Source organism: Polypterus senegalus, chromosome 17, assembly GCF_016835505.1.
Source record: "Polypterus senegalus isolate Bchr_013 chromosome 17, ASM1683550v1, whole genome shotgun sequence".
NCBI lineage: Eukaryota > Metazoa > Chordata > Cladistia > Polypteriformes > Polypteridae > Polypterus > Polypterus senegalus.
In genome coordinates this window covers 82161206-82449563 of record NC_053170.1, presented here as the reverse complement: position 1 = coordinate 82449563, position 288358 = coordinate 82161206, and the positions used below count along the sequence as shown (strand labels likewise).

Here is a 288358-nt window from a genome sequence, read left to right as displayed (position 1 = left end):
GAAATATAAAGTTTGTCCTACCGTTTTCTTGGTGCAGTGTGGGATGAGGTAATTAGGAATACTTCCTGCGATGAAGATTCGTACAAACCACACGACTAGGCAAGCACAAGATAGTCCAGATAGAAATAGTAATCCGAAATAAACTACGGGTAATCCAAATGGGTGAGAATAGAATATCAACAGACAGACAGATGACCGCGATTCACATGGTGTCTTGCCGGTCCCGGTTTTTAAAGAGCACAGCGTAATACTGCCGGGGCTGCTGGGAAATGTAGTACCTTATTACATAGCGCAGCTACCATTTAAATACGGAATCTGAAGCTCTGGTAAGGTATTTGTCTGCACAGAGCACGTAACAAAGAACAGCAGACCCGTGCAAAATGACTAATCTTAGGGAAGATTTTACATTTAGTAGAGCAGTGTGGTGCTGAGGTGTCACCCAGGTGGCTCGTCGTGTGGTGGGTGCGGAGTAGAAGAAGGACAGCTTTTAGCATTTGAGAGGTGCTTATCAGATCCACAGCTGAAAAAAGAATCAACAGTGGGGAGGAAGGGAGCCCTTGGGCTTGAGTTGTTGCTCCCCATCCACCTCTTTTGAGGACCCACAGAAAAATGAATATTTAGTATAAAAGCTAAGGAGCCAGCTAAACTTGAATTGACAATACATTCTTAAAAATACTGGCCCTTCAGTGGCATTTTAATGGTTCTTTACTGGGTTTTAAGGTACCTTGAAGTATTGGTTGACCAAGAACCACTTCATTCTGAGAATGGTTCATTGCATAAGAAGTTGGTTCTGTGTGCTTTGAAAAACTTCCTAATACAGTACATCCGGAAAGTATTCACAGCGTATCACTTTTTCCACATTTTGTTATGTTACAGCCTTGTTCCAAAATGGATTAAATTCATTTTTTCCCTCAGAATTCTACACACAACATCCCATAATGACAACATGAAAAAAGTTTACTTGAGATTTTTGCTAATTTATTAAAAATAAAAAAAATGAGAAATCACACGTACATAAGTATTCACAGCCTTTGCCATGAAGCTCCAAATTGAGCTCAGGTGCATCCTGTTTCCCCTGATCATCCTTGAGATGTTTCTGCAGCTTCATTGGAGTCCACCTGTGGTAAATTCAGTTGATTGGACCTGATTTGGAAAGGCACACACCTGTCTATATAAGGTCCCACAGTTGACAGTTTGTGTCTGCACAAACCAAGCATGAAGTCAAAGGAATTGTCTGTAGACCTCCAATACAGGATTGTCTCAAGGCACAAATCTGGGGAAGGTTACAGAAAAATTCTGCTGCTTTGAAAGTCCCAACGAGCACAGTGGCCTCCATCATCCATAAGTGGAAGAAGTTCAAAACCACCAGGACTCTTCCTAGAGCTGGCCCGCCATCTAAACTGAGCGATCGGGGGAGAAGGGCCTTAGTTAGGGAGGTGACCAAGAACCCGATGGTCACTCTGTCTGAGCTGCAGAGGTCCTCTGTGGAGAGAGGAGAACCTTCCAGAGGGACAACCATCTCTGCAGCAATCCACCAATCAGGCCTGTATGGTAGAGTGGTCAGACGGAAGCCACTCCTTAGTAAAAGGCACATGGCAGCCCACCTGTAGTTTGCCAAAAGGCACCTGAAGGACTCTCAGACCATGAGAAACAAAATTTTCTGTTCTGATGAGATAAAGATTGAACTCTTTGGTGTGAATGCCAGGCATCATGTTTGGAGGAAAACCAGGCACCGCTCATCACCAGGCCAATACCATCCCTACAGTGAAGCATGGTGGTGGCAGCATCATGCTGTGGGGATGTTTTTCAGCGGCAGGAACTGGGAGACTAGTCAGGATAAAGGGAAAGATGACTACAGCAATGTACAGAGACATCCTCAAGACTTGAGGCTGTAATTGCTGCCAAAGGTGCATCAACAAAGTACTGAGCAAAGGCTGTGAATACTTATGTACATGTGATTTCTCAGTTTTTTAATTTTTAATAAATTTGCAAAAACCTCAAGTAAACTTTTTATACGTTGTCATTATGGGGTGGTGTGTGTAGAATTCTGAGGAAAAAAATGAATTGAATCCATTTTGGAATAAGGCTGTAACATAACAAAATGTGGAAAAAGTGATGTGCTGTGAATACTTTCCGGATGCACTGTATGTAGAAGAAACCTGAAATCTTGAACATATAGTAGGCTACCTAGCAGGATAACAACAGATGAAGAAAGCCTGGACTTATCCTCTGTTACTGTACTTATAGAGCAAGAGTGCTTTTAAAATCATAACCCCTTGGTATGTCACATATCTGTTACCATCTATTCATTATTATTCATGGTATGGAGCCACAAATCTAAATAAATAAAGATTCTTTCCGAAGCCTTCATGTGGATAGGAGCAAAATATGGTTCCTCTATGGCATCACTCTGAAGAACCACTCTAGCACCTTCATTTTTAAGAGTGTACACAAGAGCAGCAAGTAGTGCGAGAGTGTGCTGTTGTTATATTTGGCAGTATGGCATAGTGGTTTAGGTTTTGGACTTCAAACCCTGAAATTGTGGGTTCAATTCCTGCCACTGGCACTGTGTGACCTGGAGTAAGTCAATTCATCTGTGTGTGCTCCAACTGGAAAAATGAAAGAAATGAAACCAATTGTATCTAGTAAGTTACCTTGGATAAAGTCATCAGTCAAATAAATGAATTTATGGATGGATATTCACAAAACACCTTAGAAGGAGCATCTGAGATTATGAAGGATATAAATGAGGACAGAGGGACAGAGGCGGCAATGGCAAAGCTTACAATTATACTTGATGGCCATCAGACTACAGTATGACATATCAAATACTACGTGCAAAAAGAGGGTCTTACTCTCTATCTATTTTGAAGGGAGGGAGAACATTTCAGAACTTGTTTCTAGCACCAAAGTATTTTCACAACAAAAGGTATTCTCAGCTATTAAGGTAAAAAAAACAAATATGAAAACCAAAAATAAGAACAATAATGAAAACATATCAGCAGGTTTGTTCATCAGTTTGCAAACTATTTACTTTGTTGAAGCTACCAATAAACTTTACAAATTGTTCAGTAGACACACTGCCAGCTCAATCAATACCTGTATAGGAGGTACATATTGCTTCATTGGCAAAGGATCTTTTTAAACCATAAACAATTTGACAACAATAGCATTCAGGAATGTGTAATTGTAGAGAATCTCTCCATCAGTGCCTTAAACAACCATGTAAGTTTCAAAAAACATTTCTCACTACTGTGCATAATGACAGGTGTGAGTGCCACAGGAGATGGACAGGTGTCCTAGATGGTGATACCTTGCCCGGACTGAACACCACAATAAAGGATCCTTACCCGGCAGCGAGGCCAGTATGTTGGGAGGACCAGGAGGGACACTGGCATCTGGGTATTCTGTCTCCTGATATGGTAGAGGGCAGTGTCCCTGGGATTCAGGTCCCCTTCAGATACCCACAGATCATCATGGGAATAGGAGTTCCAGAATACAGCCCTGTTAGGTTCTGTATGTGCTACCAGGCCACACTGCAAGGGCACATGGACCCTACTTTGTGGCACTTCTATCAGACCCAGAAGTGCTCCCAGCTAACCATGTCCTAGCCCCAGAAGTTCAAAGATACAAGAAGCCACATTATCTTGACGAGGCAGTCAGAGTTGGGAGGCGGTGGATACAGCTTGAAGGAAAGAGTGTGAAGGAAAAAGATTGCATTCTGGGCTGTTTATATTTTGGTTGTCTAAATCTGTCTGTGAAGATAACATTTATTAATAAAAATGGACTATGTTTGAACCTGTGACTGGTTTGGGTTTGATTGTAGAAGGGGTATGGGACTTAGTGGCACCCCCTGTTGGTTTCACAGGAAACAAAATGCAAATACCCGAGAAGCAAGAATGGAACGCTTATGTCTGTAAGGAATTCCAAATACGATTTGTGTTACCCGCACCTTTTCTACTTTAGACTTTTGCATTACACACTGTGAGTGTAAGAGCCATTTGTTATTTAGTAAGGTTATGTTAAATTGATTTATGTTAAAATAATTTCTTAGTTCTGTTAAAATGTTAAAAATTCTGTCCCTGATAATTTGGCCATGCGCTCTGGAGATCTACAAATGGCAGCTTGCAGTTGCCCAAAGCTCTTGTTATACCAGGCACATTCCAAAACAGCATCAGTTTGTACAAACTCATCATGTTCATATAGTCCTCTCTCACTCGTACTAGATGCTACACCATGCTGCCACTGGCAATTTTGACACATTTCCATCATCTTTCTCAGCTGAGTCTGCCTGCTCTTAGCTCTACTGTCTTATCATGGGTGACTGCTTGTGACTCAGCCCTAGCAGAGCTTCAGGACCCGGTGCTGAACTCAACAACAACAGCTCTTGCTGTCAAGGACTGCAGAATGCAGCAACCCACTTCATCTGAGCTGCCCAGGTCTCAAGTTCTTCCCAACAACCCACGGGTAAGTACTGTGCTAACTGCAAACCTGACTTTCACTTACCATGCATTCAGTCTAGCACTATCTTGGCTCTGGCTGCACCGCCAGTATCCTACTTGTCTGTTGATCCCATATATGAAGAATGCTGAGATCCTCTCCATACAGCTGATATTCCTTCTTGGATTTTGCGCTGGCAATTCACCATTGTTGATCTTTGAGGTGAGTGGTTGAGGAAAGAAACAAAGTCAAGAAGAGGAAAATGATTAATAATGGCAGCCTGATCAAAACATCCCCTTATTCAAGTCTTGGCCCTTCCCCCCTTACCTTTTGAGGCAGGCCAATCCTGGTTCTCTGATTGTATGCTGATCCTTGTGCCCAGCTCCATCTTACATACCACCAGACCTTGGCCCCAAAGAGCATAACATCCACGAGTACCTGGCTGCAGGAGGGGCCTGACAACACATGTTCTCTCCCAGGGCTCACACCACTCACAAGCCCCTTAGAAATCGACAAGTCCCATCGTCATTAGGGATCAACAAGACCTAAGCCGTCATTACGAGTGAACATTGAAGCCCCAAGATGTGTGACTTTAGCTGAGAATTGTGACGCTCTTTTGTTCATTGTGTCATTGTGAGGTTTTTGAAAGCGTTTATAATGCATTCCTTTTGAACAACCACTTGATAGTTTTTATCGATTTTTGTAAACCCAACTGGTACTGCCATTTTGACTTCTTTTTATGTCTTTGATGCTTTAAAGGCAATCTTAGTTTTGTATCCATCATGCCAATATTGTGAAAGATTAAATAATAATGTTTACTTGTCACCTGCGCAAGATGTAGCCGTGTATTTACTGTCAGTTATGATCTTGACTATATTATATTTCCTAAAAATACTATAATTTAATAAAATATGTAAATGTGTTGTGTGCCATTATTGTAGGGCATTAGCCCACATATATTTGAAATACTTATTTTCTTGTCCATTATCTTCAACCTTACCCATATTTAAATATTTGTCTCGAGATTGTTAACATTAATTAAAATTAATTTGAACAAATTGTGCGTGTTACCTGGTTATTAACAAAATGGATTTCTTTCCTCTCAAGATAAAATGTGCTAAATATTAATTCATATTTGAATTACAAAATAAATCTTTAGTTTACCAAAATACATCTATTACAGAGGAATTTTAGATGTTCTTACTTTGCATTACAGTATATTGATATAATATGACATAGTAATTAATTTTTTGATCAATAAAAACATAGAACGCATTTAGCTTTAATCACCTTTTGAAGCTCTCTCCATAATAACATAAAATAATTATAATGATAACGACATGTATTAGGGGTGAGCAGATTCAGTCCTGGAGGGCCGCAGCCGCTGAAGGTTTTTGTTCCAACCCAATGGCCTAATAAGAAGCACTTGTTGCTCAAGTAACACTTCTGCTCCACTTTAGTTGTCTCGCTCGTTCAGATTTTGAACCCTTATTGCTTATTTTAGTCTTAAACAGCTGTAGTCTTGATTTTAATTGCTCCTTATTAGCAATAAAATGCAGATGACAAAAGAAACCAGCATTTCTCCATTTAGCATGTTTCCATTTACACTTGTGTGTATTTATCATGCACTATTGGGTTTAATTAAATACTTGGAAGGAAAAGTGAAGAGAAAAAAGTGAAGCACTGAGAATAACTCGTCTGTTTTAGACTTCAAATTATTTGGAGGATATCCTTAGAAAGGAAAAAAAATCTAGGATATGAGAATGACTTGACATGGCAGAGTTAAAGCACTAGCAAGCCATGAAATTAAATAATTGAAAAGGATTGGTTTTTAATCAAGCAATTGGGTTGGAACAAAAACCTGCAGCCACTGCGGCCCTCCAGGACTGAATCTGCCCACCCGTGAGTTATACATTTGCCTAATTTAAATTACTCTCTGGGCTCTGCCACCTACTTGCTTCACTCGCCAACCCCCAGGTGGGCACTACGCACTAGCCACTTGGCGGATCTGCCGCTCGTGTATGGGGAAGTGGATGTACAATTTAAACAGATTGTCATTTTCATGGTAATTGTTATATATGCATAATAGAACTATTTTATGTTATAGTGAGTAATTAACCATAGTAAAAAATATTAAAATGTAATAAATTGATAGAAAATTATGCTTCATGTTGCGTTAGAGTTATTAGTTGCGTTATACTTTTTTGTTCATTTTTGGCTTTGAAATTAACATGCAAATACTTTTTAAACTTACACTTTTACTGTAAAACTTCAGTAAAAACATTTCTTTACATTAACTTTTGTCAATATCACATTGAATCTTGATTCCGTGTTTGGACGTACATCATGACAACGCATTGTATGACTGCCCGTGAGTGAATATCGTTTCTTTCTCTCTAATAAATAAAATGACTTTTTTGAATGTTTGTCTCTGTGATTTGTTAATTGTCATAGCAAAAGCTATTCTAACGTGAAACTATGAACTATTTAATACAAATGGCATATCCAGATCTCCTTTGGTGTCTATTGCTACCCACGGAAGATGTACTACATTACCTTTCTTGTCGCCTGTTAAAATTTTACATGTCAGAATTGTTCAAACAATTTTTAATACATCCAATCTTGTTTGATTGCATAGACCATTACTCAGATATAAATTATATATATTATTATATATTATATATTATAATTATATATATATAACATTGCGATACATCCTTCTTTCAACGGTAAATCGGCCGGACGGTGTTAACGGTTATAGATATTCTACAGGATATTGTAAGTTCACGTTTTTATCTTCCACACCATCACCACCAACTGTTTCAGCATAGTCTATTGATACGCATTTAACCAATCTGCCATGTAACCGATGTACAATTTTCACGTTAATTCATTTGACTTCATCATTTCTCGGTGCTAGGATTGCCCATGTATGCATTTCTTCTGTTGATAACCCTTTGGGATGATATACTTTAATAAGATTCGGACATAATAAGTCTTCTTTAATTAGCAACTTTTTATGCCCCTGGTAGGGTCACCCAAGGCAAACTGGTCCTAGACGAGGGACGTGACAAAGAGCGGTTCAGAAAACCTCCTATGATGTACAAAAACCTTGGATGGCGTTTTTCCTCGCCCGGACACAGTCACCGGGCCCGCCCTCTGGAGCCAGTTCTGGAGGTGGGGCTCAATGGCGAGCACCTGGTGGCCGGGCCTGCACCCATGGGGCTCGGCCGGGCACAGCCTGAAGAGGCAACGTGGGTCCCCCTTCCCATGGGCTCACCACCTATAGGAGGGGCCAAGGAGATTGGGTGCAGTGTGAATCGGGTGGTGGCCGTAGGCGGGGACCTTGGCGGTCCGATCCTCGGCTACAAAAGCTGTCTCTTGGGACGTGGAATGTCACCTCTCTGAAGGGGAAGGAGCCTGAGGTAGTGCGCGAGGTCGAGAGATTCCTACTAGATATAGTTGGGCTCACCTCGATGCACAGCGTGGACTCTGGAACCAACCTCGTTGAGAGGGTCTGGACTCTCTACCACTCTGGAGTTGCCCCCAGTGAGAGGCACCAAATTGGTGTGGGCATACTTGTTGCCCCCCGACTTGGAGCCTGGTCATTGGGGTTTACCCTCGTAAATGAGAAGGTAGCCTCCTTCTGCCTTCGGGTGGGGGAATGGGTCCTAACTGTTGTTTGCGCGTATGCGCCGAACAGCAGTCTGGAGTACCCACCCTTTTTGGAGTCCCTGGAGGGGGTGCTAAAGGGCACACCTGCTGGGGACTCCCTCGTTCTGCTGGGAGACTTCATTGCTTACGTGGGCAATGACAGTGAGACCCGGAAGGGCGTGATTGGGAGGATTGTCCATAACGAAAACGTTGTTCAGGCATAGGGGTGTCCATATATGCACCTGGCACCAGGACACCTTAGGCTTCAATTTGACGATCGACTTTGTGGTCATGTCGTCGGACTTGCGGCCACATGTCCTGGACACTTGGACGAAGAGGAGGGTGGAGCTGTCAACTGATCACCACCTGGTGGTGAGTTGGCTTCGATGGTGGAGCAGGATGCCGGTCAGGCCTGGTAGGCCCAAATGTATTGTGAGGGTCTGCTGGGAATGTCCGGCAGAGTACCCTGTCAGAAGTAGTTTCAACTCTCACCTCCGGCAGAACTTCGACCACATCCCGAGGGAGGTGGGGGACATTTAGTCTGAATGGGCCATGTTCCATGCCTCTATTGTTGAGGTTGCTGACCAGAGTTGTGTCGTAAGGTGGTCAGTGCCTGTCATGGTGGCAATCCCCGAACCCATTGGTGGACACCGGCAGTGAGGGATGCCATCAAGTTGAAGAAGGAGTCCTATAGGACCTTTTTGTCCTGTGGGTCTCTGGAGGCAGCTGATAGGTACCGGCAGGCCAAGCGGAATGCGGCTTCGGTGGTTGCTGAGGCAAAAACTCGGGCATGGGAGAAGTTTGGAGAGACCATGGAGAACGACTTCCGGACGGCTTTGAGGACATTCTGGTCCACAATCTGGCGTCTCAGGAGGGGGAAGCAGTGCAGTGTCAACACTGTGTATGGTGGGGATGGTGCGCTGCTGATCTCGACTCGGGACGTGGTAGGTCGGTGGGGAGAGTACTTTTAAGACCTCCTCAGTCCCACTAACATGCCTTCAAATGAGGAAGCACAGCCTGGGGACTTGGAGGTGGGCTGTCCCATATCTGGGACTGAGGTCACCGAGCTGGTCAAAAAACTCCTTGGTGGCAGGGCTCCGGGGGTGGATAAGATATGCCCGGAGTTCCTCAAGGCTCTGGATGTTGTAGGACTGTCTTGGTTGACACGCCTTTGCAACATTGTATGGACATCAGGGACAGTGCCTCTGGATTGGCAGACTGGGGTGGTGGCCCCCCTCGTTAAGAAAGGGGACCAGAGGGCGTGTTCCAACTACAGAAGGATCACACTCTCTCGGTCTCCGCCAGGGCTGCTTTTTGTCACTGATTTTGTTCATAACTTTTATGGACAGAATTTCTAGCTGCAGCCAGGGTGTTGAGGGGGTCCAGTTTGGTGGGCTCAGGATTGGGTCACTGCTTTTTGCAGATGATGTTGTCCTGTTTGCTTCATCAGGCCGTGATCTTCAGTTCTCTCTGGATCAGTTTGCAGCCGAGAGAGAAGCGGCTGGAATGGGAATCAGCACCTCCAAATCTGGAAAAGGGTGAAGTACCCTCTCAGGGTTGGGGGCAAGATCCTGCCCCAAGTGGAGGAGTTAGATGATAGTGTTAAGCTTTTAGTCAAATTTTAACCACTGCTTACAAAAGAAGAGTTTAACAGACTTTCTCTTATTGGGAAGGAAAGTGTCCTACATCACCATCGCCTCACTGGCTAAAATATCAGAATCACTGGAGTCATCCAAAGTTTGAGATTCACTCATATAGTCGGAAGGAACTGGGTGGCTCTCTTCATTGAATTCTTCAGGATACTCCAAGCTCTGTCTAGTCAAGTGCTCATGTCACCTGAAATTAGAAAAAGCAGAGCAGCTTTCAGTAAACAAAATTTAAATTTTCAGGGCATCAACACACACAGAACCTGAAGAAACCTGACTGATGTACTTAGCATAGCCAAACATTGGCGACACCGCAGGCTGACTACACATTAACTGATAAGATATTAAGACTCCGAAGAAGGTGAAAATAAGAGATGAAAAATTCAACTCTCTTTGAAGACATCCCTAGGCTGGACCACGCGCCTATATTAAATATAACATGATTTATTTAACACTAAAGAGCAGGAAACAATATCAGCTAATTATTTATTTATAGCTGGGGACACAGAAAAAAATGAAAAATTTTAATACTCTTGTTTGCATTTTTTAATAAAGGTTTTATTGTAAAAAAAAAGCAGTTACAAAAATGTATGGAAAGCTATGTTTAATGACTCTCTCAAAGATTACAAGATACACTAAGATATGAAATTACACGAGAGCAAATTTTCTTTCTTCAGAAATTGATGTTGGTGGACAATTTAAAAATATATATATATATACAGTGGTACCTCGGTATACGTCTGCTTTGGAATAAGTCCAACTTGGTATACGTCCTGTTTGGACACAAAAAATGTTGCTTGGTATACAACCTTTGTTTGGAATACGACTCGCGTGCTAACCTTGTTTACCTCTCTCGAGACAAAGCCACGACTGCCCACGAGCGTTAGTGCGCCAGTTGCTAGCATTCAGTGAACAACCCGCTCTATAACTCTCTGTGAACTTTCACGTGTGTGATATAGCGGGTCCACAACTCCTGTCAAAGTCCAGCTTTAAAAGAAATAATCACCGCGCTCGCAGCTTAGTGAGGGGGCGTAGTGGTTATGTGGCTGAAGGTTGTCAGGGCGATTAGCGATGTGGGCGTTTCTCAGCAAAGTGCACTTCTGAGGGACCGTCCACGTTCATGATTGTTCCTGGGGCTGCTTATCTTGATAAACAGAAGCGCGAGTCAGTTAGAAGGGGAGTAAAAAGAAAAAAAAGACGGGAGGTTGAGTGAGTGAGTGAGAGAGAGAGAGAGAGAGTGAGAGAGAGAGAACGAGAGCGCACATGGATGAAGTGGCTGAAACAGGCAGACCAAAGGTCAGCTGCAAGTAGGGCGACTCCCCAGTTGAGAAGCAGGCAGCGGGCTTCTTGTTTTTTTAAAGAATGCTTCCTGCTTTTAACTTCGTTGTTTTTAAGAAGACTTTTTTCTATTGTTTTTAACCTCCATGTTTCACTTCTGATTTTATGGATTATTTATTGGAACTTTGGAGACTGCACTTTAATTTAAACACCTTGTTTTGTTGTTTTAATAAAAGCACTTTGCACTTTTTCACCATCCCCTTGCTTTGTTGTTACCGATGAGCTTAGCAGCGAGGCACATTACCGACGATGTAGGATTCAAGGGCTCCCCGGCAGCAGATGGGAGCATACAGCAAACCTGCATTGTCACAATGTGATTTTGTGTTTTTTTTTCATGTAAATTTGAATTGATTGTTGAAAAGTATGAATGTGGCATGTGTATCTGGGACATGGCTGTTGCATACTGTCTGCCGAGAATGACGGTATCTACGATTGTGAAAAACACAGATGTTATTAAAAAGTAAAATGAGGTAAAATTTTTATTTATTTCATCTAATTGCTTTTGTATTTATGTATTTTAGTATTAAGCAGTGTTTAAATTATTTTATACAACCCCATCAATGTATAATATGCCAATAGCAATAGGATTTTTTTTTTCCATGGGAACGGATTAATCATTTTCCCATTACTTCTTATGGGAAAAATTTGTTTGGCATACGTCAAAGGGTCTGGAACGGATTAAGGACGTATACCGAGGATCCACTTGTATATATATATTCTGATGGAGAAATAGTATTACTGCGGTGGGCTGGCGCCCTGCCCAGGGTTTGTTTCCTGCCTTGCACTTTGTGTTGGCTGGGATCGGCTCCAGCAGACCCCCGTGACCCTGTAGTTAGGATATAGCGGGTTGGATAATGGATGGATGGATGGATGGAAATAGTATCATTTGTATAAAGAAATGTGATATCTGATGACACTTTCAAACCAAACCTTTAAACTTTAGTTACTCATCATGTCAAAAAAACATTTTTTAACAATGCAGGTTAAAGTCGAACCCAGCATATAAGGAAAATTACAAAAGAAATGTGACTAAAGTCAAGTGTGGCAGTGAACAAGTTAAATACATGATTATGGGGGGAGGACGACGACTCTGTGGTGCCCCCCTCCTCACTAATTGGTACCCTAAGCATAAGGTTATCGTGCCTAATGGTTACTACAGTGCTGAACAAACACCTTCCACATATTGCAGATATATTGCATCCTTCACAAGAAAACTGAAGGTGTGGGGAAAACGAGTGATAGAGGGCAATATAAACTTACTTGAAAGCTTTAAATCATTCTTTGAGGTCAATGAACAGCATAACGCAGTGAGTGTGTATGTGGAAGATCATATCTCAGCCATACAAAAAAGTTTCTCTCTACTTGGCTAATGGTAAGAAAGACACTCAGTCGCAGTGCATTATAGGACTATTGTTGTTGGTAAAAAGGGACGCTTGTAGCGTTTATCGACACTTTTGCTGAATAATTCGTCAGGTGAAAGTTCTCAGTGCTAGTGTGTCAGACAGAGGATGTGCAGCATTGTTCATGGTGACAATATTATTATATGTTGACATTTCATCTTGGAATTATTTTGCAATAATCCAGTCTGTGAAGGAGACTACGGCCAAGGATGGAGGTGTATGTGTGTGTTTGTATGTGTGTGCGCTTATGTGTTTGCAGGTGGTGTAGTGGGGACTTTAAAAAATGTTCATATTCGCAAAAGGGGGGCCTGACAGAAAAAGTTCTGGAACCACTGATTGAATAAACCATAGCCATTAGTTGACTATAATTTGGGCATAAGCCCCGTACATCCCTTTAAATTTCACTTTCGTTTCCTGCGTAGCGCTCCATAAGGGAGCTCCTCCTTCTTGGAACACACGAGTCCCTTCTGTTTTTTAAGCACGACAACTCATTCCATCCTTGAGAAGAGCGTCGGGTAGCTGAGTCGAGAGGCACCGCGATCACGGATTGTCACCGGAGATTTTCACGACGCGAGGTGAGGTCGAAGCGCTTTCGGTCGACTTTTCATCTGAATTAATTCGGAAAGCAGATACTGTATTTGAGCACAGCCCAGTACCACACTAGTTCGAATAGAACGGGGTGGGCTTTTTTTTTAACGGTGGCTGGAGTGCAAATTCTGCCAGCGACCCCCAAGTTTTCCTTGCAAATTGAAGGGCCCATTTGCAGGGCTGGGTGCAGGTTAACGTCATACTCGGGACGAGGTGTCACCCACCGCGGAAGCGTATTAGAGTCACGGTGCAAAAAAATAGGGACAGCTTAAAGAAAAAAAAGTTAAAATCGAGATTAAAGTCGAACATTTCCATGGATGGATGGATGGAAAGAATGAATAGTTAAACGTGTAATGATTATTTTTCAAAGTTCCTTGAAAGTTCCGAACATTCAGTCTCCTAAGTTTATAGCTCGTTTTATTTTCACGGAGACATTTATTGTGTGGAGAAAGAAAAAGTAATTATAGGAACTGGGGGTTTAGTACGTTCGTGCGCGAGGCAGGAACAGTCTCTGGATGGGGCGCCAGCTCATCGCAGGGTGAATACGAGCAAACACAGACACTCGGGTCAGTTTAGCACCACCAAATCCCACACCCTGCACGCCTTTGGAAGGAAACTGAAACATGCCGAGTAAGAGCACCAGGAAAACATGCAAACTCCAGGCAGGGTACACCCGAGACGTGACTCCCGTACTGAGAGTCAGCAGTGCAACCTCCACGCCACCGTGCTCCCACACGTTCAATCGATGCCTTAATGCACATCATCATGAAAACAATCGAAAGCATTTATCTTAGTATTCTAAATTTTCAAACAACTGTAATATCATGAAGGTAATGTAAGGTGATCGCTGCCTGCGGCTCCTCTCAATCAGTTTAAGAAGCACTTAGCGATAAACAATGGGTCGGGGAACACTTAATACGAAACATTTAACGTGCTACTTTAGTTACGAAGAGGTTGGAGAAACTCCAGTAAATTAAACATCGATTTTAAGATGAAGTTTATGACGTTCTACTTTAATGACAAAATAAACGACGGGATTGAAGTGGAAATGTTGACAGTAAAGACAGTAATGTGTGCTAAAACATTGACTTTTTTCCCTTTTACTTTCCGCTGTTTTAGTAAATAGGAGATTAGACAGAAAACAGAAAAAAATAAATGTATTTGGAAAGTAATGAAAGACAAGCGGGCGGCACAGTGGCACAGTGGGTAGCGCTGCTGCCTCGCAGTTAGGAGACCCGTGTTCGCTTCCCAGGTCCTTCCTGCGTGGATTTCCTCCCAATGACATGCAGGTTAGGTGCACTGGCCAGGGTTTGTTTCCTGCCTTGTTGACTGGGATTGGCTCCAGTGACCCTGTACTTTGGATATAGCGGGTTGGATGATGGATGAAAGACAAGCTGAATCCAGACTTTGGGTGAGACAGAAGCTTGTGTAAGGTAGAACAATCTTAATATGCCATTTATTTTCTTATCTATTTTGTTTTTCTTTTCTTGAAACTTTTTTTTTATTTGCACTTTGAGGTACGTTCTTTTTATGAAAAAGTGTTCTAGAAATTGTAAAACTACTCTGTGTAAAAAAAAAAAAAAAAGTATTTTCACAGAAAAAAGTCAACATTTACAGCACTTTCATGTTATTCCAAATAAGGAATATCTTCTTATACACTTTTTGTTGTTTAACAGATTTTTTTTCCAACATTATACAGTAAAATACAAAGATATCCCCCTTTTCTTAAGGAAATCATTTAAAGTAAAATAAAATCCTCGAGAGGTTGAATGCTGTGTATGGTGATGATGTACCTGAATACCGTAAGGTGAAGTTTTGGGCCAAGCAATTTGAGTGGGGTCGGGTTTACATCTGTAAGTTTAGTTTTGTTTGCCAATTTAAGTTTTATTACCAAAAAAAAAATGTTCAAAAAATAACCACAAAAATATGGTAAAAAGTATACAGCAGCAATGGGTGCCAACCAAGAAACCTTAAAATAACAAATCATTTGCTGTATTTACAAAATACATAAATCACAGTCATTTCTATTATATCATTAAGTGGTGAAAGACTTAAATCACAGATACGCATATTCTCCAGGCAATTGTCTGTTAAAAACATGCTTTTCACATATTAAAAGGTTTTAAATACTTCAGATCAGTACTGAAACCTTAAAAGAATGCAGAAATCTCATAAAAATATCATGTAAGTAATCTCATCATCACCCACTTGAACACATTTGGCAGTCCATAGAGTATAAAAGCTTCTTTTTCTTCCCATTATATTTCACGTTTTTAATGAACATGTATCAATTTCAATAACCCGTACCTTAGTTTTTTAAATGAAGAATGCTTAGAATTTGGCTTTGATCAAGTAATACAGATTAACATTTAACATATTAAATGTGGTTTATTTGTTTACTTTAACATGAAAGATAAATACTTCAAACAAGAAAGAACAAGGTGGTGCAGTTTATAGTGCAAGTTAAAAAAATAAAAGTGCCAGAGAGGTTCATCAGAGTGATGCCAGAGAGGAACCATTTTTGGTTCCCAAACGATCCATCCACATGAAGGTTCTAGAAGGACTCTTTATTTATTTAGACTGAAGGCTCCATAAATAGCCCTGAACAGATGATAACAGGTTTATGAAACACCAGTGGGGTTCTAAATTTAAAAGGACTTTTGCTGCCTTGCGCAGACTAAATTCAGATTTTCTTGATCTCTAAGTATCCTGTTAGGTAGCCCACATTACCCAGTGAAGATTTTAGTTTTGTCCCCATATTAGGAACATTTTCAATGCCTGAAGAACCAACTTCATATGTAAAGAATCCTTCCCAGAAAGAAACGGTTCTTTGTCAAGCAATGGTTAAGGAACCACACGAGCCAGTAAAGTGCCATGGAGGAGCCCATTTTTAAAGGGTGTACTGCTGCCTTCACATGTGGAGACTCGGTTTGTCTGTTCCCAGAGTCTGCATATCTGTGGGTTTCCTCCAGGTGCTCTACCTTGTACGCAATGCATGCTGGGATAGGCGCTGCATTTTCTGCTCAGAATAAGGAAATTTGGAATAGGATGGACCCGGGTTTGCTTCCCGGGTCCTCCCTGCGTGGAGTTTGCATGTTCTCCCCGTGTCTGTGTGGGTTTCCTCCAGGAGCTCCGGTTTCCTCCCACAGTCCAAAGACATGCAGGTTAGGTGGACTGGCGATTCTAAATTGGCCCTAGTGTGTGCTTGGGGTGTGGGTGTGTTTGTGTGTGTCCTGCGGTGGGTTGGCACCCTGCCCAGGATTTGTTCCTGCCTTGTGCCCTGTGTTGGCTGGGATTGGCTCCAGCAGACCCCCGTGACCCTGTGTTCGGATTCAGCGGGTTGGAAAATGGATGGATGGATGGAAAAGGATGGATAGAAAGAATAAGGAGCATTCTACTGTAGAATACATGTTACATATTTAAAACCTCTTTTGATCGAAATGAATAATGCAGAATTAAAAATGGGCTCCATAAATATAAATGTATTTTTAATATTTTTTCATTGTTGTATTATAAATTTAGTCATTACCCAGTCAGTCATTACCCAACCCGCTATATCCTAATACACGGTCATGGGGGTCTGCTGGAGCCAATCCCAGCCAGCATAGGGTGCAAGGCAGGATTATAAATTTATATTAATAGATTTTTTTTTTTTAAAGATCTGCATTCGTTTATGATTTCAATACTGATTTGAAATATGTAACATTTTTTCATATGTGAAAAACATATTTTGTGAATGTAAAGAGTATCTGTGAATTAGCAATCTTTTACCACTTAATGATGTAACAGAAAAAATATGACTTTAGGGTTTTTTATGCTTTTTTATATATAGTAATTGATTGTTATTTTAAGGTTTTTGGTTGGCACCCATTGCTGCTCGACTTTTTACTGTATTTTTACATTTTTTTTCAGCGTGGTCTTCATAAACATCACGCCCTTAACACGTAGAGTGCTAGTCCTAATGTTGTAATAAAAAAGGGCATAGAAAAATTTGACATTAGAATTAGTTTTAGTCGCCCTAAACCCCCCCAAAAACAAGTATAAAATGACAAGATTTGATACATTATAATCTATCAAAAAAGTCAGAAGTTGGAACAAATTCTTAGCAGGAGGTGGGCCTACAGTTTTTATTGTTATTCTTCATGTTAATTTTACAACACATTTCTTTTTTTGTGAAGGGATAGGGGAGAGATGTTTTAGTGCTTGCGAACTGAATACTGTTTTTAAAAGAATGGAGTTTTGAAGGAGATGGTGCCACCTGCTAGATACAAATATGCACAAGAATAATAATAATAATTCTTTACATTCATATGGCGCTTTTCTCACTTCTCAAAGCTTTTTTTACAGTGAGTGTGGGGTCACTTCAACCACCACTATTGTGCAGTATCCACCTGGATGATGCAACGGCAGCCATTTTATGCACGAGTATGCTCACCACTCATGAGCTGTTAGGTGGTGAAGTGGTTAGGGAGAGATAGCCATTTAGAGACAGGGGTTGATTAGGGGGGCCAGAATGACCAGACTGTGATGGGCAATTTAGCCTGGACATCAGAATACACCCTCTTCTTACAAAGGATGCCCAGAGATCTTTTATGACCACAGAGAGTCAAGACTTTGGTTTTACATCTCATCCGAAGCACACCACCATTTTCACGGCACAGCACTGGGGTATTGGGATCCACATTCAGACCACAGGTCACCCCCTGCTGGTCTCAGCAACAGCTCTTCCAGTAGCAGCCCAGGCTTTTCCTGGTTGGTGTCCATTCCAATTATTGGTTGGGCCCAAACATGCATAGCTTCAGTTGGATGACCGCTTCTGAAGTGCATCGCCCACAAACGTAAAATTTATGAATCATTTAAAAAGTATGAAATAAATGTCAGTTCTCATCTGGTTACGGAAGTCTGAGACAACACAGAAATCAGAAACCTGGTTAATCAAAGAAGTCTCTATCACTGCTTTCAAACTTCACTAAACCAATGTGACACTTCACATCTCTATGGCCACAGGCCAATGGCTTAATAATTATTCAGGTAAGGTATATGAGTGGGCTTTTTGGATCAGTCTTGGGAAATATTTCTATAATATAAAATACATTGATTTTATGCAGGGTGGCACAGTAGTTAGTGCAACTGCCTCACAAACACAGTGTCATGGATTCACACCCTACGTCTTGCTGCCATGTTTGTGGACTTTGCATATTCCATCAAGTCTACTTGGATCTTGCTAGATTCTCTGGTTTTCTTCCATATGTCAAAGACATGAATGTCCAGGTTAATTGGCCATTCTAAACTAGAACTATAAGTGTGAACGAGTTCTCCGATGTACCTCCGGCTGCTGCAGACCTGATTTGAATTTACCAGGCTGCAATGTTATATTTCTGTTAAATTGCACCATTCATGGTAGATGGGCACAGGTTATAAGTGAGAGTTCATCATTATGGCTTGGCATATGTCTTAAGATTAATTTTTGTGGTGCCACCAAATATTTGTATAAAATAATAATTTCAATTTACCAGTCGATCTACGCTCCTACCCTCACCTATGGTCATGAGCTATGGGTAGTGACCGAAAGAACGAGATCGCGAATACAAGCGGCTGAAATGTGTTTCCTCCGCAGGGTGTCTGGGCTTTCCCTTAAAGATAGGGTGAGAAGCTCAGTCATCCGGGAGGGGCTCAGAGTAGAGCCGCTGCTCCTCCGCATCGAGAGGAGTCAGATGAGGTGGCTCGGGCATCTGATCAGGATGCCTCCTGGACGCCTCCTTGGTGAGGTGTTCCGGGCACGTCCAACCGGGAGGAGGCCCCGGGGAAGACCCAGGACACGCTGGAGGGACTATGTCTCCCGGCTGGCCTGGGAACGCCTTGAGATTCTCCCGGAAGAGCTGGAAGAAGTGGCCGGGGAGAGGGAAGTCTGGGCCTCTCTGCTTAAGCTGCTGCCCCCGCGACCCGACCTCGGATAAGCGGAAGAGAATGGATGGATGGATGGATAAAATTATAAACTTGAATTGCTGGTAAAGATTAAATTTCCTGGTTAAATTCTTCTTTTCTAACAACATATTTAAGTATGGCTTCTAATTTTTTTTCTCTCTAGATTTTGCGTAACCCATGAGAAGGACATCATCATCAGTTCTGAGTGACCACAAGACTGTGTGATAGGCACACATATCTTCAGACCAAGTCTCTACTTACTGGTGTATGATATCTGACCATGGAATACGTCTCAGTTGCCAGCATCTCTTTGCTTGCAGCTGGAGCCGCAGCAGTATATACTGCAGTAACTCGCCTACTTCTAGGAAACCATGAGACGTTAAGCAAGAAGATGTTAGAGAGACTTTACCAGGATAAGGTTAATTTTAGTAACTGGGAGCTTGACGCTTACAAATCAAAGGCAGAAGATGTGGTCAGCACTCTCCTGAAAGTGGTCCAGAAGTATGTGCAAGAAGGAGACCCCAAGATTAGTCAGGAGCCCATTGGTACTGGCAGTGCTTTTGAAGGTGTGAAGGTCAAGCCAGAGGTAGAGTTTGACTTCTTGGTCCCCATTCAGATCAAATTTCACAGGATTATCTTCTCAGATGAGGATCACAATGTTCCAGTGTGCTTTGGACTCATTCAGATTGAACAGCCAGCAATGATTATCCTTCAAAGTGCAAAAATATGGAGAACTGGTACTATAGATTTCAAAGAGAAATTCTGTGTTCAATTTGGAAGATATGGCTATCTGTTGTCTACTGACCAGATTCAGCGGTGGTTTCAGTCCATGTGTGCTAAAACTCAAACAGAGCTTGAAAGGCACTTCCATGGAATTAACTTCAACTTTCGGAAAAGTGGCCCTGCAAGGACACTTGTCTTTAAATGGAATAACAAAGAAGTGAATATTGACCTAGTGCCTGCTGTTAAATATGAAGATACCTACCTTGTGGCAAAAATGACCTCCCATCTTGGGGAGAAGGCATGGAGGCTTTCGTTTTCCACCCAGGAGAAGGCTTTCCTTCAACATCTGTCACCCAACTGCTGTTACTTTAAGTGTCTGAAGATCCTAAAATACCTGAGAGAGAATGATAAGAAAATACGTCCGACCTCCCACCTGAGCTCCAGCTGTCCTTCTTACTACCTGAAGACGGCATTTGTCCACCAGGTACGGCAGAATGACAAAAGCTTCTGGAAGAATGAGGACCTGGAGGACCGAGTGAAGAATCTCCTCTGGTATCTGGCTGAGTGTATGGGGCGAGGGCACCTCCAGCATATATATAAGGATAACACAAATTTACTGAAAGAGGTGAGTCCAACAACATTGGAACAGATCAGGTTTAGGCTGCTTTACATCCATAATAACTTTGAATCAGTCCTGCAGTATCACTTGGAATATTAAAACCTTACAGAACAAAAGAACCTCCACGTCTGTGGCAGGACTACAGTAGACATTACATTTGCTAAGATCATAATAGTGAACAGGATTACAACAACCAGATCTCCACAAATGGATACAGAGAACCCAGCCACAACGCTAGTCTGGTCAAAACTGGTCCTTCAAGCTGACTTGTTTAAACAGTGTGTGACCATAAAAAATGTTTAGTATATTATTGCCATTGTGGGCTCAAACAGTCCCCCATTGTATGGAGTTCTGTAAAGAGCAGTGAAGATTATTCAATAATGAAGAATATTCAATATGTCACTATAGTCTGTATTTTTTGAGCTTTGCACTTGTATAATTAACCTGCTTATAACATATTATTCTTTTACATACTATATACATATAGTATATATTTGTTTTATGTCATTTGTATTATGTGCTCCTGGCTTTCATTCTGATTCCTGTGCTTATATACATTTGTGAGGAAGTCTTTCTTTGGCTCTGTCAGGTAAAAAGCTGAGAAAGTTATTTGTTTTGCAGAGAATTCCAGAAAAGCGGTGGCAAAAATAATAGTTAGAAAATGATTGGTTAATTGTACTAAGAAAAATATATCCAAAAGTTACAAAACGTGCTACCACACCCTGATATTATAATTTCCCACAACCAATGGGCCCTGAGCATGCTGCTCAACCCTTAGAGTTTTGAATTGCTGCCCACAATAACTATGTACCCTCTGTACACTCCTAAAGCACCAAGAGAAGACAACAGCCAGAGCACTGAGAGCACCTCAGCAAACGTCTGCATTCAGACCTGTTGATGATATTAGTATATATATATATATTAGTAAACTAGATTACTGCAACACACTCCTCTCAGGACTACCCAAAAAAAGTCATCAATCGATTGCAACTTGTGCAGAATGCAGCTGCTAGAGCCTTAACAACAACAACAACATTTATTTATATAGCATATTTTCATACAAAAAATGTAGCTCAAAGTGCTTTACATAATGAAGAATAGAAAAATAAAAGACACAGTAAGAAAATAAAATAAGTCAACATTAATTAACATAGAAAATGAGTAAGGTCCAATGGCCAGGGTGGACAGAAAAAACAAAAAAAAAAACTCCAGACGGCTGCAGAAAAAAATAAAATTTGCAGGGATTCCAGACCAAGAGACCACCTAGTCCCCTCTGGAAAAGAAAATCTGAGCACATCTCTCCAGTTTTTATGTCACTACATTGGTTACCCGTGCCATTTAGAATTGACTTTAAAATACTACTTATGGTTTACAAAGCCTTAAATAATCTCGCTCCATCCTATATCTCGGAATGCCTTTCACCTTACACTCCCAATGATAACCTTAGATCTTCAAATGAGTCTAATTCCAAGAACTAAACTTAAAAGAAGTGGTGAGGTGGCCTTCTGCTGTTATGCACCTAAAATCTGGAATAGTTTACCGATAGAAATTTGCCAGGGTAATACGGTGGAGCACTTTAAAAAACTGCTAAAACCCCATTACTTTAACATGGCTTTCTCATAGCTTCATCATAGTTTAACCCTGATATTCTGTATACGCACATTTAATTAGCATTTTTTTTCATGGCTCCAAGATCCATACTAACCCCTACTTTCTCTGCTGTTCTCTTTCTGGTTTTCTGTGGTGGCGATCTGCACCACCACCACCTGATCAAAGCACCATGCAGTCCTTACATTGATGGATTGAAGGCCAGAGGTCCACATGACCATCATTATCTAATTCTTCCACGTGAAGCCTGGAAACCATGAGGACTGATTAAGATCATTTATGTGAGGTAGAATGGTAGAGGGGGCTGGATGATCTCGTGGTCTCAGAAACTCTGCAGAATTAATTTTTTTCTCCAGGCCTTCGAGTTTGTTTTGCTTTTTTCTGTCATCCCTGGCCATCAGACCTTACTTTATTCTTTGTTAATTAGTATTGCCTAATTTATTTATTTTTGATTCATCCTGTAAAGCACTTTGAGCTACATCATTTGTATGAAAGTGTGCTAAACAAATAAATGTTGTTGATGTTTATCACAAGTCTCTTGAAGAGCCTGAATGTGAACTTGTATGCTGAAAGCTTCTTTAATACAAGTAAAGCATCACATAATTCTTTGTGTTTGTGTTCTTTGTGTTGTTGTTGGGGCTTTTGTATCAGTGTAGTGGCTCTGAGGCTGCCACTGTAAGCGGAATGACCTTTCCACAGTACGGTTTCAGAAACCTGGTCCATTTATGAAGATAGTGCTTCTTGGTGGACACTGGCACCACCAACCAACTTGTAAAGATTTGTGTCACTCCAATTAGATCTTATATGTAGCAAATAAAATGCTAATACATTATTAGACTTAAATTTAAGAAGAAAAAATATTTCAGTTAAATGACATGTTCACAATAATACATTTATATAGTTTTGAACACTCTTATTTAAATTATTCTTGTTTTCAAAATAATATTTGATATAATTACAATATGGACTCGTTTCAGAGTTGTGTCTAAGTCAAGTTTAGCACCACTCGGCCACTTGAACATGATGAATCAATTTAAATTGCTTCTTGTTACTGTGGTGAAATGGGTAGACATCTTCAGGTGACTGGGTTTGTCTCTCAGCCACTTCACTGTCTCTGAGCAACTTGCAAATTCTCCCAAGGATCTCGTCTTCTCCTACATAACCTGTTAATGACAGTTTTAAGTTTCAATTTGAATGTGGGTGTCCTCTGATAAAACTAAAAATGTGCCCAGGGTGGGCTCTTGCCTTGTCCCTAATGTTACCCTTTGACCCAAAGCTAGATTGAATGGGTTGGATGACGGATGTATGGCACCCTGCTGACTTTTGCGTGGAGTTTGGTGACTTTAAATTGGCCACAAGCTTGAGGGTAGAGCCTGTCAGCACCTAATGGGGCCATTTTATCTTTGCCTTTGAGACCTCCTAGTCATGTTACACAAACTTGGAAAATGGATGGATGTTTCTGGTTAAGTGAATGTGAGCACAGACTGCTATTTAGACAAGACCATAATAAAGTGTCATAGTAATCCACCAACCAAGCAGTCTTCTTCCATCCATCCATTTTCTAACCCGCTGAATCCGAATACAGGGTCACGGGGGTCTGCTGGAGCCAATCCCAGCCAACACAGGGCACAAGGCAGGAACCAATCCTGGGCAGGGTGCCAACCCACTGCAGGACACACACAAACACACCCACGGGCCAATTTAGAATCACCAATCCACCTAACCCGCATGTCTTTGGATTGTGGGAGGAAACCGGAGCGCCCGGAGGAAACCCACGCAGACACGGGAGAACATGCAAACTCCACGCAGGGAGGACCCGGGAAGCGAACCCGGGTCTCCTAACTGCGAGGCAGCAGCGCTACCACTGCGCCACCGTGCCGCCCATGCAGTCTTCTTCATGTATCTTATTACATTGTAAAGTACTTTGGAGGTTAGCGTACAGTGTTATCGAGAGTGGATGGAGGACCCACCACTGCAATATTAAGTAACATGAAGAGATTCTCCCATGCGCATTATGGGATGACGATTACGAGGGGTGCTCAATCGGGTCAGTGTCTAAACATGTTGTCAGTGGATTCTCTCATACTTGGAAGGATTACTTTGGTGTCAAAACATCATCATGAGGATAAAAGTAACCTGTGTGATGCACACTACCATATTGAAAAGGCACAGGTGACCATAATGATCTGATAAACCTATTAGTGGGGGAACAATCCAGTGCTTGGAGGATTCATCTTCACACTTGCAGGAAGAGCCCATTAAAACTAACATCACAAAGAAGGCTGGACCACCACTTGCCGGATATCCCTTTAACGTTTCTGTTGTCTTTTTCCAAAATCATAAAAGTCAGAAGGGCATTGATACCTTGTTTTCATCATTTGCACTCACACTGAAAATGAAGATCAAGATCAACACTTACCCTTCTGCTATGCAAACATTTCTGACCTCCCTTGGTGTCTACATTATGGGTTTACATGCCTGATTCTGATGTTCTACCTACCGAAGACCTCCCACCTCATCAGGTTAGTCAAAAAATAATGAGCCTCACATTGAGTCATATTTTTTTTAAATTTTAAAATTTTCTGCTGTAATGCTGGTCAATCTACTTTATCACTAATCCATGTGTCAAGTCATCCAGTTGTATATTTACAGTGGGCAAAACCCATTATGATGGGACTCTGAACCATAAAATGAGGGAAAGAGGCTCAATCCTGTGTGAAGCCCTTTCCTCTGCATGCACTGCTTATATTTTTCTTAAAATATTTATTTAACGATATTTTAGCAAAAAATGCTGCATTTTGCCTGCTGTAAGCATACAACTGGATGAGCTGACATGTGGATTATACGACTCAAGTAATGGGAGGTTCTTTCAAAGACAGTTTTATGTTGTTTGCTGTTATCCAGTTAGTTTGTAAGCTCCATTGTTGTGAGAACATTGTTTCACAGCCATCACTACAAAACACTTGAGATAAGTAACCTATAAAAAATAATTTTGGGTGGAGTATTCCATTGAATGTAATGCACTTGTGTATGGCTAGCAAAGTGCCGCATGCAAAATGTTATTTTTTTCTATAATAAAAATGTAACTAATAGGCAAATATATATTTGTGAAGATAATTTGGGACCCATATACAGGACCTTCCTGAAAAATATGAGATGACAGATCACTTCAGTCTAAATAGTCTTGTGTGGGACTGTAACAGTGAAACTGAGAGGTCCTTGAGTCATCAGTTCTCTCAAGATTAATTTCAAAAATGGGAAAGCCAAATCTGTCTTGCCTAACACAATACTTCTTATTTACTTTAAAAATGTCAGTCGGTCATTTTCTAACCTAAATCCTGAAAAGGGTTGCAAGGGGTGCTGGAGCCTATCCCAACTAGAATAGGGCACAAGGCAGGAACAAACCCTGGGCAGGCTGCCAGTACTCTGAAGATTTTAAAAATGTGAAAATTCATAAAATTTGCAATAATATTAGTAATTGAATGAAATAAGAAATATTGCGTGATTGAGCCTCAGATTTTGTGTAAAGGTGTGAGGCCTCCAAAATCACCCACAAAAGGTGGCAAGGACCTTCAATACCCTGTCCAGAAGCGGCTGACCTCAAAGCAGCAGGCTGCGGCTTACACAGGCCTAAAAATAGTAAGCTTGTATTAAAAATTAAAAAATGCAATACGGACTCAGAATTTACAAAAATTCCTTAGAAGGTAGTGAAACCTTACAAACTTTGGCTCCTAAATATATAGCAATGATGAATGTTGTATGTTGTATTGGGGTAAAGGTTTTGTACTTTTTACAATTTGTTAAATAGGACTTGTAATATTTGATTTGTGTGAATATTAGGATTATTATACTGTAGGACTATTAGTGCTATGACAAGTTGATATCTAAGTAATCAACTTAGATCTCAGTGTTAACATTTACAGGGCACCATGCAATGCATACAGTCATATAAAAATGTTTGGGAACCCCTCTTAGCCTGCATAATAATTTACTCTACTTATAAAAAAAAGATAACAGTGGTTATATCTTTCATTTCCTAGGAACATCTGAGTACTGGGGTGTTTTCTGAACAAAGATTTTTAGTGAAGCAGTATTTAGTTGTATGAAATTAAACCAAATATGAAAAATGTATGTTTTTTATCACTTTTGTTCATTTTTCATTCTTTTATTTATGTGTATCAGTCTTTATTGTTGGTTGTCTCTATGTATATAAACTGGCTTTGTTATGTTCCACATGTTTTCGGGTGGTCCCCAAAGAGGCAGGGCCACCTGCCGATCCCCACCAGGAACTGTCCTCCATCCTATTAATTCGTCTTCCACACTTCCTGACAGCTCTTTGTGACTGTGCTCTGGAGTCGGTGAGTTCATTGTGTTTTTTGCTGTGCTTGTGCCTCTGGTAAATTTTTAGAATTTTGACCTTGATGCTCTGTGTTTAACTACATCTCTGGATTACTGGGACTTTGTTTGCATTGGATTATCTTAGTGTTTTTGAGTAATTCCTTTGCTTCTTGTGTGCCATGGAGCTTCATTGTTATTGAAGAACATTTTGTGTGAATAAATCTCTTATTTAGTAAAGATTCACTGCTTGTCCTTATTACTAGCCAGAGTTTGATGGCGATATCCGCCTATGGACTGATGATAATGAATTGAACTTTCTTTAGAAAAACTGGGTGACTAACTGTTGCCCTCTCTTTTCTCATTTGAGCTCTTCTTGCCTTTCTTTTCTGATGGCAAGAATTTCAATTTAAACAAAAGGAAACTGTAGCTAACATTGACAAGTAAGTGTGTGGATTGCTGCTCAATGATTCAAGTTCGTGAGGACCGGGCCAAACCATTCTAATTAAAAAAAGACGGGGGGAATACTGTACAATGTAGAGAAACCGATCAAATTAGGCTATTAATTTATTTATTTATTCATTCTTTATTTGAGGGTCCCTGTTGGTCAGAGGCCCTTGGAATCATCCAAAGTTTCCCTTCCTTTATGGCAGGGGTCTCCAACCTTTTTTCCCCTGAGAGCTACTTTTACAAAATGAAAATGGCAGAGAGCTACTCATGTTTTCAAATGTTTATTCTCACAGCTTATTTCAACCCAAAAAAACTGAATAAGCTTGTTTTGCCTGAACATTTACACAATGTTGGTGTCCACAACTCACATTTTACATTAAAACATCACAAAAAATATTGAGTTCACCTGCAAGTGCATTTTGTATGTCTTTATGCATTTCCTAGTGTATCTCACACTGTTGAATTAAAACATGAATGCTGTCAAAACAGAACAATGCAATTCCAAATCCACAGATATTCCTTATTCATTTGTCATTTTGTCACATGTCACCGTGTCACTTTATTCACAGGTCCAGTTGCGTGTGTGATGTGTTTTTAGTTAGTCAGATGACGTCACCAAGAGAGGCAGGTCTACGGTGTAGTGGAGCCACTGAGGTTCCCTCATTTCAATGTTTGTCTGTCAGTCTTGTTCTGAACTTTGATTTCACGTCAGACTCACAGAGGTATGGAGACCCAAACAGAGCAGACATTTTCAGAGCTGCTTGATGAAGATTCTTATAGTTATCTGGCTCTGCTAAGCTCCAGAAATGCCGAGAATGCTGCTGAGACTTTAACTGCACATTATTTTGAAGGTTTACTATTATATAATATATAAAATCCAATGTCTGTCTGTCTGACCGCTTTTCACGATAGAACTACTTAATGGATTTAGAGCAGGTTTTTTTCTATAATTTGCTTGAACATTCCAGTTGATTTTGCGATTCTCTCATTTCGATAGGTACGTTAGTTCACTTGTGGTACCGAGAAAAAGGCAGCGGGCCGAGTGGAGGGGCCTTCCTCACTCACTCACCAACTTCAGGGTGTGTTCCTTTACTCTGCTTAGCTAGTGAACAAGTGAACAATTGAATTCAACTTTGTTTGATATTTAAAATAAAGTGTTACTTTGGTCTTGATGAGTCTGAGTCTGGATATTCTCTTAAGTGTATGCCACATTGAAAAGATCGATTGCAATTCAGATTGTGGATCGTGATACGATTTTTTGGAAAGATCGCCCACCTCTAATTTGACTAATCAAGTTTTCAGATTTATGTAGGATTCATTAACCCTTTGGTGAGCTACTTGGAAAGGGGTGGTGAGCTACTGGTAGCTCGTGAGCGACATGTTGGAGGCCTCTGCTTCGTGGTGCCCCTGTGAGTACTGGTGCTTATGGTCACTTTGGCCCACATTAGCAACCCTTATTTATAATAACAACTAGCTCTGTTATTCATCTTCTACCAGGAAATTTCCTAAGACAATGGGCCTTAGTTATGGTCCTGAGGGTTAAATGGATGAAGCAGAACTACTATGTAAGTAGTAGTAGTAGGGTGCTGTGCCATATAAGCCATAATGGATGCAATCAGAAGTCAAGCAAAATGACCCCTTTAATTGGCTGACTGAACAGATTACAATATGCACGCTTTTGTGGCAGCTTAGGCCCCTTCTTCAGGCAACTTGTTACTTACTTTGAGATCTAAGCTGACTCGAAAGCCTGCATAATGAAATCTATTCAGTTAGCCGATAAAAGAGTTCATTTTGCTTGACTTTTCAACTGTTATGTAAGTAATTGAATGCTTTTCTTTATACAATATTTGTCATTTTTAGTGTTTTTTTCTTCTCATTGGCTAATATTGTTACTTCGGCCTGCACACTGGTACTGGGAGTGCTGTGCAGAGTGGAGGCAGGACCTCTGTGTTTTTCCCAGTTGATTCTGGGGGTTCATCAGTGGTGTGTTCTGCTCCTACTCTGTTCAATGCTTGTATGGACTGGGTGTTGGGCAGGGTCGTGGGGTCCAGCGGCTGTGGGTCATCTGTTGGCAGAGAAAAATTCACTGATCTTGTCTTTGCTGACAATGCTGTGATCTTCGGGGAGTCAATGAAGACTCTGATCGGGGCTCTTGAGAGACTGAGTGAGGAGTCGGAGTGTCTGAGCTTGCAAGTGTCCAGGATAAAAACCAAAATCCAGGCCTTTAATGACTTCTTAGGCACAGCTCTTGATTTTCCTAGTGACTTGACTTTTTAGTCACTGCAAAACACAATTTTAGAGGAAATTGTATGCTTTTGATTTCAAACAGGTAATTAGTAGGAATAATGGGAATTTTGGGTATAAATGCAATTTCACCCTGTAGCAGATCCTGTGAAAACGGTAGCTTCAGTCAGATTTGAATGTAACTCCTTGATCCAGCGTTGTATTTGCGACCCGAGTTTTCATAACAGTTTTAATCTCGCCCCCTAACATTTTTTTGAAATGTAGATGCATATTTTATTATACCTACTTAACTTTTATCAACATTTATCTAACTCTATATTTATTGTTCTAGTATCAGAATGTAGTTTAGGTTTAGTATTTTGGTTTCAACACGTTTTTTTCATATTTTTCATATTTTTGATTCTTGTTTTCTTTTTTTCACATCTTCGCGCCCCCCTTTTAGTCACTTTGCGTCCCCCTAGGGGGGCACGTCCCACAGGTTGAGAACCACTGCCTTGATCTGTAGTCTCGTACCATTATGTTTAGATCAAAAACACAATGCAATGAATTGATTAACAATACACCTTGTCTTGCCAACTGCATATGCTGTATTCTGTTTGCACAAACTAGAGTACAGCCATCACTTTGCAGTGAACCGCTTAAAAAATGAAACTGAAAGTGTTGAAGATTGAAATAGTTGAAAAAATTTAAATTCACTGTTTAATGCTGTTTCTCTTCTATTTGTTACAATAAAGATACATCACACTTTTAAATTCTGTGTCACTGTATTACAGATGTACAAATATTTAAATAGTAAAATTTAAGCATAACAGAAATATTTCCCCTTATTCCCAAAAATGAATGCTCCTTCTAAAAAACAGTCATCTCCACCACCCACCACTGAGAAATGTGAAATGTGTGAAAATGTTAAACATGGGAATGTTAAATTGAGGGTTCTGCTCTATTAAGAAAGGTTGCATGTGTATGTATAAATGAAAGTACATGATAAAATTTTTACACAACAGTAATGTAAGATTAAGAAAATAATGTAAACACAACCTGATAGTTTGGGTGTACAGGAATATAAAAACATCAGTAACAACATGAATATACAGAAAGCTCGACAAGTATTTTAATAGTAATACATTGTTAGATGTTGCTGTTGTAGCAAAGTGTAATCTGTCTTTTGTAATTTGTTGTTATTTTTGTTTATGAACTTCCCCAAAATCAATTTTTCCTGTGTATACAGTAGTTGGTAGCATACCATTTGTATGTTGCAGTATGGGCGCTAATTATTGTTACACCCCCCCTGACTTCATGCACCAGGCTTCTCGGTTAAGTTGCCAGATGCACGGTGGATGCTATAGGGCAGGGGTCACCAACCTTTTTGAAACTGAGAGCTACTTCAAGGTCACTGAGTAATATGAAGGGCTACTTGTTTGATACAAACTTCCTGAACTAAATAAAGTTGCTCGGTTCACCTTTAATGATATTATTAATGTACTGGAAATTTTCCTTAGCTTTTCTGCCATGTTTTTTTTTAATTTTTAGGAGGTAAAGATTGAGTCTAACTCCCCATCGTAGCTGCGCCCGTTTGCTTGTCTCAGCAAAGACTGAGATGGAGGTTTGTCTTGCGCATGATATTGAACTTTGACCGCAGACTACCCCCCAATCTACATCAATGCAACTGTTATTGATTCAAAAAGAACAGCAACACAATTAAATACAATTTTTAGACAGAGCTCCATGGTGTCTAGTGCTATTTTTAGAACATGCCCTGTGGGCAATGCACATGGTCCCTGTGGGCGACCAGGTGCCCGTGGGCACCATGTTGGCTATCTCTGCTATAGGGGCATTGGCAGGAAGTTGTCATATGATGCTCTGTTCTTTGTTTTTTGTTTCTGGAAAGGGAAAGAAAATAAACTTCTGTTTTGCCTCTACGTGCCTTAGTCGACTTCTTTCCAACACAATGCGGACGGAGTGAGACAGTTATACAGTGGGATGCAAAAGTTTGGGCAACCTTGTTAATAGTCATTAGTTTCCTGTATAAATCATTGGTTGCTACGATAAAAAATGTCAGTTAAATATATCATATAGGAGACACACACAGTGATATTTGAGAAGTGAAATGAAGTTTATTGGATTTACAGAAAGTGTGCAATAATTGTTCAAACAAAATCAGGCAGGTGCATAAATTTGGGCACCACAAAAAAGAAATGAAAATTAATATTTAGTAGATCCGCCTTTTGCAGAAATTACAGCCTCTAAATGCTTCCTGTAGGTTCCAATGAGAGTCTGGATTGTGGTTGAAGGTATTTTGGACCATTCCTCTTTACAAAACATCTCTAGTTCATTCAGGTTTGATGGCTTCCGAGCATGGACAGCTCTCTTTAACTCACACCACAGATTTTCAATTATATTCAGGTCTGGGGACTGAGATGGCCATTCCAGAACGTTGTACTTGTTCCTCTGCATGAATGCCTTAGTGGATTTTGAGCAGTGTTTCGGGTTGTTGTCTTGTTGAAAGATCCAGCCCCGGCACAGCTTCAGCTTTGTCACTGATTCCTGGACATTGGTCTCCAGAATCTGCTGATACTGAGTGGAATCCATGCGTCCCTCAACTCTGACAAGATTCCCAGTCCCTGCACTGGCCACACAGCCCCACAGCATGATGGAACCACCACCATATTTTACTGTAGGTAGCAGGTGTTTTTCTTGGAATGCTGTGTTCTTTTTCCTCCATGCATAACGCCCTTGTTATGCCCAAATAACTCAATTTTAGTTTCATCAGTCCACAGCACCTTATTCCAAAATGAAGCTGGCTTGTCCAAATGTGCTTGAGCAGACCTCAAGCGGCTCTGTTTGTGCTGTGGGCGGAGAAAAGGCTTCCTCTGCATCACTCTCGCATACAGCATCTCCTTGTGTAAAGTGCTAATGGTTGAACGATGCACAGTGACTCTATCTGCTGCCTGATGATGTTGTAGGTCTTTGGTGCTGCTCTGTGGGTTGACTCTGACTGTTCTCACCATTCGTCGCTTCTGTCTATCCAAATCTTCCTTGGTCTGCCACTTCGAGCCTTAACTTGAACTGAGCCTGTGGTCTTCCATTTCCTCAATATGTTCCTAACTGTGGAAACAGACAGCTTAAATCTCTGGGACAGCTTTCTGTATCCTTCCCCTAAACCACGATGGTGAACAATCTTTGTCTTCAGGTCATTTGAGAGTTGTTTTGTGACCCCCATGTTGCTCTTCAGAGAAAATTAAAGGAGGAGGGAAACTTACAATTGACCCCCTTAAATACTCGGATTCACCTGTGTATGTAGGTCAGAGGTCACTGAGCTTACCAAGCCAATTTGAGTTCCAATAATTACTTCTAAAGGTTTTGGAATCAATAAAATGACAACGGTGCCCAAATTTATGCACCTGCCTGATTTTGTTTGAACAATTATTGCACACTTTCTGTAAATCCAATAAACTTCATTTCACTTCTCAAATATCACTGTGTGTGTCTCCTATATGATATATTTAACTGACATTTTTTATCGTAACAACCAACGATTTATACTGGAAAATAATGACTATTAACAAGGTTGCCCAAACTTTTGCATCCCACTGTACTATCAGACTCGGCCCTTGAGCAGTGGCAATCCCTGTTCTTGAGGAAAGTATTGTAAGGAAAGGTGCACTCATTTTAGGGAGCTTTCTGTGTTTGTTCTTTATCAATGTAATAAAGGACGCTTCCATAGTTCTGCTCCACCACAAATCGATCATGGTTCCATAAAACTCTATATGTTTTAGATCCATTATGATTTTAGTCTAATATTTGGAATAAAAGTGAATGCAACTTCAAAGAATAATTGGATGGGGATGACTTATTTAACCCTATTAGTTGATCAATTTTTGAAAGCTTCTCTGCTCACAGTTTTATTCGGAGACTTGTCTTTTGACAACCAAACTAATTTTAATTTGATTTTACTTTTGATAGCCTAGGGTGTGTTCCATCACCCCAAACCCCAGCAACTACACACACACACAGTCCTGGGTTCAAATCCATCACTTTTATTTTCAATAACATGTATCTTTTACAGATTTTTTTCCTTCAGCGTCATAATAGCTCTCACAAAACACAGTACATCACAATAATACCAACAGTCACTCTCTTTGCTCCTTCCATTTTCCTCCATTTCTCCCATAGCAGTGTTGCCCAGTTCCTCTCCTTACTCTGACTCTCTGAGCCATGGGTGCTCTTTTAACTCCAGACCAGGGAATACTTTTGGTGCTTAATGAAATGCCTCCAGGAAGCACTTGCGGGTCCAGCAGGACTACAACAGTCCTTTTATCGATACTATCTGACAACTCCCACTGGCAGCACCCACAGAACCCAAAAGGGCAGGCCCATGGGGACCACAACTCCCATGCTGCCCTGTTGGCATACATAATGGGGCTTGTCAGATAGGATGCTACCACCCAGTGTACAGGGGTACTCTCTGCCCATAGCAGGCAGATGCCCACTGTGCTGTTCTTCCTTGCTACGAAGTCCATCCTGGGTGTCTTTCAGTGGTTGTTATGACACCAGCTCCAGTGCAGCTACTATAACATCCATCCACATCCAGGTCCTAGCATGGAAAGAAGAAACTGTTATTCCCTCCCTGATCTTCCCTTATCAAGGCCTCTTGGGCAGGTAAGGGAGTGGGGTCCACACCAATTGGGATGCCGGGTCATCCCTTGCACCTGTTGTATACAGACCTTCACTAGCATAAACAGGAAATGAATAGTTATCTGCGTCACAAACCTAACGTTACTGGAATTTGGTGCTGCTTGCTTAGCTTTCATGCACTCTTCATATTGGACTACAGTGAAACCTTGGGTCATGACTGTAATTCGTTTCAAAACTCTGGTTGTAACCCGATTTGGTGGTGACCCGAAGTAATTTTCCCCCATAGGATTGTATGTAAATACAATTAATCCATTCTGGACCGTACGAGCTGTATGTAAATATATTTTTTAAAAAAAAAATAGTTGTGATCTTCTCAGAAGTTCTCGGAAGACATTTTAAAGACCTGCGAGACAAAAAAGACTGGCCACGGTGCGTCTCGCGGGGACCGTAAACATGAGACTTGGTGCCAAGAGACTGTCCCAGGGCATTCTCCTGGGGACGTGAAACATAAGATTCTTGCAAGACACGCCCTTCTTATTAAATAAGAGAACGGACAGCCTGCAAAACATTCAGTCATGTAAAGTCACGTGGCATACACAGATCCTGTGCTCTCAGCAAAGAAGAAAGAGCAGCGTGGAAAAAAAGAGACCCAAGGCGCGATACACATGCAGAGAAAGGTAAAGAATATGAAAGCAGTAAAATTCGAAAGTATTGTAGCGTCCCAGCCAAGCTGAAGCCTTTTTTGTTTAAAGCGACTGTTAGGTCCTATCGAGGGAGGGCAGAGTGCAGCATGGAAGACTGATAGCTGGGAGCTGATTGATGCGGTAAGGGGGAGGCGAGACCCGTGGGAGGAGGGGTTGGAGAGGGGGCTAGAAAGTTGTGTTTGGGGTTACGCAGTCGGCGATTGTTGAAGTAGAACTTTTGTAACACTTTATTACGTCAGCCGCTAAAGTATCAAAAAAAAGATAGTACAGATTGCATTGACACAAACAAAAGGAAATTAGTATAAGTCAGAGAATTTCAAAAACGGGGTTTAACTCACATGCATTTATTGGTTACTTTGCAAAAAAAATTATTAACTGCTGATTATGTGGATTGCTTTGTCTGTGGTGAAATTCCAAACAGAGAAACCTATCCTAAATTATGGTACAAAGTCATTAAACACAAGTCTCACAGACCTCATTTAAATGATTCAGCATGCTGGGACTCAAAAGATTCCAAATAGTCTTTTTAACGAAGTTCAGAAATAAAAGTGAAACTAATGAAATAGAAACAATTCAAAGAAAAAAAAAATCTTACAATTGTGTATCCGGAAGACCAAACACGGGGTTGGCGAGGGAAGTGAGCAGGTGCTGAAGCTCTCTAATAAATACATAAAAATAAACTTGAGCACATTGGGTTGAAGTATTGAATTGCCTGATAGCAGCGAGCAGAAAAGATTCCCAGAGGCATTTCTTAGCACTTTTTGGTGGAATGAGCCTGTGGCTAAAAGTGCTCCTAGAGATGGAGGGGATTTTTCATGAAGGTATGCAGTTTTGCCACCATTCTCTCTTCCACAACAACTTCCAGTGTGTCCAGGTTTTGTCCTATGACGGAGCAGGTTTTCCTGATAAGTTTATTCAGGCATTGTGCTTATTTTGAACTCAAGTTGCTTCCTCAGGACTGCCAGACTGGTTACTGTGGACTGGTAGAACATTTCCAGCAGCTTGCTGCACACGTGAAAATACCTGAGTCTTCTTAGCAAGCACAATTTGCACTGACCCTTCTTGTACATTGTCACTGTGCTCTCAAACCAGTCCAGTTTGCTGTTTATGTGAACCCCCAGATACTTGTAGCTCTGCACCACTTCAACATCCCACCCATGAATGGTGACCATTCCCGGAGGCTCCTTGGCATATTGGAAGTCCACCACCAGCTCTTTTGTCTTGCTGACAATGAGTTGCAGATTGTTCTCCCTGTACCACAAAATGAAGTTCTCCATGACTTTCCTATACTCCAGCTTATCACCATTATTAATGCAGCCTATGATGGAGGAGTCATCTGAAAATTTTTGCAGACAGCAAGCACTGGAAGTCTGTTATGTGGAGGGAGAACAGGAATGGAGACAGGACAGTTCCCTGAGGTGCTTCAGTATTACACACCACGGTTTCTAGCACACAGACCCTTTGTTTGATGGTCAGGAAGTCCATGAGACATTTGCCTGTCATAAACTTAAATGTGGAAACAAAATTACCATATTTTTTTAAAGATAGACCCTAAGGGGAGCATGTACAACAAAAATAACATGGGACACCTGGAGATTCCACAAGTGAGAAGGGCAAAAGAGGAGTAGTAGTATACAGAGAAACATCTGCCTGTCCGATATGACCTGAACCAGGCAAGAGCCGTATCTTCAATGCCAACACCTTGCACAAAATGGGTAATCAGGATGTCATGTTCCACTGTATCAAAAGCCGCAGTAAGGTCTAAGAGCACAAGGAATCTTCAGAATCAGCCATTAATAAGAGGTCATTAAAGACCTTTAAGGGAGCAGAGTCAATGCTATGGTGAGCTTTAAAGGCAGACTGGAATATTTCACTAATGCCATTTCTCTCAAAAGAGGTCTGGAGTTGCAGAAGAACAGTTTTCTCTAGGATCTTAGAGAGAAATGGCAGTGTAGCTATTGGCCTAAAGTTTGAAAGCACTGTAGGACCCAGTTTTGGAGTTGTAATCAAAGCTACACAACATCATGCATATAATCAACCAGAACAGAACCCATAGCAAGACAAGTATAGTCAAAATACTATTGGGGATCATCCATTGTCTTCTTTTGGTCTTTTTCTTCTCAAAACAATGCTGAACACCTGTTTAAGAAACCAAAAGGGGACATTATCAGAAGGACAGTTTGTAGGTTTTAATTGACCAGCTATTTCTGCTAGGGTGGAGAGAGACAGTTTAGGCCACAGTTGTATAAAAATTCTCGTTTTTCATTTTTATGCTTTATACCCTCCTTTTTCTTTCCTGACAAACTATTTATTTTGTTCGAGTGAATTTCTATTTTTGCTTCTCTCTTTCATTCTTTATATCTTTTAAAACTTCTACGTAAGCACATGCTTTTTAACTTTTCTTCCTTTAAGAATGGTTTTAATATGCCCTTTGCAGTTCTGCTGTCATTCTCCAGCTGTTTTACAATATATATATTTATTTTACAATTCAGTTTTCATATCTGAGTGGTCCAATATAAGTTGTTAGGCAGCTGGAGCTTAACATGGAAGTATTGGGTACCAGGCAGGAAATTATATAAATAAAGTAAATTCAAAAAATCAAAACAAAGAAACATAATATGATTCATATAAGATGGCTTCTTCAACAACAGAGAGCTATTATAATTATATCGGAATGATTTGAGATTAACAGATAGCAAGGTTGACAGCATCAGGATCAAAACTGCTGCCACTCCTCCCCGTTACCAACACTTTTTTCCAAAATTCGCCTTAATTCTACACTTTCTCACGCTTGTTTTATTTCTTTTATTGTACGTATAGTTCATGGATACAGCTGACTTGAATTGCATGGGTTTGGCTTAATATTTACAGATTTTATGGACTCTACTTTGACTGGGAACAGCTGAGTCTGTGGATCATGGGACGAGACCTACGAACATTTCCTTGTACCTGGCGATCTAGGACCTCGGGATGATCTGTCTCCGTGATTATGGAGACTTGGCAAAAACCGACCCTTCTCTCAGTTTACCTCTCTGTCAAGATGCTCACGTAACCTGTATGTGTGTGTGCTGGACCATCAATTATGTTGTCTGTTATGCTTTTCTCTGAATTTACTGTCTTAATCTTCTTTATTTATTTATTTGGTTTGTACAATGCTATATACTGTATACCCTGCCGTTCTTTCTTATATTCTGTAAGTGCCTTGAGCATGGGAAAGGCACTATATAAATAAAATGTATTATTATTATTATTAAGACATGAACAAACCAGGAAGAGGTGCTATTCCACTGAAGGCCACACAAACTCAGGCCCAGTTAGGGTTACTAATCATCATTTCTTTGGGGTGTCAGATGCAGACATGGTAACAAAAAAGAAAAATCAACTGACAAAGAAAGAACTTTCTGATTCCACACAGAGATCGACTGGTTGGTGATTTAAATCTGGAGCACTGAGATGGCAGCACTTACGTCTGTGTCGCCAACTCGCAAACTGCTTGTTTAGCGTGTAGTGCTTCATAAATGTCACATTTCAAACTCCTATTTTCCTTAATCAAACTCTGTGAATTGGAGGTAACATAGTGTCCTTCCTACCAGGTGAGGCATCTCCACACTTGGAGACAAGAAGATTAAGAGGTGACATGTTTCAAGTGTTTAAAATTAGAAAGGGAATTCGTACAGTGGATCAAGACTCTTATTTTAAAATGAGTTCATCAAAGACACAGTTGAAAACTTAAGGAAAAATTTTGCAGAAACAGAAAGTTTTTCTTTACACAGAAAACCATAGACACTTGGAATACCCTACCAAGTAATTTGGTAGACAGCAGGACTTCATGGACCTTCAAAACTAGACAATGTTTTTTTAGAAGAATTAAATGGATAGGACTAGCAAGCTTTGTTGGGCTAAATGGCCTGTTCTCATCTAGCTTGTTGTGTGTTCTAATGTTCTCAAATGTCTCACTGATGACATCCTACCAAGGAACTGTCAGCTCAATAATAAAGACTATGGACACTTGGGGCGCTGTTGCCCCTGTGAAACCCAACAGACAGTCGTCCAGGACACACATGTAAAAGCACTAAGAAGAATTTTAATATTTTCTTCAATAAATACAGTGCACAAAGCACCACACTCGCCACAATTCTTCAATACCATCCATCCATCCATCCATTTTCCAACCTGCTAAATCCGAACACAGGGTCACAGGGGTGTGCTGGAGCCAATCCCAGCCAACACAGGGCACAAGGCAGGAACCAATCCCAGGCAGGGTGCCAACCCACCGCAGTTCTCCAATACCAATAATTAATAATAATTCAACCAATAACAATCCTCCACTCCCAGCAGTTCGTCACCCAACCTCCCAACTCCGGCTCTCCTGCTGGGTCTTAACCAGTCCTTTAAATAGTCCTCGACCCAGAAGTACTCCTTCTCTTCTTCCGGGTCAAACACCACATCATTAGTTCTCAAGTAGCCCGGAAGTACTGCAGGCTTCTGTCCTCGTGACTCCGAAGTACTTCCGGGTTGTAGTAACAGTAGGAGTCCCCAGATTCTTTGTGAGTTCCCCCTGGCGGCACCCAACAGGGCTGAGGAAACGGAGTCCATGTCCCAGGGTGCCCTGAGGGAATCCTGGGAACCGTTGCCGTCCAGGGGAGCTGCCACCTAGTGTCCCGGGGGGAGGCAGTGTCCTGAAAAGGCTGCCTTCCTCCATTCTTCTTGTTCAGGGACATCCCGACTGGATTTCAAAGCACTCATTCATACCCTGGCTTAATTGAATTAAGGGTTATGGGAAATCAGAGCCTATCTTGACAACACTGGGCATAATTAAGGAATCAACATAAAATGGAAAAACAGACCACCTCAGGTCCCACTAACACGTTCACTCACTGGGTCAATTTATAATCATCAATTAATGTAGCAGAAATTCATTTAGGATGTGGGATGACAGCTAAAATACACACAAACACAAGGAGAACATGCAAAATCCATTCAGGCCAGGCCAGGCAAGGCATCAGCACTACCCGACACACCAGCAGGCTGTCCAATAAATGCCATAGCAATTCAAATCTTTTCTTTATAATTGTTTTTATTACCTTTATTGAATTATTGCTTATACACGCAAATTGTAGGTACAGCTATCAGTTTTAACTGTTTTTCTTTCTCTATCCATTTTCTATTTCTAGATTGTTAGGACAATTTACACATCTTAAATATTTAGGGAAAAAAAACGTAATATCACAAAAAATGAAAAACCACAAGCATTGAGATAGCAGCACTAACCACTGAGCCACTATATTGGATTCCTGCTTAGTTTCCACATTTATAAAACCTTATTTTTTGCCCAGACTTTTCCAGTTTTCTTTGCCACTTTTTCTTTCTTTTTTTTAAATTTTTATTAATTTTATTACAATCCATACAAAGCAATCAAGATTTTACAAAAAGAAAAATTGAGTTAAGAACAGATCGATCCCCACCCCTGAGAGAGAGAGCAAGCCAAATAACGTTAAATTTAAGGCTTGTAAACATACCTAATTTAAAAAAAAAAAAATTCTCTGTGCTTTATGAACTTATTTTAAAATATTACTGATTAGATCCTGCCATGTTTTGAAAAAGGTCTGCACAGATCCTCTAACTGAGTATTTGATTTTTTCCAATTTCAAATAGTATAAAACATCGGTTTCCCACTGACTTAAAAGAGGAGAGTTCGGGTTCTTCCAGTTTATCAGAATAAGTCTGCGTGCCAACAGTGTAGTGAATGCAATCACAATTTGTTTGTCTTTCTCCACCTTAAGACCCTCTGGAAGAACCCCAAACACAGCTGTTAATGGGTTAGGAGGGATTCTGAGTCCAAGGCTATCTGAGAGGTAATTAAAAATTTTTGTCTAGAATAATGTTAATTTGGTGCAGGCCCAGAACATGTGACCTGTTGAGGCTGGGACTTGGTTGCAACGTTCGCAGGTTGGATCTTGTCCTGGAAACATTTTGGAGAGTTTTAGTCGAGACAGATGTGCTTGATATATAATTTGAAGTTGTATAATTGTATGCTTTGCGCATATGGAGCTTGAGTGAATTCTCTGCATTGCTACTTTCCACTCCTTTTCTGATATATTAATTGAGAGATCTTTTTCCCAGTGTACTCTTGGATCTTTGAAAGGGAGGGAATTGTAAAAGGATTTTATATATTGTAGAGATGGAGTCTAACTCCTTGAAATTGAGCAATAATTTTTCCAGCAGGGTTTTCTTTTTTACATTTTTTTCTCAATTTTATCCACTCCTTCTTCTTACATTTGTTGCTGCAGTAGTATACACACAAACATGAAAATGAGAAAAATCACAGCCTCACACAGCATTTGACATTCATTTAAGTTGCTCTGACTCATAAAATTGTTTTCCTGAAATGTTGGTGGGCTGTGATGTCCACTGTAAACTGTACCATATGATCTTTCTTCTGCCCCGACCTGACCTGTCAGGCCACTATGCTCAGTTGAGGATTGTGGCAAAAACCCAGGCGAAATGTGTGTGGAATGTGCGTGTGATTGTTGAAGTACATCTTCAAACTTATCATGGATATAAATCAGCCTCCGACTGATCTGGTCCAAGGTTGCACTGTTGAATTCTTTCAAAAGGTTTATCTCCTTATAGTAGAAGAACTCAGAAGGAACATCCTGTAGCCACGAATCACGCCTGCCTACCAGCTCTTTATTCCCCAAAAAGATGTGTGGAAGGTGCTGTTGCTTTATACATTTATCCAGGTACAGAATGAGACCCTTCACTTGTGTTTTCAAGTTATAGTTCTGCCAGACATTCTTATCAATTTGTAATACATAATGGAAAAATGCTGTTTTCAGGAAGTATGAAGGACAGCTGGAGGTCAACTGGGAGGATGGACATGTTTTCTTATCATTCTCCCTCAGATATTTTAGGATCTTCAGGCATTTGAAGTAACAGGAGTTGTGTGGCAGGCTGTCAAAGAAAGCCTTCTCATGGGTGGAGAAGGAAAGTCTCCATGCAGCCTCCCCAAGGTGTGAGGTCATCTTTGCTACAAGGTAGACACCCTTGTAGGGAACAGCAGGCACAATGTCAATCTTTACCTCTTTCTCACGGTCCTGAAAGACAAGGGTCCTCGCAGGGCCACTCTCTCGAAATGTAAATCTGTCATCACGATAGTATTTCCTGAGTGCAGGCAGAGTACGGGCACACATGGACTGGAACCACTGCTGGATCATCTTTGCAGACAGTACATGGCCATACCCATTATTCAGAACACAGAACTTATTTTTAAAATCCTGATCTTTGACCCATGTAGATTTAGACTGGTTTAAGAGCAATCTATTTGATCCTTCAATCTGAATTATTCCAAAACAAACTGGAATATCAGGATCTTCATCTGAGAAGATAATCTGGTCTGACGTTATCTCTATTGGAACCATGAAGTCAAACTCCAAGTCTGGTTTTACCTTTACACCTTCAAAAGCACTGCCGGTACCAATGGGCTTCAGACTGATCTTGGGGTCTCCTGTTCTTAAATGTTCCTGGACCTCTTTCAGGAGAGTGTTGACCACATGTTCTGCTTTTGATTTGTAAGAGCTGAACTCTGTGGCATCGAAGTCCACTTTTTTCTTGTAGAGTTCCTCTAGCATTTCCAGAGTGGACATCATTTTGCTTTGTGGAGTGTGAGTTATCTCTGCAGGTAAAGGAACAAAAAATAAGATACCATAAATGTTTTGGAGATGCCGAAAATTGGTTCTGACTACTCTTTCACCTAAATAATCTTTTACTGTTCTCTGTTTTAGTTCACTGTTTGTCTAGCCTTCCAACGTTTGCGATTTGCTGTAAATTATTCTGGACTGTCAGGGTATGCAGTTTTGTCTGCAAGCTATAGTAGTGGAAAATAAATTAACTGGAAATATAAAGTAAAAATAATCACAGAATGAAGATGCACCATGAACTCTGAAAATATACATAATGTATCTGGGAAGGTTCATGATGTACTATGAAGAGACAGTTTAGAACCACTGACATACATTAGCAGTGCTGAGCATTCAGCTATGAATTAAACAGTATGAATGGAGTCCCACCTCTGTGAAAGACACCAGGCTGTGGTCAGAGGTGCTCCTTGGTGCCATATTGGTGGCTACACTTCACTATGTGGTATTTATAACATGTTCTATACATGTATTTGGTCTCTTTAGGGTTTTTACTGCTATAAGAATTGTGTTTGTGAAGTTTCATTTGTTTTGCTTCATTTTGACAAATTTTAAGTTTATCCAATTGTGTTTTTCATTATTTAAGTGACACATTTCAGCTTCAGCAAGCAAAATTCTTGTTTTGTCCTTTGCTCTTGGTTGTGAGGTGTTTTCAGTCTCACTGCCGATCCTGTTTTCAAACTGTTCACCAAAAGATGTTGGCTCAGTACAGAAGTGAGAGCAGTCTGACTCAATGAAAAGTTTATGAATAGGTAGAAAGGTTTAAAGCGGGTCAGAACAATTATAACCGATGAAAGTCAGTCATCGACATCGCACACACAAGCCCACATCGACATGGCAAATGACTTCACATTACATTATCTGCTGTTGCTGCATACAGTATTTGGATATCTGCTATGGATCTGCCAGAGTACTTCATGACTTGGGGTACTGCAAATTTTGTGCAAGATGAACACCCATACAACTTACTGATCTGCATTAGCCAACATCCTTTGGTGAATTTCAGCAGGTTTCACTTCCTCTGCCCAAAGAAATCTCACTACAACATGTTGTTCATTAATGGTACAATCCTGTAGTGAAGCGTCCATGTTCATTTGACCTTTGTTTCAACTAGACTAACAGCACAGTGCTGTGCTGTGCATATTCACTTCAAATAACCAATAAGCCATCGCAAACTTGTTATATTGTGTCAGCTTCTATCCGTTGAGAATGCCGTGTAACTTTCAAATTACTTTTCCTTTTAAATTGGCCCTCATAATAAACCTCAAAATCGATGAATATAATGTACAGACTCTATTGTAGTTTCCTTTTAAGAAGGTCAAGGCTGTGTGCTTACACTGAAGAACTTTTCTGTTTTTCTGTCAGTTTATATTGGCTACTTATAAGGATTAAAAAAACCAAAACGCAGTAAAAATGCAGGTCTGTACAGAAATTTCTAAATTTCATGTCCTACAGTCGACTTGCAGCATAAAAAGGGCTGATATTTAAGCTACTGCCTCACTTTTTCTGCCTGGTGAGTGCAAAACTGTCTTCCCAAGCAGCATAGCTAGTGGGTTGCCTTTTTAATCTCAGACAATTGCTGTGTGTAAAAGAAAACAAATTTAATTTGGGCCACTTACAAAAATGACAAAAAGGTTTGCCTACACATTAAAATGTGGTTAGCTTTAAGATGCATGCCTTGTCATAAACTGATAGCTGCATCCAAATCAGAATATGTTCAGTTCGGTCACCAATTTTTGCATTTAAAATCAACATATTGGCGAGTACCGCTTTCCCAGTTTTTGTGAGAAAGCTGATCCTATTACAGCTCTATAAATTACACAGTGTACATTTACCATTTTGTTTATATGGCTTTGTCTTTTCTCACTATTTGTTTTATATTGTTTCTCCTAGGGTTATTATTTTTTTTTTCATTTTCATTATTAATTCTTCCAGACACAAATTTAGCAATAAAAATCATAATTAATTATCCCTAGTGTGTGCTTGGTGTGTGTAATTTGTTTCCTACCTTGCGCCCTGTGTTGACTGGGATTGGCCCCAGCAGACCTAGGATCTAGCGGGTTGAATAATGGATGGATGAACTTTGTAAAAATGATTAGTATGGGCTGGTTAACTTTACATTAAATGGTTAAACATTATTTAACATGTTTGCCTTGGGTGGTTTTGTTGGTGTACCTCAAATGTAAGTTTTACAAAGTGTGAAGGATGGCTGGCCGTTTATCCCGGCCAATACCCCCAAGCCGCCAGGTGGAGCCCTCCTTGTAGCATAGAGGTCCCCAGAAGACCAGCAGGGCATCATGGACAATGTGGTTTTTATGCACAGCCCTGCTGGATGCCATGGGGGACACAAGAGGAAGCTACAGGGAGGACCGAGGACTTCTTTGTGCCCTATGACCCGGAAGCTCGTCATAGGAAGAGCGACAGGCTTCCGGGGTGAAGAAAACAAATTTTACCTGATCCGGAAGTTATTGAGGATCACATGGACTGGGGATTGAGAACACTCAATCTGGGAGCTCCCAGACGGCAAGCTGAGCTGGGTGGAAGGGTGGCAATGCGTCTGGGAGCTGGAGGATTGGTTTATTGTGTTTATTATTGAGTATTGTGAGTTTAATGAGTATTGTGGTGGGGAGTGTGCTTTGTGCACTGTGGCATAAAAATAAAGTCAACATTTGGACTTTTACCTGGTGTCTGGAGTCGTGGACAGGGGTTCAAGGGAGCGAGAGCGCCCCCTATCTACCACAAAGGGTTCAATTGCAGATTTGTCAAGTTTAACTCCTGAAATGGTAAGTTCAGTGGTCTGGCTTTGCATTTGTGCGTTTTAACTCTAAGCAGTATCATGCAGTATGTGCAATTTTCTTTGCATTATTCTAGTCCCCTTGTGTTCTGTTCTTGCAAGGACACAAATAATTTTAAGTGAGAGGACCTGTCTGAAAATCAATTACAGTTTCTGTATCCAAAAAAAATGTACATTCAACAATCGACTCCAACTCTGCCACACAAACTTACAGTACTATTCTAAATCATTGAGTCCCGCTACACAGGAATTTTACATATAATCTACAGAAAAAAAAAAAAACAGTTCAGACAAAAAACAAAATAATCAAGGTTTAATGTTAATGGTGGCAAGCGTAGCACAATGTATCAACATGACGGCAAAGTAAGTGGCAGCTTCTGTCACCAGCCCTATCTCTGTCATGCAAAACTGGCTCAGTCTCACCAGATTTATAATTGAGGAGCTTCAGATTGTCACTGTTCATAAAGGTTCTGTTCTAGCTGCTCACGTAACACACTGCCTGAGGTGGCCACTTCTCCTTCTTATTATAATCTTACGTATATAGAAATAATGATGATTGTCTTGTAGTAGGAGTGGCATGTAGCACTATGTACCACAGCTAGACCCTTCTCCTTTTTGAGTGCCATCTTATGAGAGTTTGATCAATGTAACGTATGAGTACTTTGCTACAGTGCTAACCTGTGTTTTGTGTCAAGTAAAATGCAGTTCTGTGTGATGTAGTCAGTTGCATATACGCTTTCAGGAATATTTGCTGTGAACTAAAAATACTGTAGTTATGTGAATTATAATCATGCATTGCCCATGCCTGCGGCTAAATCTGTTCTTGTCCCACCCTGTTTACTGAAAAATGCTCTTTGCAAAGTGTAAGAATATGATAAAGCTAAGTCCATGTTCTCCCCCCAACCTCGTTCTTTTTACAACATTAAAGGAGTGTTGTGGTGTGCAAAGTCTGAAAATTTGTGTCTATATTTTCATTATATTTTGCTCAAGACAAAACAAGATGAACTTAAATAAAAGACACTTGCATGGGCAGCTTAACATCAAAGCGTTCTGTTTTCATGAATCGTACCAGTATCAATCACAGTAATATCTGTTTGAACTGAGAAGGAATTCAGGAGATACCTCAAGCTGTATTGATGATTTTATCATCTGTGAAGAGATGGGCACCGGGACTAAATTGGTTTATAGCTTAGGAAAGTAAGACATGCTGAGGCTTCAAGCTGTATACGATTATTTTACAACCTGCGAACAGAAGGAGATGTTGTGGGACTAAAAATGGCCAAACCAGCTTACAGCTTAGGACAGGAGATTATTAAAGCATCAAAAACTTTATTGCTGGGGAAAACAGACATACTCAAACAAGATTAAAGAGTCTTTGAGAATTCATCCATCACTTTGACAGCCAGCCAATCAGGTGTATCTAACAATCACGTGTTGCGAAACCCCCACGTAGAATTTTATAATAAATATGGCTTGTCTGAAGAGCAATATCAGAAGGGAACAGAGCGACGTCAGGGGAGGACATCAGCCAAGTGTGACTGCTTTCATTTGATTGTCAGCTAAAGCGTCTCATGTACAGCTTCGATTATTAGATCAATACCGCCCTGGGACATTTATCTTTGACAACTTTAACTTTTCATAAGCTTTTTCTAAAGACTATATCTATCCAGACTTTGCTATCCATGTTTTCTTTTATGCTTTTCTCTACTGGTATTATTGTTCTTTAATAAATACCATGTTGCTTTTAACTTTCTATACTTTGCCTTCATATCTAGAGCGATTGAGGTAATAAGGTAATTTTTTGAGCACCTGGGTCAGTAGGAAGTGCCATATGATCTGATCTGCAATGTCTATCAAGCTGAGGATGTAGAGCTCTGTCCAATAGTGAACAGTGCATTAAAGTAACACATTCACTGGTTGATAAATGGTCTATAGCCAGGGATGTTGAGCCTTTGTATGTCTGAATATATTCTTGGAGACTAAAAGCAATATTTAGATCTAAGATAAATCTAAGGCATCACATGTTGTTCATGCCTATGATAAATAAGTCTCTTGAAATACTAAGGAATGATGGACTATGCATGTATTATTCATACGGCACTTGTGTGGGTTAAAGTGCGAGGGAATGATGTGCACATGTATACGTCTTTCACACATCTATCTATGTATGTGTATCTTAATCTTAAGGTGCGACAGTAGACCAAGCCGGTAACGAATCTGATGAGTAAACTTATCTCTGAAGAAAATAAGCAAAGGATAAGCAGAGGGAAATATCATGAAAACACAGGAGTGTAAATTAAATGCTAAGATACGGGGTTGGGGCACCCACAGGCAAACACCATCAAGTCAAGTCAAGTTGGGGAGCATGCACTGGTACAGCAAGTTGTCGCACCCACTACACAACGAAACAACTCGGGATCCTGGTTTGCAGCCCCCCAGGCAGACACGCAGTCCAGTCCCACCGTCCGGAAATGACCCTCTATCTGCCGCAGCCTGGTGTTATGTGGGTGACCCCTTGGTCTTGTCCAGCCACTTGGGTCCCCAACAATGAGGATCTTACGAGCTGGATCACCCTTGGGGAAACGCGCCACATGGCCGTAGTGCCGTAATTAACACTCCCTCACAATGCAGGTAATGTGCCTCATTTGGAACTCCATGAGCAACCGCTCATTCGACACAAAGTCAAACTAACGGTACCCAAGGATTACCTGAAGAGACACAATACCAAAGGAGTCCAGTCTTCGTCTCAGATAGTGTCCATGTCTCACAACCATATAGTAAGCATATAGGAAGCACCAGGACTCTAAAGACTTGGACCTTCATCCTTTTGCAAAGATATCGGGAGCGCCACACACCCCTTTCCAAAGACCTCATGACCCCCCCATGCTCTCCTAATCCATCTACTGACTTCATAGGAAGAGTCACTAGAGACATGAATCTCACTGCTGAGGTAAGTAAACCAACACCCAGTCCATACAAGCATTGAACAGAGTAGGAGCAGAACACACCGCTGATGAACCCCAGAATCAACTGAGAAAACACAGAGGTCCTGCATCCACTCTGCACAGCACTCGCAATACCAGTGTACACCAGATATTAAACATCATATATTAAAGAATAAAATAACAGACACAAATTAATGTATATAGTGTGCAATGTCTTCACAGAGGCAAGTTTCTTTAGACTGGAGAAAATTGTCGGTGATGCTGGTTATGAGGTCAGTGAGGTGGAGGCGGGGGGCGGGAGGGGTTTGGATCTAGGAGCTCCTGAAATGATGTCACATGTCCTTGTGATGTTGGTTTCCAGACCTGCAGAGTGAAGGAGAAGAGAGGCATTATACAAGGTAATGCCATCCCTTGGCTTGGGGTCGAAATACAAAGAAGTTGAAGTCGTCTCACAGGCATGCTTGTGTGATGGGAGTTATAATAGGAATGAGTGCTGCTTAGTTACTACTGTACAGTGGCCCTGTATCTTGTGGTCTTGACAACCATTGCATTATATTTTACAGATAATTTGTTAATTTAAATAATATATGCAGTTCTTACATATTTGTAAATTTAATGCTGAATGTTCTTTAGAAGTTGTGTTTTAAGGTTGCAGCTAAATTTACCCTAAGAGTGGACATTTCTGTATTATGATTGGCTGGGTGAAGAATTAGGAAAACAGAGGGGACTGAAAATGAAATAGACAGGTGTTTTATTATATTATAAAATCAAATGGACCCTGCTCGTTGCCTTGCAGCTCCAAATGTTTTATTGTGAGAAAGGCTTTTACGAATATCTTTCTTTAAAACGTAAATTTCCTTTTATCAAATGCATAGATTTTTTTCCTATAGACCACAGTTACATGTTACACCTCTGTTGCCACTCCTGTTTGTCTATATATTTACACTTACTTCTTTACCAATATACAGTTTGCAGTTGCAATGAACTTGCTCTCAAGACTATAGTCCACTACTATCCGATTTGTATATAGGAAAGCAGACCTAATAAGTTTTAATTAGATAACTAGTGCCATAAAGAAATGAAAACAGAGGTGTGGCATTTCATACAGTAGAACATGGTTTTGTGGTATAGCGAGTCCGCAGCTTCCGAAAAACAAGGTCAAGGTTTTTTTAAATCCGTATAGCCGTGTCGTTCTCCGTGGGCGCGATTGCACGACCGCGGGGAGTTAATGAGGTGATTGGAGCGAGTCGCACCTGCACGTGTGGGTGCGGTCGTTCTTGTTTGCCTCATTGGCTTCCTGCGGTGTGGAATTAAGACGCTGTGCCCACGGAGGTAGAGATATATAGATATATAGACGGATGGATAGGAGTGGAGGGGTTAGGAGAAAAAGAGAAGAGAAATCGGAGAGGGAGAGGGAGAGGGAGAGGGAGAGGGAGAGGGAGAGGGAGAAAAGCGGATGCAGTAAGAGGTTGGAAAACAGCAGTCAGGTAGTGACGATCCGGCCACCTGGAAGGTGGAAACGCCATGAGCTGGGGTCCCGCGAAGGAGCGTTATTCTGTTGCGCTCTAGGGGCTAGTTCGACCCACTGAATGTACCAGTGAGTGGGGTGAGCAGGAAAGGTGCCCTCCCGAAGGATCCCAGGAGCGACTGCGGGTGCGCGAAGGATCGAGGGAGGAGAGTCGACCTCGGCGGTCTGGCAGTGACTTCCTGATGGAGCCCAAGACGGAGGTTAACTGTAGGAGCTCGGGGTTGTTGGTCTCCGCTGGCCGCGAGTAATGCAGAGCCTGGGAGAAAGAGACAGAGGTGGGCTGGAGAGTAAAAGGAGAGAGAGACTGCGTTTTAATTGCATTTTAAAGGATTTAGTTATTGTTTTTAACCCCACTGGACACTTGATTTTATGGATTTATTTATTGAACTTTGACACTGCACTTTTGCACTATTTGATTGTTTTAAATAAAAGCACTTTAAGGAATATTCCCTGGCCTTGAGAGATTTGTCCCTATTTGTCAGCTCATCTCGGTGACATTATTGACGGTTTTGGGTTAAGGGCTCCCAACCGGACGAAGGGAGCATGGAAGAGAACCCGCATCGTCCCAGGTTTGCCCTATAGTTCTAAAAACGGAACATATTGAATGTGTTTCCAATCTTTGTCAACTCCAGGTGGCACTTCTCCTATTAGTTACACAAACGTCTTGGAAGTTACTCGGAGTATTCTCTGCCTTGTAAATTTTCTCTTGGGGGTGATTATCTGTTCTGCTCTCTCTGGTCAGTTCTTTCTGTACACTTTCTCTATCCCTTTTTTGTCCTCTTTGAGACTCCTAAATCCAACCTGTCTATCCTATGGAAGAAGGGCTAATGTATCTGAAGTCATTTTAAAAACGAATACTTGAGTGGATAGTGAGGAGCTTTTGCGGTTATCAAAAATAGCCACAGTGATACATTTTCTATTTTGGTAAATGGTGCTTATTTTTCCCAAAACCTTTTATTAAGGAATTTAGAAACTATAACAAACCTATTTAAAAATGCATACCGACTGTGCTTGAAATGACCTTTTTAAGTTCTGCTGGAAAAAAAAAAGGATACGTGCTGCTATCGCTATTAAAGTTTCACAAACAAGCACCTTTGTCAAGGCTGTATTAAAACTTGAAGAGGTTAAATAACATGGGCTAGGTAGGGGTGCCCTCGCCTATTTCTCATGATACACCAGATGAAGGTTGAGAACCACAAGTGCAATTTTTTTTTCTCGATTACTTGTGGATCACGAGTGACTGTCCTTGAGCCCGCCTGTCAAACAATAAAAAGACGTTTCGCCAAGTGAGCTGCTGTGACATCCCTTCCTACCCCAGCCTACCGAAGGGATCCAACTGCGCTACAGAGACTGGGCTGAAGTTGGCTACACATTCGCCAGCTGCTTAATGGGATTTTCCTTTCCACCTGAAAATATATTGTACCTGCTTAACCAGTACTGTGCTTGTTTCACCAAGTCTCTCCAATTTCTTTCAAATCAGCAAAACGTGTATGAAAGTATCCTTGGCGCCAGAGTGTAGTGTGGAAACCTCGCTTATGGTGAAGTGTTGGAGATCAGAAACCCGCCGGTGCTAACCTCACAAGACGCCTCGACTCCATTGGACGTGTCTGCTACAGCCGGCAACAGCCAAAAACTCAAAGAAGCCGTGATCTCGGAACCTTGTATCGCCACACACCTCTGCTGACTTACCTGTGCTGCTCTTGTGAAAATGTTCGGTGTCTGTTGAGCCCGTAACATTCAGCGTTTACAGGATGTGCAGGATTGTGATGCTCACCATACGCATTTAAAAGCAGCAGGTAAAGGAGCGCCCAGTAGGATGGCAAGGAGGAAACGAAAATAAAGCTCAGCCTAAAGCAGTCCAAACGTACTTCAGACACCACCCAGTGTAGACAATACAGGGTGGTCCAGATCTAATTATGCAGATCCGGATCGTCTGGATGACTTTGATTTATGCGCGGACGATTCCTTTTCTGCACGTTGATGGTTCTTCATGTCGTCAGTTCGCACACTTCTCGATGGTCCGGGATTTTTCTGGTGATTTTCTATGCAATAAACTTAAATTATAATGTAATGAAAATTGCATAATTGGATCTGGACTACCCTCTATAGACCTGACTTCAGATCCCTTTTTCGCTGTTTTTTCCTTCAGACTTTGGAGGATACGTTTTTATTGTGGCTTAACAAATTACAAGCACAAAGACTGGATATAAAAGGATCAGCGTTCCAGTTGCTTTTAAATCTAGAAGTTAAATCGGGTTCTGCAACTGGGTTGAATGGCATGAAATTACTTGGACCTTTGCCTTCTCTTTAGTTTATTCTTCACTCTGCACTAATCAGTACGGAAGCGTATTCGGGCCACTTGGGGGGGAAATACGGACACAGTGAAGAAAAAAATCTAAATGTCGAGATTAAAGTCGATATGTTGACTTTATTTTCGACATTTCCACTTTATTCTAGTAGTGCATTTTGTCAGTAGAATGTCGCAAACTTACGTTCCGTACAAACTAAACATCTTAAAATGAATGTTTAATTTACTAGATTTTCTCAACCCCCGTCATAAGTTAATGTAGCACATTAAATGCTTTATATTAAGTGTTTCCCATCTCTACGCGCTTCTTGATGCATTGAGTGCCTAGTCTTGTGTTATTCAGTTTGGTTTATTGCTCTTCACTTCAAATGATTAAGTTTGTAGTCTTGTCCTGTAACCGTGTACCCGATTATGTTGACTGCTGTTGTAAGTCACTGATAAGTAAATATAAATGTAAATGACAGCCCTTATATTTCCAGGGCTCTGTCCTGGGGCACCTCCTTTTTATTATTTACCTCCTTCCCCTTGGCAACATCTTTCGTAAAGATAACATTAGCTTCCCCTCTTATGCTGACGACCCCCCGCTCTATCTCACTAGCAAGCCTACCGCTTCCTTTCCACCCTCCTCCCTTACTGATTGCATAGCAGAAATCAAATCCTGGTTTTCTTCAAACTTTCTTAAATGAAATAGTAACAAAACTGAGGTTCTCCTCATTGGTACAAAATCAACATTATCCAAAAGAGTTAATTTTTCAATAATTATTGATAATTCCTTTGTCTCCCCTTCCCCACAGGTTAAGCGTCTGGGTGTCATCCTTGACATTACTTTATCTTTTCAGTCCCACATCAATAACCTCTCCCGGTCTGCGTAACATTAATTATATTCGCTCCTCCCTCACTCCCCACACTACTGCTATCCTTGTTCACAGCCTTGTCACTTCTCGTCTGGATTATTGCAATTCCCTTTTCTTCTTGCAAATCTCTTTATAAGCTTCAACTGGTCCAGAATTCAGCTGTCCGCATCATTACTAGAACCCCCTCTATTCACCATATCACTCCCATCGTGCAGCAGCTTCATTGGCTTCCAGTTCAGTTCCGAATTCAATTCAAATTCTCCTACTAACTTTTAAGGCTATACACAACCTTGCCCCTCCATATCTGTCTGACCTCCTCCATGTTGCCATTCCCTCCCGCACCCTTAGATCCTCTTCTTCCATCCACTTGACCGTCCCCTTCATCCATCTTACCACTATGGGGAGCAGAGCAACTGAATGCTTTGGAACTCACTACCACCTGAGAGAGAAATCTTGAATCATTTTCACTTTTCAAATCTAAACTTAAAACTCATTTGTTTAAGACTGCTTTTTCTCTTGAATTACAATTGCTCTGTCTGATTTTAACTTCTGTATTTTACTTTTGTTTATAATCTGCGTTTTGTCTATTGTTTGGTGTCCTTGAGTGTTTAGAAAGTTGCCTACAAATAAATCAAATGTATTATTATTATACTGTAGTGGACAGTGTCCAACATACCTAAGTGAGTAAGTGGCCTTTCCTACTGGCCTTGATTCCAGAAGAAGAAAGAGTGATTTAAATTCAGCCTCCTGGATTGGAGTTGTGGACATTGTCCTGTCCGTGCTCCTTTGAATATTGTTGGAAAGCATTTTACTCTGGAATATACAATTATAATTACTGTTGTCAGGGATGCCAGGGGCCATGACCCGGCCGGGACGCCAGGAGGGACCGGAAGAGGGTCAGAGCCCTGCCTGGATCACGGGGGGTTTGCCTTCCGGGTTGCTTTGGGGGCCACGGGTCAAGGGCATGGAAGCCCTTCCCTGTAGGAGCCCGTGGTCACCGCCAGGAGGCCCCAATGCCTTGGGACTTGTTTCCCCAGCACTCCCGCCACACCAGGAAGTGCTGGGGGGAAGACTTTGGAGGATGCCCGGAGAGCAGCCGGGAGGACAGCCGACACTTCCGCCACGCTGGGGCGTGGTCAGAGAAGGAATGCCGGGAACACCAGGTGCTCATCCGGGTCGTCTATAAAGGGGCCGTCTCCATTCATTCGGGGCTAGAGTCGGGTGGAAGAAGGACGAGGCAAGAGGAGTTGTGGAGGCGGCCCGAGAAGAAGGCATTGTGGCCAGGACTGAGTGACTGTTTTGGGGTTTGTGCACGTGACTGGGTCTTTGTGACCATTATTTGGGGGTCTGAGTGACCGATTAATTGTAAATAATTTGTATAATAAACGTGTGGTGGTTTGATAACAACATGTCCGCCTGTCTGTGCCCGGGTGGCGTTCACATCTGGCGTAGTCGGCAGGATGCTCCGCCTGTTTCAAGGCGGAGACCTGATCAAAAAAATATTGTTGTGGACGGCCCGGTGCAGCAGGGGACCCACCCACGCACGCTGGTGCTGCGTGCACACAGCCCCGCTGGGTAAAGGAACCCCACGGACCGCCAGGGGTCCGCAGGAAGGCCATGTTTCCCTGATGCGGCAGGTGGCGTGCCTACAACAAGTGCAGCGGTCTCCTACAAGCAGGCCGTTGCTGAAGGCGCCGGGACCGCATGGCGCCAAGAAAGGCCACGCCGAGGAAGTGTCCTCGGTTTGACGAGTCCGAAGGTGAGTTCCCTGCCTAGCGCAGCCGCCCATGGGGACCGGGCGTGTTTTCTTTTGCAGGCAGGGACCTCCCGGATCCACGCCGGTGGCAGGCGATGCTGGTCTGCGGGCTCCGCAGCGGGCGGCAGCCGCGAGGGCTGTGGAGGAGGAGACGCTGCAGCTCGAAGGCGCTGGCAACAGCAGGGCTGCCGGCAGGCACGTCGCCACCGCAGAAGGGGAGGCAAGATGGCTGCGGACCAGAAGTCCCTCCCCCTGATAGGCACGCGATTGGACGGTGTGTCTTGCGGGCCCGCCGATGACTGCAGAGAGGCGGGACCAAGGAATGTCCATCACGGGCAGGGGGGAGACCCGATTGGGCCGGAGGAGAAGGCCCACAGGAAGTGGCCGGCGCTGGAGGCTGACAGAAATGTAGGCTCCGGGCCGCTTCACTTCCCGTCTTTGCCGGCTGCTTTGGCGGAGCTGGGGGTGTCCCTTCAGCCCACCGGGCAGCGTGTGTTGCAGGTGCTTTGTAACCTCCGGGCTGAGGTGCTGGAACTGGAGAGGAAGGCGTTCGGCGCTGAGACTGTTTCGATCACCAACGGGACGGCGCGACGCTGGAATCTCCAGCCGGAGAGTTACAGCGGAGACGGTGAGTACAGCCGACTCCGTACAGCATACGGGAGGGTCTGCTGAAAAAGGCTGTGATGACAACGATCAGTTCCGAGTAAGCAGCCCTCCGACAGGAGTGCGGCGCCGCGGGCTGTATGCGCGGCGAGGGGGGAGTCCGAGAGGACGCTGAATGGACACGGGCTGCTAAGTGCCCGGTCCTAGCGCCCGCCCGAAGTCGGCTGCGGTCTTGCGCCGCACTATAGGGACGCAGACGGGACAGAGGCGCCTTTTATTCCATAAGGAATCTCAAACCGTCATGGCGTCCCAGAGTGAACGGAGGAATAAAGGGCTGGGTGCCGATTCCTCCGATATGAAGGGGACGCAGACGGACAGGGGCTCGCGTTGGTTAATACGGAGTCGCACACCGCCAAGGCGCCCAAGAGTGAAGGGAGGATCAAGCGCTGGGTGCCGCTCTCCAATATGGTGAGACGCTGCTGGGTGCACGCAGATGGCTGGCTGCCCTCTGGGGAGCAGAGGGAATCCCTGAGGCAGGCAGAGAGAGAGCAGGCGGTGCCGACGACTCCACCATCGAGAGGACACGGAAGCCGCGGAGAGGGTGCCGATCAGGCAAGTGCCGGGTGATTGAGGGGGAACGCTGCCCGTGCATGGCACGAGCTGGGTGCTTTGGCAGCGTTCTGCCCCTGTGTTCTCTTTGTAGGGACGGACCCGGCGGGCTGAAGGAACCCTTCGGGCGGAACAGCCCTCTGATGTCGGGCCGTCAGCGGAATGTTCTCTGCCGCGCAGCTGCGCCACAGCTGGAGGAGCCTACGGGGAACGAGTGGCTCGGACCAAAGGGGCGCGGAGGTCTCGGAGGGGGTGCCGATCGAGGAGGCCCCGGGGTGTCGGTAAAAGGGGGGAGCACAACCTGTGCGAGGCACAGGGATGCACCAAGGGCTGGTGCTCGGATTGTGTCTCCGCCCCTGTCCCTGCTAGGAGTGCGGGGCCGGACCCCGCTATCCTCGAGTGGGGCCCGCTTGGGCTCTGCTGCCCTCGCGGACGGGTCGCTCTTGCCCACGAGTGGTCTTCGCTGGCTGTGGGGCACTGTCAGGGATGCCAGGGGCCATGACCCGGCCGGGACGCCAGGAGGGACCGGAAGAGGGTCAGAGCCCTGCCTGGATCACGGGGTTTGCCTTCCGGGTTGCTTTGGGGGCCACGGGTCAAGGGCATGGAAGCCCTTCCCTGTAGAAGCCCGTGGTCACCGCCAGGAGGCGCCCCAATGCCTTGGGGACTTGTTTCCCCAGCACTCCCGCCACACCAGGAAGTGCTGGGGGGAAGACTTTGGAGGATGCCCGGAGAGCAGCCGGGAGGACAGCCGACACTTCCGCCACGCTGGGGCGTGGTCAGAGAAGGAATGCCGGGAACACCAGGTGCTCATCCGGGTCGTCTATAAAAGGGGCCGTCTCCATTCATTCGGGGCTAGAGTCGGGTGGAAGGACGACGAGGCAAGAGGAGTTGTGGAGGCGGCCCGAGAAGAAGGCATTGTGGCCAGGACTGAGTGACTGTTTTGGGGTTTGTGCACGTGACTGGGTCTTTGTGACCATTATTTGGGGGTCTGAGTGACCGATTAATTGTAAATAATTTGTATAATAAACGTGTGGTGGTTTGATAACAACATGTCCGCCTGTCTGTGCCCGGGTGGCGTTCACACTGTATATAGAGTAGAATGCAGGCTCTTAGAAGATGGACATCTTAAACGGGCCAATCCTGTCATATATGGTAACACAATTTGCAGATAAAAGTCATTCCACCTTGTACTTCTGACCGACACCAATTAAAATAGCAACTGTTTGTGATACATTCGCAGTTCATAGGGAGGAGAATAAATCCCTAACTCACTTGCCATAAGTGGTGTTGCAACAGCAGCACATCTTCAGGGTGAAATGTAATTGCCTAGGAGCACGTTCATTGTTCTGTCTCAGAAATTACAGTCCACAAGTAAAATTTTAAAAGTAAATCCAAAATTTAGTTTTTCTTTTCTTGGTTTTATAGCAGAATTGGATTAAATGAAACATCATTAACAGTCTGTCACAGATGAGGACTGCAGATCGCGGTAGATTTGACACTGATAGCAGATGCAAGTGATTTTGATTATAAAGCAGACTAAAATAAAAGCAAAACACTCGAACACCAACCTTCTTCTGTATTTATATGTTAAGCTAAAACAAATGATTGACAGCTGGAGAATTTGAACTGTGAAGGTCTCCTGGCCAGCTGTAGCAAAATGCTTCTCCTGTATGCTTCATCCATCCATTATCCATCCTGCTATATCCTAACTACATGGTCACTGGGGTCTGCTGGAGCCAATCCCAGCCAACACAGGGCAAAAGGCAGAAAACAAACCCCGGGCAGGGCGCCAGCCCACCGCAGGGCACACACTAGGGATAATTTAGGATCGCCAATGCACATAACCTGCATGTCTTTGGACTGTGGTAGGAAACCCACGCAGCCACGGGGAGAACATGCAAACTCCACGCAGGGTCTCCTGTATACTTTTATGTTTAAAATGTATTTTATAAGTACTCTTGTACAATTGGGAGTTTCAAGATTTCCAGGTGACTGAAGGGTTAATTAAGGCGGCATTTCTCAACCTTTAAGTATTTGCGACCCGAGTTTTTATAACAGTTTTAATCGCGCCCCCTAACATTTTTTTTGAAATGTAGATACATATTTTATTATACCTACTTAACTTTTATCGACATGTATCTAACTCTATAGTTATTGTTCTAGTATGAGAATGTAGTTTAAGTTAATTTGTTTTGGTTTCAACAGATGTTTTATTTCATATTTTTCATTCTTGTTTTCTTTTTTCACATCTTTGTGCCCCCCTTTTTGTTACTTCATGCCCCCCTAGGGGCGCCCGCCCCATAGGTTGATAACTACAGAATTAAGGGGTCCTGACCACTCCAAGACCACTATTTCATGCCTTGCTTAGCTCCTCCTTATATTCTTTCTAACAAACACCACATCATACTTACTGTGACTTCATCCTTGGGGATTTCCATCTTATTCAGTTTTTGTCCATGTTTGTCTCCTTTGGTTTCGTACGCACATCAAAACTTTTATAAACTACATGACATAGGATTCTGTAAGGAGCTTTATTGAATTCAGCCTCCTAAGAACTGCAACTTATTCTGTTGAGATCTGGCATAAGCCAGGAATCAGGCCTGCACTGTAAAAAATGTCAGTAAATTTAACGGTACAAATACTGTAAATGGTGAAGGTAAAAGAGCTTTTCTGAAAAAAAGGAAAGTTACCTTATGTTCTACTGAAAATTACCTTTATATCTTAAACAATACATTTCATTATTTTTTCTGTTCTGTAAAATCAATATTTTTCTACCTTCAAAATATGCTAAATACCGTTTATTGATGCATTACAGTTATACTGAAAAAAATCTGTTAATTTTACAGTGTAAAACTGTTAAATAACGAAGGTAAACAACCGTAAAATGTAAAACGGTAAATCACTGTTAAAGTAAAACCGGCTACGATATTTGCATAAGGACACGCCCCTTTTTACAATATTGTTCCTGGTGAACCGCATACCTTTGAATAGTAGGGAAAAAAACTTCACCTAAGTTAGCAAACTTATTTTTCCCCACGTGCTGAAGGTTTTTTGAGGTTATGGAAGCTGATTTATGGTGGGTTGTATTTGATAAGTAGGACACCATACACCACAAAAGAGAAAACTTTACTTCCCTACCAGGCAAGCGGCATAACTTCCTTAAACATTGAGTTATTTTCAATGTATATAATTAAATAGCACATGTTTGTTATTGGTTGTTGTTAACTAACTGAATAGGAAGTTCGGATCATTTTACTGACTTGGATCTTTAAGTCTCGGTCAGCAAAATGAACGAATCATTTTTCGAGTCATTTCGTTCAATTCTCTTTCCAGCTCAGACTGAGTTGGTTAAGCTTATGGGGCTGTCACGTGATGAACGAACGATTCGAAAAACCCGAAGACTCGAAACAGGTGAATCAATTCCAATACAGAAACTATAGGAAGTTGCGCAAATGCGCATGCGCGACTGAACGAATCACTCCCACGAGACGACTCGTTCTTCCCGAGTCACATTAAAGACTCGTTCAAAATGAACGAATCGTTCAAGAACGACCCATCACTATAACTGACGCAAACTATGTACTGGGGTTTGACCTGACAGTGCATATTGTTCCTTGGTTGTCATATTTTTTACACAACATGAATTTTTGGTAATGGTTAAACATTCCCTTCTGTTGGAGTTTGTAGAAAAGACCAAATAGCTTTTACTAAAAAATTATACTGTAAACCTAAAAATATTGTCACCTTATTTATTACAGCAAAATTTTGGCAACCCAGATGCCAGTATTTTACCATAAATTTAACATTATTTTTTTAAAGTGTACCATAGACCAAAAAACATTGTTACCTTCTTTTTTTACAGTAAAATCCTGGTGACCCCAGCTGCCAGTTTTTTACCATAAATTTAATTTTTTTTTTTTTTTTACAGTGTGGGTAGGCTGTTAGCCTCATTCATTCACACCTCCATACAGGGGCAGGTTTACATTCACCACCTCGCGTATCTCAAACATGTTTAGTATGTGGGAGGAAACCCCACATGAACTCAGGAAGAGGAGGAACACAAAGCCCAGGGTGCTGGTTCTGTAATACAGCAACACAGATTATTTTGCCAGCCTGCTGCATGCTGTTGTTAGTTTTATTGATTGAATTATTGCCACTACAGTACATACAATATTGCAAGTAAGCTATTGATTTTAACAGTTACTCTTCTTGTATCCATCCATTTTCAATTACTGGATTGTTGGGACAATTCACAGATGCCAGTTTATCTAATGCATGTATCTTTTGGGATGTGGAAAATAAAATACTCCCCAAAAGCACCTGAACCAATGAACTTTGAGGCAGCAGTCCAAACTTGAGGCACCACACTGTCTTCTTTAAAGTGTAATGATTTACAAAACGTAATTATTAATATTTATTTATTTTTAGAATCTTCCATTTGCTTTCCACAGCTCCACTTCTCATTTTTTTCCAGGTCTATATTCTGACATGTATCGCAGTAGCATTAACAAATAAATAAAGGAAATGAAAACAACACAAGCGATCACACACAAAATTTTACACCGCCGTAGCTTGTGTTGTTGACTGTCAAAATCGTATTCCTCAAATGATGGATCACTGTGATGACGACTGACATACTCCATTTCGCACACTACTTCTGCTCTTCTAACCAACTCATCTGTTGGGTCTCTGATGCGAACTGAGGAGGACTTAGAATATTGCTGTAAACACTCTGGAGAACAGCACAATTGTTGAAGCACCTTGTCAAGGTTATCATGAATGTAAATCAGCCTCAGACTGATCTGGTGCAAGGTTTCTTTATTAACTTCTTTCAAAAGGTTTGTCTTCTTAAAGTGGAAAAACGTTAAAGGAATATCCTGCAGCCACAAATCACGTCTGCCTACCAGCTCTTTATTCCCCAAAAAGATGTGTGGAAGGTACTGTTGCTTCATACATTTAGCCAGGTACAGAAGGAGACCCTTTACTTGTGTTTCCAAGTTATAGTTCTGCCAGACATATTTATCAATTTGTAATACATAATGGAAAAATGCTGTTTTCAGGTAGTACGAAGGACATCTGGAGGTCAACTGGGAGGATGGACATATTTTCTTATCATTCTCCCTCAGATATTTTAGGATCTTCAGGCACTTGAAGTAACAGAAGTTCAACTGGAAGGATGGACATATTTCCTTATCATTCTCCCTCAGGTATTTTAGGATATTCAGGCACTTGAAGTAACAGGAGTTGCGTCGCAGGCTGTCAAAGAAAGCCTTCTCATGGGTGGAGAAGGAAAGTCTCCATGCAGCCTCCCCAAGGTCAAGATGTGAGGTCATCTTTGCTACAAGGTAGACACCCTTGTATGGAACAGCAGGCACAATGTCAATATTCATCTTTTTACCATAATAATCAAAGACAAGAGTCCTTGCAGGACCATTCTTTTGAAATGTAAAATTGATTCCAGGGAAGTGTTCTTTGAGCTCGGGCAGAGTACGGGCACACATGGACTGGAACCACTGCTGGATCTTCCCCGCAGACAATACATGGCCATGTCTATTTAACTGAACACAGAACTTGAGTATGAAATCTAAATCAGTTGCCCATTTGGATTTTGCTTCCTGTGACACTGGCCTTTTAATCTGAATTAATCCAAAGCAAACTGGAATATCAGGATTCTTATCTGAAAAGATAATCTCATCCAAGATTATCTGAATTGGAACCATGAAGTCAAACTCCAAATCCGGTTTGACCTTCACACCTTCAAAACTGCTGCCAGTGCCAATGGGCTCCAGACTTATTTTCGGGTCTGTAGATCTTAAATTGTTCTGGACTTCTGCCAGGACAGTGATGACCACCTGTTCTGCAAAAGATCGGTAGGGGTTAAGCTCATTGGCACTGAAGTCCACTTTGTTCTGATAGAGTTTCTCCAGCATTTGCAGAGTGGACATCATTTTGTTTTGTGGTACTTGAGTTACAGCTGTAGAAAAAAGAACAAAAAAATAAATAAGATGACACAGATCTCTTTGAGATGCAAAACACTCTAACTATGTCTGTACCAGCCAAGCCCTCAGTGAGAAGTCCATTGTTTAGCATGCCTTCCAACAGTTGTGATTTGTTGCAAATCCCTCTGGAATGTCAGAACATTTACTTTTTTTTAGTCTCAGTCTATCCTGGCAGCAGGTTAGGAAACAGCCCTGGACAGTGCAGTAGTCCATCACTGGGTCCACTTATGCGCTGACACCCACACTCATACAGGAACACTTTGGAATCACCAGTCTGCCTGACCAGCACTTGCTTGATGATGTGGGAAAAAATCAGAACACCCAAACGGACAAAAACAGAATTTGTAGAATCTACGTAGACCATGTCTGAGTGTGGGATTCAAACCCAAGACACTAAATGAATCAGGGGGCAGAAAAACCTACTGCACCACCTGTAGGGAGATTAGTGTATTGGAAATATAAAGTAATAATAAATACAGAAAGTGATCCTGCCTTATGTTTCTGCTGATAAATGAAAGTCTCCAATATGACTAACTTACTGTCTTGAATCAACAGTACAGATTCCAGAACTGAAACTGGAGTTACTTCTGATACAGTAAAGACTGTTTAAACATGCAACTTTAAAATTTCATTTAGACGTGATGTCATGTCTTATAATTTCTAAACCAATTTCTTCAGCAAGAAACATCTTAAACGTTACTTTAAAATTAGCCAGTCATAAAAACAAGTAACTTCATTATCAATATTTAGTAAGAGCAAATCCCCATGACAACGGACCTCCTCTGCCCAGCTTGTTTCTAGTCAATGTGCTGTTGCTGGATAAATTAGATGGCCTTTGATGAGATTTAGATTAAGGATCAATATGCCTTGTTCTTGGTTTTAGAGCTATTAAATATTAAAAGCAGAAGTCCACATGACCGTCACCATCAAATTCTTCCATGAGAACCCTGAATACAATGAGGACTGATTGCGGTCATTTATGTTGGGTAGAATGCCCAGACGGGGCTGGGTGGTCTCGTGGCCTGGAACCCCTGCAGATTTTATTTTTTTCTCCAGCCTTCTGGAGTTTTGTTTTTTCTGTCCTCCCTGGCCATTGGACCTTATTTTTATTCTATGTTAATTAGTGTTCCCTAATTTTAATTCTTATTTGTTTTGTCTTTTTTCTCTTTCTTCATCATGTAAAGCACTTTGAGCTACGTTGTTTGTATGAAAATGTGCTATAGAAATAAAAGTTGTTTGTGTTGTTGTTGACATCTTCTTTAAGTGGCTTAGACAGGTACTATTATTTAACAGGCCGCTGCTTTTGCTTTTAATGTGCAGACTAGTTTTTCATTTGCCTTGTTTTCTATGAACCAAGAACGCTGTGTTTTTTGAGGGAACTGAGTAAACAAGCTTTTGTTTTGGGACATGGTGGTTCTGCTGGGCCTTCTAGGTGATTAAACACTAGACAAAAATTCTGAAAAGCTTTCTAGGTCCATAAACTTAAAAAACGCAAAGCAAACTTGCACACTAGCGTATAAACTTATAAAACATATAGACATTTTTAAATTGCATTTAAATGTACTGTATATAGTAAGGCTTATAAATTCAGTTATACAAGAGTTTAAGAGTTTATTATCAAAACAGCCATCAGCATTCATCTCCAGTGGCACAGCCCTGTGCTGGCAGGTCAGACAATATGCAGCTGCGCACTGCTGCCTAACAACACAGCTACCCGTGCTCACAGGCTGTCACATTGGCATTCTAGATAGCATTTAAGTTCATATGTCAATGCTTCCTCACGAATCAACATCTTAATTAATCAAGGTAAACCAAAACGTATTAAATCAGCTGGCTTTGAGCAATATAAGAATTTAACTAATAACGGGTTTAGCACTGTGCTTTGCGGCTCAAGGCCACTTGCCTGTTTCCAGCACCAGCAGCTTAGCCCTTATCAGTTAAGTTGTGTGCTGCGCTTACCTGCACAGCTGCCTACGATTTTAGTCTTAAGGGATGCTGCTGGGTCCTCCTGGTCAAACTTACTGATGAGGATTGATTGATTAAAAGGCCACCCATTTTTGTGAGGAATGTAAACATGAACCTTGGACATCAGCGCCTGATACAAATTCTTTGACGGTGCGCCACAGTGGCTGGTTCCTTACTTGACAGGGTGAAGATCGGAGTATTACATTCATAGGACTGAATCACAATCTGATTATTTGGATGGTTACCTACCAGGCAACACTTGTGGTTGGTTGGCCAGTAGGTAAACATCTGACACATCTTCTCAGTTGTGAGAAGCAGGTCACAGATATGTGATACAGTACCTGTCAAATAATACAGAAAATACACGTTTCACCCTATTTGGAGCTCATCAGTTGCAGGAACCTCTAGCCAACCAGCCACTGTGGAACAATGTTAGAGACTTTGCTTCAGTCACTGATATCTGAGGTTTGATCCCCGCAAGAGGAAGCAAAGGTACAGTGGATTATGTTCTAATGCCAAGCAGGAAGTGATGTAGCGATTAAGGACAGACTCCATTGTGCACCAGTAGACATCTGTGAGAAGGAATGGAGACATGCAAGCTCTTTTCAAAATAGAGCTACATGTGAGGCTTTTTAACAAAAGATAAAATGTGTTGTGTCCACTTAAATGCACTGGTGATGGACACTCCAAGAAATTAAAAGTTGCTCACTCTTTCAACTGAATCCCCTTTAATATTCTATAGATGTCAGTATGGTCTGCCTTCTGCTTCACGACAACTATGACCAGCATCTTGTAAGTGAAATTGTTGTCACAGGTAAACATTTTCAATATAAGCTGTCTCATCATTGCTAGAGGTCAGGTCTATGATGGCAGTATCATCAGGAAATTTAATGATGGAAGAGGAGCGCTGCCTAGCCTGACAATCAGAGGTGCTTGTGTGGAGAATCAGTGTGGAGGATGTGATGCTACTGTGGCAGACATCCAGGGACCTTGCCCCAACGGGACGCCTGGATCAGGGAAGGGCCGGGAAAGGGACAATATCTCCCCTGGGCACAAGAGGGCAGCCCCCCTGATTTCCATTGAGGAAGCTCAACCCTGTGGGCGTCCGTGGCCCAACCAAGGGGCTTGCCTGGATGGTTCCTGAGCCCTGGAGGACAGCACTTCCACCAGCAGGAAGTGCTGCTGCTCCAGGAACTGTGTATGCCAAGAGTGCTTCCGGATGCAAGGGCAACACTTCTGTCACACAAGGAAGTGCTGCCGAAAGACCATCACCAAGCACCTGGAGCACATCCGGGGTGTGATAAAAGGGGCCACCTCACTCCCTTCAAGGAACCGGAGTCGGGAGGATGAAGATGGAGCTTGCGAGAGAGGAGTTGAGATGGCCAAAGAGAGAAAGGAAATTGTAAATAAACTTGTGTGTTTTGGACATTGGTGTCGTGTCTGTCTGTTACACTACCAGTCCACATCTTCTGAGGCTAATTGGGCAGGAAGTCCAAAATCCAACTGAAGAGGGTGGCAACAAGTCCTAAATTTGAGGAGTTTGGTTGTCAACTTTGCTGGCGCAACGGTGTTAAATGCAGAGCTGTAGTCTATAAACAGGACTCTAGCCTTCTCTTGTACAACTTCATCACAATTGGAACGAGTGCCTCTGGTCTAGATTAACTTGTTGATTCAGTGGGCCTCTCTTAAAGTGGCAATGCAAGTTCAGCACACGACAGTGTAGAAAATCACAGTGCTTATCACAGAGTTATAGAACATGCAATCGATGTCAGTACCCACATTAAAGGAGTGCAGTCTCCTAAGAAAAGGATATATGGGTACTTGAAAAAGGCAGTCCAGAACCAGTTTACACACATTTATCATTGCAGAACATTTAGTGGTAATTTTTGTGAATGAATGATTATGAATGGATTCCTACAAGATACCAGCCTTTGATAGGAGATGCCTCAGGGTAATCCACACTGGTTGCTACCGATCTCAATGAAATCAGCATGGTCTGCCACATATTAAACCTGTTCTTACCTGATGTATTACCTCCGGACCACCCAAATACTTTGCTAAAGGTGCAAAAACCTACCTGCTACGATCATTACCAGGACAGGCCATGTGCCGTGAACTTATGGCCAATGTATATGCTATGGATGTGGACATGGATTTTTACACACCGAAACTCGTCTATTCAGGTAGTGAACTTCTAGCACTGAGAACAAGTGCCCGTGTCGGTGTGGTTCCCTATTTACCTGATGAGGTAAGAAGGCGGTATCATGGCAGCAGAGCCAGCGCTAAGCTAAAGGCTAAGCGGCTAGCGAGGAAGTGGCGATACAAGCCTTCGGTGCCTTCTGTGATCCTGGGAAATATGAACTCACTACCAAATAAGATCGACGAACTGGTTGTGCTGGTGAAAAATGTCAGGACCTACAGAGAATGCAATTTGTTGTGTTTTTGTGAAACATGGCTAACAACTACCATCCCAGATTCCAACAGGAGGACTCGCTCTCTATGTGAATACAAGGTGGTGCAACCCTGGACATGTAAACATCAAAATCTCCAGTTGCTGCAGGGACATCAAACGGCTGGCTGTAAGTCTACATCCCTACTACTTGCCCAGAGAGTTTGGACACGTCATTGTTTTTATTGTTTACATCCCTTCTCGGGCGGACGTGGAGATAGCGGGTGACATCATCCATTCCGCTGTTGCTAAACTACAAACACACCACCCCGAGGTGCTTGTACTAATCTCAGGAGACTTTAACCATTTAATGCTGGATAAAACATTACCTGCCTTCTCCCAGTATGTGGATTGTAACACCTGGGGAAATAGGACTATTGACCTACTGTATGCAAATGTTAAAGACGCATACAGTGCCACTCCGCTGCCTGCGCTTGGGAGAGCAGATCATAACCTGGTTCTGCTTCAGCCTCACTACAAACCAAGAGTGAGGGAGCTACCTACAATCACACGCTCATTCAGGAAGTGGTCCCCTGAGGCAGAGCAGGCTCTTAGAGACTGCTTTGGAACTACAGACTGGGATATCCCGCAGAGAACATTGAGGAGGTTGTTGACTGCACTACTGACTACATCAACTTCTGTATGGACATTGTAGTTCCAGCAAGAACAGTACGCTGCTATGCTAACAACAAGCCATGGATTACAAGTGACATCATTTGAACCAGAAAAAAGGGCTTTTAAAAGGTAGTGATCAGCATGAGCTCAACCGCGTGCAGAAGGAACTCCGAGTCCAGCTCAGGGCGGCAAAGGAGCAGTACAGGAGAAAGCTGGAGCAGAAGTTGCAGAATAACAGCATGAAGGAAGTGTGGGATGGGATGAAGAGCATCAGTGGCTGCAGCTCGAAGTGGGGTGCCACCATCGAGAGAGACGTGGAGAGAGCAAACCTTGTAGCGGCCAAGTGCCGCTAAGATTCACACCGTCAATGTGACGGTGATTTATTTATTTTAGTGGTGGATTACCAGGGACAACCCCAGCCTTGGAACAGCACACACACTACAGAGACCAAATAAAGCATGCTGGGAACATTAAACGATAAAGAATATAATGACATTAAATGAACTAAATGGAAACAATAATACCACCCCTGACCCCTTCGGCGATATTACATTTAACAAATAAAAATAATAAACACACAGCAAAAGTCTGTGTAAACCAAACCAGATGAAATGAGAGGTGGTGAAGTTAAGTCCAGTGATCTGTATGTTGAAAGGGTGAAAGAAAACTCAGTCCTACCGGTAGATACTGAAAGGATGAAGTCAGATGGATGGTTCAGGAGCGCTCCACTCTTCTGGAAAACCAATACATTCCAACACAGTCCTCAGTGCACAGGTAGATAGACGATCCAGACCCCAAAAAACGAATACAGTCCAGGACACAATGATTAATTAAGGTTCAAAAAATAGCAGGAAGCATGACAGTTAAATGTAACACACAACGCACCAAAACAAAACAAACTTTTTTTCTTTCTTTGACACCTGCCCTCCTTTTAAACCCCTCTGGCCACCTTTGACCCCAACAGCCCATGCAAGGACTGCTGGGAGATGCAGTTCTAACTACTAGTAGCATTGCTACAACCTGATGAACAACTTCTTTAACAGGTTTGACCACCCTAACCCACTCTCACCTCGGAGTACTGCACCCTCCACCCATCCTTCTACTGATACCAGCATAAGAGAGAGTTTCCCCCCCACCCACAATTACAGCAGCCCAGGTGAGCAGAGAGCTGAGGAGACTTCGTGCCAACAAAGCAGTGGGTCCAGATGGTGTATTGCTACGACTGCTGAAGGCCTGTGCGTTGGAGCTGGGGAGTCCTCTACAGCGCATCTTCAACCTGAGCCTGGAACAGGGGAGAGTCCCGAGGCTTTGGAAAACATCTTGTATCACCCCAATCCCAAAGGTATCACATCCTGGTGAGCTGAATGACTTAAGGAATGTCACCCTAACGTCACATTTGATGAAGACCATGGAGCAGCTGCTGCTTCACCACCTGAGGCCACAGGTCCGCCATGCCCTCGACCCTTTGCAGTTCGCATACCAGGAGAAGGTGGGAGCGGAGGATGCCATCATCTACAGTATATGCTACACCGATCCCTCTCCCACTTGGACAGAGGCAGTGGTGCTGTAAGAATTATGTTTCTGGACTTCTCTAGTGCCTTCAACATCATCCAACCTCTGCTACTTAGGGACAAGCTGACTGAGATGGGAGTAGATTCACACCTGGTGACATGGATCATCTTACAGACAGTCCTCAGTATGTGCATCTCAGGAACTGCAGGTCTGACATTGTGGCCAGCAGCACAGGAGTGCCGCAAGGCACTGTACTTTCTCCGGTCCTGTTCAGTCTTTATACATTGGACTTCCAATACAACTCAGAGTCCTGCCATGTGCAAAAGTTCGTTGACGACACTGCTATCGTGGGCTGCATCAGGAGTGGGCAGGAGGAGTATAGGAAGCTAATCAAAGACTTTGTTAAATGGTGTGACTCAAACCACCTACAACTGAACAACAGCAAAACCAAGGAGCTGGTGGTGGATTTTAGGAGACCCAGGCCCCTCATGGACCCCGTGATTATCAGAGGCGACTGTGTGCAGATGGTACAGACCAATAAATATCTGTGAGTGCAGCTGGATGATAAATTGGACTGGACTGCCAATACTGATGCTCTGTGCAAGAGAGGACAGAGCAGACTATACTTCCTTAGAAGACTGGCGTCCTTCAACATCTGCAATAAGATGCTGCAGATGTTCTATCAGATGATTGTGGTGAGTGCCCTCTTCTACGAGGTGGTGTGCTGGGGAGGCAGCATAAACAAGAAGGATGCCTTACGCCTGGACAAACTGGTGAGGAAGGCAGGCTCTATTGTAGGCACGGAGCTGGACAGTTTGACATCCATGGCAGAGCGACGGGTGCTGAGCAGGCTCCTGTCAATCATGGAGAATCCACTGCATCCACTGAACAGCATCATCTCCAGACAGAGGAGCAGCTTCAGCGACAGACTGCTGTCACCATCCTGCTCCACTGACAGACTGAGGAGATTGTTCCTCCCCCACACTATGCGACACAATTCCACCCGGGGGGTAAACGTTAACATTATACGAAGTTACTGTCTGTTATGCCTGCATTTGTATCACTCTTTAATTAATTTAATATTGCTTTTAATCAGTATGCTGCTGCTGGAGTATGTGAGTTTCCCCTTGGGGATTAATAAAGTATCTATCTGTCTATCTGATATTCAAAGGGATCCAGTTTGTCAAAGTGTGAATTATTTATCTGACTAATGACAACATCTTCAAGTTATCCCTCTTACCTCTTACCTCTTCTGGTTATTAGTTATTTTCACACTCTTAAAAATAACAATTCATTAATGGTATTTTACTGGGGTGCATGGTTCCTCATAGAATCATTGCTTAACAAACAACTATTTCATTTTAGGACCGGTTCTTCACATATAAAGCTGCTTCTTTGGTCTTAGTAGGATATTAACAGATACAAAAAAAACTGAATTTGCCCTATGGTATTGTATGCAGAGAATCCCTTCAAATCATGAAAGCACTGGGATTTTATAATTCAGTTATGATGTACTGTATTCATGGCTATTTATGGAATCTGTTACAGATCTAAATACTTCAAAGTTCTTTCTGGAACCTTCATGTGGATGGGTCAATTGAGAACCAGAAGACCCGCTTTGACACATTTATTAGTAAGGGTGTAGGTGTTGCTAATTTTGCATCATCAGCGTAACTATTTAGATGATACACACAACGTCTTCTTCTTCTTTCGGCTGCTTCCATTAGGGGTTGCCACAGCAGATCACCTGTTTCCATATCTCACTGTCCTTTACATCTTGTTCTGTTACACCCATCACCTGCATGTCTTCTCTTACCACATCCATAAACCTTCTCTTAGGCCTTTCTCTTTTCCTCTTGCCTGGCACCTCTATCTTTAACATCCTTCTCCCAATATACCCAGCATCTCTCCTCTGCACACGTCCAAACCAACACAATCTCGTCTCTCTGACTTTGTCTCCCAACCGTCCAACTTGAGCTGACCCTCTAATGTCCACATTTCTAATCCTGTCCATCCTCATTACACCCAATGCAAATCTTAGCATCTTTAACCCTGTCACCTCCAGCTTTGTCTCCTGCTTTCTGGTCAGTGTCACTGTCTCAAATCCATATAACATACTGTACCTGGTCTCACTACACAGAACAAAGGAGTCAAAAGTCAAAATTTGATGTGTAGGCATTGCCTGGTGTGGGCATTCTCTCGCAAATCCTACACAGAACTATATGTGTCTTTATGGCACTGCTTTGTCCTTGCATAGATTTTGGGACTAAAAAATGTTGCACCACCATCATGTTCTTTGACAAGGCGAGATGTCTCCCTTTCCTACACAAGTCAAGTCCTGTGTACAACCCTAGTGCTGGATCTGAATCCAGCATCATTTTGGGGTAGGGGCTGATGCCACCCAGATCAATGCTGTACAGTCTAAAAATGGCACTTTATGGTTTTTTACTGAGTTGTGTGGTTCTTTGTAGAAATACTGCTTGAGAAAGCACCATTTCATCGTGGGAAGGGTTCTTTGCATATACATTGTGCTTTGAATACTTTGTAATATGTAGAAAAAAATGACTTTTTTAATGTATTGTAGGTACCTGGCAGGACAATAACAGATTAAGAAAACTTGAACTTACAGTAGCCTGTGTTATTGTATACAGTGCCGGATTTAGACTTGATAAGGCCCTAAGCTATTTGAGACATGGGGCCCTTCATAAGTATATATGACAATTACTCACTCAGACAATTTGTTTTGGGGGCCCCCAAGAAGGCGGGGGCCCTAAGCTTTAGCTTGTGTAGCTGATACATAAATCGTGCACTGATTGTATACAATGAGAGTCCTTTTTAAATCATGAGCCATTGATATTTCACAAATCTATTACCACCTAGTCATGCTTATTAAATAAATTTAGTTTCTTTCTAGAACCGTCATGTGAATGGGTCTTTTGGGAACCAAAATTGGTTCCCCTATGGCATTGGTCTGAAGAACCACTCTGGCACCTTAATTTTAGTTGGTGCTAATCTCTCAAGGAGATGACTGACCTATTTAGATCTTATCAAGAAATGAAAATTAGCTAGTCATTGAATATGATACAGGAAACTTTATTTAGTAAACAACAAGAAGTCTGGCTTTATTATAAAGAGCTGGAAAAACTGGTAAAACTTCTTCTCAGAAGAATGTGAAAGAAAACAAACAGCACTCCCTATTAAAAACAAACTGTTTTTGTTTTTAACAAAACATTCTTTATTTAAATGAGGTTTCTTGATAAGCAGTTAATTGTGATGTTTACCACAGTACTGCTCTTACACTTGCAGTATGTAAGATACAAGAGAGAAAGGCTCTGGATTCTTCTGTTGAGATAAAATCACCTGACAGGTGGCTATTGTCTAAAATCTCTCATTTTCCAGAGTAGAGGACTACACTGTAAAGATCAGGTACAGGTACTGAAAAGGAAGACAAGTAGGGCTGCTTGTACTGTATGGTGACCCGAGAATCCCTCATTTATCACTAACATATCTTGATTTTATAAGTTGTCCTCATGTCTGTAAGGATTCCCCCTCAAGTTCACTTGGGTGTGGATGAGAGTGCATATGTGAGACTGGCATTATGTGAGGGTTCAGAAAATTCAAAGATGTTTGATTGGAATGGTTATCAGTATTACAGAGTGCTTTATTGCTGCAGACATACCTCTTTAAAACAAATAAATAAATAAGTGATATTATGTAATTATCAGTCTCTAATGCCACTACTTAAAGCATTTGTTGTAATGGACATAACTACATGGCTGCCACACAACTTTTCAGAAGGTTTCAGCGTCTGCTCATTATGTCGATATAATACGGCATAGTAGAAATGAAATTTGACACAAAATCAGTTTAGCGGTGCTGTATATTTAGAATCAGAATGGACTGTCTGGTAAAGTGTAATAGATTGGACACATTACCCCCTCGGCCAGAGCAATGATTAGGTCAACTCCTGCAGTGCACAACCCAGAGCCACTCACTCAGGAGAACTGGCAATGAACTCACACACACATTCGCTCACACACACCTCCACCACCTTACCTAGGAGATTCTTCTGCAAATGTCCTGTGTTTGCCGTATCCTCAGCTGTAGACGGGATTTGAAGGACGCCAATGTTCACCTGAGGAGTGCATTTAAAAAGTGGTAGGTAGGCGGGTCAGTTTACAGAAGGGCGCGTCCACTGGAGTGTCAAGGAGGAAACGAAACTGAACTTCAGGTGGTATAACTATACTTATGTGTGGACTCCTATTATTGGGCCCCTTAGATCAGGACTCCCTTATTCTCACCTTACCTCTGCAAAACTCTTCTCTCTGTCAGTGCACTTCCACTACAGCACTCAGCTGTAAACTGTACATTAAATAAGCGCCATTACTTCACTATTAGCATGTAGACTTGTCTTACTCAACTGAAAGAATCCTAACTCTCCTATTCTAAGTCACTGGGTAACTGATGTTTTATACTACTAGGGGGCTTCACCCCCTGCTCGCTTCTCTCGCCAGCCCCCATGTTTGGTTTTCTGGATACACACTTTTAAGATTTTTTTTTTCTTTGAATTGTTGCTATTTCATTAGTTTCACTTTTATTTCAGAACTTCTGTAAAAACAATATTTGGAATCTTTCGAGTCCCAATATGCTGAATCTTTTAAATGAGGTCAGTGAGACGGGTGTTTAATGACTTTGTACCATCATTCAGGATAGGTTCCTCTGTTTGGAATTTCAGCACAGACAAAACGATCTTCATCATCAGCAGTTAATTTTTTTTTTGCAAAATAACCAATAAATGTATGTGAGGTAAACTCCGTTTTTGAAATTCTCTGACTTAAACTTCAAAGCCTTTGTGGAGGCTGGCCAGGACACAGACATGCGGACACGTTCACGTCACCCACAACACGTTAATTTACATCCATTATATACAAGTCCATAAGTGCCACACAAAGCCCAAAGTCCTGGTCACAACTCAAATGCCTTGCTTCTTCAGGCCGCCTCTCTCTCTCTCCTCCAGAGCTCCGTCCTACTCCACTCCCAACTTTTGCCAATGTCTGAAGGGAGGCGGCCCCTTTTATAATCACCCAAATGTGCTCCGGGTGTTTCCCAGCAATCTTCCACTGAGGTGCTGAGGTCCAGGGCTCCAAAGGCATAGGGGCACCCCCTGGCGGTGACCACGGGCCCCTACATGGTGGAGCTTCAAAGCTCTGTACCCGTTGCCCCCAAAGGTATCATGGTGGTTGCCCCCACATGGTCTGGGGAAGGCGCAAGCCCTCCTCCGGTCCTCCTGGGCGTCCCGGCTGGGTCGCCACCCCAGCCATCTCTGACACCTTATAATATTTACATACTGACATTTCACCTATGTCCATATATTCGATCTCTATTCGCCTTTTTGTAATTTCTCCGAGTAATAATTTCTCTTTGTTTGCGCTAATGCGATGTTTACTTTCTTTTTTTGACGCTGTCATTTTTTTTTTCTGCTGTCATATTCTGTATCTTGCTCTGCATGTGTTTCACGCCTGCCTTTTTTTTGAGTCTTTTGAATGCCACTGTTTTCATTATCTCTAACCTGCTCTGCATGTGTTTGGCACCCTTGTTTTTTAACCTTTTTATGATGTTTTACTTTGTTTTCTACTCTTTGTCTTTTATTTCTGCCCTCGCTTTGTCCAGCTTTTTTTTCAGTGACACCTGGTCTGTGGTGATTAATTTTCCCTTTTTCGAGTAATAATTTCTGTTTGTTTGCACTACTGCGATCTTTACTTTCTTTTTTTTATACTTTCTAATTTTCCTACTTTCATATTCTGTACCTTTCTCCGCATGTGTATAGCGCCAATGTTTGTGAACGTCTTTATGAAGTTCTACTTTGTCTTTTACTCTGTCTTTTAATTCTGAGCCCGATTGAAGGTGCTTTGTTTCAGTTCCACTTGTTACGGGCTGATAATTACGTTCCTTATTTTCCTATTTTTCTTTTTTGCTCTTTTTTCTCTCCAACGCTTTTGAGTCTCTTTTCTCCGCACTGCTTTCTTCTTCACTTAGTCGTCGACGATTCATTTATAACGTATTGTCCTTATACTCTTTATATGCACTGAGACCCTGGATCTGTGTGTGCTCAGATCCTTCACATGACCGAATGTGTTGCTCTTATTTGGTTGTAAGTAGGGCGTGTCTTGCAAGAATCTCATGTTCTGCGTCATCGTGAGACGGTCCTGGGTCAATCTCTTGGCACAATGTCTCATGTTTAAGGTCTTTTAAGTGTCTTCCGTGATCTTAACGTGAAGATCACGTCTCAACGCCCTAGTGTTTCTCTCCAGGATTGTTTTTTATAATAGAGAGATTTGAAATTGGAAAAAAATCTAATTCTCACTTAGAGGATCTGTACAGAACTTTTTCAAAACCTGCCTGGATCTAATCAATAACATTTTAGAATAAGCTCTTAAAGCACTAAGGAAGCAGATTCTCTCCCCTTTTCTTGTTCTTCTCCATTTATCTTTATTCACTTATTAATTCATCTATTTACTTATTTTTAGTAGCTTTAAGTTTTACTCTGCTGGCCATGCTCTCTTTCTCAGGGGTGGGTGTTGATTTGTTTTCGATCCTATTTGTATGGAATGTTGTGTGATTTCAATAAAATCAATTCAATTAAAAAAATAAGTGGATTCAAAAAACTGCTAGTGGATGGATGGCAAAGCAAAACTAAACCTCCGCACCTAACCGTACCCATGGTTTTAAAAATAAAGGTGCCAGAATGGTTCTTCAAAGTGATACCATAGGGGAACCATTTTTTATTCCCAAAAGACCCATTTACATGAAGGTTTCAGAAATAACCTCCGTAACAGACTCCATCCAGCAAATTACCATAACTAGATGGTAACAGATTTGTGAAATACCAATGGGCATGATTTTAAAAGGACTTTCGCTGCATACAATAACACAGGCCAAGTCCAGGTTTTCTTAATTTGTTACTGCCCTGCCAGGCAGCCTACCATACTATCAGTTTTTTCCCACATATTAGGAAGTTTTTCAAAACATGAAGAACCAACTTCAAATGCAAAGAATGCTTCCCAGAATGAAATGGTGCTTTGTCAAGAAATAGTTCTATGAAGAACCAAATAACCCAGTAAAAACCATCAAATGCCATTAAAGAACCAGTATTTTAAAGTGTGTATGCGAGAACCCCTGTTGTTGTCTAAGTTTAACTTAGGGTGCCTTTTACATTCTTCACTTTTGACCGAAGTATGTCTCACTGTGCCTTGTTAAAGCCTTCACCTCCTAATGACCCTTCATTGGACCGAGAGAGAGGCTGGGAGTAGGTGCCGATTACAGTGTGTTACCGCACCCACAACACGGCAAACCACCTAAAGTGAGATCCAAGTGCAGTCATGCAACAGGTGACACCTCAGCACCACACTGGGCAGTGTGAGGTTTTTTAAAAAGGCTGGAGTGCCAATCCTGCCACATCCCCCAAGTTTTCCTTGCAAGCAGACCCAGAAATTCAATGGATGAATACACAATGGGGTGATCAAAAAGTTTTGAGCCTGAACCTAAAGTAGATATTCGTGATCAGAGCTGTCTCTGGTGTTAATATGTATGGTAGGTTTTTGATGATATTTTCTTGATTTGAGATAAGTTTGATTAATATGTAAACACCTGAGACTCCAATTTAAGTTTCTTTCTTATTTATTGCTATACAACGATTTCTTTATTAGACATTGCTTTCTGTTTGACAATTTTAGTCAAACAGAAAGCTTAGTACAAATATGCTCTCTATGAAATACATTTAATAAATACATTAAATACATTTAAATAAATATATTTAATTAAATACATTAAATTTTATATTTTAACATTTAATTAAATACATATAAATAAATACATTTAATTAAATACATTTCCAACCCTCCTCCTGCACCCACCCTTGCTGTCGTGGCACGCCCACTGCCTGCTCATGTGCCCGACCCCAACACCTCGCCAAACACATGTTTACACGCTGCATACAGCGATTCCCATCCGCGACAAACATGCTTCTTCTTAGATGGTCCTGCAGGAACGGGGAAAACCTTTGTCTACAAAACCCTGATTCATACCATCAGAGCTAGGGGAGACATTCCTACAACCGTAGCATCTACAGGAATAGCTGCAACATTGTTACCGGGTGGACGTACTGCACATTCTGTTTTTAAAATACCGTTGAAGCTGACTACTACTACCACATGCAACATCAAACCTACCTCCCGACACGCTCAACATCTTCTGCAATCCAAACTGATAATATGGGACGAGGCGCCAATGACACATGCATGCGCGTTCCAGGCAGTTGACAGGTTATTACGTAACCTCATGGGTGACACGCAGCCATTTGGAGGGAAAACAATACTATTGGGTGGAGATTTCCGACAAATACTCCCTGTCATTATGCGTTGCTCCCGAGCACTTACTGTTGCCAGTTGCATTAACAAGCAACCTTTGTGGCGTCACATGCATGTACTTACACTGACGACAAATATGAGAGCTCCTCCTCACAAACAACATTTCACAAAATGGCTCCTTGATGTTGGAGACGGAAAAAATGTAACAGCTGTAACATTACCTTCACATTGTTTTCCTTTTAGTTCAGATCCCGTTCAACAACTATATGGCGACATCGACTTCTCAACTGTCACTCCAGAACAACTCAGTACGCGAGCTATATTAAGCGTCACCAACGAAGACTCGCTACACCTTAATGAACAAGTACTGAAACTTATCCCTACTGACAAAGTAACTTTCACCAGCGTTGACTCCATCGTCACAGACAATTCTGCAGATCAACTTTCATTCCCCGAAGAATTTCTTAACAGTCTTAATCCCACTGGCATGCCGCTGCACTCAAAATTAAAATTGGTTCAGTCATCATGCTTCTCAGAAGCCTCATGCCAGCGAGAGGTCTCTGTAATGGCACTAGACTGACTGTTACAAGCAGTCACCGCAATGTACTGGAGTGTAAAACTATCGCAGCTCCTACCTCACAAACTGTCCTTATTCCTCGGATTTCCCTGACCCCATCAGATTCAAATTTGCCTTTTACTTTTACATGCAGACAATTTCCTGTTAGATTGTCGTTTGCAATGACAACTAATAAGGCACAGGGCCAAACTTTCAAAAAGATATGCCTGTATCTGCCAAAACCAGTTTTCAGTCACGGACAATTGTATGTTGCTCTCTCCAGAGTTCCATCTTTTCATTCACTGACAGTCGTATCCTCAAACCCACCCCATTTAGACAACTGTGTCTTTCAGGAAGTGTTCACCCATCAATGAATAATTATGGGTTAGCTAGTTTAGAGTTATTTTTTTGTAGGTATAAATGCTTAACTCTTTTCGTGTTGTTTCCCTATTGTTTTTCCCTTATTCTGTGTAGTCTTCTCTCCTCATTGTATGCTAATAGTGACAATTAAAAACAAGCAAAGCAGACATCCTGGTGAACAACACTAATGATGATAAAAGGCTGCAACTGCTTCAGTGTCACACCCATTAATTAGTTAATAATGGTAAGACAGAATGAAAATCAGGATGAGTGTAAATAAAAATTAAATATATATATATATATATATATATATATATATATATATATATATATATATATATATATATATATATATTGTCCACATATAACTGCTTAATTTTTATTAAATTGTATTAACACACTTAATATTGTAATTTCTTCATTGGCCTCAAAACATAGAAACTGCGGAATAACAACTCACTTAATTAGGCTAGTAGTGCAATTTAAAAAGTTGGTTGGAACAAAAACCTGTAGCCCCAGGGGGTCACCTAAAGCTAGTCTGGGAACCACTACTATAGACCATCCTGTTTTCATATCACTTATCTCGAGGTCATATCTGGAAGTGCTGCTATTGACTTTGTCAAGCAGATGTTGTGCTGTTCATCCAAAAGAGTTATGTTGTCTGTGAATCGTAGGTTGTTGATCGTTCTTACGGATATATTTACCTCAGCATTGCACATATCGTCATCTAGCGCTTCATAAATGCATCACATCTTTAGTTTAATTTGTAAAGTGTTTACAGCTGCCTATTTGGCCCTATTCACTTTAAAAGTATTTTAAATAGTAAGAATTGTAACCACTAATACATTTTGTATTAAAAATCAATCTTCAGCTCTTCTGACTTGCACATATGAATGCTTTTTAATGTCTTTGTTTGAGATTCCAAAGCTCTCAAAGCCATTGCCTTAAGTTTAGCACTTCATCTAACACCCCACCATACCAACGTTGTTCCTTCCAAACTGGTATTCATGTGATATTCTCTGAAGATTACAAATTTATGGAACTGTCATCACCCTTTGTCTTCTTTTACTCTCTACCTCCTCCAGCTCTGACATTTCCTTGCTCTGCAGATCATATGGTGCATCTTCTTACGCTGGCTTAATTGTGCTAAGGGCCATGGGAATCTCAAGCCTATCCTGTCAACACTGGGAGAAAGTAAGGAATCATCACAGAGTGGAGCAACAAACAATGTCAATGTTGATGCCAATTTATTTATAGAGCACATTTAAAACACCATCAGTAGCCAAATTGTTTTATAATTGGAAATACAGAATCAAACTTTCTTGACCCAACCAAAAAACAGGTAGCAACATTCCGGAACAACTGCAACCTTTGTATCAGAGATTTGCTGATCCCAGAATAAAATGAGTTACAGTAATCAAGCCGAGAAAAGATAAAAGCATGAGGAACCTTCTCAAGATCCCCAGGAGGTAAAAAAAAAAAGTTTAACCACATCTGAAGTTGTAAAAAGCAACTCTTGACTACAGAATTTGTCTGTTTCTATGAAGAGAGGTAACTATCAAAAATAACCCCAAGATTCCAAACATGAGGATTGCAAAAATCTGCAAGACCCACACGCACAATTTAGAAACACGAATTAACATAAAAAAATGAATTTGGTATGTGGGAGGAAAACTAAAACACACACAAACACAGGGGGAGCAGGCAAACTCCACACAGGCCAGGCCAGGATTTGAATCTGGATATGCAAGGCATCAGCACTAATCAACATACCAGCAGGCCGTCCTATAACTGTCATAGCAAATCAAACTTTTCTTTATAACAGTTTTTATTATCTTTATGTAATAATTAGCAATGCATACATATTCTAGGTACAACTATCAAATTAACATTTTTACTTTTTTCATCAATTTACTAGATTGTTGGGATAATTTACAGATGTCAGTTGCTTGAATACATTACACACATTATGGATTGTAGGTGGAAATTGGAATATCAAATGAGTATTGAGGCATCAGTGGTTAGCACTGGTGCCTCAATACTCATTTGATATTCCAATTTCCAAAAATGAAAAGAAAACAGAAATACCTGTATACATACATGCATACAGGTATTTCTGTTTTCTTTTCATTTTTTCTTTTTCACAGCTCCACTTCTCAATTTTATCCAAATTTCTCTCCTCTCTTGTGTTGAAATTGAGAAAAAAGGATAATGAGAAAGAAGAAGAACAAGAAGACCAAAACCACAACCACACAGAGCACTTGACAACATTCCTGAAAGCTGCCCTGACTTGTATAATTGTATCCTGGAAATGTTGGTGGGCTGTGATGCGCACCATAAGCTGTACCATATGATCTTCTTTCTACCCTGACCTGGCCTGTTGGGGCTCTGATCTCAGTTGAGGCTTCTGGTGGTAAAATCCTGGGAGAAAATTGTGTGGAATATGTGTGTGACTGTTGAAGGACCTCTTCAAAGTGATCATGAATGTAAATCAACCTCCACCTGATCTGATCCAAGGTTTCTTTGTTGGCATCTTTCAAAAGGTTTGTCTCACTAAAACGGAAGAACTTGCGAGGAACATCCCACAGCCATGATTCACATTTGCCTTCCAGAACTTTATTCCCCACAAAAATGTGTGGGAGGTGCCGTTGCCTCATACATTCTGCCAGGTATTGGAGGAGACCTTTCACTCGACCTTCCAGGTTGTGGTTCTGCCAGACATATTCTGTAGTTTGCAACACCTGATGGAAAAATGCTGTTTTGAGGTAAAAAGAAGGACAACTGGAGGACAACTGGGAGGTCGAGCACATTCTCTTATCATTCTCTCTCAGGTATTTTAGTATCTTCAGGCACTTGAAGTAACAGGAGTTGGCTGGCAGGCTGTTAAAGAAAGCCTTTTCGCTAGTAGAGAAGGAAAGCCTCCATGCAGCTTCCCCAAAGTGTGAGGTCATCTTTGCCACAAGGAAAACACCCTGGTATGGAACAGCGGGCACAATATCGATATTCACCTCCTTCCCAAGCCAGTCAAAAACGAGAGTCCTTGCAGGGCCGCTTGTCCGAAATCTGAAGTTGATTCCAGGGAAGCGCAATGCAAGCTCAGGCAGAGTATGAGCACACATGGACTGGAACCACCGCTGGATCTTCTCCGCAGACAATACATGGCCATACCTTTGAAACGGAACACAGAACTTCTCTTTGAAATTTAAATCTTTAGCCCATATGGAAGTAGACTGAAACATGATTACTGTTGACATTGGTATTTCAATCTGAATGACTCCAAAGCAAACTGGAATATTTGGATCCTTATCTGAGAAGATTATCTGGTCCCATGTTATCTCAATTGGAACCATGAAGTCAAACTCCAAGTCTGGTTTTACCTTCACACCTTCAAAAGCACTGCCAGTGCCAATGGGCTTCAGTTGTATCTTGGGGTCTCTTGGTTTTACATGTTTCTGGACCTCTTCCAGGAGAATGGTGACCACATATTCTGCTTTTGATTTGTAAGAGATGAACTCTGTGGCATTGAAGTCCACTTTGCTCTGGTAGAGTTCCTCTAGCATTTCCGCAGTGGACATCATTCCGCTTAGTGGTGTGTGAGATACAGCTGCAGATAAAGGAACAAAAAAGATAAAGATTCCATAAACATCCTTGACTCCAGACATTGGCTTAGACTGCTTTTCTACTTGCCAAGCCCAATTTAACCAAAATTCCAACAGTTGTGGGTTATTAGGGCGAAAACTATAAGGGGGGCAGCTTGTTAGATGAAGTCTCCAGGACTCTGAACAAATTTGAATTCTCATATAATCTAGTCTAGCATTTAGCTTTGTACTTGTACTATTACTATTGTATCATTGTATTGTATTCCTGAGGTGGAAATGATAGATTGGCCATCTAGATCTGTGAAGAGGATTACCTGTGTTCTGTTCTGAGTATTGTATTTACCCCATTTTGACACCCTTTGCACACCCAACCTACCTGGAAAGGGTGTCTTTCTCCGAATTACACTTCCAAAGATTTCTTCCATTTTTTTCCAAAAAGGTTGTTTTTAGAAGATTTCTTGTCTTCCTAGTGAGTCGGGGCTTGAGGGTTGGGGGCTGTCAAAAACAGGGGCTGTTAAAGCCCATTGCAGCACTCCTTGTATGATTTTGGGCTATACAAGAAATAAATTGTGGTTGTTGTAGTGGCGAAAAATGTATGAACTGGACATGTAAAGTGACAACAACATACAATGAAAGTCTACACTTGTTTTTGTTCGGGCCTACAAACTCAGAAAATGCAAAGACTATGATATAATTAATAGCATGCTTTGGAGAGACAGTGCTACATGAACATCAGCTCTTTGAAAAATTTAAATTGTGTTTCAGAGCACTTCACAGCACTGAATCTTCCCTGTTGGGAGTAACCAATGATCTTTTGCTGGTAGTTGATGCTAGGGACTGTGCCTATTTGATGTTACTAGAGGTAAGTGCTGCTTTGGACACAATTGACCACACCATCTTGATAGATTTTCCTTTGCCTGGCATAAATCCTATTTTAAACATAGATCTTTCTTTGTTCCTGCTTTGGCGAAAGTCATCAGGTAGTAATTGTGACCCAGTTGATTTAAGGTGAACCTCTTCTGGGTGGAGTAGTGGCTCAGATGCTAAGGATTTGCACTAGCAATCAGAAGGTTGCTGGTTCGAATCCTGTAAATGCCAAAAGGGACTCTGCTGTTTTGGGCCCTTGAGCAAGGCCCTTAACCTGCAATTGCTCCTTCCTGGGTATGATGCTAATCTGCATCCATCCCTGCATGTAGGCCCTCCAACCTGCAGGGAAACACTTGGGGGTTGGTGGCAGAACTGGCACTCCAGGCACCATAAAAAAACCTCACACTGTTCCACTCCATCTGAACTAGTGTGGTGCTGAAGTGTCACTCATTGCAAGGCTGTACTCGGGTCCTAATCTGGGGTCCTGAGCTGGTTTGTGGTGGGTGCGGCAATGCGCTGTATCAGTGTGTGCTCCTAACCTCTCTCTCTCTCTCTTCTGGTTAGTGATGGTCCTGGCCTGCTTTGGAGGCCTCACCATGTCTGTGAGTCTGTTTCAAAACAGCAGGTTAGGTGGATTGCCATTGTTACATGGGTTCTAGTGTGTGTGTGTGTGTGTTTACCCTTTGATTGACTGGCACCCCATTCAGGGCTTGTTCATGCTTTGCACCCAATGATTGATGGGGTAAGCTCCAGCTGCCCTGTGACCCTGATAAGCAGATTAATAAAATGGACGGACGATACTAGGGTCAGAACTTAAAGTTTAATGGGAGGGATTGTCTACTTTGGTCATCTTCCTGTGCACATTAGACAGAATATATGTCTTATGGCACCAACTAAAGGGTAACACTTGCTCTTCCTTCTGGGCAGGCTCAATGGAAAAAAAAACAAACTTCTGCACGTCTGTCCTGTACTGAATAGGAGATTTTCTTTAACTGATTAGTTTTTCCCATGGTCTTTGTTATGGTGGGACATCACCCTTCCTCCACAGATCAAGCTCTGACTGCAATCCCAATACTGGATTTAGCATGCTTCATTTTGGGGTTGAGCCTGATTCTATCTAGAAAAGTGCTGTACTGTACATAAGTTGGTGCTGCTCTTTCAAGCCGCGGATTCTCCTGTTTACACATTATTAGGGAGTCAGCACTGGCAAGCCAAAGAATATGGTACAATGGCTCATTTAAATGAGAAAGACAACATCATACCATTCATTATTGTAAAGAACTTGATAAACTGGTACTGGCAATTCTCAGAAGAATTTGAAATGAAGCAAATGTCACTACTTATTTAAATAATTTATGACAGAATCAAATAGTTTCCTTTCATGTCAAAACATTCTTTTTGATGAGGTTTTTAAAGAAGTAATTGGCTGCCATCCATTTTCTAAACATGCTTATCCAGAGCAGGGTTACTGGGAAGCTGGAGCCTATCCCAACAAGCACCGGGCAGGAACAATCTCAGGATGGGGCGCCAGCTTGAACAAACACACACATGGAAACATTTAACATCACTTGTCCACCAATAACCAACATGTCTTTGGATTGTTGGAAGAAATCTACACAGACACAAAGAGCACCTGGAGAACATGGAAACTACACAAAGCGAGCACCAGGGACTTGACCACCAGTCGCCTTTCTGCAAGGCAGCAGTTTACCACTTCAACACCATGCTGACATAATTAGTTACGTTATTAGATTTTTCGTCTTAACATTCTCTTAAGATTTAAAGCATGAAATGACTTGTGGTGCTCTGGTTTCCTCCCACAGTCCAAAGACATGCAGGTTAGGTGCATTGGCGATCCTAAATTGTCCCTAGTGTGTGCTTGGTGTGTGTGTGTGTGTGTGCCCTGCGGTGGGCTGGCGCTCTGCCTGGGGTTTGTTTCCTGCCTTGCGCCCTGTGTTGGCTGGGATTGGCTCCAGCAGACCCCCGTGACCCTGTAGTTAGGATATAGCGGGTTGGATAATGGATGGATGGATGGAAATGACTTGTGTTATTCTAGTGGGATAAACTAATAAAGAATATTAGCCATTAGCAGAGAGTTCCCAAACCTCTGTCTACTTCAAAGATATGAAAAGAGAAGCAGGTTTCTGAAAAGAAAGAAAAGTCAGACCCATTTATGAGTGGATTTTTGGAAACTTTGTCATAACGAAGAGCACGGTGGCACCTTACATTCCCACAATATCAAAAAAAAGCCGTTAAATTTTAGAGTATTAAACTTTTAAATAGCAAAGGTGAAGAACTGTAAAGTGGTAAAGCTCTGTTTCAGTAACAACAAAGCACTGAAATAACATATACAGAGACATGCAATATTTTTAACACTGTTAACCCATAAAAATATATATAAAAATATAACCTTAACATCAAAAACAAGATAATGCCATCAGAAAGGAAATTGTATTCTACCTACCATTTTACTGCACCAAGCTGTTTAAAGAAATGTTTCCGTTTGTCGATCCCAGTGTCCAGTTTGCTCTATTTCAGTGTTACATGGTGGCCAAGAAGATATGTTCTGTTGCTTTAATCAGCTACCTTGCATCAATTTAACTCAAAATGATCATATGTATTGGCTTTATGGAGCTGTTTCTTCAATATTACATTTAATTAATGTGCACGCAAGTTAAAAAAGAAATGTGTGTGTGGGTACCATGTAGAGAAGGATGCAATTTGGAATAAGCTTTTCAACTTTTTTCGGCACTGATTTGTAAATTTGCATACTGTCAATATTTTCCGTGTTGTTCCTGGTGAACTGCATACCTACGTACATTGGAGTAAAAAACTTAAACAGAGTTAGCAAACTTCTTCCTCGAGTGCTGAAGTTTTTTTGAGGCTATTTATGGTGAGTTGTTTTCGATAAATTGGCAAACATGTAGTACAATCGCCAATAGACGTCATTGAACGTTTAAAATGAAATAGCCAGAGGTGGGTAGAGTAGCCAAAAACTGTACCCAAGTAAGAGTGGCGTTACTTCAAAATAATATTACTCAAGTAGAAGTAAAAAGTAGTCATCCAAAAAATTACTCAAATAAGAGTAAAAAAGTATTTGGTTAAAAGATTACTCAAATACTGATCATAAGAAATGATTTATTTTTTAGAAATGTTGTAATAAGACAGACAAAAATATAAAATAATGTGCAAATTCTGCTATTTCCAAATAATAAAATAAAAAATGAGTCAAAATAAATAACATCTTTACAAAATAAAGATGCACAAATAACACAAAGTTCCAAATTTCAGTTTTTCACAACAAAGCCAATACCTACAGTAGGCAACATTTATGTCTGAACAGTGCAAACTACTTACAGTGACGAGATATCCTGTACACTGACAGTATAATACTGCGTATTCACTTGCCCTCTAAATAGCACAGCTGATAGAAAATAACATTAGAACAAGGCAACGTGTGCACGTACAAGAAGTCTCACTTTACCTTGACTGTCTGTGTCTGTGCATGTTTGGTTAAAACGTGCTCGTTCTTCACTCAGTGAAGTGATGGTTAAGCTTCAGCAGGAGTTGGCTCTCATTTTTCATGTACAAGTGGAACCTTGGATTGCGAGTAACTTGGTTTACGTGTGTTTTGCAAGACAAGCTAAATTTTTTAACAAATTTTAATTTAATAAACAAGTGAGGTCTTGCAATATGAGTAGTCCGTGTATGCTTCTGGGCCGGTTATAGACAGGCATATTTAAGGGGGCAGACAGAAATGTGAAGGGGGCACTTGGTGGCAATGGAGGCTGGAAAGGGGTGGGGTGCTCTGGATTACTGTTTTTGTCATGTCATTGGATTGCACCTCATCAGGCCTCTACCCTAAGACCTGTCCAACTTGGGTGTCCCACCTGAAGGCTAAGCTTCTGCTGGTGTAGCTCTTAGGGTCACTGAGGCACGCAAACCCCCTGTGGTAATCCCTCAGGAGGAAAACATAAAAATAAAACAACAAAAAATAAAATATTCCTCATCAGATTATAACAACTAAAAACATGACATTTACCTTAATTGGATGGCCTATATCAAATATATTCGAACCCAACAATAACACTTCTCACTATTGCCAATATTAACAAAACTAAAAGGGTAGGCCAAGTTATTAAAAAAAAATCAATTCACCAAGTCTTGAAAAATAAAACTGAAAAATAGAATACAAAATAAAATAAAATAAAGAATAAAATAAAATATCTATACAGATCTTTACAACCAACAACATACAATTTATCTTTATTGTATGGCCTAATTCTCAAATAAATTTGCAAAATAAAGTAAGAATAAAATAAGACCTCTCAATATAGCCAATATTTACAAAACTAAAAAGGGTTGGCATAGTAATTTAAAAAAAAAAACAATTCACCATGTCTTTTCCTACAATTCTCAAACTAATTTGTAGAACACAACAGATTTAGAACAGAACATTTGAACTTTTTTCTTCTTTTTTTTGTCTTGTTTTAAGCTTGTTTGTTTTGTAAGCAACTGAACTCTCTGTTTGTAACTAAACAGCTCCACTCTCCTTTCTCCTCAATCCACTCTACAACAACAGTCTCCTGTTTCCCTTTGCAAACACTCTTACAAATTCATCATATCCAAGTTATTTGTTATGGACTTCTCATGGGCCAAGATCACCAAATTCCTCTTTCTTTTATGTAACATGGTGTGACGATAGGGGGTTAGGACCCGTGACAAAGTGGAGAAGGAACTCTCACACGATGCTGAAGACACACCAATTACCAGGGCTGTTACATACAATTTATGCAACTCAGGAAAGGCTTCCTTGTACTCCTGCAGGAGTTTACACACAGTGGACAGGTCTGTTTCCTTTGAACATTTTTTGAGCAGCATCTGTTTTGCCACAAGAACTTCATTTTTCAGACTTACAACATCTGCTACAGTGCCAGCCATCACAGCCAGAGGGTGCAACAGGATGGGATCTAGAAATGCACTAGATTTGGGTGCAAGACTAGATATGGCTCTCATCAGGTCAATATTCTTGTGTGAAAATCTAGTTTCCATTTCTGAAATGGCCCTGTCAAGGATGTTGAGCAGGGATCTTTTCAGAGACTGATGGGGGGAAATGGTAGGGTCACCAGAGTCTGTATGGCCCAAAGTTGAGAGCACAACACTTTGACCCAGGTGTTTGCTCATTGTTCTCCTTCTCTTTGTTGGATGTGACTCATCCTCAGCAGGAGATGACACTCCCCAACAGTCATCCTCATGGATGTTTTTTAAAGAGTCCAGTGCTGCACTAACAACCTCAGAAGCACTGCACAGATCAACTGACTGAGACTGTAGAATAGCATTTGCTGGTTTCAAGACACCAAGCACCCGCACTGGGAACTTTCCAATCTCAAAGAAGTGATGCCTCTTAATTTGGCATAGCAGGCCTGATGCCTCGTGCACAGGTCAACTGCAGCATCATCATCCTCTGTCATCTCAGATAGGATACTAAGGATTTGTTCTTGATTGTCCACAGTGCACCTTGTCACCTCACCTCATAGTGGCTTGTCCATCTGATCTCAAGCAGCCTTTTTAGACAAGGTGCATCATGTTTATTGAGCACATAGTGGTGGTGAAAAAAGTTGTAGAGTGAACTAGATAGGCTAAAAAATCTTTTGCACACGGCTCACTCTGCATGGCATGCACAACCACTAAGTGCAGTTGGTGGTTGTAGCAGTGGATGTATGGGACATATCTGTCAAGCCTCTTTTGGAGCAGAGCTTGTACACCACCTCTAACCCCATCATAACACTGGCTAAGTATACTGTCAGCACTGTAGCCAGCATCAGAAAGCTGTAACAGGATCTCAGAGGTGATGTACTCTGCATCAAGTTGTTGCAAGTCAAGCAACCCAATAAGATGCTCCTCTGGCATGGAATTTCTGACAAACCGTATTATCACAGACACATTTTCCACATTGCACCTATCCCTGGTCCCATCACTTTTGAGGCAAAACCCTGCAGAATCAGCACTTTCATATTTTTCCTGACCTCTCCAAGCACCATGTCAGCCAGTGTTTGGATAATTTCATTTTGGATATCCTTAGATGTGTATTTTGCATTTTTTTGGGATACCCTTAGCAATGCTTGCTAGCTTCTCATCCTTCTCAAAGGTATACTCCATCAGTTTTAGAAAAATACCTGAAGCAATGTCATCATCATTACCCTCTGCATCATGTCTCAAGGTTTCTGCAGTCCCACGGACCCCCAACTCATTTACACATAGAAACCTTATAGCACTACCAATACTCTTGACATAGTAATGTTTTTTTTTCAAGTTGTGTTTTACCAACCAACATTGAATCCACTGTCCCCCCTGTGGCCTCTCTGCTTTTATGCTCAGTCCAGATTGTTGAAGCATGCACTGGACACATGCCTCTGTAGCCCCTTGCCTCGATCAAGTGCTGCTTTCCAGTTGTTAAAACCAGTTAAGGTAAAAACTACATCCCTCTCATTAACAGTGCTGCCATATTTCCGACAGGGGAAACAGAAGCATGCATCCCACACAACAGAGTACTCCAGCCATGGTCGTGTGCGGTACCAGGCAGGATTGAATGATCTTAATGTTGTACCACCAAATACACGTTTGGGGTAACTACCCAGTATTGGCTGGGATGGTGTATTGCCATTTAAGTCACTGGGTAGCTGAGCGGGTTGCTTTGGGGCAGCAATTGTTGGCAGAGGTACAGGAGAAGCAGTGTCTGTTGATGCCACAGGAGTAGACATGCTAGCTGCTGTCTCTGATGTACCAGTAGCAGCATCATTGCTACTGCTATTGGTACAGCCAGGAGCAGCGTCACACTTTTTAAAAGCTTGGGGAAAAGGATGCATTTCACAGCATTAACTTTCCCTTTGTGAGCTGCTGGAAGCTGGGGAGGAAAGTAATTAAGCTTTACTAAAATCGCTGTGATTACATCAGTATATGAAACGAGAAAACTGAGTGCAGAGTTGAAAGCTGGGGTGGGGCTTTCTGTCAGGGTCTGACAGACAGACACAAGTCCTCCAGTCGGCTCTGTGCAGCAGACAGGCTCACAGTGGTGCTTGTGGGATCGAGAAAGAAACACTGGACTAGTCCCCCATTGACTGTACAAATATAGATGTATTTTTTAGTTGTTGTTAATTATTTCACGAGTTGCTATGATTTTGACGACAGAGATTTGCTGCTTCCTCAAAGCCTCCTGCAGTTGACTGACGAGCTCATTTCACTCTGCCCCGCCTACTGAGAAACCTGTCACCGGGTCATTTGCATACTAACAGGGATTGGATGTTTAGCTAGGGGGAGGGTTAGTGGGGATCGCTACGGAGTACTGTGTGAGCTGCGCACAAACAAAGCACAAAGGGAAAGAGCGAACAAGAGGTGAAACCTATCATCTCATTTGTGCCTTTTCCAGTGGATTTTTCAGCTACTGTAGTAAAACTTGTCCATATTCAGTTTGTGGGTAATCTATTTTCTTTCTCAACCTCTAAAAGTTTGATTCAAGGGGGCAGGACGTTTGTTTAAGGGGGCATTGCCCCCTCTTGCACCAGCATAGAGCCGGCCCCGGTACGCTTTGTCTGCCAGGCGTCACGTGATCACAACTGAGCTGATGGCTCTTCTCTCTCCCTTGCTGCGGGATTGTGGGCAATCGTCAGTTGGTGCACCTCACTCATACAGTCGACATCCGTAGGAGCGTATACTGTTTACTACAGCATTGTGACCACATGTGTGTGCTGTGACGTGTGAGTCCCCGTCTTGAACCCCAAAACACGAAGTTGAGTCTCAATACTTTAGCGACACCGTCTTTATTCAGCTTGAAACAGGAACAGCACAGTTATTTATCGTAGCGGGATCTGCCACTCTACTAAAAACGTTGTGGGGTCCCACCGTCCCCGTGTGTCGTCCCGTTGGGTGAAATCCCACAAGAGTTTAGAAACTCGCTCACACCAGCCATGATTCTTTTCAAAGGTAAAATGCAGGTTAATTTGTTTTATGTATTTTTACTTTATATTTTGTACTAGCAGAATACCCGCGCTTCGCAGCGGAGAAGTAGTGTGTTAAAGAAGGTATGAAAAAGAAAAGGAAAAATTTTAAAAATGTAACATGATTGTTAATGTAATTGTTTTGTCATTGATATGAGTGTTCTCATATCTATCTATATATATACTGTATCTATCTATCTATCTATATATATATAGCAAAATACCCACGCTTGGCAGCGGATAAGTAGTGTGTTAAAGAAGGAAAAAGAAACAAAAGGAAACATTTTAAAAATAATGTAACATGATTGTCAAAGTAATTGTTTTGTGTATTTGGTGGCAGCGTCACAAAGTTATTTTCGTCTAGCTGCATCAGAAAATGTACCACGACGTCTGACATGCCTCCTTTTTAGTGTTTTCTCACAGCTTGGATTGCTGCTGTCATAATCGGTTTGAGTCTACATATATATAGTATAATATATATATATATATATATATATATATATATATATATATATATATATATATATAGTATGTATGTATGTGTATATATGTATATAATATACTAGACATTAAGCCCTTTAAAATAACGGGCGCTAGAACAGTAGTGCATAAACATTAGTAGGAACAGTCAATATTAAATGGCAAGGGACCTTGTATGTGGCTGTAATATGCGTCACTGTATTGTGTGCCTTTAATTTTCTCTCTCAGTAATACTGGTTTGTATTTTCGTAAAATGCCTGTAATTTTGACTGACAGTAATACAGTGGAACCAAAGTAATTTCCCTCATAGGATTGTATGTAAATACAATTAATCCGTTCCAGACTGTATGAACTGTATGTAAATATATATATTTTTTTAAGTTTTTAAGCACAAATATAGTTAAATATACCATTGAATGCACAGCGTAATAGTAAACTAAATGTAAAAACATTGAATAACACTAAGAAAACCTTGAACAACAGAGAAAACTAACACTGCATGAGTTTGCGCTATAGCCTTACGACCTGCTCGCTAAAAACTCTTTTTAATGAGTTTTAAGCACAGGGAAAAAATGAACATTTGAAAAATCTGTAACTTAATAAACAACCAAGAAAAGTAACATTGCAACAATGCATGTGTGCGCCTGTGTGTGTGTCTCTCTCTTGGGCCTGCGTGTGTGTGTGTGTGTGTGTCTGTGTCTGTCTGTCTGTCTGTCTGTCTTGTGTGTATGTGTGTGTGACGCGCGCGGGCCTGTGTGTGTGTGTGTGATTTGTGCGTGCCTGTGTGTGTGTGATTCGCGCTGTGTGTGTGTGTGTGATTCTGTGTGTGTGTGTGTGTGTGTGTGTGTGTGCAGTGTGACTTCTGCGTGCCTGTGTGTGTGTCTGTCTTTCTAACTGCACAGGGAATGCACAGGAAGAGACTGAACACGTGCCGTGTGGTCACGCGCATACGCACTTCACCAGAAGACACACACAGACACTTGGACGCACACAAGGGTTTTATTAAAGAGGATATATACACATACATAGATACATATATATATACATACATATCTTCATATCAATATACATATATACATATCTATATACATATCTACATATACACATATATATATACATAACTATCTACATCATATATACACACACATACATACATACACACACACAAATGATATATATGTGTGTGTGTGTATATATATATATATATATATATATATATATATAATGCAGATTGGTGTGTGCCTATATATATATATATATATACAGTATATATATATATACACATACATACAAACATACACACAGGTGTATATATATATATGTATGTGTGTGTATAGCTTTGGTCACTGAGTGCAAGGGAAAAATAATAAAATATAGTCTACAAGTTATTAAACAGTAAAACACGCTTTTAAAAAGTACAGGTACATTGAGCACTACTGAGTGGTTATGGTAAACTACATTTTAAAGACTGTGTAACACAACAGGTAAGTAGAACTAACAGCAGCTAAAATGTATATGGATCATCTCTCGTAGTAGATCCCTTTTGAAAGGCGCTACACATATCGGCTGTGGTATAGAAATGACATTTTCTATGTGAATGTTCAATTTCTGCCTCTGGTAATGTGCCTTACCGCATTACCAGCAATTAAAGAAAATTAGTTTTTGTCCTCTGCAGTGTTAAGAGAGAAAGGCTTTGGTTTGGGATAAAAGGAAAAAGGTGTAAAGAAAGGAAGGTTGCCGTTTTCTTTTATATAGTATAGAGAGATGTGTTCGCTGACGCTATGATCGCCTTTTGGGGACAGTCGCTGTGGGTCTTGTGTAGACTGGTGAGACGCCCCGCCATTAATCGGGCTGTGATGGCACTGTCAGTCCTCCACTCGTGTGCGTGTCTTCATAATCCGAGCTAAGGACCTCATAATCGTATACATGCAAAAGAAAGTGCGAATCGCCTTAATATTAGTTTGCGCGTGTAGAAAAGGGGTCCTGTGTTTGCACTTGTCTGGGCTATAGCGCAGGGGAGGATGAAAAATCAAAAGTGCTCACTTTGACTTAAGGCAGAAGCGCAGTCAGCGCCTCAAAGGCTGGCACAGCTATGAGCGCCACTGCTGCTCGACTTTTGCTGGGCAGGATACCCCAGTTTTTGCAGACACGCTCACGATATATCAAAAGTCTCAGCGCTTTGGAGGTCATTCATATATATATACTAGAGAATACCAAGGCCGAGCGGAGAAGTAGTGTGTAAAGAAGTTATGAAAAGAAAAGGAAACATTTTAATAATAACGTAACATGATTGACAATGTAATTGTTTTGTAATTGTCATGAGTGTTGCTGGCATATATATATATATATATATATATATATATATATATATATATATATACATATATATATATACATACATATACACACACACATATATACATACTGTATATACAACATATACATATCTACATATATACTGTATATACACATATATATATAAATCTACATATATATATCTACATATATATATTAGGTGGGACTCGATTAAAAAATTAATCCAATTAATTAGAGGCTGTGTAAGAATTAATCTTGATTAATCGTATGTAATCGCACACGTAAATTTGCCCCAAATCGCAAATGTTTTTTTTTATTTAAAACGGTTTTAGTGGGCGACAGAATCAAATAATAGACATGGACATGAATATTGTAAACTGAAGCTGTTTTAATTTCTGAAAAAAGCTTTAAACTGCATTTGAATTCAAAACAGAAACAAAAATATCATCCCTGGTTAAAATTGGGCAGACTTAAAAATAAAGTGGTAGTTTAAGTACTTTAAGTACATTTTCAGAATAGTATTGTCTTTAAATAATAATAACCAAAATTTCACCATAAAGTGCAGTTTTTCTTCTTAAAAAATAAGTCAGAAACATAAAAGGTAATTTGACCAGCTTACTCTTTAAACTCTGAGTAACATTAGCCAAAATTATTTTGTACATTAGGCTAAAACAGTGTGATCATTGAACATTTTGTAATTAGATGTATTTAGAATTACTAACGGTCACGGAAGTCCAATGATCCCCAGTAAGAGCCACAAAGTCCGCTTTCTGTAATGCATCTAATTTTGCTTGCTTTTCAGTGTGCACAAAACCATGCTTTTATCAAGGCTTCGCTCGGGTAGTCGAAATGATCAGTCGTAGGAACGCGCTTTATTCCGACTCTAACATTTTTGTAGCTGTGATGTGTGCATCAGTGTAATGGATGTACCAGGAAATCATGCATTGACAAAAGTTCCCGTTTGCTTGGAATTGAAAGTGTGATTAAATGCGTTATTTTTTAACGCGTTATGGAGTACATGCATCGAAGCTTCTCAACTGTGCTTGTGCTAAGAAAGGGAAAATTTTTAAAATAACGTAACATGATTCTGCGTTAACCTAATATTTTTTCATACGTCCCAAACCAAGGAGATGGGAAGGTAAAATGAATCGGATAGCGCGCGTAGTCAGTACATCCCCTCTCGGGAATCGAACCTCGAATGTCGGCGTTAGAGGCTTAAGACTCTACAATTGCGCCACCGCTTGTCTATGCTAAAGTATGTATTGTAGATCGGGCTATAGATATACATTTATATATATATACCCGTATCGCAGTGGAGAAGTAGAAGTTATGAAAAGAAAAGGGAACATTTTAAAAATAACGTAACATGATTGTCAATATACAGTAATTGTTTTGTGAGTGTTATTGAATGTTGCTGTCATCAAGGATTTGATTATCATTATTTCTTTCAATCAGGCTCGTATTTGTACGATGTGTTCAAGTTACATTCCGTGTTTGTCAATCGCTGTAAAGATAAGAGGTTTCATTCATCGATTAGTTCCTTACTGCATCAATAAACAGCTCGCCTTCCTTTTATCTGTGATGTGACAAACTGCATGCACGGGTTTTTTTTTTACGCTGTCTTCCTTTAGCGGACATTGACTTTTTCCACCGTGTGCTTTGTTTCCACAGTAGCTGCATTTATGAATATGCTTATCAGACGCTTCATATTTTTGCTGCCTTTTCAATTGTGTAATTCGGTTTTGTTCAGCTCTTTGGAACTGTTGCTTTTATCTGTGCACTGCATCAGTTCACGTGAGCCACTCGGTGTACTTGCATCGAAGGTTCCCAGCTGTGCTGGTGCCATCTCGCTATGTCCATAGCTTTATTTAATGTTACCTTAGTCCTGGCACTTAAAACTTTCTCTGGCAGTTTCGCTGAGTTTGTGTCAAACACCACCCTGACCATCTCATCTTCCTCTCCATAAGCACAGTCCTTCACCCGTGAATATTTACCCGTGGCAGTTTGCTATTGGATTGCCGCTGACGGATGGCCTTATATGGGCAGGCACTAAATTACAAACGCCAGCGCAGCCTGTCTATGAACTTAATTTAAAGTGTAGGTTTACATCGTGCTTTGTTTCAAGTAGCAGAACTCGCTTCTTATTGTTTCGCTGCCTTCTCAATTATATAATGCATGTTTTCTTGAGCGCTTTTTGAGGTCTTCCTGGTTTTCTATGTACTGCGTGATTACGGGGAGGCGTGATGATGTCACACGAAACTCCGCCCACGGCGTTGAAGCTCATCTCCATTACAGTAAATGGAGAAAACTGCTTCCAGTTATGACCATTACGCGTAGAATTTCGATATAAAACCTGTCCAACTTTTGTAAGGAAGCTGTAAGGAATCAACCTGCCAAATTTCAGCCTTCCACCCACACGGGAAGTTGGAGAATTAGTGATGAGTGAGTGAGGGCTTTGCCTTTATTAGTATAGATTAATCATGTTAATATGAATAGTTTTGGGTTGTGGAACGAATCATCTCAGTTTCCATTATTTCTATGAGGAAATTTGTTTTGATATATGAGTGCTGGACTGGAAACACGCTTCCAGAACTAATTATGTTCACAAACCAAGTTCCACTTGTATTCTTTCTTTCCCTGTCTGCTGTCTGTGAGGAGTTTGTGTCGTTATGCTGCCACAGTTTATGTGTGGTATGTGACTGCATGGCTACATCCGATTTGTAAAATGGAGCCATGTGATTATTGTTGCTACATCTGATTGGTGAAACGGAGCCATGTAATTATTGTTGCTACGCCTGATTGGTGAAACAGTCACGCATTAGATCCACTGGCGGCTTCTCTCTGGCAAAAATATATCTAATGTAAATGGAAAAAGTAATGAGTCAAGTGTTGCCCAATGTAGCTAAGTAAGAGAAGCGTTTCTTCTTCACAAATGTACTCAAGTAAAAGTAAAAAGTATGGTACAGTAAAACTACTCTTAGAAGTACAATTTTTTTGAAAAGTTACTCAAGTAAATGTAACTCAAGCTACCCACCTCTGAAATAGTATATGCTTATATAAAACAAATCTAAAATATATTTTTGTCCACTATTTTGGATGGAGAATAGTCTTCAATTAAGAGATGAAAATGGGAAAATGTCACTTAACATGACTGTTTTGTTGTATGGTGTTATGAAATCATTGTGTATTTTGTAATGTGTAAATAAAACTTTGTTTTACAAAAAAAGTACTTTCTATTATAAAAAGAAAATCTTGAGATGAGACTATTGGCAAGAGATTTTTCAAGTCCCAACTTCTCTCTACTATTTACGGACAGCCCACAACTACGGTCCTCTCACTTCTCATTCGTGTGAATGCTTTTGTCAGACACAGTTACTCCTCTCTCAGCTCTTATACATTTTACGTTTTTCTCACTTTAACTTCCCAATAAAAGAAGACTTATTATGCCCAAATCTCATTGAAGTATTTCATCCCAAAGGGTTATCAACAGAAGAAATGAGTACACGGGCAATCCTAGCACTGAGAAATGATGAAGTCAAATGAATTAACACAAAATCTGTTGATCGGTTACACAGCAGACTGGTTAAATGCTCATCAATAGACTATGCTGAAACAGTTGATGGTGATGATGCGAAGATGAAAACATCAACTTACAATATCCGTAGAATATATACAACCGCTAACACTGTGCAGGATTTCACCGAAGAATTAATGTTGAAAAAGGATGTATCATAATGTTATTGCGGAATTTATGTCTGAGTGATGGGCTATGCAATAGGACAAGATTAGTTGTATTCAAAATCGGTCGAACAATTCTGACATGTAAAATTTTAATAGGCGACAAGGAAGGTAATGTAGTATATCTTCCGTGAGATAACATTAGACACCAAAGGAGATCTTGATATGCCATTTGTATTAAAACGTTTACAGTTTCCCGTGAGAATAGCTTCTGCTATGACAATTATATCACAGGGACAAACATTCAAAAAGGCAGTTTATTTATTAGAGAGAAAGAAACGATATTCACTCTCGGCAGTTATACATTATGTTGTCATGATGTAACTCCAAACACAGAATCAAAATTCAGTACAATCTTCTTCTTCTGGCTGCTCCGTTAGGGTTGCCACAGCGATCATCTTCTTCCATATCTTTCTATCCTCTGTATCTTGTTCTGTTACACCCATCACCTACATGTCCTCTGTCACCACATCCATAAACCTTCTCTTAGGCCTTCCTCTTTTCCTCTTCTCTGGCAGCTCTATCCTTAGCACACTTCTCCCAATATACCCAGCATCTCTCCTCTGCACATGTCCAAACCAACGCAATCTCGCTCTGACTTTGTCTCCCAACCATCCAACTTGAGCTGACCTCTAATGTCCACATTTCTAATCCTATCCATCCTCATCACACTTAGTTCAAATCTTAGCATCTTTAAATCTGCAACCTACAGCTCTGTCTCCTGCTTTCTGGTCAGTGCCATCTCAAACCCATATAACATAACTGGTTTCACTACCATCCTGTAGACCTTCCCTTTCACTCTTGCTGATACTGCCTTGTCACAAATTACTCCTGACACTCTTCTCCACCCATTCCACTCTGCCTGCACTCTCTTTTCACTTCTCTTCCACAATCCCTCTCATTCGCACTGTTGATCCCAAGTATTTAAACTCATCCACCTTCACCAGCTCTATTCCCTGCATCCTCACCATTCCATTGACCTCCCTCTCATTTACACACATGTATTCTGTCTTGTTCCTACTGACCTTCATTCCTCTCCTCTCTAGAGCATATCTACACCACTCCAGGGTCTCCTCAACCTGCTCGCTACTATCACTACAGATCACAATGTCATCAGCAAACATCGTAGTCCACGGGACTCCTGTCTAATCTCGTCTGTCAACCTGTCCATTACCATTGCAAATAAAAAGGTCTCAGAGCTGATCCCTGATGTTATCCCACCTCCACGTTGAATGCATCCGCCACTCCACCGCAGACCTCACCACTGTCACACTTCCCTCGTACTTATCCTGTACAACTCTTACATACTTCTCTGCCAATCCCGACTTCCTTATACAATAGGAGTAATGACATTGACAAAAATGTACAAACCGGATTCCAAAAAGTTGGGACACTAAACAAATTGTGAATAAAAACTGAATGCAATGATGTGGAGATGGTAAATGTCAATATTCTATTTGTAATAGAACATAGATGACAGATCAAACGTAAATGTATCATTTTAAAGGAAAAATATGTTGATTCAAAATTTCACAGTGTCAACAAATCCCAAAAAAGTTGGGACAAGTAGCAATAAGAGGCTGGAAAAAGTAAATTTGAGCATAACGAAGAGCTGGAAGACCAATTAACACTAATTAGGTCAATTGGCAACATGATTGGGTATAAAAAAGAGCTTCTCAGAGTGGCAGTGTCTCTCAGAAGCCAAGATGGGTAGAGGATCACCAATTCCCACAATGTTGCAGAAAGATAGTGGAGCAATATCAGAAAGGTGTTACCCAGCGAAAAATTGCAAAGACTTTGCATCTATCATCATCAACTGTGCATAACATCATCCGAAGATTCAGAGAATCTGGAACAATCTCTGTGCGTAAGGGTCAAGGCCGTAAAACCATACTGGATGCCCGTGATCTCCGGGCCCATAAACGACAATGCACCACAAACAGGAATGCTACTGTAAAGGAAATCACAGAATGGGCTCAGGAATACTTCCAGAAACCATTGTCAGTGAACACAATCCACCGTGCCATCCGCCGTTGCCAACTGAAACTCTACAGTGCAAAGAAGAAGCCATTTCTAAGCAAGATCCACAAGCTCAGGTGTTGTCACTGGGCCAGGGATCATTTAAAATGGAGTGTGGCAAAATGGAAGACTGTTCTGTGGTCAGACGAGTCACGATTCAAAGTTCTTTTTGGAAATCTGGGACACCATGTCATCCGGACCAAAGATGACAAGGACAACCCAAGTTGTTATCAACGCTCAGTTCAGAAGCCTGCATCTCTGATGGTATGGGGTTGCATGAGTGTGTGAGGCATGGGCAGCTTGCATGTCTGGAAAGGCACCATCAATGCAGAAAAATATATTCAGGTTCTAGAACAACATATGCTCCCATCCAGACGTCATCTCTTTCAGGGAAGACCCTCTATTTTTCAACAAGATAATGCCAGACCACATTCTGCATCAATCACAACATCATGGCTGCGTAGGAGAAGGATCCGGGTACTGAAATGGCCAGTCTGTAGTCCAGATCTTTGACCTATAGAGAACATTTGGCGCATCATAAAGAGGAAGGTGCGACAAAGAAGGCCCAAGACGATTGAACAGTTAGAGGCCTGTATTAGTCAAGAATGGGAGAGCATTCCTATTTCTAAACTTGAGAAACTGGTCTCCTCGGTCCCCAGACGTCTGTTGAGTGTTGTAAGAAGAAGGGGAGATGCCACACAGTGGTGAAAATGGCCTTGTCCCAACTTTTTTGGGATTTATTGACACCATGAAATTCTGAATCAACATATTTTTCCTTTAAAATGATACATTTTCTCAGTTTAAACTTTTGTTCCGTGATTTATGTTCTATTCTGAATAAAATATTAGAAGTTGGCACCTCCACATCATTACATTCAGTTTTTATTCACGATTTGTATAGTGTCCCAACTTTTTTTGAATCCGGTTTGTATTCCAATTATTGTTTTTATTGAAGTGTTACAGTAAGAGTGTAAGTTTGTAGCGGCGCTACATAGTAAAAGTGTATTCGATGTATGTGCTGAGTGCATGTTGTTTCCATCATTCCGTTTACTATTCATTATGTGTACATCAGTGAATGTTGTCCCCGTAAGTGTAGAGGGGATGGAAGAGGGAGAGAGACCGCAGCCCAGGCATGGAAAGCACCTGTTCACATTTAGTTACATCCGGCTCATTACTATTTAAATGATCAGGAGGGAAAGAAGAAAAGGAGGAGGAAGGAGAGAGATAGAGATTTGCATTTAACGACAACAGATCATCATTTCCTGCTATTTTTTCACATTGTGCCTTGTACCCAGTTTGTTTCTCATTCTGCCGGATTCACAACAGCTCAATCATCGCCAGAAACTCCAGGGTTGGACATTATCATCCACCATACGCCGAGGAAGCATTATGAGAGTGTTCCATTGTTATTCAGGAGATTCAAACACATCCATTTTTTTCTTGATCAGTCATCCGAATTCAGGAGAGTTATTTACCCGGCCTCAGGTTCACGTTCATTGTCATTTCAGTATTCATTCATTACTGTTATTTGTGTTTTGTGTTTGTTATAAATTGCAGGGGCAAGGGAGGGTTTGTTATTGTATATATGGTGTTTTCACGTTCCTGCTTTGGCGGATGGATATACATATACTGTATATATTATTTTTTTAGTTGGGAATTTGCATTATTTTTGTTGTTTTGTTTCATTTAATATATTTACTCCTAATTTTTACTGACACTTTACTGGGTTGTGTGGTTCCGTACAGAGCCATCACTTAAAAAAGAACCATTTCATTCTGGGAGACAATCTTTGTGTATGAAATTGGTTCTTTGGGCCTTGGGAAAGGTCTCAAATGGGTGGGCAAAACAGGAATCTTCAATGTCTTAGAGGGCAGGATACTAAGAGATCAAGGAAAGTTGAACAGAGCCTCTTCTCTCATTATCATCCATCTACTCATTATTATTTACAGACCCTGTTATGGATCTAAAGGCTCTTTCTGGAACCTTCCTGTGGATGGTTTGGGCATCAAAAATGGTTCCCCTGTGACTATGGTCTGAAGAGCAACTCTTGTACCTTTAATTTTTAAGAGTTTTGGTGTGGAAGTGAGTGTGTAGAATTCCTTTGGGGGTAGACGGATGATCAAAAACATCAGCACTATCACAGGGTGATTATTTCCTGTAGACCAAGGAAGTTCAAACTTTTTTTCACTAGGGGCCACATACAGAGAAATATACAAAGGGCTGGGCCACCTACTAGAGGTTAGGTATATTGCCTCACCTCCTGTGTATTAAGCTAGCAAAAACAATCATGGGAATAAAGGTAAATTATGCTTTATAATTGAATATGCTTAAAGAACAAACAGCATCACAGCTCTCCATTAATGGGTTGTCATTTATTGTATTACAAAGTGCTCTCATCACATGCAATCGAGCAACAATCAAAAGCACAAGCTTTATCTGACCCTTGCTGTTTTAAGTTAGCAGACAAATCTTGAATTCGCCGCGTTTCTGGACAAGCTAACTTTGTTGAATTCCTGCATTTTCCCTGTGACGGGCAGTGAGTTGTGCTACCTCGTAACTGGCTAATGTGGCATTTTCTTTTGCTTTGTTAGCAAAGAAGAAAATCCCGTTGTTGAGCTTGCAGACTAGCTGCCATTTGCTTAACTTTCTGTTCTTCCTCGGCACCAGAGTAGGACGTGTAGGTCGGGTGTTTGGTTTCGTAGTGTCTACACACAATATATATAATCTTTCATCACTGTAATAGTTTCATTGAAAATCAAATAGTGACACTTGTCCTTGACTTCTAAGAAGAAATATTAATTTTCCCACCGTGTCTGAAATTTTCTGCACTCACTTGCTATTGTGCGTTTCTTTGGTGCTGCCATTTTTGGTCACGTGTAGCAAAATTGTTCTTTGGTTGCGCTTGTTTGTGAAGAGGCTGCCTTGATCAAACCTAAGAAGTACAATACACTTAAAAACAAGTTTCGGGTGTGGGCCATATTTTATTATATTTTTAGAATTTGCTGTGGGTCAATTAAAAATAGATCGCGGGCCACAGTTGGCCTGCGGGTGGTAGTTTTTGACACTCCTGCTGTAGACAGATATATTCAGAACAAATAAATGAACAGATAAATTAGATTATGTTAACCGCATTTACACCAACTACTAGAGCGACATGGTGGTGCAGCAGTAGCTCTGCTGCCTCACTGTACACCACGGTTGATGTTTCAAGTCCTGCCTGCTTGGAGTTTGCATGTTCTCCGCATGTCCCTCTGGGGACCGAGAAAGATTTGCACAATTACAGAGAGATTTGACTGTTGACAGATCTTTTTAAAAAAATACATAAATAATAGATTATATTCCGTTCTCAATTTTTGCATCCAAAACGTACAATTGTTCTAATGGACAAAACTACTTATCTACTCCGATATTGCAGCAGGCGCTCTGATCTGCGGGAATTCTGATCAATGGAATAGGAGACCGGTAACGATAAACTGAAGTGTTCTTTTATTCCTTCAAAACACGCCTTCTCACACACAGACTGTCTAAACAGAGCGCCTCAACATCCATTAAGCATCAGTTCCCAAAAGACCACCATCCACTGGGGCCTCCAGAGCAGTAATCAAATCATAACGTGCTTTTTACGGCGCTATGTAATTATTACGAAACCTGTTTGGCAGTAACTTTGGCATCACAGGGGACGGCAGGACCCAGTGGGACCCCACGACGCTTAGCGCAGTGTCTCCTAAACTGTGGAAAACTCGTATCAGTTCGTGTGCCATCATTCAAAATGTCTTGCATCAGCAGTACGCTGGAAAAGTGATCGGCGATCAACGAATTGTCTGATTTTGACACCTCACTGATTGTGCATCTCTCACCGCACCGATCTGAGTTCACGGGGGCTGGAAAGGCGACCTTCTGCTGTCTCTGTTGTTTGATGAATGCTCTGTTGTGTTCATGACCGTGCATCGAACTGTGCGCGTTAATTAAACTGAAGCTATCAACATTACTATGATCTTTTTCTTCAGTTTTGTTACCAAAGACTTTATTATTATACGTGGGTTGTTGCTTGTTTTTGTGAGGTCACATTTTTAAAAAGGCTGTTTGATGATCTAAGAGCAGAAATATTTCTATAAAAACAAAACAAAATACTTGAATGATGTTTCCCTGCACACAAGCATCAAATTTTGAAAAAGTTTAACACAACTTCAACGCACACATATTTGACAGTTAAAAAAATAGAGGAGCCAAAAATGAAATTTAAACTAAAGAACTGAAAACAAATTATTTGATAACTTTAAAACCAACTGATCAAATGAATGTGGCAGAAAAGAGAAATGAAATGAAGATGACAGTTTTGACCAACTGAACCTTAGTGTGATCAGTCTTAAACGAAATGTTATTAAGACTCAATACATTTTTTTCTAGATCTGTTTAATCTCATTAGACAAGTAAAGAATATTCTAAAAATGACGATGTTTTGACTGATCTTTTCTCATACGTTATATTAAAAACATTAGACTAGTATACTTCTTGAAATTTTAGGTAAGAAAAGTCATACTGAACGTGGATTTGTAAATAAGAGCACCGCAATTCGGCTTGACAGGTCAGGCTGAGCCAAAGTGGAAGGTGCACATGTCTGCACACACGCCATCTACGACTTACCTGTGAGATTCCCTTGGAAATGTCCGGTGTTTGCGGAGTCTGTAATTTCACCTGTAGACGCGATGACAGCGATGCTCATCCCAGAAGTGTATATAAAAATGGGCGGGGTCATCTCGTCAGCGCGTTGAGGTAAACGCCCACTGATGACCAACGAGGAAACGAAAGTCGAACTTAAACTAAAGTGGTCTAACTGCTTTTATCCGACAGCTCCCATTGGTCGACCAGATTCTTCTACATGTTTGTCTCTCCGTGCCTCTCTACCATACCCTCCAGCTGCTAATAACCCTGCACTGGAGCAAGAGGATCAGGAAATCAATGGGAGAATATACTTGGCGCTGATCAAAAAGTTTTGAATTTGAACAAGAAATAGGTATTCTACAAGTGCTTTTTTAGTTAAATGGCCAAAGGTTAGCTCCATGTACTCTAAAATGCGACAAATACGAGTTTCTACCGTTCTGTTTGTTGTTCTAGAACCAAGTCAATCCCAAAGACAAAAACAACAAAACCAACTTTATTGTGTTGTAGATTTAATTTTAAATGGATACATTTGCATTTTTGCCCATGAATCTACACTCAATGACCCATAATAAAAAAGTGAAAAAATGTTTTCAGAAAGGGTGACAATTTTTTTACAAATTAAAAACTGAAATCTGTCCTTCAGGTATTCAGACACTTAATTCAGAACTTTGTAGAAGCCAGTTTAACAGTAATTACAGCTTCAAGTCTTCTTTGCACACCTGGATTAGGGCAGTTTAGCCCATTGTTCCTGTCAGATCCTCTCAAGCTCTGTTAGATTGGATGGGAAATGGGAAGAATCTGTAAATGGCTATCTTCAAGTCTCTCCAAAGATGTTCTTTAGGGTTTAAGTCTGAGCTTTGCCAGGGCCATTAATGACAGTTAGAGACTTGTCCAGAAACCACTCCAGTGTTGTCTTGGCTATATGCTTTGGGCCATTGTTGAGCTGAAATGTGAATATTTCCCCAATTTCTTTATTATCTGGATCATTATTGTTGTCTAAATTATTTCTTTGAATTATACCCAAGCCAATCATTCGAGGTTATTCATTGCGTCATCAAATTGTGCATCAGAAATTAGTTTTCTAATATTAGTCATAGCAACAATCCTTTCCTTCAGTTTAGCCACAGGCATGCGCATCCCAGATAATGGGAGCCTTGAAATCATCAGATAGAAAGATTAATCATCAGAAAGAATGTCCAGGAGGAGGTGGGCTCCAGGACTGTGACTGTGTCTGTTATAACTGAACATGGACCCTCCTGAGGTTTATTTTCTCCAGAGATGCTGCTAACAAGAGCTATCATTCTTCTCACCTTCATTCTCAACTGGCCATGGTTTAGATGGACAGATTTTGTTGGCTCCCATTTATATTAATGCATTATTACATTTTTTTCTGTGTGATTTAACAAATCTGTGTCTTTATGTGTACTCATTCTTTATTTAGTAACCAGTAACGGTGCACAGCACGATAACATGCACTGAATACACTTGACTAACACTTCCTAGTTTTCCTACTCTTTCTCTGTACGTTTAGCATTCGTTTGCTCCGAGGTTGATGCGCTTCCTGTTTCCTGAGCAGCTCTTCTTTTCTCCACCTTAGCGGCCTGCTTCTTTTCTTCAGTCTGCATCTTTTTTTGGGTTAAAACTGATTACGTTCATTTTTGTGCTGCAGTTACTTAGTACACATGTACCGCACGGCCACCCTGTTGGCCGCTGCTGAGAGTTGATTCTACAATAAAAAAAAAAAATTGAAAAGAGGAATAACCTTCATCACCCTGAAAGCAGATAGTAGAGTCACATATTTGTGTACCAGAATTCAGGTCAACAGGTCAAATGGTTTGTGAGCTACAGGTGATTTAAAATCCTGGACAAGCAAACAGTCAAAGTAGCATGTTACAGTATATAAGAAGATTTGTAAAATCTATACTTGCATGTTACCTCAGGTCTTGTCACAGCGTACTGTGTCTGCACTAAGAAAAGCGCTATACAAAAATAAATTGAATTGAATTAAACTGATGAGTACATAGTAGTGAGTTGAATCAGATGGTGGATTAAGATGATGAACAAACCTAACAGGCCCACACATATAGTAAAGGTGTGCTTTGAACATTTAGCAGAGGCTCCCAATCAAGAGAACTGCATCTTCAGAAGAAGTTCACTTGCATCCTGAGAAAGGCAGGGGATATTGAACCCGAACAGGCCATGTTCCACGCCTCCATTGCTGAAGCAGCTGAGCAGAGTTATGACTGTATGGTCATTGGTGTCTCTTGCGGTGACATTCGCAAACCTGGTGGCGGCTGCCAGGTGTAAAGGCAGCTGTCAGGCAGAAGAATCAGGCCTTCCAAGCTTGGCTAGCTTGTGGGACAACAAAGGTAGCTGAAATGAACTGACAGACCAGGCGGAACACAGTGATGGCAGTTGCAGAAATGAAAACTCAGGCATGGGGGGAGTTTGGTGAGGCCATTGAAAATGACCTTTAGTTGGTGTTGTGATGTGAAATTTTGCTTACAAGTTGATAAGTATTTTGAATGTCTTCATTTGTAACTTAGACAAAGCAACGTAATATTAGTGTTGCATTATTGATAATAACAGCAATGGTTTGATGGTAAAGAACCCCTTCCCCTCTTTTAGGAATGAGTCTTTGTAATTTTACGACAGGGTTGTGCCTCAGAAAAGTTTGGCCAATATTTCACTGCTGAAGTCTCTCAGTCAACCCCCTCAGGAAAGTCAGGCTGCCAAACTGCCAAGCTTTACTTTAACATATGGTTTTGGTGGTAGGTGTGAGGGCATTCTGTCCCCCATTGGTCTGAAGTATGGCTGTTTGGAATTGGCTTGTATCAGAGGCCTTTTAGTACCATGACGCCCTATTGGCTGTAGGGGTTGGACAGAAAACCTATATATTTGCTTGCTTCCCCCACCTTTACCAAACTGATGAAAGATCATCTCACACACCATGAACTGAAAAGGACAAACACAATGAAGAGCACAGTTCGGCAGCCATTTTGAGACAGGCATGCAGCCTGTACTGAAGAAAGCTGACCACAAAATGATGACTTAACTGGAGACATTTTAAGTAACTAACAAGTCTGTGTGCCGCCTGAAACTACACATCACCATTTATCAGGTTGTATGGTTGCCAATATTCAAATGTACTTTGCATATTATTATTTATGAATATTATCAATAATACATTGTTTAAATTGTAACTTAACTCCTGCTTGTCTTTTACTTCACCTAATTACCTGAGGTTATAAATGTAGAAGGGAAATGTCGGGAGAAGTTATATGGTACAACACTTTATAAACAGTGGTAAGTCTGTGAGATTTGAGGCATTCTGACAAAGGTTACATATTAATAACACAAAAAGGGAAAGTAGAGTAATCTATTACTCTACCATGACAAAACAGTCAGTTTCAAAGTGATTCTGAAAAACTGTCAGGTAGCTAAGGAGGGGAAAGCAGTGCCTCATCTACACTGAGAATAGCAGGAATGGAGTGCTGATGACCCTGCCTGGGGACATAGTCAGGCAGTAGAAGGAGCACTTTAAGGACCTCCTGAATACCACTTAGAGGACTTGGAGGAACACTCATCTATCACTGGAGCCGAGGACAGAGACTGCTGGTGTCCTTCTACAGAGCCTCTATAGAAAGTATCCTAACATACTGCATATGCATATGGTACGCTAGCTGCACAGTGGCTCAGAGGAAAGCACTTCGGGAGTCATCAACGCTGCCCAAAGGATCATCGGCTGCCCTCTCCTCACACTAGAAGATCTACACAGCTCCCGCTGCCTCAAAAAAGCCCATAACATCATAAAGGACACCTCACACCCTGGACACTCCCTATTTGAACTGCTGCCGTCAGGCAAACGGTATAGAGCAATACAGGCAAGGACAAATAGACTCAAACATAGTTTTTACCCAACTGCAATAGCACGTCTCAATGCCACTAAAAGCAGATAATGGTCACATAACAGCTATATGAATTATGCATGGCCTTATGCAATTTGCACTACTGAATGTTTGTCTAAAATGTTTGTTTAGATTCACTCGTTTTTTTTATAGATGTGATAATTTGCACTACTGAATGTTTGTTTATAATGTTTGTTTATATTCTACTAATTTTTTTTTATATATATGTGATAATGCACTGACCAGAGACATCTTCCAATTTCATTGTACCTGTGACAATGACAATAAAGATCATTCATTCATTCATTCATAATGATTTCCCAGAGTTTCAGAAAGCTCTGAATGTTGTTGGGATGCCTTGGTTGACACACCTCATCAACATTGAGTGGTAGCTGGGGACAGTGCCCTGGAATTAGCAAACTAGGGCGGTGTTTTGTCTTGGTAGAGTAATATTTTACTCTACTTTCCCTTTTTGTATTATTAATATATAGCCTTTGTCAGAATGCCTCAAATCTCACAGACCTACCACTGTTTATAAGGCATTATAGTATATAACTTCTCCCCACCTTCCCTTCTATATGTATAACCACTGACAATTAGGTGTAGTAAGAGACAAGCAGGAATCAAGTTACAATATAAATGTATTGATAATATTCATAAATAACAATATGCAAAGTACATTTGAATATTGGGATTCATACAACCTGATAAATGGTGATGTGTAGTTTCAGGCGGCACACAGACTTGCTAGTTACTTAAAATATCTCTAGTTAAGGCATCATTTTGTGGTCAGCTTTCTTCAGTACAGGCTGCATGCCTGTCTCAAAATGGCTGCCGAACTGTGCTCTTCATTGTGTTTGTCCTTTTCAGTTCATGGTGTGAGATGGCCTTTCATCAGTTTGGTAAGAGAGAGACACGGCTGGGTAAAGCAAGCACATTTATAGGTTTTCTGTCCAACCCCTACAGCCAATAGGGCGTCATGGTACTTAAAGGCTTCTGATACAAGCCAATTCCAAACAGCCATACTTCCAACCAATGGGGCGACAGAATACCCTCATACCTGCCCCCAGAACCATATGTTAAGGTAAAGCTTGGCAGTTAGGCAGTCTGGCTTTCCTGTGGGGGTTGACTGCGAGTCCTGCAGAGAGTCACTTACCACTACTATTACAATGCTTTGCGTAAGTTACAAATAAAGACATGCAAAATATTTATCAACTTGTATGCAAAATTTCACATCACAACAGGCGGCGGTCCCCAATTTTCAAGAAGGGGGACCAGAAGATGAGCTCCAAATTTAGGGGGATCACATTACTCAGCCTCTAGGATTCTAGAAAGATTTGGTCTGTTGGTAAAACCTTGAATTCAGAAAGAATAATTTTTTTTTTTCCCGGTTGCTCTTAGCAACAGATCATCAATTCAATCAATATATTTTCCAATATGGCCTCCCAAATAATCCGGAAAAGCAAGCCTGCCCAGAAAAGGCTCACATCAAGACAGCCTGACCTTCCAACTCCACATCATGGCTTCAGATTAACTAGGCCCCAAAATGGGGGCACTGGCTTTTGAATTCAAAATTCCTTAAAGTCCCAAAATATCTTTAAATGCCCCTTAAGGGGGAGAACCTGTGATTAAACTCTGGCCTGAAGAGACAGAATTCTTGAAAATAACCTTTATAAAAGAAAATATTTATTGAGAGGAAATAAGAGGTCACCATTGAGAAAAAACTTTCACAAATGAAGGCAGAAAGGCAAACTGCAGCATACAGATCCCAACTGTAATTGACATTATTAAAGATCAAAAGCAATTAATTCAAAGATCCAGAAAATCAACACTCAGAAGAAATTCAGATAATCAAAAAACTGCTGAAGGACCATCCTCTTCAACTATATACTCTGGGCTGAGGGTTGTAATTGAGCTTTGAGAGTAGGGTGGCCCTGCGTTTTGGGGTTCCACCCACAAAGCTCAAGGAACACAAGAGAACTCATCATACATAGACAGTTAATAAACAAATTACAGTAACAAACAATACATACAGTAAATATACCGTAATAAACATCAGAAAAAGATAAACAAAGGAGTCACCGAGAAGGAAAAGAAACATAAGCCAGAGAATACACCCTGGCTGACACATGACACTTAGGTTCAGGATACAAATGTCCAAACAGATAACCAACTAAATGAATATGACTGAAAGATGAAAATGAATTTACACAATAATTCAAAAGAGAAAAAATGTCATTTGGTATAATTTAGTTGTAGTTCTGCTGAGTTGGATTAAAAATTTTCTGATAAAATTCTAGAAATGGAACTGTAATACTGTTGTTGAAATAACATTGTATAGCTTGTAGATCACTCGTAATTGATCACATTATTCTTTGAAAACAGGTAGTTGCTGACACAAGTCCATAATGGAAATATTTCAAATTGAATAAGCCTTCATGTGTGATAACCTCAGTGAAATTTTGGGTCGGCATGCAGCAAAACTTCAGGGCCATGTTTAAAAAGAGTTTTGCACCTCATAATTCTGGCTCATATTTATTCCATTTATTTAGACTTTTTGCTGTTGTGTAAATATTATTTTTCATATTGTTTTAATAATTCTGTTTTAGGCCTTTTCCTTTCTGAGTTTTATTTATTTCATATTCTGTAATACAGTATTACTAGCCACTAACAGGTAATAAAAGAATTAAAAAAATATTTGCTATGATTTGTCTTACGTGCATCTTCAGCACCTTCCTCAGTACTGGCGTGTGTCTGAATCTCTCTTCACTAACCGATGCTCCCTTTCTTGAGCACATTCTGGTAAAGCCTGCTTCTTTACACCCTGTTATTAACTTTGAGGCGTCTTTCTTGCCTTGCACTTTTTCTTTTGTCACACCACTAAAATCAATCTGACCAATCACACTAAAGGCAAGCTGACCAATCAGATTGCTCTGAGGGACTGGACACACAGGCCTTAGTGTTTTATTTTATAGTTGGTGTTAACATTATACATATTGTTTTTGCTTTGTTACTTTCAAGTGTCTCGTCTCCTTACCCAGCAAGTATAAATAGAGAAGTTGCTTTGGCATTGCTAGTTGGCGACTTCTGATTTTGATTTTTGACTCTCATTTAGATATCCTGATTTTGGCCCCTACATTGATTATGAGGTAATCATGTTTGGTTTACTGTTTGGCATTTTGTCCTAAAGAAAACAAAACCAACAATCTGTCACAGGACACTAGGGGCAGTGCCAAAGACAAAATGTGGGGTGGGGAGGGCTGGGTCTGGTTGGAGTGGGCAACGTCTTTGCATCTATTAAGAAAGTCAGTATTTTTAAAATCTTCTTTTTATTATTTTGCCTAATGAAAGTTGCCATTATGATGCCATTATGAGCGTATCCATGGAAGTCGTGCGATATCGTGTCATCAACCTGATGGTATATAAACCCGTGCTGTGCTATCTTCATCATCTGCACTTGCAAATATATTTTAGAAAAGGGCTAGCTGTTACTTTGTGTAGTGTTTTTTTCTGGCAAAAGATCTTTATTCTCATCTTGACTCATGATTTTCAATTTACAATTTTTTTGACTAGACAATAGAGCGTTTTGACTTCCTGGTTTTGAACCTTTGCTCCTTTATGGCTAACCTGACTTTTCCTACTCCTTGCTGTTCCTTTTAAGTCTGCACCTTAGTTGGGGCAGGACAATTGTAACAGTTATGTGCCATGAGGGAGCTGTGAATTTCCCCTTGGGATTAATAAAGTATCTATCTATCTATCTATCTATCTATCTATCTATCTATCTAATATTGTGCCTTAGTCCATGTGAAGGAAATTAATTTTTCTATATTTTTACTAGGGGGCTCAGCCCCCTGCTCACTTTGCTCACCAACTACCGGGCGGGCACTACACGCTAGCCACATCGCAGCTCTGCCACTCACATATGCTGAAGCAGATGTGCAATTTAAAAAGATTGTTATTTTCATGGGAATTGTTACATATGCATAATAGACCTAACTATTCTACATTACAGGGAGTAATTAACCCTAGTAAAACATTATAAATTGAAAGAAAGTGATGTTTTATGTTGCTTTTGTGGTATTTGTTGCATTATACGTTTTTGTTCTGTCTGGCTTTGAAAGTAACGCGGAAATACTTTTTAAGCTTCCATTTTACTGCTCTCAGAACACAGATGACCTATCTAAGGCTCCTTTTTCTTAGGAAACTGCATTTCTATAATGAGGGAAGTGACATCCTCCACATCTTCTACAACTCTGTGATGGCCTCTGTGATTTTCTATGTTGTGGTGTACTGGGCTGGTAACATCACTTCAAGAGAGGCCCATTGAATCAATAAACTAATTAAATGGGCAAGGCTCACTAATAGGGCATATTCTGGACCCCTGGAGGTTCCAGCAAAGGAGAGAATCAAAACAAAACTAAGTGCCATTATGAACAATGCTGCCCATTCTCTCTGTGACACACCAACACGGAGGACTTTCAGCAAAAAAATTATTCAGCAGAAGTGTGTCAAGTAACACTATAGGGGCTCCTTAATACCAACAGCAATACGCCTGCATAACACCACACTGTGAGTGACTGGGAGTAGCAAGATTGAAGTTTTTTTTCTTTTTCTTGACTTTTAGTCATTATGATATTTTTTCAGATCATAGTGGGTGTGTATATGTATGTATTTATATACCTGTCCATTTAACTATTTATATAAAGGGCTTCTAGTAAATTTTCCCTTGTTGAAAAATCAAGTCTTATCTATCTATATCTATTATATAGCACCTTTCATATCTATCTATCTATCATGATAGAAACCAGGGGCATCAGCGAACCCCAAACCCCTAAACACGATCACACCAAGTCCTGGGTTCAAATAATGGAAGGTTTATTAAACAGGTCCTCCACAAAGTCGTAGAAGCACAAACACACAAATTTTCTCTCTCTCTACAATTCACCTCACATTTTACCACCACACTGCCCTCCTCCATTTTAGTTTTCCTCCATGTCCTCCCAGCTCCAACTCGCCCGGGAGTACTTCTGGTGCCAGGGCCATTGCCCGATGGAAGCACTTCCGGGTCATGTGAAAGTCCATTATAACTGGGAGCTTGTCTCCCTGCAGCACCCTCTTGCTGTACCCAGTGACCCCAGCAGGGCTGTTCTAATGGACTACATCTCCTTGTATGTCCTACTGGCTTTCCACTGGGCACTGAAATCTATCTGCCATCTAGCGTGTTGGGGGAGTAAAAAGCCCCCAGTGACATCTTCCCTCTTCAGTGGGCTGTCCATCTATCCCTTCTTGTCCTTCCTTCTGGGTCTGATCCCCTTCTCCTCCCTGGCCTGTCAGGAGCCTCCCATCTGGGTAAGGAATCATCCCCACTTCTGGCTGGGATGCCCATTCCAGCCCATGTGGCATCTACACATCTATCTAAAGTCCATATCAGAAGCCAAACCATCATCAGATGAGATTGGCTTATCTTCAATGTGGCCGAGGTAATATTTAACTTTGGTGATGTTCATTAGACATGCAGGTCAGAATATCACCAAACAATTTACAAGTCACAAACTTGAATATGCTTCTCATGACTCATATCTAATGTTTTAATCAAAGAGAATTTTCTAAATAACTGTACATTTGTGTTGCACAACATGAGTTACAGTGATTTGTGAATGTAAAGGTCACAATGGACTAAGTTATTGTTTAAATCAATCTTAATACCTCAGATAACTTGAAGCAGCAAGGGAGGTGTACCTAGGCGGCCCACAATATGACTAGAGGCAATAATGCTACTTAAAAATTACATTATAATGTTCAAATGTATTACAATTCTGTAAATATAGGTATAGCAATTTGTGGTTTTTTTTTTCTTTAGAGAAACGTTAAAAGCAATAAATAAAGACTACAGTACTAATACTGCCCGATTCCTACTTATTTTCAGAGACACTCTTGTAAACAGACGCTGCTATAACGTTGAACGTTTTCAAATTGTGAATTTGAGGTCCTAAATAATTCGATGTCTCAATGTTCAGGTCTGGCAGTGACGATTCCTCTCAATGCAAAGGGGGTGGTGGGTCTCATGTACAACTTCGCAGCAAACTTTCGGCAGCAAAAGAAATCCTAAAACCGTCTCAGCATGGGCTGTCTTTCTTCTTATATAATGCGCTACCGTGGCTGTCCATTTGTCTGTCCAGGATTTTAAATCACCTGCAGCTCCCAAACCGTTTGACCTGAAACGTAGTACACATCTACTACGTGACTTCTACTATCCGCTTTCGGGGTGATGACTGACCCCCAATGTTATTCCTTCTTATTTTATTGTAGAATCAACTCATTGGTTCCAGCAGACCCCCGTGACCCTGTGTTAGGATATAGCGGGTTGGATAATGGATGAATGGATCGACAACTCTCGGCAGCGGTCACAGGGCGGCCGTGCAGTGCATGTGCAGTTCTCATCTCTACCATCTTCGCCGTTACTTCCCCTACTTCTTCATATCTTAAACCATTCTTGAGGCAGATTGAAGACTTAATTTTTCACTTAAGCTGGCACTTAAGGAAAATTTACTTAATACTTGCAACACAAACACTGAATCAGTTTTAACGCGAAAAGATGCCGATATAAGAAGAAGCGGGCCGCTAGGGTGGAGAAAAGAAGATAATGGATGGATGGATGACTGCTCAGGAAACAGCAAGCACAGCAACCTGTGCTAAAGAGTATGAAAACTAGGAATGATCAAGTCAAGTGTATTCACTGCTATTTATCGTGCAGTCTGTCGTTACTGGTATAATATAATAGCACGTTAGCGGCACACTTCGGTAGACGAATACAGAAAGAAACTCAATTGATAATTGTAATTCATTAAACTGCATAATCACTTATCACTGAGGCTTGAGCAACTATTGTTGTTATGTTGTTAGTTTGGAACATATACACCCTTTTATGATCGGATTTTTTAGAGGAAATGTTTTGGCAGTTTGAGTGACGCTCCTCCAGGCTCCGCCCATGTCTGGCTTCGGCCCATCCCGCGAGTGCCCCTTGGAGAAAAAGTAGCTAGTGGTCTGCTGCGAGTGGCGAGCCTTTGGGGTGTGAACGAAAACTTAACAGTACAGTCCAGTGCACTGCACTCTGCGTTCTCACTGTTATTAGTAAAGAGGCTGTGCACTTCTGCCTGTTCTTACAGTGTGTATTAGAGAGAGAGAGGCGACATTTTACATTATTAAAGTGAGCTCAGTTTTCAGATGGTCGTTATACACGCATTAAATTAGAACTTTTGATATGTGGAAGCAGGGGCTGAACGTCCCTGGGTGGCTCGGTTGTCATGAAGTTACTAATATGATAGCGCCAAAGGGTGACACCAATGTGTCAAGTACTATTCGAACTTTCAGTTTCGTTTCCTTCGCTCCACTCCTTCAGCAGGAGGAGCTTCCATGTTGGAATCTCGTGTAGCGCACCCACCTCACTCACCCTGGGCAGCAGAACTGGCAATCAAAGGCGTGGCGATCTATCCGATCCGGCTCTGCCGCGCACTCTTATCTCTCCATTCCGTAGTTCTCTGCAGCTGGGTGACGTGGCTGAGGTGGAACGAGTTCCGTTGAAGTGGACTCATTTCTAAGGGAAAACTAACGAGGTAAGTCGGTTGTGCCGTACAGGTAGTTTGTAGGTCCCAGTTCATGGGCGTTAGAATCTGACTGGAAGTTCTGGTCACACGGATGTGGTCGTGCAGTTGTTGAAACCGACTTGTCTGCTATAGGGATTTTTCTGTTTCACCCACCTGACTGATAAAAAGCAGACTGCTGACTTGTCAAGCACTAGAGGCATGGGAAAGCCGCTATATACATCACATTTATTATTATTATTATTATTATTATTATTATTATTATTATTATTATTACAGCATTTGGGTGAAAATGTTTCGATGGATGGGAGTTAACATACTAAAGGTTCGCTAGTAAAAAAAACGTCTTAAGCGTTATAGACTACAGGAAACAATGTTATTCCGGTGACTCGTAAAGCATTTAGTTAAACGCAGCACAGCACCAACTAGAAAGTTGTCAGGGACTGTCGGCTGCGCCATCTTTTGCATCTCCTTTACAATGCGAATTCACCAGGGTGATACAGGGAGTACATGGCCAGAGAACACAGGTCACACGTCCGAATGTTTTATAAGAACATGAGAGTTTAACCGTCGACTGCTGCCAAGAGTACTGCTGACTTCGTGGGCACCTGCTTTCTGCAGAGGTTCTCAACTTGCGCTCCGTCGCCCACTCAAGCCGATTCATTTGCATCAGTCATCTCCTATCACGTTTATTTTTAGCGGATAGTTAGCTTTACATTTACAGTCTCGTAACGCTCTCGTCATTTGTGCATCTGGCAAATCGGTTTATTAGATGCCTTATTAATACTTCACATCGACATTACTCACCGAAATATTTTGTTCTGACATTTAGAGTCGTTTTCAAGGAAATATGTTTATTTCTTATTGTGCACCCCCTTAGCTTGTTGACAACTAGAGGTGCAGCAAAAGTGGTAGTGCGCTTAAAAAATTTATAAGGGGAAAAAGTTCTAGAAATGGGACTACCTTGCAGACTGTGCCTGCAATCTATAGATTTTTAGAAAAGACAGAACTTCACAGCCATCAGGTTTTAGCACATAGCAGGGATGAAACTAATATGGTGCGAGAGGAGGCCAATATTCTCAAATTAGAATTATAGAACTTCCCAGAAGAAAGGTGCTAATGTAAGTAAATCCAATGCTGCTGCTGCTGCTGCTGCTGCTGATGATGATGATGGAGCCCAGGGCCCCCTATGATAATCAGTAGCATACATCTTAGACATTTCTATAAACCCTGTATTATGGGGAAAGGGCACAGAGGAAGAAAGGCTATTCAGCATTTCTTCATTTAGAAAGAAGACATTTTACAATTGCAAAATTCAATAAAAATATTTTGGGGAGGAGGTAAAACAGAATTTACATATTTATGTTGTTTTAAATGCTTATTGAGTATGTGTGATTTTTAAGTCAGTGGTTCTCAACCTGTGGGGCGGGCCCCCTAGGGGGGCACAAAGGAACAAAAAGGGGGTCGCGAAAATGTGAAAAAAAGAAAACAAGAATCAAAAATATGAAACAAACATCTGGTGAAACCAAAACAAATTAACTTAAACTACATTCTGATACTCGAACAATAAATATAGAGTTAGATAAATGTCGAAAAAGGTTAAATATTTGTAATAAAATATGCATCTATATTTCAAAAAACTGTTAGGGGGGCACGATTAAAACTGCATGAAAACTCAGGTCACAAATACTTAAAGGTTGAGAAACGCTGTTTTAAGTTATTCTTTTTCATTTTTTCACACTTTTTCTGAAAAGGTGTATATTTTGTCCATCATTCTGAGGATACACTGTATCATGATGTCTGCACCCTAAACAAAGTAACATGCCTCAGATGGCACTTAATGCACCAGCCCTGATTTCATTTCCTGACAGTCTCCTTTGACAGTCTTTCTTTTATGTCCAAATTATGTCCAATTTGTTTCTTGTATAGCCCAAAATCACACAAGACATGCCTCGATGGGCTTTAACAGGCCCTGTTGTATGGCAGCCCTCCAGCCTTGACTCCCTAAGAAAACAAGAAAAAAACTTCCAAAAAAAGCTTAAAAATTCTTGTTGGGTGGAAAAAAGTGGAAGAAATCTTGGGGAAGACAATTCAGAGAGAGACCCCCTTCCAGGTAGGTTGGGGTGCAGTGGGTGTCAAATAATGGGGGAGATACAACACAGAAAACAGAACACAGTGATGTTCTTCACAGAGCCAGATGCCCAATGGCCAACTCAAAAATACAATACAATAGTAGAAACTACTTGGTTCTTGCACAAGTGCTTCTCACCAAACGCAGGTGCAGAGCGCCACAACATCTCTCAAGTCAAAATGAAAGAATAGATTACACCAGCCACTTATCACATAGGAGGATACAGATTTGTTCAAACACATCAAAAACAAGTACAAACTCTTTAAAATAAAAGAAAAACAGCAACATAAATGTAATCCGTGTCATTATCATAAATCATGAAGAGGATGTACATGTACGTAAGCTCAAAAAATAATAAAAAAAAACTGGTGGAAAAACAGAAGTTGGCCAGTGATACGTAGAGAATCACATTGGAGGATGTTGGAACTAAGCACAGGAGCGTCTCGCACATTCTCACACTCTGAACGAACGAACGGGCGGACTGAGTGTTTTAATGCAGCAGAGGAAAATAACCGATAAGTTACCTGGAACAAAAAAAACATGAAATCCATCAGTAAAACAAAAATTACATTTGGGATTAATTCCAACAATCGACTATAAAGGAGACCAAGAGCTCAATGCTGATCGCCCAAGCCAGCATTGAAAGCTTGAACGGGAATGTCTCGCAGCGAAAATCCCAACGCACAGAATAAAGAAAGGCAGATAAAGGCAGTGGCGTATAGCGCGAGTTCGTGCCGCGCGGGGCGGGGCGGGGCTGCAATTTGCTGTCCTCCAACATATCTTAATATGTTAACCTATTTAAATAGAAGATTAAAATGACGTAAAGAGAAAAAATACGATACATTTTGCATAGATTTGTTCATATATAGAGAAACAACAATACTTTTTCACATAATTATTCATAAGCATCAACTAGACAATAATATAATATAGACGCACTGATGCCGTGTTCTAATTATTCGTTTACTATAAGTACGCTGCGAAAAACAGAACCAGTGTAGTGTACAAGTGATAGGTGGGGATGTTTTCTGCGCAGAGCAAGAGCGCATTCGGATTGATAACGAAACAAAATTATAAATTAGTTGCTTATCTTCCAAGAAATTATCGGTGTAATGCTTATTTATTGTTATTGCCTCATAAATTTCAACTGCCGTGTCTGATGCCGTCACAGGAGGACAGTCTGAAAATTATTTTTGAAGCATTTGTGGATAAAAATCAGATACTTTTACTTTTTTCATTCAAGGGTGATATTTCTCCGAACCCTGCTGCTTACACACGAATTGTACTAAGCATTTTGGCCAATAATGCCACCCCAAAGAATGTGCCGCCCGGGACGCACCGCCCTCCTCTGCCCACCCCTAGCTATGCCACTCACGCCACTGAGTAAAGGCAAAGCTAATTTGTTCTACGCCTGTGGAGGGCGCGTTTGTGTGTTGTGTGAGATCTCTCGTGTGCCAGGAGAGACCTTCGCAATAGTCGAAGGTCTTTGAACCAGGAAGACACTAATTGGGATTTTTTTGCAAGTTTCAGTAAAATCTTTATAAGATATTTATTGTTGTTTAGTTTTTAAAAATTATATCATGTGCACTTTAATTATGACGATGTGCGATTTGTATTTAGCTGTTAATTTCCATGTGTGCCGTACAAATAATTAGCATTTTATCTACTTTTTTTACTTATTTAGATTTTTTAATTTGCGTTATTCTTATTTTTCCAATTTTCTATAGAAATGTGTTATTTATTCATTTTTATTTATATTATTTTTTAACAAAATTAAAGACTTTATATTTGATAAATTCTCCCTGTTGATCTTGTTAATTTAGACCGTGCTGAAATGATGGTTGAAAATAAAATTAGCATGCCGGGACTCGGGGAGGGTAAGATGGAGCCCAGGGCCCTAAGAATCACCTCTAGCTGCAGGTTGATAACGCCTGTTCTTTATAATAATAATAAGCAGATAGTATTGTTCAATCAATACTGTTTTATTTATGCTTACGTAATTGCTTTCCCCTTCCATTTATTTCCAAAAGTGAAAATTTTTGTCCTCTATTAGTTAACGTACCTAAAGCAGCAGAAGGTGCTGTGGTGTGAGCTGTTTGGCTTGCACTCTCTGCCATTGGGCCCCCCATGGCTGTCAGACAAGCAAACTCTACAAGTTCAAGCAACAACTCCTAAGGTATGTGATGCTCCAGGGTGACTCCATGCACCCTGGTGCTTCCAGGAGCCCCTTAAATAGTTAGGCAAATGAGAGCAGATGCATTCAGGAAGGCGTTGGTGTAAAAGTGCTTTTATTTAAGACTCCAACTTAAAAGCAAACAGTGTTCAGTAGTGCACTGTTCCATCCATTAAATCAATTCATAAAAATCAGTGACAGACTGTGAGTTAAAACCAAATAAATAATCCCAGGATAAAACCAGAATAATAAAGTCATTGGGTCCTTGATGTTGCTGTGCTATTCCGTACTCCCCCCGGGTTCCTTGGCTCACCCATAGTTCACTCAGCCGGTGGGAGACTCCAACTGCCTCTGTCGGCGTCTGCCAGACCGCTTGGCATTGGTTTTTTCTCCCATTTTCTTTCTCACAGTTCTGGCGTACCTGAGATCAATGAGGAAAACTCCACCGTCATTGCACCCCTGCTCCTCAAAAACATTAGCAGGGTCAATCAGCCCTTAGAGAGTCGATTCTTGGCTCTTCCGGAGGGCTAACGACTGTGCTGCATTTCACTCGCTGGCCCATTCTGCTTCAGCACCCGATACCGCTCTCATGGTCTCCTGTCGATCCTTTGTTCCCTCTCTCTGCCGTGTAAGCACCCCTTTAGCCCTCCTGGTTGGGTGCAGGTGTGGTACTCTGCCTGCTTTGAGGTGTGAATGAGGCACCTGACTGATCTGCTTGCATTTTCATGTGACCACAAGATCAGCCAGGCACTCCAATCCACCCAGGAGTGACTCATACATGCACACCCACACCCAATCGGAGCCCACAGTGTTGCATTGCAAATATTTATTTAAAACTTGCACTTTGCTGTGGGCCTTGTATCACAAGGTAAAACTGAATCAATAAGGGAATTGCTAGTTGAAAACTTACAGAACGCGCCTCCATTTTATGTTTGACGAGTTCACAATTTCGTCGATGCTTTTCAATGGGAAATTTTAAAACTTTGCATGGTGCGGTTCTGTTTGGGATATCTGAACGAATATTGAACTGACTCAACAAATGTCTTAGAAGAGGAAGTGGGCCACATCTTAACAAAATTGGTCCATGGGGCTGGAGGGGGGGTGGGGGGGGTAAGGAAGTGGTTTCATTTGGACAGACAGACAGATATGGATTTTTTCTATAGGTGCTTCGTGCATTATATGCTAACACACCTAAAATGGAAATTGTTTTAGAAAGCTGGCTTGACAAAGGTTTCTTTTTTGTCACTTGCTTAATAAAAATAGACATCAGTCCACATATACTGATTTTATGAATGACTAGGGGGCTTCATTTGCCAACCCCTTTTCACCCTCCCTGGCCAAGCGCTATGCGCCATTGTGAAGAGGGGGGCTGAACGCACCCCAAGTAGACGCGGTCGCTCCACCAAAACCCCTCTTTAAACGGTGATACAATAGGATTCAAATAACAGTTGGTTTTTTTTTACCTCCTCTTTGCTCGATCAGCTGCTGCTCCTGTGCAACGTGATTTGCATTTCATGTGGCGCTTCAAATGTTTTAAAGTCATCGCCTTGTCTCTCTTCTCCCCCAGACATCCTCAAACACTATTCAATCTCTTTTCGCTGTTCCATTATCTCACCGAGTAATATTTTTTGTTTGTTTGCGCTAATGTGAGCATTACTCTCATTTTCTTGAGAATTTCTAATTTTAATACTTCCATTATCTCTAACCTACTCTGCATGTGTATCATGGGACTTGCTTCCAAAGGTTGTAAGTATGATGTGACTTGCCCGTCTCGCGGAAAGTGAGTGTCTCTCAAAGATCTCTCTTGTAAAGATTAAGTCTCTTCGCAAGTTTTTTTTTTTCTTATAATAGAGAGATGTAATATAAAGGGTGACACTGTAAAAGATTTGGGGCACCAACCTGGCATCTACTCCAAGACAAGTCTTCAACGACAAATGAACAAATCAGTGAAATAGGTCCATGTTGTTTTAAAGTTATTCTCTAGGGGAGATGTGCAGGATCCGGACTTCCAATCATCTCTCTTCTTAAATAGGGGAAGGAGCCTGAAGGGGTGTAACAGAAGTGACGTCATGGTCCACACAGATTGTCTTCCTCCTCTCAAGGGGACAAGAGGCAAAGGCAGTTATCGACCCCATCATACCTTTCTCCTTTTCTGTTATTCTCCCATGATCTGAGGTAGCAGAGTATTTCTGAGGCTTGTATGTACAAACATAAGTAACACCTAAATGATATGCAATTAAGTTTCAAAGTGGCATCTAATTGTGCACATTCATGAAAGTAATTTAATAACTCATGGGCTTTTATCTTTATATTCATCTCTTTATTCTTTTTGTACTTGCAGTTTCATTTATCTTTCTACAAAGTAAATGATGTCTAATCTTCAAGTGCTGGAGCAGATCTACCAGGGGAAGGTGGACTTCAGTGCCCCAGAGCTTGACCCTTACAAGACATTTGCAGAAAGTGTGGTTCACTCTCTCCTGACAAACATCCAAACATATCTGAAACCAGGAGATCCCAAGATAAGCAAGGAGCCAATTGGCACTGGCAGCTCTTTTGAAGGTGTGAAGGTCAAACCAGACTTGGAGTTTGACTTCATGGTCCCAATGGACATCAAGTATGTCCAGATTATCTTCTCAAATGATGATCATAATGTTCCAGTATGTTATGGGCTCATTCAGATTGAACAGCCAAAGAAAGATATGCAAAGTACTTCCAAATGTGATAAAGATACAGATTTCAAAGAGAAATTCTGCATGAAGTTTGGTAGACATGGCCATCTGCTATCGGCAAAAAGTATCCAGGAATGGTTCCAGTCCCTGTGTGCCAAAACTCTGCCAGAACTTTCCAAGAGATTTTCTGGTATCAGCTTTACATTTCGGACAAGTGGCCCTGCAAGGACTTTGGTCTTTAACTGGCGTGGAAAAGAAATGAATATCGACATTGTGCCTGCTGTTCCATACAAGCATACCTATCTTGTGGCAAAAATGAGCTCTCACCTCGGGGAGGCTGCATGGCGACTTTCCTTCTCCAAGAATGAGAAAACTTTCTTTCATGGCCTGTCACCCAACTCCTGTTACTTCAAGTGTCTAAAGATCCTCAAATACCTGAGAGAGAATGATAAGAAAATGTGTCCATCCTCTCAGCTGACCTCCAGCTGTCCTTCCTACTTTCTGAAGACGGCATTTTTCCATCAGGTGTTAAAAATTGACAAACATGCCTGGCAGAATAAGGACCTGGAGGATCGAATGAAAGATCTCCTCCAGTACCTGGCTAATTGCATGAAGCAACGACACCTCGCACATATCTTCATGGGAAATAGGGAGCTGGAAGTAAGGCGTGACTCATGGGTGCAAGGCGTCCCTAGCGAGTTCTTTAGTTTTAAGAACACAAACCTATTAAAAGACTTCAATCCAGGAACCTTGGACCAAATCAGGCTGAGATTGGTTTACATTCATGATAACCTGGGAGAAGTTCTTCAGACTCACCTAAGAGGTTAATCCTAAAGATCTGTGTTTGGACAAGAAGCAGCGACCATTCCATGTTTTACCCATTCTGCCGATCTGACACCTTCTTCTGCATTGAAAATGAAGTAACATTGGCTACATTTTGTTCTTTTGAAGAATTTTACTTCTTAACACCATATTGTATCTTCTAATTGTCCTTTGTGGATGTCACATAATCTAGAGGAGCAGATCCAGAACATCATGGTCACTCGCTACTATCCCCACAGGTTTATAATAAGAAGTGATTGTACTACTGAATCTGATAAGCCACTAATTTTCTTTTCATTTTGCATTACAGCTCCATTTTTAATTGATAAATAATATGCACATTCTTCTAGAAGATGAGCGACCAGTGCAGCTGGAGTTAGGATTTGATCCAATCCATTTTATTTTCTATTTTTCCAATTTGCAGCTGAGGTCTGTGTTTGGGACATGTGGAGCCCCCCTTTCATTCTCTTTTCCATTTGTTTCAATCCTTTTTCCTAAATACAGACCTATGTGTGGTCTCTACTCCCCCTCCATAGAGCTACCCTCAAAACTCTCTCAATCTGTCTCATCTATCTTATTTTCCCCCATCCTCTGTGATGTGCTTACTATCTTTCAAAATATCACAAGTTGTTCTAAAAATCCTAATCAGCAGCACACACAATTTAAATGTGTTCATAGACCATACCCTACACACCAGAGAGGACATCTCATGGGATTAAAACTAAGTTCTGGATGTCATCTTTCCCACTGGTATTTAGGAGAAAAATATTTAATTTGTGTGATATGTTATAGGAATATTAAGTAAATAGAATGCTCATAGAGAAAAGCAAAAAAAGCAAATTACAAGAATTAACTTCGCTGGGGTGAGCAAGTACTTTCCAGGAAGAAAGTAGTTTGAGGGCTAAGAGGATGTATGCAAATAAACTGATGGGATGGCTGATGGGATATATCCAAATACCAAAAAGCATCCTCAAGCATCCACGTATATGGTGCCATTATTAATAGATCGATAAAATACTGTGTATAGGCTTGTAGAATATATACCTGTAAGGCGTTGAGACCTTTTCAGTTAGTATATCATTTGTGACCTGTAGGGGGCATAACACCCCAAACACAATTGTCTGGATTCAAATAAGAATTTATTGATAGAACAAATACCTCAAAAAAAGCTTATTTTTTTGTAAATTCAGGCAAACACAATACAACTCCTTTTCTTCTTCTCTCTTTTCCACTCCTGGACCTTCCAGGCAAATTTAGTTCATCCTCAACGTCTGACTCCAATTCTCCAAGTGAAGTGAGGTGGCCCCTTCTATACTGGATCTGAGAGTACTTTTGGTGCCACAACATTGCATGGTGGAAGAACTTCTGGGTTAGGTAGAAGCCCACCAAAGTATTCTGGAACATGCCCTAAATGTCCCGGAAGCCTACACTGGCAGCACCAAGCCCAACCCCAATCTAGTCCAGGAATATCTTACTATTAACATATTAATTATTTCACCCACTATTTAGCCTCCATCATACCCCTGTGCTTTTTCAACCTTGTAGCACTCTAATAGTTTATGAATGGATGGTCTTCACTACCTGGTCTTTGTCTAGATGTTCCATGCCAAACTATAGTCTTGATCTGATGTTATTTTTAGACAGCCAATGCTTTTTCCAGTTACAGCTCCCCTAAAGCACCCACTGGTTGCACCCAAGTACCCCAACATGGCTGCCCATCATGACTACATCTCCCAATATGCCCTATCAATATTAGTCCAACCAGAAGGATGACACCGCCCTGTGTAAGGGGGAATACATGGCCCAGAGAAGATAGGTATGGGCAACCAACCCGCCTGGGATTCCTGTCAATCCATATCCTTCCATAAGGGCCTCCTAGCTGAGCAAGGACCCTTCCATTCCTGCCAGGATGCCAGCCTGTGACACATTGTATTTCCTAGTAATATTTGATATGAATAATATAACCGTTCATAAGTTATCAGCTGTTTATGTTCTAGCAAAATTGCAAGTATTGCTTTGTTTTTTGTCAATTTTATGTAACTGTCACCAAGGCACTATAAAAGAGAGAGTGTGAAAGCAAAATCTCTCTCTGTCTTTCTCCGTCTTTTGGGTTGTTCTGTTATGAATCCTGCAGTGCGATTCTTCTCAGGACTCTTCAGGTTCTCTCTCTTTCTGAAACTTACCACCTGCAACATTCTTTCAACTCTGTATCTGCTCAATGAGAACTACCAGATATGAAGCTTGTTGTGTGACATTGATTTGAATTGTTCTGGTCGTATGTTTTCATCCATTTTAACTCCTGGTCTGTGATATGTCTGGTTTCTCTGCAAATAAATGAATATGAGTTTAGACAAAAGAGAATCGGTTATTCTGTCACTGAAACTGCCTTGTTTACTGAAACTAGCAACTGCTGCAGGGTTAGGAGATGTTCCTGTCTAACTCAAATCCTCAGTAGTGGAAAACTGGGTGAAGCAGACCATGAGCTGTGGTCCAAGCAGCCGGTTGCCTGCCATTGCTGAGGTTCCCAGTGGCAAGTATTATGGAATGTACATGTAAATCAAGGTCAACAAGCTAAGGTACAGTATTGGGGCATTCCTTCATGTTCACTAATTAAACAAAAAGACCCAGGGAGACTAGTATAGTGCAATAAAACACCCCCCTAAAGTATATGTAAGTAAAGGAAACATCAAAGAAACTGCAGGAGCTACTTTAGATGGCAATACAGAATTTGGGAGCTTTTCTACCTTCTTAGCAGGTATCTTGGGGACCAATTATTTTGCCCTTTACCTGTACATCTTATCTGAATGGAGCAGTGAAAACAAAATTAGCCTTCACTGGAAAAAGGTATCAACCAAAACCATCTTGAGCCAAGTACATTACAGTTATTGTATTTGCTTAGCTATCCAAAGCAACTTTTAAAAGAGGTTAGCATTGTTAAGTAAACATCGGTCTGAGGGACTCTTTTGGAACAAGTGTTACAGGTGTAGGTGCCATAATGGATGCAGGTGCATCTTGTCTGTGATGAGGAACAATACTTTACCCATCTAGGAGGCCAACTTGGCCAGGATGATGCCAGGTTCCTTTCCCAGCCAGGGTAGTCATATTATGGTTGAACTGCAGGAAAGTAGTTCTCGGGGACAGTTCATCCAAGGTGAAAGGTGGCAGTGCAACTCTGATATGGTCCCAGTTTGGACTCCTGCAGGGTTCCATGGGACATGTAGTTTGGAATTGCAACCTTGTGGGGGCTTCTGGGTGCCACCAGAGGCGCTGCCCAAAAAATGGTCTCCCTACTTTGGGGAGCTTCTACCATGCTATGTCATGGCATTGTAAGTACTCCTGGGTCCAGCATAAAAGGATCAATCTTACCTCACTTAGGTTAGTCAGATTCGGGAAGAAGTGGATGACATTCAGTGTAGAGGAGGAAGGACACAGAAAAGTGATTGAGTTATTGGTTTACATAGTGTGGACTGACCTAAAAATGAAGCGCTACAAGTGAAGATATTCTTATGCAATAAAAGGACTTTGTTTTAACTTGGAATTTAGTCAGTGGAAGTTGTGTCTGATGTTCTGGGATTCCTGGTGCCCCATAAAGCCCACACAGGACAAGGTCTACAAAATTGATCATTAAAAGTGAAGAGCTCAGAACAAAATACAAGTGAATTACACTTCCTATGTTACCAAAACTCCACAGATAATATCAGTCAAACAGAAATTCTCCAAACAAAACAGACTTCAAACAATTCTTAAAGTCAAAATTTTGTACAGAGATGGGTGGCTCGTTCCACCAGCTAGGAGCTACACATGAAGAGAGTCTGACATATGATACTACACAGATGTGGCAGCAGCAGACACCTTTCAACAGTAGACCTGAGTGGTCGAGAAGGAGCACAGGACCTCACAAGTGTCTCCATTTATGATGGTGCTGACCCATTAATTACTCTGTAGGCAAGCATGAAGCTTTTGAACTGAATATGTGCCACCACAGAAAGTCAACGAGGTAATCTGAAAAGAGGAGTGACATCTATCTGCCTTGGCTGATTGAACACCAGTTGCTCAGCATTTTGAATTATCTGTAGCAGCTTGGTGACAGATGCTGGTACTCCTGCCAGAAGAGAGTTGCAGTAGCACAGATGTGACAAGACCAGATCCTGGACCAGGACTTGTGTTGCATTCTATATCAGATATGGTCTGATCTTGTGGAAATTGTACAGAGATTGGCCATAGCATCATGGTCCCTGAAGGGCAGCTGATCATTGATCACCACCCCAAGGTTGTATACAGGTTTGGCAGGTATAAGTGATAATGAGTGGAGCTTAACAAAGATGCTGTGCTAAACAGGATTAGCTGAAATAACAAGAAGGTTCATCTTTGGCAGACTCAGCTTGGCGGGGTTGGGGGTTGGGTTACAGTGCATCATCGGCATAGCACGGATAAGAGAAACCAAGGAACTTGATGACAGGACCTAGTGAGGAGGAGTAGAGGGAGAAGAAGAGAGGGCCCAGAACTGATCCATGGAGCAACCCCTGACATCTTCCTCCACATGTACTGGGAAGGCTCTGGCTGTGGCTCTCTGGCACTATGTGGAAAAATCCCTCTTCACCAACAAAATGAAGTTTTGGCAGAGAAAGGCACTCACATCCAAGCTAAATATTTTGGAAATGCTGCATATCAATGAACTTGTAAAAAGAAATCAATTTGACAGATATGAAATAATACATGTAATAAATATCATATGTCACGTGATTGAGCCATCTACGCAAGGAAGACATGCACTGTCAGCTGAAATGAAAGTGTTAGCAATGTTAAGGGTTTTGGCCAGAGGGAAAAATGCAACTTTGCAATGGCGATGATTTTGGTGTGCCATTGCTTTTGCAGCAAACTTTGAATGCCCTTCTGATGTGTGTGTAATATGCAGGTTTATAATTGTCCCCACCACTCCACATGAGGTAATGTTAAAGCAAGCTGCACTCATGTAAATGACTTGTTGGTTTTGATGGTATACCCATAAAGATCACTGCCCCAAGTTTGGATGAGCATGCATGTGTCAATCACAAGTTTTATCACAGTATTAACATACAGAATGTCATGGATGCCCAACCTGAAGGGCAGTGGCGTAGCGTAGTGGGGGTGGCAAAGAATTACTGTATATTTTAGTCTTTTAAATTGAAATACCTAAATAAGGGGGCGGTGATCATGATTTCCACTGAAACAACAAAATACCTCCACCAGTGTCATTTTGCAGTTTGATGTATTTTAAAATTGTGACGTTGTTTATTCTCAAATGAGGCTACATCACGGAGGGAATGAATGCAGGATGGTTCATGATTACCTCTCATGTTCTACATCTGGGGCAGGACAAATTCTTATCCCTGCCCGATTTTCACTTTTAGTGCAGTTCTTAGGAGTAATTCTAAGACGCTTGACAAATAGGGGCCATGGAGTTAGTGCCATGCAGTGTTACCACATCCCCACCTGGTGGCCGTTCCAAGGTGGCATCATGTTGACATTAATCAGATTAACAGTTCACGCAAACTGCCTGCATTTTGTGATGCCAGTGAGAGAGCAGAAACTGCAGTGACATGGCTCCAGGCCGAAACTAAAGGTGTAAGAGCCATCATGAATTAGAGAACCCTGTTATAGAAAGTGACATGTCTGTGATTTGTGTGGATGGCCATGTTATTTTGAGACAGACAGGAAAATCACCTGTTGAAGCCATAATTTTATATTGGATTTGGAGCACAGCCCAGAGGTGGAAGCCATTTGTGGCTTACCTGTGTTACAGTATATGAAATTCTTAGTTTCACAGAAACAGGGTCACATTACTCTGGAGAAAAACCATCAACAACAACTACAACATGCATTTCAATAGCAGATTGTCATGCAAAAAGTGTAGCTGAAAGTCCTTTTACAAGAAGCAACAAGAACATGTACTCATGGTGGAATATTTAGTCTGTTCAGAGACTTGGTTTGCTGGTTAGAAAGTTTTAAAGCTTTCTAGTCATTTCATGAAACAATTTGTTATGACAAAACAACACGTCTGCAACAAGAGCCCAACCCAGTGAGGAACAGCACTCATGACAAATTGTCAATGCAAGATGTAAGAAGATCTATTAGGAAAAACAGCAGGTCCAGATTGCCTTCCAGGATGTGTTTTTAAGATCTGTGGTGATCAGCTTGTACCAGTATTCACAATAATGTTTAATCTCTCCTTAACAAAGTCTTTTGTATCAACATGATTTAAAATATCAACCATTGTACCTGTACCTAAAAAATCAAGTTCAACTTTTCAGAATGACTTTCGTCCCATTGCACTAACACCTATAGTTATGAAGTGTTTCAAGAGGCTAGTCAAGAATTATATATGCTCTTCACTGACCAAAGAGCTAGATGTATTTCAGTTTGCACATTGCTCCAGGAGATCTATGGATAATGCCATCACCTTGGCCAACCTGGATAACATGAGATGGAATTATATGAGAATGCTGTTTATAGACTATTGTTTAGCAGTGAACATAATAACAACAACAACAACATTTATTTATATAGCACATTTTCATACAAACAGTAGCTCAAAGTGCTTTACATATTAAAGAATAGAAAAATAAAAGACACAATAATAAAACAAAATAAATCAACATTAATTAAAATCGAATAAGAGTAAGGTTCAATGGCCAGGGGGGACAGAAAAAACAAAAAAAACTCCAGACGGCTGGAGAAAAAATAAAATCTGTAGGGATTCCAGACCATGAGACCGCCCAGTCCCCTCTGGCAATCTCCTCTGAGCTAATTGCCAATATCAAAGACCTGAGCATTTCATTGTGAAACTATATTTTTATCAACCTGACAGACAGACCCCAGGTGGTTTATGTGGGTGACAATACCTCAGCATCCCTCACCATCAATACAGGGGCTCCACAGGGTTGTGTTCTGAATCCCTCTACACATATGAGCTGCATGGCTGGATGTTACTCTATCATCATCGTCAAGTTTGCTGATGACATCTGTGGTGGGCCTGATTTCTAACAACAATGAGCAGACTAACCTGGATTAGGTGGAGGGTACAGTGTGTCACAATGGTGTCATTACAAGAGTGTTCTCCAAAATGCCAACAAGACAAAGCAGCCAATTGTGCATTTTGTGAGAAAACAGCAGGGACACTACCACCACCTCTGTATTATGAGGGTGACAGTTTCCACATCACACAAGACTTGACATCACATCAACACTATTGGTGAAAAAAAATGCATGACAACGTTTTTACCAAGTCAGACTCCCCAGGGATGTTACACTTCCCTCCTAGATGCTGAAGAACTTTTACAAATCCACCATCAAAAGTATCGTGACAGGAAGGCATTACCACCTGGTTTGGAAACAGCAGTAGAAGGACCACAAAGTTCTGCAGACAGTGATCTGGTCAGCTGAGTGTATCACTGGGTGTACACGTTCTAACTTCCAGGACATCTATACCAAGTGATTTTGGACAAGGGCAAAGACTTTGTCATCTCTTTATGTAATCATCAAAGGTAGGGGATATAATATTTTCAGGCTGTAGCATTGATATTTTTTATTTCAATTATTTTTGCATCCATACTGCAAACAATCATAACCAAAATAAAAATGACATTTAAATGTATTGGGTTGTGCAGCTGGATTTTATGTTAGTGTCGCTTTTTTTAAGAACCTTTGAATTGCCCAATGCTGTAATGATCACTCACAAATAAAGTTCTATCTATGTAGCCTAAGTGGATTTAGTATTTTGTAATAATCAGAATAGAACTGAGTGTAGAGGTGATTGAACCACTAGGGCCAAGTGACCATAATATAATACAATTCTCAGTGTTTTGGAAGGTTGTGGATGCTAAGACTAAAACTGTTAAGTTTAACTACAGTAGGGCAGATTTTGAGCAGATGTGACAAAGTCTAAGGAGGAGAGACTGGGATAAGCTTTTAAGTGTGGAGGCAGTCGAAGAGCAGTGGAAAGGGTTTAAAAATGTTTTACATATAATGCAGGACAGGTACATACCAATTTCAAATTTATGTAAGAAATATGAAAAAAAACCTTTGCAGTAGGTAAATAAAGAATGGAAAAAGAAGTTGCAAAAGGAAAAAAATCAGCTATATAAGGTGTATAAAACTAATAACTCCAATGTGAATTGTAGGGATTTTGAGAACATAAGGGCAAGCATTAAGGAGGATATTAGGGAGGCTAAAAGATGGTTGGAGAGGAATATAGCAGATAACAAGAAGACAAACCAAACAGATTCTTTCAGTATTTTAATAGTAAAAAACAGTCAAGGAGAAGGTGAAGTGCATCAGGAATAGTGAAGGGGAATTAAAATAGACTGACAATGAAATAGCAGATGCTCTAAACTCGCATTCCTCTGAGGCCTTCACATGTGAGGAAGTACATAACCTCCCAGTGGTAAAAAGGGACTACTAAGGAAGTAGTGAGGGATTTGGAAATTGTAGAGGGAGAAGTACTGCTCTGATTAAATAGGCTAAAATCAAACAAATCACCAGGACCAGATCATTTTTACCCTCGAGATCTTGAGGAGGTTAGCGAGTACAGTCACAGTGCACTGGGGAAATTCCAAAGGACTGGAAAATGGAAAATTTGATCTCCTTATATAAAAAAAGGTGACTGGGCAGATCCAATCAACTGTAGGCCAGGAAAATATTAAGGATAAGACTGAGCAAGAAGAGGAGTTTTACTAAACTGTCAGCATGGGTTCAGAAGATGAAGGTCATGTTTTACTAAGATGATGGAATTCTATGAGGGAGCAAATAAAGGATATGATCAAATTGTAGCATATCATATTATTAATCTTCACTTTCAGAAAGCATTTAATAAGGTGCGACATGAGAGGCTGGGCATCAAATTAAAAGAAGTGGGAGTTCAGGGTGATGTTTGTAGATGGGTGCAGAATTGGCTCAGACACAGGAAGCAGAAGGTTATTATGCAAGGAACCTTATCGAAATTGACTGATGTTAAGAGTGGTGAGCCATATGGGTCAGTGCTGGGGCTGCTGCTACGTTTAATAGTATATATGATTTGGATAGGAATATAAGTAACAAACTAGTTAAGTTTGCAGATGATACCAAGCTAGGTGGGTTGGCAAACTAGAATCTGTTCTAGTTCATTACAGAGGGTCTTGGACAGCATCATACAAGCTTGGGCAGATGTGTGGCTGATGAAATGTAATGTCAGCAAATGTAAAGTATTACATGTAGGAAATGTACATTTACTGACTTGGCTGACACCTTTCTCCAAGGCAGCTTACAACATTTATGATATAATTAGTTACATTTCTTTTAGTTTTCCAATTGAAACACAGGCAGGTCAAGCGACTTGCTCAGGGTCACACATCATCAGTAGCAGGATTTGAACCCACAACCTCAGGATTTGAAGTCCAACGCCTTAACCACTACACCACCTGCCTAAGGAAGTAAAAATGATAGGTTTGAATAAACAATGGGAGGTCTGAAAATCGAAAGTACACCTTATGAGAAGGATTTAGGAGTCATACCACACTATCAACTGCCAGACAGTGTTCAGAAGCCATTCAGATTGTTTGGTTATATAGCGCCCCCTTATGTAGAGTACAAGTCCAAGGAGGTTCTGCTCAAGCTTTATAACACACTGGTGAGGCCTCATCTGGAGTCCTGTGTGCAGTTTGGGTCTCCAGGCTACAAGATGACATAACAGACCTAGACAAAGTCCAGAGAAGAGCAAATAGGCTAATTCCAGGGATACAGGGAATGAATTATGAGGAAAGATTAAGAGACAAACAAATTAAGATCAAGAGGAGATATGACTGAAGTGTTCGAGGCTGTTATATTAAAATGTGTTCATCAAGAACACAGGGACACAGTTTGAAACTTAAGAGTAAATTTCTCATAAACTTTAGGAAGTTTTTCATTGCATAGAGAACAGTAGATTCATGAAATAAGTGACCAAGTAGTATGGTAGACAGCAGGACTTTACACACTTTCAAAACTCGACTTGATGAGATTTTAGAAAAGTTAGGTGGATAGGAATGGTGAGCTTTGTTGGGCTGAATGGCCTGTTCTCGTCCAGATTGTTGTAATGTTTTCTGAATTGTTTGTGGTATGCACACCAGTCTTTACTGGACTTCTGTTGGTGCTGGTGTTTTTAATTTTTGTACATCCAGTAAACTTACACTTGCATCTTTTGGCTAAATTGTGTATGTATCAAGTATGACTGGTTTCAGACAGGGCCACCCTTATTTTAATTTCTGCTCTCGTATTACTTATTAATGTTTAGGCAACTTCTAACTTTGTCATTGCATACTAGTTTTTCTGTGGCTGTTTCAGAACACCTGTGGGTGGCCCAAACAATGGTTCATGCCCAGGGCCCACTGCCTCCTACGTAAGTCCACCCCAGTGCATAACAGTGCTCTCGAGACATCATAGTCCTCACCAGGTTCAGTAGTGGCCAGAAAGACTGTAAAGGAAAGATGGCAAATTCAGCCTTATGTTACTGTTATGTCATAATTAATTAATTCTTTACTCTATGCAGGCTGTAGCGAGTATCAGCCATGAGGTTGCTGTTCATATTTCATAGCAGCATCATAGAGGACTTTGCAGCAAGGAGATCCAGGAAGGTAAAAGTTTAGATAGAAAAGTTGTCATGGTCATGTCAGTCCTTAAATTTTGTAATTGACAGTTGTATAATTTCTGGAATCAGTGTGTTATGTTTAAGTGTGATAATGTATAATGTACATAGTTCCACAGATAATTGTGTTTTTTATTTGTTCTTAAATTCATATATTTTAAATTGTGGAGTCGCCTCAAAGCACATGTTTATTATTATTTAATATTATTACTTTTACTATTATTTATAGTTACCTTGCATGCATTTGCCCATGTTTATTTTGCCACTATTTTAGTCTAATGTATTAATTAATGGTATGCGTGTTTTTACATCCATTGCTCGTGAATTTATACTGGCATACTATTTTTTTTTTTGAGTGTCGCCGAGAGCGAAGCTTGCCCAGGGTTACAGTTGGGCTTCGATCGGTTTTTAAACTATTTTAATCCACTTACAGAGCTTCGTACCGGATTGCATTGTCCATAACAATATCCTTTAAATCTCAGAACGAATTAAAATAATGTCGCACTGTAGCGTCACTACACTGACACATGCTTTCTAGAGTTCTTATATTTTGTAAGTACTGCATCAAAGCCTAAGGTGCATTTTTAGCCGTATGCTAATAGAGATCCGAGCAACGTTTTCGCATTCTGATTATTTCATGAATGTATTAATACAAGTAATAATAACCATAATAATAACACGATTTATTTTTTTTTCTCTCAACTCATCTACTAAAAAGTCACTTTAAAAGGGTGTTTCGTCTCCAAGGTAACCGCTGGAGCGACGCTATCTAACAGCAAGCGGAAGCGGAGAGGATTCACGTGACTTCGTTTGAATCGAACCCGGATGTGAGTGCAGTGAATTAAACGTTTGGCGGAAGTGGGCGTGGTTTTTTTCTCGCATTCTCTCTGTTGTGTTTACAGAACTTAACTGCTTCATGTAGTTAGCAGAGGTTGATGCTTGTTTTGCTTCCAAGATTGCGACGGACTGTGCTTCTGCTTCTCGCAGACATTAGGACATGGTTAGTCTCCTAGTGTACAGGATTCGGTAGCATGCCGGGTGCACGTTTTGATTAAAATGACCAAATTTCACTTATCGATAACCATGAGTTCACTAGGCAGGCAGCTGTGAAAAGAAGCACACTATAGCTTTGAAACGTTTTCATTTTCTTTCTTCCTTTCATGTTTAGGCCACGAAACAAAGGAGAGGACCGAAAAGTGAGTTTCTTTAGAGATTTCATTATATTTCACAGTGAGCCGGCGGTGTTGACCCTGGATACGGCACCGTGTACACAGGGATATTAAGGACGATGGCAACCACTATATACAATAAACATTGGAGTAACTGCATTTTTACAGTGCAGCTGAGAAACTGACACCTTTAGCGTTAACATTAGCACCCCGGCTTTCACCATCAGCACAGGCACTAACTGACTTTCTAAATTTATTTCAGGCTCCATTGACGATTTTCTTGCAAACCTCGTTGAGGATGCTGGTAAGAAATATTTCCACACATTTTTTTTCCGGAAATCCCCAATTTTTTTTCCTGTAGCCCATTCATTGCGTTTGCTGTACTTTTATACATTTTTACTTATTGTGAGGTTGCCTTGAGATTCAACAAGTATGAGTGTGGATGTGTGCATATGTGGGTCCTGCATCCTGCCCAGTGCTCTTTCCTGCTGTGCACCCAATGCCGTCACGATACGATTTGGAACCCTGTAACCCAGAAATGGGATTCAATACGTGATCTTATGTTTGCATGTAACCTACATTTGTTTGAGAAGGTCAAGTCCTGTCTTTTGGTTGATAATGACTTTCAGATATTTCACCAAGCAAAGGCACACGACACAATGGTCGTTCTGGAAAGGCAGACACTCCGCCGTCATGGAGTAGGAACAAGTGAGTACACTAAAGGCTGACTTTCTACTTGAGTATTCAAAACCTGTTGTGTGCGTTGCAACCCATTGAGCTCAACATATACAGGGTCATTATAAAGCTCTTGTGCAGTTTTAAATAATCATAACTGATAAAGTGAATCTGTAAAAAAAATGGTTAGCAAAAGAATTTTACATTTTTGTAATAAATGTATTCTTGAGATTGAGCATTTTCAGATTGATGTCCAAAGTCAACATGGTTACAAACTGTGATGCGATTCTGATGATGTACAAATGCATTTTGCAGTTGACTTTCAGTAATGCCCTAAATCACATTAGTTATCCTAGTCTGCAATTCATATAAAGAACATGGTTTAGTTGTGGGCGGCACGGTAGCGCTGCTGCATCGCACTTAGAAGACTTGGGTTCACTTCCCGGGTCCTCCCTCCGTGGAGTTTGCATGTTCTCCCCGTGTCTGTGTGGGTTTTCTCCAGCTGCTCCGATTTCCTCCAACAGTTCAAAGACATGCTGGTTAGGTACATTGGCGATTCTAAATTGTCCCTGGTGTGTGCCCTGTGGTGGGCTGGCACCCTGCTCGGGGTTTGTTTCCTGCCTTGTGCCTGTGTTGGCTGGGATTGGCTCCAGCAGACCCCTGTGACCCTGTAATTAGGATATAGCAGGTTGGATGATGGATGGGTTTAGTTGTTTGGTGCGTCATTCTTGTAATGGGTTCTAAATCCTGTTTGGACTGCAATGACTGATTCTAGTTTGCCTAATCACAGTGTTGAAGTCATTTGTTAATCTAAAAACAGTGTAATAAAAAATTAGTTGAAAATGAATAAACTATTACAAATGTATTAAAACTAAGATACAATCACACTTCATGTTCTTCAGATTGTTTTTATCATGCATACAACTAAAGTTATGATATTTTTAAATATCCACAAGGTGTTTAGAATGACCCTGCATTAGTAATGTCCTCTTATTTATTTCCCAGGGCAGTGGCTGATGAAGATTTTTTTAGCAAGCTGGCAGAAGAGGCAGCAAATGAAGAGGTGAGGCATGACAGCTGCTTTCTTATGTTAGAGTGTTGTTGATTGCTGATCACATTGGCTTATGCGTGTATGTTTTTATTTTTTTAGGTTTCTGATGTTTCTGATGCCGACCCTCAGGCTCTACTTGATACTTTGAAGGTGATGCTAAAATGTTCATTTTTAAAGCATTAAAGCTGCTTCCCCTTTTGAATTTTAGATGTATTTTATTTATACAGAATTAAATCTGCCATTTTTAAAAGATGCAGGATGCATCCTGCCCCATTTTGCAATTGGCTGCATAGGCTTCCATGCTAGTACTTCTTTATCCCTTTCTGTATTCTGTCTGTCTTTCCTTGCAGGACATGGATGATTTGGATGCTGAACTGTTTGGAACAAAGAAGAAGCCAAGCTCTGCTCCTGGACTGAGTGCTCCAGGAAACAATGGACGTGGTAAATTAAGGGAAAGTCTTCCAGCAGACAGCAAGACCAGTGGACCAGCTGCAAGTGTGACCAATGGGCAGAATGTTTCAGGTCCTGTCTGACACGTTTATTTACCAGCTGCTTGTGCTCATCTCCATTCATGTTTTTGTTACCTCTTACCTAGGCCACTCTTTTTTTTTTTTTTTTGATTATCCCTGCTAACCTGTCTCTTAAAGTGGCTTGTTTCTTGAACCTTTGTGAATGCTCTGCCAAGATATTTAAGGAACACTACCTCCCACATTTTAGTGTCTCTTACTTTTCTTCAAAATTAGGCAGCTTGCTCACACTTGTTCTGTCCATTTACCTAACCAGTGTCTTTCACTATACAGTTGATTCAGACAATGAAGAGAGGAAGTCTAGCTCTGCCCCAGCAGGCACAGACAGGTCCAAGAAGTCAGCCTTGGATGGTAAGCAGCAACTCATTGCATGCAGAATGATATGGCTTTTTTGATTTGGCAAAAGCCGAGCAAGGGCTTCTGGTGCCACAAAACAAGACCAAGTATCAATGTTCTCTTTAAGGATTGGTTTGATCAAAAACTTTTACTTATAATACCCTGTGAGCACTACTAAATGTTATAAGCATTTGAATGTGAAAACGTAAGCACATCTCAACATATGCGGCTCATGATTTGATCTTCATTTAAACAGTATATTTAGATAACAATGACGCAATTGAAAAAACATCAATGAAAATTTGACTTTGAGGCAATTTAAAAATCCATCTGTGGAAAGTAAAGTCCATCCATGACTCTAATAGCTGGTATTCCCCCTTTTGGTAGAAACTAGTGTTTCCCTGAATGTTCTCTCTTGGCACAACTCCTTTGTTGATGTAATTTGTGCTGGCTCTTCCTAAAAGGTAAGCTCATCCACTTTTACATCAACATTGGCAAGAGCTACCTGTAGGCTCCGAAATTAAATTCTGGGGCTTTTTGTGGCTTTTTTCAGCATCATGCATTCTGTACTCTGGCCGAACTTGAGGGGTGGCCTGGCCTGAACAAGCTGGTAAATATCTGAAATCTTTTGCAGTTGTAGTGATCTTCTGAACAGTGGAATGGTGGATTTCCAGTTGTTTGAAGATCTGTATGATGCTTCTCCCAGACTCATGGGCACCTGTAAACTTCTTTCTGAATGCCACAGAGGTTTTTTGTATCTTCTGTAAATGCCAGTCTTCTCATGTTCTTTGGATAGACATGGGTTACCTTCATCCCCACGCTGACTAATGCGGACATTCAAACTAAAGTGTTAGAAGTACTTGTATTAGGAGGGTGATTGTAATGTGGGTTTCACAAAGGAGATGAGCAGTGTCAGAATTATTTGTTTTTTTTATTCTCTACCATAATTAATTTTTTCCCTACATTTGTTTTCCTGAGATTCCTTGCTTGTATACCTTGGGCTACAAAAAAAGACTACTTTACTTTATTTCAGCTCCTGTATCCCTTGCCCCTGCCCCAAAAAAGCAGGATGATGTGCTTTTTGATGATGATGGAGATGATTTTATGGATGCCCTTGGTTTTGGAGACTTTCCAAAACGGAGCAACACCCTTCAGGAGAAGAAGACTGAGGTGTCAGTGTAAAACCTTTCCTATTTCCACCTGCTTCCATTTCCTCTGTGATCAGTTACTCAAATGTGCTTTCTTAACCCTTTGTGCATTTTATTATGTCTACGTGTACGTTGTGGTGAATTCCTCCTTATTATTTAAATTGTGACAGGGCCTCTACTCCGTCCGCACGATCAAGTCTGGATGAGATTCTTGGGCGTGGCACTGCACCCAGGCTGCTGGAGCGACCACTGACTGGGGACAGGAAGGGGGCTCAGCATGAACGAATCAGTCCAGCAGGTAATTTAGGAGGTTTATGTCGTGATTTGCTTGTTTTCGTCATCTTTTTTTACTTGAGTGCTTTTTCTGACCCCTTTATTTCCCCACAGGGGATGAAATAGTGGAGGACAATTTTATATTAAATGCCAATCAGCCAGCAACCACAGAGGGCCGTGGGACCCGCAGACCACTTGTGAGGTTGGTGTTTTCCAGTGCTACTTTGTAAATTAGGTTGGTGTACATATTAATAGTGGACAGGTAGATCTGTATTTCACAAGGTAGACGCGCTTCCAGAGTAATGGTTCTTTTTATTGAATCTACAGCTATCCGCCCTCAAGTGCATTTAATTTGTTGCACAGGTGAGGTTATTCCTGCTTGGCACTTGCTCAACACACCTACACCAGTGCCCATTTGGTCAGCTGCAGGGTCGTCGGCTGGTGCCACCATTCAGTACATTTATCTACCCAGTAAATGTCCTGGCGAGCGGGGTGTGGCCAAATGTGATGTCTCCCCACCACTCCCTACAGCTGGCCCTACTGTGGGGTTAAACCCCAAAAATTCTCCTCCACAGTCTCAACCAGTAGGTAGCCTTCTGCGCCAGCTTTTTAATGGCCTTCTGTAATTCTAATGTGCGCTTGAGTGTAAGACAAAAACACTCAAAATATTGTGAAAACAAACATGTCTCTGCTCGACTTTCAACACTGGTTTAGCTTCTTAAAATAAACACCTAACTAAGGCTAAGGAACACATCTGAACAAGGACCTCTGGTGCTACGGTAAAAATAGGAACGTGGGCCCAGTTTCTTTTTTATTGACGACTTCTTGCCATAGCATCTTTGTCCCTATTTCTTGGTTTAAAAGAAAAGCTCCCAAGACTGGCTATGAACGCTGATAATGAAAACCAGTATGACATACAGGAGTGTGTTGGAGCTATTCTTTGTAAAAAATATTTGAATATAAACAGAGTACAGTGATACCTTGAGATACGAGTTTAATTTGTTCCGTGACTGAGCTCTTAAGTCAAAATGCTCTTATCTCAAATCAGTTTTCCCCATTGAATCAATTGAAATGCCATTAATCTGTTCTGGACCCCCAAAAAACACTGCAATTTTTTTGTTACATGTTTTTAAATAAGAAAAATGTACTTATAAATAACGAATAATGTATAAAAACACAATACAATAGAATGTACTACAATAAACTGGTTTTATTAAGTACAGTATCATGTACAGCATTTACCTTGGAGATCAGACGAGTTGAAGATGCTGACGGAGGTGGTGGAGAAAGGCTGAACTGAATGCTGTTCACAGATTTCACAGATTTTTGCCCTTTTCGCCCACCTTCCTCACTTTCATCTGCAGGGGTTTTCGATAAAAACGTGTCCATTGAGGTCTGTTTCATCCTCTCTTTCAGAATGTTTCTAAAATGCGTTAGGCAAGTGTCATTAAATACAGCTGCGATCAGTTGTAACTTTTTCAGGATTTCTTTTCAATAAAGTCAAGCGTTAGGCAAGTGTCATTAAATAGCACGGCTGCACTATCTGTTGCAATTTTTTTCAGGGTTACCTTTTAAATAAACTCAAGCGTTAGGTAAGTGTCATTAAATAGAGCCGCTGCGTGATCAGTTGTATTTTTTTAGGGTGTTTCTTTTCTTTAAAATTTGAAACTTTTCCCAAATTGCAAACACTTCCTGTATCTCACTTTATGAGGTAACCTCCTCCGCCTCTGCCTTCTCCGCGATACCGATCTCCTGCATGTGTATGTTGCCGCGCCTGTAGTTCCGTCAACTCCTCTGTCGTCAGTTCCTCTGAATATGCGGCGACAAGCTCTTTGATGGCTCGTATTTTGGATTTTGGCTCGTAACTCAAGGCAAAAAATCAACTTAGTGACGGCTCGTATCTCAAAAAACTCGTACATTGGGGCACTCGTATCTCAAGGTACTACTGTAGTTAAATATATTTTAACTGTCATATTTCTCAGACTGTCTCTTAATGGATACATTCTTGCTAAACTTCTATATAAGAATGTACAACCTGACCTTCAACTTTGTTTTCCTGCAGTTTCTTTTTGTTTGGATGCTCCTGAAAGGTCTCTTATCTGGCTCCTTAAAGTTATCTCATTTAATTTCAGCCCCTACAGAAAAGTCTTCTTTCAAGTACAAAACAATGTGTTTTTTTTTGGCATTTGGTATTATGCATTTGTAAATGTTCGCTAAACCTTTCTTTGCATTTAAACAAAAATAACATGCTTGCATAGTCACTTTAAGCTAAAAGTCACAGTGATTATGGTTTATTTTTACTGGCTAATACATTTTTAACAGCTTTGCAAAATCAAACTTCAGTTCATAAGAGCTTATACATGATTTCCGCTTAAAGGAATAATCCAACCAAAAATATTTTCTTACCCCGTGTAGCTTGTAGTGATAACTAAGGAATATTTAATTTCATGCAGAACGAGAAAAAAAGAGTTTGATATAATGGAACATAATGGCAACGGCAGAGTATAAAAAAATGTTACTTAAGTCTCATAGTCCACGTATCCGTTCCCTACATGAATGTTCAAAACATATGCTTTTTTTTCTAAATTTAAAAAAAAAAAAACTTAAATTATGTTCTATGCTGATTTTTCTATAAGTAAGCATTAATAATATTTCAGCAAAAATGCATGTGTGTTGCACATTTAAGAGTATTCAGCTGGATTAGTGACATGTGGATTATGAGACACAAGTAAATTGGGATTTTTTTTTTCTTTTTTTCCCCCGTGGACATTTTTCACATTGTTTGCCATTGGACAGAGTAGGTCACCATCATGTTCCATTATATCTTAGTGTTTACTCTCATTATGCATGGAAATACGAGATTCTTAGCTGCCACTACAAACTTCATGGGGTAAATGATGTTAATAAAAAAAGTATATTTTTGGGTTGAATTTTCCTTTAATTGTTTTTTATCTACCAACTTGACAGGTTTTCAGAGGAAGACCTTAATGGATCCTCACTAGAGAGGAAGTCTAAGTCTGCCCCATCTGTGACATCATCCTCTGCACGTTCCAACAAGCCTGCAGCTGATTGGTTGGGACTAAAGGATGAGGAACCTGTGGACGAACTTTTAGAAGTTGATAGTGTGGCCCCCCGACCAGTACCCTCCAGCTCATCTCAAACAGGCAGCCGTCCACCATCAGGAACAAAATCAGCAAACACTCCAAGTTCACCACAGTTGCGTCCTAAGTCAGAAGCCACCAAAGAGGAAGAAGTGGACTGGCTGTCTAGAGTCCTGTCTGAAAAGAAGCAGCAATCGACAGAAAAAATCTCGGAAAAGAGTCTGGAAGTAGATAGTCAAGAAACTAGTCACGACGGTCCTATGGACACATTTGTGAGGTACTATGCAGCCATCTTGCCTTGGATACTAATAATATATACATAAAGATTGAATTATTAAGTAGGAACTTGGGAAACTGTGTGAGTCTTTGGTTTGTTTGTGGTGTTTTGGTTTCCCTCTGACTCCTTAGAAAGGTGGTCTTGGTTTTGTGGTGGTAACAATTTGTGGCAAAAGGTCAATTAATTAATGTATTGATTTACAGCAAACCAGCCACTCCTCCTTTAGGCCGTCGAAGATCTCCTTACACAGAACGGATCCCAGAGGAGCTGCCCTTCAAGAGTAAGGATGCTACTGGGTAAGCTGGTTTGGGGTTAAAGAGAGTCACTTGAGTATTGTATTGCTGGATCATTAACCGTGTATGCAATTAAGCCCCAATACTGTCATTATTATTCCATTTAGTTCATCAGCTCGCCTAGAGGAGTCTTCCCCCCAAGTGACATCCTCTGCTGTGTCTCGGGCTGGTACTGTGGACATCTATAAGACTGGTAAACTTCTTGGAAGTTATTATAATGCTTGTTGTCATAATGCCACAACACTAAATACAATCAGAAGAAGCCTAGGCATCTACAAATGAATCGTTGTTGAAAGACATTCATTCCTGGTTTTCCATTAATTCTATAGGTACCGCTCTTTTTTTGATGTTACTTGCCTCCCAGTCCGCAGTACTTTGTTACACTCATTAAGTAAATTGCAAAAAGGGATCCAAAAAGAATTTAGAAAACACGTTGATTTTACCCTCAACATTTTATTGGCCATTTGCATTCTAACACACCCTGTCTAACTTTTCTTACAAGAGTCCAGGCGCCATAGTAAGCAGGACCTGGGAAGGTTTCAACAGAGTACATTTTTATATTTGATAATCAAGTAATCTTTGGCCTTAAAAGTCAACACTTTTGACATCCAAGTAGCTGGTGAGATGAGGAGTGACTTGATAATCAGATTGACAATGGTAATTTATTTCTATTGTAGGGTCTGCCCAAAAGTCTGGAGATGGCCGTGCGAGTGTTACCCCCATACAGGTAAGATACCTCCCTCTTGGCCAGAAAAGAATCTTTATAAAGGACCATACAGAAAAGCTACTGATGTCCAGTGGCAATTAAACCAGGACTGCATTTGACCAAGAGGTTACAACCTTAACAAGGGAGAAGGGAAAGAGAGGAAGTTACCATTTATCTATTCTTTTCATTTCCACAGTTGGAAGTGCCAACGTAACAAAAAGCTCCATATCCATAATACCCTGGAATAACAATGTGAAATCAATGTTAAAGCTAAATTCTGAAGTAACATACTACTTCTACTTAAGATTACAAAATTTTCCCAAATGTTCAGAAGCAGAATTTCTCTGACCAAACACTGAACGTTTATTATTAATGTCAAAAGTACTTAATCACGATTTAAAGAGGGGAAAAATTTATTCTCACACCTTACAGACCTAAATGCAAAGATAACATTTTTAACAGAGACTCGCTTCATAAGTAAGGACCAGTTTTGACTGCTGAGAGCCTGGACTGGCCAAATTTTTCATTCCAGCAATATAAAGAAAACCAGACGTGTTGGAATTCTAATACATAAGGCAATCCCATTTGTAGTATCTGATCCAGAAGGGTGACACTATGTCATGGTGATTCTAAAGTAATTTTGATGAATATTTATGCATCTAAAGTGGATGCCAGAGATTTTATCCTAAACGTATTTTCATCCATTCCCAATATGAGCACTCATACAATTAAATCTCCACCTATTATAAAGTTATTTTAAATCCAGACCTGAATAGATCATCGGCTACAGTAAGGACATCATCTAATTCTGCACAGACAATCACAAAGTTGGTAATGGATCATAATTTTTTGGACTCATTGAAATTCTTGAATTCAAACTCAAGAGCATGTTCCTTGTTACTGAATAACTGATTATTTCTTCATCAATAATAATGTATTGTCTACTATCAAATGTTGTAGGTACAACGCTTTTGTTCTCTTCTAATCACATTCCTCTTATCTTGGAGCGTGAATCATTATGCCCTTCGCACTCCTCTCAATAATTGGCATCTTAATCCCCAGTCATTAGATGATGTGATCTTTACAGAGTTTATCTCCAAACAAATCAATTATTTTTAGAGACTAATGCATCTTCCAGTGTTTCCACAGGAATACTTTGAGAAACTCTGAAGGTGTTTTTCAAGAGGACAGATTATTTCATATCTCTCTTTTTTCAAAAAGAAATTGGGCACCAGAATTAGATTTATAGAACAGACCTGGAATACACCCGGAAAAGACAGGCTCAACATTTAAAATTTAATCTCTTGCCAACCAAAGAAACCGAAAAACTCAACCGTAACTGCAACATTATTATGAACATGGAGAGAGGGCTAATAAGACGTTTGCTCAACAAAGCCACAAGCTGGAAGTTTGCATTGCAATAAAAAACATTTAATAAAGCAGCTGGAGGTAAAATCGCAGACCAAGCAAATAACGTATACATGTAAGAAGTGCTAGAAGTCCTTATATTTCAACCAGTTTAAAGAAGAGGAGATACAGTCGAAGACGTTTTTTGATATCCTGCAAATACCACAGCTCAGTATTCTTAGTGCAGAAGAATGTGACAGACCCCTAATACTCTCAGAACTACTGAATGCTGTAAACTCACTTCACAAGTGGAGAAGCAGCCGGCCTGGATGGCTGCCCAGTTGAATTTTATTAATAAATATCAACCAAGTTAAAATTTTTATCTAAAACTGTTTGCCAAGCATTAATTACTATTTTTCCCCAAAGAAAAAAGGACCTACTACAATGTCCAATTTCACTTCTGAACAATGATGCTGAAAACATGGATGACTGCTATAGACATTTTTAGTTGCAACATTTTCCTAGAGATTTAGAAAGAGCCATCTTTTCCCATGTAAATCAAATCTCCACAATGTTTCTCTCAGGGTCCCAGTAGACGAATGATGGGAGAACTAGAGAAGCAGCTGGAAGACAGAGAAATGGAGCTGCTTGCTGGAAAGCAAGCCTTCCAGACACGCATCCTAGAGCTGGAGTGCCAGGTAGACCTTTCAGTTCTTACTAGCAAGAGGTAGTAAAGAAAATCAGTAAGTCAGTTAGTTTACTGTATGGTTTTAATTGGTTTACTTTGTGCCATTTTGGCACCAGACAAGCTAAGCACATGTGTGGATAATGCTTTTTAAACCCTACCTTCTTTATTGATAATGTGCTAAAACTTATTCAAAAATTTTGCCATAGAAGCAGAACATAGACAGGTACTGTGACAGGTTTACTTTCAGGCAGTGATTTAACAATATGTCTCACTCATTGAGCCATTCAGCTTAGGTCAGGAAATAAGGAAACATATTTTGTAGTAAGTGGCCTGAGAAAGAATTATCTGAAAGCAATGTGTATTGTGACACATACTTACAACTATGTAAGGAGGGGGAAATGATAAGGACTTCCATCAGTCCCCACCTTTGTGCTCTAACCTTCCTGAGCAGCCATCTATATTCTCTCCTAAAGGTACGCAAACTGGAATTGGAAAGAAACCAAGCTCAGTCTCTTGTAGAAAGTCTGCAGCAAAGACAGCAGCAGGACTTGGAACTGATTGAGGGCACTCACAGGTACCAAGGAGCTAATTGTGATTTTAAATGTAATACACTTCACTGTGAGCACGATATAAGAGCAAAGCGAGAAAGGGGTGGCTTCAAGTGCCACAGTGCAGTCTGTTTCTCAATCCAAAATGTCAATGTACATTAAAGTGAAACTGAAATTTTCTAAAGACATTGTTTTAAAATAAGGGTAACCTAGCATTTCAAATTGCTGGCCAAAATGAAAGCTTGGTAGCTTACTTGGGCTAGAAATGTTTCATGTTATAACACAAATTGATCACAGCAATATCAAGACAGATGTACATTAAAGAAAATCTGCAGTAGATGCAAATATCCTGTTACATTTTACAGCTCATTAAAATTATTCTCCATCAGTTACATGGATGAAGATTGGTTTTCAAACGAGCAGCACCTAATGTTGCCTCAAGTCAAACATAGCCATTGACAAGCATGATTGAAATGTTGACAGCATCCCTACATCATGGCTACACCTTTAAAGCACATCAAAAACCAGATAGGAGACTCGGGATCCCAGTTGACAAGTTGTCCACCTGAAAAATCACTGCCTGCAACATACACCCAATTTTAACAGGGAGGGATTATTTTAATGTGTGGTATAAGCACATACCTTTTGGGGGGTGTTTCTGGTTGGTCATTTAACTACTCACTTCCTGGTTTAAAACTGTGAATCCCACTGTGGCCCCTTCTATTCCAGGAATGATTTATGGAGTTGGATGGTTAGCACTGTTATGTACAGGGGAAGAGAGAATGATTTTGAACAGGATGACCAGAGACAGGGAAGGTTCACTCGTGTGGAACGCAGCCCTGAAATATGCCTCCTTGCTGATGTGCTTGTTCTGTCCACAGGACCCGTGTTAAAATGTTAGAGGATTCATTCCAACAGCGGGAAGCAAGACTGAGTCAGGAAAATGAGGATCTCCTGGACCGTATTGGCAGTCTTACTCGTAATAGGGAGCAGGACAGAGCAGACTTGCAAGCCCAGTTCCAGAGAAGGATTGCCGAAGTGCAGCAGGAGAGAGATAAAGAAGTTGAACGACTGCGAGACTTGCAGAGGTACCGTGTCCCTGTGGAGTGCAAGTCATTAAATGTGTCCTGCCTCGGTAATCTATATATTTAATCTTCATTTGGATCGTGATCTTTGTTTGTCCGTGAATGAATTAGAAGAAGCAGCACTAGATGGCAGTAGAGAGACAGCTAAAACATAGGCATTGCATTAAGAATCTCCTCCAGGCTTATACTACTGAAGACTGTAGTACTCCAGTCACACCTCAAAACACAGACATTCAAACTAAACAGATTGTTGTGCTTTAAATTAACTAAAGAGATCTTCATTTAGATCTTGATCTTTCTTTGTCCTTGAATTCCACGCACGCGTAGACCACCTTCCAGTTTAGTACGTTGGTGTTACTCACGGATGTCAACAATGTGCCGGAATAACGAAAGGGGTGGTGGACAGTGTTACGCTGGTTAGCTCCTGAGGCCTGGTTAGAGAATGAGATTGCTGAAGGTAAAAGGTACGTGCCTACGTAACAAATGAATGAAAGACAGTGGGTAAAATGAATGACAATGTAACAGCACTTTCAGGAAATTATTATTATTACGTTGTAGCCGGAGAGTGCTGCGCGTCTCACAGTTGTACATGCTCACATGTCAGTGAAGTGATCTCTATTTATGCTTTAAAGAGCCTGGATACCTATGTGTCCCCCTTTTATAACCATTGCTCCGTGTATATTGCCTTACTCTTTGGTTTGCCACAAAGCAACCTGCGAGATTGGAGAAAGGTTGAGAAGACATCATGAGAGGAAACGATAGCGTCGTGAAAACGAGACGGACTGTGAACGGACAGAAACAGAAATGCTACTATACCACCACATAATTACTATTCGGACAGTGATTCCAAGTAGGCCGTTCCTATCGAATCAGTTTCCAAGGGTTTTCTTTTGTAATTTTATTTCCCTTATAAAAAAAATCATAATGCTGTGTGATGAAGGGCCCGGTTCATGACTGGCAGCCGCGTTTAAACAGGGAGCCCTTCACAGACAATTTTAACACTTGCAACGTAGTTGGGCGCACATGGCTAGTGTTCTATAACTAATATGTCTCTTGTCGTCAGGAGGTCTGTGCTGGAGATGAAGGCTGACTATGAGAATCAGCTGCAGCATCTTAAGTGGCTTAAAGAGCAGGAGATTGATGCAGTTACCAGTGCCAGTTCTCAAACAAGGTATGGATTCCTTTCTGTCATTTTGGTCCAAAAATCTGCAACCACTGACCAGTAACTAATGAGAAACTTGTTTGTGACCTGATGCAGATCTCTGGCAGGCGTCATTGAACAGATGGAGGCCTTCACCCGGAAGTTGGGGGATCTGTCCCTACGCGTGGAGAGCACCCATGAGCAGACTGCACAGGGACTTGAGTTGGGAGCCAGACACAGGGAGGAGCAACTAAGAGGTGAGGCTACAAAGTGGTCCCTGCCCTTAGGTGGGCTGTAGTGCCATAATTTCTCAATCATCTTCTTGGCGTAGTCCTGCAGGAACAGCTGAGCCAACAACAGCGTGACATGGAAGAGGAGCGAAGCCGCTTGCAGGCTATCATCAGCAAGATGGAAAACAGACTGACTGAACAGCAGCGTCTTCTAGAAAAGGTGGGTTGGGGTCACAAGACTTGGTCCAGACAGCAGGCTGAAAGCAAAGGGATGAGAAAAGCAAAAATATGTTTTCCTCAGGAGCGTTGGCGACTGGCAGGCGAGCAAGCCAAAGTGGAGTCTTTGCAGACATCCATACAGGAGGAGAGGAAGCTGTTGACTCAACAGCTGGCAATGGAGCGTGAGGAACTGGAAAAGGCCAAGGTGAGTGGGTTAAAGAACTGCAAATGGGTAGATGTCATGTCCCACAATGAACAAACTGCATGTTCCTTCTTGCAGAGCTCTTTTCTGGAAGAGCAACAGGTGGCTTTGCTGCGCTGCTCTGAAGAACGCAGACAGCTGGCAACTGAGTGGGCAGAGTACCACAAACGAGACAGAATCCAAAAAGAGCGGGCAACACAGCAGGTCAGCCAAGAACAGGAGAGGGATGCACATAGAGAAGAATCTGTAATCGCCATGGCAAAGGTCAGTAAGAGGGGCTTTGACATACAGGGGGCTACTGACTCTAAAGTGTGTCACACATCATTTCAGCTCACATGTGATTGATTAGATGTTGAGAAATAATGGCCTTAGCTTGCCCATCACTGACAGTATCCCTGGCACTTGAAGACAGTAGTCGTCGTAGGTAAATGGAATTTTCAGGCAACTTTAAGATGTCGTGGGCAAGTCTCTTATGTGTACAGTATGTGCATGTAGAGTGCTCTGCAAAAAATCTTACTACCTTAGACGCTTAACAAAAATATTTACTTTGGACAATTATTTTATGTCTTTTGGATAAGTGTGTTAATAGAAAAAGTATTTTTAAAATTCGAGAGCTGCAAAAAGTGAAGCAATTATAATAAGATATTTGAATGTCCTTAAAGACAGAAATTAACAGTCATAGTGCCCTTTCGGTTCAAAAATCTGAAATCTTAAGGTGCTAATGATTAATGAAGCCAAAACACCAAATGAAGGACAACACAAAGTGATGAACTGAAACAGGAATAGCTGTATGGAGGGGATAAAACTGAGCAGAAAGGTGAGGTTGTAGTAGATGTGAAGGTTTAACCAACACATTTTACCATCATGACAAAAGTGAGCATAGCAGCAAGACACGGGGTGGTCATCGTGCATCATCAAGGTCTCTCCCAGGCAGACATGCGCTTCAAGGTGTGTTTTCCACCCACCTCTTCTGCGGAGCTCAAGCATATGTGTAAGGTTGAGGGCCATAAACTGAATGCAGCGAATAAGAAATATGACAGGCTTTACCTCCCTAAGAAACTGGAAAATGCCCAGCACTGATATTGGCTCACAACCAGCAGAAACCACTGGGGCTCTGTTGCACTCTTTTGCAGTCTAGAGAAGTCTTATCAGAAGTGGTCTTCATGGAAAATTTAAGACCAAAAAGCCATTCCTCCAAGGTGGGGAACAAAAAGAAAGAGTTGCCTACACATGAAAACACTGGGGTGCAGAAAAATGTCAGCAGGTTCTCTGCACTGATCAAAGTTAAATTTGTGGCTCTAACAGGAGACAGGTTTCACACCAAAGGGATGGAGAACAGTACATGGATGAATCTCTGCAAGCAATTAGCAGAGTAGTGTGTGTGTGTGTGTATAAAAAATATATAAATAAGATGCTAAGGTCTGCCCATCTGTTACACAGTCATTTGTGAACTACTGGGGCTAGAACATTGATCTTGGTTCTAATCGAAAGCTTACGACCTTACACTTTCTGGAACTGCAAAAAATTGAGGCAGTGGCAACCTCCGCAAAATGAACAGTGATACGTTTCTTAGGGCAAAGTGATTGAGAAAATGGTAGGAAGAAACACCTGCCGAGTGTCAAATGCATCATAAAAGGCAATTAAGTGACTGAAAAAGAATAAGCAGACAAGATGCAGAGACACAAACACAGACATGTAAAAAGTAATCTTGAATAAAGCCTGACATGTTCTGGGAAATTGAAAAAAATTTCTAGGGTGTGGCAACCTTTTGGCCACATCAATGGTAGTTAGAAAAGTTTATTGTAACAAAAACACAATTCCTGCAAGCCCATCTATTCATAATCCCCTCAGGACACTGCACCTACGTATTCAGAGTTCATAATATAGTGTAAGTATTATGTTTATCGATCATCAAACATGGAGGAAACAGAAGACTGGCAACATCTGCTGATTGTCAAGCACATCACAGAAGGTGCCTAAGATGGAGCAATTGAGTAGCAGGCCGACATGAAGGCTCAAAGACATACAAGACAAAATCCAGGCTACAGAATGTAAGAACAAGAGTGAAATGCATGCCTGCATAACTTCAACTTTGTGACTGATGCTTGAACATTATCCTGAATAATTTGTTGATATTGGGTTGAATTCATTTAACCCTCGACTTTAACAAGGGCCCCAGTCACACAGCATGATGGAACCTCCACCAAATTTGACAGTAGGTAGCAGGTGTTTTTCTTGGAATGCGATGTTCTTCTTCCGCTATGCAAAGCACTTTTTTTGTTATGACCAAGTAACTCAATTTTGGTCTCATCAGTCCAAAGCACTTTGTTCCAAAATGAATCTGGCTTGTCTAAAAGTGCATTTGCATACAACAAGCGACTCTGTTTGTGACGTGAGTGCAGAAAGGGATTCTTTCTCATCACCCTGCCATACAGATGTTCTTTGTGCAAATTGCACTGAATTGTCCACCGATGTACAGATACACCATCTGCAGCAAGATGTTCTTGCAGGTCTTTGGAGGTGATCTGTGGGTTGTCTGTAACTATTCTCACAATCCTGCGCATAAGCCGTTCCTGTATTTTTCTTAGCCTGCCAGACCTGCTGGGTTTAACAGCAACTGTGCCTGTGGCCTTCCATTTCCTGATTCCATTCCTTACAGTTGAAACTGACAGTTTAAACCTATGAGGTAGCTTTTTGTAGTCTTCCCCTAAACCATGAGACTGAACATTCTTTGATTTCAGATCTTTGGAGACTTGCTTTAAGGATCCCATGCTGTCTGTGACTCTTCAGAGGAGAGTCAAAGGGAAGGAAGCACAACTTGCAACTGACCACCTTAAATACCTTTTCTCGTGATTGGACACTCCTGTCTATGAAGTTCAAAGCTTAACGAGCTAATCCAACCAATTTGGTGTTGCAAGTAATCAGCATTGAGCAGTGAGATGCATTCGAATCGGCAAAATTACAAGGGGACCCACATTTGTGCACAGCCATTTTTTCACATTCAATTTAATTTCATACAACTAAATACTGCTTCACTAAAAATCTTACTTCAGAAAACACCTCAGTGCTCAGATGTTCCTAGGAAATGAAAGACGTACCAATGTTATCTTTTTGTTGAAAGGAGAGTAAATTATAATGCAGGCTGAGAGGGGTTTCCAAACTTTTTCATATGTCTGTAATGTATGTGTGTGTATACAGTGCGTCCGGAAAGTATTCACAGCGCATCACTTTTTCCACATTTTGTTATGTTTACAGCCTTATTCCAAAATGGATTAAATTCATTTTTTTTCCTCAGAATTCTACACACAACACCCCATAATGACCACATGAAAAAAGTTTACTTGAGGTTTTTGCAAATTTATTAAAAATAAAAAAAATGAGAAAGCACATGTACATAAGTATTCACAGCCTTTGCCATGAAACTCAAAATTGAGCTCAGGTGCATCCTGTTTCCCCTGATCATCCTTGAGATGTTTCTGCAGCTTAATTGGAGTCCACCTGTGGTAAATTCAGTTGATTGGACATGATTTGGAAAGGCACACACCTGTCTATATAAGGTCCCACAGTTGACAGTTCATGTCAGAGCACAAACCAAGCATGAAGTCAAAGGAATTGTCTGTAGACCTCTGAGACAGGATTGTCTCGAGGCACAAGTCTGGGGAAGGTTACAGAAAAATTTCTGCTGCTTTGAAGGTCCCAATGAGCACAGTGGCCTCCATCATCCATAAGTGGAAGAAGTTCAAAACCACCAGGACTCTTCCTAGAGCTGGCCGGCCGTCTAAACTGAGCGATCGGGGGAGAAGGGCCTTAGTCAGGGAGGTGACCAAGAACCCGATGGTTACTCTGTCAGAGCTCCAGAGGTCCTCTGTGGAGAGAGGAGAACCTTCCAGAAGGACAACCATCTCTGCAGCAATCCACCAATCAAGCTTGTATGGTAGAGTGGTCAGACAGAAGCCACTCCTTAGTAAAAGGCACATGGCAGCCTGCCTGGAGTTTGCCAAAAGGCACCTGAAGGACTCTCGGACCATGAGTAACAAAATTCTCTGATCTGATGAGACAAAGATTGAACTCTTTGGTGTGAATGCCAGGCGTCACGTTTGGAGGAAACCAGGCACCGCTCATCACCAGGGTAGTACCATCCCTACTGTGAAGCATGGTGGTGCCAGCATCATGCTGTGGGGATGTTTTTCAGCGGCAGGAACTGGGAGACTAGTCAGGATAAAGGGAAAGATGACTGCAGCAATGTACAGAGACATCCTGGATGAAAACCTGCTCCAGAGCACTCTTGACCTCAGACTGGGGCGACGGTTCATCTTTCAGCAGGACAACGAACCCTAAGCACACAGCCAAGATATCAAAAGAGTGGCTTCAGGACAACTCTGTGAATGTCCTTGAGTGGCCCAGCCAGAGCCCAGACTTGAATCTGATTGAACATCTCTGGAGATCTTAAAATGGCTGTGCACCGACGCTTCCCATCCAACCTGATGGAGCTTGAGAGGTGCTGCAAAGAGGAATGGGCGAAACTGGCCAAGGATAGGTGTGCCAAGCTTGTGGCATCATATTCAAAAAGACTTGAGGCTGTAATTGCTGCCAAAGGTGCATCGACAAAGTACTGAGCAAAGGCTGTGAATACTTATGTACATGTGATTTCTCAGGTTTTTTTATTTTCAATAAATTTGCAAAAACCTCAAGTAAACTTTTTTTCATGTTGTCATTATGGGGTGTTGTGTGTAGAATTCTGAGGAAAAAAATGAATTTAATCCATTTTGGAATAAGGCTGTAACATAACAAAATGTTGAAAAAGTGATGCGCTGTGAATACTTTCCAGATGTACTGTGTGTGTGTGTGTGTGTGTGTGTGTGTATATATATACTAATTTCTAGGTATGGCTACTGTATGTGTCCATTTTGTGTACAGGAACAAGCGGAGCTGAAGGTAAAGGCCGGTGAGCTGAAAGTCCGTGAGGAGACCCTGCATCGTGAACGAGAAGCGCTTGAAAAAGAGAAGCAGGAGCTCCAGCGTGAGAAGGAAAGGGTGAATGGAGGAGCACTGCAGGTGCGGCAGAGGGCGGAGGAAATTGAGTCTTTCAGCAAGGTCAGTGAACGAGGAAGAACGTTTTCTATGTTTCAAAGCATCCGTGGGCTTCTGATCTGGGTGTTCACACCTACTCTAGTTTTATCTCTGCCCAATGACGTTTCCTTCAGTCCCAGTCCCCCTTTCTTCTCCAAGTGGCAGACCGTTGTACTACTCTGCCATTTCTTTTGCTTTCCAGCTGGCCTCAGAGAAATATGCGGAGGGGGAGCACGCACTGCATGAAGCCAGGAGGGTGGCCTCCGAGCACCAGGCGCGCCTCGCACGTATCCACCACCAAATGGAACGTCTGCGCCAGCAGGAGCAGCACTTGCACCAGGTATAGTACTGGTTTATAACTGAATGCTGCATCGCATGGTGATAGAGAGCCATTACCTATCCAGACTGTTGTTTCTTCCATTGATGTCGTGCTCCGTTTTTCTCTACAGGAGCGCTTAAAAATTGCAGAGCAGCGCAGGGAGGCACAGTGGCTGAGAAAGGAAATCCCAGTCTCCACACCTGCAGCATTAAATCCTCCAGCTTTCACCAGTAAGCAATGAAATAAGCAGCCACCGCACAGGTTCTGTGTGTTTATAAGAATTGCTTAACATTTTAAAAATCACTTCCGTTTTTTGGGGTCTGGCACCTCCTGACTTGCCAGTATGAGAAACCCCCACATATGATACACCATCTAGGTGCTTAGTTATGGACATCAGACTTTTTGGGGTTCGGCCTTATTTTTGGCCCTGTAGACACCCAATATATTCTCATTTATAGGCCATACTTTGTGCAGAAAATGACACCCTTATGATAAAGAGTAAACCAATTAAGGTCTTCAGCAAAAGCGATCAGGAGTTAAAGTTGTGTTTACCACATGAACCGAAACTGAGAATATCTTGACTTTAAGCTATAGCTCTTGTTTATTATGCACTTCTGCTTCATGAAGTAACTTTTTATGAACACGCTGAATTTGAGCATCTTGTGCTAATTGCAGTTTATTTTCCTACATTTGTAGGCCTCTCATCCCAGCTAACCAGCACTCCTCTCTTGCAACCACCGCCAGCACTTGAGACTTCTGCACCCGAGTTGCAAGCCCAACTGCTGCTCCTCAGTCACATGGCAGCCAAGGTGTGTTAACACTGAGGTGCCCCCCTCGTCATAGGCACCTTCCATTGGGGGGTCTGGGTCTTGGTTTTAAACCACAGGTAGAGCCAATCTTTTGTTTTTTTTTTTTTTTCCTTTTTCTTTTCTCTTAGGACCGGGAATTTCTAGAGGAGGAACAGCTTTTCCTGGAAACTCTGAAGCGAAATTCTTATAGATCCCTTTCACAAACTACATGACTCTAATATTGTGGCAAGATGGCTTTCATTATTTGTATTTACTGAATAAAGTTTTGTATTATTTTAATGTGTTAGTAACATTTACATTTGTATAGCAGACCCTTTTATCCAAAGCGACTTACAACCCCAATTCCAATGAAGTTGGGACGTTGTGTAAAACATAAAAACAGAATACAATGATTTACAAATCCTTTTCAACTTATATTCAATTGGATACACTACAAAGACAAGATATCGAATGTTCAAACTGATACACTTTATTGTTGTTTTGCAAATCTTCACTCAGTTTGAATTTCATGCCTGCAACACGTTCCAAAAAAGCTGGGACAGGGGCATGTTTACCACGGTGTTCTCACCTTTCCTTTTAACAACACTCAATAAGCGTTTGGGAACTGAGGACACTAATTGTTGAAGCTGTGTAGGTGGAATTCTTTCCCATTCTTGCTTGATGTACAGCTTCAGTTGCTCAACAGTCCGGGGTCTCCGCTGTCATATTTTGCACTTCATAATGCGCCACACATTTTCAATGGGATACAGGTCTGGACTACAGGCAGGCCAGTTTAGTACCCGCACTCGTTTACTACGAAGCCACGCTGTTGTAACACATGCAGAATGTGGCTTCACATTGTCCTGCTGAAATAAGCAGGGACATCCCTGAAAAAGACGTTGCTTGGATGGCAGCATATGTTGCTCCAAAACCTGTATGTACCCTTCAGCATTAATGGTGCCTTCATAGATGTGCAAGTTACCCAAGCCATGGGCACTAACAAACCCCCATACCATCACAGATGCTGGCTTGTGAACTTTGCCCTGATAACAATCCAGATGGTCCTTTTCCTCTTTGCCCGAGGACACGACATCCATGATTTCCAAAAACAATTTGAAATGTGGACTCGTCAGAGCACAGCACACTTTTCCACTTTGCGTCAGTCCATCTTAGATGAGCTCAGGCCCAGAGAAGCCAGCGGCATTTCTGGGTGTTGTTGATATATGGCTTTCGCTTTGCATGGTAGAGTTTTAACTTGCACTTGTAGATGTAGCGACAAACTGTGTTAACTGACAATGGTTTTCTGAAGTATTCCTGAGCCCACGTGGTAATATCCTTCACAGAATGATGTTGGTTTTTAATGCAGTGCCGCCTGAGGGATCGAAGGTCACGGGCATCCAGTGTTGATATTCGGCCTTGCCGCTTAAGTGCAGAGATTTTTCCAGATTCTCTGAATCTTTTGATGATATTATGGACAGTAGATGATGAAATCCCTAGATTCCTTACAATTGTACGTTGAGAAACGTTGTTCTTAAACTGCTGGACTATTTGCCCACACAGTTGTTCACAAAGTGGTGAACCTCGCCCCATCCTTGCTTGTGAACGACTGAGCCTTTTGGAGATGCTCTTTTTATACCCAATCATGACAAACACCAGTTTCCAATTAACGTGTTCACCTGTGGAATGTTCAAAACAGGTGTTTTTTGAACATTCCTCAACTTTCCCAGTCTTTTGCTGCCCCTGTCCCAGCTTTTTGGAACGTGTTGCAGGCATCAAATTCAAAATGAGTGAAGATTTGCAAAACGACAATAAAGTTTATCAGTTTGAACATTTGATATCTTGTCTTTGTAGTGTATTCAATTGAATATAGGTTGAAAAGGATTTGCAAATCATTGTCTTCTGTTTTTATTTACGTTTTACACAATGTCCCAACTTCATTGGAATTGGGGTTGTATAAAACGGGTAATATGACATTTACTTCCTCATAGCAAAACTTCTTAAATGCTGATTAAGTCTCAGGCAGATCATAGGCAGGTAGCTGGAAGCCAGCAGATATTATCCTGTTGTATAAAAAAAAAAAAAAAAGTGATTGGGCTGCATTGCAAGTCTAGGCCAGTAAGCTTAACAAGCATCATGGGAAATTAACGGAAGGAATTACTGAGAGGGCGGCACGGTGGCGCAGTGGTAGCGCTGCTGCCTCACAGTTAGGAGACCCGGTTACGCTGCGTGGAGTTTGCATGTTCTCCCCGTGTCTGCGTGGGTTTCCTCCCACAGTCCAAAGACATGCAGGTTAGGTGGATTGACGATTCTAAATTGGCCCTGGTGTGTGCTTGGTGTGTCTGTGTGTGTCCTGCGGTGGGTTGGCACCCTGTCCGGGATTGGTTCCTGCCTTGTGCCCTGTGTTGGCTGGGATTGGCTCCAGCAGACCCCCGCGACACAGTGTTCGGATTCAGCGGGTTGGAAAATGGATGGATAGAATTACTGAGAAGACTGAGAGTCACATAGCAAGAGTTGGAGTTTTAGTGAAGAGGCAGCATGGGTTCAGATGAGGGACGTTGTGATTTACACAACAAACGAGATACGAGAGGTGCGTATGAAACAACTTAGCTTGGCACCACACTGAACTAGGGGTACAGTCTGGAGGTGGGTGCAAAATTGGCTCAATCACAGAAAGCAATGGGTTAAGGTGATGGGAACCTTCTCAGAATTAGGTCATGTTAAAAAGTGGGCTCCTTCAGTGGTCCGTGCTGGGGCTGCTGCTCTTCTTAATATACATAAACCGTCTTGACAGGAATATCAATCAATAAGCTGGATAGGTCTGGATCACACAGAAATCAGCTAAAAAGTGTTACAGAAGACGTTTACTAGACTAAAATGTAAAGTTTACAAGTTTAACAAGGAGGATGTCAAAATGTTAGATTTGAATACACAATGGGGGTTCTAGGGCTTGAAAGTACCCCTTATGAAAAGACACAAGGAGTCATAATGGACTCGTCGCTCTCAACATCCAAACGGCGTAAAGAAAAGATCAAGGACGCCAACGAGGTGTTAGGTTATACATTATGATAACGGAGTGGGGCGTAAAAGTCAAGGCAGGTTATGCTGGACAAGTGAGACCTCACCTGGAGTAAGTACCGTGTAATGTTTTGGCCTCCATCTTACAAGAAAAAGACAAACGCCAGCTGCTAAAGAAAGTCAAGTGAAGTGCACGGTGTGTGTGCTATGAGGGGAGGCTGAAGGAGTTTAATATATGATGGCATGACTAAAGTATTTAAAATTATGAAAGGACTTAGTCATGTGGATCCCAATTGTTACTTTCAAATAGAGTATCTCACAAAAGGGAGTACACCCCTCACATTTTTGTAAATATTTTAATATATCTTTTCATGGAACAACACTGAAGATAAGACACTTTGATCCAATGTAAAGTAGTCAGTGTACACCTTGTATAACAGTGTAAACTTGCGGTCCCCTCAAAATAACTCAACACACAGCCATTAATGTCTACACCGCTGGCAACAAAAGTGAGTGCACCCCTAAGTGAAAAATGTCCAAATTGTGCCTGAAGTGTCAATGTTTTGTGTGGCCGCCATTATTTTCCAGCACTGCCTTAAGTAAGTAAACTCCTGTCAATCATGAAGAATCCACTGAACAGTGTCATCTCCAGACAGACGAGCAGCTTCAGTGACAGACTTTTGTCACCGTCCTGCTCCACTGACAGACTGAGGAGATCGTTCCTCCCCCACACTATACGACTCTTCAATTCCAGCCGGGGGAGTAAATGCAAACATTAATTTTATTTTAATTCTTTTCATTTTTATTACTATTTAATTTAATATTGTTTGTTTGTATCAGTATTCTGCTGCTGGATTATGTGAATTTCCCCTTGGGATTAATAAAGTATCATTCTATCTATCTTAACTCTCTTGGGCATGGAGTTCACTAGAACTTCACAGGCTGTCACTGGAATCCTCTTCCACTCCTCCATGAGGACATCACAGAGCTGGTGGATGTTAGAGACCTTGTGTTGTGTGCTCACTTTTGTTGCCAGCAGTTTATACATTAGATGATAGATAGATACTTTATTAATCCCAAGGGGAAATTCACATACTCCAGCAGCAGCATACTGATAAAAAAACAATGCAGGTAAAACAGACAATAACTTGGTATAATGTTAACGTTTACCCCCAAACCCCAGGGGCTGGAATTGAAGAGTCGCATAGTGTGGGGTCTCCTCAGTCTGTCACTGAAGCTGCTCCACTGCCTGGAGATGACCCTGGCTGTGTGTTGAGTTATTTTGAGGGGACCGCAAGTTTACACTGACTACTTTACATTGGATCAAAGTGTCATATCTTCAGTGTTGTCCCATGAAAAGATATATTAAAATATTTACAAAAATGTGAGGGGTGTACTCATTTTTGTGAGATACTGTAAATCCTACAAGAACACGTGGACACTGCAGGAAACTTTTTTTCTGAAATGCTAAAAAAAAAAAAGTTTTCTTTGCGCATTGAACCTTAGCCCCGTGAAATAAATGACCAATTAGTGTGGTAGAGAGTAAGTAATTCGTTCAAAATGTATATAGTGCTTTTCTCACTGTTCAAAGCGCTTTACAAACACAGTGGGGAACAGCGTCATAGACCACCAATGTGTAGCATCCACCTGAATGACGCGACAGTCAGCAGCCGTGTTTGCGACAGTGTGTGCGCGCCGTACATTCACTACTAGGCGGTGAAGGGGTTGTAATGGCCGGACCGGCAACTACACCGCCAAGACCCATGGCCTGGCAACCTGACGGAACGGAAGACAAGGCTAGACAAGCCGGACTTCTTCCAAATCACTTCCCCAATCGACAATCAAAATAAGCAAAAAGGCAAACGGTGTGTAAATTAATAAAGTGAATATACCTGTATATTAATGAAAATAAGTGAAACAAACTCCATACTATCTCTCTCTCTCTCTGTATTTTATATATGTATACTAGCAAAATACCCGCGCTTCACAGCGGTGAAGTACTGCATTCAAATTTTTATTAAAAAGAAAATTAAACCTTTTTAAACTGTGGGACAATATGCCAATAATTATTTGTTAAGGATCTCTTTGTATACCACATTGTTAGTTCGGCCCTCCGGTTGTAATATGACCAAGCTGTGCGCTGAGCTTACTCTTGAGCATGTAACTTACAGTTGGCCATGTGAACAGTAATCTTGTCTCAAATCTCACAGCTTGGATTGCTGCTGTCACAATCGGTTTGAGTTTCATGGTTTGTTTCAATTACGACAGTATTTGTAGGACTTGTGTTGAAGAGACATTCGGCATCTGTCAAGCGTTGTAAGTATACAACCGGTTTCATAGATAAAATCACATCCAGCTTTTGAGAGTTTAAACATTCATAAACGTCAAAGTGTCCACTACTGAAATCGTCGCCTGTGAATCTAAGATGTTTAAGAGACATTGGCGGTTGTCAAAAGGTGTATTTCGGTACACTTGAAAGTGACAACTGAACAATTCAGCGGCAGCCATCAACTCACATGTAGATCCATAGGTGAAGGGCTTTAGCATTTCACTGTTATAATGCTCCTGTGTAGTATAATTATCTCCTGTACCGCCATCAGTCCACACCTTGAACCTGTCATTTAATACATAAGACACAATGTTCCTCCGGATATCAAGAGTGAGCCTGATATGGCCGTGCAATATGTAACAAAGAGAATGGAAAAGGCAGGTGCCATCTCCGGGCATGGAAACCACTCGGTAAATGATAGTTCTTTGATCGATAGAATTTCTTGAAGATGGGCCCATAAGTAACAAAGACTGTTGAAAACTTCAGTATGGCTGCCGACAGTGGCATCATACTACCGAAATAAGTACGTACATTGGTTTCAGTTAGTGGAGGGAAGCCGCCTACCAAATTTCGAGAAGATGGGGCCATAAATAAGAAAGTTCAACATGGCGGACGTTGTTGACCGTTATGACCGTTACGTATAGAATTTTGTATTTAAACCTGCTTAACTTTTGTAAGTAAGCTGTAAGGAATGGGCCTGCCAAATTTCAGCCTTCTACCTACACGGGAAGTTGGAGAATTAGTGACGTGTGGAAAATTCAATATGGCGGCCGACAATGGCGTCATACCACGAAATAAGTATCGTACATCGGTTTTGGTTAGCGCGGAAGCCGCCTACCAAATTTCGTGAAGATGGGGCCGTAAATAAGAAAGTTCAACATGGCGGACGTTGTCGACCGTTATGACCGTACGTGTAGAATTTCGAAATGAAACCTGCTTAACTTTTGTAAGTAAGCTGTAAGGAATAAACCTGCCAAATTTCAGCCTTCTACCTACACGGGAACTTGGAGAATTAGTGATGAGTCAGTCAGTGAGGGCTTTGCCTTTTATTAGTATGTATATATGTATGTATATATATATATATATATATATATATATATATATATATATACAGTATATGTATATACAGTATCTATATATAATATATATATATATATATATACTACCCAACCCGCCCCAACAACACACATATCCCTAAAAGTGAAAATGTTATAATAAAAAGGTGCAGCAATAAATATACAATACAAACTCTCTATTGTCCCTTCATTAAACCCGAAACAGATACGACATATGAAAGACCAAATACCTTGTCCGCTACGGTAAATATCACACAGACAGAATGGTTCTTCGCTCCTTCCCCAAACGACAAAACAGTCTCACCGGGCTCTCCTCGGCGTGTCGGTCTGATCCTGAACCCCTGAGTTTGCGTAGGGATGGTGAAGCAGTTCAATGTTCGGCATCGAAAGCAGCAAGTGTAACGTATCCGTATCGGCGTCTTTCTTTGGTCTCCACTGAAGTGTCCGGGTTGTAACTGATCCTCGATTTCTTTTCGTTCTCTTATTTATTTAGCAATGGTCTGGATGGAGTTGATGCGATTGACAGGGACCGATTACCTCGAGGGGTCACGGCTCTACAACGTTTATTTCCCCCTTTGTTTACAGGGGAAAACATTTAAAACGCATACACAATAGACGGTATATACAGGACAACGCTATAAAAGAGGCGACTCGGCACAAAACACATCGAGACTTCCTCTTTCATGTAACACCGCTACAGAGTGACAGATATAAATATTAGGTTTGAATACACAATGGGCGGTCAGAAAATCGAGAGTACATCTTATGAGAAGGATTTAGGAGTCATAGTGGACTCCAAGCTATCAACTTCCCAACAGTGTTCAGAAGCCATTAAGAAGGCTAACAGAATGTTAGGTTATATAGCACGATCTGTGGAGTACAAGTCCAAGGAGGTTATGCTCAACCTTTATAATGCACTGGTGAGGCCTCATCTTGAGTACTGTGTGCAGTTTTGGTCTCCAGGCTACAAAAAGGACATAGCAGCACTAGAAAAGGTCCAGAGAAGAGCGACTAGGTCTACAGGGGTTGAATTATGAGGAAAGATTAAAAGAGCTGAGCCTTTACAGTTTAAGCAAAAGAAGATTAAGAGGTGACATGATTGAAGTGTTTAAAATTATGAAGGGAATTAGTACAGTGGATTGAGACTTGTATTTTAAAATGAGCTCATCAAGAACACAGGGACACAGTTGGAAACTTGTTAAGGGTAAATTTCGCACAAACATTAGGAAGTTTTTCTTTACACAAAGAACGATAGACACTTGGAATAAGCGACCAAGTAGTGTGGTAGACAGTAAGACGTTAGGGACTTTCAAAACTCGACTTGATGTTTTCTTGGAGGAAACAAGTGGATAGGACTGGCAAGCTTTGTTGGGCTGAATGGCCTGTTCTCGTCTCAAGTGTTCTAATGTTCTAATAGTTAGCCAATTAGAGACAGGGGACGATTAGGGGGGGCAGAATTGTTTAGCCATGGTAAACAATTTAACCAGGACATCGGGAAACACACTATAGTCTTTTCGAAATATTCCCAAGGATCTTTTATGACCATAGAGAGTCAGGAGCTCAGGTTTATGTTCCATGAGCCAGTTTTTACAACACAGTTGTCCCTGTCATTACATGAAGCCATTGGGATCCACATATAGACACGGACTGAGTGCCCCGTAGCCTCACCAACACCTCTTCCAGCAGAAGCCCAAGCCTTTCCTAGATGTTCTTCCATCCACGTACTGGCCACACTAAAACAAGCTTTGCTTCAGTTGGATGACCTCTTCTAAAGTGCAAGATCTTGACTTTGTGTTATTTTGGACAATCTAAGTCAGGCGTCCTCAATCATGGTCGTGAAGGACCGCAGTGGCCACAGGTTTTCATTCCAGCTAGTTTCCCAATTAATGGAAGGAAAACCTGCAGCTACTGCGGCCCTCCAGGACCGTGATTGAGGACCCCCGATGTGAGTGAGTAGGATGGATGTTCTAACCTGTAACTTAACCTGTGAAATGCCCAGGATTTGTACCTCAAGTGAAGGTGTGCTGATCTGAGCCTGAACTATTTCAGGTGATAAAGTTGTTCAGTTTAGTAATCCAGGGACAGAGCTGAGAGAGAACTTTATCTGGCCTAAGGGCAATGGCTGCACAAGGAGATAATTAGCCAAAGATTCACCTTAGACCAAAGAAAGTGCTTACGTGTTTTATTATTGCACTATACGCTTACTCGTCTAAGACAGGAAATAGAATAAACTTACAAATACTTGATATATCTTGCCCTACCTGTCCCTTCAGTGGTCTTTGTACACCTTTCCTCTGTTATCCTTGTGGGTCTCAACCTCTCTTACCCGGTGCTTCCCCTCTCAGTCACGTAACTCATAACGTTTGCCTTTCCGACTCCATCATTTTGAAGTGCCTTGATTGCCTCCTGTCCACAAATTGACTGCCATTAATGGTAGACAGGACCCCATTACCTGCTGTGAAAACCCCGCTTATATTCTTGTAGATACTTCCCATCTTTTAATGGCGACTTGTTGTGTGCCTCGTTAGTATTGCTCGGCAAGTTACTTACTTTGTTGTCACTTGAATACCCCCCAGTTAGAATTGTCACAATTCTAGCATAACACATCCCCACCATTCAGCCACCAGAGCCAAACTGACCAATCAGATTGCTCAAAGGGACTAGACACACACACACACACACACACACACATAGTGGCTTTTTATTATATAGCGGAAACACCGATCAGCCCCAACATTAAAAGCACTGACAGGTGAAGTGAATAACTTTGGTTATCTCATTACAATGGCCCCTGGCAATGGGGTGGGATATGTGTAAGGATCTCTGCAACTTTGACAAGTGCCAAACTCTGATGGCTAGACGACTCTGGTCAGAGGCTCTCCACAATGGCAGGTCTTGTGGGGTGTTCCCAGTTATTCCCTACCTAAAGTGGTCCAAAGAAGGACAACTGGTGAACCAGCAACAGTGTCATGGACACCCAAGGCTCATTGATGCATGTAGGGAGTGAAGGCTTGCCTGTCTGGGCAGATCCCATAGAAGAGCTACTGTAACACAATTTGCTGAAAACCGTAATGCTGGCCTTGAGAGAAAGGTGTAAGAAGACACAGTGCATCCATGTTGACTCCTGCCCAATACTGAAAGTGCCAAGAATGGGCATGTTAGCATCAGAACTGGAAGAAGGTGGCCTGGTCTGATGGATCACATTTTCTTTTAGATCATGTGGATGGCCAGGTTTGGGTGCTTGATTTAACTGAAGAACAAATGGCACCAGGATGCACTATGTGAAGAAGGCAAGCAAATGAGAGGCAGTGTGATGATCTTGGTTCCTAGTATTCGTGTGGATGTTACTTTGAACACATACCACCTACCTAAAGATTACTGCAGACCACATCCACTCTTTCATGGTACTGGCATTTCCTGATGGTCTCTTTCAGCAGGATAGCGCAAATAGTTTGAAGAACATGACAAAGAGTTCAAGGTGTTGACTTGGCCTTCCAAATTCCCCAGACCACAATCGGATTGAGCATCTGTGGGATGTGCTGGAAAAACAAGTCTGATCCATGGAGACTCCACCTTACGGTTTAAAAGACTTTAAAGATCTACTGCTAACGTCTCAGCATCAGATGCAACGCAACACTTTCATGGATTTTGTGACATCCATGCCTTTAATCCAGAGTTGTTTTGGTGGCACAAGGGGGCCTTCACAATTTTAGACAGGCAGTTTTAATGTTATGGCTGATCAGTGTATTCGTAAGCACCATGAAGCATCCTGGGTTGAAATATAGCATCATGTTGTCCATGTGGAGCTTGCATGTTCACCCCTTATCTCTTTGAACCTTCAGCTGGGTAATTGGGATTAACTGGGAGGTTTCCAAATTGGCCCCATTGCAGGTGTGGGTGTGTGCGATGAACTGGTGCCCTGTCCAGCCACCACTGCCACCCTCATTTGGAGCAACAGGACTTAAAATGTATGTATTTTTGGGTGATGCCTTTGCCCCCTGCTTTACTACAGGAGTCCGGAGAAGACTTAGTGACTTGCAGTAAAGGCTTGCATTTCATTCATTCCGAACAGATGCGGCACGGTCCATGATCTCATGTAGCACGGAGCCTGAACTGTTAACAGGAGGCCCACGCCTTCACGGGGGGCCCAGACTGCATATTTGGGACATTAAACTTCAGTCCCAGGACGGCGGCTCCAGACTCTTAGCTCATCCCAAACGTGCGCCTTAGACCCTCGGGATTTGAGTCATTGCCACGTGCGCAGCCCGCCGTCACACTTGAGGCAATTAAAGCTTGCGAAACCTCAGAGACTTCAGCGTTTTCAGTTGGTGCTTCTCGTTTATGTTAATGGCGCTATATGAATGAGATCGCAGCTGCCTGACTGCTTGTCTGTGCTGTGTAGACGAGATGGGATGTGACGGGGCGGAGCGAAGCGAAGCGGGTGACTCGCCCGGTCAAGTGCCTTGTTAGCGAGTAGTTCAGTGCGGATGGGGGAACAGGCGGACGGAGAATTTGGGACGCCGGTCCTCGGGGACTTCGATGACCCACTGCGGTCGGGCCGGCGGTGTGTCGTAACCCTGAGTGCCCGTGAGATGAGCGTCCAGCGCTCGGGCTATCAGTCTCGGGAGGTCATGCAGCTCGTGGACTGCATTGGCTGTCAGGTTACTGGCCACGAACTGTCGGTCTATTTCTACCCGTTTGGCAAAAGCTGGCCGCAACCCGGGACAGCACGACAGAGGCTGGTACTCAGGTTCAAGGCTGAGAACGACGAGATGGCACAACGCTGGGCATGGATGGTGAGAGAGCGAAGCAGACATGAGCTGCCGGCGCAGGACGGTCAGTATATCGGGGGTCTGGCTGGGCGCTGATTCTGGGTGAGATGTGGAAGCAGCGCGACGTCCACATCGGTGTTTGCGGTGTAGCAGCATGGCGTGACTGCATGTCGGCCCCTTTGGATTCGGTTTATGACCCGATCCTGGGCTGGGCTCCGAAATTCCGAACTTAATGGAGCCATCCGTATGGCTCCATGAACAACTTAGTTCACCTGTTTCAACTACGGACGCAAAACTGCATTTCGTATCCAGCTCAACTAAACAAACAGGAAAGTTCAAAAACCTCTTCTTCCCCAAATTCCGTCTCCGCACCTACTGTCGCAAGCCCCGCAGCGTAAGACCGGTATCCCCAACGCCGATCTCGTCCCAAAGTCGCAGTCTGTCACTCAGACTTCCAATATTAGCGATCAATATCGGAACTTTCAGAAGAAATTTAAAATATTTATATCAAATATGAAGAATCCTTTGCTGGATTTCACAAAGCCGATTGATTTTTTTAATACCGAAAACCACCATCACGCTTTGATTTTGATGATCAATAAGTGCTCAAACACTAAACCCCTTTTGCGTGACCGCGAAGCCTCAGGCTCATTTTTTTAAACTGTGGCTCACCCGTCCAGACCGGCTCAGATGTCACCGGTTTAGCCGGTCTGTCCTGTCTGTCAGTAGCGTACATGTAGCTTGTCGCTGGATCTGGACAGTCAATCTCGGGTGCCACTATTCAAGAACCTGGGAAATACCCGAGGCGATTTCCCGAATTAACAGTGGACTCCACTTAGTTATTCATCCATCCCAGAAAAAGCTTTATTCAGAGTAGATGTAGTGATCCGGACCCCACGGCATTGGGCAGAATCTGCTCTGGACGGGTTGCCAGGCTGTCGCAGCTCATACACGTATCGCAGGCTGATAATTAACCGAACGAATGCACGAACCAAGGCTGTGGGTGTGTGTGAAAACTGGAACATTTAATGAAAAAAACATTGCAAATATGAAACGCAACCGTGGTTGATCAGCGAATCAAACACACACAACAAGTCAGCTGATGACATGCGCCCATATTTGACTTTTTACCTGCGGTCATTCTTAGGACTTGCACGCTTGATGAGCAGCATACGCCCAACGAATACGTCACTAGTCCTCGCCACACCCCTTCACTCACAGTGCAGCCAGCGCTAAGTTTATTTGCTGAACAGTTTGGAAGGATTTTGTTAACAAAAATCATTGATACATAAAGCACACTCAATATTTCTGATACAGAAAAGCACGGTCAGAGCATGCGCTACTACTCTGCCTGTATATTAAAACATCCGTACAAAACTTCAACTTGATTAAATTTAAATGTATACCTATAACTCTGATTCATTTATTGACACTTGTTTGCAAGCTAAGTGCTTACCTAAATCTGTTCCTTAATATCTGTCACTAAACGACCGAAGCACGCTACATCGACATTTTTCTTTTTTAAGTTTCCATGAGCTGCTTCTTTCCTGGTTCATCCAGAAAGAGGCTGTTACTTCCTAGAAAAACACTCTTTGTTATGTGTGTTTTTAATATCAGCGCTTTACGAGCGTTACCATTGATTACAATGGAACAAGCGTTTGACTGAAAATGCTCGAAATCTGCTGCATGCAGGAAATTTCTAAACAGTTCGCTGGTAAAACGCGGAGGTGTGAATAGTTTCATTGGAAATAATGACACATAACTTTATAAGCGGGTTAGGAGCGTTCGGGTACAAACGTTTAGGTGTTAATGGACTCTAATTGAAGCTTCGAGTGCAGCCTCCCCGCCTTTATAATGGTGCGTCCCGCATTCACCTTGGAAACCGACAAGAGCAAGCGGGCGTGGTTATGACGATTAACGGACCGCCCCCTAAATCTCTTTTTACGGATCCACGTTGTGCAACTCGGTCGTTTTTGTCTGACGGGAAACCAGCTGTACTCCTCTCATACGTCTTTTTAAAGAATTTAATGACGAAAAAGACAAATTGCAAATCATACTGAGTGAGCTGTTAGCACTTTCAGTTCAATTCATTCTTACTCAGCACTCAGTGCTGGCCGGTGTATGTGTGCAAAAACAAACATGTACAGTAAATACATTTGTTGTAAACGAAAAAAAACATTCTTTGGAAATCAAATAGTGTAATTTGAAACATAAGGGTCATTCTCTTAATAAGCAGTTTATGATTACATTGTGCATACCAGTGAAGTCCAAGGAGGGGACAGGAAAAGAAGGGCAAACTGAGACGCACTCTGTTTCTAGAAAAATGTCATCGCTCCTTGTACCCGTGTCTGCTTGACTTGCTCGTTTATCCTGTCTCATGGATCCGGTATCTTTGGTTGTTAAATGCAAGCTTGCATGAGGTTTCAAAATGTGCCAGTGAGGTAAATTGGTAGTTCTGAACTGGCTGTGTGAGGGCAAGTTAGTATGTGAATGGGCACTGCCATAGACTGGCACCTGGACCACGGTTGGTTCCTGCCCATTGCTCATTGGAAAGTGTTTGTCAGCTTATACACTCTTGAAAATAAAGGTTCTAGGGTGGTTCTCCAGAGCGATGTTCTTTGTTTCCCAAAAGAAAGAACCTTTATTTATTTAGATCAATGGCTCCATACAATAAAAAACAGATTTGTGAAATACCAACAAGTCATGATTTTGAAAAGACTCTTAAGAGTCCTTAAGGACTCATAATCCAGTAATGCAGGCTATGTCCAAATTGTCTTAATCTGGTAAATTGTCCTGCAGCCTACCATACATTGAAGATTTTTTTTTTCTATGTATTAGGACGTCTTTCAAAGCACAAAGAACCAATTTCATATGCATAGAGCCCATTCCAGAATGAAATGATGGTTTGTCAAGCAAGGGTTCTATGAGGAACCACACAACCCAGTAAAGAACCAAAAAGTGTCATTAAAGAACCAGTGTTTTTAAGAATGTAGATTCATTACTGTTATCCATCTATCCGTCTTCCACAACCACTTCACCCCTAGCAGTGTTGTGGTAGAGCCGTTGAGTCCATCTCGACAAGCTTCAGGTTTGAGGCAGGGACCATCCCTGGAACAGGGTACCATTCCAAAGTGTACAGAAATTCTGACTTGCATGTACTAATCAACATGAAACATGCTGCCACACTCGGGTGCCATGACCAGTGAGTAGAACTACGTTACCTCGAAACATCCTTACCTTAAACGACCAACCTGCTTCAAAACTCCAATCTGGATTAAGCAGATTTCAAGTTCAAGCGCATATTTGTTGTCCAGTTTACAGAGTGCTGTGACAGTCTGACTTGGATGGATGACCAACATGGTAGGCTCAAAAGAGAAATTAAAAAATGAAAATGGGAGACTGGCCAGCCTTTGTGATTGCTTTGCATGTAAATGTTTTTTTTTTTTTTGTTTTTTTTTCCTCCAGTCAACCAACCTTATATATACCGTAGCTCCTTTCCTTGATTAACATGATTCCAGTGTGCTCTACGCTACAGAGGTGTAGCACAATTTTCCCCCATTTAATTCAGTTTATGGCCAGGGTGGAGCCGACTTCAGCAGTGTCAGGCCTGAGGAAGGAGAACCTACCTTGAATTATACTAAATTCTCCGAGCCCCTTAATCCACTTCTGATTCCTAATTAACAGTGAGAAGACCATCACAGGGCTGTGGCACAATTACTTACATTCACTTTTAAAGGCCGAATAAGTGGCTCCCATAAATCAATGTTGCATTACTTGACTATTTCAGCTATTTTCAGTGACAGACTTCACTTACTAGTCGTGTAGTGTGGCACACACAGCAACTCCAACCAGTCTGAAACCCCCCTCTCCTGACAAAATCAAACTAGTCAAACTATGGGTGGGCTCTGTGTCCATGTGAGAACTGACAGTTCAAACCATATAATGCAGGCATGAGGAATAATGTATGATATTTGCTTGAACCTCGAAAACATACAACTGAATGGAAAGAAAAGGGAATGAGGTTGTGATTGAACTCTCCATACCTGGAAAGCAGTCCAGGCTTCATCGGGTAGCATGTTATTGACTGTCAGAATGCAGTGAGCATGCGATAGTTGTGTTGTATAAATTTGCGAATTTCCCCTTGGGATTAATAAAGTATGTATCTATCTATCTATAGTGCCTTTCATATTTTATCTATCTATCTATCTAGTTTGGAAATGTCAAACTGTACTGGAAAGTCATCATGTAGATACAAAATTTGACATCCCCTGCAACAGCAAGTCGTGTAATCTGACAGCCTCAGGTGGTGAGATCATCAAGTTTGACATACCCACTGACTAGAGGTCGTGTAATATGACGCCAGCTTTAATGTCACATCACACTACTCGGCTTCTTTCAGTGATTTTCAGTCATACACTTCATTTACGTGATCTCAGCGAGTAGAGGCAGTCATGTAGTTTGGCATCCCCTGCAATGCAATTTGACAAAATGCAGCAGACAGTAAATAGAAGAATTAATGCTGTAAATTCCACATGAACTAACTACAAATGCAGAGCTCCAAATCAGACAATTTGAAGAAAATTAGCTACCTGAGTTATGGCATAACCCTAAACTTTCATCTTAATCAATTGTATAAAATAAAAATATATAATCTGGTCATGGTCAGACAGAAATGCAAGTTTTGTGGCTGAATTACATTTGGAGGTAAGTAATACTCGTTTAATACATTTAGCCAACAGCCGTGTCACATTTTTCTGTTCAGTCCGATTGGAAATTCATGTGAACGCACTGAAGTGGGACGGTGAAGCAGCACAAGTTAGTGCGTGAGAGCAGCAATAAGTGAATTTGTGTTTAGCGGATCGTATTAGCTGTTAGGTCTTGAAATCGAACTCGTTCTGAGCACCTCAGTTAATTCTACGACCTTATTCTGTTAGACTTGTTCCCATACAGACCCCCAGACTGATGTTTACTCGCCTATGGTAACCTTATTTGTAAGTCACTTTGGATAAAGGCGTTCGCTATGCAAATCAATGAAAATGTCAGTTGTAGGTGTGCATGGACTCTGTGTGCGGGAGAGATGATCACCAACGAAGTCCAACGCGTGTAATGCAGCTGTAGAAGTGTACATTTTGGGCCTCGCAAATTGAAGAGAGACTCATCTGACTGATGTCTCCTGTTTTGTGTGTCACAAAAGAAAGGGGGAAATGAAGAAAAAAAAAACCAAGTTAGGCAATATATGGTGTAACATTCAGGTGTGTTCCATGACTTAGTTAACTGATATCAAAGTTGGAGTGTTTCACATTTTTTATTTACATCACCCAAGAGTCAGATATTACATTATTGTTTATTAAATAGTTTTGTAACAATGAGTCATTTTCAAAAGTCATAGCGATAACAGAATGCAATTTCTAGCAGGCGACATTAAATACGTGCTTTTTAACAGCACTTTACAGTGGAGTTAAAAGCAGAACACAAATAGGCGTATGGCGGCTCAATGGCTTTCATACACCGCAGACTGCAATTCAAGTGACGTGACAATGGCATCGATTAATGTGTGGAAGTGGTAAAGGATCTGTGACTAACTGTTGTTCAGTTTTCATAAACGTAACATTTTTTTTAAAGTATACCCAATAGAGCAGGGGTCCCCAACTCCGGTCCTGGAGGGCCCCAGTGGCTGAAGGTTTTCATTCTAACCCTTTTTCTTAATTAGTGACCTGTTTTTGCTCATAATTAACTTCTATTGAATTCATTTTAACCAACTCGCTCTCGAAGAATTAGACCCCTTAATTGTTTCTTTTTCCTTAATTAGTTGCCAAACAATAATAAGATACAAAATGAGCCAAAACATGACCAACAAAGTGTGTCCATCATACAATATCTGAAAATAAAGAAAGATGATGAAGGTCTCGAGGATGTTGATCTGCTCAGGTCCTCAAAACATTTTAACAGTGCTCTTAGAAAAAAGAAAATCAACAATCTTAGAAATGTATGCCTTTGCATAATGAGAGCAGCAACAAGCCATGGAATTAAAAAAACGAGTTTAATTAACGACAAGAATCCGCACCTAATTAAGCAAATGGTTGGCATGAAATTGGTTGGTGTTTGAGGCCCTGACTTAGTTGGTCTTAGTTGGCTCACTCACTTCACATTTCATTTCTGTTTAAGGAAAGAAATGAAGCAATTCAGAGAGAACAATGAACAAATTCAGGGGAAACAATCTTAAAAAAAACAAGTCAATTGAAATTGATTCAAAAGAAGTTAATTAGCAGCAAAAACTGTGCACTAATTAAGAAAAGGGTTAGAATGAAAACCTGCAGCCACTGGGGCCCTCCAGGACTGGAGCTGGGGACCCCTGCGATAGAGTATTAACCAGTAATTAGCAACTGCAAAATTTCTATTAATACAAAATCAACAATACTAGCACAAAAAAAGTATCAGTGCTACCTAATGACAGGAGGAAAGGAACTGAAATAAGTTTCCCATCTAGCAATTAATACTAGTTTAAACAGAGAAAACAATTAAGTACCTAAATAAGTAAGAACTTGAAAAGGAACTAATTCACTGTATAACGGATCTACGAATGGTACACGATGGGCAAGAAGATCAGAGGCTTGCCACATTTCTCTCTGTACTAGCCAACCCGCGGTGTAGTATACGCCGCATGATCAGGCCGCTTTTTAAATGATTTTTAAGCACAGAGGAAAAAAATAAACATTTGAAAAATCCGTAATTTAATAAACCACCAAGAAAAGTAACAATGCACACTACGAACCAACCTACAATTGTCCGTGACTGAAAACCGGAGGAGCGCCGTCGCGCCTTCTCCTTCCAAAGCGAAGGACGGGGTTGAACGGCGCTCGTTCAGTACGCACTGCCCGCTTATGTGCCCGCCCCCAACTCCCTACCTGAGTCGCTTTCGTCTGTGTACAGTCCACACGCACCTGTGAGTCACGTTGATTGGTAATTTTCCAAACACCGCCTCAGTCGGTTTCCACGCTGCTTTTATATATATAATCCACCAAGTCACCCGACCATGGGGGGCTTTACAAAGGGCAGGGACGTAATCAGTGCGAGCGTATGACCCGCACGTACTGGGAATTTCTCGTTCGTGGGGAACAATTGGAAGCCACGGTCTCCATCACGAATGGGGTTCAACGGCTTACCCGCACCGGGTAGACACACGTTGATCCATTCAGTGTAGCGCGCGTGCAGTACCGGACATACAAGTGCATCACAGGCCTGTTAATGCTCAATCTCACGTGGCTGAAAGCCACTTGTCTCTCTAAGAATTAGGACGCCGACCGCTGTTGGGTCGTGTAACTATTTAGCAGGCGGGAGTCTCGTTCGTTTTTGAAAATAACCAGCCAAATCGCTCCACCAACTAAGAACTGCCATGCACCACCACCCACAGAATCGAGAAAGAGCTATCAATCTGTCAATCCTGTGCGTGTCCGGGCCGGGTGAGGTTTCCTGTGTTGAGTCAAATGAAGCGAAAGGCTCCACACCTGGTGGTGCCCTTCTGTCAATTCCTTTAAGTTTCAGCTTTGTAACCATACTCCCCCCTGAACCCAAAGACTTTGGTTACCCGGTTGGCTGCCCGGCAGGTCATGGGAATGACGCCCGGATCGCCTGTTGCGGGGCCTGCATTGGTGAAGCAGGTGAGACGGTAATGAAACAGAGGCACAGGGCTTATTGGTTTTTAAAGACTGCTTCCTTCATTGGGTTTTAACCAATGCACGGAACGAACCAACACACAATCGTCCGTCGGCGCTCAGGGTGGAACGGAGAGAGAGGAGAAGGACGTCCACTCCGCTCCCTCCGTCATGCTAGTGTGCTGATTTCTCGTTCAGTATACACTGCCTGCTCATGTGCCCACCTCCAACTCGTCACTTCGAGTTGTCGTTGTCGTCTTTGTACAGTCCAGATGCACCTGTGACTCACGTAGACTTTTCATTGCTCTGTGCGGTTTTGGCTGCCTTTCTATATATAATCCACCAAGACACCTATTCACGGTAGTAGCGAGGGGGGTGTGTACAAAGTGCAGGAGTATCTAAGAAGACGCATGTTTGTCGTGGATGCGAATTGCTGTATATAGCGTGTAAAACAGTTTGCTATGGTGCACACGGTTGTGCGTCGTAACCGAAAACTCATTTTTTAAAGACTGCTCACTTCATTGTGTTTTAACCTCAGTTGTAAAGGAATGTTTTAGGATCCCTTGAGATACCCCTCGCAAACAGTTTTACGAGAAAGATGGCGACTCACCTCCTGTGCGTGTCCATGCCGTCAAATGAAGCGAAAGGCTCCACACCTGGTGGTGCCCTTCTGTCAATTCCTTTAAGTTTCAGCTTTGTAACCATACTCCCCTGAACCCAAAGACTTTGGTTACCGGTTGGCTGCCCGCAGGTCATGGGAATGACGCCGGATCGCCTGTTGCGGGCCTGCATTGGTGAAGCAGGTGAGGCGGTAATGAAACAGAGGCACAGGGCTTATTGGTTTTAAAGACTGCTTCCTTCATTGGGTTTTAACCAATGCACGGAACGAACCAACACACAATCGCGTGCGGCGCTCAGGGTGGAACGGGAGAAGAGGAGAAGGACGCCCACTCTATGAACAGTCAAGTGTGCTGATTTCTCGTTCAGTATACACTGCCTGCTCATGTGCCCACCTCCAACTCGTCACCGAGTTGTCGTTGTCGCCTTTGTACAGTCCAGATGCACCTGTGACTCACGTGCGACTTTTCATTGCTTCCAGCGGTTTTGGCTGCCTTTCTATATATAATCCACCAAGACACCTATTCACGTAGTAGCGAGGGGTGTGCAAACAGTTTTACACGGCGCATATGGCGACTCACCTCCGCGAGAAACATGCCTCTATGAACAGTCAAGGTGGGTCGGAGCTGCATGTGACCTTTTCGACAGACGAACATAAATGACGCCGGTTTTTCTGTGTCGTCGCGTCCGAGTTGGTGGGCGTGGCTCTGTGAGTTGTCGTCGTATCCAATGGTCTTGGAGTTGGTGGGCGTGGCTCCTTCCTGCGTGCGCCATAGGTGTCTCACTTGTCGCCGGCTTAGTGAATCCACGCCCCTTCCGGCATGCTTTCCATGGTTGTCTTGCCTTAGTGAATTATATATATAGATATCTGGGCCTTAAAGATCAGGGGCTTGAGCCACTGAAGACCCCCACCCCCCGACGCCACTGTCCATTTTTGTCCTGTAGGACAGCCGCGCCTTCCCCGTGTTATTAATTCATTCAAACACCGTTCAGCTGCATATTGATATTGTCGGTTCTTTACAATAATAATCTGCACATAGTATTTGTTCAGTGACCACAATATTGCTTTTCCCTTTCATTTATTTCCAGAGAAGTGACTTTTTGTCCTCTTTTAGTTTACTTACCTAAAGCAACAGGAGAAGCCGCGGTTTGTCCACACGCGCTCTGCCCGCCATTTGACTCACTTGCATTGGGCTTCCGAGCAGCTGTCAGACCAGTAAAAGACGAACATATGTAAAATATACAAGTTCAAGCAACCGCGCTCAGGGTAAACGTTAAACTATAGACAAATTCCTAGTCAAAATCGTACAGAACGTTTCTCCGTTTTAAAATGGACTGATCAACGAGGGGCCAAGCTGTTTCATGCAGGTGTACAGATTGAAACTTCCGCGATTAACGCCTTATGAGTATGACACCGTACTGTGCGTACAATAGACATAGAATTACTAGACGCCGCATGACCAGCAGCATCGGACGTCAACGTCGCCGCCATACTGCGAGTGGCACTGCTGTGGAGGGAAGTAATGGATAAAGATGCCTTACGCATGTGCTGCTTGGGCTTATACAAACCGCTGTACGCTCCAAACCAGATCCCGGGGGATTACATTTCATAGGTAAGGCTGAAATTGTTTTGGTTATATTTGGCCATTAGAAAATCCCGTTTTATAATCTTAACTTTAGCTATGAAAAGCTATGCATTTATGTGCTCATGTGAGCCTCCAAACAACGTTTTGGCTAACGTACTTTAGTCACTAACTATGTAGATTGTTGACAGCTGTTAACATTTCTCAAACTTTGAAGGTTTCCCAAAGAAATCCACCTCAGGAAGCAGTGGGAGGTCGCCCATAAACGGGATTTTGAGAAAGCTGTCCTGTGATGTGTGCCGTGCTAGTTTGGTAACAGATGCTGTACCAGCATCATATGATCAAAGCTACCACTCGCTCACATTAAAAAACAAAGGAGGTCTGATGATTCCTTCTGAGGGTCCAGTCAAGGTGGTCAAAGTAGCTGAGCGTGTTATCCGACAGTCGACATTAGGGCAAGCTGTCAGCGTATCTTTGATCAATCAGTTTGTTCAGGCTGAGATTGGTTCAGATGATGTGTTTTTTCTCACGGAGCACATTGAGGAAACACAGTTTGAAATTCCATCCATCCATCCATTTTCTAACCCGCTGAATCCGAATAGGGTCACGGGGGTCTGCTGGAGCCAATCCCAGCCAACACAGGGCACAAGGCAGGAACCAATCCTGGGCAGGGTGCCAACCCACCGCAGGACACACACAAACATACCCACACACTAGGGCCAATTTAGAATCGCCAATCCACCTAACCAGCATATCTTTGGATTGTGGGAGGAAACCGGAGCGCCCGGAGGAAACCCACGCAGACACGGGGAGAACATGCAAACTCCACGCAGGGAGGACCCGGAAGTGAACCCGGGTCTCCTAACTGCGAGGCAGCAGCGCTACCACTGCGCCACCGTGCCACCCCAGTTTGAAACTGACAACCATCATTTCATGCTCATGTCTTTAGTTGTGTCTGACTTCCACAAACTAAGGCTGCACCACTTTGACAGACTGAATACTCTCAAAATGCAGAGTGGCAACACACGGAAAAAGCTGTGTAAGACATTTCTGATTCAAGGACTTTAGATCCTATTCTGTATATATTTATGTAATCACATTGCGTGTGTGTGTGTGTGAGAGAGACAGAGATTGAGAGAGGAATGAGTGACATGTTTTCAGAAATTATTGAGCCAATTTGGATACAATAAAATTGTTTCTTTTTATCATTGAGTGTATCATTTCACTGTTAAAAGAAAGACCAGACTGCCAGTTGCAGTCTTACTATTTTGACGTTCAGACATTGGTCAAGTTTTCGTCTCAATAATAAATAATAATAATAATACATTTAATTTAATAGGCGCCTTTCTTAGCACTGAAGGTCACCTTACAATAAAATTAAACACCATTAGTAAAATTAAAACAAGAGAATGATAAATCAAAAAGCAATAATTAGCAAACAAACAAAGATAACTGGCAGTAACAGTGCATAATTCACAATTGGCATCCCAGTTTGAAAAGATAAGTTTTGAGGGTTATTTTAAAATGTATTATTGAATCGAGCTGACGTATATGAGAGGGAAGAGATTTCCCGAGTTGAGGAACACTAAGAGACGCTCGAGCTCCCATAGCACAGAGTCTGATGTGCGGTACAGAAAGTAGAGCTGCAGATGAGGATCTGAGTGAGCGAGAGGAGTGCAAGTCTGTAGGAGATCAGTGAGGTTGTGGAGAGCTTTAAATGTTAAGAGCGGTATTTAGTATTGTATTCTGTAGTTAACAGTGAGCCAGTGAAACTGAGAGAGAATAGGTGTGATATGTTCAGTGGATTTAGAACAGCAGGTTATTATCCTGGCAGTAGAATTTTGAATAAATTGTAAGTGATGGATACATTTTTGTTGGATGACAGAATAGCATTACAGTAATCTATACGTGAGGTGACTCGGGCATTAAGCAATACTTCAGTACTGTGTTGCGTAAGAACAGGACGGAGTCCAGAAATGTTTCGGAGATGGAAGAAGGCACTCTGAGAAATGTTACTTATATGGGAGGAATTATTTAATAATAATAATTATTATTATTGTTATTTAATAATTGCCATTATTAGTGTATAAATGGATATAAATAATTGCATTTTAATGATTCACTAAAATCTGTTGTATGTAAACGATGCTGTTTTAGACATTATTGGTTTTTCATCCTGTATTTCATACCTGTATTAGTTTAAATGGCACTTTTGCCACTCGCAATATGGAGGATACGCTGACGTATCGTGTTGACTGGGCAACACAGTGAATGCGGCGTCCACCCATATATGTCTATGGTGTGTACCTGTAAATCAACCGGGCAGCGGCACATGCTCAGGAAGCGCGCTATTGGCTGTCAGTACTCCCGATACTTTGGAAACATGAGACTGGGCTGGCCAGCTGTCGAGCCTTTTTCATACTTCTGCATTTTTATTCTTCCTCTTCTCTTGAGGTTATCCTAATTATTTGAAGAATCACGGAACAATGTCTTCTGTAATAGTTCCTCTGTGTTCAAATTCTAAACATAAACATCCTCACCCGAGTTTCATAAGCTTTTCTACTGATTGAAAACTCGTAAAGATGATAGCTCCAAAAAGTCAAAAGAGATAAATGAACACTACTTCATAGGGAAAAGCGGTATTCTTACAGGTACAAGAGTTTAGATGCTAAAGTCCCCTTCTTGAAGTAATGGTGGCTTCTCAGTCTTTTTAGACAGGGCTCAGTCACTGGCACAGAGCTGGGCTTGGCAGAGTGGATCTCGGCTTTCAGCTCACCAAAGAGAGAGTGGCTCACCAGCTTTTGAAGGGAGGTTCTGTACAAGAGGTGACTGCAGCTACTTTGAAAGGAACCTCTGGTGGCTGATCAGAGTCCCTTCCATTTACATAAGCAGTGCCTGCTCATAGGCAGTTATGGTGGCTTGTCAAAGTATTCACTTACCATGAAAGTCATCATGTTGTTCTGCATGACTAAAGATTTCTATACATATTTATCCATTCAGTATTTTTAATGTGAACTCTTATGCTGTAACAATGCAATTTCCAAAGTCAAAATAAACCATGTAGATATTTAATTGAAGAAGAAAAACTCCAAAGTTAGTGTTTGTTTTAAGTATTCAAGCCCTCCACCTTAATATTTTGTCGAGAAGCCTTTTGCTGCAATAACACTTTTCATTCTTTTAGGGTAAGCAGGTCCCAGTTTTGCACATTGCTCAGGAGTGATTTCTTCCCCATTCTTCTCTCTAAAGTGGTGGGAAGGCGCCCCTGAACAGCAGTTTTCAAACCGCGCCACAAAAGTTAAGATCAGGGCTTTGACTTGGCCATTCCAAAATATTCCCCTTTCTGTTTCTGAGCCATTCCAGTGTCGCTTTGGCATTATGCTGAGAGTTCTTGTCGTGTTGAAAGACGAATCTTCTCCCGAGCCGTAGATTCTTTTTTTTTTTTTTTTTTTTTTTTTATTTATTAATTTTATTACAATCAATACATAGCAATCAAGTTTTACAAAAAAAATTATGTTAAGAACAGATCGATCCCCACCCTGAGAGAGAGCAAGCCAAACGTGTAAAATTTAAGGCTTGTAAAAATACCTAAATTAATAAATTCTCTGTGCTTTATAAACTTATTTTAAAATATTACTGATTAGATCCTGCCATGTTTTGAAAAAAGTCTGCACAGATCCTCTAACTGAGTATTTGATTTTTTCCAATTTTAAATAATATAACACATCAGTTTCCCACTGACTTAAAAGAGGAGAGTTTGGGTTCTTCCAGTTTATCAGAATAAGTCTGCGTGCCAACAGTGTAGTGAATGCAATCACAATTTGTTTGTCCTTCTCCACTTTAAGCCCTCTGGAAGAACCCCAAACACAGCTGTTAATGGGTTAGGAGGGATTGTGAGTCCAAGACTGTCTGAGAGGTAATTCAAAATTTTTGTCCAGAATAATGTTAATTTGGAGCAGGCCCAGAACATGTGACCTAGTGAGGCTGGGACTTGGTTGCAGCGTTCACAGGTTGGATCGTGTCCTGGAAACATTTTGGAGAGTTTTAGTCGAGACAGATGTGCTCGATATATAATTTTAAGTTGTATAATTGTATGCTTTGCGCATATGGAGCTCGAGTGAATTCTCTGCATTGCTACTTTCCACTCCTTTTCTGATATATTAATTGAGAGGTCATTTTCCCAGTGTCCTCTTGGATCTTTGAAAGGAAGGGATTGTAAAATGATTTTATATATTGTAGAGATGGAGTCTAATTCCTCAAAATTGAGCAATATTTTTTCCAGCGTGGATGAGGGTGCAAGATGAGGAAAATCTGGAAGGTTCTGTTTAACAAAGTTCCTGATTTGAAGATAGTGAAAGAAATGTGTAGCTGGAATGTTAAATTTGGACTGTAATTGTTCATAGGATGCAAAGACGTTGTCTATATAAAGATCTCTAAGCAAGTTAATTCCAAATTTTTCCAGATATTAAAAACTGCATATGTTTGTGAAGGTTGAAAGAGGTGGTTCTCTTGCAGGGGTGCCACAGAAAGAAGCTTCTCCGTCTTAAAATGCTTTCTACATTGGTTCCAGATTCTAAGTGAGTGGAGCACAATTGGGTTATTTGTATATTGCCGATAACGTGTGTTTATTGGAGCACAGAGCAAGGAATACAAAGAAGTACTGCAGGATTTAACTTCTATTGCGGTCCAAGCCTGTGTATGTTTTTCTATTTGTGTCCAGGTTCTTATCGCCTGTATATTTGCCCAGTAATAAAACTGGAAGTTAGGTAGAGCCATGCCGCCTTCTGCCTTTTGTCTTTGTAGGGTCGCTCTTTTGATGCGTGGATGTTTAGAATTCCAAATAAATGAGGTTATTGTTGAATCTAATTGCTTAAAGAACGATTTATTAATGTATATTGGAATGTTTTGAAATAAAAAAAGGAGCTTAGGAAGAATATTCATCTTAACAGTGTTAATTCTTCCAGCTAGTGTGAGATGAAGGGTTGACCATCTATGCAAGTCTTGTTTAATTTTTTCCATGCAGACGACGAAATTTTGTTGATATAGAACTTTATGTTTACTTGTGAGCCGTAGATTCACAGAAGATTGGAACAAATTAATGCACATCTTCCATACATGCTTTAATATGGGCCTTCTTAAGGCATGACTTCGTTCTTGTTCCCCTACCATAGAAGCCTGTTTTATGCAGAGCTCTTGGATTTGTGGACCCCTGTACCATCACAGAGCATTGCAGACTTCTGAAAGTGATGGCCGGACTTTTAGTTGCCTCTCCCACCATTCGATGTCTTGCTCTGAGGTTTAGTTTTGAGGGACGGCTTGTTCTAGTAAGAGTCTGGGTGCCATGAGGAACCTACCACTTTCTGATGATGGATCCAACAGTGCTTGATGGGACATTCAGACTCTTTTTTTGCAGTCATTTCCTGCCTTGTGCATTTCAATTACTTTGTTTCTCACGTCAGCAGAAGGCTCCATTGTCTTCATTTTTGCAGTGATTGTCCAACAAAGACTATGACCCTTACAAAGGAGGCTTTTTATATCCACAGAGAAAGTAAGTACCTCATTATGTTTAATTATGACTTTCACCTTTGTGTTGTTTGTGATGAATTTGTCACTTGTGTAAACCTGGAGCTTCCAAAGTACAGAGTAGGAAGTATTCATCAAGAGTAGGAAAACTGTCCTATCTGGCTCAGAGATCTCAGAGTGATGCACATTTGGTCTTACTCTTAGGATTAACACCAATAGTATTTTATCCATTTTTCCTAACTTGGGAAACTTCTCCTAACAACACCAGAATTTATGAGAGCTTGTAAGGTGCCGTAACACACTAGGGGCTGCCAGAAGATTGCGTTCAGACAGAGATCAGCAGGCACATCCCAGGAAAGGCAGAATGTTTTGGAAATGCTGGTCAAAAGTGATCTTCCAGAAAGTATAATGATTGGACAGAGATTGGTTAAATGTCACGTGATCGCTACATCTACATGGAGAAGCCAGGCACTGTCACCCAAAATAACCATGTTGGTAATGTTACGTTTTTTTTGGCCACAGGGAAAATGCAGCTTTGCAGTGGCCATGGTTTAAGTGTGTCAAACCTGAGCATTTGAATGTCATTTCAATGTGTGCACAGTTTTATACTTTTCTCATTCACTCCATATGAGGTGATGTTAAAGCATGCTGCCTTTAATGTAAATGGCTTGTTTTCCTGGAGTTGTTGTTGGCACACATATCAAGATCACAGGCCCAAGTGCAGATGACCACATGTAAGACAATCACAAGTTGTGTCATAGTACCAACGCACAGGCGGTTATGGACGCCCTGAAGGGATATTCTATCCTGAAAACAGGCGGAGCTGAATGAGTGATTGACAGCAGAATATTACATGGGAATGTTGTGCGCTGCTTTTCATAATATACGCGTTAGTCTTTACAAGGCATGGACGTTCAAGTAGGCAGGTGGAGACTTCTGCAGTATCAGATAAATAGAACCTCGCAGAAGATAAGGGGGGATCATCATCATGACACGCAATTCTAGAAGACAACAAGGAACACAAATGATCAGAAGGACTTTAAGGTGTGCAGGCCACATCAACTGAATACTGGGGTTTACCCTCTGATGGGATACGAGGGGAAAAATGGTGCTCATTAAAATAGGGGAGTGGGGTGACATTTTCTGCTATTTTGACGTTGCTGATCATTAATATGATTGTATTTTAAATATGTGATTCTTTAAGAGTGGTCCTAGGCCTCTAAGAGCTACTCCCAGAAGGTTACAAATGTCAGATTTCAAGCAGAAGCATGTGAGGTATTGCTTTAGACTATTTCAAGGTCAGGGATTAAGAATACAATGTTATTTTTGATCATCTGCTAGGGTTGTAGCCCTCCATGGACCTCTAGAAGAGGGAATGTTCTCCCCCGTGTCTGTGTGAATTTGCTTCAGGTGCTCCTCTCCAGGCAGAGGAGTAGCTTCAGTGACAGACTTTTGTCACTGTCCTGTTCCACTGACAGACTGAGCAGATCGTTCCTCCCCCACACTATGCGACTCTTCAATTCCACCCGGGGGAGTAAATGCGAACATTAATTTTATTTTAATTCTTTTCATTTTTATTACTATTTAATTTCATATTGTTTCTTTGTATCAGTATACTGCTGCTGGATTATGTGAATTTCCCCTTGGGATTAATAAAGTATCTATCTATCTATCTATCTATCTATCTATCTATCTATCTATCTATCTATCTATCTATCTATCTATCTATCTATCTATCTATCTATTTCCCTTTCACTGTCCAAAGACACGCAGGTTAGGTGAACTGGCCCATGTGTGTGTTCACCCTGCCATGGACTGGTGCCCTTTCTGGATTTATTCCTGCCTTGCACCCAGTGCTTGCTGGGATAGGACTCCAGCAACCCCCTACATGACCCTGATCTAGATTAAATGGGTTAGAAAATGGTATAAAAATTTAAATTACAATTAAGAATATTTTGACTTGAAACATTTTCATGGAAGCACACATTTTAATATTTCAAATATTTGATGCAACTATTCTTGTTTCTTATGTACTTCTACTTCGTGATGGCAGTTATTACATTTCTTATGGACACCCTGCATTAGGGCAGCTTATGCTAATTCAGACTTTTTATTATTAAGTTTGCAGTGAAGCCTTGCGTTAGTATCAGTAAAATTACCAAAGTGTCATCATAATTTCAAAGGAAACTATAAAAGGTCTTCATTAAGTGCCATTTTGTGGTTTGGCTTCCCATCACACTGTGACATCTCTCATTGTCAAACATGGCCTGTTACTCCTAGCTGGGCATGCGTGTAGGATGCTTCCTGACTACTTCTCATCTACTGCTCGGACAAATTCTTATCCTGGTTAAACTTTGGATTGTATTGAATTTGGGCACATATACTCATCCATATCATTCCCTGTTACGTTTACAGAGAAGTTCTATGAAAGCATTTTTTTTTATTAGACTTTTAGGAGTAGCTCTGAGTCGCCTGAGGGCCCTAATCAGTCATTGTTCTATCTGGGTGGTGTTGGGTAAAATGGCACCTGACTAGCCTTTAGGTTTCTATTTTTTAAGTTGTAATGTCCGACTGCACAAAACATCTTGCTGGTCAGAGGGGGTAAAGCCAATGGCTAGGTACATAGCTAAAACTAGACTTCTGCCATTCTGCTTTCTTTTTTCCATCTATATCTATGCACATAAATTTATATAATGTGTATTTCATGAGGCAGCATGGTGGCACAGTGATAGCAGAGCTTCCTTGCAATAAGGAGACCAGAGTTCATGTCTGAAGTCCTCACTTTTCGAAGTTTGCATGTTCTTGCCGTGTGTACATGTTTTTCTTCTGGGTGCTCCCACAGTCCAAAGACATGCAAGTCTATTAGTGGGTGGTGCAGTGGTTAAGGCTTTAGACTTCAAAGCCTGAGTTTGTGGGTTCAAATCCCACTACTGACATTGTGTGACCATGAATGAGCAAGTCACTTGACCTGCCTGTATTCTAATTGGAAAAACAAAAGAAATGGAGCTAATTGTATCATGAATGTTGTAAGCCACCTTGGATAAAGGCGTCCGTCCGCCAGATAAGTAAGCGTGTGTTTGTCTGCCCTGTGATAGACTGGCACCCTGTCCAGGGTTTGTTCCTACTGCGTGCCCTATGCTAACTTGGATAGGCTCCAACACCCTGCGACCCTGTTCAGGACTAAGTGAGTTACACAATGACTGACTGTATTTTGTGTACGGCTTGGCATTCACCTTACATTTTTAGGCACATTTAATTCAAGTCTGGCTGTGTTCCATGTTGATTATCACATACATGTAAGAATTTCCCTGTCCTCTACATGCGCCAGTAATGACTCTGGTAAACTTTCAAAATGAGCTGAACCAGACATCATTAAGACCGTTCTGTGCCTCACTGATTCTGCATCTTTCAACGGCGGCCGCCTGCACCTCATTTGTGTTTACGAACATCTTTTCTTTTTTGCTTTTAATGCCTCTGCCTTTCATTATGTACAGTGCTACTAATGAGATGAGCAAGAAGTGGAAGTGCCAATTTCATTTTAAAGTAAGAAGACTAAAAAGGAGCCTGAGCTGTAAGCTGCACTAAGCAGATGGAGAGGAAAGCTGAAGACCTTTTTTCTTATTGAAGAGCCTGACATGTTAATAACATGAAGTGTGGAGGAAACAGACACCAGTGAAAATGAGATGAAGTTTTGGAAAATGTGCCCAAGCTACTGATTAGATTAGATTAGTTAAACTTTGTTTTAATCCCAAGGGGACATTTAAATGCATTTAGCAGCAGAAACATAAAGAAAGATATAAACACACAGGGCAAAGAATACAATCAGCCAATAGCTGAAGGAGTGAATGAATGTTGTGCAGAAATAGCTAAATTATTTGCAATTCTTGATCGTAAGAAGTGGCGGATTATAACTGAGAATAGTTTGGATCTAGAAGGCCAGAACTGGGAGGGAACTGGGAGGGAACTCCAAAAAACTCAATGTCTTGTATAATTAGTGTGATATATGGCCGGTCGTTCATCCCGGCCAATACCCCCACGCTGCCAGGTGGAGACCTCCCTGCAGCATGGAGGTTGCCCCGAGTTCCAGCAGGGCATCATGGACATTGGAGTGTTTATTCACAGCCCTGCTGGATACCATGGGGGCTGCTAGAGAATGCTGCAGGGAGGAACAAAGAGTATCTGCCTTGCACCCCGGAAGTACGTCCGAGTCACATGGACAAGAGGAATGACGTGCTTCCGGGTTGAAGGAGTTTTTATCTGACCCGGAAGTGTTACCAGTCACATGGATGGAGACAGAAGAAACACTTCCGGGTCAAGGGCTATAAAGGATTGTGGGAAATCCTCAGACGACGAGCTGAGCTGGGTGGAAGGGTGGCAACACGTCTGAGAGAGGAGGATTGATTATTGTGTATTGTTTATGAGTATTGTGGAGAGGAGGGTGCTTTGTGAACATATTTGTTTTAATAAAGTCAACTATTGGACTTTTACCTGGTGTCTGACGTATTGTCCGAGTTTTCAAGTGGACGATAGCACCCTCTATCTGTCACATTAGATATCAGGACGAGTCGAATGGTATGTCATACTGTGGGAGTTTTCTCATACCAGTGAATCAGGAGGTACCAGACATAAAAAAAAAAATCTGAAGTGCTTTCATCATTTGTATGCACATAATGTCACGTTACGTCTCCATCGTACACTCACTGGCCACTTTATTAGGTTCACCTGTTCAACTGCTTGTTAACACAAATATCTGATCAGCCAATCACTTGACAGCAACTCAATGCATTGTGGCCTGTAGACATTGTCAAGATGATCTGCTGAAGTTCAAACCGAGTATCAGAATGGGAAAGAGAGGGGACTGAAGTGACTTTGAACGTGGCCTGGTTGTTAGTGCCAGATAAGGCTGCTCTGAGTGTTTCAGAAACTGCTCATCTACTAGGATTTTCACACACAACCATTTTTAAGGTTGACAGAAAATGGTCAGAAAAAGGGAAAATGTCCAGTGAGCAGCAGTTCTTTGGGCAAAAATGCCTTTGTGATGCCAGAGGTCAGAGGAAAATGTCCAGACTGGTTTGAGCTGATAAAAAGGCAACAGTAACTGAAATGACCACTCATTACAACCGAGGTATGAAGAAGAGCATCTCTGAACACACAACATGTCGAACCTTGAAGCAGATGGGCTACAGCAGCAGGAGACCCCAACGGAACCACCCCTGCCAACTAAGAACGGGCAACTGAGGCCGTAATTTCCACAGGCTCAACAAAATTGGACAACAGAAGATTAGAAAACATCGCCTGGTCTGACGAGTCTCGATTTCTGCTTCGAATGGTAAAATCTAAATTTGGTGTCAACAACATGAAAGCATGGATCCATCCTGCCTTGTATCATCAGCTCAGGTTGGTGGTGGTGTAATGGTGTGGGGGATATTTTCTTGGCACACTTTGGCCCCTTAGTACCAACTGGGTATCATTTACATGCCACAGCCTACCTCAGTATTATTGCTGACCATGGTCATCCCTTTATGACCGCAGTGTACCCATCTTCTGATTGCTACTTCCAGCAGGATACTTCAAATCATCTCAAACTGGTTTCTTAAACATGCTAATGAGTTCACTGGACTCAAATGGCATCCACAGTCAAAAGATGTCAATCCAATAGAGCACCTTTGGGATGTGGTGGAATAGGAGATTAACATCATTCGTGTACAGCCGACAAATCTGCAGCAACTGCAAGGTGCTATCATGTCAATATGGACCCACATCCCTGAGGAATGTTTCTAGTACCTTGTTGAATCAATGCCATGAAGAATATGACAGTTCTGATACTACCAAGGTGTACTTGATAAAGTGGCCAGTGAGTGTATAATCCACAGTTCAAGTTGGCCAGTTGTACTCTGACATCATCCCAAAAACAGGCATTTCTGATAAAATATTCAATAGACTGTAGCTGCGGACCTCCAGAGTGCCACTCCATTGAGGGGTTTGTCACTTTATATTAAACATCAGTGATGGTTACACTATGGTTAAGATCAGGGTTGGACAAGTAAACCAAGTAACAAAATCTGCAATGCACTTGGCTGTCCAGTGGAGCTATTGAATCATGGGGGTCTGCAGCTGGGCACATCTCAAAATATTGTTAAATAAACCATCTCCAGAAAACAAAAACTGAATTGTGACCGACAGTTAAACCTCCCCTAATCTGCACATCAAGAGTGATGCACACAGGTGGGAGTCTTCTCAATGTGATGGGCACAATGTGGGCACTGGAGATTCCAACTATAATATTCTGTCCTTCCCATCCTTTGATCCCTAGCTGGCGCTTGGTTTAGGTAGTTTCCTAAGCCCATACACTGCTGTTGGAGCCAATGGTTGACAGATTTAGTTTACGAGACGTTTCCATGCTTAGCGGTCCACGGCCACTGTTCTGGCATCATCAAAGGTGATTCGTTGATTCTTTATGTCTTCTTCGACCTGTTTGGCCCACGTTTTCTTTGGTACTATTCGCTGGACTCTCCACTGCATAGGTTGCTTTCACCAGAGGAGTGTGTGGAGTAGCCAGCTGTTTTCCACTCTACAAACGTTGCTGAGCCATCATAATTGTCATTTCTGAATCTGCTCCTCAACTGTCGGCTGGTGTTCTCATTTGCGTCAAGTATCCTCATTTCAAAGGCGGTCTGGAAGCGAGACTCATAAAATCTGGCATAGGCAGTGCATTTAGAAGACCTCCAATTTGGTAATGTCTGATCTGAGTTGTGTCCAAGTTTCCACTCCATAGAGGAGAATCAGTAGGAATAGGGTCCAGAAGGGCACATCTTGCCTCTGCTGGAAATGTTGGTTTGCTTCCACAGGAACCACTTGGAGGAAGCGAATGCAGCAGTTGCGTGACCAATTTGTGTGTGGACCTCTGCTGTGGACGCTACTTTCTTCTCTTGTACCAACAAGCCCATGTATTTGAATTCTTGAACTTGCTCAATCTGGGTGCCATTCATTTGAACGATAACTGGCGATTCGTTTGTTGTCGGCACTTTTGTCTTGTGTTTTTAATATTGTGTAGTAAAAGGTCTAAATCCAGCACACGTGGGATTCAAGATAAACTAAATGGACGGGGCAGTAAATACACAACATCAAATAGCAACGTGAAATTCACCCGAAATGTCTACTACCCAATTGTCTGGAAGCTCATCACCATAGGACCTCCGCAGAGCTTGACCTGCCATCTTCTATAGTGTTCCCTAGAGAAAACGTGTCCTTTCTGGAGTATGCAAAGTGGCACATCATTTTTATGTTATCTTCTTGTTATGAGATAATAGCCATTCACATCAAAGATGGGTTGGCACAAAGCACTTAGCTATCTCAAATGTGTACAAAAAACATGGCTCTTCTTGACGCTCCATGATGATTTTTCTCCAGAAAAATTTTAGACACCTGACCAAAAGCCGCAAGTCTTGGAAAGGGTTATTGCTGAAGGGAAACATATCATGTTTTTTTTTTCTCTCTTTGTAGAATATCTGATACGACCTTTATGAATGCCAACAAATCACCGGAGTTCGCACACTTGTTACAGCGAACAGCACAACCTGCCTGCTGGTGAACATTAGGTTGTGTAATCCTGGAGAGGTTTACAGACTGTCTTAAGACAGATTGATAGTTAAAGTGCCTTCAGCCCCCTTTAACTTTTTACACATTTTGTTGTGTTGCAGCTTTATACTAAAATCATTCACATTATTTTTTTTCCCTCGTCAGAAAATGTTTTAATACCTCCGAATGCCAAAGTAAAAACCAGATTTTATAGATTTTTGAAAATGCATTTAAAATAGACCTGACATATTACATGGACCCTTTATTCAGAACTTATTTGAAACCCCTTTGGCAGCGATTCCAGCCTAGAGTCTCCTTGGGTCTGATGCAACCAGATTTTCTGCCATTCCTCTCTGCAGCTCCTCTCAAGTTCTGTTAGGTTAGATGGTGATTTCAAAGATGTCCAGTTGGGTTCAAGTCCAACTAAACATGAAAATTAAACGCATGAAGTTAATAGCAAGATCCTCCAAGATTTTCATGAAAATTGTAAAATTCTCAATGGTACTGATAAAAGTACAGCCCATCAAATTCTTTCATCTTAATGGTGGATCGTGTGCTCTAGCCCACCATTGCAAAATAAGGGGAAGTGCACTTAAGACTGGAACCAGGATGCACTTCTTTTATCAAAGAGTTGTTCCAGATTACTACAAACTACTGCGGTATGGAGTTGAAGCAGAAACCTTGACAGCCTTTAAGAAGAATCAGAAGGAGATATTAGGACAACTGAGCAAATAAGCCTAATGAACTGAATGCTCTTCTCTCGTTTGACAAATGTCTTATGTTGTAAATTCTCTGTTGTCTACTCAGGATTCTTTTGAAGCCCACTACCCCTTAAGCAAGAAAAGATTCAATGACAATGACTGCCCACTAATCTGGTGCTTTGTGTTTGTCAACAGGCTGCCGTTATGGACTTCTGCCACAGGTCTGCCGGGCACTGGTACTGGTGAACCCTCAAGGTGGTAGTGGACAAGCAGTGAGCATCTTCCACAACCAGGTGAAGAAAATGCTGATGGAGGCAGACATTCAGTACACCCTGCTGGTCACTGGTAGGTGAGCAAACCTGGGGGTCAATAAACATGTCGGCAGATTAGCAGTCATTCATATACTCTTTGTTTTCAGACAAGCAGAACCACGCTAGGGACCTCATGAGAACAGCTGAACTGTCCCAATGGGATATTGTGGTGATCCTTTCGGGCGATGGCCTCATCTTTGAGGTGAGTTTCTGTACCATCTGATGCCTCAGGCTTTTACTATATGCCAATAAACTAAAATTTCTTCAATAATCATGTCTGCAGGTAATCAATGGGCTGATGGAGAGAGCAGATTGGTGTGATGCAATCCAGAAGCCGCTGGCCATCCTTCCAGGAGGTTCTGGGAATGCACTGGCTTCATCTATTAACAACTATAGCAGGTATGTGGTCTCTGAGCTGGGCGGTGTGGTCTGGAGGGCACTGATGTTCCTCTGAATACCTGTTTTCATTCTCTCCAAGGTTCCCTCCTGTGACTGGTAACCACCTCCTGCTAAACTGCACCTTCCTCCTGTGCAAGGGCCTGATCTCCCCAATGGATCTAATGTCAGTGACCACAGCATCTGGCCACCGCCTCTTCTCCTTCCTCAGCGTGTCCTGGGGCTTTGTGTCAGATGTAGACATAGAGAGTGAGCGGCTCCGTCCCATTGGTGGAGCCCGCTTTACACTGGGTACATTATGGCGCCTGGCATCCCTCAGGGTTTATCAGGGTAAGGTGGCCTACCTCTCCTTAGAAGCAAAGACAGACAGCAGCCCTAACTCACAGCAATTTACCACTGGTACAAATGGGCCAAAGGACACTCTACTAGTGCCACTGGATCAACCTGTGCCCAGCCACTGGACATTGGTAGAGGATGAGGAGTTGGTGCTGGTACTTGCCGCTTGCCAAACGCATCTTGGGGAGGACTTCATATGTGCACCAGCCGCTTTGCTCAGTGATGGTATTATCCACCTGATAGTGGTAAAGGCAGGCATCTCTCGGTCTGCCCTTTTGAGTCTCTTTTTGGCTATGGAGAAAGGTACCCATTTGCAGGTCCAGAGCCCACATGTGTTGTACATTCAAACTCGAGCCTTCCGCCTGGTACCTCACTCAACAAAAGGCTATATGACTGTGGACGGGGAGCGAGTGGAGTGTGGCCCAATCCAGGCACAGGTCCACCATCAGCTTGGCCGGGTCATTTCTGGGTAGAGTCACCAACCTATCGTTACTTGAATGGACAAGGGAAAATGGAATCTGATGGTTCACCAAGGACTACATGAAAAAAATGGCTTCCTAATTAGAAGACACACTGAGGTCAGATCTTCAATGCCTGACACTGGTATGATTGTTGGCTTGCAATGGAACTCAAGTGGATTGAAGAATGGGGAGAACCTAAATTCTAGTTACGCAGAGGAGACTGGCTACCGGCCACCTGCCACCATGGCCAGTGTTGGCCAGAAAGAGTTTAGGGTGAATGGTGATAAAAGGGTGGTCCTGGGAAATGCCAAAGGCAAATCTAGCACCTTCCAACCAGTTTGATCTTGTCAAGGAACAATGCACCAATAAACCATATACCCTAAGCGCTGCATTTTATTTGTCTCACTCTTCATTGTCATTTTTGTCCAGGCTTGCATTACCCTATACCAGGATATAGTGTGGTTCTCAAATACAAGAAGACAATCTCCAACATCTGTTCTTATCATCTGGGTAAGGAGGAGCTCAACAATAAGGAAGCCAGCTTGCAGGCCACGTTTTATTTAATTTTTACAAGTTGCAACCAAATCTAGCAGCAAAAGGGGGGGAAAAAAAACACACACACTGCACACCTAGCGTTCAGCATTCACGCCATTTCATGACTGTACAAAGTGGACAAGGCGAAGGATGGCACGGCCAGCACTAAGGCAGATAAATGGTGCATGCTTGACCGGTCCTTTAACACTATTAATTAGAAACAAGAAAAATGCCACAGTCCAGGACCCAACAGGTGACCAATGAAGTGGCATCCAGCCACTACGCAAGCTCCTGCTCACAGCGGCCACATGGGCATGAGGCAGTTCCCAAGCGATCACCAAGTAGGCATCTTGAGGTCTGTCTGGTCACGAGACATAGAGCTGTGCTTGAAAAACAGGTAGCACGTCAGCACAGCTGCAACCACCCGTGTCAAAGGTCACACTGATGGCCAATTTGTACATTCTGAAGTCCAAAATCTCCAAGGGAGACTAGCTGGCACAGCCCCTGCTGCCTCACCCTTGCAGGTCTCAACAGTTCCCAGTAAACGTGCAATGTATAACAGCAGATGGAAGCCCCATCTCCCCATCCCAGTAGCCCATCACTCCAGCTGCTTTGCACAAGACCAAGGTCAGCTGCAACTTGAGGTGTGCAGCTGGACAGCAGCAAGGTTAACATGGGCAGGGTTCCGGAGAGGAAATTCCAGTCAGGTAGGCCTTATCACATTTTTTTTTTTTTTTTATTTATTTCAGTTCCAGACTTGGCGATTGGGTCAGTCTTTGTGCAAACCTATTTTCATTTTAACTGACACAGTCCGGTCAGTGTAGCGGCTAGCAGTTGAGGTCAGACAGCCCCAGGGCGCTGTATCAGTCATGGCACTTCCAGTGTTCTTCAGGGGCCCCTCTTGCTCAGGGCCTCTGCAGAGCACTGACATGTAAAGTAGCCACTACTTCTCCTCGGCCCGCTCGGGGAAGCCAGCAGTAGTCAGTGCTGCCCGGTAGTGCTGGATAACACCCCGGATGCTTTTGATAAATCCTTTGGAGAGGGGGAAGAGTGGAAAGCCAATATCTGGATAGCCACTCTTCTCTGGTAGGAAGCTCCGGTAGCTCTTCCTTCGCTTCTTTGGCTTGACACTAATTTGGCTGCCCACAGAGTCTACAGGCACCTTCTGATCATCAGCCACCACGGTGACAGCCTTTAGGACACCAGTAGCTTCAGAATCGGAGTGCTGACCAGCTTCCAGTGCCGAAATTGTGGACGTACCTAGACCGGAGTCTTCCAACACCTCCTCTCTGTTGTCCAAGCTAGTAGCGGCGGAGGCCACCAGCTCATCTCCAGGCTCGGCAGACAGTGGCCGCTCAGGGGTTCTCATTTCCCTTCTGTCCACCATGTCATTGAGCTCAAGCCAGTACTCTATACGATGTACAAGCCTCCAGCCATTGGTGGAGAAATGCTCTCTTATCTCCTGCTGGAAGACCTCAACAGGCCGGAGAAGCAATTGTGTCATGGACTGAACAACCTTGATGAGGGCCATCTCATTATAGCAGCGGCTGTTCTCATAGCCCTCTTGCAACCCCCGATCACTGTCAAAGCCTGCCTCATTGTAATAAGGCTCATTTACCAGAATCAGCCCTGCAAAACAAGATGAGGAACTCAGTGAGGTTCTGTCCATCAGGGAATTTGACTATAAAAGACTATAATCACAATTCATGTCACATTTAGTACCACAGATAAAGAAAACCAGAGGTGGTCACCAATTTGCTACTCCTTTTAACAGTGGCACAAACTATCCAACTGATGTACCTTAGCAACAGGCAGATTGAGTACTGCATTAGCTCCCCAAACCCAAAATGTAGAACCATGATGTTAAAATCCAAACACACCAGATTCCCAGAATCACAGGCCAACCACTTAAGGCTGATGGTTACATTAAGACATCTACAGTAAGTGATTATGTAATTATAATGAAGTGTTGCCAAGCCGTATAACAAAGGGCGATATAAAACCAGATCAGTCATCAGCCCTTGCAGAGCACAGCTTGGCCAAGGAGTTTTTGCTGTTGCTTGTCATGTCATGTTCATATATAGGTATACTGTATATAGAGAATTCCCACCATTTCAAAAATTTTACAATAATTGCTGTGTTATATTGCAAAAGTATTGTGTTACATCACTATGATTTTGCCTCCTGCTGCTGTTATCATTCTGCACATGCGTGCTTCGGTCATCTATTAACAGCCATTAACAAAAAGATTAGACACACAATCAGGATAAGAACTGCACGAATGCTTTGGGAATGACTTTAGTTTTAATCAGATTAATGTTCAGTAAGTTTAGTATAGATGTTTTTAACAGTGATAGTGCAGAGCTGTCATTCCTGCCTCACGCACCACAGTCAATATGGGGTTTGCATGTTCTGTCAGTGCATTTCTGGATAGATTAGTAGCAGTGAGTATGCCTAACTGCAGATGACTGTCTGTTTTAACAATGGATACTGAAAATGGGTCAATGCTGTTTCTCAATTAAGAAAATACATTTTGTCCTTCATGTGCTGTGAAGTAAATAACATCCATCCCTTTTTTTCCCCCCAATCCGGAGCCCCCAAAGATTTGAGGTATGAAAATTGGCGGCTGCACCACCAAAGCACGCCACTTCAAAATATCTGTTTGGAAATGACTGGATTAAAACTAAACTAATACTTTACTTAGAAGTTTCTTTTACTCTTTTCTGATTGGCTGTGTGATTATGCCCTGCAAACTGATTGACAGTATGGTTATGCACTGCATTGGGCGGAAGAGTTATTTCAGATATTAAAGGTTACTCATTCGGTCTCACCTTGAATCGAGATCAGCACTTGCAGCAGACTAGATTTACTTGTCCACCTCTCAGTCCCCTATACACAAAGGAAAAAAAAAAACAGGATGGCATTAGGGGAGGTTATGGGTTTGTCACATGGCAACACAGTACCAGGCAATACCACTACCTTGCCAATCCAAGTGCCCAACAAGCTGACACAGACTTTGCCATTGTCATACAGGTTAGGGTTGAGCCGCCCACTGCACTGAGACAGGTAGCGGAAAAGGGGAGGCACAGCAGGGTAAATGTTCGGCAACTGGATGTCAAATAAGAAAAGGCCATCCTCATAGGGGGTCCGTGTTGGGCCCTTGATCAGTGCAGAGAAGAGGTCCTGTAAACAAAGATGATCAACAGTAAATACTAGGAGTAGAAAAATGAGCCACACAAGTCAATGCAATGCAAGACTCACCTGGCATTTCTGTCCCCTCCCTACCAGGGTTACACTTACCATGCGATCTTCAAAGGTTTTCACCATGATGCCATCGGGAAGTGATGTAGCTAACAGGGCCATTTCCTTCCTCACTGTGCTGAAAAACTTTTTAGGTTCTGCTGGCTGAAACTCCATTTTCTTAAAGGAATGACTGTCTGTGAAAAAGAGGGAGAACCATTACATGTTTTTGTCACTTCTGATTTGGTCCTAGCCTCCGCACATTTCTTGCGCATTTTCTAAGCCTGACTACCCTTACCCAAGGCCCACTCCAGCACAGAGAACACCTCTCCTTTGGCACTGGTGAATATTACTCCAGGTTTACCACCACTCTGCTGGCATAAGACAGGCGTGTCACTGGGCCACTCCGACTTGACAGGAGTATGTGGCTCTGGGTTCTTCTCCTCCTTCTCTACCTCAGCCACAGCTTCCATTTTCTCCTCCTCCACAATTGCCACATTGTCCAGCGTCTTCTTCAGGTTCTCTTGCAGCTTTTTGATATCATCTAAAAACTTCTTCTCTTTGGTCTGTTTCTCAGACTCCACGGTAGGGGATGTTGGTGACCCAGTGAGCAACTGCTCCACAGTCATGTTCTTCAGGCTCTCCAGAATCTTGATGGCCTCTTTCAGCTCCCTGAAGCTCCTTGGCGTTCCATCCTTTGGTTGCTTTTCTGCACCACTAGCCCCTGCTGTGGCCTCTGCACCCTGGGGCTCATCTACAGATGGTAGAGATTTCCCTTCATCAGCAGGGGCAGCAGGCGTGGAAGCAGGAGCCGTCTCGCCAGCATGTTCCTCTTCCACTTGCCCATTGTCCGTTTCCCAGCTATCACTCTCGTCTTCCCACTCTTCAGAAGAAGCTGCACTGCTGCTGCCTTCCACTGAGTCGTAGTCGGATTCCTCAATCTCCGACTCCACGTTGTACAGGTGCTGTAAGAAAGAAGACCACATTAGGGGGGCATCAATGTAGATATTTGAATCACGACAGCAAAGTTAACTAGAATAATGCCCCACCTGAGGCAGAACGATGGTCCTTGAGTTGTCTGCCCAAACAACCTCGACTTTGCTGCTTACATCCACACGGGACACCTGGCCTACTGATGGCTGGAGTGGAAACAAAGAGAATACATTTACTGAGAGAGGCGACACTGATGAAATTCTGCTTCAGCACTACATTTAAAAATTAGAACCACCACAGTTTCCTGCTGCCCTACAGTCTCATTTCCACCATGCCAAAAAAAAATCACAATCCAAGGATGAACAGGGTTGAAATTATCACCCAAAGAAAGTAATCCATTATAAATTACTAACTACTTCTCTCAGATTGTAATGGGATTATTTTATTTATTTCTTCCTGGCAAAAGTACGCCCATTACTAATTATTTTATTTTTACATTATCCTCTCAACCCATATGAATATACACCACTTGGAAAGTACTAAAATGACAACCCTCAGGTCCTTTCAGTATTTTAATAAAGAGAAACTACCAATTACAGTGAACATGAAACCAGCATTTAAACAAATAACCTACACAATTTTAATTAGCCATCGTCCATTTTAAATTTATGAACCAGAAAGTAGCCATTTCCTGCCTTGTGCATTTCTATGACTCTGTTTCTTACATGAGCAGAATGCTCCTTTGTCTTCATTTTGGCAGTGATTGTCAAAGAAACACTATGGCTCTTGCAAAGGGTACTGTTTATATCCTGTGAGATATAAAGAATTCACAGGTAGTACCTAATTATGTTTAATTATGACATGTCACCTTGGTGTTGTTTGTGATTAATCTGTTATTTGTGTAAAGCTGAAGCTTTTAAAGCATAGAGGTTTAAATACTTAAAAAACATTAACTCTGGAATTTTTCTTCCTCAGTTAAATAAAAAGTATTGTTAGAGCATAAGAATTCACATTACAAATACTGAATGGATAAATATGTGTACAAATCTTTTGTTATGCAGATAATTTCGATGGCACTCCAGGGGATTATATATTTTTGCATTCCATTGTAAATACTCCCAAACTACTGGGGTTAGGACTTTTCATGTTAATGGAAAGCTTATTGATTGTCCACTATGAAATATTGAAGGCTAAAATAACAGAATACAACAACATAGTCCGTCTTGAGAGGCGCTGCTATTTCTCTAACATTATAAATAATAATGCTAGTAATCCGAGAGTTTTATTCTCTACAATTGATTGTTTGCTAAACCCTGGTCATTCAATGGAATGCCTCCAAAAAACCTCCAGAAAAACCTGTGAGGCTTTTGCTAGATTTTTTAATCACAAAATTAATCATATTAGAAATAATATAGTACATCCTCCCAAAGCTGATCCTCTTAAACCCTGGTATTCAATTTTAAGCAAATTAAATTCTTTCACCAGGATACATTTACCCACTTTATATAAAATAATTTCTCAACTGAGACCCTCCAGCTGTGTCCTTGACCCAATACTAACAAGTTTTTACAAAGAAGTATCTAATGTGCTAACTGAGAGTGTTCTTGACATAGTAAATTCATCATTAGATATGGGGTCTTCCCAGACTGTCTTAAAACTGCTGTTGTTAAACCCCTGCTCAAGAAAAATAATCTCGACTCCCCTGTTTTTGAAAATTTTAGACCTACAGTGCATCCGGAAAGTATTCACAGTGCATCATTTTTTCCACATTTTGTTATGTTAAAGCCTTATTCCAAAATTGATTAAATTCATTTTTTTCCTCAGAATTCTACACACAACACCCCATAATGACAACGTGAAAAAAGTTTACTTGAGGTTTTTGCAAACTTATTGAAAATAAAAAACCTGAGAAATCACATCAATACTTGGTCGATGCACCTTTGGCAGCAATGACAGCCTCAAGTCTTTTTGAATATGATGCCACAAGCTTGGCACACCTATCCTTGGCCAGTTTCGCCCATTCCTCTTTGCAGCACCTCTCAAGTTCCATCAGGTTGGATGGGGAGCATCGGTGCACAGCCATTTTAAGATCTCTCCAGAGATGTTCAATCAGATTCAAGTCTGGGCTCTGGCTGGGCCACTCAAGGACATTCACAGAGTTGTCCTGAAGCCACTCCTTTGATATCTTGGCTGTGTGCTTAGGGTCGTTGTCCTGCTGAAAGATGAACCGTCACCCCAGTCTGAGGTCAAGAGCGCTCTGGAGCAGGTTTTCACCCAGGATGTCTCTGTCCATTGCTGCAGTCATCTTTCCCTTTATCCTGACTAGTCTCCCAGTTCCTGCCGCTGAAAAACATCCCCACAGCATGATGCTACCACCAGGCTTCTCTGTAGGGATGGTATTGGCCTGGTGATGAGCGGTGCTTGGTTTCCACCAAATGTGACGCCTGGCATTCACACCAAAGAGTTCAATCTTTGTCTCCTCAGACCAGAGAATTTTGTTTATCATGGTCTGAGAGTCCTTTAGGTACCTTTTGGCAAACTCCAGGTGGGCTGCCATGTGCCTTTTACTAAGGAGTGGCTTCCGTCTGGCCACTCTACCATACAAGCTTGATTGGTGGATTGCTGCAGAGATGGTTGTCCTTCTGGAAGGTTCTCCTCTCTCCACAGAGGACCTCTGGAGCTCTGACAGAGTGACCATTGGGTTCTTGGTCACCTCCCTTACTAAGGCCCTTCTCCCCCAATCGCTCAGTTTAGATGGCCGGCCAGCTCTAGGAAGAGTCCTGATGGTTTCGAACTTCTTCCACTTACGGATGATGGAGGCCACTGTGCTCATTGAGTCTTTCAAAGCAGCAGAAATTTTTCTGTAACCTTCCCCAGATTTGTGCCTCGAGACAATCCTGTCTCGGAGGTCTACAGAAAATTCCTTTGACTTCATGCTTGGTTTGTGCTCTGACATGAACTGTCAACTGTGGGACCTCATATAGACAGGTGTGTGCCTTTCCAAATCAGGTCCAATCAACTGAATTTACCACAGGTGGACTCCAATTAAGTTGCAGAAACATCTCAAGGATGATCAGGGGAAACAGGATGCACCTGAGCTCAATTGTGAGCTTCATGGCAAAGGCTGTGAATACTTATGTACATGTGCTTTCTCAGTTTTTTTATTTTTAATAAATTTGCAAAAACCTCAAGTAAACTTTTTTCACATTGTCATTATGGGGTGTTGTGTGTAGAATTCTGAGGAAAAAAATGAATTTAATCCATTTTGGAATAAGGCTGTAACATAACAAAATGTGGAAAAAGTGATGCGCTGTGAATACTTTCCGGAGGCACTGTATTTCTAACCTGCCTTTCTTAAGTAAAATCCTGGTAAAGGCAATCATTATGCAGCTAAATGATCACCTGAATAAACATTCTGTTCTTGACAAGTTTCAGCCAGGTTTTAGAAAAAAAGTATAGTACAGAAACTGCACTTGTTAAAGTAGTAAATGACTTGCGGGTTAATGCAGACATTGGCCGTTTATCTATTCTCAACCTCCTAGATCTGAGTGCCGCATTGAACACAATATTTTTATAAATGGCCTGAGTCAGTGGGTGGGCCTCTTTGATAGTGTCTTAAATTGGTTTGAGTCTTACTTCACAGGTAGAAAATTCTTTGTTAATTGTGGCAATTATACTTCAAAGACACATGATATTCCATATGATGTTCCACCAGGATCTATCCTGGGTCCGCTGCTCTTTTTGATCTATATGCCTCTATTAGGTCAGATTATCTCAAGACATAACGTGAGCTACCACAGCTATGCTGACAACACATAAGTGTATTTATCAACAGCGCGTGATGACCCCGACACTCTTGTCTCACTGACACAATGTCTGTCTTGAGTTTCTGAAGGGATGAGTAGTAATTTTCTCAAACTAAATAAGGAGAAAACAGAAATCTTAGTGATTGGCAATAATGGATATAATGAGGGTGTTAGAAATAAACTTGATCCATTAGGCTTGAAAGTTAAGACAGAGGTAAAAAATTAACTTTTGATTCTGACCTAAATTTTAAATCACATATTAATCAGATTGCTAGGACAGCATTTTTTCACTTAAGAAATACAGCAAAAATTAGACCCCTTATAACTTTGCAACATCTTGAAAAATTAGTTTATGCTTTTGTTTTTCGTCGACTAGATTACTGTAACGCACTCCTCTCAGGACTACCCAAAAAAGACATAAATCGATTGCAACGAGTGCAGAATACAGCTGCCAGAATCTTAACTAGGAAAAGAAAATCTGAGCTCATCTCTTCAGTTTTGATGTCACTACATTGGTTACCCGTGCCACTTAGAATTGACTTTAAAATACTGCTTATGGTTTACAAAGCCTTAAATAATCTCGCTCCATCCTATATCTCAGAATGCCTCTCACATTATACCCCAAACCATAACCTTTGATCTTTAGCTGCTTAGAATTCCAAGACCTAAACTTAAAAGAAGTGGTGAGGTGGCTTTCTGCTGTTATGCGCCTAAAATCTGGAATAGCTGACCAATAGAAATTCACCAGGCTAATACGGTGGAGCACTTTAAAAAAACTGCTAAAAACCCATTACTTTAACATGGCTTTCTCATAGCTTCATTTTAGTGTAAATCTGATATTCTGTATATGTATTTAATTATTTTTTTTTCTTTTAATGTCTCCAAAATCAGTACTAACCCCTACTTTCTCTGCTGTTCTCTTTCTGTTTTTTTGTGGTGGTGACCACCATCTGATCAAGGCACCGTGCAGTCCCTACATTGATGGATTGAAGGTGAGATATCCACATGACCATCATCATCTAATTCTTCCATGTGAAGTCTGAAATCCATGAGGACTGGTTGAGATAATTTATGTTAGATAGAATGCTTAGTGGGAGCTGGGCGGTCTCATGACCTTGGAACCCCTGCAGATTTTGTTTTTTTCTCTCCAGCTATCTGGAGTTTTTTTCTGTCCTCCCTGGCCATAGGACCTTACTTTATTCTTTGTTAATTCCATCCATCCATTATCCACCCCGCTATATCCTAACTACAGGGTCACGGGGGTCTGCTGAAGCCAATCTTAGCCAACACAGGGCGCAAGGCAGGAAACAAACCCCGGGCAGGGTGCCAGCCCACCACAGTCTTTGTTAATTAGCACTATCAAATTTTTATATTTTTTTCTTTCTTCATCTTGTAAAGCACTTTAAGCTACATCATTTGTATGAAAACGTGCTATAGAAATAAATGTTGCTGTTGTTGTTGTTATGACTGGATACATTCTGGAAATTCAAAACATTTTACGATAACAGCGACCTGTGGTTGTGTCTTTATTGCAGCAAAGTGAGTGCTATTTGAACTAGGAGCCCCAAAGCACAAAAATACCACTAGAGGGGGAAATCCCATCAAAAACTCCAGCTAGACACTAGGGCCTTGTAGAAATACAAAATAAAAGCTTAATATCACAGAAATGCTCTGCAGTAACAATGAAACCCTGTGGAGCACAAAGGCAAAAGGATTTGACCAAAACAATACAGCAATCCAAAGCAACCAGCGAAGCAAAAAATGGAACATGAACTCAAAAATACAATGAATCAAAAAAAAAAAAAAAACAAAGTAGAGACACAAGCACAAGAACTCGCCACTACCTAGTGCATTCAGTTTGAACCGCTGGGAACTATGGAAGACCCTCAGGATTTATTGGGCAGTTCATGGCAGTGATCGGCAGGTTGACACTTTGGGCGCACCTACAAATCACATGGCATAGGCATAGAAAACATAGCGAACAAACAACAGTAACATTAAGATGCCTTAATGACTCAAAACTGAACAAAAAAGACATAAACCAAGACTTTAAAATCCCAACCAGGGGAGGAACCGTGGCCAAGATATAACAAGTGGAAAATTAATTGATGGGGCAGAAAAAAAAAAGAAGACTAGCGACATGCTGAGAGTCAAGCAAATCACAGAAGCTGATTATGTGATGAACACCACCATAATAAGGGGGAGAAGAAGAGGAGATGCAACATATGTCATGTTTAGGCACACCCCATTCCAACACCTGCAGCAGACCCTTCTCCATAGGCATACAAGACAAACCAAAGACAGAAATGCATTGCGACAATCGGTAAGATCTTCAAAAAGTCAAAACTTCTAACCACATGAATGCATTGCTTTTAATCTTTGATCAATGTTTCTTTGAAGACCACTACTTAGTGAAGTTACATCGGCACTGTGATCAACGTCAGGCTGTATTTTTTAATGTTGAAAAGAAAAGAATGTGTTGCCAAAATAAAAGGGTTCTGCTTGCTCTACGTGAGCCCCCGGAAGTAATAAAATACATTATGACTTGTAGAGGAACTGAAAAAAGCAACTATTTAGAAAACAAACGAAGTATCAACAGCTCCTGATCTTTAACTTATTTTTTTTAATTCCATTTTATTTTTGGTTTCACTAGTCTATAAAGAAGAAAATTTTAATTAAAATACAACTTACTTAATCACTTGAACACCTGCAAATGTGGAGTTGGTATTGAATAATATGGCTGCTGGTGTAGTAGCAAGCACACAAGAGTGCTTGATTGGTTGTGGCTGCAGTGTTTACAGTCAATATAAACGTGCATCTATGTCACTCCTGTCTCTGTGCTCTTACTGTACATTTACTAACAATGAAGGTAAAGATACAGTTACCTTACATGTACACAGACTTCTCCATTTTCATTGCAATGTTCATCTAAATGATGTCAGGATACAGAACTACATTTTATGATACAACACTTACATCATTTTCATTTTATTTGATATCAAAGACTTTTTTTGCCTCTATAAATGCAATTCCTTATGAGCTTTTTGATGAGAATGCTGAACATCACAAGGAAAAATCATATGTTTAATTGTAAACTTCTCAAATAAGTGCTCGGATTTCCTTAAACTAGAATTACATTCTCCAAAATTGAAGTGTTACTTTTCAAAGTAAAACTTTAAATCTTTCATTTCTTAAACAAGGCAAAGTGGCTTTCAATGCTGTCTGAAGTAAAAGGAATGGTCATCTAATGTTAACTACAAGGTTCTCAAACACAAACCGTGGTTAATTTCACTCCGACTTCCTTAAACCAAAAAATATTCCCTGAAACTGAAATGCTTGTTATCTTTCAAAGTAAAACTTTGAAGTTGTTATCAATGCAGTCCTGGAAAAAAAATAACTGTCATGCAATGTGGTTAAAAAATACGCATCTCTGGTACAGACAAGACAAGGTTATAAAAGTCAAAAAACACTATGCCTGCATTAAAATAATATGCATGTGCAGTGCAAATTGGGCAGCCACACTAGACTACTTGAATGTTACATGAGATGGAATGCTTGCCCTTCAAGATATTTACAACATTAATATATTACCTGCTTAAAAAAGTGTGTAACGCAAGTAACAAAATTCCAGTCGGCTCTGTCCAATCTTACACAGAGTCACAGGTGCATCTGGACTGTGCAAACTACTCCCAGATAAATTTTGTGGGTGTTTTATCATCCAAACATTGTAAGAATGGGGCATTATAGTAAGCAATGCTGGCACACAGCTCCAAAGACATGTTCGTAGTAAAGATCTAAATGGATTTTGCATCTTCTCCCTCTACCTATAGAGTCTGACTGGCACCTCTAAATAAGTGTGGAAATGTGAAGGCGAGGATTCCACAAAATGGAGTAGCAGCCCTTCTTGATAATATGGCTGGGATAGGTCTTATCCACACTCAAGTCACTCCCAAATGTGATTCTATTATTGGTTTACCAAAAGGATGAATTAAAGGAAGTAAGAAAATAACTATAATGACCCCTGACCCCACATAGAGAAATATAACTATTTGACTTTTGCTAGAGTTACCTCACTATCTTCCTCAGCTGCCCGAGCTTCCCCTGTGCTTCCAATTCTGATCACTATGTCATTGGTGCGAAAATGAAAGTCTGGGTGGTCTGCAATGTCATAGACACTGACATCCTCTTCTTCCCTAATGACCTGCAAAAGAAAGAACATCATTGAGAAAAAAAACTACCGCTGCCAATTCAAAGGTTCTAGACGTATGCAGTACACTGACCTCCACATCAACCCCAGTTGGCTGCAGCTTAACCCACTTAACTGCACAGGTGCGGCCTCGATGGTCCCCTGACTGAACCACCCCATAGACATTGGGATCCTGCAGCGCCTGAGCTTTAGATAGAAAGAAAGAAGAAAAATATACTTAGTGATCCTGAGAACTTTCTAAGTCCATGAGAAAAAACAAACAGACTTACGCCGCTTGTCCACTACAAAGTCTCCAGGGCAGAATTCATTGTTGTCCAAGTGGTGGATAGGCAGAAGTTCATTGGAGCGAATGTTTGTCTCCACAGTGCCATCCTGCCACATCACATCAGCAGAAGTCTTGGTGGACACCACTTCAACTGCTACCCTAAAATAAGAAGTGGTGAGAGTGTAAATCATCTCCCTTTTTTAAATGACTCCTTATAATTGGACCTTGAGATTCAAGTTGAGAGAAAAACTATACATGGGGACAAACTGAGCAAAATGTGGAAAATTTTGAATATCACTGAAACATGAATATAGCTCCATCTGCCAAGCAAAACTACAGGTGGGAACTGTCCAGTTACCCATAACATACTTTTATTTTTACATTTACATCACATTATGGATAAACTTTTTTTTTTTTTTTTTAATATTTTGTAAAGTATTAACTATTGCAGAATGATTCTGCAACATATTATAATGTATTACTCCAATATCTATTTGATTGAAATTAATCATAGACTTCTCTATGATCAGAAATGTTCAATAAGAAAACAACCATAACTAAATCCATAATACTACAATCATATTTTAAATAGTCAAAATGGATTTCAACAATCTCCACATTAAGACAAAGAAAATTCATTTATTTTACACAGAGTACCCAGCACCGCCCAGAGTGGAATAAAGTAAAGGTGTGGTCACTAGGGGGGACCCGAGACAAAATTTCACTGACTGAACCCACCACAGGAAGCAACTTTACATACCTGGGCCAGATTCTAAAAATGCCCACTAGGGGCAATGAATGGATGATACCATAGCCCACGCTTTACACCAATGGAGTATCAGTGCAAAAACTAGTGATTGATTCAATAGTGTACATTTGCATGCTGGGCAAAACAACACAAACACACACATACACACATTCAGCTTTATTTATTAGACTACATAAGAAATATTTGTAGAATTCAGTTCAAATATAGATTTAGTGGCAAGTGATCCCTTACTTGTGGTATAAATCAATAGGAGTCCATTAGCATGCTGTCTTCATAATAATTTTAAGTATTAAAATTCTATACCCTATATCTATCATAATATGGCCATGATTTTAGCACAATGTGTTGAATGGTTTTCAAATACCTGTACTAGTAAATGTTTTATATTAACTCTTCACTCATGGTACACCAAATCCTGTGATGTTTGTTATGTATCCCCTACTTTTTATATTTTACTTCCCTCTTTGCTCATGGAGCTTCACTGTAATTTAAACCAGACTCGCACATTACACAGTGTCACACATGTGCGATTAGGAGGCAGTCAGAGAGCCTAAAGGTGAGTGAAACATCGCGAGATAAGGGGTTGTCACGTGGTGCTTACCTGAACTCTTTTTACCAACAGAAACCAAGACGGGAAATAATAAATCAACTTTCGGGTTTTCAAGATGGTCGCGATGACGTCACTTCCGGCCAACTCTGATGACGTCACTTCCTGTAAAGCTTCCAGACTGCCAACCATTTCCTGTCACATGTTTTTTCTTTTACATATAAACGCCATTTTGTCTCAATTATGTATTCACTGTAATTCAAGACTTTGAATCAACATCTTTTTTTTTGCTTATTGTCTCGCCGACAATATATGGGGACGGTCCCCAAACCTTTATTTTTGTCTAAAGCAATTATTTCAATCACAACAGTGACAAACTTTGGAAAATTAGGATAGGTTTCAACAAGTGCCCATGATTATATTAAATATTGTAAGTGATTTCACCTGGACTTTCCTCTAAGCAAACTTCTTGTTGCCTCACTGTGTAAAACTAATAGAACCAAACTGCAAAAGGTGTGATTTTTCATTATTTGTTTTTTTTTTAATTTGTGTTATACAGATGCCAAAATTCAGCTTTGTATGTAATATAAATCTGCCACCATTTAAGTGTGTTCTCGTCAGCTCTGTAAAATGGAGGATCGAGCCAAGCTGTAGTGGAGCTTTTCCATTTTAAAGCAAAAAGGCTGCTCTTTGAAGTTGTACAGCTGGTCATTTGCTTCTAGGATAGAAAATAAATCTAAAAATATAAAAAGGATGTTCCTAGAAGTGATGTGCAAATAAAATATTATAGCCAGGAAAAAAAAAGTTTGATTTGTTACATACCATGTTGAGATTATCGTAATACCACACGGAGACATCTGAATTTTTCACATATGAATATGAATGTGAAACCCATGGCTATTTGTAGTTTCACAGGCTACTTCCTAATCATTAGTAATGTTTTATTTAAGTTAGTACTAACTATACTGGAATTCTTCTCAGGGCTTTTTCATAAAGGTTTCAGAAAGTAAACCAACCAAGTAGAAACAGTGTAAGAGGTGCATTAGCTCATTTGTATTTTCTATTAAATAAAACAGTAAGTTTAATATATAAAACAAATCTTCTTCCTTAGCAAAGTGCATTCATTTAATGTGGGAAGTGACATCCTTCACATCTTTGACAACTCTGGGATGGTCAGTGTGATTTTCTATGCTGTGGTGTGCTGGACTTGTAATATCACTTCAGGAGAGGGCCACCAAGCAAGATTAAAAGGGCAAGACCAGTTATGGGGCACATTCTGGACCCCAGGGAGGTAGTAGCGAAAAAGAGGATTAAAACAAAACTGAGGTCCATTATGAAAAATGTTGCACATCCCCGTTTTGACATACTAACACTGAGAACTTTTAGTCAACAAATTATTCAAAAGAAGTGTGTCAAGAAACTCGGGTGGTGTTTATATATCAAAAGCAATATTTCTGCATGATGCAACACTGGCCCTGGGACTGCCGAGTCAAGAATTTTCTTTCTTTTTAATTTTCTTTTTTGTTCATACCAAAGTGCAAGTGTAGATTATTTATTTATTTACTTACTTATATAACTATTTATGAATTTATTTATTTAAAGAGCTTCCGGAAAAAGCCAAATTTCCACCTGGGGACAAATAAAGTTATGTTTATCTAATGTCATTCGTAACTATTTGCATGAACGTGAACTAAGCATTATATAAGCTTTGCTGGTAGCGTACAGGCCGACCAAACAATATAAACTTTGGTAATCCCAAAGGGTAGGAGTTATAGTAACTGACAAATAGGACACAAATACAGTATACATATAACACTGTGGTGGGCTGGAAAGAAATCTGTTAAATAACAAAGAAAGTGTATAAGAAGATATTACTTATTTGGAATAACATGAAAGTGCTGTGGGCAGCACAGTGGCGCAGTGGTAGCGCTGCTGCCTTGCAGGAAGGAAACCTGGGTTCGCTTCCCGGGTCATCCCTGCGTGGAGTTTGCATGTTCTCCCTGTGTCTGCGTGGGTTTCCTCCTGGTGCTCCAGTTTTCTCCCACAGTCCAAAGACATGCAGGTTAGGTGCATTGGCAATCCTAAATTGTCCCTAGGGTGTGTGTGCCCTGTGGTGGGCTGGCAATCTGCCTGGGGTTTGTTTCCTGCCTTGCATCCTCTGTGTTGGCTGGGATTGGCTTCAGCAGACCCCTGTGACCCTGTAGTTAGGATATAGCGGGTTTGATAATGGATGGATGAATATACATATAACAAGAATAATCTATAGTTGTAAGGATAATAAAAAAGTAAAAGTCTTTACTAAGTGTAAACTGATTATAATTGCACTATGAAAGTTATCATGTAGTGTTGCAGAGTTCATTTCATGTAAATGAAAATTGAATCCAACACTGAAAGAGACACGTGAAGTCACAGAGGAAATCAATGATGCTTTCATCTTGACATGCCATTGGAAAGGGGGAGTTTGCAGCAGTAAACATTACGCAACTGAGGAAATAATAAAGGCAGCTTCCACAGCCAGATATCCGATTATGTTTCCTGCATTTAGGGTTCTATCTCACCAGGTTTCCTGCACCAGCCTACCGTACTGAGGCCAGTCATCATTTACACTATCAAAATAACAACTGGCTAAGGTAATTTAGCAATAATATACACTAGAGTAGAACTGATCAAAAGTTCATAAAACTAAACTGAAAATGAACCAACAGGTTAAAGTAGTATAAAAATAAAATCTAATTTAAAAAATACTGTATATGGCAAGAGAAACTATTAAAAACAGTTAGTGGCCATGTTTTCATAAAATAATATCCAAACAATTATAGAAATACTTGGGTTACTGAGACTTTTTGGTACAAAAATTGGGCAGTATAAAAATATTTCATGCCTTTCCCCAAAAGACATGAAGCATAGTTTACTGGTAACTCTAAACTGGCTACTGACAGGCTGACCACAAAACTGACCCGATTAACCAGGTAAGAAAAAGATGGATGGTATGGAATGTATTAAAATATCTTTTTGTAACCTGCCTTATCGCTTAACAACCTACAACTGAAAAATAATCACCCACTGTAAGCAACAGTTCTAGTAAGGACTGAAAAATCTTTGACATTAATTATACTTTATATTTTGGGGTTTGGAGAAAAGGTATACTTTTTAAGGACACTTGGAGGTCTCTTCAGAGAATATCACAACAATAAGCCAACATAAACAGCTGTAAAAATGCTAACTTGCCTGTCACCTGGCTTGAACTCCCGTGATATCTTGGTCTTCTTTTTCTTGTGCTTTCTTTTCAAATTACGAATCGACAGAGGCACACTCTTTCTGCGGTTCAGCCCACCACTGCCACTTTGAGAGGATGCAGTAGAGCTTGCCGAGGACGTCACAGAACTGGTGTCATCAGTGTCCTCAGCTGCTTCATCGTCAGCATCCTGTTCAGCAGACTCAACCCACAGGTCAGCAGCACCATCACCAGAATCTACTGCTTCTGACAGATGCACGACTGGTCCATCCTCACTGGCATATGATGGGGAGCTTTGGGTCACCCCATTGACAGAGTCCTCTGAGTGCTTGTCTGCATCTGGCTGCCCACCTGCTGCAAGAGAAAAAAAAAAAAAAAAATAAGATTCATCAAGAGAGCAGCAGTTAAAGGAAAGAGAAAGTTGAGTGAGAAGGCACTCCATAAGACCTGATTGGCTTTCTGCAGCAGCAGCACAATCTGCTGTGGGCTGTTCATTTGTCGTCTGACCATCTGTCACACTGCCCATCTTCCGCACAATCTCTTTCTTCAAAAGCCGACGAACCTGTATTAAGCATAACAGTTAGACATAGATAAAGAAAAATTCCAAAACTGGCTATAGAAAAAAAAAAATCTGGTGATGTATAGGTTACTAATAATTGACTTAATCTCTTAGAAATATTATCCAAACAAGGATAATTGGACATTAATACAGTAAGTACCCTGTAATGCCTGGGACAAAGACACATTTTCCCTTGATTTACCCTCTGCTCCACAGTTTAAAATTACAAACCAAGCAATTCAGACCTGATTAAAGTGCTAATTGCTGGCTTTCATTTAAGAGTATTTGCATACATTTCAGTCACATGTAGAAATAACAACCCTTTTTCTACATAGTCCCCACATTTCAAGGCACCATAATGCTTGGCACATAACAATGGAAGGTCTATTACGTCATCATATAAGACTTTTATCATATTTAGGACTTTGTTGCATATACAACGCATGCAAAGACTGCGTGAAGTCTGCGATTCTTAAACATCACCAGGTGCTGAGGATCTTCTCTGGTGACACTCTGCAAAGCCCCTGATGCAGCCAGCATCAGCTCCTGCCTGTTTCAAGGGCCTTGTACCCTTAGGCTTTCTCTTCAGCATACAGAAGGCCTGCTCAATTGGACTATAAGGTAAGATCAAGCCTTTTTTATCTTCTAGGGATCTTGAGAAAGCTACTCATGCTTTTATTTTTTTCTCGCCTTGATTACTGCAACTCGCTGTATTCTGCAATTAGAAAATCCCTGATACACAGGTTACTGTTGGTCCAGAATGCTGCCACTTACTTTCTGGTTGGGGCAAGAAAGTATGACTCTGTTTCTCCTATTTTAGCTTCTTTGCACTGGCTGCCTGTCAGTTTTCGAATTGACTTTAAAATCTTGTTGCTAGTTTTTAAATCTTTACATGGGCTTGCTCCTGCCTATTTATCCGAATTGTGTGTTTTACACCAGCCATCCAGAGTGCTTAGATCTTCTGGTCAGTTGTCTCTTGTTGTCTCTTGTACTAAGTGTAAAACCAAGGGGGACAGGGTTTTTACAGTCGCTGCCCCTCGCCTGTGGAACTCTTTACCTCGTCACATAAAGGAGTCGTCTACAATTGAACTGTTCAAAACGAGATTAAAGACTCATTTCTATTCACTTGCATTACGTGACCTTCAGTAATACTGATGGTTTTCTCTTTGTGATGATATAACATTACTTCTATTTATTATTTACTTTATTTATGTTCATATATTTTATTTCTACAGTGCATCCGGAAAGTATTCACAGCGCATCACTTTTTCCACATTTTGTTATGTTACAGCCTTATTCCAAAATGGATTAAATTAATTTTTTTCTTCAGAATTCTACACACAACACCCCATAATGACAACATGAAAAAAAGTTTACTTGAGGTTTTTGCAAATTTATTAAAAATAAAAAAACTGAGAAATCACATATACATAAGTATTCACAGCCTTTGCTCAATACTTTGTTGATGCACCTTTGGCAGCAATTACAGCCTCAAGTCTTTTTGAATATGATGCCACAAGCTTGGCACACCTATCCTTGGCCAGTTTCGCCCATTCCTTTTTGCAGCACCTCTCAAGCTCCATCAGGTTGGATGGGAAGCGTCGGTGCACAGCCATTTTAAGATCCCTCCAGAGATGTTCAATCGGATTCAAGTCTGGCCTCTGGCTGGGCCACTCAAGGACATTCACAGAGTTGTCCTGAAGCCACTCCTTTGATATCTTGGCTGTGTGCTTAGAATCATTGTCCGGCTGAAAGATGAACCGTCGCCCCAGTGTGAGGTCAAGAGCACTCTGGAGCAGGTTTTCATCCAGGATGTCTCTGTACATTGCTGTAGTCATCTTTCCCTTTATCCTGACTAGTGTCCCAGTTCCTGCCGCTGAAAAACATCCCCACAGCATGATGCTTCCACCACCATGTTTCACTGTAGGGATGGTATTGGCCTGGTGATGAGCGGTGCCTGGTTTCCTCCAAATGTGACGCCTGGCATTCACACCAAAGAGTTCAATCTTTGTCTCATCAGACCAGAGAATTTTGTTTCTCATGGTCTGAGAGTCCTTCAGGTGCCTTTTGGAGAGATGGTTGTCCTTCTGGAAGGTTCTCCTCTCTCCACAGAGGACCTCTGACAGAGTGACCATCAGGTTCTTGGTCACCTCCCTGACTAAGGCCCTTCTCCCCCAATCGCTCTATTTAGATGGCCGGCCAGCTCTAGGAAGAGTCCTGGTGGTTTCGAACTTGTTCCACTTATGGATGATGGAGGCCACTGTGCTCATTGGGACCTTCAAAGCAGCAGAAATTTTTCTGTAACCTTCCCCAGATTTGTGCCTCGAGACAATCCTGTCTCGGAGGTCTACAGACAATTCCTTTGACTTCATGCTTGGTTTGTGTTCTGATATGAACTATAAACTGTGGGACCTTATATAGACACGGTGTGTGCCTTTCCAAATCAGGTCCAATCAACTGAAGTTACCACAGGTGGACTCCAATTAAGCTGCAGAAACATCTTAAGGATGATCAGGGGAAACAGGATGCACCTGAGCTCAATTTTGAGCTTCATGGCAAAGGCTATGAATACTTATGTACATGTGATTTCTCAGTTTTTTTATTTTTAATAAATTTGCAAAAACCTCAAGTAAACTTTTTTCACGTTGTCATTATGGGGTGTTGTGTGTAGAATTCTGAGGAAAAAAATATTTTAATCCATCTTGGAATAAGGCTGTAACATAACAAAATGTGGAAAAAGTGATGCGCTGTGAATACTTTCTGGATGCACTGTATATATGTTATTTGTTTGTTTTCTTTTATTCTATTATTGTAAAGCACTTAGGCCACAGCATTCCTATGTTGTTTTAAATGTGCTATATAAATAAACTGACATTGACTTAAATTGAGTGTCTAGCTTTGGCCATTCAAGAATTTTCCATTTTTTGCTTTGAAAAACTCCTGTTTTGCCTTAGCAGTAAGTTTGGATTATTCTCTTGCTGTAGGATGAAGCACTGGCCAATCAGTTTAAAGGCATTTACTGGAACTTGATCAGATGTTTCTATACACCTCAGAACTCATTGTGTCACTGCCATCAGCAGTTCCATCATCAATAAAGAGAAATGTGCCAGGACCTGTAGAAGCCATACATGCCCAACAATAACACTCCCAGGCACCATGTTCATCTTTGTCTTGTCTGTCCACATGACCTTTTCCAGAATTCTGCATGCTCTTTCACGTCCTTTTTCATAAACTGTAATCTGGCCTTCTCGCTTTTGTTGCAGATGAGTGGTTTGCATCTTGCAGTGTGTCTTCTGTATTTCTGTTCATGAAGTCTTCATATGATAGTCACCTCTGACACATCAACATCTGCCTCCTGAAGACTGTTTCTGATCTGTCAGACAGGCATATGGGGCTTTTTCTTTACCACAAGATTCTTTTGACATCAGCAGTGGAGGTCTTCCTTGGCCTTTGGTCCTTCCTTTGATTTAGGTAATCCTAAGGATTTACATAGGTCTTGAATGGTTTTATTCTTTTTTTTTTCAGCCTCATAATGACTTCTACGACTTTCATTGGCACAAATCTTGTTGTCGTTGAACAAGTGCAACTACAGACTCCAAAGAGTAGAAAGAAAGCTGAGGTATGTTATGAAACTCACCTGAGGAATCACAAACATTTGTGACACCAATTGTCCCAAACATTATGGTGCCATTATGGTAGAATAAGTGTTGCCATTTCTACATGCTGTGACTAAAATGTATGCAAATAACCTTTAAATGAAATTGCGATGTACAATTTAATTATGTCTGAATTGTTTGATTTGTAATTATAAACTGTGGAGCAGAGGGTTAAATCAAGGAAAAGTGTTATTTTCCCAAACATTATGGAGAGCACTAGATCCTTAAAATGTTTTGCAAATTATTTATTTTTTGCATCCAAATACAATCCACCCACGTACTGAACCCTTTAATTTCATTACAAGGCTGTGGGGGCTGCAGCCAATCCCTGTTTAAATCAAGCAAGCAGTGATGCTGCAAATTATTGATTCTGGACTACCAACCAGATTTAAATAGTTACTTAAGAGCATTTTACAGTGTAACCCTGTCTGTTTTAAAATGTATTCCTATGATCCCCTGGTTAAGAATCAGTGTTGTGTGGTAATATGAAATTGTAAACCAAAGAACATCAGGTGGTCTCCAAACTAACTGCAGCTCTACTAAAATTCTGCAGTACAGCTATAGTTTTCTGTCTTCATTTGGATGCATTAAGAACCAAACTCGGAGAGAAACTCTATAGAAATATGCATATCTATTTAACAAATTTCTCTTTGTATGTTAAATGGTATTTGCATTTTACTACAACTGTTATTTTGTTGTATTTGTAACACTGTAATACATTCTAAGATTATAAGAATGGCTTAAATTGGATTGGCCCTGCAATGAACAGGCAGTCCATGCAGGTTTGGCCCCATGATTTGTACCACACAGTGATGATAAAATGGGCATCTGTTTTCTATGCCCTTGGGCTGAATCAGTAAGTCAGAAAATGGAGTCCTTAATGTGTGCCCATTCAAGCAATACTGTTTAATGTACAGTACATCCATGCATCCATTATCCAACCCGCTATATCCCAACTACAGGGTCACGAGGGTCTGCTGGAGCCAATCCCAGCCAACACAGGGCGCAAGGCAGGAAACAAACCCCGGGCAGGGCGCCAGCCCTCCGCAGGTACAGCACCTCTATATATTTATTTGTGTCTGCTAAGGATTTGTGGCCTACTACAGTAAAGCTTTGTTGTTGGTGTTAAATATGTTTGTGCAGCAACTTATTTTGCACAGTTCAAAACAAAAAGCATCCATTTAGTCATAAAACTGACTGTGTACTTTGCCACGTCTAGTATAGCTCAGTGTAATCTATTTATCAGGAAGACAAGAAGATGCAGCTTGCAGAAGATGCACCCTGAGAGTTTAAAGTAACAAGGTGTTTGGCAGTTCCGACACAAATTATTACATTTATTCTTTCATGCATTCAGCAAAGCCATTCATTGTATGCACCATCAGTAAAACAGAAATCTTTGTTTATTCACAAGCCTTGCCAATTGCGCACACCCCAGAAAAGTACATTTGTCTGAGCAACTGTTAATTTCAATATCAGCGCTTATATAAAATGGCTGTGAAAGAACACAAACATTCATGCTTTTTTCTTGCAGCTATGTTATGGACAGTTCAGATTTACATGTAATATCATATTGGGTGACACTCGGATATGACTATTGTGAAACTGGGGGCATCTACAACAGCAACTGGATCTGGAAAATGTCAATTGACCAAAAAATTTACACTGCTTACTTACTGATTTATCTATATGATTATGAGCTTAGTAATGTTTGGAACATGAATGTCATTGGTTTTACTATCATAGAATAGGACTATTACAAAAGCCAGGAAATCAAATTGTAATACCCATCCTAAATAATTTTTGAAGAATACTTGATACAAATAAAGTTCTATCTATCTATTTTTTTTAAAGAAATGAAGAAATAAAACACATCTTTATACTGTCAACCCAGGGTCAATGCAAAGCTATGGCTGTGGAGGGACTTATGCATAAATAAACACATGAATTACTACAGAAAAAATAATCTAGAACTGATGGCATCCGATTCGAACATTGCCTCATTTCAGAGTATGTTCCAATGATGTGTTGCTTCTGACTTGTGGCAATGTCTTGTTGCCTTTTTTCAGCTTACTTCATTATCTACAGTACCTTGTTTTACCACAAATAAGTGACTGCAGACTATTTCTATCTACATGGTGTTGGACAGATTGGCATTATCCAAGCATGAACACTCTTAATATATGCTTTTTTTACCCAAAAGGCCTCCCTTTGGAATTTGATAAAAGTATCAATTAATTGTAATTTAATTACAGTAGTTGGCTTCGTCCTAACTACTATGGTATTTTTATCACTGTGATTGAAAGGTAATAAAACTTGAAGGATACATTCTAGTTATTATGAGTTTCTCATCCTAAATCCAGTAAGAAAGTGCAGAGAAGTATCTTACACATGCATGCACTCTCACAGACAGAACTGTGTGTGGACGGGGTGGTGAGTCAATGCAGACTAGCTGTGAGCAAATGAACGCCACAGTGCAAGCATGAGAAGCTTGATAACTAGCTAAAAAAACTTAACCACATGAACTGAACATATATTGAATTCAAAAGTTATGTGCCTTTTTATATAGGAGAGAAAAAGCTAACAATTTTATGTTTTGTGTTGTTTGTTATAGTCTTTTGACTATGTATATTTATATACCTGTAGAAATATATGTACTAGCTGTGCTACCTGCCTAAGATGGTTTGAAATCTAAGAAATCAACGTAGACCTCAGCATTAACGTTTGCAGTGCACCAGGTGAGGCACATGTCTCCGTTTTGTGCCATTTAGTTAGGGATTCATAAAAGCAGTGTTAATGTCTGTGATGCACCATCTGTCGGAATGACATGCATTTTATTACAAAAAACATCTGTGATGTGCCATCTTTTGGAATGACAGACATAACAACTGGATGGACACACAAACAGACACATGGATACTTATCTTTTTATTAAAGTAGATATATATGCTTGCATATATCCATATTTTGTTAACCTTATGTTATAAATAAATTGTATTATTACAAACCCCTACTCTCTTTTCTGTTTCTTTTTCCGGTTTCTTTGTGGCAGTGGCCTGCGCCACCCCCACCTACTCAAAGCTTCATGATGCTCCAACAATGATGGATGGATTAAAAGGCAGAAGTCTACGTGACCATCATCATCATCAAGCCCTTCCGTGAGAATCCTAAATCCAAAGAGGACTGTTTCATTTATGTTAGGTAGAATGCCCAGAGGGGACTGGGCGGTCTCATGGTCTGGAATCCCTACAGATTTTATTTTTTCTCCAGCCGTCTGGAGTTTTTTTGTTTTTTCTGTCCCCCCTGGCCATTGAACCTTACTCTTATTTGATGTTAATTAATGTTGATTTATTTTGTTTTATAATTGTGTCTTTCATTTTTCTATTCTTTAATATGTAAAGCACGTTGAGCTACTGTTTGTATGAAAATGTGCTATATAAATAAATGTTGTTGTTGTTGTTGTAAAGAGAGTGTCTGGGTTATTTGCGGAAAGCAAGTCTATGGTCATGTCCGAAGCACACAAGTGAATGTGTTATTGTAGACTTTAGCAAATTTACCTACTTCGTTAAAATGTTTTTTTTTACAGATCTCTTCATATTTCTGGCATCTCACCAAGAAAGTGAAACAGAGACCCCTCTCTTAACCTACACTTAACTTGTTGTCCCTTGGAGGGGAATCTTGTTAATTGTTTTAATTAATCACTAGCATTGCCAAAGATAAAACTGATAATTAACTTGGTGAATTGTACACCTCTTCCTACATTGGAGAAGGACATTTTATATTTAGGCAAAGGATGCAAGGAATGTTAATACCATACTGGCTGTGGCCAAACACAGCTTTTACCAAGTGCTATTTGACATTCAACAAGTTCAACTGTACATAAAACATTTGAGAGACAAAAAACAAATTAACAGGTTCACTACTTACATCGGTTACATTTAGATACCTGGAAGGAGAGAACTGTGGATAAAATCAGAAGTGATTGATAAAAGAATATGCAATGAAACTACAAAAATTTAGACAGTGGGGGAAGAGTCACGAGGGTCAGCGACATGAAATTATGAGTGAGTTCACCAGAAACTGGACCTACTTTTTATATGATAATGAAAGCTATACGCATACACTATTAAAATACAAAAACACATACTGAACATATGGAGGACAGATGCAATCTTGTAAGCCAGTAAAATGTAAAAACGCACCATAAATCTTCACATGATCTTGAGAAATGTGCCTTTACTTAGGTGTCTAATGAGTTGTTGCAAAAAGCCATCTGTGTGCATGTGACCGCAATACAGTGAGCTCAGCACATCCTCCACACCACCTGTCCTAACTCACAGCTTCTTAACTCGTCCCTTTGGTTTGGTGCGTGTGGAAGAGCATGAAGGCAATGGCTTATGGTCAGCACACAGGTTGCACCTGAAGAAAAAGATCGATAGAGTGCGGATTTCATTCTGGGCAGAGGCTGATAAAATGTATACAGATTAAGTCTTGTTTCTATTGGTAAAATAGATATTTGAGCTCTTTCAGTTTGTGCCCAAAAAAAAAAAACTAATCATGATTTTGCCTGCCAGCTGAAAAGGGTGAAAATATATTTACAAGAATAGCTGATGTCAATTTTAGTACAATGCTAATCAGAAATGCTGGATAGAGTGTCATGATTTACTTCCCTATCTGGTTTACCAGTTGCTCATTGCAGTTAATTACTCCAGTATCTCAAAACTGTCTTAAACAAAATGTTCACAGCATCCTACCATGTAATTTCCTCGGAGCAAAACAGCACATACATATTTAATGACTAAATCAGCACCAGACAAATTGATTTAATTTGAGAGTTACCTTCTCTGTGGCTTAGTCAAAGCAAAACATTGAATGGCAAAGTAGGAAAAAGAACTAAAATGTACTACTTTAAAAGGGGCCTCAACCATGTAGGTCAATTAGGAATGTACAGAAATCAGAAGGACAAGACGACAACCCTTACGTTTAGTGTACCATCTAGGTAAACAGAAATTATCAATCTTATTTCCAAGTCTTAAAGTGGAATGTTTAGCTTAACTGTAATAGATAATTAATTGGATGTTAAAAAAAGAAAAGCTCCTGTTGTTGGCTACATTGTTGCATGTATTGGCTGCAAGACGATTTTAAAACATTCACCTATTCAGTAAGAAATGTCCAGAGAGAAAGATTACCCACAATGAGCTCCACCATATCATCAGTTCCCTAAAACACAGTGGCCGTGCCCCACTAAAATGTACTTACTACGCTATTTTGTACCATGGAAGACACATTATATTCTAAATCCTCTATAACAACAAGAAGTCGAAAAACATGCTCACCTGCAAGGTAGCAAGACACTGTCCATTCAGGAGAAGGTGCAACTGCTTTGAAGTTAGTAAACTAAGTCAGAACCTTTAATTCTAGAGTTGCTAGAATTACCCAAATACAGGATTCCCACACTTTTCGCACAAGTGTTTTAGAACATTTTGGATACACAAAGAAAGTGCTTTAGTACCCTTTTTCATTTGATGAACTACAATGAAGTTAAACTTTTGTTTATACAAAGACCAAACCTGGGGGATTTTCACACATGTGCCTTTGCAGTCATTTCAAGTTTATCCCGCAGCAGCCTGCAGAATGGAGTGTGGCTGACGATGTTGGTGCCTCATAATGCCAGTCTCGCTGATATGCTGTATTCAGAGACTTGCAGCAATGTGTACTTGTGTTTTCTTTCACATGTTATGATTCAATGAACTTGACATGTGTGCAGCTCATGTTTGCTGGCATTTTGCCGAGCACCAGGATTCTAACAAAATCAATTAAATAGTTGGGAAAGCTCAAGAAAGACTGAAAGCCCACATCTTTGAATGTAAAAATTGAAGTGATAAAGTGTAGAGAAACATCTTTATTAGACAATGTTAATGAAAGGCAATTTCTTATTAGGGATTTTTTTGGTTTACTAGCTGTGTTACCCAACTTCACCTGGGAAATTTCACAAGACAGTCAGCATTTATCATTAGTGCCATCAGCTAACCAGGTATATCAGAAGTACTATGTAACTAAGTGCTTTTCTTTACACAATATTTGTACTGTGTGTGTGTGTTTTATTTTTATTTAAAATCAAGGGGTTAATATTATTGTCAGGCAGTGTTTTGTAGTAGTTAAGTCTTTGGACTTCAAACCCTGAGGTTGTGATTTCAAATCCTGTTACGGACAGTGTAAAACTGAATAAGTCCCTTCACTTGCCTGTGTCCAATTGGAAAAAAACAAAACAAACGTAACAAATTGGTTTCCAAATGTTTTAAGTCCCCTTGGATAAGGCATCAGTCAAATAAAAAGTAAAAGAATGAATATTCTCTCTTAATGTTTTTAAGTACTGTGATCAAAGAGTGGGGGGAAGGAGGGGGTTTGATTTTTAGTGGGCTTGGGGGTCAATGAAGGCAGAACAGATAAATGAAATAAGAGCTGGCATGCATCTAAGAGTGCTAGTAACCAACAGCAAAAAAAAGCACTTGCTAAAAATTGCTTCTTCCTTGAGCTATTTTATATTTTTATATTTTATATTTTATAAAATGATTAAGTCTCGTTTTTCCTGTCTTGAATGCCCCAACCCCATCTTCAGTCATCTGTCCACCCTACTGGTTAGTGGTCCTATTTGCATGGCCCATTGATCACTTTTGCTGTATTCTTCACTTGCATAAAGCACACTGTCGACACTGTAAAGAGGATGTCAGTATTTATTAATATGCTAAACTACAAATACATTTTATTGAGAAATAAAAAACCATGTCAGCTAATTTTCTGTGTTTTTAAATAACGAAACCAAATTTCACTCAAACCAGCCAAAGCATTTTTGGGATTTTGGGGTATGTAGTTTTTCTATTGGTGGGGAAGGGGGGTGGAAGTTTATGCCTATAAATTAATATATCATAATATCTTTTCTTATTAGTTACTTGTTGCCTTAGATGTAAACCATCCTGCCAAATTTCAGCATTTTAACTAAACAGGAAATAATGATTTTCTTGATAAGTGAGTGATTCCATAAGCCAGCTATTCATTCAGACACATAGAAGTGTAACACACCATATTAGATAGACAGACAGATCAAATTTCCATGTATTTCAATGTTATTTGAGCAGAAATGCGAGTCATTTTTGGAGAAGTAAAAAAGCTTACCGGTACTTAAAAATACTTTCTATTTAAAGTAATGGCAATTAGATGTTTTGTTACAAAGATTCACTTGTTTAAGGGGTTTTAAGGAATGGGTTAGCATCCTAAAGCAAGGGAAGCCTGTACACCTATGAGCAAACAAAAAAAAAAGTTTCCTTGAATCATGCATATGTGGTAATTTACAAAATTGCACAAATAAATCAGTTTCGCAACCAATTTAAAGCTCAAAACATGGAGCTTTGTTTCCCCACCTCTCAGAAACTATCCTCAACAACATTTCTAGATCTTTGAAAAATCCAAATTATCAACATGTTTAATTCAAATATGTATATTCCTATACCCCTCTCCCACATAAAATTTAGGCTATACATTTGGTTGCTAATTCCATTCATTTTCTATTAAATAACATACAGTATATTAAAATAAATATGCTAATTATTGCTTATCATGGTACTGCAGAGAAGTGATATGCTACATGTTGGTCAGATATGTAAGAATTTTGCCATAGGCATAGGGGCACTAGAGAACCCAGCAATCATTCAAGCTGTTTTTTTTTTTTTTGTGTGTGTGAAAAACTGGTTGAACGCAACTAAGTTTGTGAGAGTGAACTTTTTGTTGAATGGGTACAAGTAAGATAATATCACCATTATATTTCATTCTGATACATAAAGAAAATAAATAGAGACTTTGTTTTAAATAGCCCTGTATACTATATACAAAAAACACCTATATTACATCAAAAAGGTCAGCCTGTGATATATTCCAGAATCATTGCAAACAAAAACATTTTGTAAAATATTTACAGTGGTGAGGAATTTTGGCCCACTCATCTTTGCAGAATTGTTGTAATTCAGCTTTATTTGAGGGTTTTCTAGCATGAACCGCCTTTTTAAGGTCATGCCATAGCATCTCAATTGGATTCAGGTCAGGACTTTGACTAGGCCACTCCAAAGTCTTCATTTTGTTTTCTTCAGCCATTCAGAGGTGGATTTGCTGGTGTGTTTTGGGTCATTGTCCTGTTGCAGCACCCAAGATCGCTTCAGCTTGAGTTGTGAACAGATGGTCGGACATTCTCCTTCAGGATTTTTGGTAGACAGTAGAATTCATGGTTCCATCTATCACAGCAAGCCTTCCAGGTCCTGAAGCAGCAAAACAACCCCAGACCATCACACTACCACCACCATATTTTACTGTTGGTATGATGTTCTTTTCTGAAATGCTGTGTTCCTTTTACGCCAGATGTAACGGGACATTTGCCTTCCAAAAGTTCAACTTTTGTCTCATCAGTCCACAAGGTATTTTCCCAAAAGTCTTGGCAATCATTGAGATGTTTCTTAGCTTTGGGCCGCCACTCCTGGGAAGGTTCACCACTGTTCCATGTCTTTGCCATTTGTGGATAATGGCTCTCACTGTGGTTCGCTGGAGTCCCAAAGCTTTAGAAATGGCTTTATAACCTTTACCAGACTGATAGATCTCAATTACTTCTGTTCTCATTTGTTCCTGAATTTCTTTGGATCTTGGCATGATGTCTAGCTTTTGAGGTGCTTTTGGTCTACTTCTCTGTGTCAGGCAGCTCCTATTTAAGTGATTTCTTGATTGAAACAGGTGTGGCAGTAATCAGGCCTGGGGGTGGCTACGGAAATTGAACTCAGGTGTGATACACCACAGTTAGGTGATTTTTTAACAAGGGGGCAATTATTTTTTCACACAGGGCCATGTAGGTTTGGATTTTGTTTTCTCCCTAAATAATAAAAACCATTGTTTAAAAACTGCATTTTGTGTTTACTTGTGTTATATTTGACTAATGGTTAAATGTGTTTGATGATCAGAAACATTTTGTGTGACAAACATGCAAAAGAATAAGAAATCAGGAAGGGGGCAAATAGTTTTTCACACCACTGTATTTATTTATTTTATTTTTAAATGGGAGATGCCACATAATTGAATGGGTATACTTGATCCTTGGTTAGATTATATCGATGAGATTGTACATTTGGTGTGTAACAATTCAGAAAGTGTTTATTTTTATTTTTTATAAATCACATAGCTAATCTCTAAATCTGATAGGACATCCATAAACTTCAGTACTATTTTTTTCCCCAGAATTGACACAAATCACTACAACTGGCAAGGTAACATTTTCTTTGTGAAGTTTACACCTTCTACCCATGCTTGTGTGGATTATCTCCTTATATACAGTAGTTGTTTTCTCCCGCATCCCAAAGAGATGCCAATTAGGTTTATGTTTACCTCAAAATTGGCTGAGTGTGAATCAGTGTGGGCTGCTATAGACTGACATCCCATACGGAGTAGGTCCTTGAATCAATGCGGCTGAGACAGCCATTCTTCCCATAGCAGGCTCAGAAAATCAAAGTACTAATTTGAAAGAACATAACTAAAGCTCATGTAGACAAGACTGAAAACTCTCCTGATATATGCAAATTAAGTAAAAAAAATTCTATAAAGCATGTTATATTAGGATAAGCAAAAAAAGATCTGGTAGTCTTATTAGTTATTGTCATACACAATGAAAGAACACCTGAAACAGCACTTACCTTTCTTATCCAGGATTTACATCTAACATATCTATCCTAGTGTAGCATTACTTACTTTTTTGGCCACTGATCCCTCTGGCAGGATGGTTGCTCCCTCTGGACCCTCACAGGTTATCTGAGTTGTATCTCCTTTGGCTGGGAAAACATAGAGGCACCGCTCACCCAGTTGACGTTGAGCATGATCATAATAGCCCAAACGTTTCACTCTGAAACAAAAGGGAGAAATAGTCAACCATTACCACTATCACTAGATGATTTACACAAGCAGGAGTCCCCAATCACCCGCACCTCATCACTCCCTTTTAGAGAACTCTAGCTGGGTACAATTTCCTTCAGTGTCAGGTGTGGTTCACTCTACTCTGAAAATTTTCAGTGCAGTCTTGCATCCCCTAAGAAAGACATACCTGGATAAGTTATCTTGGGTGATGATGGATGGGGGCGGAAAGACACTCTCAGTACCTCCAGGGCAAAAGCTCTTGGTGATCCATGTGACCTTTAGTTCTACAACCTGGACCTGCATTCCAAGATAAAACATACAAATTACCCTAGAGACTGTTATTCGGCATTACCTGTCCTGACAGGTATAACTGATATATTTACCAAGGTTTTATCACTTTTGTTGCTCATAGTTTAAGGAAAGCATACCTCCTCTACAACTACTCGAAATTTGCTTTTTTTACTAAGAACTGGCTTGACTCCCGACAGCCACTGCACATTGGAAAACACCTTAGATGGTCCAATCAGCACTTGACCAGGATAGAAACCGTAGGAATCATCAAAAAACAGACCCTGGAGAGAAGGAAAAAAACAGATATAAAAGATCTGGAGACCACCAGCAAATACCACCAAGCAACCCTAACAACTAAAAAGTCAGCTCAAAGGCCATAGCATCTCTTACAGTATTTTCTATATGTAATAACTGTTAACATCTACACACCATAAGCTAGAAGTAGTAGTACACACACCCATTACCAGAAGAGGAAGCTGAGTTGGGCATTATAAAGGCTTCCAAATTTGTCAGGTTTTTACCCAGTGTGAAGAAAATTATTATTTTTTCTTTATATTTAATCAGTTTAAAACATATGTATATTCATTTAAATTGCCTTTAGAAAGTATTTAGACACCTTCACTTTTTAAACATTTTGCTGTGCTTAACAATGTTTTCCTTAATTAAAGCCTGCTTTCTGGACCTCAGACTAGGTCAAGGGTTCAACTGCTAACAAGACGATGACCCTTAGCACAAGCTAAAGACAACACTGGAGTGCATTAGGGTCACCTCAGTGAATATTCTTAAGTGTCTGGACCTGAACCCAATCGAACAACTCTGGAAAGACCTGAAAATATCTGTCCACTGATGGTCTCCATCCAACCCAACAGAGACTGAGGTTATCTGCAAAGAAGAATGGCTGAAAATCACCAAATCCAGGTTTTTGAAGTTTGTCGTGTCATACCTAACTCCAGGCCGTTACTGCTACGAAAGGTGCTTCAACAAACTACTGAGGAAAAGGTCTGAATGCTTGTGTCTATGTGATATTTCAACTTTTTATTTTTAATGTTTCCAAAAAATTCTAAAATCCTGTTTTTGCTTCGTCATTCTGGGGTATTGGGTGTTGCTTGATAAGGAGAAAAAATAACTGTAGAACAAGGCTGCATCAAAACAAAACATGAAAAAAGTGACAAGGTCTGAATATTTTCTGAATGCATTGTATAATGCGGTTATAAAACAAAGGGTTTCTTTTAGTTTCACTTAAACAATGGCATGGATTTGACCATGAGGAAAGTCTATTATTTTACATTTCTAACTTTCCCAGTAACTTTGAACAGTCAATAGGATGATTTACTACTTTTTAGCAGTCATTCTCATCTCCTATCTGTATACTGTAAGCTTATGGATGTCTTTGTCTAGTCAAAGTGGCTCAGGTTGAATGAAGAGTGCATTTGCCACTCTCTAATAGATCTACTGAATTAAAATAAATTATATACTCACACCCACACCCTTTGTAGAATGACTTAGGAACACTAATTTAAAAGAAATCCCTGATGCTATTCATTGCCCATAAGTAGAAATCAGAAGTGGCTTACCGAGTCACTGACATGAGGGCACATATCATAGAGTTTGGCACCATCCTCTGTATTCATTGAGCACCTGCAACAAGAAACAATGGGGATGCCATTGAGACAGCAGAATGAATGGCTTCCACTGAATTACTCCTTTACTCTGCTTTTGTGTTTGCTTATGCACAAGAAACAAAAAAACAAATTTATTTTTAATGGCAATATTTTACAGTGATCAACCACATCAATAACATAACATTTCAAGTAGAAATGTTTTACAAGGTTAGAGATTCACCCAAGCAACATTCAGCTAGTCCGTAGCAATAATCGAGTGTGCACCATTGTGGAAATACAGTCCACACTGAGGTTAGTTGTGTCATGCAAGGAGACATTTGATACGACTTGAAAATTTACCTGGCTCCATTAGACAATTTCAGGATGACATGGTTCTTCAGGTCATATACTTTCCCAAGCCAGCAGTCATATGCTATATAGTCCCCATACATAAAGGGCTGCAGAGAATTAATGACATAAAGGCAAAGTCAGTGGGTCAAGGTACCCTTCCGTTGGGAGGATGGGCTATCAAAGGTGCAAGGTAAAACAACGGGGAATATTTAATGCATGAGCAAAATGTCTGGCTGGATAAGGAGGTAGGCAGCAAGTGTTACTACAGGGTCTTATCCCAAATAGCCTGCCTGGCTTTACAAAATGGTTCAGGTGTTGTGGAGCTCATATTCGCTACTCACCCAGATGTGCTGCAGGTCACGGCTGTTCACAGGGTACAAGACGCAGTTTGTTCCAACAATCTTAACTGCACATTCAATGTTAATGTCGATGACTGTGCCACACTGGCCATCCTGAAAACAGAAGAATGAGCTATTAGTCTATTGGTACTGATGGAATGCTTCACAAGCAGAGCCATGCTCCCAAGTGGGTGTAGCTAACCATTCTAAAAAGCCTAAGGCTGATCAGCCAATCAGAAAGATAATGGAGATCCCTAATAGGTTTATAAATTACTAATTGGTTTTTTAGGCTCTCTTTTCCAAGTAATTTGTAGAAGACTGCAGTGTGTTTTGTCACATATTGTTTATACAAAGTAACAAACTATGCATGCATATTTTTTGTACTTTATACATACCATAAATTAGGCCTACATGCAAGTGTATGCTTTCATGTATAAGTGGGGCCTGTAATAGACTGGAACATCCAGGGTTTGTTCCTCCCTTAAGATTAATGCTGGCAACTCTAAATTGAACTTAGCCTGCTTAAGATTATTATGTATGTTATGTTTACTCAAACAACTGCCCACTCCAAAACCTTTTATTCTGAGTCATTCCACATACTAATTGCAGACATAAGGTATAATCAAAGTATATGTCTATGTTGCAAGAGGTTGTCCACCTGATCACAGCGGTGCCAATATGGCACGGTGCGAGGTAGTGGGGACTTCCTTGAGAAAGAACCCACAGTTATAGATACTGCACACCTCTGAACACCTGTGTCAACAGGGGACAGCATGAATTTGTCACTTCTGATAGCAAGAGGAACAAAAAAAAAAACAGGTCTACAATATTATTATTTAAGGGTGTCAGAGGTCAAGGTGCCTGTCACTCTGAGATATTTTCAGCTACCATGGAGGATTGGTAACATGCCCAAAGCTACTCTTAAAAATAGACAGAGGGAACACATATAAAGGAGCAGACAGCACTGAGATGTAGCCATTGCAAGGAAAAGAGTTGGAAGGACATTATGCATCACTAGGGGGAGCTCTAGAATGATTTCTCTAGAGCCAGTCCTAGAAGAAAAATTGAGTGGAATTAAAATTGAGCCATTAACCCAACAGAGAAAAGAGCTTTCCTGACAATGTAGTTTGTTTGCTTCTTTAAATTAATCATTTCTTCGTTGATCTCAACCATACATTTTAATAATGTATTTCTTAAATAAATCATTTGTGAGATCTGTTTGGGATGTACTGGCATAATTTTAAATTTGGTCTGATACTGTGGGCATTATCCTCTTATCTGTTTGTAATGCTTCAGCTGATCATGCCATTCACTGGATGTGTTATGTATTTATACATGTATTTATTTACTTTTATAAAATGACACCTCCTTAACTCCTGTTAAGCTATGAGGCTGAAGGACTGGTCCGATTACTTTGTCTTGTCAGGTGTAATTCTCAATTAAAGTGAATGCAGATGAGGTCGTGTTTTTACTGTTCAGCATTTTTTCCCCATAGCATCTATGGCAAGACCAATTCCCACATGGCTGACATACTGGCAATAAAGTGGTTTTAATCTGAATCAGAGTTTATTCCAACAATCAACCACCTCAAGCATTTAATCTCAAAATTAGTGCAATACCTCAAAAATCCATTTTAGGTTTCCAAAATAGACAATGGCGTGGCGACTGACACTGGCATGCATGGGTACTACGCCTTTTTGAAGGTGTGCATGTCTTTGTAACACAGGAGGAAGCAGTCTTGGTAAGTTTAAGTGGGTCCGTTATTGACTTCAGTTTATTGTGGGATGGGAACCCTGATGCTCAATTTCAAGAACAGCCTTATAAAGTCTGGAAACTTGTTCATAAGATGAGAAGCCAAGTGCCTTTATGTGATGAGCATTTAGGCTGCAAGGACCTTATAGTTTGAGATGAGTAGTTCATCTCCATTGATAATCAGGGAGAGAGAAACCTAGTTAAAGTGGGGCTGCTTTCATCTTTAGGTGCACCTGGCCGCACAGTGACCAGATTGATTGTTTATTCTTTTCTTTTCTTTTTTTTTGGAGAAGGTACCATAATATACATTCACTGAACAAATTCATGGGAGCACTCTACTAATACAATTTATTTTTGTAAAGCCCAAAATCACCCAAGAAGTGCCGCAATGGACTTTAACAGGCCCTGCCTCTTGACAGCACCACAGCCTTGACTCTCTAAGAAGACAAGGAAAAACTCCCAAAAAACCCTTGTAGGGAAAAAATGGAAGGAACCTTGGAAAAGTCAGTTCAAAAAGAGACCCCTTTCCAGGTAGGTTGGGCGTGTAGTGGGTGTCAAAAAGAAGGGGATCAATAAATTACAATACACGGAACAGAACAAATCCTCAATACAGTATAAAAAATTTAAAAAATTACAAGTATGGGGCAGAATTTAACAGTAGATGATATCACATAATATGATTTGATTTAATACTAGGTAAGGCCTCCTTTTGCTCCCAAAACAGCCTCAATTCTTCATGGCATGGATTCCACAAGATGTTGGAAACATTCCTTTGACAGTCTGGTCCATGCTGACATGCAATTTCTACAGATTTGTCAGCTGCACATTCATGCTGCAAATCCCCCGTTCTTCCTCAACCCGAAGGTGTTCTAGTGGATTCAGATCTGGTGACTGGGAAGGCCACTGAAGAACATGAAACAAGTTTTGGACGACTTTTTCTTTATGACATGGTACATTTTCATTCCCACCCACCATTAGAAGGTGTGTAAACTGTGGCCATGAAGAGATGCACATAGTCAGCAGCAATACTCAAATAGGCCGTGGCATTCGAGCAATGATTGATTGGTATTAAACGGGCCAAAAGTGTGCCAAGAAAACTTTCCCCACACCATTACAACCATCCTAGACCGTTGACACAAGACACACCAGACGCATGGATTCATTTTGCTGATGCTACGAGATGGCTCCACCATGTGTGCATTAGCAGAAATCAAGATTCATCAGATCAGGCTATGACAGTCTTCAGCCGTCCAGTGTTGGTGAACCTGTGCCCACTTCAGCCTCAGTGTTCTGCTCTTGGCTGACAGGACCGGAACCAAATGTGGTCTTCTGTTGTTGTAGCCCATTTACCTCAAGGCTCAAAGTGCTCTGTATTTTGAGATGCTTTCCTGTTCACCACAGTTGCAAGGAGTGGTTATCGGAGTTGCCATTGACATTCTGTCAGTTCAAACCAGTCTGGCCATTCTTCACTGACCTCTGTCATTAACAAAGTGCTTCTGTCCACAGAGTGGCCACTCATTGGACGTTCTGTGTTCTTAACACCATTCTGAGTAAACACTTTGTTGTGCGTGAAACTTCCAGGAAATCAGCAGTTACAGAAAAACACAAACCCAGCCTGTCTAGCACCAACAATCACGCCATGGTTGAAATTAGAGATCACATTTTTCCCCCAATTCTGTTTTTCAATGTGAACATTAACTGAACCTTTGGACTTGCTTCTGCATGCTTTTATGCACTGTGCTGCGGACACATGATTGGCTAATTAGATTACTGCCTGGATAAGCAGTGTCCAGGCATTCAAAATATTTGCTCAGTGAGTGTGTTATATCACACCTTACCTGAGTAAGACAAAAATCTATATTTTTTTTTTGTTGTACTTTTACTCACAGCTTTTAAATTAATATTTATTATGCACTTTCAATGAAGGTTCACTTTGGACTGTTTTTAAAATTGCATTGCTTTCTTCACAAAATAAAACCACTTGGATTTGAAACTGTATCTATTATTTCTGCTTCCATTATTGTTCTGCTGACTCTCAGTTACTGTCAGAGAATCCCCAGATCCTGCTAAAATCTTTGGAAGATTCTAGGGCATGGCAATCCGATTGTGTAACATTTAACAGGGGGCACAAATAGAAATATTGACCATGACGTGGTTAATCGGCTATAAGACAAAGAAAAACATACAGTAATAGTATTCATTTACCCACCAATAACAGCTAATCTGTGGTGCCCCAATTACTATGTAGTATGAGAAATTTTTTTTAATAAGCAGAGATTTGCAAAGGTGAACATACTATGGCATACTTTTGCTGTGTTGATAAATGATGTGAAATTTTTCAATTTACATTTCTGACACCAATAACATTTACAATAGGAACTGCCAACAACACAACTACCCTATATATTCACGTATAAGCCGGGTATTGAAACCTGAAAAATCGATCATAAAAATCAGACCCATTCAAAAATGCGAAACTTAAAAATTTTTTTACATCTTCTTGCCTCCTCCAATCTCACATCAGTTTCTCAGACGCATCAAATTTTTTTGTAGCAGCACAGTTACCAATTTCTTTTACTACTTTAATGACATTTAATTTAAACCCAGCTTCATATTTTATTCTGATGGAACGCTCCATCGTAGATAAGAGATGCTCTTACGATAAAGATGTGTGATGGTCAAGTCAAGTCAAATCGGGGAGTATGCACTGGTACAGTGTGTTGCCGCACCCACTACATGATGAAACAACTCGGGAAACCGGTTTGCAAACCCCCAGGCAGACGCACGGGCCAGTCCCACCCTCCGGAAAAGACCCTCTATCTGCTGCATCCAGGTGTTACATGGGCGACCCCTTGGCCTGGTCCAGCCACTTGGGTCCCCAACAATGAGGATCTTACGAGCTGGATCACCCTTGGGGAAACGTGCCACATGGCCGTAGTGCCGTAACTGACGCTCCCTCACAATGCAGGTAATGTGCCTCATTCGGGAGTCTATGAGCAGCTGCTCATTCAACACAAAGTCAAACCAACGGTACCCAAGGATTTTCCGGATAGACACAGTACCAAAGGAGTCCAGTCTTCATCTCAGGTCACTGGATAAGAGTCCATGTCTCACAACCATATAGCAAGACAGGAAGCACCAGGACTCTAAAGACTTGGACCTTCATCTTTTTGCATAGATATCCGGAGCGCCACACACCCCTTTCTAAAGACCTCATGACCCCCCCATGCTCTCCCAATGTGTCTACTGACTTCATAGGAAGAGTCACTAGAGACATGAATGTCAATGCCCAGGTAAGTAAACCTCTCGATGTGTTGACACTCTTTCAGCAAACAGACACACTGCTGCCGGCTGTGCCCAAGAGGTCATTAAAGGCCTGGATCTTGGTTTTTATCCAGGACACTCGCAAGCCCAGACACTCAGACTCCTCACTCAGTCTCTGGATCGCCACGATCAGAGCCTCCATTGACTCCGCGAAGATCACAACATCGTCAGCAAAGTCAAGATCTATGAAAAATGTATGATGGTGTGAGCTACAAAAAACACAAATCAGTGCAAATGTTGCTTCAGAATAGTTTGGGTATTACTGTGTGGTCACGTAAGCACAATACATAGAAAAAAAAAAAAAAGGCAGTGTGCTCTGTGGTTACTCTCTTAGGTGGGCGTTAGCATATCATAATCTCTTGGACCAACAGAGCGAATTTTCCGCATTCGACTTATATGACCAACATTATAAAATACCAGAAATTATACAGCAAAATCAAACCCCGACTTATCCGCAAGTATATACGGTATTAGTCTTATGCTGTTTGGTAAGAAGACATTAACAAAGACTTAACATTCAATAAAGTGGTTTCTTGTCTCCTGCAATCTGGCATACTAAAACAAATTCACTTAGATAGCTTAAGTTGGTGGCCATAGGTCTCTCAAGGTTTCATACTTCACTATAAGTATTGTGACTCTTTAAGTTAATACATAATAAACCCAAATGAAGCTCTCATATTAACAAGCAATTTTACCAGTATAATAATAATTGTTTACATTTATATAGCGCTTTTCTCACTGCTTAAAGTGCTTTTCACAGTGAATGGGTAGCCAATTCAACCACAACTAATGTATAGCATCCACCTGGATGATGCAACAGCAGCCATTACTGTGCCAGTACGCTCACCACACATTAGCGGTCAGGTGATGAAGGTGTGAAAGATAGTTAGCCAGTTAGAGCCAGGGGATGATTAGGGCACCAACATGTCTAAGCCATGGTGGGCAATTTAGCCTGGAAATCGGGATACAACCTGATCTTTTTGAAGGATGCCCAGGAATCTTTTATGACCATAGACAGTCAGGACCTTAGTTTTACAATTCATCCGAAGGAATGCGTCATTTTTACAGAGTCTCTGTCACTGCACTGGTGCATTGGGATCCACATTCAGACCACAAAGTAAGTACTCCATGCTGCCCTCGCCAACACCTCTTCCAGCAGCAATTCAATCTTGTCGTGGCTGGACTCCCATCCAAGTACTGGCTGGGCCTAAACATGCTTCGTTTCAGGAGAATGACCTGTTCAGAAGTGTAGGTGAAGTGCATATCACAAGCTCTTATGGCACTCAATCATTGAAATGATTAACCAATATACTGATGCTCTGTAGGTGGTATTAAGTTGCCTCCATTCGGGGTGTTCATTAGAAATATAATGATTTATTTCATAAGGCAGAAGTACACAATAAACAAGAATAGCCGAGTCAAACCTAAATATTTGAAATATTAAAGTTGTGCTGTAATTTAAATGTTTTAAGTGTATATATTCTAATTTTTAATACAAAAAAAGAAAAATAACATCATATTCATAATCACAGACATTGAAGTAGTCTAACATGACACCCCACATGGTTATGTTTGAAATTTACCAATTTTACACCTTCTGCGAGTGGCTCTTTGAATGTCTTTAACCACTGGTGAAGAGTCAAATATCAAAAATATTACATTCATGATCGGCACCTTCAAATAGCATAAAACTGAAATCCACATGCCTATATTACCAATCCCCATATTTTTTTTTTTTTTTTGTGTGTGAAAGGGATTAACTTTGATCCCTCATATCCCAGTGGAGGGTAAACCCCTGGGTTTAGTTGATGTGGCCTGCACAACTTTATGTCCTTCTGATCATTTGTGCTGAAGACAGATATTAGTATACTTTTTATCATAAGAGTATACTTTCCTGCACAAAATATGGTTGAAAAATGGCCTAAAAAAATTTGGATTTTTCCAAGTCTAAGGGGTAACCCCAAAAAGCTAAATGTCTTTAACAGCTAGACATCAAGACTAGTCAACAGTAAATAATATGAGGGAGTTTTCTTGTACTGGTAAGTCGGGAGACACTGACAAAAAAAAAAACAGAAGCTATTTCAAAGCATTCATAAGTAATTCTTATGTACACAAATGAAGCCTTTGTTAGGGTTTCATTACATTACAGGATGTGATTAACACATGCATTATTTAGGGGCTAATCTAAAGTCTTACCATCATGATTTGCTACATGGTCCACACAAAAAGCATTTAAGAAGATAAGGTTAATTTTTACATGAATATAAAGAGCCTAGTAAACAGAATAAAAGGATATCATGTTGCTCCCAATTCAATTCAATACAAAAACACCACTTATGGCAGACCATGTTACTTTCTTTAATTATATATTACTGAATGAAGTGAAAGGAGTGTTTTTGTGACAGCTCAGAGAATTCAGCTAGGATTTTTTTCTCCGATTTGATGCTCCCACATCGAAGTGTGCTCATGTTAAGATTTCCAACTATTTCTCATCTACCCAGCAGCATTTGAACACAGCAAAAAGCAATGCCTTAGAAGATTTGGAGCTAGACTTTGGGAACGAAGGATACTGAAGTGGCACGTGCTACTGCAACAATAGTTGTGTTGTGAGACTGACTCTGCTGGCACTGTGCAAGGACAGTAAATAAGACAAGGGGTCAATGCGGTCAGAGCAAAACCAGCAAATGCCAGAGCATACACAAAATCTTGCACCCAACCCCACAATTTCTCCTACTGCACCACCTCTCACTTGTTTTGCACTTTTTCTGTCCAAGTTAAGACCACTTCAGACTTCATATAGAGTGCTTTACTAAGGTTAAATCTTGAAAATATGAACAGTTTTTAATTGGAGACTCAGTACAGAACTATACCACAGGGGCCACACGCACACAAAATAAGTGCATTGTGCATGGGAAAGGTGCTATAAAAATAAAATGTATTATTATTATTATATTGTCAGTATTTGTATTTATTATATAAGGAGAGGTAGTAAAAGTTTGGGGTTGTAGCACAGCAAAGTTCAAAATATATCACCAACATGGTAAGAATCTGAAATAGGAAGATTAGTTGCCAGTCATGAAAGTGATGCTGCTAAGACTGTCCAGAAGAGGGTGCCAGGGTAAGCATGATTAACACTGCAAGTAAAAGGTGCCATCAAAATGGGTAAACACACACACTTGAAGCTTCCATCATTAGCTGCAAGGAACAAACTGCCTTTGCCAAAGTGTCACTACATTGCACACTGATGCAGGAAATGGGGCATGAGAGTGGAAGGTCAGCAATAATAGCAGCAAGGAGATAAAGTGCGGCAAATTCATGAAGCCTCTGGAAATGTCTTTAACCAGGTTAACATAAAATGATCTGTTCACCTAAACAGCAAGCATACCATTTCACACTGCACTTGAAATAACTTCCCCTTTCAGCTTAAACCACTTAAATGACTCACCATGATGTAGACTTTTCAGAATAGCAACGTTTTTAGGATGCACAAAATTGGCATGACACAAATTTAACTGAGCTAAAACATTCAATGAAGGACTTGTCAATCTTTGAGGAAAACTTACACAAGGGTACATCCGTCTCACCATGTCTCTGGGGACGACAGAGCGGTCCTCAAGTTTTAGCTGAAAAACAATGAAAAGAGAGAGAGAAAAACAAAAAAATAGAATTAGTGCTTCCCAAGATTAAGGGCAGGGTAGCAACTTAATAGACAGGAAATGTGGAGACACATTCGTACAGAAACAAAGTGAAAACATCAATAGATACAAAAATAAATAGGAAAAAAAATTGAGACCCGTGATATCAGGAGTGTCATGTTGCAGCTTTTTTAAAACACGTTGCTGGCCCATAACCACTTTACCTTCAGGTTTAAAAGTAACAGTGTTACAGTTGTGAAGCATGCAAAGTTCAACTGCTTTTATTTTGTGCAACTCATTTTATAGATTTTAATTGTCCAATTGAAAAAAAAAATCGCATAACTAGAGTCACAAAATCCATATGTTCCTTATCCATTCATACTGTCAAAACATAAAAAATGTATGTATTTTTTGCTAAAATATTAACGGTTACTTCTTGAAAACTCAGAACTGAATACCAACAGGAAAGATGACCTTCCCACAATACAGTGTGTTTGAACTGAAGATCCACATCTCTCCCTCACTCATTGCTCAAGAGTCCTGTTGTATGAGAACATGAGGGCAACTGTTAAGAAGGATATTAGGGAAGTTAAAAAAGAAACAAGAGAGGAATATAGCAAATCATGTGAAAGATGATCCAAAGAAATTCTTTTCGTATCTACTATATAATAAACCACTAAGATCTGTTTTTGTCCAGTCCATCACAGCAATCTGATTGGTTCATTTGGCTTTGTGACAGGAATAAATGAGGAAGCATAAGTATTTGATACAGGAGGAGCAGAAACAGCACAGTCACCTTCAAAGACAAAGTATAAAACTGGACGGGAGGCGACATAGGCACCTTAAAACTAAATGACAGAGTCTGAGAAGCAGGCTTTGAAGCAATGTGGTCAAGGGAGGACGCAACAGTGCAGAGATAGATAGAAAGATACACACGAATACAGAGGAAAGACGCTGAAGGAACACAAAGGGCAAGAGATAGCAAATATTTTAAATGATTCTATTACTTGTCTTCAACAGGTGCTGTGGCTACTTTTAGAAGTAAAAGAACAGTCAAGGAGGAGGTGAAGTTTATCAGGAATAGTAAAGGAAAATTAAACCAAACTTTAGATAGTTCATAAAAATATATGCCTTAGATGGTTATTTTATGTCTTCTAGATCAGTGTGTCAATAGAATTGAGGGTATTACAGACTTCCACACTTTCATTTTGAAAAATTTAGGCATGTGCAAGTTATCAGAATGTCCTTAAAGAAAGAAATTAACATAGTAATCATGTGAGATCTTTGCAGACCAAGAGCCCAGTGCTTGATTTAGTTGCTAATGATTAATGACATCATGTGTAGGTTGAACCAAAGTGAGGAACTGACACAGAAACAGCTGTAGAGGGGGAAATCAAACTAGGCAAGGGACCATAATACTAAACAGGTAAGGTTAATAATTATGAGTAATTCAGGAACAACAACCAACAGGGAATATACAAGTTAAGCATCCCTTGGATTATGGAATACTTCAGATGCATATACATAATGAGATACTGTATCTTGGGGGCACATGTGAATAAATAGGGAAATGCAGCCAACCCAGCTAAATGATGACTTACACTTACAATTCTTTTTATCAGCTAGCTGTTATTATAACGTGAATTGATGAGACAAACACATTAAACCTAGAAGGTGATGAATATGATGCACAGACTGTAAAGAGCACCAATACTGTGTATTTGCACTGAAGAACCAAGTTCTTTGTCAGTTTACTGTATATTGGCTACTTATTGTCACTTCTCAGGAAACTGGCCAACAGGTCAGGAATATTTCAGTCAAGCTTCACTCTGTCATGCCCACTGCGCAGGAAGACATTTTAAAACAAACAAGGTGCTACATTCACTTTTCATATGGTGTGGGTGTATACACATAAAACACAATATGTTGTTGCCAACAGAAAAAAAGCAATCTGTAGAAGTGTCTGGTGCTACTAACATAATCAGAACACTTTACTAAAACCATATTGCAATAACAGCACCCAGCAAGAATGAAGCTGCTTTTGTTAACTGTAAGCAATGACATTCACTTAACACACAAGTCACCTATGATGTCAGTATGTGTTTTGACTTGCATTTATGTATGCATATTTACAAGATAATTTGCAATATATATATATAAAAGGTACATTGCATAGAAATGTGTGTAAACCAGGTTTTATAAATCCGATTTTTCTTTCTGCACTCATTTTCCTGTTTTTCTGGCGTAGCCTATGCTATTTTAACAGTTGAATCCAAGCAAAGTTTTATAAATGAGACCCCTGGTGTATAATTTTACTCTTGTTGCGTACCACTTTTGTTATTTTTTTTAAAGGGTTCCACACAAAACATTAGATTGAAATTTGAAGATTGAAACTTTGAATCTAACAGGAGGCAGTTTATCTACCAAAAGGCACTGGAGAACAATACATGAAAGACTGTTTGTAGGCAGCACTAAAACACAATGAAAGTTCACTGCAGGTTAGGTAGGGGCTGCATTTCTGCAAACAGAGTTTGTAATCTGTACAAAACTGATGCCCTCCTGACTTCTGAGAAGTACAGACAGTTTCTTTGCTGTCATGTGACACATTAGGAGAGGCATCTGGTAAGTTCCAACTTCAATTTTGCATCATGACAACCATCTCAAACACAGAATGAAAATCATAAAAAATCTGCAGTGAAAAGAGAATGGACAATCCTACAACTGACAATATGGCACCCACAGAGTTCTGATCTCCACATCATTTAGTCAGTCTGGGTTTATAAGACAGACAGCCGAAGTCTGCAGTGAGACTGTTACAAGATAACAACCGGCAACACAAGGACCTTCCGAAACTACATGACAGTGGTCCTAAGTGAAGGCCAAGGGTGGAAACACCCAAACGTTAATTTACGTTTTTTTTTTTTTTGTTTACTGCATTTTGTGGGAATTTTACTGATTAATAAAAACTATTTATGTTATTTCTGAAAGCAGTTTTCTTCACAAGTGACTGTATTGTACATGCAAAAACGTGGTGTAAAATTGATGTAGGAACACAAGTTAATAATAGCATTTAAGCATCATTTCTTTTACTTTCTTGGGCCACTGAAGTATAACACTTTTAAACTGTACTAGAGTATAACAATTAATCCTAACAAATCTTCCTGAAATTGTTGTGCATCCAATAACTTTCAAAATGCAAATTAAATTAAAGATTTTGAAAAGCCCTTTAATATGACGCGGGACTGACACCTGCCTTGTGCCCAAGCTATCTATTATATGGTCATGAGGTGGAGAAAAAAAAATAAAAAGAAACATGAACAGATTATACATAAAAAAATGTAATAAAGAAAAAATGAAAACAAGCAGAAAGATAAACAAACCACAAGTATATATAAATGTAAATATCATGAAATTCTTAACTCTACTTAGTTTAAGGTCATGGGAAACCAGAGCCTTTTAAATATCATGCTGTTTTTAAATGTTTAACTTTACGTTGCTAAAAAGAGTCAAGAGTTTACTGTGCAATGACAGTGTTCTTACCATTCTGGTAATAAGCAGAAGCAATTAAACTTTAAAAATATTTGATTTTCCTTCTTTAACTCTGGCTTTTCTTATATCTGACGGCACCACAGAGGACATGTCTCTTTCTTTTTAGTAACATTCAAATTCTGGCCGTCTCCTTATCAAACTCACTCTCCTGAATATTCTTCCATCTAGCTATTAATCTTTCTCTCCATCTTTCTCCTCACCATTCCTTGTCTAATATGCCCCACTATCTCCTTCCACCATATTGTTTCACCTTTATGCCAAGAGATCCCAAAGTGGTCGATCTGAACTTTCTAGGGGTCGATAGTTTCAATAAATAAATTAGGGGGTCGAAGACAGCAAAAATAGACCCCCTACTACTGCTATTTGCTTCCTCTTGGAAATGTCATTAGCAGACATGGTTTATCTTTTCATTGCTATGCTGATGACACTCAGCTTTACCTCAGGACTACCCCACCTCCTCTACTGCTCCTCTGCCAATATCTACATTGACTACCTGCCTGGAGGAGATAGAGGCGTGGAAGAGGCTCAATTTTCTTCAGCTAAACAGATCCAAAACAGAAGCCATCTTAGCTGGTACAGCACAACATCTCTGCTCTTCTACCATCACCAGTATCTCTTTCGCTGGCCAAAACATTCCCCCTTTCCACATCTGTCACCAATTTGGGTGTTAAAATAGACCCTCAACTCACCTTTGACGCCCACATCAAACCTCTGTAAGTCCTCCTTCTACCACCTCAAGAATATCGCTAAACTCCGACCAACTCTCACCCTGGAAGATGCAGAGAAGCTCGTCCATGCCTTTGTCTCCTCCAGGCTGGATTACTGTAATGCGCTCCTCATCGGGATTCCTGGTAAGAGTATTCAGAGACTCCAGTATATTCATAATTGCTCTGCCAGGATCCTGATGAGGGTTTGAAAGCATGATCATATCACTCCAGTCCTGAAAACCCATCACTGGCTCCCTGTTCCACTCAGAATTGAGTTCAAGGTCGTTCTCCTCACCCATCAGTGCATCTATGGACATGCCCCCCTTTACTTACAGGAACTCCTTACCCCTCATACCTCCTCACGCACTCTCCGCTCTGTACACACTAACACTCTCCAAGTCCCTAGAACCAAGCTTCGCAGTATGGGTGACAGGGCTTTTTCATCTGTGGCGCCGAGACTGTGGAACACCTTCCCTGACTACCTGACAGCCCCACAGTCAACTGATGTTTTTAAACGGAATCTAAAAACTCATCTTTTTAGAAAGATATTTTGTTAAAGTATACATAGATTTTCTTGTTTTATTATTTTTGTATTTACTCTGTAGCACTTTGAGATTTCTAAAATATGAAGTGCAATATAAATAAAATTTATTATCATTATTATTATTGTTGTTACTTCAAAATATCTAGGATTCCAACAGGTACCTAATTAAGAAGTAAAAAAAAAACACTTTTTTGATAAAAACACATTACATACCAAACTTGTGGACGAAAAGGTAAAATGTGTCATTAAAAGAGTCACACGTAAGAATACATGAAAATACATGTAGCACAAACATGTCTGTGCATTGTCTTATTGAACGTATCAAAGTAAGTGCGGACATGAAAAACCGTTGTATGTCCGCAGTTGCTCGTAGTGGGCCGAGACGATGGATATTCGATATTAGCAGAATCTATCAGTCTTGTACGGTCATCTTTTTATAAAACACTATAAATTGGTTTGTTTGATGTGACATGTACTTATTTGTAATTTGAACTTTGAATATAATTATTTATTGAGGAGCAGTACTACGAAAAAGAAAATCAGAGGACACAGTTTATTTATTCGAGTTTGAACAAAAATCTTCTGTTTCAAGTAAGTACATAATTTGTTTTGTTTTTTTTAATCACAGGGGCTATTGAAATTGTTAGTTTTTATTTCTTCAGATAATAATATGACTGAACCAAAAAAGAAATGCAGACAGTACAGCTTGGACTATTTGTACTTATTTTGAATTTACATATTTATTTCATAAATGTCAAAAATGTAAAAAAAAAAACTCTGCTTGTATTTTTTTGCTTTCATTTTTGTTAGTGCAGGTTTTGATATTAAATGTTGCACAAGATAATGCCATATTCCATAGTCCTTTAAACTTTTTCAATCATTAATTACAAGTGATTAAAATGAAAAATGTTGATATCTAGTGAAATATTTAATATCGAGTACTGTACAAATGCATCAATTTGAGTAAGTAAAGTAAATGACTAGGGGGCTGATGGTTTTAAAAGGTTTTGGTAAAGGGGTCTGTGGCTGAAAATAGTTTAGGAACTCTTGCTTTAAGCCCTTCCTAGTGCCCCTACTTTCTATTTACTTCCATTTTATTTAACTCACATTTTCATCCTTTGAAAATAGCATCAGCACAATGCATACAATCATGCAGATACAGGTCAAGGTCAATTTCAACTCTGTGATAATTGTTGGTGCCAGATAGGCTGGTTTGAGTATTTCTGTAGCTGATGGAATTTCCACATACAACAGTCTCCCGAATTGACTCATAAGGTTGTAAAAAACAAAACAAAAAATCCAGTGAGCAGCGATTTTATGGACAGAAATGCCTTGCTGATGACAGAAGTCAGAGGAGAATGGCCAGACTGGTTCCAGCTGACAGAAAGGTAAAGGTAATTCAGATAACTAATCTGTACAGCAGTGGTGAGAAGAAAAGCATCTCAGAACACACAACACATTGAACCTTAAGCTACAACAGCAGAAGCTGAGGCTGCACTGGGTAAAGGCTCAGCTGAAGACTGGAAAAAAATAGCCTGGTCTGATAAATTTTGATTTCTGTTGAGACAAACAGATGGTAGAGACGGAATTTAGTGCCAACAGCACAAATCCAAGCACCCAAACTGCCATGTATCAACAGTCCTGGAGGTTGGTGGAGGTGTAATGCAATGGGGAATGTTTTCTTGGGCCTATTATTATCAATCAATTAGTGCTTGTCTGCCACGGCCTATTGGGGTATTGTTGCTGACCACGTGCATCCCTCCATGGCCACAATTTACACATGTACTAATGGCTACTATCAGCATAACAACGCACCAAGTCTCAAGTTGTCTCAAACTAGGTTCACGAACATGACAATATGTTGAGTCTGCTTTAGTGGCCTTCCCAGTCGCCACATCTGAATTGAACTGACAATCTATGAGATATGTTAGAAGAGGAGATTCATAGCACAAATGTACAGCTGAAAAATCTGCAGATATTGTGTGATATCTTTTCAACATGGACCAGACTTTCATAGAAATCTACTGGAATCCATGCCACGAAGAACTGAGGCTGTTTTGAGAGCAAGTCCCTAACCAGTATTAGTATATTGTTCATAAGAATTTTGAGTAGCAGGAGCAGCTCTGGCAACAGCCTGAAAAGAAGTTCAGAAGAGATCAGCCAAGTGTGCTCCAAATGCATATCCTAATATGTCAGGTTAAGGGAATTAAATCTTACTTTTACACACAGCATGTTATATGGGGCTTCTACAGGTGTCCAAGATTCTCAGAAACATTGATACAGTTGTAGTGCATTCAAGATGAAAGAGGGGAAGCACTTTTTTTTCTTTTTGCGAAAAGGGCTGTGAAAATCTGAAACAAACTACTGAGTCGTGTAGTTGATGAAGAGGCTTTGACAACTTTAAAAAAGCACCCAGAGGAGATATTGCAACAACTTTGCAATTACTTACACAAATAAGTTTTCTCTTATTAGTCAAACTTCTGTTTATTGCAATTTACTCAAACCTACTTAAATCAGTTCTGGGTTTGGAGGATTGAAGCCTATCCTGGCAGCCTTTTGGCATCAGGATAACCCAGTGTCTGGACAGGGCACTGGCCTGTCACAATGCCTACTCATGAATACGTCAACACTTATATGGGGTCAATGCAAAAAAAGAAGTTACAAAATAAACTAGAACATTCAGTGGGTGCCCATTTCCTCAGCAAAAAAAAGTAACACATAACAGCATTTGCCTTTAACTGTAAATTCTTTGCCATGTTGGTCAGTGTGATGGTACCACCTTTCTAATCTAATCTATAAAGATGAATGTTTGTTTGTCTGGTATGCAAATACACAACATCCACCAGAGTTTGCACAGATTACCCATTTGCTCCTAAGAACGCTGCAGGCTATGTCTTCGTTCTGAAATGTTTCCCCCAGGGAGCTTTGGTGCTTTATTAGGGAAGTGGTGCCAGGAAGCATTTTTGAGACTTGGCACAGGTATGGTAAGTTGCTCCACATGATGAGTTTAGTTTGGCTTGAGGGCAAAATTAACCCCCTAGGGAATTTACTTAGTGAGCATTCCTGCACTTTATTTTACCAGGCCAGTGCCGTCTACCGCTGCTAGTATAGAAATATTGTTTAAGGTGACACTTTTAAATGTAAAGATTATTTTATTGGTAATATTGTGACGCAGTTTAATGTGTAACAGGTGACAAGGAAGGGGATGTGGCCCCCTTGCTGCCAAAGCCATAATAATCACTCTAATTAATGGAGTTATTCACACTTTCATCCATTTTCTAACCTGCTCATCTATTTTAACTGGTGCCAGGGCTTATCCTTTAGCTCAACTGACTGTGACTTTTTGCATTTTTGTTGTTTCTGGGGAGGCAACAGCAACCCTGCACCTGCTTTGGGGACATGAGAGTGTGAAGTATTGCCTCAGTTACATTCTTAAACACATATTAATACTTTACACTGTACTTACTGCCAAACACACTGAAACTATGATCTACGTCTGCTTTAGCACGAGGCATGGTGCTGAAATCTCACTAAGACCTTCAATTTCAAAGCTGTGCTATGGATGATACATATGAAGAATCCACTGCATCCACTTAACAGGATCATCTCCAGACAGAGGAGTAGCTTCAGTGAGTGACAGACTTTTGTCACTGTCCTGTTCCACTGACAGACTGAGGAGATCGTTCCTCCCCCACACTATGCGACTCTTCAATTCCACCCGGGGGGAGTAAATGCGAACATTAATTTTATTTTAATTCTTTTAATTTTTATTACTATTTAATTTAATATTGTTTCTTTGTGTCAGTATACTGCTGCTGGATTATGTGAATTTCCCCTTGGGATTAATAAAGTATCTATCTATCTATAGTTTAGTATTCAACCCATTGGAAGTGAATAACAGTATTTACATGTGGGGCCGAGTTTGAAGATTGCTGTACTAATTAAATTATGATTAGTCTTCTTGTGCATACTCTTAATAAACATGAATGAAAATATTTAGTGACTGTATTTATCATGAACTTCCACTTCATGTTTACAGCTATTTGTACTACAACCTAACAGATGATGTGGTAGATTTCCATTATGTTTCTCTTTTAATATGTTGTCCTTTGTGACTGGAGCACCTCTGTGTGCCACCCTAACGTAGAACAAAGAACCCCCACAGCTAAATCTGTTATCAAATAAGTCACTTTTTATACCACACAAACACACACAGGATTTTGGGGGGGGGGACAGTGACAGAACACAAAGTATCCACTTAATAAATAGAAAGAAAACTATAAGTACACAAGTTTTAGACTCTGTCTTTAATGTGGGATAGCTTCTCCAACTGATTACCATCCAGAAATAGAGCTCTCCAAGCACAAAAATCACATTTTCTCTCTCATTCTTTATGCATAAAAAACATTCCTGCAAGATAAGCCTTTGACACAATGGATATCTTGACTCTACACTCAAATTGCAGCTTCATGTCCTGTTCCAGCACAACGTTTGGAGTATTCCCAGGTTCATGACTGTGCCTAGAAAGACCTGTGGTCATCCTTGTAGTGTTTTGCAAGGTATTCCTTCACTACTGATGCCAATTCCCCAAGCTTCCTTCTGTTTTTGTAACTCTACATGTTCTTCATAACATAGCCAAGAATGTCCTCTGAAGACTGCTGCAAGTCTCAAAATGCTGTCTAGCACTAGTCTTTAAAAATCAATATGTATGCTGCACTGACAATACAATGACAAAATGCAGTGCCTATAAAAAATATTCACCTCTTAGAAGTTTTCACATTTTAATTTTATACAATATTGAATCACAGCAGATTTGCTTTTTTTTTTGATCCGCAGAAAAAGATCCTTTACTATCACAGTAATAACAGATCTCTGCCAAGTGGTCAAACTTAATTACAAATGTAACATACAAAACAACTGAATAAAAAAATATTCACCTCTACCAATGTGACAATAAAATCATAACTGGTGTGGCCAACTGGTTTTAGAAGTCACAGATTAAAGTAAATGGAATTCACCTCTCTTTAGTTTCCTTTGATTGTAGAATAAATGCACTGATTGTGAAAGGTCCAACTTGAGTGAATCAGTATGGTGGCCTAACCTACACACTGAAGACAAAAGACACTCCAAGAAACTCAGCAAACAGGGGATTAAAAAGCACAAGTCAGGGAATGGAGACAAGAAAATATCTAAGTCACTGAATACCCCTTGGAGCCCAGAGAAATCAATCATTAAGAAATGGAAAGGGTATGGTACAGGATACAGCAGGCCATTCGCAAAAACTTAATGATCATGCACGAAGACAAAGAGTGAGGGAGGCCACCAAGAGACTTATGAGAACTGTGCAGAAATTACAAGCTACAGTGGGAAAGATTGGAGAGACTGCAGACAACAACTGTTGCTCAGGTTCTTCACTAGTCACAGCTTTATAAGACAGTGGCAATTAGAAAGGTGCTGTTTTGACAAAAAAAACAAGACATCTCAGCTTGAGTTTGCCAGAAGGTATGTGAAGTCAGCATGGAGAAGGTTCTCTAATAGGATGAGACTGAAATTTAAGTTTTTGGCTACCAGACTAAACGCCACATTTGAACATGCCACATTACTAAAAACATACCATTTCCACCATGAAGCATGGTGGTGGCAGAATCAGGCTTTGGGGAAGATTCTCTGCAGCAGGCCCTGGAAGTTCTGTGAGAGTAAAATAAATCCTTAAGGAAAATCTGATGTAGCCTGCAAGAAAGCTATGCTTTGAGAGAAGATTTAATTTCCAGGAAGACTAGGACACCAAGCATTAAGCCAAAGCTGATAAATACAACAATGTTAATGTCCTGGCTTGGCAGAGTGTATGTGAGAATATGTGGCAGGACTTGGCAAAGGCTGTTCACTGACAATTTTCATGCAACCTGACAGAGCTTGAGCAGTTTTGTAAAACAGAATGGGTCAACAGTCCAGATGAGGAAAGCTGATAGAGACCTGTGCACACAAACACAGGACTGTTGGGGCTGAAAAGGTGCATCTACTGAATACTAACTTAAAGGGAGTAAACTTACCATATATGATCAATTATTTTGTCTTTTATATTAGTTAATAATGTAGATTGGTTCTCACTTTGATATTAGAAAATCTTTTTCTCTTGATTACTTTGAAAAAAGACTAATTAAACCCACTGTGATTTCGACGTTGTAAAATAATCAAATGTGAAAGCTTCCAAGGGGGTGAATGCTTTCTATAGACGCTGTAAAAGAAAACAAAACCAGTCAAACTACCATAGGCTTGGTGATCTGAACTACTGCACATTCAGGCAAAAATGGGAATGGGACAACACATGTGCACTCTTTCCCTGACAGTAAAATACTGTATTTAACAATGCAGGATAAATGAGGCCAGTAAACTTTAGTAGTACCACACTTACCTGATGTATTTGCTATATTACAGATGACATCATTTTCCATCATTAATAAAGAGATCCTTTAACACTAGACACAGCTATTGTGCCGTACAGAGGAGAAATATATGTGTCATAAAAAAGGGATAATCAATTTTCTACATAGCTTTTTTTTTTTTTTTTTTAAAAATGCTACATTTATTTGTGGATTAAATGAACAAAAATAATTAAGAGTAACACTAAAATACTTCTATACCGAAGTCTAAAAAATTAAATAAACCTTCATTGTGTTCGACAAAACCAACAAACATTGGGACACTTGCATTTCTAAAGGTTCATCTTTTAATAATCAATCCTGGCTATCACTTTAAATAGCTACACTTTACCCACAAAGTGGGCCTCATCTCTGATCCACCCCACCACCTCATGTTCTCCCCGTTTTTCTGAAGTTTTCTAACATACATGGAATTCTCCTGATGGCAACTGCTTTCTGGCCATCAGCTTCCCTTAGTGATAACTGTGACGAATTGAGGGTTACAAATGATGACATCTAAAGAATGGACAAATAGTCCAGGCAGAGGGCATCAAAGGTTTATTAGAAAATGCAATTACAAATACTACATTATGAACACATTTAATTTTATTGTACTCCCTTAAAGCTGCTTGTTGGTGCAGGGGCATACACTCCTGTCTGTGGCCAGTCCAAATCTAAGCCAAGTTTTCTATTCACTTTCCAAATAAAGTGCAGATCAGGTTAACTTGCATCTGTAATCTAGCCAGTATCTGTAGGTGGATACGCGCCTAGCAATGAACTGGCACCAAACCCAAGGCTGGTTTGAGGCTTGTATCTGATAGACAGTGGCTCTTGTGAACTATGAAGTGGACGGACGGATGCACTCAACTATAATAAAAATCTGAACATCATATAAATTTTAACAAAACAAAAAATTGGGTTTCTGTTTGACTTTTCAATGTTTTATTTTTTCATATATGTCTTATTTATATTCTCTAAGGATCGGGAAAAGCAATGCCACAGTTCAGTATATCAATATAAAAATTTCATGCAGCTTTGAAAGAACACTGTCATTCACTGTGCGATCTGTTTGAAGCCACAAATATAAAACCTATGAGAGCTCCTCTTAATTGAAGGACTCAAGTGCTTTTAAATGGGCTCAAGTGTAACTTTACATATCAATTTGTCTAAGTAGCACTTCACAATACTTCAATATTCTCATCAAGAGACAACCCTGAATTTTTAACATATTAAAATCTGCATCTATTCAGATTTAATACAGCAGCAGGAAAGAACAAAAAATACCTATGGAATATATGAGGCCATAGAAATTAGATTTGTATGTTTATGGAAGCAGTAAATTTCAAGTGATTTATGTTTCATTGAAAAGCCAGAACTATTTTAAATGCCCTGGGTGTGATGGTCTTACATGCAGCTTTCACAGGCATTATAACAGAAATAACACCTCTTCTAAATAAACTTGTTAATACTCTTGCAGAGTAAACAATACTTATTACACTGAAACGGAATTACTTCTGCAAGCAAGAGGATGCACACATTCTTGGTAATTAGCATCCAATAAAACTCAAACCATTTTGGCAGAATATTAAAAATCCACATTATTTAATATGTAATGGTAATTTTTTTGTAATCAAATTACTTAATTCAATAAAATACCCACATTTTAGAGACCATGCACCAAGTGTCCTTGCGATCTGACTTTGTAACTTTTATCTTTTTTTTTCTTTTGCAGCTCTCGTTATCCATTGTATGCTTTTTTAGATAACTGATATTTAGAACAATTTTGATAACAACAGGGTACGCAGCCCAATAAAGGTCATTAATTCACTTTTTTTTTTTTAATGAATGACACTCATTTATTCATTACATCAAAAGAAGTAAAATACTATACTCATGCTTTCTCACAATGTTTTCCCTTGCACTGTTTTATTTTTCTTCGTTTATATCGTCAATAAAGGACTTTTTATTTCTAATAGTATCTAATAAAACATGCTGACTTGTATGCAGACATATTTATCTTTATATGCGCTTCTGCTTCAAGAAAACTTCCGATTTCTGTAAGGATGTAGACTTTTAATATCCAACATATGTATATACATTTTTCCATGTGTGTAGATATACAGCATATAATATACATACAAATGCACATGTGCACTGTATGTGCAGTACTGTGCAAAACTCTTAGGCAATTTAGATGTTTCACCAAAATATTTGTCTTACAGCAGGGGTCCCCAACCCCTGGTTCGAGGCCCACTAGCGGGCTGTGGCCATCTGACAGCCGGGCCGTGAGAAAACTGCTGGCAAAGGAGACTCACTCAGTGAAGGGCTACAGCAAAATGGCTGCCCCTTCACTGAGGACACTTTTCAGAACGCTAGGTGGGTGGGGTTTTGCAGCGGCTCAAAGAGAGGAGAGAGACAGAGGTGAGAGAGTATTACAACAAAGTATTTTTATGGTCCAACAGTTTCCCCATATGACACGAGTCTATAGAAATCTCGTTACTAAAAAGTACATTCAGCAGATACTGTACTTTCATTGCAATGAAGTGACCTTGAAATGCTTGAACGAATTATCCACAGAGCAGTTAGTTCTGTGGTCGCAGCTCAGTTGTGCACATTTGCACAACGATCCCCAAACAGAAACATTGTTAAAAAAAAAAAAAAAAAAAAAAAAAAGTCTTTCTTTGAACTTTCCTCGTACTGTTTTTTTGCTGTTTTTGTTTTCGGTGGTTTTCAGTGATACCTTTTGCTTTTTGCTCGTCAACATTTGAAAAACATCCACTGGAATTTAACTCATTGTCACCCTCCTATAGAAATGGCAGACGCGAAAAAACGATAACGGTGTTAAAGTTTATGATGGTCAATCTCTTGGAATGACAAATGTAATGCATATGTCTTTGTTATATGCAAAAAAAGAAGAAAAATCTTGGGTTGCAAACGTATGCAAACTGCTACATTTGAAGACAGTTTTTATGTGGTTCAGTGATGCTTGTTCAAGAAACATTCCTATTAATGCGGCACTCATTCAAGAATGTGAGGTTTCTAAACTCTCTTGAGACCACCGTCAATGGGACAATACGCCGAACAGCGTCCTGAAGTGCGATCACCGTGTCTGTGGAAGACTGTTTATCTGCTGCCGGGTCAACAGCAGGCTCTGCTGCGTCTCTCCACCAAAGCAAACAGAAAAGATCTCGAAGGGTAATGCAAGGAACATTATAAATGCAGGAAACATGATTACTTGGCTACTAACCTGGTCGCAACCCTGCCTGACTGCTGTGTCCGTTTATAGGAGAGTGGCAGATCCCGCTACAATAAATAACCTTGCTGTTACTGTTTCAAGTTGAATAAAGCAGGTTTTGCTAAAGTACTGAGACTCAATCTTGTGTTTTGCAGTGTTAGACAGGGACTTCTAGCATGACCACGATCTTTTAGGATTCGCTTCTGTGGTGCTTCACTGCAGCACTGTGAGCCCGTTGTTGCCATGCCCCGGCAACGGACAAACAATCGTACACAGACGCGGCAATCACACTTCGGGACACACTTCAGTGTGACGTTCCCATTTTCCCAATAGATTTCAGAAACCTCAAAATATGAACAGGCATACAGGCAATATTGGGCACCACACCTTTACCCACTCTGCAGACTCAGTAACCAGCAAGGCTGGAGGAGTGCTGGAGGAGCCTGAGGAGGAAAATCTGAGGCAGTGGTGGAGTAGCAGCATGTGGGGCAGAGGCAGAAGATACCCGTTGTTCAAGTTGGCAGATAAAGTGGCTAGATTCAAAGCAAAACTTGATTTATGGTGCCGACAAGTGAACACTGGAATTTTTGATATGTTTCAAACGTTAGTAGAGGCTGTTAAAGGTACCAAGCCAAGACCTTCTTTCTCCCAGTTTGTGTATGATCACCTATCTCAGCTTTCAATAGAGTTTGAGCATTATTCCCAACCACAAAAGACCCCCGAAATGGGAAGGAATGGATCCGTGAACCATTTGTGAATAAGCCAGGGGAATCAACTTTGTCTGTGCTTGAAGAGGATCAACTGCTTGAGGCTGCAAATGATGGTGGCCTTAACAGTATGCTTGACACAACTTCAAATCTCCATACATTTTGGATTAAAGTCAAGGCGGAATATCCGGAGGTTGCCACAAAAGCACTGAAAAGTCTGCTTCCATTTCCAACATCCTATCTTTGTGAGGAAGTGTGTTCTGCAGCGACAGCAACCAAAACAAGATTACGGAGTAGACTGAACATAAGCAACACACTTTGTGTGTCATTGTCTTCCATCGTCCCCAGATGGGATCACCTGGTTGCAGGAAAACAAGCTCAGGGCTCCCACTGATTCTGCATTATGGTAAGTTGTATAATTTCTATTACGATATTATAAATAATAATAGAAATGTAATGTAAATTGTGTATAAAACTCCCCCACGAACCTGCCCTGAATCCACCATCCCATATGCAAGGCAAAAGTGAAGCATGATGAGGTCCTGCAGACTTGTAGCAGCATTTGTACAAACAGAGTTGTTCATATGATCAAAATTGATGTATTATTTTAAATATGGGTATATATTTTAGTGATATGGTTCATTTTTGCTTTTTGCTACATACACTAAAAAGAGATTTTTATCAGTCTTATAGCACATTTTAATAAATATACTATAAAAGGTCAAAATACAAGCAAATTAAGTTACAAATAAAATACAACAAAAATTATCATGACTACTTTTTGTGCAGTACTCACTCAAATTTCTAGTCTTTTTAAATATTTAAAAAGAATTTTAATCAACATAATACTGTTTTTTATTCATAATACTGTAAATTTAGAAGATATGAAAATATAATACTCATAATAATCAAATGTGATTTGGGTATAAAAAGGAGTTGCTTTGGGAAGGGATAGTTTTGGTGGCTACAAGGTTTGCTGCATTTGGAAACATGAAATATTCTAACACAAAAAAATGTATTCCTTCTTTATTTGGCTGCTTTCTCTTAATGACCAAAACGTTGCTTAGATTCCACATTCACATTTTTTAAATTGCACCAAAAAAAATAAATAAATAATGATACTAATCTGATTTATAAAACCGTGTGTACACCACGTGCCTATATAAATCTAAAATCAATTTTTAGCTACTCCCCATCAGACTTAAGAAACCCCCTTTTTTTTAAATATTAATGATCTAATCACCATACAAATGTGTCCATGTTCCTGAGTGACGTCACCACTGCTACTGATGGGAAAACATCGAAAATGAAACTTTAGTGAATGTAAACTTAAGGCATTACTGATTCAAGATTCTTAGAAATCGCCTTAGTCAATGGGTGGGCCTCTCTGGCAGGGTCTTAAATTGGTTTGAATCCTACCTGGCAGGTAGAAAATTCTTTGTGAGTTATGGTAATCAAATCTCAAAGACACATGATATCCGATATGGTGTTCCACAAGGCTCTATCCTGGGTCCACTGCTCTTTTCAATCTACATGCTTCCATTAGGTCAGATTATCTCAGGGCACAACGTGAGCTACCACAGCTATGCCGATGACACACAGCTGTACTTATCAATAGCACCTGATGACTCCGACTCTTTCGATACACTAACACAATGTCTTACTGGTATTTCTGAATGGATGAATAGTAATTTTCTCAAACTAAATAAAGAGAAAACTGAAATCTTAGTAATTGGCAATAATGGATTCAATGAGGTTATCAGAAATAAACTTGATGCATTATGTTTAAAAGTTAAGACGGAAGTAAAAAACTTAGGGGTAACCGTTGACTGTAATCTGAATTTTAAATCGCATATTCATCAGACCACTAGGACAGCATTTTTTCACTTAAGAAACATAGCTAAAGTTAGACCTCTTATATCATTGAAAGATGCTGAGAAATTAATTCACGCTTTTGTTTTCAGTAGACTAGATTACTGTAATGCACTCCTCTCAGGACTACCCAAAAAAGACATAAATCATTTGCAACGAGTGCAGAATGCAGCTGCTAGAATCCTAACTGGGAAAAGAAAATCCGAACACATTTCTCCAGTTTTGATGTCACTACACTGGTCACCTGTGTCATTCAGGATTGACTTTAAAATACTGCTTATGGTTTATAAAGCCTTAAATAATCGTGCTCCATCTTATATATCGGAATGCCTCACACCTTATATTCCAAATTGTAACCTTAGATCTTCAAATGAGTGTCTCCTTAGAATTCCAAAAGCTAAACTTAAAAGTGGTGAGGCGGCCTTCTGCTGTTATGCACCTAAAATCTGGAATAGCCTGCCACTAGGAATTCGCCAGGCTAATACAGTTGAGCACTTTAAAAAAACTGCTGAAAACACATTACTTTAACATGGCCTTCTCATAACATCACTTTAACTTAATACTGATACTCTGTATGTTCAATTCATCATAATAACTATTCACAGTGGCTCCAAAATCCGTACTGACCCCTACTCTCTCTTCTGTTTCTTTTTCCGGTTTCTTTGTGGCTACTCAAACCATCATGATGCACCAACATTGATGGACTAAAAGCCAGAAGTCTACGTGACCATCATCATCAGGTCCTTCCATGAAAACCGTAAATACAAAGAGGACTGTTTGATTTATGTTAGGTAGATTGCTCAGAGGGGACTGGGTGGTCTCTTGGTCTGGAATCCTTACAGATTTTATTTTTTTCTCCAGTCTTTGGAGGTTTTTTTTTTGTTTTTTCTGTCCACCCTGGCCATCGGACCTTACTCTTATTCTATGTTAATTAATGTTGACTTATGTTTATTTTTTATTGTGTCTTCTGTTTTTCTATTCATTTTGTAAAGCACTTTGAGCTACATTTTTTTGTATGAATATGTGCTATATAAATAAATGTTGATTGATTGATTGGAGTACTGACTAACATTCTTTTAACTTCCCTCTCTGAGCCCATCATGCAGAAATTACACAATCCATTACAGGTTTTAACAACCATTGGTTATATGGCAATGGTTGTTTTTCAGCATTAACTGGGTGACTGGTCAGGAATCTTGCAAACATCCCTGAGCCTAATCTTGCAATATGTATGGGACTGTATAATTAAGATGCTACCTAGATGCATCGAGTATCCTTACAGTCAAGGTGTGCAGGGCAAGATCAAAAGGCAATTTGCAACGATTGGCAATTTTCCTAATGAAATCAGCGCAACTGACTGCACACATGTTGCAATAAAGGCACATGCACAGAACAAGTGAACAGAAAGCACTTTTATTCAAATAATATACAACTAATATGTTATGCTCAAATGTATATAGCTAATATTGTTCTCATGTGGCCCAGCTGAACCTGTAATTCCTTATTTTTTTTCACACAGTAGTGTGGGAAGGAAACTTCAGGGTTATGCTATGTGTGATGGTTGGCTTCTTTGGTAACACTACCATTGCCAGTCGTACAACACACAGCACACACCTTTTATAGACAAAATGCATTAGCTACATACTCTGGCAACTAACATTAAGTGTATGTAGTAGGCCTTATTACCAATTCTGAAGACTGCTGAATTGAGAGAACAGGTCAATTAACTGTGATAAAAATAGTTCATGAACATCAGAATGTGGCCAACATTTTTTCTGAAATACCCAATTAAATTAGATTTTCTGATCACTACATTGTCCTGCTACCTGAAGTCATTAAAATGCCAACATCAAAAATGGCTTGAGTGCAACTTGCTTAACGTTACAGCAAATTTTAACCATCCGCCAATTTTCACACCAAGTTTGTGTATTAAAATCCCCAACTTTTTCATTAGAAATGAATAACACATGTTTGTGAGCATAAGCATGTTATAGATTTGAGGGCGCAGGTCTTTAAGCCCCAGACAAATATGGCAATAAGGTATGCATACTGTATCATTCTTTTGTGTATGTAACATTCTTATAACATATCACTATTTTGTGTGTGTGTGTGTGTGTGTATATACTCAGCAAAAAAAGAAACGTCCTCTGACTTTCAACTGTTTTTACTTTCAGTAAACTTAATGTGTAAATATTTGTATGAACACTAAAAGAGTCAACACCATAAGACATAAACTAAAAATGTTTCACAATGTGTCCCTGAATGAAGGGAGGCTCAAAATCAAAAGTACCAGTCAGTATCTGGTGTGGTCACCAGCTGCTTGAAGTACTGCAGTGCATCTCCTCCTCATGGACTGGACCAGATTTGTCAGTTCTTGCTGTGAGATGTTACCCTACTCTTCCACCAAGGCACCTGCAAGTTCCTGGACATTTCTGGGGGGAATGGCCCTAGCCCTCACCCTGCGATCCAACAGGTCCCAGACGTGCTCAATTCCTTCGACGATAAACACGAATCCATCCATCATCCCTGGTGAGACAAAACCGTGACTCATCAATGAAGAGCACTTTTTGCCACTCCTGTCTGGTCCAGCGAAGGTGGGTTTGTGCCCATAGGCGGCGTTGTTGCTGGTGATGTCTGGTAAGGACCTGCCTTACAACAGGCCTACAAGCCCTCAGTCCAGCCTCTCTCAGCCTATTGCGGACAGTCTAAGCACTGATGGAGGGATTGTGTGTTCCTGGTGTGACTCGGGCAGTTGTTGTGGCCATCCTGTACTGGTCACGCAGGTGTGATATTCGGATGTACCGATCCTGTGCAGGTGTTGTTACACGTGGTCTTCCACTGCGAGGATGATCAGCTGTCCTTCCTGTCTCCCTGTAGCGCTGTCTTAGGCGTCTCACAGTGCGGACATGGCAATTTATTGCCCTAGCCACATCAGCAGTCATGCCTAATGCACGTTCACGCAGATGAGCAGGGACCCTGGGCATCTTTCTTTGGGTGTTTTTCACAAGTCTCTTTAGTGTCCTGCGTTTTTAGAACTGTGACCTTAAATGCCTACTTTCTGTAAGCTGTTAAGGTCTTAACGACCATTCCACAGGTGCATGTTAATTAATTGATTATGGTTAATTGAACATGCATGGAAAACATTGTTTAAACCCTTTACAATGAAGATCTGTAAAGTTATTTGGATTTTTAAAACATTATTGTTGAAATACACAGTCCTGAAAAAGGGACGTTTCTTTTTTTGCTGAGTATATACATATATTTATTAGTTTTACAAGTGTCTATCACCTCATATTAATATCATTGTGTTTTCACAGCAGTTGAGCTGAATTAACAAGTAATCAAGCCAAAAATGCATGTCCCAATTTCAGCTAGATATTTTAAGCAGAGTCATCACAGCTCACAGCTTCAAGAACTTCTTAATCATTTCAATAATAAAATTTCAAATACTAAAATACAATATTATGCAAAAACAGAACATGACTTGATCTGATAGCTCTGGGCAAGAACATAGCTGGACACAAGCATACTGAGTGACTGATCTCTCACCAATTAGCTTGATAGTTAATGGCAATGATTTAGCTCATTTTATGTTGTATAAATCGGTAATGTTATAGCCTTATAGACAGTACATTCTGGAGGAAATCATTTAAGATTGAGAATGACCACACACCCACACTTTTTTCAAATTCTGACTACTGGATCACAACACAATAATATGGTGGTTTATGTTTGAAAACATTTAGTTATTACAATAAAGCTGTGCAGTATACTGCAGTGTATTACTTTCTTTTAATCTGACTAAGGTTAATTCGGAAATTATATTCCAGTTGGCAAACATGTGCCAATCTAGTGCACCTCATAAAAAAATCCACAGGCTCAATTCATGTCACTTAATACAGCAGGTTTTATTAAATGCAAAACTGGTAATTCTCACATTAACACTGTGAATCTTCGTCAGGGAATTCTCAAGGAGTGAGCAGGGCCCCAAGTCAGGAATGGCGTTTGCAGGGACACGATCTGTCATGGGACAAATGATGCAGGATTCTTATGTGGATTGGCAGGAATAGCATTGAGGTGACAAACGTGTTGCTAATCCTAGCAGTACCTTCAGGGGTCTCATTAGCACCCTTGCTGGGTCACCCTGTATGTCCTTTTTGTCTTTGCTCCTAGTTTTCAGAATGTTTCAAAAGACCCTTTAAGTGACACATTTGCATTCTTCCCTTTCCCTTTTTGTTTCTGTACCCAGTGTAGCATTTGGTCCCTGTCCCTTATTATTATGTTAAGCATTTTTATGTTGGCTATTTTTTTGTTTTTCTTCATGTCACTCGCCCACTACAACTCTGTCCCCTTGAGACGGTCCTAATCTTGGCAGGTAACATATACAGGTATGTTGTCTAAATTTAGCTCTGCGTGAGGCTTTGTTTTTACAAATATAAGGCATCTTAAAACACCAGAATATTTTATATATAAAATACAGTCTGAATATCTCCAAGTCTGTGTTTAAATGGCTGTGTGCTACGTAAATGTACCTCCACTATTTTTACACTAAATTCTTACACTTTCATGCACAAGCAAAATGTGATGAGTGCTACTCACTTAACAATACTGATAAAAATTTCCAGTTTAAATATTCAAGGGGTAAATTTCTCCTACTTTTTTTTTTTTTATAAACTTTTTGAACCTTGCACTGCGCCATGCCCAGGGTTTGTTTCCTGCCTTGCACCCTGTGTTGGCTAGGATTGGCTCCAGCAGACCCCCGTGACCCTGTAGTTAGGATATAGCGGGTTGGACAATGGATGAACCTTGCACAGGTCATACCAAGATGAGCCTAGTTTGCTTTTATCTTAATTGGCAATATTATCAGAAGTGAAATGTGAAGAGCAATTTCAGCTGTGATTTCTTGCTTTCTCTTTAATTAATCTACATTCAGAATGAATCAGCCTTAAAGCACTCTTGTCAACTGGAGTTGGACGGACAGTCTTTGATAGTATTGTGCCAGTATACAGGATTTTCATAAGAATATGCTTGCAACTTTCATCTTTAGATCATTTTTTCCTGTGACTTAAAAGATCAACTCTGGTACTGGATTTGCTGCAGCAGTTCTGATGGACTTGGATATGCAAGTACCAAAATAACAAAATGTGGTGACAAATACAGACATATTCCACTGTACAGACACCCCCACACCTTTTCTAATCACTTATTATTGTTGCCAACCCTGCTCAAACCAACACAAGGTCACTGGGGGCCGAGCCTGTCCCAGCAACATCAGGCACAAGGCAGGAAACAGCACTAGAGAGGGCATCACTCCATTGCATTGCAATGCCCAAACATGAAGAAAGCTCACACTGGGGTCAATTTGGAATCGCTGTTTACCTAATATCAGGGATGAGGAAGGAAAACCAGAGTATCCAGAAGTCAACAAATCCAGGATTTGAATTCTGCATCAGGTTGTTGTCCGCATGTTGCTATCCCCAGTCTGCATGGGTTTTCCTCCAACATCCCAAAGGACCTGTGGAATAGGTTCACTGAAAATTGCAAGTTTGTCCCTTTAAGAGCATGGCCATATAGGTGAGTGAGTCCTGTGATGGATGGGCTCCTGTCCAGGTTTGTGACCGGTCTCATGCCCAGTGCTGCTGGCCGACGGGTACCAGCCCCATTGGACCTTCAGTTGGGTAAAGGTGATTAAAACGTTACATAAGATATCTGTTAACAGTGGCTAGCTGTTGCTGTTATGTAGTGTTTTACTAGTTTTTGTAGACAATTTCTTGCAGCCATAGATTTAACAAAGAATGCCTTCCATTTCTATTCTAAAAATGGAAGGAACGCATGCATAACATATTGAAGAGAAAACAGATATTCAAGAGAAATTTAGGGTCACATATACCACACTAGATTAACTTAGATGAGTGTTTGCCTAATGGAGAATTTCTTTCATAGGAGTCTGATTCTAATCGTATCCCCCCCATCTCCTAAAGAAATGATAAAACTGTATTTTACACACAAGTAAAAAAAATGACATTCATCAGTTCAGACAGTACATGAAATACAAAAACAAACTGTACTTAGCTTTTATAACTTCACTTAATAAACCAACAATTGTACCTTGGAACGTAAATGTTTGTATTATTAACATGTTTATATGACTTCCTGGGACCAGAAATTACTTAGGATTTTGGAAATTGGAATATTTGCATCTTCCTGAAAAATCCACCCTCCTGTCTATGCTTTTAAACCACCAGGATTTCTGAGAGCGGCATGGTGGCGCAGTGGTAGCACTGCTGCCACGCAGTTAGGACACCCGGGTTCGCATGTTCTCCCCGTGTCTGCGCGGGCTTCCTCCCACAGTCCAAAGACATGCAGGTTAGGTGAATTGTGTGGGTGTGTTTGTGTGTGTCCTGTGGTGGGTTGGCACCCTGCCCGGGATTGGTTCCTGCCTTGTGCCCTGTGTTGGCTGGGATTGGCTCCAGCAGACCCCGTGACCCTGTGTTCGGATTCAGCGGGTTGGAAAATGGGTGGATGGATGGATGGATTTCTGAGAGAGCAAAAGACTTCATGCTGTGAAAAAATAAAAAGCCAAAACAGCCATTATCCATTCTTGCACAAGGTAACTGAAGCTTAACAATTAATTTGTACATTGGCGACAGATGAGACAGACAGACACACACATTGACCACTGCAGCTATATGGCTCCAAGTATTACCACTCGTTTGGCTGACACTTTTATCCAAAGTGAGTTATAACATTTGACAGATGCAACTGGTTACACTGTGTTTTTTTCTTTTTCTTTTTAAACCTTAACCACTATGCCGCATTGACTGCCTTGGAGTTTTTCTTCCCCAGTTAAGTATCTACAGAAAATGGTTTATTTTGACTTTGGAAAAATGTAATTTTACAGGACAAATGTTCACATAAAAATACTGAATGGATAAATATGTGTACAAATACTAGAAAACTACTTTCAAGGGAACTATTATATATGGCACAACAGCAGCAAATAGAGCTTAGATAAGCATTGTGGTCTATGGATATACCGTACTGCATGTTAAAGTACTGCAGCTATATGCTGGCATGGCATGTTTGCATTTTAAATTAGGCATTAATCTTAACTTCCTTTAGTTATTTGTTCAGACACGCAGTCAGCAGGTGGGTGCCGAGAAGCTTTGTCCATGTTCCTTCTGGTGTCATTAAGGCACATTTATTAATTTGGGCATTTTGAGTACTGAAATTTGTATCTCCTGTGGCTCTTCATTATCAACCCTCTTAACTGCTGTCCTTTCCGCCTCCTTTTAAAGGGATGTGACATAATGTTTACTTCAAATGCATATTTTATAATTGATATTTTCATCAATATAGCTGCCAATTCTTTCAACCATACATCAACTCCCACACTGTCGGCGTAACTGAACAAAAGACAGCACGCACAGCACCGGTGACAACGTATTATTCATTATTACCACTAGTTCAGAGAGGTTTTCAAATGCAAATGCAGAATCATGTTACAGAAAGCGGCACGGTGGCGCAGTGGTAGCGCTGCTGCCTCGCAGTTAGGAGACCCGGGTTCACTTCCCAGGTCCTCCCTGCGTGGAGTTTGCATGTTCTCCCCGTGTCTGCGTGGGTTTCCTCCGGGCGCTCCGGTTTCCTCCCACAATCCAAAGACATGCAGGTTAGGTGGATTGGTGATTCTAAATTGGCCCTAGTGTGTGCCTGGTGTGTGGGTGTGTTTGTGTGTGTGTCCTGCGGTGGGTTGGCACCCTGCCCAGGATTGGTTCCTGCCTTGTGCCCTGTGTTGGCTGGGATTGGCTCCAGCAGACCCCCGTGACCCTGTTCGGATTCAGCAGGTTAGAAAATGGATGGATGGATGTTACAGAAAGGTTTTTCGCTTACAACAGGTTATGTTTATTTTCACCACTTGCAATCCGCTCTCAGCACACATAACAAACATTCATACGTTATTCCATTTGTAGTCTCATGTCAACGCTCAAAAAGGCTCGGATTTTGGAATTTTGATTTAGGAATGTTCAAGCTGTACTTCCATTTCTACCTATACATTTATAAATCTACTAGCCGTGTAAGCCCAGGGTCCTAGAAACTATTGAAATCGTCAGAAAATAAACTGAAATGTAGAGGTGTGAGGTAATTGAAAGGAACTACTCTGGGCATCTCTCTCCTAGGAGGATTTGATTTGCCGACGTGCTCACATCACTTGTGCATTAGCTGCGGGAGGAAAAGTAAAAGGGATACCGTTTTGCCGATGTTAGCGGTTAAGCGACTTTGTCTTTCTTCTGAGGTTTCATTTTGCTGACGTGCTGGCCTCACTTGTGTTATAAGCGGCTAAGCGAGTTTTCCGTTTCCTCGAAGGCGAAGCTCTTACCCCGACTCCACCTCTCACTTCCAGGCCGGACAGACACACACACTTTCAGGTGTAGACATTTATATACAAGACCACCCATTTGTTCCTGAAAAATGGTCCAAAGCTCCAACTTTTTAAATTATATAAATTTAATACGTGTTCACTAAACTCGAGACTCCATTCCCTTTCGTTGAAAGCTGGGTACTGCAATCCCACATTGAAACTTTGCCCCGTGCAGTATGTTATCAAATGCTGACGTTTTTTCCCTTTACAAAAGTACACCTATAATGATGATGTATTAGGCTAGGGCAGGGGTCCTCAATCCCAGTCCTGGAGAGCCGCAGTGGCTGCAGGTTTTTGTTCTAACCTGGTTGCTTAATTAGAAAGCAATTCTTGCCAATAAAACACTAACAGGCTATGAAATTAAATTCTATGCTATGTCAGGTCATTCTCATATCCTAGATTTTCTTTCCCTTTCTATCATGCAAATGATTTGAAGGCTCAAATGGACGAGTAATTCTCAGTCCTTCACTTTTTTCTCTTCATTTTTCTTCCAAGTATTTAATTAAACCCAATAGTGCAGATAAATACACACAGGAGTAAACGTAAATAAGCTAAATGGAGAAATGCTGCTCTCTCTTGTCATTTGCATGTTATTGATAATAAGGAGCAATTAAAATAGCTGTTTAAGACAAAATTGAGCAATAAGGGCTCAAAATCACTAAAGTGAAGCAGAAGTGTTACTTTAACAATAAGTGCTTTTTGTTAAGCAACTGCATTGGAGCAAAAACCTGCAGCCACTGCGGCTCTCCAGGACCGTGATTGAGGACCCCTGGGCTAGGGCACTAGTTCCCAAACTTGGTCATGGGGACTCAATGTGACTGCAGGATGTTGTCCCAACCAGTTTCTCTGTTTTAAGATCAATACAGAAACTAAACAGAATTAAGTTTGATAATTTTTTATTAAAATGCAGTCATATGAGGATAACGTAGTTTGATTTTTCAGCAACACTGTCATCCTGATTTTCATTCTACTTTTCCAGGTATTCTGATTATTTAATCTATTATTTACTAACCAGTAACGGCACACTGCACGTTGAATACACTTGACGTGAGCATTCCTAATTTTCATCCTCTTTCTCTGTACGTTTAGCATTCGTTTGCTCAGAGGTTGATGTGCTTGCTGCTTCCTCAGCAGCTCTTCTTTTCTCCACCCTTGCAGCCCGCTACTTCTCTTCTTTTGTCGGCATCTTTTCACGTTAAAACTGATTAAGTTAGTTTTTGTGTTGCAATTACTTAGTATGTTTTTCTTGATTTTTTACTTAAGCGCCACAATCTGCCTCAAGAGTGATTCAAGATATGAAGAGGTAGGGGAAGTGATGGCAAAGGTGGTAGGGATATGAGAACGATGCACGCACGCACGCATGCGCCGCACGGCTGGGCGGCCGCCTTGCTGCGCACTGCCGAGAGTTGATTCTACAATATAATAAAAATAAAAAGCGTAATTATAATCATCACCCCAAAAGCGGACAGTAGACGTCACGTAGTATATGTGCACCAAATTTCAGGTCAATAGGTGAAACTGTTTGCGAGCTACAAGTGATTTAAAATCCTGGACAGACAAACGAACAGCCACGGTAGCGTATTATAGAAGAAGATTAGCGGGTCTGATGCAGAAGTAATTGCAGTCTTTCATCATTCAGTGTTGTTAGCCTGGGTGTCTGATCTGCTTGGTTTTAATTATCATTATTAAGATACGTACAACGAAGGATGCAAACTACACAGAAAAGTGATCAAAATGGTACAAAAATAACAAAAGTGAGTTAAGCATAATGCAAAAATAGAAATATTTCTTACTGTCTTATAAATGTAAAAATCTTACTGCTGTGATTATCTGAATGCAGAATAAGAGAAGAGAGAAAAAAGACAAGCTAATTAAATTAAATGAGATTAGTTATAATCATCGATTATGAATCTGGTTGGGAAAAAAAGCCTGCAGCCACAGTGGTCCCCAGGACCAAGTCCTGAAACCAACTGAGCTAGACGACATCCTAATATAATTCCCCAACACCATTACATTTATAAAAATAATGTTCACAAATTCATTTCTGCAATGGATTTTCTCATTTTATATTACAGAGTAGATTATCTGAATATTTCTTTCCAACCAAAATTTGTTTTCCTGAGCTGGGCAGTTGCGTATTTGTCGGCTAGAAAAACAAATATTTAGGAACAGACAGAACAGAACCTGAAGTGCGATCTTTGGGAGTTCAACTCCCCTGTCATGAAGTCAGTTATTCCAGTCACAGTTTGAGCTGCCTCGCCTTAATGAAGCAGAAGCAGACATGCCAGCCACTTTCACTGCATGCTTGTTTGTTATAAGCTTCGATCTGTTTTTATGCCACTTAAACAAGGTAACCTGCCAGAATATTATGGATCAGCAGAACACTTCACTTTTCTAAGTCAGTTTATGCCCATTTTAGGCAGTAAACTGATAAATCAAATGTTAATTGGTGTAACCCATCAGTATCATGCACTGAAAATTGGTAGGGTAGACTTTTTAACAAAACACTAATTTTCTATTGGCCTCTGCAAAACTTTGATTCTGTGCTACCATGTTTTCAAAGGATATTTTTTTCCATTCCTGACAGTGAAATATTGTCCATTATCATAAATCATTAGAACATAAACAAGGGTTCTCAGTATCAGTTTATGCTTCTCTACTAACACAGAAACATCATCACCACTGGATTTAGTAAGCCTGCTTAACACAGTGTTGCTTTTATAGGCTGGATATGACCAAAAGATCCGGCAGTATTTTTTGTTTGGTCCAGAACAGTAACAGAAATACCTTGGGATTCTTGGAGTCAAGATGAAGAAGGCAATTAATATATGGAGGCTGACATTCTCTGTAAGATTTACAGCAAAGAGTTTCCCCAATTCATTTAGCGTCTAAAGTGAATATTCCAATATTGGGTCAGCAAAGCCAAAGGCCATCCCTGCAACACTGATCCATTATGAAGAAATGTTCCAATTCAAAGTATTATTATTTTTTTGTTCTCACAATCCTTTTTTTTTTTTTAATATTATTATTTGCGCTCATTCCTATTTCAAATGCAGTCATATTTCTTAAATATTTTTATAGAAATGTTTGTACACTGAAAAAAGTTTGGTAATGATTCACACTTAATAGATAGATAGATAGATAGATAGATAGATAGATAGATAGATAGATAGATAGATAGATAGATAGATAGATAGATAGATAGATAGATAGGTTATAAAAGCACTATATGATAGATAGATAGATAGATAGATACTTTATTAATCCCAAGGGGAAAATCAATCTGAACCAATATAATTCTTTTTAGCTTATTGATCCCACAATCTTTAAGTTGAGGCAAATCATTTAGAGTGATTGGGTGCAATTCACTTGTTTTATACAGAAGTTAATCTATTTTTTAACTTGTTCTTCTTTTTTAGCAGTTGGAAAGCCATCACGCTGGAAAGTTCGACCAGAAGAATATACAAACGGCCCTTCAAACACAGCACACGAACAACCTAAAAAATTAGGTTAACTGAAATAAGATTTTTATATTTATTCCCTCCACCATAACTTACTTTGGTACAAACAAATTTTTTTACTTTGATTGAGATCTGAAACCAAATATGTCAAACTACGACACTAAATGACCAACCTTAAGCTGCTTGAAAGAGAAAACTTACATTGAACGAACAACATCAATGTTTTACTTTTTTCAGTGTAGGTGAGTTTCGAATGTAAATGAAAATGAAAAATTCATTGACTTTTTTGGGAATTAATGGCATTGTGGGTTAAATATTTGTGTTTGAGAAGAATTATGCTAAATTAGAAGTTGGAGAGGTCACCAGCAACCACCATTCACTCTTTTGAAATTACTTTGCAAGATTAATAAAATTGATCAAATTCTAAGTATTTCTTAAATAACTAATATTAAATGAAAATGTAAAGCTTTAGGTACATTCACTGTGTATGACTTTCACATGATATATTTATCAGGTTTACACTAATAACTAATCTGAAATGGCATGGCATGGCATGGCTCCCCCGTCAAATGGCTTTGTTCACTTAGTATTCTTCCCTATATAACAGACACTATACAAATTAAAATAAACAGATTGCTGCCCCGCCCTTTTACCAAAAAGTCAACCTGCAGAAATTATACAAAAAAAACATAGTAGAAATTCTGAAAAAAAAATTAAAAAGGAAGAATTTGGTGCAATACACTATTTTCTTGTTCCATCGCAGCTACAACATAAGTTACTTGTGCCGGCAAATATAACCCACAGAACAGACTGCAGTAAAACTCCACGAACTGGACAGGAATCAGAGGCTTGAAGGGGCTCTCATTAAGACGGCCGCCTGCAGTAGGTTGCTCCCATCACAAGGAACCTCCGTGTGATGCTTATATGATCTATTTAATGCGCCTCACTCTAGCTGCTTGCTGCATTTCTATAGTAACGAGGACCCACAAGGAGTGCCCAGGGATTCTGATCAATATATGCAGGCCGCTTGATGAAGAGGCCCGCATATGCTGCAGTGTGAACAGGCACATGTCAGGAAAAATTATGCAGGACCTATTGTTAGGTCAGGCGGAGTTCACAGGAGAGAAGCACACCACAGAAAAGGCATCCGGCTCACAGATGCCGAACACAAAGAGGTACAACAACAACAATGACATCAGCAAAAAAAAAAAAAAATTCTGGAACTGATACATTCATATCCTACAAAAAAATGAAACCATTATGAAAACACCCTACAAAAACTAGGCTTCAGGATCACTGCAGAATGTTCTCTCTTCCATATGAATGTCAGCAGAAACAAAATGGATGGAGATTACTGACACAGTGTCACAACTGATCTCCAGTGGCCCCACAGCGGCATACTTGAGGAGAGTAGATGCAACATCCGCAGCAGATAAGCAGAGCTTGTTGCACAACTAGTGACATACTGCACTACCTATCAGGAAAGAATCAAACTGCCACCCATCATTGTCGTAATAGGCTTTCCATCAAAATTAGACACACTGTTCTGGCCTCTGACACCAATCTGGGTAGCAGCTGTGCCCTACTACATGCATCACTTTGTTTTTGACATCACTCATTAGCAGTCCCCTGGAGGAGCCACAATAAGTGCAGCTACATTTACACCGAGGAGTACCTATTCGGAAAGCTAACTCATCTTTGTTTCGGCTCATAATAAGAGAAGTAGCACGCATCAAGCCCTCTGCAATAAGGCTGGTAGTTTGGCAAATCAACTCACAACTGGCTATAGAGCTGATTCAAAATCCCCCAAGTGGGTGGCCACACTTTGTCCCCAACCCTCAATACAGTAGCTCCACAGGGCTGTGTTCTGAATCCATGATTTTAACATCATTGTCAAGGGGGGTTTGGGGGTGTCCTGATCTCTAACAACAATCAGCAGACTTCCCTGAATGAACAGGAGAGTCTGTCACACCGGTCTCAAGACAACACTCTACTCATGAATGTCAACAAGACAAAAGAACTAATTGTGGACTTTGCAAGAAAACAGTAGAGTCACTGCTACCCCATCAGTATTAGCAGCACTCAGGTGGAGTTGGTAGACAGTTTCAGACACCTTGGTGTCCACACCACAGAGGACCAAGCACTTTGACTCCTTGATAAAGGAGGGGCAACAAGGCCTTTACCACCTCAAACCGCTCAGGGAATTTAGGCTGTCCTCCTATATAATAATGAATTTCTATAAATCCGCCATCAAAAAGTATCCTTACAGGAACCTGGATTGGAAACAGCATGCAGCAGGACCACAAGGCTCTGCTGAAAAGAACGCAACATTGGATGTGCACTCTCTAGCTTCCAGGACATCTATACCAAGTGATGCTGGATGAGGGCAAAGAAAATTATCAAACATACCACCTACTCCAACAATGGCTTTTCCTCTGTGCTGTGATCAGTGAAACACTACAGCTGCCTGAAGACCAGTTCAGAGAGACCCGAGAGACGGAGCTTCTGTCTATAGTCCATCCATATTCTAAACTAGGACAGTGCCTAGAGCTACATGATAACTTATTGTTAATTCTACAATATTAACCTACTGTGTTAATAAAAATGACATATGAATGCTTAGAAAACTGCTTCCGATATGAGAAAATCCCCACATATGATATACCCATTTGACTCATTTTGATTTTTAGTTATGCAAAATGTTATTAACTTTCAGGGGTTCCCACCTATGTTTAGCTCTCTTGACCACAAAAAAAAAATTGCTAGCTAATAAAACCTTACCTAAAAACAATCTTTAGGTAATTTTGGACCAGACTACTTGCAGAATATCACATGCTGATGACAATGAGTAAAGCGATAGATGTCTTAACAAATCCAAACAGAACGTCTTGAAGTTGAGCTTGACACATCATCACCGGACCCCAGGGGTTCACCCCCTAGTGGAATATGAAGGGTCAAAGCTACTCTTTTACACAGAATTTCAAAAAAATTGAGGAGTGGTAATATAGGCATGTGGAGTATTGTTTTATGCTATTTTGAGGTTGCTGATCACGAAGAGAATATTTTTGATATTTGATTCTTTACTGGTGGTCCTACCCTCTGAAAGTCACTCCCAGAAAATTAAAAAAATCTAATTTTCAAACACAAGCTTGGAAGGTACCATTTTAGACGATTATGAATATGATGTCATTTTGTATCATCTGCTAGGGATCTAGCCCTGTATAGACCTCTATCGGAGTGAAAAATGACAAAGTTCTATTACAATTGAGACTTTTAATATTTCATTTTAATATTTCAAACATCTGATGCAACTATCCTTGTTTACTATGTACTTCAACTTCATGACGTAAATCATTACATTTCTTATAAATATTCAAAATTAGGGCAGCCTATGCTAATTCGAAATTTTTACTTACTATATATTTGAACAATTGTAATATAATGTTGCCATTGTACACATTGATTTTTATGCAGTTGGGTATTTACTATTTATTTTCTTTAAATGTAGCATCTTGAGAGTTCAGCATCTAAGCATTTCACCACATACCGTATGGTGTATAAATATGTGACAAATAGGATTTGATTTGAGCAGTTAAGATATGAGAACACGAACACAGTTAACAACGTGCCCTATTAATACACATTAGACATCAAAAAGTAATCAATAGCTTGACATCAAGGTTTTCAAACAGAAACTGATCACAAAGAAGCAAAGCATACAGATTGCCATTCAGCTTTCATTTGCAAGGAACAATGATCCATAAATGACTCGGCCAAAATTGAGTGCAGTGGGACTTTCCATTCATCCAGTAGACTTTCATGTTTAATGTTACACAAGGAAAGCCAGTGGGATGAATTCAGTAATTGTCACTGAGAAACTGCCGACTGACTCTCCTGGCCTTTGTGATGCATCAAACTCTGCAAAAGCAGGCAAAAGATTGGAAAGAGAAAACAATCGGGAGGAAAATTGCACTTGTAATTCTGTCATACAAGTCCTAGCAACAGAGGATGGAACTGTCAGTTTTTTCTGCGAGTGCTGACCTTCAATGGGAGTGTTCCCACTGCAGCCTGATTATAAACTGTACAAAATGTCATACAATAAATGCTCAATTTATCCGACTTCGCGCTGGCAAAAATGTATAATCTAGCTAATTTTAGATAACCAAAAGGAATGGCCCGTCAAGATTTACAATTTGATGTTCTTCAGCGCTGTCTACGAACAACTGGGCTCGGGAGATGAGAGAATCTCATGTCACTTTCACCTGGCTACACAAAACCGGTCCTCCATTCTCCATTGTACGAGGCTTCATTAGAACAGCTGGTCGTCTCGTCGCCGCCACCCCCAGCCCCGTTCTCATTTCGCTGAACTCCCTAACATTACCACTGCAATTGTGACGATACATGATGCACTCCTTTGAGTTACAGCGACTACGTTCTCCTGTTGCCGAGCTCGAGTCATCTCGGGCACCGAGCAATCCCGACAGGTTGCGCAGCCCCGGCCCCGCCTCGACTTTCAGGGAAAGTCCAGCCCCTTCAGGTTTCGCCGGACGCCACAGTGCACTCCGGCGGTCTTCGTTTGGCTGTTTCTCAGGGTTTAGGGCACCAGATGGGGATATCTAGCGACATTCCTTTGCTACCCCGCGTGCACTTTCACTACAGGCCCCGGCGCGCGGCTTCCAGAAGCAAGGCCTCTAGTTCATCCGGGGCTCTGCCACACTGCTTTGTTACGGCCCCGTCCTACAGGAGAGCACACCCACACGGCGGTTCCTTTCACCTTGGTTTCCCGAATGTCCTGTTTGCAGCCTTCGGGGTACCACTGCACTCGGACGTACCCCCTGCCGAGTGGCCGGGCCCGACTGTCCTTTGGCACACTCTCCGTGTCTGAGCTGCCGGCTCCTGCCCCACCGCCGGCGCCGCTTCCTGGGGCTCCACCGCCGGCATCGGAATCCGAATCTGAGTCTTCCTCCCCGTGGATCAGCCTCACCAGTCCGAAACGAACTGAGCCCCGGTACCGGCCCGACACCAAATCATGGGAAAAGAGAAGGCGCTGCGAGCCCCCCGGCAAACTGACGAGTTCCCCGCTCGGGGTGGATGCTACTGCAGCAGCGACTCCAGGATCCGCCATCGCTGCCGTTGTCAGGGAGTGAGGCGAATAGTGAGCAGGGATACGGTAACTAGGGACCGTGTGTGACGTCATCACGCAGCGTGCTATGCACACGACTGCCCTCTGCCAGCCACGTCGGTCTTTTCCATCTTCGTGCTTGCAGTTGTCCCTGACGTATTGAAAAGCTAATCCCGACAGCTGGATCGGTCTACAGGACCTGTAATTTAAATCGCACTTTCAAATGATCTTATTATCGGTTCTTTGTCCTGAGGGATCATTTAAAGGTGTGTTTTATGTTACAGTCTAAGCTTGATGTCGATTAAGGGAGATACCATGTTTTATCATCGGGGAGAATAGTGCCGCTAAACTTTCCATGCAATTTTTGACCCTCTAACCATCCATTTTTGTATGTTTGTATGTATGCATTGATTCATCCATTACTGGATCACAGGGATTCGAAATTAAATCTGCAAGACAGGAGCCAGCCCTGGAAGGAATGCCGCATCCTCGCCTGGCCCACTCATTTATACATTCAGTCATCCAGGAACAATTTAAAGACATCTATTAATTAATGCACTACTTTTGAATTACAGACCTTAAGGTTGCTGCTTCACATGGTAGAACTGATTTACTCTATGACCTAGAATAAGATGTATTTATATATATAAGTAACAGAGAAACATTATATTACAATGTCTAAACATATACACAGAGGGACAATTTAAAATTAACAATTGACCAAACCAGAATGTCTTTAAGGATGTGTAAGCTAAACTCGGAAAGACACTGGGAGAGCATAAAAATTCCACACAGATAACATCCAGGCCTAGGATTTAAACCCTGAACATTGAACCTACAGTATAAGGCAGCACGCTACCTACTACACAACCATCTATATACTGTCATTGTCCAATTTGCCTGTCCACATGAAACAACCTGGCTCCTAGTGGACTAATTCTGTTGAAATGTGGCACACTTCTTGTTCAAAGAAATTTGTCAGGAAAGTTCCATTTTTGTTGAGATGCCACAAATGGAATAACAACAACATTTATTTATATAGCACAGTTTCATACAAACAGTAGCTCAAAGTGCTTTACATAATAAAGAATCGAAAAATAAAAGACACAATAAGAAAAATAAAATAAATCAACATTAAGTAACATCGAATAAGAGTAAGGTTCAATGGCCAGGGGGGACAGAAAAAAACAAAAACACTCCAGACGGCTGGAGAAAAAATAAAATCTGTAGGGATTCCAGACCATGAGACCGCCCAGTCCCCTCTGGGCATTCTACCTAACATAAATGAAACTAAAAAAACAAAATGCATAACATTTTGAAATTTCAAAAAAATCACATTGAAAAATTGAGAATTTTCAAACTTTGAAATCTAAAATAAAATGACAGAAAAACATTCTTTCTAACTTCAGCTACAGATAAGTTCACAGTTTCAAATATTACTTGTTTTTGTGTATTTTGTATTTTTTCTCTTTTTCTTATCCGATAGATCCTCCTGATGGCAAAAGCAGATCCCAAATATGTTAATGAGTGGTCAGTAAAGTCAAGCACGTGGCAGTTGCTTGTGCCTGATTTTGCTTGTAGAAGCGGTGACAGCCACATGTAGGAGCCTCTGCCACACCAGATTACTTCTTCTGCAAACAGAAATCATTACATGACCTTCATGAATGTAAAAATAAAAAACGCATACAACTAAACATCTAAAAATCAACATAAGGGGAAAGAAGCTCCCTAAGCATGGTACTGTAAATTGTAATGCATAAAGTAAATTAACATCCACTCAGGGTTTATATTGCGCTAAAAGCAACCTCACATCTGCATTATGCACACACTCTAATGATTCAATACTGTATTTCTCTGATTCTATCATTTATCTGCAAAGTGCCACAATGACATGGTATTCATCATGGTCCATTGCAGCCGAAAATTTTGGCTTGGGACTTTATCATAGATTTTACATCATTCCAAAATTGATGTTTAAGAAATATGAACTACAATTAGCTAAAGACAGCCCACAACCAAAAATAGTTCATCAGTCGATGCAGTTTTTACATCTCATGGGATCTGCTGTCTCTGAAAGCTATTTAAGCCACCACAAGGCCATTTGGGCTCTGTTTTTAACTACATGATATCGTAAAATGCTATTAAAACATGTTTTATGTAGTCTGCTTACACGCATAATTACTTTCTATCGTCAGTGTTATTGATGAGCATAACTCACTCTTACAAAAATATTTTCAAAATGTGATAACTGACTATGACAAAGTAACTCAGCAAAAATGAAAAATCCTCTGATTTTCAAGGCATCCAATATGCTAAGACCACCAGGTGGCTCATTGTATTAATAAGCTGGCTGGCCCCTGTGTCATATTTCAGCTTGTTTTGTGTCTTTGTGGTATATTTTTGATTTTATTTGTATGTGTTGCTATTTCTTTTGTTTATGACTTACTTATCACTTACATGTGATTTGTGGGTGACTCTCCAAAAGGTGGGGCCACCTGATAGTCAGCACCAGGATCTGCCCTCCACCCTATCAATCTGGAGGGTCTCCTACAGTTCCTGGTGGTTCATTGTGAATGGGCTCTGGAGTTGTGCCCTTTTTGGGTGTTTATTGTGAATTATTGGGTTTTTCAGCTTGTTTGCTCTGTGTTTTTTTTGGAATTTGTTTGACTTTGATTGCTTTTGCTTCAGGCAGTTCCTTTTGGCTTTTGTGCTTTGCTGAGCTTGCTTTTTTCCCTGAGCACTTGTGACTATTATGCCATGTGCATATTTTTTTTAACTTGTTATAATGTGTTGTGATCTTCTAATCTGTAAGTTAACTTGAGAAAAAAATATCTGCCAAAAATATAATAATAAAAATGCATTTTCACCTGGCCCACTCACACACATTCACTCTTCCTGGAATAATTTATTGGCATCCTTTAATCTAGTTAACACCTGTGCAGTGTAATAGAGTGGCCGCTTGGTGGCACTGCTGCCCACCTTTTCCCAACAGACAGACGCAGGACACGGCATAAAAGCACCAAGAAGTTGTTTCATTTCTTGTTTCTATAGTGCGCCAAAGCACCTCCACCCCAATAAACAGGCAATAAGTACAATAAATCAGCACACTCAATCACAATATTCTCTCCTGCACACCTCCCAGCAAGCTCTGTCCTACTCCACCTGACTCCAGCTTGTTTGCTGGGTTCCCAACAGTCCTTTATATTGTCCTTGACCCGGAAGTGTTTCTGTCCTTCTGTCCCTGTGACTTTAGAATACTTCCAGGCTATGTAGACAGTAGTGACTCCCCAGTCTCCCTGAAGTGTCTCCTGGCGGAACCCATAGCATCCAGCAGGGCTGTGAAGCTAAACTCCAGATCCCATGGTGTCCTGCGTGAATCCAGGGCACCACTATGCTGCAGGAAAGCTGCCACCTAGCGTTCCGGTCGGAGGTAGTGTCCCAAAGCAGCTGCCTTCCCCAATCCTTCCACTTCAAGGGGGTTTAAGCTGCCAGCCTTCTCCTACAGCAGAAACAGAGAAAATGTGGCTAGACAGACAGATAGATAGATAGATTTTACTTCTAGGCAGGATTAGATAGATAGATAGATAGATAGATAGATAGATAGATAGATAGATAGATAGATAGATAGATAGATAGATAGATAGATAGATAGATAGCTCAGTACTGTGACCTTTACTGTTTTAACTTTACATGCTTCCATTGGCGGGCGGCACGGTGGCGCAGTGGTAGCTCTGCTGCCTCGCAGTTAGGAGATCCGGGTTCACTTCCCGGGTCCTCCCAGCGTGGAGTATGCATGTTCTCCCCGTGTCTGCGTGGGTTTCCTCCCACAATCCAAAGACATGCAGGTTAGGTGGATTGGTGATTCTAAATTGGCCCGGGTGTGTTTGTGTGTGTCCTGCGGTGGGTTGGCACCCTGCCCGGGATTGGTTCCTGCCTTGTGCCCTGTGTTGGCTGGGATTGGCTCCAGCAGACCCCCGTGACCCCTGTGTTTGGATTCAGCGGGTTGGAAAATGGATGGATGGATGCTTCCACTGGTGCCCTGCCCGGGGTTTGTTTCCTGCATTGTGCCCTGTGTTGGCTGGGATTGGCTCCAGCAGACCCTTGTGACCCTGTAGTTCGGATGTAGTGGGTTGGATAATGGATGGATGGATGCTTCCACTAGGTTTAATCATTAGTTCATCATTACTCGTATGCAGATGACATCAAGTTATACCTTTTAATTTAGATCAAATGAAGTTTCTCGGATGTTGTCTTTAATTAGTTGTGTTAGTGAATTAAAGGAGTGGATGGATGAGAACTACTTGTCTTTAAACATAGATAAAACAGAGGTGTTAATTGTTGGAGGGAATGACGCTGATCACAACAATATTCTGTCATCATTTAACTCAGTTGGAATCCCAATTAATTTTACTGAATCAGCCCACAATCTAGGAGTTATCTTTGATTCTAGCATGTCATTTAAAGAACATATTACAAAGTTTTCCAAATCGTGTTTCTTACATCTTAAAAATGTTGGGAAATTGAGGCACTTTCTAAATAAACAGGATTCTGAGAAAATAATTGATGCATTTATTTCTAGTAGGATTGATTGCTGCAATGCGGTGTTCACTGGCTGTTCAAACTGTTCTCTATACAGCCTCCAGTTAATCCAAAATTCGGTTGCAAGAATTATTACAAGAACAAGAAAATACGAACACACAACTCCAGTTCTTAAATCCTTACACTGGCTCCCGGTTAAGTTTAGGGCAGATTTCAAAATCCTCCTTTTAACATATAAAGCATTAAATTGCTAAGGTCAGGGCTACTTGTCTGAACTTATCATGACTTACAAACCAGAAAGCACATTAAGATCTCAAGATGCCGGTCTGCTTACGATTCCAAGGATTAATAAAATAACAGTGGAAGATCGAGCTTTTAGTTACAGGGCCCCTAAACTGTGGAATGGTCTGTCTGCTACTATAAGAGATGCCCCTTCGGTCTCAGCTTTTAAATCCCGGCTGAAGACTCACTACTTCAGTTTAGGATATCCTGACTAGAGCTGCTGATTAACTGTACAGACTGCATCTCTGTTGTTAGTCATTAGCACTAAAACATAAGTAACTTGATAGGTATACTGTAAGGAGGATCGCAGGAATCATTGGGCACAGGGGTCCTTTCATCGGATTGGCTGGCCCAGCGCTGTTTCAGCTGTGGAATGGCCAATAGGGGGAGACAGCTTGATGGCTGAGGTCTCCAGGACTCTAATCAAATCCAAATCTTATTATGTGATATCATCTACTGTTAAATTCTGCTCTGTACTTCTAAAATTTTTATTTGTATACTGTATTGAGGATTTGTTCTGTTCTGTGTATTGTATTGTATTGACCCCCTTCTTTTTGACACGCACTGCACGTCCAACCTACCTGGAAATGATTCTCTCTTTGAATTGCCTTTCCCAAGGTTTCTTCCATTTTTTCCCTACAAGGGGTTTTTTTGGGAATTTTTCCTTGTCTTCTTAGAGAGTCAAGGCAGGGCCTGTTAAGAGGCAGGGTCTGTTAAAGCCCATTGCGGCACTCCTTGTGTGATTTTGGGCTATATAAAAATAAATTGTATTGTATTATATTGTATAAATAGATAGATAGGTAGATAGATAGTGTGGAGGATTGCCGGCTTTCCATACCGGTCCGCACCCCCAGGCCGCCAGGAGGAGCTCTCCCGACAGTAGGATCGTGCCCCGAGATCCAGCAGGGCCTTATGGACCTTGTAGTGTTTATACACAGCCCTGCTGGATATCTTGGGGACCACCAGGAGTCGCTGTGGGGGGGCTTATGGGCTCTTTTGTGCCCTATGACCCGTGAGCACGTCACGGTCACGTGATAGGAAGGAACGACGTGCTCCCGGGTTGAAGAAAAGGACTGTTTGCCCTGACCCGGAAGGAATAAAGAACTGTGGACTGTTGGGACAGGAACACCTCTGGGTCAGAGGCTATAAAAGGACAGTGCCTCAGTCCAGATGCTGAGCTGTGCTGGGTGGGAGAGGAGCAAAGTGTCTGGGAGGAGAGGAGGAGAGAGTACTTGGTTTATTGGTTATTTATGAGTAGTGTGGAAGGTGCTTGGTGCACTGTGTTAAAAGAAAAAAAAAGGTCGTGGACTTTTACCTGGTGTCTGGAGTTGTACCTGAGGGTTCAGGGTGCACTACAGCCCACCAACTGCCACAATAGAAAGATAACATAATTTAGCAAAGTTGGCAGGATTACATAGATAGATAGATAGATAGATAGATAGATAGATAGATAGATAGATAGATAGATAGATAGATAGATAGATAGATAGATAGATACTGTAGATAGAGTCAAGTTCATAAGTATTTGGACAGTGACACAATTTTCAATAATCTGTACACCACCACAATGGATTTGAAATGAAGCAATCATTATTTGAAGTGTAGACTTTCACCTTTAATTTAAAGGGTTTAATAAAAAATATCATATGTGCCTTTTAGGAATGACAACAATTTTCAGCATAGTTGCTTCCATTTTCAGGGGCTCAAAAGTACTTGGACATTTGACTAACATGCTGTTCCATAGCCAGGTGCGCAGAGTTCCTTCATTATTTCATCAACTATTTAGCAGGTAGAAGGTCAGGAGTTGATTCCAAGTATGGAATTTGCATTTGGAAGCTGTCAGCGTGAACTCTCAATAAGAGGTCCAAAGAGTGCCCATGCAAGTAAAAACAGGCCATCATTAGGCAAAGAAAACAAAGCAAATCCTTTAGAGAGATAACAAAAACACCAAGTTTGGTCAAATCAACCATCTATGTATATAATTCACTAAGGCAAGACAACTATGGAAAGCACGCTAGAAGGGGCGTGGATTCACTAAGCCGCCGACAAGTGAGACACCTTCGTCTGTCGTAGAGGTTACATGCAGCTCCGACCCACCTTGACTGTTCATAGAGGCATGTTTCTCGCAGACGTGAGTCGCCATATGCAGCGTGTAAAACTGTTTGTGAGGGGTATCCCATGGGATCCTTAAAACATTCCTTTACAACTGAGGTTAAAACACAATGAAGTCAGCAGTCTTTAAAAAACGAGTTTTCAGTTACGACGCACAACCGCGTGCACCATAGCAAACTGTTTTACACGCTACATACAGCGATTCGCTTCCGCGACAAACATGCGTCTTCTTAGATGCTCCTGCACTTTGTACACACCACCCTCCCACCTCGCTACCACCGTGGCCGGGTGTCTTGATGGATTAAATATAGAAAGGCAGCCAAAACCGCACAGAGCAATGAAAAGTCTACGTGAGTCACAGGTGCATCTGGACTGTACAAAGACGACAACGACTCCAGTGACGAATTGGAAGTGGGCACATGAGCAGGCAGTGCATACTGGACGAGAAATCAGCAGACTAGCATGACGGAGGGAGCGAGTGGACATCCTTCTCCTCTTCTCCCGTTCAACCCTCCCTGCCTGAGCGCCGCACGGATGATTGTGTGTTGGTTCATTCAGTGCATTGTTACAATGTTGTGCTTTTCTTGCTGATTTATTACATTACCAATTTTTCAAATGTTAATTTTCTCCCCGTGCTTAAAAATTATTAAAAAACCGGCCTGATTATGCGGCGAATGGTACGCCGCGGGTTGGCTAGTTAACTATATTTGTGCTTAAAAACTTTAAAAAAATATATATTTACATACAGTTCATACGGTCTGGAACGGATTAATTGTATTTACATACAATCCTATGAGGGAAATTACTTCGGTTCACGACCAAATCGGGTTACAACCAGAGTTTTGGAACAAATTATCGTCGTGAACCGAGGTTCCACTGTATTACTGTCAGACAAAATTACAGGCATTTCACGGAAATACAAACCAATATTACTGAGAGAGAAAATTAAAGGCACACAATACAGTGACGCATATTACAGCCACATACAAGGTCCTTTGCCATTTAATATTGACTGTTCCTACTAATGTTTATGCACTACTGTTCTAGCGCCCGTTATTGTAATGGGCTTAATGTCTAGTTTCTAATAACCTCATTATATCCATTATTGCCAAACACTAAAATTTCTGTTTTCTCTTTATTCAGTTTGAGAAAATTACTACTCATCCATTCAGAAGCACAAGTAAGACATTGTGTCAATGAATCAAGAGAGTTGGGGTCATCACTTGCTATTGATAAATACAGTTGTGTGTCATCAGCATAGCTGTGGTAGCTCACGTTATGCCCCAAGATAATCTGACCTAACGGAAGCATGTAAATCGAAAAGAGCAGCGGACCCAGGATAGAACCTTGTGGAACACCATATAAAATATCATGTATCTTTGAAGTATAATTACCACGACTAACAAAGAAGTTTCTACCTGCCAGGTAGGATTCAAACCAATTTAAGACCCTGCCAGAGAGGCCCACCCATTGACTAAAGTGATTTCTAAGAATACAGTATTGTGATCAATGGTATCAAATGCGGCACACAGATCTAAGAGGATGAGAACAGATAAATGGCCTCTGTCTGCATTTATATGCAAGTCATTTACTACTTTAACGAGTGCAGTTTCGACACTGTGATTTGTTCTGAAACTCGACTGAAACTTATCAAGAATAGCATGTTTATTGAGGTGATCATTAAGCTGCATAATGACTGCCTTCTCTAGAATTTTACTTAAGAAAGGCAGATTAGAAATGGGTCTAAAATTTTCAAAAGCAAAGGGGTGAAGATTATTCTTCTTGAGTAGGGGTTTAACTACAGCAGTCTTAAGACAGTCTGGGAAGACCCCCTTATTTAATGACGAATTTACTATGTCAAGGATATTATCAAGTAGCACGCCGGATACTTCTTTGAAAAAACTTGTTGGTATTAGGTCAAGGACGCAGGTGGAGGGTCTCAGTTGAGAAATTATTTTATATAAATCAGGTAAATATATCCTGGTGAAAGAATTGAATTCATTTATAATGGAGTACCAGGGTTTAAGAGGGAAGATGTACTATATTATTTCTAATATCATTAATTTGTTGATTAAAAAATACAGCAAAAGTCTCACAAGTTTCACTGGAAGTATTTTGGAGGCATTCCATTGAGTGCCGTTGACATTACAGATGGACGATCAGCAAAAATATACTGTGAGGTTTCTGAAAACTTTTGGGACCCCCCTCCACCCCCACAATGGGGCGACACACCGAAGCACAATTGCCATGTCTGTGGAGGGCTGCTTGTCTGTTGCATGAGGCAACCACAGGTTCGCAGCACAGCAGCATAGCGCCGTGGAAACATACAAGCCAATCACGGTCATGCTATAAGGGACTGTTGCTGATGGATGATGCAAGGAACATTATAAATGCAGGGAACAAAATAGCTTGGCTACTGACCTGGCCCCGGCTACGCCCGTTTGCTGTGTCTCTGTATAGGAGAGCGGTTGCCCCGCTGCAATAAATAACCCTGCTGTTCCTGTTTCAAATTGAATAAAGCTGGTTTTGCTAAAGTATTGAGGCTCAACCTCATTTTTGGGGTGCAAGACAGCGACTCACATATCACAATAATGACACCAAATCAAGTGCAAAACAAAGAAGTGGATTATTCTTCAAAGACCAAGGCAATCAATTGACCTTAACCCAATTGGACACGCATTTCACTTGCTGAAGACAAAACTGATGGCAGAAAGTCCAGCAAATAAGCAGTGCCTGAAGACAACAGCAGTAAAGGCCTGCCAAAGCAACAGTAGGGTGGAAGCCCACTTGGAGATATGCTGTGGGTTCAGACTTCAGGTAGTCATCGACTGTTAAGGATTTTCAACCAAATATTGAAAATGATTATTATATTTATGACTAGCAAAATACCCGCGCTTCGCAGCGGCAAAGTACTCCATTAAAATTTTTATTATGAAGAAAATTAAACCTTTTTAAACTGAGGGAAAATATGCCAATAATTATTTGTTAAGGATCTCTTTGTATACCATGTTGTCAGTTCGGCCCTCTGGTTGTAACATGACCAAGCTGTGCGCTGAGCTTACTCTTTAATCGGTTTCAGTTTCATGGTTTGTTTCAATTACGACAGTATTTGTAGGACTTGTGTTGAAGAGACATTCGGCCTCTGTCAAGCATTGTAAGCACACAACCGGTTTCATCAATAACTTCACATCCAGATTTTGAGAGTTTAAACATTCATAAACATCAAAGTGTCCACTACTGAAATCGTCACCTGTGAATCTAAGATGTTTAAGAGGCATTGGCCGTTGTCCAAAGGTGTAAAATATTTGGCCATTTCGGTACACTTGAAAGCGACAACCGAACAATTCAGTGGCAGCCATCAACTCACATGTAGATCCATAGGTGAAGGGCTTAAGCATTTCACTCTTCTAGTGCTCCTGTGTATTATAATTATCTCCTGTACCGTCATCAGTCCACACCTTGAACCTGTCCCAGTCATTTAATACATAAGACTCAATGTTCCTCCGGATATCAAGAGTGAGCCTGATATGGCCGTGCAATATGTAACAAAGAGAATGGAAAAGGTAGGTGCCATCTCCGGGCATGGAAACCACTCGGTAAGTTACAGTTCTTTGATCGATGGTGATCACCTCGATAGATATGGTAATGGGGGTTGGAATGATAAAGGAAATGGGTACCTGAGAAATGTAAAGTAAGTCTAAAATACCTATACATTAACTATAATTGTAATAAACAAATAATAAAACAGCAGAGAAGCTGTGGATTAAACAAAAAGGCTGTAGTTATCAGTAGGGAGACGTGAATCCCGTGGCGAAGCAAGGAAGGGAATGTAGAGACTGGAGCGACGGACGGTCTTATATAGGCAGGCAGCCAACAACGTGGGAGGCGTGGGGATGGGGGACCCAACGCCACCTCACACGGTGGCCGAGCTGCAGGCTATGGACGTATATATGTACGTAAGTAGGATTCAGTTAGCGTTGGGAACCCGTGTACCAAATTTCTTGAAGATGAGCCCATAAGTAACAAAGACTGTTGAAAAGTTCAATATGGCGGCCAACAGTGGCATCATACCACCGAAATAAGTATGTACATTGGTTTCGGTTAGTGCAGGGAAGCCGCCAACCAAATTTCGAGAAGATGGGGCCATAAATAAGAAAGTTCAACATGGCGGACGTTGTTGACTGTTATGACCATTATGCGTAGAATTTCGAAATGAAACCTGCTTAACCTTTTTAAGTAAGCTGTAAGGAATGAGCCTGCCAAATTTCAGCCTTCTACCTACACGGGAAGTTGGAGAATTAGTGACGTTGGAAAGTTCAATATGGCGGCCGACAGTGGTGTCATACCAACAAAATAAGTACGTACATCGGTTTCTGTTAAAAGTTCAATATGGCGGCCGACAGTGGCATCATACCACCGAAATAAGTACCAAATTTCAGCCTTCTACCTACATGGGAAGTTGGAGAATTAGTGACGTTGGAAAGTTCAATATGGTGGCTGACAGTGGCATCATACCACCGAAATAAGTATGTACATTGGTTTCGGTTAGCGCAGGGAAGCCGCCTACCAAATTTCTTGAAGATGGGGCCATAAATAAGAAAGTTCAACATGGCGGACGTTGTCGACCGTTATCGACCGTTATGACCGTTACGTGTAGAATTTCGAAATGAAACCTGCTTAACTTTTGTAAGTAAGCTGTAAGGAATAAGCCTGCCAAATTTCAGCTTTCTACCTACATGGGAAGTTGGAGAATTAGTGATGAGTCAGTGAGGGCTTTGCCTTTTATTAGTATAGATTATGTTAGATTATCCAAATACTTTTGAGCCCCTGAAAATAGAGGGGCCATGTACTGTATAAAAATGTCTGTCTTTTCTAAACAGCCCATACAAAATTTTTATTCAACCCCTTCAATTAAAGCTAAAAGTGTACACTTAAATCATATATTTATTGCTTTGTTTCAAATCCATTGTGGTGATGTATAGAGCCAAAATTACGAAAACTGTTTCACTGTCCAAATACTTATAGACCAGATTATAGATAGATAGATAGATAGATAGATAGATAGATAGATAGATAGATAGATAGATAGATAGATAGATAGATAGATAGATAGATAGACTGACTCAGTAGAGAAAACAGATTAGGTGGGGCTAGACCACGAAGGGCCTTAAAACCTAAAAGAAGTTTATATTGAATATGAAAAAGACAGGTAGCCAATGTAACTTTCAAAGTACAGTATACAGCTGAATTTTGCACATATTATCGTGTGGTTAGGCTGTGAGCAGAGCCAAACAACAGCATATTGCCATAATCAAGTCACAAGGTGACAAAGGCATGAATAAGGCTCTCAGTTGCAATATCAAAAAGGGAATAATTATAATAATGATTGTTTACATTTATATAGTGGTTTCTCACTACTCAAAGCACTTCAGAGAGTGGGGAGTCATTTCAATCACCACTAAAAGGCAGCATCCATATGTGACGGCAGCCATTTTTGTGCCAGTACATTCGCCACACTTTAACTGTTAGGTGGTGAAGTGGTGAGAGATAATTAGCCAGTTAGAGACAGGGGGTGATTAGGGTGGCAGAATGACTAGGCCATGGTGGGCAATTTAGCCAGAACATCGGGATACGACCTACTGTTTATGAAGGATGTCCAGGGATCTTTTCTGACCACAGAGAGTTAGGACCTCGGTTTAACATGTCATCTGAAGGATGGTGCCATTGGGCCATTGGGATCCACTTTCAGACCACAGGGTAAGCTCCCCCTACTGTCCTCACCAACACCTTTTCCAGCAGCAGCCCATGCTTTTCCTATGTGGCCTCCCATCCAAGTACTGGCTGGGCCTTAACATACTTAGCTTCAGGTGGATGACCTCTTCTGAAGTGCATGTGTTATGGCTGATGGCTATAATGAAGCAGCCTTGAGACTTAGTGCTTTGTCTACAGTATTCCTGTACCCTCAGACAAGTCTCAGCCACCAGAGGAGCATGTATCTTTCAGTACCAGACTCAGGGGTGCTACACTGTGCTTCTCTCAGAACCCTCCTTCTTGAGGGTAACACAGACTCCATCTACCAGGACATTTAAGAGTGCAAGGAAATCTGGTTGGCCCTGCTTGAAGTAAGCCATCATGGACATGATCAAACAGCGTTAGTACTAAACTAGTCCCCAGTCTCTGGGTCATTAGTTGGTTCTTCTCCCAATGCTGCTGCCATTGTAATGACCCAAGTGTGTAAAACATGAAAGAATAGAATTAGCCACTTTACAGCAATTGCAGTGGCCGTAAAAAGGATCTGCGGCTCCTACAGCAGTCGCTTCCACCATGCCAGCCAGGTCTTCTGTGGTGTAACCCACTCACAGCTGCTTCGTTCATTTTCCTGCTCATACACACCACCCAGGTAAGAGGCAACCCATATGGCACACTTTCACATTGCTCTTGTTTGACCGCTGGTTTTGTACATTTCCTTCAAGTTCTCATGATCTGTAGTACAACACTATTAATTAGTAAAACTAGGGGGCTTTGCCCCCTGTTTGTTTCACTTGCTAACCCCCGGACCTGCACTACGCAGCAGCCACTTCACATCTCTGCTGCTCTCATATGTGCATTTCACTTTCACCAAACAACAAATCTTTTAATTCTCGTGGATACACCTCTTCATTGGGAAGAAACACTACTTTTCCCTGATGGCAACACAAAATCTACAAGTCTCCGACTTAAAGTTTAAGTGCGAACAATATATTCAATCTCTTTTCGCTGTTCTGTTATTTCACCGTGTAATAATTACCATTTCTTTGTGCTAATGCGATCTTTACTCTCATTTTTTTGAGACTTTCGAATTTTAGTACAAACCGGATTCCAAAAAAGTTGGGACACTAAACAAATTGTGAATAAAAACTGAATGCAATGATGTGGAGATGGCAAATGTCAATATTTTATTTGTAATAGAAGGTAGATGACAGATCAAACGTTTAATCCGAGTAAATGTATCATTTTAAAGGAAAAATATGTTGATTCAAAATTTCACGGTGTCAACAAATCCCAAAAAAGTTGGGACAAGTAGCAATAAGAGGCTGGAAAAAGTAAATTTGAGCATAACTAAGAGCTGGAAGACCAATAAACACTAATTAGGTCAATTGGCAACATGATTGGGTATAAAAAGAGCTTCTCAGAGTGGCAGTGTCTCTCAGAAGCCAAGATGGGTAGAGGATCACCAATTCCCACAATGTTGCGCAGAAAGATAGTGGAGCAATATCAGAAAGGTGTTACCCAGCGAAAAATTGCAAAGACTTTGCATCTATCATCATCAACTGTGCATAACATCATCCGAAGATTCAGAGAATCTGGAACAATCTCTGTGCGTAAGGGTCAAGGCCGTAAAACCATACTGGATGCCCGTGATCTCCGGGCCCTTAAACGACACTGCACCACAACCAGGAATGCTACTGTAAAGGAAATCACAGAATGGGCTCAGGAATACTTCCAGAAACCATTGTCAGTGAACACAATCCACCGTGCCATCCGCCGCTGCCAGCTGAAACTCTACAGTGCAAAGAAGAAGCCATTTCTAAGCAAGATCCACAAGCTCAGGCGTTGTCACTGGGCCAGGGATCATTTAAAATGGAGTGTGGCAAAATGGAAGACTGTTCTGTGGTCAGACGAGTCACGATTCAAGTTCTTTTGGAAATCTGGGACGCCATGTCATCCGGACCAAAGAGGACAAGGACAACCCAAGTTGTTATCAACGCCAGTTCAGAAGCCTGCATCTCTGATGGTATGGGGTTGCATGAGTGCATGTGGCATGGGCAGCTTGCATGTCTGGAAAGGCACCATCAATGCAGAAAAATATATTCAGGTTCTAGAACAACATATGCTCCCATCCAGACGTCATCTCTTTCAGGGAAGACCCTGCATTTTTCAACAAGATAATGCCAGACCACATTCTGCATCAATCACAACATCATGGCTGCGTCAGGAGAAGGATCCGGTACTGAAATGGCCAGTCTGCAGTCCAGATCTTTCACCTATAGAGAACATTTGGCACCTCAGCCGGAGGGCACATAGCACCTGCAACACACGCTGCCCGGCGGGCTGAAGGGACGCCTCATCATAAAGAGGAAGGTCATCGACAAAGAAGGCCCAAGACGATTGAACAGTTAGAGGCCTGTATTAGACAAGAATGGGAGAGCATTCCTATTTCTAAACTTGAGAAACTGGTCTCCTCGGTCCCCAGACGTCTGTTGAGTGTTGTAAGAAGAAGGGGAGATGCCACACAGTGGTGAAAATGGCCTTGTCCCAACTTTTTTGGGATTTGTTGACACCATGAAATTCAGAATCAACATATTTTTCAGTTAAAATGATACATTTTCTCAGTTTAAACTTTTGTTCCATGATTTGTGTTCTATTCTGAATAAAATATTAGAAGTTGGCACCTCCACATCATTGTATTCAGTTTTTATTCACGATTTGTATAGTGTCCCAACTTTTTTGGAATCCGGTTTGTACTTTCATTATCTCTAACCTGCTCTGCATGTGTATCACGCCAACGTTTTGGAACCTCTTTACAACGTTCTACTTTCTCATCTACTCTTTGTCTTTTATTTTTGGCCCTGAGCGTCTCGTTTTGCAGGACTTGAAAGTATCTCTCTGAAAAAGTCTTGTCTCGTTCCAGGATTTTTTTTTTATAATATAGAGATAAATATTTGTTTATTTAATTATACAAAATGGTCAAAAATTTGTGAACACCAACCCATCACACATATATGAGCTTGTTGGATATTCCTTTTCAAAAACATCACCATTAACATGTAGTTGCAACCACTTTTTGGCAATAAAAGTCTTTACTCTACTGGGAAGGCTTTCCACATGATTTTGGAATGTCTGTGGGAATTTCAGCCCATTAGGACAAGAGACATTTTGTGAGATGGATGAAAAGACCTGGCTTACAGGTAGGGTTGACATCAGCGCTTTGTGTAGGCCACTCAAGTTCCTCCTTGTCTTTATGGACCTGGATTTGTGCACAGGGGCACCGTAATGCTGGAACACAAAAGGGCCTTCCCCAAAATGTTGCCACAAAACTGGAAGTTCACAACGGTCTAAAATGTCTTGTTTGCTTTAACATTGCCTGTCCCCTTTACTTGAACCATATGGACCAGCCAGCCCCATATCATGCATTCTCCTGGCATCTGTCAAACCAGGATTGGTCCACCACACTGCTAGATAGTGAAGTGTGATTCACTGGACTGGAATCTTTCATCTCTCATGGAGGACCGAGGCAATGCCTCTCACACTCCTTCATCTCTGTGTTCTTAATCTGTGACATTCTTGTTAACTTGTCTCATGACAATCAGTTTTGGTAAGTGTGATTCATCATCATTCTAGAGAACACATTTATATTGCTCCAGAGTCCAATGACGTCATGCTTTGCAACACTCCAGCAGATGCTTGGCATTGCACATAGTGAACATAGGCTTGTGTGCAGCTGCTCAACCGTGGAACATATTTCATGAAGCCCCTGATGCACACTTCATGTGCTGATGTTGGTTCCAGAAGCAGTTGTGAGTGATGCAACAGACAATAGGCGATTTTTACTTGCTATGCCCTTCAGCAATCGGTAGCCCTTCTCTGTCAGTTTGGATTGTCTACCACTTCATTACTCCTCAACGCTTCCACTTCACATCAATAGCTCTTACAGCTGCCCTGGGCAGGTATGGCAGAGCAAGACTTTCACGTACTGACTTGTGACAAAAGTGGCATCCTGTAACACTACCATATTTAAATTTACTGAGCTCTTCAGTGTGTCCCATTCTGAAGTCAATGGAGATCATATGGCTATGTGATTTTAAGAAGAATTTTTTTAGATCTTATACGCTGAGATCATAAGAAGGGAGTGTTTAAAGAACTATACTATCCTGTTGTACTGTATATGGGGCTTGAGTACTAGAGTATGTTTCGGAGAAAGGACTTGCTCTCCCTTTAAAGTAGACACTTGGAGTCTTGAGATGGACAAGCAGAATAGACTTTATTGCAAAGATGTGCAACAGCTGTCTCAGTTCATGAACTGAACCCCTTTAATTGGGGGAATCTTACATTTAGTATCTAATGTTCCATTTTAATATGGATGTGCATTACATTAATACAAGTTTTAAATCCTCAATATGTACAGTTGTTTTACCAGGCTTGTGTTGGCAGCCCCTATTCACTGGTATCTTGGGTTCCTATCAGCTTACACTTTGTCCCAAGTCATGATGAGTTTTCCTTTCTCAAAATGAAACAGATCTGCCTTTTCCTGCTTTATAGAATTCTGATTTATTTTCTAATCTATGGGTCCAACTGTTTTCAAAGCAGAGTTGACAGCACGAATGAGCGTGTGTCAGATTATTAGCCCACTTACACTAATCTAAAATTCATTGGTGTTGAACTTTAAACCTCCAGGTTGCCTGTTTAGACTCCATCTTCAATTCACTGTCTTATCCTTCTAGAGTCACTTACCTCTCTGTCCTCAAACTATAAACATTAATTTCTATCCATTTCCTTAATTGTTTTAATCGTTTTCAGGATCATGGAGATCTAGACTCTATTCCAGCAGCACCAGACACAACACAGGAAGCATCTGTTTTTGAGGGGCCAGCTCATCGCAGTGCACACCTACTCACACAAGGATAACTGTCCATCTTACAGACAGACCTCAGTATGTGCGTCTCGGGAACTGCAGGTCTGACATTGTGGTCAGCAACACAGGAGCGCTGAAGGTGACTGTACTTTCTCCGGTCCTGTTCAGCCTTTACACATCGGACTTCCAATACAACTCGGAGTCCTGCCACGTGCAAAAGTTTGCTGATGACACTGCTATCGTGGGCTGCATCAGGAGTGGGCAGGAGGAGGAGTACAGGAAGCTAATCAAAGACTAAATGGTGCGACTCAAACCACTTACACCTGAACACCAGCAAGACCAAGGAGCTGGTGGTGGATTTTAGGAGGCCCAGGCCCCTCATGGACCCCGTGATCATCAGAGGTGACTGTGTGCAGAGGGTACAGGCCTATAAAAACCTGGGAGTGCAGCTGGATGACAAGCTGGACTGGTCTGCCAATACTAAAGGTCTGTGAAGGAAAGGTCAGAGCCGACTATACTTCCTTAGAAGACTGGCGTCCTTCAACATCTGCAATAAGATGCTGCAGATGTTCTACCAGACGGTTGTGGCGAGTGCCCTCTTCTACGCGGTGGTGTGCTGGGGAGGCAGCAAAAAGAAGAAGGACACCTCACGCCTGGACAAACTGGTGAGGAAGGCAGGCTCTATTGTAGGAATAAAGCTGGACAGTTTGACATCTGTGGCAGAGCATTAAGCAAACTCCTGTCAATCATGAAGAATCCACTGCATCCACTGAACAGGATCATCTCCAGGCAGAGGAGTAACTTCAGTGACAGACTTTTGTCACCGTCCTGCTCCACTGACAGACTAAGCAGATCGTTCCTCCCCCACACTATGCGACTTTTCAATTCCACCCGGGGGAGTAAATGCTAACATTACTCAAAGTTATTGTCTGTTTTTACATGCATTTTTATTACTCTTTAATTTTGTTTTGTATCAGTATACTGCTGCTGGATTATGTGAATTTCCCCTTGGGATTAATAAAGTATATATCTACTGTATCTATCTATCTATCTAAAGTCACCAGTCTGCCCATCTTGCATCTCCCTGAACAAAAGCCTATACAGACAAAGAGAGAAAGTGCAAGCACCAGCTAGGCTGAGACTGAGTGAGGATTTAAATCAGTGGTCCTCAATCACGGTCCTGGAGGGCCGCAGTGGCTACAGGTTTTCATTCCAGCCAGTGTCCTAATTAGAACTCAGTCCTTGCTGATACTGAAAGTTGGTGTTTAACTCAATGCCTTGCTAGGGCCTTTATTCATCAAAGACAAATTTTACTTACACTGCAGATCAGAGGTCCTCAATTACGGTCCTGGAGGTCTGCTACGGCTGCAGTTTTTCACTTTAATCAATTTCTTAATCACAACCCTTTTATTTACTACTAAAGCAATATGTTTTTTGGGCTTAATTTTAGTTCTCTTGCCTGTCACCATTCAGAACCCTTAATTGCCTATTTTAGCAGCTGCATTTAAGTTTTAATTGTTGCCTGTTTTCTTAATCAGACTTTAGTTAATAATGAGACGCAGATAACCAATAAACCAGCGGCTCTCCCATTAACGTGCTTACCATGAAATGTCTGTGATAAAAAAATGTTTAGAAATGAATGAGAGGGGAATGAAAGGAGCATTAAGTTTAAATCTGTTCTGGTCCACAAAACACTTGGATAATGATCTCACAGAAGGAAACTCTACAGTGCAATTCAAATTTCTGTTGGATGAATGCAGGCATTAACAAGATAAATAGTTCAATACCAAGTTTCATTATCAACTTGGACTGCTTTCTAATTAGGAAACTCGTTGGAATAAAAACCTGCAGCCACTGCGGCCCTCCAGGACCGTGATTGAGGACCTCTGATTTAAACCATTCTTCTTTAGCTGTGAGGCAGCAGGACCAGAACATAAGGAATTTGACAGATGAGAGGAGACCATAAGTCCACCAGCCTCAATTGTTTAGCTAAAAGTTAACCTTCCCGATATCTCCTCTGGATTCTTCTCAAAGGTTGACGAGGTTTCTGTTTCAACTGCATTTCTTGGTACTTTGTTCTTGATTCCCACAACTCTTCCTGGTTTCAGTCCTAAATGCACTCCCTCTTAATTTACACTGGTGTCCTTGAGTATGTGATTAATCATTCAGTTAAAAGAATTCGGCCTTTGACAATTTTGAAGACCTGGATTAGGTTCCTATACAGTGTCCTCTGTTCAAGACTAAGCAGGTTTAACTCTCTGAATCTGTCATAGTAGGACACATCCTTAAGTCCAGGGACGCACTTGGTTGCTCTCCTCAGCACAGCTTCAGGTGCTGCTATGTCTATGTCTGCCCACAATACTCCAGATGTGGTTTCATTAATGCATTCCACTCATATAGACCAGGGGTCCCCGACTCGCAGTGGCTGCAGGTTTTCATTCTAACCCTTTTCTTAATAAGTGACCTGTTTTTGCTGCTAATTTACTTCTTTTGAATTAACTTTATTTGACTTGCTCCTGAAGACTTGATTATTTTTTCTTAATTAGCAGCCAAACAAAAATGAGATACAAAATGAACCAAAACAATTGGTGTCCGTCGTACAATATCTGAAAAAAAAAGAAAGATAAAGGTCACAGGAATGTTGATCTTCTCAGGTCCCCAAAACATTTGAACAGAGCTCTTAGAAACAGAAAATCGACAATTTCGATAGTGTCTGCTAATGCACCACAAGAGCAGCATCAATCCACGGAATTAAAGAACGAGTTTAATTAACGACAAGAATCGGTGCCTCATTAAGCAGCTGGTTGGAGTGAAATTGGTTGGAGTTTGAGGCCCTGCCTTAGTTGCTCTTCTGTTGGCTCCCTCACTTCACATTTCATTTCTGTTTGGGTGCCACTTAAGGAGATGAAGTAATTCAGAGGAACGATGAAGACATTCAGGGTAAAAAAATCTTAAAAAAGCAATTCAATTAAAATTGAAAGTTAATTAGCAGCACAAACAGGGCACTCATTAAAAAAAGAGGGTCAAAATTAAAACCTGCAGCCACGGTGGTCCTCCAGGACTGGAGTTGGCTACCCCTGGTATAGACTAACCAGTGCGCCATGCTCAGATTAAATCAATAAAGTACAAGTCATTATACTTTGTGTGGTGTTCAATACAGAAAGGAAACATAACTTTCTCAGTTCCATCGAATCCAGTTCAGGATCTTAGGAGTCCATCCCACAAGCATCGAGCAAAAGACAGGATGCCATTCCACCACAGGGCTTACTCTCACACCCACCCAACCACTAATATTCACACCAGCATGCAGCAAAGTTAGAACTGCCATTGATAGTCATCATCATCCTCATTATTGTAGCTAAACCTAAATTAATGTATATTAACAATTAGCATGAAACATAAAACTTATAATTAAAATT

General features: G+C 40.8%; 7 protein-coding genes across 11 annotated transcripts; 4 read left to right on the top strand and 3 right to left on the bottom strand.

Moving 5' to 3' along the window:
- Positions 1-12945: 12945 nt before the first annotated feature.
- Positions 12946-21310, top strand: LOC120517886 (cyclic GMP-AMP synthase-like). Its single transcript, XM_039740399.1, has 2 exons — positions 12946-13053; positions 19155-21310. The coding sequence occupies exon 2, from the start codon at positions 19272-19274 to the stop codon at positions 20430-20432; it is 1161 nt and encodes a 386-aa protein (XP_039596333.1). The 5' UTR covers positions 12946-13053; positions 19155-19271; the 3' UTR covers positions 20433-21310.
- A 38214-nt stretch (positions 21311-59524) lies between these two features.
- LOC120517870 (cyclic GMP-AMP synthase-like) lies at positions 59525-72361 on the bottom strand. 2 transcript variants are annotated; one of them, XM_039740376.1, is made up of 2 exons: positions 72000-72361; positions 59525-61377 (listed from the first exon to the last, which is right to left on the bottom strand). In XM_039740376.1, the coding sequence occupies exon 2, from the start codon at positions 61349-61351 to the stop codon at positions 59864-59866; it is 1488 nt and encodes a 495-aa protein (XP_039596310.1). In that variant the 5' UTR covers positions 61352-61377; positions 72000-72361; the 3' UTR covers positions 59525-59863. The 2 variants fall into 2 exon arrangements, with proteins under 2 accessions (XP_039596310.1, XP_039596309.1); XM_039740375.1 differs by lacking the exon at positions 72000-72361 and adding an exon at positions 67110-67381.
- Positions 72362-79349: 6988 nt separating this feature from the next.
- LOC120517210 (inositol 1,4,5-trisphosphate receptor-interacting protein-like) lies at positions 79350-102993 on the bottom strand. Its single transcript, XM_039739377.1, has 2 exons — positions 102882-102993; positions 79350-80829 (listed from the first exon to the last, which is right to left on the bottom strand). The coding sequence occupies exons 1-2, from the start codon at positions 102991-102993 to the stop codon at positions 79388-79390; spliced, it is 1554 nt and encodes a 517-aa protein (XP_039595311.1). The 3' UTR covers positions 79350-79387.
- Positions 102994-114249: 11256 nt separating this feature from the next.
- On the top strand, positions 114250-124559 carry LOC120517536 (cyclic GMP-AMP synthase-like). Its single transcript, XM_039739930.1, has 2 exons — positions 114250-114420; positions 121054-124559. Exon 2 carries the CDS (start codon positions 121079-121081, stop codon positions 122207-122209), a length of 1131 nt encoding a protein of 376 aa, XP_039595864.1. The 5' UTR covers positions 114250-114420; positions 121054-121078; the 3' UTR covers positions 122210-124559.
- Positions 124560-133700: 9141 nt separating this feature from the next.
- On the top strand, positions 133701-154332 carry LOC120517709 (fas-binding factor 1). 3 transcript variants are annotated; one of them, XM_039740159.1, is made up of 28 exons: positions 133701-133839; positions 134008-134035; positions 134271-134312; positions 134638-134716; positions 135689-135746; positions 135834-135884; positions 136085-136256; positions 136535-136612; positions 137631-137769; positions 137916-138043; positions 138133-138220; positions 140986-141396; positions 141600-141692; positions 141797-141882; positions 142367-142416; positions 144327-144440; positions 144904-145004; positions 145860-146066; positions 147127-147234; positions 147322-147461; positions 147536-147654; positions 147736-147858; positions 147934-148119; positions 152773-152949; positions 153128-153265; positions 153375-153474; positions 153941-154053; positions 154182-154332. In XM_039740159.1, exons 1-28 carry the CDS (start codon positions 133837-133839, stop codon positions 154263-154265), a joined length of 3216 nt encoding a protein of 1071 aa, XP_039596093.1. In that variant the 5' UTR covers positions 133701-133836; the 3' UTR covers positions 154266-154332. The 3 variants fall into 3 exon arrangements, with proteins under 3 accessions (XP_039596093.1, XP_039596094.1, XP_039596096.1); XM_039740160.1 differs by lacking the exons at positions 133701-133839; positions 134638-134716 and having other exon boundaries at positions 133846-134035; XM_039740162.1 differs by lacking the exons at positions 133701-133839; positions 134008-134035; positions 134271-134312; ... (2 more) ...; positions 135834-135884; positions 136085-136256 and having other exon boundaries at positions 137631-137767.
- Positions 154333-164750: 10418 nt separating this feature from the next.
- Positions 164751-190771, top strand: LOC120517074 (sphingosine kinase 1). Its single transcript, XM_039739155.1, has 5 exons — positions 164751-165288; positions 189072-189221; positions 189295-189389; positions 189471-189586; positions 189666-190771. The coding sequence occupies exons 1-5, from the start codon at positions 164940-164942 to the stop codon at positions 190390-190392; spliced, it is 1437 nt and encodes a 478-aa protein (XP_039595089.1). The 5' UTR covers positions 164751-164939; the 3' UTR covers positions 190393-190771.
- A 138-nt stretch (positions 190772-190909) lies between these two features.
- Positions 190910-267445, bottom strand: ube2o (ubiquitin-conjugating enzyme E2O). Of its 2 annotated transcripts, none has more exons than XM_039739153.1 (19): positions 267047-267445; positions 233288-233347; positions 224652-224762; positions 224320-224417; positions 223933-223996; positions 222496-222639; positions 222255-222364; positions 221906-222056; positions 208364-208478; positions 207910-208267; positions 203370-203524; positions 203174-203286; positions 202963-203094; positions 195204-195293; positions 194453-195119; positions 194215-194351; positions 193894-194097; positions 193746-193803; positions 190910-192543 (listed from the first exon to the last, which is right to left on the bottom strand). In XM_039739153.1, the coding sequence occupies exons 1-19, from the start codon at positions 267395-267397 to the stop codon at positions 191858-191860; spliced, it is 3804 nt and encodes a 1267-aa protein (XP_039595087.1). In that variant the 5' UTR covers positions 267398-267445; the 3' UTR covers positions 190910-191857. The 2 variants fall into 2 exon arrangements, with proteins under 2 accessions (XP_039595087.1, XP_039595086.1); XM_039739152.1 differs by having other exon boundaries at positions 207910-208270; positions 267047-267444.
- Between the last annotated feature and the right edge of the window lie 20913 nt (positions 267446-288358).

Bases quoted from the DNA above. Each gene is read 5' to 3' on its own strand.
- LOC120517870 (XM_039740376.1), bottom strand. From the start codon at position 61,351: ATGATGTCCACTCTGCAAATGCTGGAGAAACTCTATCAGAACAAAGTG.
- ube2o (XM_039739152.1), bottom strand. From the start codon at position 267,397: ATGGCGGATCCTGGAGTCGCTGCTGCAGTAGCATCCACCCCGAGCGGG. The intron at 222,640-223,932 runs GTAAGCCACTTC...CCTTCTCTCCAG, and splicing joins GCCCTCATGTCAGTGACTCG to GGTCTGTTTTTTGATGATTC. The intron at 203,525-207,909 runs GCAAGTTAGCAT...TTCTTATTTTAG, and splicing joins GAGTTCAAGCCAGGTGACAG to GGTAGCAGTTGAAGTGGTGT.
- LOC120517536 (XM_039739930.1), top strand. From the start codon at position 121,079: ATGATGTCTAATCTTCAAGTGCTGGAGCAGATCTACCAGGGGAAGGTG.
- LOC120517074 (XM_039739155.1), top strand. From the start codon at position 164,940: ATGGGGGAACAGGCGGACGGAGAATTTGGGACGCCGGTCCTCGGGGAC. The intron at 165,289-189,071 runs GTCAGTATATCG...GTTTGTCAACAG, and splicing joins TGAGCTGCCGGCGCAGGACG to GCTGCCGTTATGGACTTCTG. The intron at 189,390-189,470 runs GTGAGTTTCTGT...TCATGTCTGCAG, and splicing joins GCGATGGCCTCATCTTTGAG to GTAATCAATGGGCTGATGGA.
- LOC120517210 (XM_039739377.1), bottom strand. From the start codon at position 102,993: ATGACCCCGCCCATTTTTATATACACTTCTGGGATGAGCATCGCTGTC. The intron at 80,830-102,881 runs GTAAGTCGTAGA...CTTTATCTGCAG, and splicing joins TTTCCAAGGGAATCTCACAG to CTGTATCTCACACACCACTA.
- LOC120517886 (XM_039740399.1), top strand. From the start codon at position 19,272: ATGGAATACGTCTCAGTTGCCAGCATCTCTTTGCTTGCAGCTGGAGCC.
- LOC120517709 (XM_039740159.1), top strand. The intron at 134,717-135,688 runs GTGAGTACACTA...TTTATTTCCCAG, and splicing joins CCGTCATGGAGTAGGAACAA to GGCAGTGGCTGATGAAGATT. The intron at 147,462-147,535 runs GTGAGGCTACAA...TTCTTGGCGTAG, and splicing joins CAGGGAGGAGCAACTAAGAG to TCCTGCAGGAACAGCTGAGC.